At 42.9% G+C, this 243,793-nt stretch overlaps 2 protein-coding genes and 1 long non-coding RNA gene across 10 annotated transcripts in view; 1 reads left to right on the top strand and 2 right to left on the bottom strand.

The window, feature by feature from the left end:
- The first annotated feature begins 17,781 nt into the window (after window positions 1-17,781).
- On the top strand, window positions 17,782-23,454 carry LOC309691530. 4 transcript variants are annotated; one of them, XR_014272044.1, is made up of 4 exons: window positions 17,782-17,913; window positions 18,704-18,807; window positions 20,125-20,248; window positions 22,520-23,454. It is a non-coding gene; the product is annotated as an uncharacterized lncRNA (long non-coding RNA). The 4 variants fall into 4 exon arrangements; XR_014272045.1 differs by lacking the exon at window positions 17,782-17,913 and adding an exon at window positions 18,352-18,489; XR_014272046.1 differs by lacking the exon at window positions 17,782-17,913 and adding an exon at window positions 18,352-18,489 and having other exon boundaries at window positions 18,701-18,807.
- Window positions 23,455-23,575: 121 nt separating this feature from the next.
- LOC309691529 (neuropilin-2-like) lies at window positions 23,576-122,034 on the bottom strand. 5 transcript variants are annotated; one of them, XM_082509243.1, is made up of 18 exons: window positions 120,977-121,988; window positions 108,822-109,002; window positions 95,744-95,925; window positions 87,064-87,291; window positions 84,933-85,088; window positions 84,673-84,842; window positions 81,154-81,309; window positions 71,667-71,811; window positions 66,461-66,636; window positions 65,556-65,723; window positions 64,372-64,516; window positions 49,647-49,721; window positions 45,493-45,657; window positions 40,221-40,489; window positions 40,022-40,118; window positions 38,464-38,496; window positions 26,262-26,324; window positions 23,576-25,567 (listed from the first exon to the last, which is right to left on the bottom strand). In XM_082509243.1, exons 1-18 carry the CDS (start codon window positions 121,050-121,052, stop codon window positions 25,242-25,244), a joined length of 2,811 nt encoding a protein of 936 aa, XP_082365369.1. In that variant the 5' UTR covers window positions 121,053-121,988; the 3' UTR covers window positions 23,576-25,241. The 5 variants fall into 5 exon arrangements, with proteins under 5 accessions (XP_082365369.1, XP_082365372.1, XP_082365371.1 ...); XM_082509246.1 differs by lacking the exon at window positions 26,262-26,324 and having other exon boundaries at window positions 120,977-122,031; XM_082509245.1 differs by lacking the exon at window positions 38,464-38,496 and having other exon boundaries at window positions 120,977-121,993.
- A 60,984-nt stretch (window positions 122,035-183,018) lies between these two features.
- Window positions 183,019-243,793, bottom strand: part of LOC309690959 (partitioning defective 3 homolog B-like) — a 223,181-nt gene continuing 162,406 nt past the window's right edge. Inside the window, 5 exon segments of the mRNA XM_082508445.1 lie at window positions 183,019-185,865; window positions 185,986-186,129; window positions 186,758-186,967; window positions 203,172-203,248; window positions 230,647-230,764. Of these exon segments, the coding sequence (XP_082364571.1) occupies window positions 186,015-186,129; window positions 186,758-186,967; window positions 203,172-203,248; window positions 230,647-230,764 (520 nt within the window). The 3' untranslated portion in view covers window positions 183,019-185,865; window positions 185,986-186,014.

Here is a 243,793-nt window from a genome sequence, read left to right as displayed (position 1 = left end):
GGCACTACAGCATGTAAAAATATAATATAAGCTCTTCTTCAAAAAAAGTAACTGAGTTTGGCAAACAACAACGTTTTTTGCAGCTATTTTTTTTTAATGCAGCCAAGGCATTTTTTAAAATAAACATTTCAAACTATTTACAGAACAATCAGCTGTTCTGCATCAAATCTGATGCCACACAAATTATTTGTGCCACTCCAAAAATAACTTCTGTCCACTATGAGATGAAGGAGAACAACAGCCTGATACCTGCAGGCCTGACAGCAGCAGATGTATCACTGCTGTAACACCTGTAACACTCAGCAGTCGCCTCATTGTTCTGACACACAACAAAACTATTGACTACACTACACGCTAACTACACACTAACTACACAAGATTTGCGCTAAACATCTCAAATCTCTCACATCTCAAAACACCGCCGTCACTCCTAAAACTTCCCCCTTCCTAAACAACTAAAGGCCATGTTGCCATATCATTTTTTGATTGGTCGACATGGTACATTTTTCCACCAATAGGAAAGGGTGGGGGTTTTTTGGTGTTGTTTTTGTTCACAGGCTTTCGAGCGTTTTCCTTATAAAACAGCGTTTTTACCGTTTCTTCCCGCAGTAAATATAAACAACGACAGTATTCAGGAAGGAAACCAAACATTGCAGATATTTTATCATAACTCTGGTTTTACGCGGCCGATCAACACAATTTAAAAACTGGTATAAAGTCCACACTTTTTCCGTCAATTGTTCCGTCTGTCCTGCTCACATCTCCAATGGTTGTACAGGTTGTCATTAACGTGGCTTCACTCCACATCAGCCGCTTTGCTCGCTAAAACACCGGTGTCGGCACATAAGGACGCTGTTATAGCCTGTCAATGACATTGATTAGCTGCGTATATACGAATGTGAATCGCATTATTGGCTGGACTATGGGATAAGGTGGCATCGTTCTAATCCCATACTGGAGCAGCCAGTCACTCACTGACTAACACTACAAAACAGAATTGTTAAAGTTTAAATTTTAATTTCAATTCAGGTTAGATTATTTTTTGTGCACAACACAGATTTTCTGTGTGCAGAGACCGTGCCAGCAGTGCGCAATTGCGCACACGCACAGCTTAGAGGGAACATTGGGGTCGAGTGTGTCCTACGTGATCCATCATATCCCAGAATTCATAGCGAGCCAATTTCACTTTCCAACAATGGCGGCCGCTATTAAGTTTTAATATTACTCCTATTAAATGGCCTGTATTTATATAGCGCTTTACTAGTCCCTAAGGACCCCAAAGCGCTTTACATATCCAGTCATCCACCCATTCACACACACATTCACACACTGGTGATGGCAGCTACATTGTAGCCACAGCCACCCTGGGGCGCACTGACAGAGGCGAGGCTGCCGGACACTGGCGCCACCGGGCCCTCTGACCACCACCAGTAGGCAACGGGTGAAGTGTCTTGCCCAAGGACACAACGACCGAGACTGTCCAAGCCGGGACTCGAACCGGCAGCCTTCCGATTACAAGGCGAACTCCCAACTCTTGAGCCACGATCGCCTTTACTCTTTTTGGGTCACAAAATACACTTGTAAGATATATTCAGACAAGAATGTAGCTGTGTAAACTTCAAATATCTGCTCGGTTTATCAAGACACCGCATATTTGCAGAAGTGCTCCAATGTTTTCGGAGACGTCTGTTACCCACCAGCTCGAAAGCTAGCCGGGGCGATAACAGCGAACTCCCTGCACATCATTTTCAGACCCCCGCGGTCTTTCGTTACTCGGGTTAAACATGATATATAAGTCACTTAGATAACTTAAAAATATTACTGTTTGGCTTTTTTCAGTGTTTTTTCTCTTTATGCTTCTATTACCAGCAGCTGGATAGTGTAGCAATAAGACTGCCAACAATAGATCGAATCCTTGCCGGGGTGCCATGTGTGTTGCTGTGGGAGGCAGGAAGTTGGACCCAAATGCAGGTCTCAAAAACAAAGCAATGAATCAAGGGAGTCAACTTTATTCCTGTATCAAAGAACTCATACAAAAACCTCAGAAACTAGGAACACAGAACTCAAACCAGGAAACGTAGGAAGCTAGAAAAACCAAGGTAGGAAATGTAGAACTAAGACATTATCAGGAGCTCAGCAAAGAGGGCGTACAACGCGAAAATGGACAGAGATTAAATACACACAGGAGTAACGAGGGAATGGGAAACAGGAGGGAAACAGCTGGGACTAATCTGACATAACAAGGCAGGAGGAAGCAAAACTGAAAACACTGAACACAGGATACCATCAAGTCAAAGTAAAACATTAACTATAAGACAGACACGGAGATGCAGACTTAAGAAGACATGGCTATCAGGGAAGACAGATGATTAAACATGGAGACAGAACTAAACCTACACTAGAGACGTGACACACTAAGCATGGGAGGCACAGGAACAAAATTTAAGAACTACAAATCGCAAAACACTGAAGAACTTAGAAAGCTAGAAAATACAAAAGACTAAACCATGAGAAAACCACTAACTCACAGAATATAATCAAAAACATAAACACTGGGTCACCAGTTGTACATCAAACTTGGACGTCGTCTAGATTCAATATGCCAGCCGACCCATGTCTGTATACATGTGCATATACATACAGAGGTTTGATTGAAGGACACGGGAGGAGCCAAAGTCCAGGTGAAAGCAATCAATGACAGGTTAGGGCGGAGCAAGATGATCACAAAGGAGGGAAAAGAACAGAAAGCAATCCTGGAAGGAGACACGAAAAGAAAAAGAAAGCTACCCTTCAACATGACAACCCTGTGAGCACCATGTGTCCGGTTTCATGAACTGAAGTTTCGCGCTGTAAAAACAGTTTTATTCAGATTCCAAACCGTGTGGCGACGGCTTTTCATACGCCCACATTATAATATCACATCTTTCTTTCAGCAAAAAGGGGACGGCGATTTAAAACACCGGGAGTTAGAACATGCACCAGCTAGTTTAAAGTGCCTTTCATCAGAGCCTTTCCTACTTTTCATCGTGGTGACTCATAATATAACCCAGAATATAACTAACATAGCACTTTAAGGATGGATACATGTGGGATGAAAGAAAGGTTTGACAGCAATGGCGTTGATGTGCAATTTTGTCCTGTTTATGTAACGTTAAATTTGATGATTAAGACGCTCCGCTTCTACCCTTCTTTTTTCAAAAAGTATCTTTCCAAGCATCGCTCTCCTCTGTGCTTCTCCGTCCTCGAAGATTTTAAATGTTTAAACAGCGACTGCGGTCAGTCATCAATCACGCTGACACAGATGATTACCGAACACACACGTGCACACGCGCACACAACCTCAGTCATTACTAAACACCTAATGGACACGCAGCTAGGCATTGGCCTTTAAGCACTACGTCTATCATGCACACACACACTATGCTCTCAATCACCGAAGCTCATTAGCCCTCTCTTTCACTTCATCTGTCTTTCTGCTTATTTCCTTCCCTCTTACATTCATTTCTCTTCGCTTCCATCTCTTCCCTGCACTTTTTTCTGCCAAACACACCTCTCCCTCCTTTTTTTTTACTCTTTCCGTTAAATATTCCCCATCGTTTCTCCCCCTCTGTATCTCTGTGTCACATTTCAGTCTCTATTTCCGTCCAAAAGCATCTCCATCTCCCTCCGTCTATCCTCCCACCACCTACGCAGGGCGTCGTCCTCTGTAGTAAATCTTGTTCCCCGTTCTCTGAGGCTGATGCTGCCTGCAGCCCTATGCAGAGTGATAGATGATACAATATTGAGCCACTGTAAAGCTGCGACTGAGATCTAGGGTTCTCATAAGAGAAAGGCTCGCGTAGCCTGTAGGGAGAGAAATACAGGGAGGAGGGAGAGCAGACAGATGTACGTGAGAGCAAAAGAGAAAGAGGAGCAGAAATGAGGAAGAGACGAGCAAGACTGAAATAATATATACAGAGCAAGAGAGAGTAAAAAAGCAAGGGTGACTGGCACAAATACAGCGCACTGGTAACTGTGGTCGTGAATGATTTAGGTGCCCTGGCTAATGAAAGAGGTATAGTCTATTCTACAATGCAAAATCAGTTATTACTTACATATATACAGAAACGCTTAGGGCAGAAAAATTGAAGAGCATGAAACACCTAAAGTGAACATTTCATGTGCTCCTTCTTACAGAGCAGGACTCCTCTATGATAAACACTTTTAATTTTATCAAGCTGACGGTTAAAGACGGGGTTTCACTTTGCAACATGAAGTGTCTCAATAAATATAGTTTCATGACTCTGCTCATAAGAAGTGGTTTAAATTGAGGTTTCCCACCTTTCATGCATGTCTCTCAATGCATCTTATTGAGTACAGCTCTATTTTTCCATTAGTCCTTGGAAGTCCTGTTGTACTCGTCGCTTGTGACGGGAACGGGGTCGCTGGCTGTGACTGAAAGACCAAAGAGCAGTTCAAAGCCAAAGAATCTGCAGGCTCCAAGATAAAGGTGCCACATGAGGAAAGGACAAGGTCAGGAGGATGCTTCTTCTCAGCTTTCACTCTGAAATGATCACTCAGGGTCAGATAGTAAATGCACTGCTCTACTGTAGCTTCCTGAGACATCAGAGGGAGACCTTCGTCTTCTCCTCCAGAATGAAACTCATGTTGAAGGTAGAGATGGCACGATACCACTTTTTTATGTCCGATACCGATACCGATATCATAAATTTGGATATCTGCCGATACCGATATGAATCCGATATAGTGTTTTTTAATCAACACAACTGTTTTTTTAAAAATATCTTGCTGCATTTTGTATAAGTTCATACTCAAGTTTAAAACAACAACTACACTAAAGCTATTCTGTTATACCTGTATGCAAAAAAAATTTTTCATAGTTCAGCAATACTGATCAATCTAATAAACTTAAACCTACACCATCCTCCCTATTCTGGTATTTTAAAGAGTACTTAGCGTAAATATTAAGCAACCTAACTAATAGGGTTCCAACTCCCAGCAACAACAAAAATAAATAAAAAATAGGGAACCACCCCTCACGCTCCACCTCATGATGCTTAATCAACGTAATCAACCTTAATTTGATGCAGTGTGAAAAAAAAATGCACAGAAATCAATTATTTTTCAAGAAATATTAAATAGATTCAACATCTTTCTTCAACAAAATTGCAGACTGCACAGATGGTACCTTCCCAAAGGAAAAAGTACTATAGCTTACTAGGGTATATATATTAGACTTAATAGTCACTATATACAGTAATGGACTTCTATTCATTTTGCATCAAATTAAAACTTTGGGTGTCAGATAATTATTTATTAAAAGCTAGACATTTTAAATGAGAATAAGAAAGAAAAGTATGTCTTTGTGCCCCCTTTTCCCTGTTCATGCCCTATCGGCCCCCCTGGCTAAACTTTGCTAGATCCGCCCCTGCACAGTTACCAGCCGTCAGCTACATAGAAAAAGATCCTCGAGTAGAAAGTAATAATAAATACATTCTAACAACAGCTGATTAAGCTTAAACGTGCTGCTGTTGTTCAGCCGCTGGTTTCCTCTTTCTGGCGCAAAGTGGGCCAAAAGCAAACCAGAGAGACGGACTCGCGACAGAAAAGCCGATCAGCTGATCATTTAAGCAGTTTCATGATTGAAGTAGCAGCCGGAGAGCGAGAGGCAGTCGCTTGTTAAGCTTAACGCAGGAATGCTTTACAAACATTCAGAGATGGACTTACACACTTGCTTTACTTCTCTCGGGGATAACTTTGTCGGAGATGAAATGCCAGGTTGCTAGCGAAGCTCCAAATGCTATCCAGACCACCGACAGGTCCCGCATGCCACAGCCGCTCTATCACGTGATGCATACTGCTCCGACGTGCTAACGTTCTGAGGTGAGTTACGGCGTGTTGCAAGTTTTGTGAGGTGCTTTCGTGATATTTAATGGATCGGATTACATTTTTTATTTTTCTCCGATATCCGATCCAGTAATTTAGGTCAGTATCGGACCGATACCGATACGTAATATCGGATCGGTCCATCTCTAGTTGAAGGGTGGCCATATTGCTATGCTGGTGGAGATCAAGCACACTGCAGATGCTAGGGCAATTAATCAGAACAAGACAGGAGAAGATGCCCAAGCATCCATCTTTGTAGAGGACAAATCAGGCACGAGTACCTGCCTCATCAACATTACCTCCACCGTGCTTGATAGATGGCGTGGTGTTCTTCGGATCACGAGCTGTTTCTCTCCTCCGATCATTCTGCTGCAACTTCATGTTGGTTTCATCTGCACAAACATCTTTTTCAGACTAATGCACACATATTTAGAAGCCTTCAGCCAATCAAAGTGTAACCAGTGGTTTGTGCTTGTTGTATTTGCACTCATAAAGGCATCTTTTGTGTGGCATATTGATTGTTGGAAATCCACAGTGAGAAAACTGCAGAAGTCTTTGTCAGATAATTTAAAGACTTACCTATATGTGTTCATGCAGCACCTTGCGAGAGAGTAAAGGAAGAGTACTCTTCTTATAGAGTATTCTTATACTGTAGTATATTTTCCTAAACTATACTTGGGGAATAATGGAATACATGTACCGGTGTTGCATATTTAAGATACAAAATATAAGTAACTGTATTCCGTTACAGTTACTGCTTAAATAGGTGATAATTAGAATACAGTTACTTTGTTGAAATAAATGGATTACATGGCAGTCTTTTCCTGTTTCATATGTTAGGCTATGCTCTCTCTGTTTTTGGTAATTCCACGCATTGCTGGAAACCCAAACAAAACACGCATTAAGAGGCTCTAATGCAGGGGTGTCGAACTCCAGGCCTCGAGGGCCGGTGTCCTGCAGGTTTTAAATCTCACCCTGGGTCAACACACCTGAATCAAGTGATCAGTTCATTACCAGGCCTCTGGAGAACTTCAAGACATGTTGAGGAGGTAATTTAGACATTTAAATCAGCTGTGTTGGATCAAGGACACATCTAAAACCTGCAGGACACCGGCCCTCGAGGCCTGGAGTTCGACACCTGTACTCTAATGTAAGCATCCTGTTAATGTTGGTGGTGTCAGTTACACAATGGACCCAGAGCCAGCACAACCGAGCCAGCAGTGCACGGGCAGCAATGCATTTCTTACCTGGAAGAAGAAGAAAGGGGCGAAATCTGATCGTGCAATGCAAACACCTGTTTGCAACCAACCAAGCTGCTCTCAGCATCAAAAGACTCCCCCCTAAAGAAACATCTGGAAATAAGTTCTTTTTAAAAAAAAAACTAACGTTAGCCTACTGCGGGTACCTTGTTTTAGTTGTAGTAGCTACCTGGGTTAGGTGTCACTTCAGTATCTTTGATGGAGTATTGCAGTGTGATTCATCACGATTACTGAAGGCTGCATTACGAATAATCATGTACAGTTGAAAGCAGAGAGAAAGAAAACATATTACTGTTACAGAAATAGTTTTCTACACGAAATCACTGCAAAAAGTGCAGCCTGACCTAATGTGCACCCTACTGTTACTCATTTTATATTAAGATTTAATAATCTAGTTGGTATTGCCTTCAGAACTGCACATGATTATTTGCAGCTAGCAGGTTGTTAATGCTATACATCAAGTCTAACAGAACTAACCTCAGCTAACGCCAGCTAATAATGTTAGCTCAGTGGCGAGTAGCCTTCAGTAATAATAATAAATCACACAGTAATACTACATTCACGTAGCTGTAAAAAGCATGACAATATATCAAGTAATCCAAAGTGTTCAGAATACGTTACAAACTACTACAGTTTGGGGCACGTATTCTGTAATCTGTAGTGGAATACATTTTAAAACTAACCTTCCCAACACTCCTTTATACTACAACACAACATTAAGGTCTAATTTTGAGATATAATGAAATTCTTATCAGAAATTATGAACAAAAACAACATAAAGAGTCAGGATCACCAAAACAAACCAAACCTGTGATTCCTCTTTTTAAAAGCCTTTTGTTCTTCAGGTGGGTGAAAGTATTCAACATATAGAGAGAATAAAACATGAAAAGAGAACAACAACAAAGGACAATAAAGGTTTGATCTGAGACAGAACAAATCAAATTAGAAAGAAATTAGTGGAATCGGTGTCTTCCCTTTGATCCGGGAGGATAAGAGAATTTTGGAGGTTTTATTGGATCAAGGAGGAAGTGGCTTTAGCGATAAGATGTGAGGGAAACAAAAAACGTTCATCGTCTTTGAACCATCAGCAAACACCAAGTTAAAGAAACAGACGTACGTGACCTGTGTGCTCTGTGTGTGTGTCCGATTCTTTGCCTCTTCATTACACACACACACACACACACACACACACACACACACACACACACACACACACACACACACACACACACAGTGTTAGCTGCAGTGTCCAGACTACTTAGCAGAGCCACCTGTGTTTCCCTTTCACCAGTAATGACACGCACACACAGATCCCCACAGGGGTTCACGGTCATCCAAAAGCATTTAGATGAGGAACGATGTCCATTTCCTGAAAGAACGCAGCCCATGTCGTTATGCATGCTGGAGTGTAAAGATGCCGTTTTTGCATTAAGCTTCTGTCTCCTGCACACTGACTTATCTTTTGCACATCCTCTGATTTTAGTCTTTTTGTCGAGTTGGAAAGAGTTTGCTGACTTTGGTGAAAAATCAAAGCTTTCATGTAGTTTGTCAGTTTGCATTAGATGCCTAACACAAAAAATGAAACAAAGAGGAAAATCTGAGACTGCTCTGTGTTAGATGTTGGCGAGACTGGAAATGTAGAAGTGGAGCACAACACCAGTGAACAGAATATAAAGTGGAAGATGGAACGTTTCAAAAACACGAGTGTTTGGAAGGTTTATCCTGGTCCGTCTAGTTACATTTAGGTGTTAGCAGCTCTGGTAACATTCAGCAGTTTGCATGAATGTGTGCAGGTTTGCTGGTCTAAGATGCAACATAAAAGCCAACATTTCTTTTAAATCCACAGATCAGACCACCTGAGTGACATGCTGCATGTTCAGCAGCTCGGGTTGTTGCTAAACTTTGTCTGTTGTTTGGTGCTGGGCAGGTAGCACACAGTGGGCTTATCAAAGCTTCCTCACTAAAAACATATGCCTGCAGAGCATGACACAAGGTATTAGGAAGCCGCTGCTTAAATCAGGAACGAGCACTTATTTACAGCTTCACGCCGGGGTTTCTCGGGTCTGAGCGGTTGTTGCTCAAAATCACCAGCTGTCACTCACAACACGCTGAGAGGAGACCAGGGAAGGACACACAAAGGCACACAAGTGAAAGCACACAAATTGCATTATTTGTCACACATGCACTCATGCACCATGCTGTGCAGGGGTTGTTCTGGGTCTGGTAACCTTCTCTTAACTCAGCAGGAAGCAGAAGAACCTCCTCCATTCTTGCTCTCTTTCTTCACTTTAGCAAGTTGATAAATGGCTCAAACTGGTCTTATGTGGAGAACAACCTGTGCAAGGATCAATACTGTAAATGTATTAGGAGCTACCCAGATTACTGCCTCTACTCTGCTGTGTTTGATTTCTTTCTAATGGCATTTCACAATTTTTTATGTACTCGTGCAGGGTGACTTTGACTCAGGAGGTAGAGTGAACTGTGCACCAAGGTTCTGGATACTCCAGTGTCCACATGTTGAAGAGTCCTCGGGGAAGGTACTGAATCCCAAACTGCCCCAAGTGCATCCGTCAGAGTGTGAGTGTGTGCTGATTAGAAAAGTGCTTTAAGGGATAGAAAACAGTGCTGTATGATTGAGTGAATGAGGGCTGTGGCTGAGTGCTAGAAAGGAGCTGTACCATTACCATCTGTGCAACATGCTTGTGCCTTTATGGCCTTCAGTACTTCTCATTTCCAGCCACATCGGGAGCTCTCGGTTGTTTCAAATAAACAACAAATAGGTAGGGTAATTTCCAACAAACAATGTGAAAAAAGGAGGAGGAAGAAATATCTTCCACTTGCATTATGACTGAAGATTTATTTCTCTTATACAAACTAAAGCAGTAACAATGAATCCCATGTAAACATACCGTATTTTCCGCACTATAAGGCGCACTTAAAATCCTTTAATTTTCTCAAAAATCGACAGTGCGTCTTATGTATGAATTCTGGTTGTGCTTACTGACCTCGAACCGATTTTATGTGGTACACGACCCTGTCAAAAATGCTTTAGTCCGACTTTGGTAAGCTACGAAGCTGCACCGCTTGATGGATTGTCAGAGAGTTGTCAGGCCCCTTGACTACGGCAACTGTAGTCAAGGGGCCTGGCGGAGTAATCTGGGTCCTAAACTCCGTCTGATTCAGGTCCCAAAGTCAAACAAACACTGCGGCATCACTGAGAGTTAAAAACTGTCTAAAGTCTTTCATCTTTAATAAAATGATCAGTGTTGCTGCTTTACCAGGTGTAACAATTAAGTTTAACATTCAGGCATCCATGAAAACAGAATTTATTACATTTAACGGAGTTAGAAGTTAGCAGGAAGTTAGCAGGAAATTAGCTCGCTAGTTTCCACCTAAACATGATATAGCATGTTCTGACTGAGAGATTTGTTAAAAATTCAAACGTACAGCTCTGCTATCACTTCCACCATAAATGAAGACAGAAAACTAGACAGAAGTGACGTTTGTAGGGTTACTGAAGTTGGACTAGCTGGTATATGATGATGATATGATCATCATTATATACCAAAGAGTGATCGCCAGCAACACAGCTTGTTAGCATAACATAAACATAGTGAAGCTGGAGGATGAACGCTAACTTTTTTCCACTTAATAAAAGTTAACTTGAGGGTTCCTGATGGTCAGGGACAAATGCAATCGCATGGCAGGATGCTGTAAACAGACCAAACTTCAGTCAGAAGAACAACTGAGATAATCCATCCACAATACGAAGCTAGTCATTAATATACTGCAACAACATGGGAATAGAGCAGCTGTGAGAGAATTCAACAGTAATGAATCAATGGTACGGAAGTGGAGGAAGCAAGAAGAACGAGTTGAGTAAAGTTTGACCTATCTAACTGTTTTGTTTCGCTTAATGCGCCTTATAATCTGGTGCACCTTATGGTCCGAAAAATACAGTAAGCACGAACATTTCAAAATAAGACATTGTGAAGAATGGACTTGTCCCCCAACTCCCTGAATCGCAGAGGTTCTCATCCTCTCAAGCCTGATCTCACACAGTGCAGCATCATCACCTGAGGTGGTTCACCTTAACACAAATGTTAAAATTATGGAAATCTTAAACCTCTATGCATTATTAATCAGGCATGAAATTAATTTTAAACCAAAAGTGGACATCTGAAGTTTTCCGATCTCATGCACCGGCACGGTCTCGCTCCTTGCTCCATCGGATACCGATGTTTGGTCGGGATCTAGAGCCCCATGAGTGCCATTTTCAAGAAAGTAGTCTAATAAAGTTCAGCATGAGTCTCTTAACATCTGACATAGACGCTGTGGGACTGAGTGTCACAGTGCTCTGTGGTAAAAGGGTGAATTTTAACCAAAACCATGTATTTCCCGAAATTTTAGTGATTAAACCTAAACAAGTAGTTTTGTTGTCTAAGGCTAACCGTGCAGTTTTGGTGTAAAAATAATCTCATTACTCAGACTCGTCTGGTTGGCAGTCATGTGAATGTGCCATCAGGCGCTCCATCTGTCTCATAGTGCAGACTTTAGTTGGTTGTTGTGTTCACATCAGAGAAAATGCTCCTCAGCCTGTGTGACAAGGCACCCGAGAGGACCAATCATCAACAATCAGTGCTCATCGCCGGGTCAGCTCTAGGCAAAGAAAATGTTTTCAGTTAAATAAGTACTTTGATAAGGTGAGGGAGGTTTGTTGTCATGGTTACGCTAATTAACACATGGTTAAGGTTTACAAAACAATTATCGTCATGATTGAAAAAAACTTACTTACTAACTTTTATTTTCTGGAAATAAAAAGCAGACAGTTGCCTTCTTTTATAACCTGATCCTCCAACACGCCATCCTGTAAAAATCCCCAGATTTTTCTCCAAGCAAAAGAAAACGTGAGTGAAAAAGATAAAGTAACTACAGCCTCCTGGATTTAAAAAAAGACCTCACGATCAGTCGTCTGTTTAACATTTAAAAGACATCATTAAACTCCGGTGGCTGCCTCTGGCTTTGGAGAAAATGGCAGTATTTGACTCCCTGCGATGAAAAGGCACGGGTAGCACCGTGACCCCAAACACCGGTGTTTGCATCCAGGTTCTGATCTGTGGACGGGTGTGAAAATAAAGGTGCTTTGAGTAAAGACTGAGAAAAGATCAAGCTTTGATTAAAACTTTAATAAAGTCTTTGACTTTTTTTTTTTTAATATTTAACCAAGGTTATGATCTTCTTCTAACCTTAAACAGAAAAAGTTCATCTTGCTTCAGTTTCTAAGACCAGCCGTTAGCAGGAATACAGATAAAATAGACTGCCTATCAACATTTTCCTTATGTGGCTCACTGGATATCTTACTTATATCAAAACAGATGATGTTGTTGCATTTTTATGGATTAACAGTCACATATATTAAGGCACATTTTTAGTCTCTTTTGCATTGGAGCTCCTTTCACTCAACCACAGGTAACATCCTCTGTTTTTGTACCTTGTACAAATGCACACAGGTGCACAAAGGTACCACAAAATAAAATAAAACCACACATCCAAACATGTCGATACACATACATGCGCTCTTAAAGGCATTCATCTGTCACTCTCCATCAAGCAGTGAATAATACACCCATCGTTCAGCAGTCCAATAAGCACACACTGCCCTGAGCTGCTGATAAATGCACAACACAGTGAAACACAAAAACTTTCTCAAACACACAAAGAAAACCACACAAGAACAAATAACCCTGCATCACACACATAGACAAAACCCCACATACTGTACACACACACTGTGAGTCATGATTGATGCTTCGAGGCTCTGTATACATGTGAAGCCATGGGGGCATTATTATGAAATTATTGATAGTGGACTTTCATCCCCTTGAGAGGTAAAAGGAAACACGCACACAAAGGAAGCCTGGTGAAGACAGAACTGGCCTACATCATACATCATTATTTTTCTTTCCTTTGGCATCATTATGTGACATTTTTCATTAAAAAACATCACAGAGCACCGGAAGCCTCTTTTCCCTCTAAAGAATGACACGAAATGCTGCAAAGAGAACAAAGGCAGCTATTAAATCACATTGTTGCTGGCAGGTGGTAACAGTAGTTTCAGGCCTGTATGCAAATTGATCACAATAACTTGCAGAGTCCATCAGGAACACATTTGTAGATCTTCCTGTAATATGTCTGTAATCATTCCAGCTGAACAAATTGTCCCTGACCCGACTTATATTGGTTTTATTTCCTCTTGGACAACATTCAAGCTTCCTTAATCCCTACTATCATTTACTAATAATCATACCATTCAAACTGCGTACCACAGGGATGAGTGTGTAGTAACTGGATACATTAAATGCCTTTTTTAAAAACCCTTTGTTAGAAAGTCCTTTGCAAGCAACAAACATCTAAAGCCTGAAACTGATGGATGTGAGTAAAGAATGGGTTTCCTCCTTTGGCAAGCCTCCACTGCAGCTGTGTTCAGCTGTTTGTTTTCCCCTTTAGCTTTCTCTTTAGGAAGTGAAATTTCTGTGAACAGTTGCAAAATATTTGACAAATGCCCAGGTTTCCCCTCTCACTGTGTCTCTTTGGGTTATTCTCCATCTGTACTGGAAACTGAATGAAGAGCTCTAAATCTGACAGAAAATGAAAGAATGAGTGAAAGCTCACACATAATCTCTGTGTATTTTCTTAATGGTGTTATTGAATTTAAAATCCTGCTCCTCACATACAAGGTCTTAAATAATCAGGCCCCATCTCATCTTAATGACCTTGTAGTACCATATCACCCTATTAGAGCACTTCGCTCTCGCTCTGCAGGCCTACTTGTTGTTCCTAGAGTATTTAAAAGTAGAATGGGAGGCAGAGCCTTCAGTTTTCAGGCCCCTCTTCTGTGGAACCAGCTTCCAGTTTGGATTCAGGAGACAGACACTATCTCTACTTTCAAGATTAGGCTTCAAACTTTCCTTTTTGCTAAAGCATATAGTTAGGGCTGGACCAGGTGACCCTGAATCCTCCCTTAGTTATGCTGCAATAGGTGTAGGCTGCTGGGGACTCCCATGATGCACTGAGTCTTTCTTCTTCAGTCACTGTGTGTTAATAGACCTCTCTGCACTTAACCATTAATTATTATTAACCTCTGTCTCTCTTCCACAGCATGTCTTTATCCCATCTTCCTTCTCTCACCCCAACCGGTCGCAGCAGATGGCCCCGCCCCTCCCTGGTTCTGCTGGAGGTTTCTTCCTGTTAAAAGGGATTGTGATTGTGATTGTGATTGTTTCATGTGATTGTTGGGTTGGTCTCTGTATGTATTATTGTAGGGTCTACCTTACAATATAAAGCACCTTGAGGAAACTGTTGTTGTGATTTGGCGCTGTATAAATAAAATTGAATTGAATTATTATTTAGCGATAAAATTTGGTGTAATTTTGCATCTTTGTGGTGTTAACTGCAGATCAGTTTGTCGAGTGTTTAATTTTGAATAAACAATAAGTTACATTTTAAAATCCAAACACGTCATTCAGTGTAAAACGTTTTTATTGCAGTTAAAGTGAACTTACTGAACCTGAATATTAGGAACCTGATAAAAAAAATGCTGGACTGAGGTTTTTGTATCTAAGCTCCTCATACATTCAGTCTGTTATTGACACTGATGATTGGCTGGACCTTGTTGTAATGAATTATATGTCTGCCTCATGGAGAGTGCTCTTCATGTGACTGGATGTTGTGAAGTGGTCTTCTTTATGATGCTGTGATCACATATCATCGTGTTTCAGACACGTTTGTGTTTGTGCTGCAGAACTCCCCGGTGCAGTAATTGTTTGAATATTTTTGGCCACCCTTAATGTTCCCTGTTATCTCACCAAATTATTGTTTTGTTTCTGCAGCCTAAGGATGGCCTGCCTTTCCTGTTTTTTGGTGTTTTTTGTGTGCTGGGATCTTATTTGACCACACGTTGTGACAGCAACAGCTTCCAAATGCAGATGCCAAACTTGGAATGGTTTCGAGACAGTTTAGCTGCTTTATTGATGAATAAATAGCCCACACCTGTCCATGAAGCAGCTTTTGATCACTGTCCAATTACATTTGGTGCCTTGAAAACAGGTCGCTACATTTCCTGCAAACTCTGTCTCCGGTTTATATGTCGATACTCTAGAATTAAAGCTTTGTAGGATAAGTTATGTCTAAAGGCAGAGAATGGTTTGTGTTTTTTCTGTACATCATTTTAAATCTGAGCATGAAAGCTCAATAACAGATTTAATGGATGACATACTTAAACATCCGTCTCTGCACATTACTTAAGCATAACCTCGAGAGCTTTTTGCCTCACATCAGTGAAATTATATACTGTTTCTATGCAGTTTTCCATACATAGAGCTGTGCAGACTTCCTCCAAGTGTTTATTTTAACAAACATAATCAGAGACAAACAGGTGAGTGTCCAGTGGGGGCACCCTTCCCCATGATACTGAGAGCCAGAGCTAAACCGGAGTCTAATTTTGTGCAACATTGAAGCGAACACGCAGTGCGAGGCTGCTCAGTAGGCAGATCGAGTTTGATCCAACACATATTGACAGGTATGTGTGGGTACGAGCCTTTGCAGTGAGGTAAAGTTGGTTGTGTGGGTTAGGAGAGGAAGTACAAAACACAGGCTGCTGGTGCCAACAACACCCCCTGAAACGCACACACAGAAACACAGACACACACACGTGTGCGCTCACACTTGTGCCACCTACCCAGATGAAAGAGTTGGCTCTGTGGCAGACCACTGCGCGGCCCTCTTGAGGGTTACTGCTGCTATTTCTGGGATAAGGAGTCAGCAGGCAGGCCTGTGTGCATTGTACAGCATGTTATTTCGCAGGCATTGGAGTATGTTCCATATCTGAAGAGAATGTGTGCGAGTGACTCCTGCTGCAATCATACTGAGGCTTGAGCTTCATTATTAAGTAAACACACACACAGACACACACACAGTCCTCCGAGGGGAGAAACCACAGCCTCGGATTGCTGAAGAGTCTTAATGTCAACAACTGCCTCTAAAAGCACAAGTGTTTGTGGCTGAGCAGCAGTTTAAGATAAGCCGAAGGCTACTGAACGGAAAGACTGATATCATCGCAGCAGAATGTGCTTGCTGTAATGGTGACTGATGGCACGTTCACGAATTAATCAAGAGGGGTAAAAAATGAAATATGGAAGCAGCAGGTGAAGAAGACACTTGTGATAAAATGTTTCATAAGAGAAGCGATGCAGGAACGAGGGAGGCATGTTTGAGATGATTTACAGTAAGAGAGAAGACATGTTGGGGAAAAAGCACAGGTGGTAAAGGAAGAAGAAGAATGATGCAATGAATGATGCGATCTGCAGTCACGGAGACAAGAAATTACACAAAGAGCAGAGACTTCATTTTAACAGCGAATCATGGTGTTAGTCATGATTTGGGCTTCTAAGTATTTTAGTTTTAGTTGACTAAATATCACGAGATCATAGTAGACTAAATATAAACTCAGACTGTCGTGTTTTTACCAGTGTGGCGCTCCACACAGTCTGCAAAGTTTTCTTGAGAGCATTTATGAAATGTGTCAATGTGTCTGCTCTTTCTTTCTCCCAAGCACTGACGCTCTGTCATGCTGTCGTGAGAAACGGGGATCTAATTCATCGAATGTGCGCATCTGACTTTTCTGCACAAGGAGGCTACTTCTGATTGGACTTATCGCTCCAGAGTATTTTCATCTCATTTTCATTTGTTAATGAAAGTGTGTGCACATTTCATCATAGTTTTCTGTCCTCGTGCGTTAGTTTTTGTTTAGTTATCATCTTGTTTTGATGAAACAGTTTATTGGTCAACTGGAAGCCCTTCTAAACAAGTTCAGTCTTTTTTTTACTTGTGCTGTCTTTGACCTTTAACATGCTAACTGAGGTCTGTAGAGTCTGAGATGGAGCTCTGGGGTTTTTTCTCAGTTTCTCTGAGCAGTGCACGGTGTGACTTCCGGCTGAATTGGATGGGACGTCCAATCCTGGGATCTTTAAGTCTGACGTCATTAGCTGTTTCCGGGACCAAACTCCGCTTCAGGTCCCAAAGTCAAACAAACACTGTGGCATCACTGAGAGTTAAAAACTGTCTAAATTCTTTCATCTTTAATAAAATGATCAGCGTTGCTGCTTTACTAGGTTTAACTATTAAGTTTAACATCCATGAAAACAGAATTTATGAAGTTTAACAGAGTTAGAAGTTAGCAGGAAGTTAGCTCGCTAGCTTCCACCTAAACATGATATAGCATGTTTTGACTGAGAGATTTCTGAAAAATTCAAACGTACAGCTCTGCTATCACTTCCAACATAGATGAAGACAGAAAACTAAACAGCAGTGACGTTCGTAGGGTTACTGAAGTTGGGCTAGCTGGTATATAATTATGTGCTACGTGGTGGCTAGCTACACAGCTATGTTAGCATAGCATAAACACAGTGAAGCTGGAGGACGAATGCTAACTTTTTTCCACTTGATAAAAGTTAACGTGAGGGTTCCCAATGGTTAGGGACAAATGCAGTTGCATGGCAGGATGCTGTAAACCAGCGGTCACCAACACCCGGGCAGGTCCGTGAGTCATTTTGTGAGTGGATTTATTTTTTTGTATTCATCCGCGACACCTTAAAGGCCGGTCTGTGAAAATATTGTCGGACATATGGCGCAAAAAAGGTTGGGGACCGCTGCTGTAAACGTACCAAACTTCAGTCAGGAGAACACTGAGATAATCCATCCACAATACAAGGTTAGTCATTAATATACTGCTGCATGGGCTGGGCTGTAGTTTCATTGTAAGGGTTTAAAAACTGAGCTTTAAAATGAACAGTGGTAATAAAAACTGAGAGAGGCCGACAGTGATCACTGACTGTTTTTAGGGGCTTGTTCAGATTAAACACAAAACATTAAAACATGTTAAAAACACAACAGCCTTGTAGTTTGGACCAGAAAGCAGAGTTCACACGTCATCACTTAAAGACCGGATTAGCAGCTGTTTTGAATGGTTTCCACTTGGCAATAATCTTTCTTACTGCACAACGATGGACTTTAACGGTTTATAAATGACCTTATAACCCTGATAAGCTTGATGAACAGCAACAGTTGCTTCTCTCAGATGTCTTTCCAAACTGCCAAAACATCTGCTTTCATCCAGGTGCCCACACTTACTGATGATGATTAATTAGTGCATGTGAATAGCATCACCTGGTTGCAGTCCAGGTGTACTTTGTTTTTGACTCGCTGCTTCTGCAATTTGGCTTAGTTTTTGTTATCAAAGAGACATAAAGACAAAAACCATTTTATTTCACACAACCAATTCACTCAGGTGAGTCCCTCAGTTTACTGCAACTTTTTAATTTGGCTACTTTTTCAGGCACACTTGCCAGCACCTGGCAGGAGGCCAAACAAATAAAAAGCCAGAAATCAGAAAGCAATAAACCTTATGCTGTGATTAGATTTACAGCAATCTTATTTGGACATGTGTAGCGAGGAAAAAAAAGAAAAGCTTTTGTCTGATGAAACATAATTTGATTTAGCAGCGTGCAGCCAGTGAGTTTGGGACATTAGCAGAGCAGGGTGCTGGAAGCTGCCAAGACCGTCTCACCAGGCGCCCACCCAGGTGGGGAGGAATTGATTTTATATGGTAAAGAAAATATTTTGCACTTAACTTCCTTTCTGTCCACTACAAAATGCCAAAATCTGATTTAGCAAGAGAGACTAAAGCATGCAAATCAGATTTCTACTGCATTGTTTTAAATATCCTTTTCTGTTCTGTCCACTCCTCTAAAATATCATTGCAGCTTTATTCAGTCGATATGATAATCATATAAAGTGCAATGGAAATGATTATGTCTATAAATGAGAAGTTATTGTAGGCTATTAAGGGAACAGTTATAATACATGTTTTTATCTACACTTCCAACAAAGCTGAAAAGGATAAATGTCCTTCTGCACAGTGCACATCGCTGCTCTGCACACACATAAGAATGCAAGCTCACGGGGTGATGTGTGAGGTCGTAATACGGCCAAAAATTGAACTATTTAATGCACCTTCCTTTTACTGATATGATTTTGTTTATTGGGGTTGTTGCTGCCGTGTTGGGTTAAAGAAAAATGTTTCCAAAGCCGCTGGATTTCTGCTCGTCCATTTGATCCTTGAGTATGGATTTATGCACGTAAGCAACCCGAGCCAACAGCTGGAACAGTTTTATGCAATGCAGAGTCGGTTCACCTAGCAGCTCGGTTTTACTGTCTTCTAGTAAAAACACAGACTTACTGTATGCACAGGGCTGCCAGTTGCTGATGCACGCTATTCAGCACAGAGGAGAAAAAAGTAGAAGTTAGGTACCAGTTGTGGGGCATCTGCCTCCATGATATCTAAATGCAAACTTATCAAAGCCAGAGAAGGACATCCAGACTGAGCTTTACTCGGTAATAGCACCAAACTTTAAAAAAGCATCTATTGTAAAGGTCCAATTAGTCCAAGACAAATTGGCTTTTTCTTTATTTTTTAGAAAACAATTTCAGCACTATCAAACAATATCATATGAACATATTATTACTATTTAAAACATTCTTTGTTCCCCATTTCTTTGTCTGATTTATTGCCTTGCTATCAATCACCAGAACAGCTCCAGTTCCATCCAGAAACTTTTGGTTTTGATCAAGAGAAACAAAACGATGAAACATGGAATATGTCCTGTGTGTGTGATCAGTGATTCGTGCTTCTGAGCAGAGTTAAAATCTGTGTTAGTAGGTTACACTCTCAGCAAATGCCAACCACAAGAGACACGCCTGAAGTGTGAGTACAAAGTGTGTGTGTGTGAATCTACAGGCTTGCAGACGTTCACACTGGTACACTTGAGTTTGCATGAGCCTCTGTTCAAGAGCGTTGGCTCAGTGCTCGTGCAGAAACTTTGACTTGTGTTCATGCGTGTGCTGTTGTGTGTTTTTATGTCAGCAGAAAGCGTGAGAACCAGGTCGGTCTCCCGAGAAGAAGAAAAACAGTGAAACGATGGAGTGATGAATAAATGAGGGCAGGAGCGATGAGAAGAAAGAAGAGAAAGAAATGCTGATGCCGACAGGTCAGTGGTAACGGCTCTCTGAGCTAATTACACGAGGCTAAGAGCAAACTTCAGTCGTACTGCACAGAGTTACAGCCAATTAAAAACAGTATAAAGGGGAGCAGATGGTCAGGGATGTTGGGCAGTGCAGGAGAAATGGTTTTCCTATATTGGACCTTCTCTCACTGTGGTTTCATATAAACTGCTGGTGTGCTGCCTCCGTCTTAAATCTGGTGCTTTATGATGCACACACACACACACACACTCTTGTAATTGCACACAATGCATGCCGTGCCCAACTGTAAGGCAGTTATCCAAAACTGTTGTCACTTTGGGCCCATCAGTACTCTCACTGTTAAGATAAATTATTTGAGTGGGTGACAAATTTCCTGCTGTGATCTTCCAGCTAGTCTCCATCAGGCGTGTGTGCTTTGGTGTGTTTTCATGGGTGCGTGTTAATTAGGAGCAAGCTTTCACGACTCGATTAAATGAAGAGAATCTTTGATCGTTCCTTCTTTGCCCTCTCACGGGTACAAACTCCAAAACAGCCTTAGGACACAAAGTGTGAGGGTGGAGGAGCGAGTGGAGGTGAAGGAGAGAGGGAGCGTAGGAACCAGGAGAGGCAGCGCTGGTTTCTCTGTCTGCTGGCTCGTTCACGTGCTCACAGACGTCTGTGGTTCATAACACCTTCTGACCTCTGCGTCCTCTTCACTTCTCAGCAGCTCAGTTACATTTGGTGAAGCTCAGCCCTGCTTTTGTTCCACTCATCCTGCTGCAGCACATGTCCAACAAGTGGAGGTGTTCATACAGCCAGCATAGCTCTGATCTGTTCATGGAGACCCCTCAGTGATGTAATACCCAATAATAAAATGCATGTGAGCTAGTGAACGTCCTATCAGCTGCAGCTGGGCCTAATAACAATGAACAAATGTTAGCATAATATGCAAAATTAAGCTTTAATAATGTCAAAATAGAGACATTATTAATATTGTTTTTACACCAGGAGTAACTACATTTGGAGAGAAGGATGGAGAGCCAGGCTGTCAGCTGCAATGCTAATAATCTCTGAATGATCTTGTAATATAAAACTAGCTGCCCAGCAAATCATGACAAACTAGTTGAGTTCAGTTTTTGTGTAACTTGGCTTCTTGACAGCTGCCTTTCCGCTCAGATGATTTCTGATGAGGCTTCAGTGAACAGCAGATGGATCAGCTGAAGGTCCAAATGCAGATCTCAGGTCCTTGCTGGTTTTTTCCTGCTTCTTAAGGACGTGACTTTTAGGTTTTTAGGTGCCTGAAAATATGATTTCAAATTTGTTCTTTGCTAAGATTTCTGGGTTTTATGTGTAGACAAAACACCAGTTCATCCCATCTCGTAGGTGTGTTTTTTAAATCCCTGAATGATTCATAGTCCAGAGTTAATTGTCTTAACAAGCAAGTAGACATTCTTTTGAAAATGCTCAGGCAGGAGGACTAGACTAAACATGAGTGGGGGGAAAGCCAGTGCCCACAGAAAAACTTTAACAGCCCTCCAGAGAGCCTGGACCATCAAGACCAGTTTAAATGAGTCTGCATCCTTGGAAAAAGCAAAATACAGAGAATATAGAGACGCTGGCTCAAGACTTTTGCACATGTGATGGAAATTTCTTTTATGTATGTATGTATATATGAATGTATACATATGAATATAAATAAACACAAAACACCAGACTACATGTTGTTTAGCCTTTATTAAATAATAATAATAATAATCATAATAATAATAATAACATTAAAAAAAGAAATTTTTCTGTACAAAGTCTACAAACAACAGTTTGAATAATCTGGCCAGTGCCGTAGGTTTGTGTTGATGTAGTGTACATATGTGTGTCTGTCATTAGTGTGTGTGTGTGTCCATCGAGACAGAAGAGGTAATACTATGTGGACTTCCAGAAGGAATGAGTGAGTAAAGTCACGCAGGAGGAGAGACAACTTCATGAGTGTGTGTGTCTCATTGTTTCTATAGAACTGTTGCAATATATTCTCTAGTCATGTTTACAGTGTGTGTGTGTGTGTGTGTGTGTGTGTGTGTGTGTGAGACAGAGAGAGTAAGATATCAGTTGGAAGAGAGAAAGAGTGAGAGAGAGCAAGCAAGAGAGACATAATGAGAGAGCTCCAAGGCACTTGGAAAACAGTCCAATGAAAACACAGTTAGATGGACAGAAAACTCTCCGTCTCCCTCCATTGTTCCCTTCCTTCATCTCTCTTTCAACACCTTTTACTATTCCCTTCATCTTCTTTGTTTCCTTAATAGGCCTCCTGGCTATATCGATGCGTGCCCTTGAAAGAGGAGAGAGGAAGACAGAGAGAAAGAACGGGGGCTGCAGGCAAAGATGCACCGAGCGCGACACGTTCTCCTCCTACATCCCCCCCGTTTCCTCTGCTCTTTGAGTTTACACCGTAGAAGATAACAACGTGATATTTCACAGGTTCAAAATAAAATCAAAACCTACTTCCTAGGATTAAGGTTTCATCTGTAAAAGAAAGAGGCGGAGTTCAACGTTTAGTCCTCCAGTCTGAAGTCGTGTGTGTCTCTCATCGTCCACCTGTCCTCCTCACGCTCATCTTCTATCTTTTATTTTGTTTGCTCTTTACTTTCGCAGTCTTTGGATACGCTCACATGCACAGAATAACTGGATTGGATATTAATTTGATCAAAGTTGATTTAATGTTCCCAGTTGAAACTTTTTGGATGGATTTTCTTCTATTAAAAAATATTAATTATGCTCAGTAATTTCTTAAATAACACAAGTGAAGTTTGCATTAGAAAAATCTATATTTCCCCAAACTTTTCTCTGTCTGAACACAAGGTTTGCAGATATTTTTAACATCAGTGTTTTTTTGTTAGAGCACTTCGGGGAATATTAAAGCCGACCTCGAGTCGGCAGGACTCCAACCAAACATGGTTTCTTTTTAGAAATGTCAAACAAATTACTGGGCGTTGATTCGGTTAGATATTCATTTGCAGCACTTTCATAAATGATTAAACCTGTGATAGAAGCTGCATCTTTATCCTGCTTTTCACGTGTTGCATCACAAAGTAAAACCTGTGTTTTTTGTCAAATTTGCACGTTTACCTGCTTTTTCTTTTGCAGTCTCACTAAATGTTTTGCCACCAATAACATTTCTTTATTTTGTGACTCAATTGCGTGCATGAAATACAAACAAAATAGAAACACAACAGCAGAAACACACCTGGGATGCTATCAGCTGTCGAAGATACCTTTAAGAAAGGTAAGAAAGGCTCAGTTTAGGCTAAATGATCGATTGCTTGGTATTTTTTTTGAATAACACATTTGGCACTTGCATGTAAACACAACCATTTATTTGTCTTTGCCTCTGTCTTCCTCTCTACCTGTGTGTGTGTGTGTGTGTGCCTCCTCCTGTTTATCAGTCTCTCCAGCAGCACTGGCCCTCCTCGATGGCTGTCCTCCGATACAGCGTATACTGTAGTTAGCTTAAGGCTCGATTGTGTGTCCAAAAAAGTCGACAGTGCGATTTCCGTTCTCCTCCTGTAGTCTTTCTTTCGCCTTTCATCTTTGAGCGGCCTTTGTTTAGAAGGGTAAAGTGGTGGATAAGCGGCGTGACGACTCATCGCTCTTAATCCCCGCAGCCCTACCGTGCACATACAAGGCTCTTTGGCAATCCATAGGTTGCAATAAAACAATCACTGACATTTTCTTCACACAGTGTCTGTCCATCATTTGGGCATCGTACAGTTTGGAAAGCAAAAAAATAGAGATATATACCAAAAACAAACTCTAGAATACTGAATCTAAAGCACGACTCCATAACAGCATGTTAGATTTTGATAAACCTCTGATTTTCTGCCTTACTTTATCTTTCCGCTACTCTTTGTAAAGACTCATAATCTGTAATGGAAAATAGGCCAAAATAGCTAGTAAAGGACTGAAAGAACACGTAAGACTGTGGAGTCCAACACAATGCTAAAATAAAAGGCTAAAAAAATGGCATAAGAGCTCTACAGGGCGTTTACGAACTGAAGCTGGCTTTTCTTTACCTTTTTTTCCCAAAGAGACACAAGTCTAAAACAGAACAAAAACAGTCACCATTACTCTTCTATGCCACTGGTTTCACGAAGCGCAGACCGGGGCAGACAAAGGAGCGAGCGAGCGCCACATGGCAGGCTAATGGACGTTAAAAACTCACAGAACTCATATCCAACACTTTCAGAAACAAACCAAAAAAAAGAAAATGTCCTTTTTCATACTCCTTTCCTTCTTTGCCATTAGAAATCTAGATCATTTGAGTTGTGTGGTTCAATATCTTTTTTAACTTTTTTTGGAGGGGGGGGGGGTTAGGCATTCACTTGATATGTGTTGATTTCAGTCAAAAATGACCCACTGAACCCACCCACTGGTGCCCTGTGGAACATGCTTCTGCTGTTCGCGCTGAAGTTTCACGTCTGCGTCAGTCACGAGGGCGGATCATCAAATTCCTTTCTTCATCAAGAATCCCAACATTTTAGCCCAGACTGTGCTGCCATTTGTAGTCCAAATGTCCAGACTGTCACAGGTGCTGTAGTCCATTCTTCTCGATGTCATCCCAGTGGCTCGTGGGTAATATTCAATGGTAGATCAATCATTAATACTCTTTTTTTTTCATTCCTTCATTCAATCACAGGCTTTTAGAATCGAGCAGGCTGTCTCCTGCAGGCAGAGGAGAAAATGGACTATAGGCGGGGGGAGACGGGGGTCACATGTTCCCCTAGTTTAGGCCTCGTAGCATGTAGGGGAGATAAAGATCACAAGTTCCCACTGGCACATAGACAATCGGGGAAACTCCGGGTTCACCCCGTTAGACATCAGAGCAAGGGGTTAGCGGGGCATTAGGTAGGGGACACGGGGGTCGAGATTACAGATAGTGCTTCGTTTTCAAATTGTCTGAGAACAAGATGACTTGCGGGGGCTCGCGTCTTCCCCCACCATCACTCTCCAGAGTTCCCCTCTGAGTTCTCATGCCTCTGAGCAGCACCTCTGCTGGTTCATCTTAACTTTATGCTTGATCCCGTCGTACAGCTCAAAGTTGTAGTTCTCCAGTGTCGTGGAGGAGCGCGAGGAGAGCCCGCTGTAGGAGCACGTGCAGTAGAGGAGGAATCCCGCGCACACCGCTCCCAGCAGGACGCCTAACGAGCTCATCACGATGATGGTGAGGAGGATCGGGTCGAGCGTGTACAGCCAAGCGTTGTCCTTGTCCTTCTCTGACACCAAGGTGACGGAGGGGGGGTCCATGTTGGAGGAGGGGGTGGAGAAGGAGGATGGCCACCCTGGGAACACATAGTCTGGAGAGAAAATAGGAAATCTTAGCAAGCTGATGTATTCAAGACCACAGTTGTTATTGATTAGCAACTTTGGAAAACGTAATGCAATTAATTACTCTAAAGGTACGATCTGGTGCATGTGGTGAGGGCTGAAGTGTGCACTCCTACTTAGTAAGGCAATCGGGCTAATCCGAATAATGAATGTGTACACACGAACGAGCCAATCCACAATTAAGTGCTGCATTTGGAGTGTTTTATGGAAGCACACACTGCAGACAAGCAGGAAAGCTGTAAACAGACAGCAAACAGACTTGTTTAGCGAGCTAAAAGCTGAGTACTCTCGTCTTGTTTCTGTCAAGGGGCTGAAAGAAACAAGGAGCAGTGGGCACACACACACATGTAATCTGTGATTGTTACAGACAGATGTTTTTCTCGGTGCCCAGAAGGAAGCTGTCTGTCTCACTTTGTCTGCCGTGGAACATGAAAGAGGAGGAGGACGAGGAAGAACGCACACCGTATGCACACGCAGACATGCGCTTTTGCCAGCTCGCTCACACTCGTCTCCTTTCTTTGCACACAGCAGAGATTGTCTGTCACCGTTGCCACGGGCTCTTTTCTGGAGGAGCCATAGGCACGCCTGTCCTTAAAGAGCAATTTCACTTGTAAAACAGCCAGTATAGCCCGAGGCTGCGAGGAGAGAGGAGGATAACCTCACCTTCGTTGATGGGGGGCTTGTGGTTGAAAACAGGATCTTTTTCAAAATCTATTGGCCTGGGATCTGTTAAAGAGACAGAAAGAATAACAGTATTAATCTAAACCGTCTGGAGCTACTCGAGAGTCCCGCCGCGATAACGTCGCTCCGTGTCTACGCTGCATTTATAGATGGGTATCAAACAGCTCAAAGAGTTTAAACTTTCTGAAGAGATCAGGGAAGAAAGCTCCTCCAAACTGTTTTGTTCCGCGCTCAGTCTATCGGCGAAAAACAACATCCAGTCTTACTGAACTCTTCTCCCAGACTACCTGCGTAAAGCCAGCAACTTCCATTATGTGATAAGCATCAGTGCTCTTTTTTTATTTGCTTAGAAATGAAAAGAAAGACGCGAGTGGAGGCTGAATTTTAAAAAATGAAAGCACACAAAACAGTTTCATAGAAAAATATTACCTTTATTACCTTCACATTCACCACAGTTTATTTTCTTTTTATTCCAAGACCGTGAAATTCAACAAGCTAAAATACCACTTTAAATGTTCGAGGCAGGCCAGAGTGCAAGGCTTTGGAGGTTTTGAGGGCTCGATTCTTCTTCAGTTTTATTCAAGGAAATTGACGTTACAGTCCCCAGAAATAAATGGAGCAATATCTGAGCAGCTGATAATCATTTACTGCCAGAGCAGAGGAATCAAAAACACATTATGAAGTGAAACTGTAATAGATATTCAGAAGATAAAAGGTGAAAAACTCATTTAGAACATATGAAAAAAGCTTAATTTCCTCAATTAGATAAAGTTGTTCGTCTGTGAGACAGTTTTGGCATCTTGCGATTACACCTTCAATAAACTGCATTTACAAACTTTGCATATTTTCTTCAAAGCTTACAGATGAATTCCTTTAAATGACACCTGCTGCACTATTCGCTCATGAATGTCGTAGAACTGAGTTTAAATGAAAGACTGTTTTCTAAAAATTGATTTTCAAACCCAATTAGAGAACAAACTAAAGGAATTAACTAAATTTTAATTTCATTTCAAATATTAAAACGACAAACAAATCCTATGCTAATTGAGTGCATTCAATTAAGCAAACAGTGGAGCGTTTCTAAATGTAGTTATTTGACTGACATCAATATTTAATGTCCTCAAAGTGCATGACATTGAAAGACAACCATCAAATCTTGACAGAGGCAGAGAAAGTGCACAAAAGCAATATAACAGCAATGTGGCTTAGGCCGGGGATGAAGAAGTTTACAGCCTCAAGGCTGATTTTACTCAGGCGGAGCGAGTGAACTAAACTCAGCTTCATCTGAGGCCGTGTTTCAAAATCATCAAGCCTCTCTGCTTCCAACAGATTTACAGAAGAAACATTTAATTCATTAAGAAATAAAAAACAAAGCTATACACTAAAGTAAGATAAAATCTCAACGCGTGGTTGTATCTAAATTTACAATCAAGCTGAAAGCATGAAAGGTTGCAAAACTAAAAAGTGATTAAAGAGAGCGTCAGCAGCAGACTTTAATGAATTAATACTCTCGTGTAATTAGATGTAAAAACAGTGCAGTTATTCAGAAGTTAATGAACCTGGTAGCCGTGCTGTAATTATGTTTTAAAGGTTCCTACTGAAATGCAAAAGACGACACGTCTGTAAATCTGCTGCCTGACTACAGACCCTCCACGCTCTAAATTCTCCTTTTTCACTGCAAGCATTGACAAAACATTAAATCACTTAAAGAAAGATAAGAAGAAAAAATCAGGATAAAAACCAGAGGTTTGGACGCTCTTTGGATGACTGCTGAACGCTTTCTAATGATCCTGGCTGAAAGCCCTCGGGCGAGGATCCTGAGAAGAATCATCGCATGGATCTGAAAGGAGATTAAAACTCCCCGTAGCCCCATTTTATCTCCCTTCTCCAATTAGTAAAGAGAAAAATAAAAAAGGATCTTTTTTATTCAGGAAGAGACAGGGATGGCTCTTTGGCACCATTCGCTGTTCCAGAGGGGCCCGAGGACCTGTTAGAGTGCTTGTACGATAATATTTCCACAGGAGGAGGAGGAAAGAGAGAAAAAATAGAGATGGCCTCAGGGCTAGAAATGCTTACCGCAGGGCTTTATGAATGCAATCAGCTCCATTATCTAATTAGAATTATTAAAAGGCTTCAAAGTAGTCTGTGATGGAGAAGGGAGAGGGAGGGAGGGAGGGAGGCTGATTTATAAGGGCCGCGTGAAAAGACGCCAGAAACTTGCAAACGTTCGATAGAGAGTGAGAGAGAGTGCAGGGAAAAAGTGCACGGGTAGCACAACATAAATACACCCGTATATCACTCCTCTATTTGAATCCAGCCCCACATTGATTGGGTTATGGCACAAGGCTGCTAGAATGAGTCATATAATGTGTAAATCATACGCGAGTCGATTGATATGGAAGGGAGAGGGGCTCGGCACACTGAAAATGGATATGCAAGCACAAAATAACTAAAATACTTGTTGACTAAGGCACAAAACAGCATTTTATAAGATGCAGCATGATGAAATAAGCCAATATGGGGAATATCTGCAGTGTGGAAAAAATGCCTGAAACAATGATTTTGATAACGGTGTTTTGAGAGCTTGCTGCAAATCTGGGTTCTTGGCTAATAGAGGTCTGCGGTGGTTAGATGGCGTTTGCTCGTCTGTGTGTGTGTGCAGTGCAGTGAGGCTTCATCACGCTGTCTATTCTGCCAAAAGACTTCTTTCATCTGCTTTTGTGTTTGAAACAACCTGCCCTCCTCCATCTATTCTCTCTTTCCTTCAATCAAAACCACAACCTGCCTCCCTGTTAGCCTCCCTCTTAGAGTAAAAGAAAGATCTATCTTTAGAAAGTATAGAGAGCATTTTTTTCCTTTTACTTCTTTCATCTCCCTCCATCTCTGGGCACATTCTTTGGAGAAAAAGGGGGCTCGCTTAATGGGCCCTTCTCCTCTGAGAGATTTTGCTCCCCTCCATTTCTGCCTCTCATTTTCTCTCCTGTGTTTTTCACTGGGAGGATTTGCAATGAAGGGAAGGAGAAGAACAGGAACAAGTGGGTTTTGATAAAAAGGCTCAGGGATTTGGGCATGAACAAAATGATGTAGGGGGTAGAGATGCTGTGAAGTCCACTCTGATACACCGTCAGCTTCACAATCTAGATAGATTTTTTCTGACATCATGTGAGCATTCTTCATAAAACACGTTAACACTTTAGATTTGCTTTATTATGAGCTCCTATCTTATTCAAACTAGAAGCTTTAAAAGAGCTTTCAAAGCTTTCAAAACACTAAATGACACCGAATAGTTTTTTTCATCCCAGTGTGCAGAATCAATATAATTTTTAGTCAGCAAGTATAAAAACAACTATAGTGTGACTAGTGTGCACCAGCAACACAGAAGGACAGAAAGAACATTAATCAATTTATGAAAAGATTCACAGTAGATGTAAGTAAATTAAGAAGAAAAGTGCTCATGTTCTCTACACTGCAAAAATATGAACCCGCTAATCAGAAATGCATCATGTTACACTTGCTGATTAAATACACAATCAAACTTATGAAAGCAGTCCTGTTAAAATGCCAAGTAAGACCAAGACGAAACATTCAATTCATTTCAATGTTGTTAGTATTCAAACAATAGTCACATCAAGGTCTTTATAGTCAAAAATAAAGACCTACAGAGAAAACCCCAACAATCAGACACCCCTTATAACCAAGCACCTGGCTACAATGGGAAGGAAAAACTCCCTTTTAACAGGAAGTTACCTCCGGCAGAACCAGGCTCGGGGAGGGGCGGGGCCATCTGCCGTGACCGGTTGGGGGGTGAGAGCTTTCTTTAATATGACTTGTAACTTGTATAGTTCAATTTAAAAACAAACTGTTAACGTTTCGGAGGGAATAAATAAATAAATAAATAATGAAATAATGTGGTTGCACGTCCTTTTATAACTGGTTTGCATAGAAAATTAACCAATGACATTCAAAATCATGCCAAACAGTAGTCAGCACACACCTGCCATCGGTTAAAGAGATTCTGACTACAATCAAATAAAGTTCAGCTGGTCTAACACGACTTTTCTGACACTTGCTTAGTTAACACTTTGTTACTGACTAAAAGAGACCGGGTGCCCCTCCAAAGTGGTCAGGGAGGTTGCCAAGAGGCTGACCGTGACGTTAACCACACGTGACAACAATTTCTGCATCCTTCACTTCTTTCATAAGCATGTGGGAAAATGTTCTACGGTCTGAATTCTGTGGCCACAGTCCAGAAAGTGCCCATCACCAAAACACCACCAGACCCACTGTGAAGCACGGTGATGGCAGCATCATGGTTTGGAGCTGTTTTTCTTCAGCTGGCACTGGGGAACTTAAATAAATAGTAGTCAAGGTGCAGGGAACAAGTCTCAAATACCAACCAACGTTGGTGCAAAACCTTCAGGTGTCTGCTAGAAAGTTCTAGATCGATATGAATTTCACCAAGTCATCAAAAATATCATCACCAGAAAAGCTGAACCCAAAAGAAAACCTGTGGGGTGACCTGAGGAGGGCTGTGCACAGGCGACACCCTCACAACCAGTTTGGAGAGGGTCACTAATGTTAATTTACGATGTGCCATGCTGACAGAGTACTACCTCCAAAATGCTGTGTAATGCAACCAGCTTACTTTAAATGTGAGATTTCCCTCCTTTTAAGGATTTTAGTTTGTTTTCCATGTGAACTGTACAGGATAAACTGTCGGTCACATTAAAGATGGAAAATGTTGGAAATGATTTATCTCGGTCTCAATAAAACCTGACATTTTAACAGGTGTGTCGACTTTTTCTATCCACTACACAGACCATCATTGCAGTGAGTGACAGATGCCGATTAGGGGTGTAACAGTTCAGAAGCAGACACTAAATTTGCGATACATCCACGGCCTCGTTCGTTAGACCTCACCGCCGCTGCGCTCTCATCTTGTTATTGATACGATATGGAGATGATGTAAAAGTTAAGTGCATCAACTCAGTGCAAGACTGTAAATACAGACAGACCATACGTGACAGCCATGGCAGACTAACTGCAGGGTCACGTCTGGTACATTAGCCAAGCTTTGCTGTAAAATCCAGTTTAAATGAGCGTCTGTTTACTGGAGCATTTTTGTGTTAGTATAAACAGCATGCGTTTGCAAATATGGGATGAATATTAGCAGCTGACAGACAGATGTTGCGTCCTGTAATGATGTGCTAAATAGACATGACTTTGTATTGCTTATGATAGCTGGTCATGTGGAGCTGATTAAAAGCAGCTGTTGCCTACAGGAGAGGATTAGGGCCACTGAAGATGAAAAAGTGACGACTCAAAAATATTTTCCTCAGTGGCCCTAATCCTCCCGTCCAGTGATGTCCTGTGAAGGTAGGTAATCGTGTCAAAAACCTGTTTGCTGCTTTTTCTCGTTAATTCAAAAGAAACATGAACTGTACCGTGGATCTGGAGAATCGTTACACCCCTAACAGAAAATACATAAAGAAAAAGTTACATTGTTGCTGCTCTAGAATCAGTCGGCAGTCTTTAAGCAGATAAATGATTTTCCAAAAGGCTTCAGTTGTAAAATGCTCTTTATCAAAGCAAGTTTGGTCTCATTTATCGGACTGGATACCAGTGTTGGATGTGTTAGAAACAAAAAAGGCCTTGGCAATTATGTGCAGAAAGTAAAGACTGTTTGTAGATTGTTGTATTTGCAGAGATTTAAGAAAAACAATATTCCACATTCAAATGATGCACGATAGTACTTCTTTTCTTTTTGTTTCATTCACCCAACCTAATGTGTGCAAGACATACACGGGTGTTTAGTTTGAACATTGACAGACACAGGCATCAGATTATCCACGAGATCCAGGCAACAAACTGTAGAGTCAAACTGCATCCATTCAGACTCTTACTGGACACAGAGGCACTACCTCATATCGGAGGTTATAGGTTTAAAGCACGTTTTTTAAAAAGGCATATCCAGAATGTAATGAAAAACACACTCAAAGTAACATGTGAGACTTGAAAATCTCAGAAGTGTCCGTGCATATATTGGTGCGCGTGTTTCAGCTGATGTGATGCGACGTGAGCCGTCTCAGAGCTGCAGGGTGCATGTGCAGCTGTCTATCTGTCACAGCTGGACCGGCAACACTAATTCTTCCTGTTTTTTTGTTATTAATCTGTCTCTGTCACTATCTCAGTCTCGCAAACACACGTGGGCAAATAAAATTGGGCTTCATTCAGTCCCGGAGAAGCAGCCATCACTCTTAATGCTGCACACAAACACAGCGTGTCTTTTCTACCTGTGTGTAAATCCTTCCTCTGTCTGACGGGTATCTGGAGACAGGCAATGTCCAAGCTGCAGATCAGAGCGGGGCAGACAGACAGATCCTGCTCTGACATTTACTGAAGGTGGGGGATATGCTGTTACAACCCTGACATTGTACGCTGCATGTAAATGCAGTGTGTGTCATCCACAGCCTGTTATTCATACTACCTTTACTGTGATTTACTGTGGTCATAATCCAGCTCGCTTTCAGGGTTCAGGTATAGAAGCCAGTCTACGCTCGACATAAAAAAAATTGCCCCACAGTGTCGTTATCAGGCCCTCTTCAGCCATCAGAAATACAACCGAAGCTCTGTCATCTGCTCTTCAGGGGTACAGTTTAATGTCAGGACTTCTTTCTACCAGTTTAGTGTACGCCGATCAGTTAATTAGATCAGCCGTCAGCAACGTGCACTGGAGTGCCTCTGTGCAGATCCTCATCAGTGAAGCGCAGTGATTATGCTGAATACGGCTTCTTTTCACACCCCTTGATCGCTTCATTTAAAAAACATACTATTAAATCAGATGGGCCTTTTCAACACTGGGAATCGTAGCTGTCCTCTTTCTCCAGTGATATGGTGAGCATGGGTTCCAGACTCGGCCCGGTGCTTGGGTTCAGGTTGTTTTGGTTAGGGCTATGGATCAGATTACAGCCTGGGTTTTGGCTCTGGTACCAGTTTTGGCGACCTTGCTGATATGGCAGTTGGTTGTTGCGGTACGTCACCGAATGATGATGACTACTGCTGGTCTTCTTGGTCGCCCAGTGGTACCGGTGGCAGCACAGTATCACCAGCACGGTTATACTGACCAGCACCAAGAGGGCACCGCCTCCCGCCAACACATAGTACCAGAAGGCAGGGACTGGCTGCACCACCACTGTGTCTACTGTGGGCTCCATTCCAGATATGGCACCCCCTGGAGGGCAGGAGGACACATTACTGGTTGGCTCAGTAGATGAGCAAGGCAGGCATGCAGACTGCATTAAAGAGTTCAGATTTAGAGATCTATGTTCACTTCACCCCTGTCAGAGTGTGAGTGAGCATGGCAGGTCTGTCAAACTCTGAGCATCTCCACACACTGAAGCATGCTGCTGCAGTAAAAGTGACACTTTTTCAAACATTATAACTTCAAACTGCAACACTAACATGCTTGGCTAACTTTCCTATTAATAATAATGAGTTTTATTTAAGGCAAACACACTTTGTTCTGGTAATAAACTAAATATATTAGTTTGGCTATCAGCTCACGTATGCTAATAGTCGTTTATGTTAGAAAAGCCTCCTTATCATAATTAACAATATTAAAACTAGAATGACTGTTTAGTTGGACTCTAATTTGTGGTTTCGTTCCTAATTCTACTTGGACAGAATTTTCCACCTGGAGCCTGAAAAGGCTTCTGAATGTGGCCGAAATACCTTCTTAAAAAAGATGGCAGCATTTGATATCTTCTTTATTTGCACATCTTTCACATCTATAATTAAGGTGTGAGAATCCAGACTGTTTGTAAGGGGAAATTTAGCTTATTATATCCATATTTAAAATGTGTTTTGCAGCACTTTAAAAGAATTCATTACGAAAACTAGGAGCGTTCAAAGTCTTCTGAGGACAGAAGCAGAACATTTTTGCTTATTCAGCTTTAATTAGAGCTAATTTATTATAGCGTTTGCCTAAAATCATTGTAAACTTGGAGAGAACAAAGAGCTTGACAGACCTAACAACAGAAGCAGGGGTCATTTACTCTACAGGGCAGTGTGCCGAAACTCTCGTGCTCGCCGCTATTTAAAGGTAAGAAAATAAATCAGGCAAAAACCACTTTAGCTTTAACATTTTGCTGTGTGTTAATATTTAAACAACCAATTAAAGGCTTCATTTCTTATAAAATATTTAACTTACTGTAACTCTTCTCTCTCTTTTTTTGATTTATGCAAACATCACAAGCATTAGCTGCACATTGACACGCAAAGGCCCATGCCATGCGTTCAGATTGGATCAGAGAATGCAAAGCCTTGATTATGCAGTGCTTGGGCGACTTGAACAAAGGGCGGGGAGTGTTAAGTGGGTGTATTTGCTGGGATGCGGCATTTTTATCGGGGCAAGATCAGACCGAAGTTGAGTGCGGAGAGAAAGAGATGGAGAGGGAGAGGGGGAAATTACAGGGGCAGAGAAAGGATAAGAAAGAAGGCATTATTGGAGGAAAGAATGGAGTGAAATAGAGAGGGGTGGTAGAAAGTGAAAGGAGAGAGGGTGCAAGGGTGGGGAAGAGAAGGCAGGGCGCTAATCCTGCCATGATATCTTTAATCCTGCATTAAAGGGTTTGTCTGAAAGTTCAATACTCTGTCAACTCGCAGTGAAAGAAACCCGCTGAGAGAGAGGTTATAGAAGAGAGAGAGAGAGAAAGGAAAGGGGGAGAATAAAGGAAAGACGGTGCATGAGCAAGAAAGACAGGAAGGAAAAAAGAGGAAATAGAACTGAGGCGAGCGAGGACTAGATGGGATGAGAGAGAAGGAGAAAAAAAGAGCTGAAATAAGAGATGGAGGAGAGTTGCAAAGCAGGATACAAAACCTCACGGAACCAGTAAGCTTAATTTAGTCTTTTTTTGAAGTTCAGACGCACTCTTTAAGGGTTTAAAATTGGCTGTGATTGTAAAGCTGCGCTGCACGGAGAGTCTTCCCACCGGTGGATTAACTGACAAATAATTTCCAGGGCTGAAAAAGTTGACCGTTACTTTGCTTTTTGAGGTAGCAAAGGGGAACGGCTGCTAAAGCTAAAACGTGTAGCTTTCAAGGGATGCTTGGTAACTACAGCTTCTGAATCACTTAATTAGCATCAAAGCCGGCCTCTCACTTCACAAACAAAGCAGAAAACCAGAGTAAGCCCCTTTTCTCTGTGTAGACGCACGAGTGTGTGTGCAATAATCAACCGATAGCTTCCAACAGACACTTTCAAATGTTTCTGCGAGCGTCTTCTTAACATCAAACTTTTTCTAAATATATGTATGTATATTTTTACTGTACATTTTAATCCACCGGGAAGATTTTATAGTAAAAAACTTGCCGTCTGTCTGGACTATAATGTGTAGTGAACGCTCTACGAATTAAATATGAGTGCTGCCAAATCAGCGTCTGACCAAATGCGATTTGTCACCATCTCCCCTTCTGTTCCTGAGTTATGGTTGCCATGTAATGACCACAAAAGTGTTTTTGCACAACATTATGATGTCGCAGTGAAGCTGACCTTTGTCCTTTTGGATATAAAGTATCGCCACTTTGTCATTTTATCCCATTAGACCTTTGTGTGACATTTTGTAATAATTAGCGTGTGACCTCTGAAGTCATGGCCAAAAGCTTGGTTTGTAAGGTGATCTTGACCTTTGACCACCAACATATAATCAGTTAACCTTTGAGTTCAAGACACAAATTTGAGGTATCAAATCACCGGACTGGCACAGATGGACAACCTGACAGCGCCTGACAGCGCCTGACACCGCGGCGTCGCCTTCACGGAGCCGACTGAGGCGCTTAGGAAAATGGCTGGTTGCTTATGAGTGCACTGAGTGTTTTTGCATCTGGCGACTGCTTGCAGCAGTACCCACAGGTCACCTGGCAGGGGGCAACCAATCAAACAATCACTGACTTGTAGCGACTGCAGTCACTCTGCGATTGACTGGTAAATGTTTGCTGATATTTGCTGTCTTATTTATGAGTGCAGACATATTGCCAACACATTGCAATCCAGGTCAGCCTCCACTGATGAGCACAAGTTGTCTGCAGTTTGTGTCTTTGCATTAGGGACTCGACTCCACTGGCTGCCATCTGGTTTTATTCTACTTGTATATCTTTTTAAAAGGTTGCCGATGCCGCCCTGCAGCAACTACGCCACTGCGCATGGAGGAATTTCTGTTTTTGAGTTTCTGTCTGGATGCTGTATATGTAAACAACAACAGCTTATGTCGTCACAGGTAATCACTGTGATCATCTGTATTATCACAAACAGCTTTAATGTAATTGCCGACTCAGTCTTATTATCGTTTTTTCACCATCTCCATGCACCAAAGTTTCTTTGAAGATGGCATCTGACTGCTGGTGGTCTCAGAGCTGCAACAGTTTCGAAGGTAACAAGACTGTAAGTTCATATAGTGCAATCATTTTGGTTGTGCCGGGGTTTCCTGTTTTCCTTAAAATCAATTTAGAAATTCAGATTAAGCCTTCGTCACTGCTTCCTTTTAACAGAAGCTTTCTGTGACAGCATGAATATTTCTCACGGTCAACTTTAAAACTGTCAAAAACAACTACGCTTTGTTTGTCTCACATCGAGACACTAAGAAGAATAAACAACACCTGAGGTGTAGCTTTATCTGCTCACCCAGAGAGAAACCCTAAAGGGGCTGAGATCACTTCTTAAAAGGAGAAATTTAATCCTTCTTTCTGGGGGTCAGGATCAAGAAATATGGTGTTGTCGTGCTGGGAGTCACATGACAGTTTAAGATAAAGCGAGGATTAGGTCAAATACTCGGGGTATGAGTCAGGTGATGTGAGTTTTCTGAACTTGTCTCCTGGGTTTCACTGGTGCTTGGATGGCTTTGTGTTTTCATTCAGCTTAATGTGCCGGACAATAAGAAGTGCTTCTGAGAGTTCACACTATGTGTTCATAGTTTTCACACACGCACACGCACGCACACACAAACAGAAATATTTGAGGAAACTAGCAAAATAAAAGCAGAGTCCTCTGGTTTAAGCCTCAGCCTTCCATGAACCAAATCACCAAAAAGCCTTTATATTCTCCAAGTGGTCAAAAGTTTTGTTAGCATGAGGTAGAATCTGAAGTCCAGTTTCTATATGCAAGTCTTCAAAGAGACCAGTATGTGTATTTTGTGGGCGTCTAAACAAAAGCACAAACAGCTCGTGGTTTAGGTCCCAACCCAGACTTCGAAAACAAGAGATCCAGTAGCACAATCGCTCTAAGACTTTTTATCGTTTTTCAGACTAGCCTATTTCTGGATGAATGAGAGAGAAAAAAGGAAAGTTGGGTGTGATGTGCTCTGCATTTCATGTAAGGGGGATCAGGGACCAGAGGAGAGGGGACGGCAGGGAAAGGAGAAGGAAAGACAAAATGAGGCGTAAATGAGTGTGGACCAGGAGCAGCTGGATGTGCAGGGAAAGAGGATGCTAAGCTGTTGAAATTGAATCAGGATAAAGGAAACTATGATGGGAAAGACTGATTATAAAGACAAATATGGATGGACTGATAAAAAGCTCTGCAATTTCACTGACACCAAAGAAACAGACCAGAAGCAGCAATTTAACCCTGAGCCTGTGATTTAACCTTCATCCCTACATCATCTGAGAAATTGTTTATGGTATAAAATGAAACACAACCTGAGTAAGAATTAAAAACTGTAACAAATATGGTTCAGTGCACTGCTCATATTTGAAACACCCTCTGTTACAGCTGCACATTGTTGCTAGTCAAGTGTAACTGTTGCAGTATGTATTCATGTGCGTGTTTGTTTGTGTGAAGGCAAAAAAAATCTATTTTTACTTAAAAAAACTACAAAATCAAGTGTTTCAGCCCAGCATGCAAGGAGTCGTGCCAGAAAAATGCAGTGGATCCATCCTGCAAACCTGTCCCCTCACAAAGCCCACTCCACTCTGGTTTTGTACATGTGCTACTACAAGAAGTACTGCACATGTGCAGTGATGCACAGTAATACCTTTACCCCCTATCTAGTTAACAGTGTGTGCTGTGGAAGCCTGTATGGTAATAAGGCACTAACAGGGTTTGCAGTGCTGCAAGCTGAGCTAAGCAACAAAGCAGGAAGCACAGACATGTTGGCACAGGAAGTACAAATGCACGTGAAGTAGAACTTACTTTTCAGGCCAGGAAGTAAAGCATGCAAAGGCTCTGGAAAAGAAAGGAAAAACAAATGTTAGTGAAGCTAAGTTAGACGAGGAGCAAGAGTAAATGTGAAAGGATATGTGTCGCCCATGGCGTTGGAAGCTTCCTTCACAATATGAAATGCAATAAAATAACAACAGATGTCCTCAGCTTATATTATAGATGATTACATTTATATGGTGCTGATAGTTTTAATGAATGTCAACACAAATGTTTTTTAATAGAGTTGCAAAATTGCACCGCAGTCCTGGTTAAGGCGTTTGTAACTCAATAAAGCTTTGTCGAGTTCAGAGGTAGTTTAAGACTCCAAAGGCCCATATATCCTCCAGGATGACAGTTATTTTTACAAAATGGAAAGAAAATAAAGAGAGCCAGACAAGAGGGAGGGAAGAGGGAAAGTGGCTCTTGTTATGTCTGTCATTTCTCACCTTCTCTTTGCTTTGTCATTCTCCCTCTCTCCCCGATTGCGCTTTTTTTTAAAGTTTTTTTCTACAGCGTTTTCATCCTCTTTCTTTCCTTTGGGATTTTAACGGCAGAAGAAAAAGACAGACGGAAAACAGGGTGAAAAGGGTGAGGGGCAGAGTGACGAGAAGGGAAATTGAGGAATGAAGAGGAAGGGTGGAGGTAAGTTAAGGGGTCGTGGGAAGACGGACTGAATTTTACTGCTGTTTATTATTTGCTGGAGGACGTGGCATCTTTTATGGAAGTGAGAAAGAGTGACAGAACAGAAAAAAGAAGGGAAAACTAGTTACAGCACAGATAAAGAAGCGGTAGTGAGAAAACTAGCGTCTTTGACTCACAGAAACATTTGACTTAAAGGTGTACTAATGCACTACAGCACTAAAGGCAAATATATTCTGACTGGTCCTAAAGTCCATAATACGACTCATTTCTGCCTTTAAATCTTTTTACAATAAAAACAAAGTTGTTTCTGAACCAAGACTCACATACATTTTTGTGAAATCAGGAAATATGAAGGACTTCAAACTTAACCCAGCGTGTGGAGTGCATGGAAATTTGCCCTTTTTTCTCTGCAAAGCAAATTGTTACAAGTGAGCCGACAGCAGTCGCTGATAGCAGCCTCATTGGTTAACTACTGTCTCTCTGCTCCAGAGTAGAGAGTCTCTCCAGTAATCAAGCACAAGCACGCACGTTATTTTCAGTGCTCGACTGCAGAGACTGAATGGAAGATAATGCTGGAGATGGATAAACGAGAGCAAATAAGGAAACAGCAGGATGGGGTGGTACAGGGAAAGACTAGGAGATAGTGGGAGATATAATAAAAGATAGTGAAGGATCCATGCCCAAAGGGCAGTTGTGACCTACTTTCTTTTTTTTGCGCTTCACTTTTTTGATGTGTGTGTGTGTAAATGAGAAATATTATGATTTTTTTTTCTCCCCCATCACTCTCGCTCTCTGGCGAAAACACAGAATAAATGTTCCGGTGTGAAGCAGGGAGAGAGTGATAGCTGACAGACGGAAACACTGACCAGCATATTAATGAAGGTGCCAACAGGTGAATGGGACTTACGTGCACACTGCTCCAGGTCAGCGCTGCTGCTCATGTGGATGTTGTCTATTCTGATATGTCCTCTTGTCGGGTGTTCAAAAAACCCCTCAAACACCACCTACACCAGAGAAAGTGACATACAGGTGATTACAGCTCAGCTTATGTGTTAGCTTCTTAATTCAGGGATTCATAAACACGCTAACACTCAGCGGTTATCTACCTGATATTCTCTGGGGCTTCGAGGAAGGATGGTGCGCCCCTCTTTCCAGTGACTGCCTTGGTCACCTTTTAATGCCCATAACAGGGTCTCTCCCTGGTCGCTGTCCCTCAGCAGGACCCTCAGGCTGCCCTGTGCCTCTCCCTGGAGCTGGTAGTAGAACTGGAGGCAGAGCGGGCCTTGCTCTGGCCCCACTTCGGGGCTCAGCAGCCGGGCTTTCTTGCGCAGGGTGTGGCTTCCGGCATCGAGATGAAGGTAGTTCCCTGAAAAATCTGAAAGAGGCCAAAAAGTTGTGCTGGTTATGATACCGATGTAAACTCGGTGATTCATTTCACACTAATGGGTTGTAATAAAAGATAAATTAGCAGCCTTTAAACTGACACATCATTACTCTTCTTACCACAACATGACACCACATGTATGGCTTTCTGCGTGCTATTTGCATTTTATTCATTAACTGGATCCCAGTTTAATGTATTTTATGATTTGTGACAGTGCTGTGTAGTAATGCAGCAGGATGTGGTTGTTTACAGTTTAAGGCATTACTGCCATCATTCTGTGGTATGGGGCTTAACTGCAAATGAGACTGCCATTTCATCATGGCTGCTAATGGCTATGGATACAAATGAACACACACACACATGCACACAGCTCTAGACTAAACAGCCCTAATCATTCTGAATGCTGACACCTCATTCTGCTGCTCTCCATGTTTTTGCTACACTTAGTCAGCACAGCCATCGTACCGACGCCGTCACGATGCCTGTGCACGTGCGGTGTGTATCTGCGTGTGACTGCTTCCTCTACACACAATCACTCACTCAGGGTTTGTTTTTTTTCAAATTCACCTTCTTTCTCTGCACTCGACCCAAAGACGGGATAGAAAGACGAGGAGAAAGCAAAGAGGCTGAAGGGAAGAGAGAATAAGAAAATAACAAAGAGTGAGAGAAAAAAGGCTGCACTACAGTGTTTTCCTCCCATTCTGAACACAAGCATAATCATTAGCTTGCTGCTGTGTTTGGCTGTTTGTCTACTATGGCTGGAGAGTAAAAGCTTCGGTGGAGCTGCAAATAGCCTTTTTATCGACAGCCCGACACTGTGTGTGACACTTCTCGAGGAGAGACGGAGAAGAAAAAAGGGTAAAACCCCTAAAATAATATCTATCTATCTATATATCTATCTATCTGCCCATCTATCCATCTATCTGTCCATCCATCTATCTATCCATCTATCCATCTGTCCATCCATCTGTCCATCTATCTGTCCATCTGTCCATCCATCCATCCATCATCCATCTATCTGCCCATCTATCCATCTATCTGTCCATCCATCTATCTATCCATCCATCTGTCCATCTATCCATCCATCTATCCATCCATCATCCATCTATCTGTCCATCTATCCATCCATCTATCCGTCCATCTGTCCATCTATCCATCCATCTGTCCATCTATCCATCCATCTATCCATCTATCTGTCCATCTATCCATCCATCTATCCGTCCATCTGTCCATCTATCCATCCATCTGTCCATCTATCCATCCATCTATCCATCCATCTGTCCATCTATCCATCCATCTAGCCGTCCATCTGTCCATCCATCTATCTATCCATCTATCCATCCATCTGTCCATCCATCCATCCATCATCCATCTATCTGTCCATCTATCCATCCATCTATCCGTCCATCTGTCCATCTATCCATCCATCTGTCCATCTATCCATCCATCTATCCATCCATCTGTCCATCTATCCATCCATCTAGCCGTCCATCTGTCCATCCATCTATCTATCCATCTATCTATCCATCTGTCCATCCATCCATCCATCATCCATCTATCTGTCCATCTATCCATCCATCTAGCCGTCCATCTGTCCATCTATCCATCCATCCATCTGTCCATCTATCCATCTGTCCATCTATCCATCCATCCATCCATCCGTCCATCCATCCATCCATCCATCCATCCATCCATCCATCCATCCATCCATCCATCGTTGGCTAAGACAGGAAGAAAAACATTTGACAGCTTTTGCCGTTCATCGTAATGAATAATGGATTTGTAACTCAGTTCCTCACTTGGAGGCAATGCAAAAAAAGAGCTAAATTACCGTTGCTCATTAAGTACAGTTAGAGAAAAGTTGAAGTGTTTTTCTGTCGTTCTGCGTTTGATCTTGGCGAACGTACAAGGGGAGGGAATTAATTAACAACTCTCCATGGGAGGGATAGACAGGGATGTAGAATTGGCTCTGAGGGAGGGAGGGAAGTGTGTGTGTGTGTGTGTGTGTGTGTGTGTGTGTGTGTGCGTGTGTGTGTGTGTGTGTGTGCATGTGTGTGTGTGTTGCAGTCTGTTTACAAGAGTGTTTGTTCACTTTTAGGTATCTTTGTTTATATCTGTGTGTTGAGTCTTTGTGCTCGTGTGTGCATGAGTTCTTGTGGTGGTGTTTCTTCATGTGCCATCCTCACACTTGTACAATAGGCCTGTATGTGTGTGATTAGGTTTCACGGGACACAGACAGCTGATCAATATATTTCCCATCACATTTAAACACCAAGATAATTGGATGCAGCGCTATGAAGAGAACGAAAGCGAGACAGCGCTTGTCAGTTATCTCTTTTTGTCTCCATTCAGCCCTTCCTTATCAATAACTGTTCCATCTCCAACAACAACTCTGTCGATGAAAATCTCCAGGGTGAAGAATTTCAGTCGTGTCATATCTGAGATCAAAAGAATAACTTATGAGCTCTGTTCTGGTTGGATTTTCCTCTCTTAAAAAAACCTAAAAGGGCTCTTAATGACAAGGGCTGGGGATTTGATTTGCATATCGAGACAGCTTCCAGACAGGGTGCCACGCTAATGTTGCTGTAGAACAAGACTTAATGTCATGTTGCTGTCAAACATGGAGACAGGGACGCTGCTAAGTCAATTACATACACTCACAGGCGCACACCCATAAGGGTGCATACATATACGTGCGCACATTCACGAGATCCTAGTGAGCTGTAGAGTTTTGCCTTATGTCACGGCCCTGTCTGTTTATAAAGCTGCTGCTCGTTCAACCATGAACTGGATGGTTTCAGCAGATACAAAGAAAGCGTTGGTGGATGGCAAGGTCATATATATATATGTGTGTGTGTATGTGTGTGTTGGGGGGGGCTTATGCCTTGGGTGTTTAATATACAGACAGTTCCACCTTGAGTTGTGGGTGTAAGTGTGTGTGTGGAGCCCCGGGGAGAGCTGAAGAGCTAAGGCAGCGCTTCTGTCAAAGCCATCATCTGACTTATCTGACCGCTCTGGGCCGTGTGTGTGCACCTTATGGGTGTGTAGGTACAGTAAGTGTGTGTGCGATTGATAAAACAGTCCTCCTGCTCTCTTGTTAAAAATGGACGGAAAATTGCAAGTACCACTGAGGGAAACGGAGGTGAAGCCAGCGAGAATATATGATATATCAGTATGAATCAACCTCAAAAGGAAATGAATGACTTTTAATAAAAGAATAATTCAGCTGTATGTTGAAGACGAAAACACGAGATAATAAGGATTGAGAACAAAAAGACATTTGTAAAGAAAGATTAAAGGAAAAGAAATTAGAAAAAGAAGAAACACGAAGCCCGAAGTCAGATAATTACAGCATTCAAAGACGCTTCAAGCACAAAATAAAAGAGATAAGCGAAGAAGAACTGTCGTGGATTAGATCTGAAAACGAGAAAAAATAGAAAAGACCCGACAAACAGGATGAGAAAGTAACAAACTAGGGTAAGGAAAGTGAAACTGTTAAACCTAACGGTTTTTTTAAAACTCCAATTAAGACGTTGTGCACACTTTTTACAGATAAGAGTGAAATCCTTGCATCATGGTTGCTGTCAGTGGTTCCTCCCAGCACTGGGATGCATCATATTCCACCACAGGACGACCGCTTTGCTCTTAATTAGCTCAAGAAGTCTTTGTGCTGAGGAAGGTCAGACATTTCAGCGTGACGATGCTTTCTTTTATGTCTTTAAAAAAACAGAGATATTGTGAAATGAGAAATGCCCAGATAATAAGTAATGTTTTTCTGCTGGGCCTGTGGAGTTTTCAGAAAGTTTGAGTGTTTAATTAGAGGAGGAGGCCCACCCATAAATCCTTTTAATGGGTTCTAACCCTGTGGAGATTTCAGAAGATGGAAGGTCTGCTTGGTGAATTTCTACAGTGTGTGCTTGAGAAAGCCAGCAGAGCTGTAGCTATTAATTATTATTCTCCACTTGTAAGCAGTTTTATTTTGAAAATCTTAAGATCAGATTTTTTCGCGTGAAGATTGTTAAGTGATTACGGATATATGACATTATCACAATAAGAGTACAGAACACAGAAGGCATCAGTGACAACACACAGGTGGGTTGCAAAGTGGCTTGCAGAGGAGCATGTAGGCCTCAGTCACACAGGCCTGAACGTGTATTCCTCGATCGGTTGGTGAGGGGTTTCTGGGTGAAATTAGTCGTAAAGACGGCGCTCCACCAAAAAACTGATTGCGACTTGTTTGGTTGCCAGGAGACTGCTGTGGTTGCCTGTAGCTTTCATGGAAGACGTGTAAGCTCCATGCTAACCTTGCATGTTTCTAAAGGGAAACTCAGAAGGAGCACTTCTGAGAGAAGGGCATGTGTGTACATGGGGTATATCTTATTTTACTAGGTTTGAATTTGGATTTTGCTAGCGCCTAGCGAGTAGTTGGCGTCTCCTATGCAAACTATGATCGACCACGACAGTCTCGTACCAACCAAAGCAACTTCCTGCCATCACCTTCCAACTGGATGAGGAATCTCGGTTTTTCCCTTATCAACCGGTGGCTCCCGCCGGTCTCCACACCTGTGTGACTGGGGTTTAAAGCAGCTTACATAATGCTCAGTTTAACCCGACCAGATTCAAGATTTATTCAAAATTCTGTCTAAAAATGAGCATTTGTTCTTTGATTTAGACATTTGTGTGTCTGCAGAACCAAATGTCCTCTAAAGATTGTGCCTCTTAGTTTAGAGGAAGGCATTATGGGTTGTTTGTAGCTAAATGGGCTAGCGAGGTTATTCTCACATGATGTGAAATTTGCTTTGTCTCACTGAGGAAATGTCAGAATTTTTTTTTTGTGGCAAAAGACAAAATCTTTGTCAAGCAGCCAAGAAATACAGTGAGAGGACATCGTGGTGAGAAACTTTAAGAGACGGGCTCATGTTAGAATTAAAGCAACACATTCCAAAAATCACACATTTTATCCCCTCCAGTCTCCAAAGTACGTGCGTACTCACTTTCTGATCCCAGTGCCAGGTCCTGCCTTGTTCCATGAGCGCCATGCACAGTGGAGCTGCTGCTGGCTGTGTGCAGGGTCCAGCTCACACCTGACTGGGGATCAGCCGACCACCCGCACAGGCTCTGCTCAAAGCCACACACGGCCGACAGGGGCGGAGTGGTGGCTGTGAATCGAGAAAGAAAAACAGATTACAAATAAAGGTTTTAAAAGTGTCTGTTTGGGCTAAAATACTACTGATTACCACCCGACAGCTTCTTCTGAGTGCTTTTAGTATTGTGTTGGATTTAAACAAATTCTTTTTTTCTCAGTTTTCTTTTGTGAGACTCAGTCCTGTAATGGCAGGGTCTTTATTTTGATAGTGCCGTGAGCGACATTCGCATTGTGTTGAGACCAGAGGTGTGGACTCGAGTCACATGACTTGGACTCGAGTCAGACTCGAGTCATTAATTTTATGACTTTAGACTTGACTTGAAAAAATGTTCTAAGACTTGTGACTTGACTTGGACTTTTACACCAATGACTTGGGACTTGAATTGGACTTGAACCGGTTTACTTGAAAAGACTTGATATTTTACCCCAAATATAAAATTTAACATGCATATTATATAGAGATTGAAAATGTGACGTCATTCAGGGGTAAAACCGCAAAGGATTCTGGGAACTCGTGGCAAGAGGTACTAGCGCACACAGCCTTTCAATTAAAATCAGTCATACAGCGATAAAAAGAAACACAAAAATGTCAAGAAGCTGTTGTATTATTAACTGCAATAGCCGGTCGCATGACAGCCACGGGAAGCCGACGGGTAAAGAGATCGGTTATCGGATTACGTCGTTGAAGAGAAATTATTCGAGCCATGTTTCCGAAGTAACAAAGAGGCGACGGATGGCCTGGATTGCAGCCATTCAAAGACCAAATATAACGTCCCAGAACACTCCAGCTCACAGGTTAGTCTGCTCCAAGCATTTCCACAAAGGCAAGTCTTCTGTTGTAGTTAATGCGTCATTTTCATAACATAATTGGTGATATAGGTTACAAGCAAGTCTGGCGCTGAACAGAAATTGTCGCGCTATGCTCCTTTATTTATTGTGCATAAATAGTGAATTGTCCTGACACAATATTGCGTTTCGCTTCTGTTATTATGGTACACTGACAAAAACATATACTTTTATTCACAGGATAAAACAGGTTTTTTGTATCACTAATTGCCCAGTACGATTACAGCATACAATATTATTGTCACTGCTGCATTTCTGTGATGCTACCAGAAATTATTTCCACTGCTAATTAATTACCGTTGAGCTCAAAGGTCCTATTAATAAACGGTTAACGAATGTGTATTTATGACGACGATTTGTGAGACTGGTAAACTTATGATACGTACGATGGTCTTTCGTTCTACACGGTGCATTTCAAGGTCCTGCACCCATCCGTCGGTAAACTGTACCTGGGCTTGTTGCAGTGACCTGAAGTTACTAAACTTCATGAGTGTATGCACTCACTCCAAGAAGCGTATAATTATAAATATGCATATAAATATGCTACGATGAGATAGCTGACTTCATCTAACTAGCAAATGTTGTCCAGGCTACGTTGGTGATGCAGTTTTTTTTAATATGTATGATATTTTTGTCATGCGATTTTAAAGCCGGTCCTACAACCGCATCCAAGAATGACATGCAGCTTATCTCAGAACTGTCGGTGAAAATTATTCTTGGAGCTAGGTTTAATTGAGCTGCATTTTAAAGAGGTGCAATTTCACAATTTGTGTATATTTTCTAAGTTCACTATTTTGTCATGTGTTGAGAAAAACAGATTTAAAAATTACATGGTCTAATATTTACATTTAGCATAACTGCAACATGCTTTTTTTCGTTTTTTTTTTTAAAGACTCGAAAGGACTTGAAATTCAAAGTTTCAGACTTGTGACTTGACTCGGACTTTTACACCAGTGACTTGAGACTCGACTCTGACTTGCCTGACATTACTTGAGACTTGACTTGAGACTTGAGGATAAAGACTTGAGACTTACTTGAGACTTGCAAAACAATGACTTGGTCCCACCTCTGGTTGAGACGTTTTGCAATAGCGCTCAATGCAATATGACATCTTGAAAATCATACTGAATACAAATATTAGAGTAACGGAGAATAAAAGCCAGACTGAAAGAAAGAGTAATTGCAGCAGAGATAACAGAAAGCAAACACAGACAGAAAATGGACAGAAAGAAAACAGCGGAGCAAAAGGTGAATGATACAAAACTCAAGGGGTGACATGAAAGTAATAAGATGAGCACAAATGAGAAGCAAAAATGATGCTGTAATTAGACTGCAATAAGCTGCTACCTTCAGTTGTGCTGAAACAAAAAAGCAAAGGCGCTTCCTTAAACTACATCACAATACGCTCTGCATAAACTCCAGTGAGGCAGTCGGTGACCTATAGCTGTGAAATCATATTCCCAATATGTGAGTCTGTGTTTGTATGAAGATCCTCTGGCTGTGCGAGCTTATTTTCACTCAAACAGAGCTTCCTGTGGGACTATTGAATCTAACAGACCTCAAAGCCCAGAGGCCCCATGGTGCACACTGACATCATGAGTTTGACCTTAAGAGCTCGAGTGTGTGCACAAGTGTGTGTGTGTGCGGATGAGAGACGAGCAGAAATAAATGCATGCGTGCATGCAAGAAATCTGCATATGTGAGAGCGCAGATAGCATGCACTTGAATGAAGAAAGCTTGAGCGTGTGTGTGTGTTACAGCAAAATGTGAAATAGTCATGAAAAATAACCGGTTTGTTTGCATATGTTGATTTAAAACTTTTTTCCTGACAGTCAGCAGAACTTTGAAACTGACGTATTTCAGCAGGAACTTTAGTTAGCACGTGTGGCGCATATTCTGTCCAAAGTGGGGACACTTCACCCCGGCAACCAAGAAAACAGAGCTGAAAAGAAGTGGCGACCGCTGCATTTTAAGTCACAGCATGGTCTTTTTATAAACCGAGCTGTTTTGTGTGGGTACATCTTCTTAATTTGCCTTTAATGATACATTATGAATGTGTTTTAAAATAGACCCTCTACATCAGGGGTGGGCAACTCCAGGCCTCGAGGGCCGGTGTCCCTGCAGGTTTTAGATGTGTCCTTGAACCAACACAGCTGATTTAAATGGCTAAATTAGCTCCTCAACATGTCCTGAAGTTCTCCAGAGGCCTGGTAACGAACTAATCATGTGATTCAGGTGTGTTGATCCAAGGTGAGATTTAAAACCTGCAGGACACCAGCCCTCGAGGCCTGGAATTGCCCACCCTGCTCTACATCTTGCCCTATGACAGCAGGGATAGACTCCACCCACCCTGCGACCCTGAACCTGTGCCGATATGATGTGAACTCGGTCACATCACCAATGCCTCCAACGTGGATTTTGTTAGGATGCCTGGGTCGTTGAGTTTTGAGTTTATTATATTATTTATCATTTCTAGTCTTTGGTTTCTTGGTTAGAGTTCTGCCTTATGGTTTACTGTTCCCTCTGTTGCAGTGCCTGCCTGTGAGTCTGTGTCTTTAAGTTCAGTCTGTTTTACTTTGAAGGTCCATGTCTTATGTTAATGTATCTGGTTTTGCTTCCCCTGTTTCTTTACGCCTGATTTGCCCCAACTGTGTTTCCCTCCTGTTACCATTCCCTGATTGCCCCCTCTGTGTATTTAAGCCCTGTGTTTCTCTGTGTCGCGATCTACCCTCATCTACCCTTATCTTGCTGTGTAAGCGTATTTTGTGTTCTCAGTTTTGTTACCCATTTGAGTTCAGCATTAAAGCTGTTTAAGTTCACGTTTGTGTCCGGAGTCTGCACTTTGGGTCCTTTTCCTGCCTGCACACAGCCGTTTCATAACAGATTTTTCATACTTTATATGTGAAAAACATCAGTTTTGTGTGCCTGGCACAAACGAGTGGACGTGACACCGGACAGATGAAAACACGCTTTTAAGAAAATAAGAGGTGAGAAATTCACGTCGAGGAGGCGAAAAAGGTGAAAATTTGTGTCTAGAAACACAAACCAATAGATCAGGTTGTGACGGTTTCACAAACTGTGTGTGTGTGTGTGTGTGTGTGTGTGTGTGTGTGTGTGTGTGTGTGTGTGTGTGTGTGTGTGTGTGTGTGTGTTTACCAGATCTCATCACAGAGGTTGTCTGTTCCACTCTAGGTGTGGTGGGGGTCACAGTGTCAGGTACAGTGGTGGTTTCTATCAACACAAAAAAATAAACACAAAAGGTTAGAATAGAATTGAATAGAATAGAATAGAATAGAATAGAATAGAATAGAATAGGCAATAGATAATTTGTTTTATTGTTTTCTCTCCAAGACAGTCAAACGCTTTGGGGTCCTTAGGGAGTAGTAAAGCGCTATACAAATACAGGCCATAATAAGCAGAGACAACGCTGGGCTTGGAATAACTAAATCTGAGCTCGTCTTGTTAAATATTCACAGTTTGCTCTGCGACTGCTTCGCTGCACAGTGGAAAAGAGTAATATTTTAACAGTGCAGCTGTGATGTTTGAGCAAAGCCAGGCTTTAGACACGGCGCTAACTGACGATGCTTTAAATTCTCTTCGCCGTTTTCGGGGGTTGACGTTTGTCGGGATCCAGGCAGAGACAGAGCGAGCTGATGCAGTGAGCTGGCACTCAGCTCAGGACTGTGCCACACCGCTCTGTTTATCCACTGCAAGCTGGCATGCACGCTCACACAATGCTATGATGATAGATGCTGCACTCACACTGACCTTGGAGCACAGCAGCGTGCATCGAGTGTATGATAGATCAAACACACACACACTCACAGACCTGCAGAGCAAAGACGTCAGCATTCGGGTATGACAGTGTAACCCCGAAACCTTCTGGTCTTAATAAGCAGTTTTTCTACTGCTGGTTAAGATTCCTTAAATGGCAATGAATGCTTTCCCATCTCTCTCCCTCACACGCACACACACACACACACACACACTGGTGAAAGTAAGTGTGTGTCTGCGTGTTGACGTAAGGGAACAGAAGATTGGCTTGCGTGGCACAAGCCAGACACCACAAACCTCTCACCAAATTATTCTCAGAAGCTACTTTTTTCTTCTGTTCGTTTCGTGGCTTTTCTTTCTTTCCTCCCTTCATATTTCTTTCCTTCTTTCCATCTTCTGTCTCTCGTTTGTCACAATAAATCGGACCAGAATCGGCTCTGCTTCGCAAAACCACTATTGCCACCACAAAAAGCTCTAAACACACATAAACACACATGCTCCCTCTCTCTCTCGACTCTCCTGCACAGAAGTGAAATCGTACCCAGTCTTGTTTCTGTTTTACCACAACCGCAATTTTCGTCTCCATAACTCTTTCCCTCGCTCTCTCTCTCTGTCGTCTCTCCCTGAGGTATATTTCGATTTCTCTTTGCAGCTCTTTCTTCGTCTCTTCCTGTTGCTCTTTCTCACTCTCCTCCACCTTTCAGCACTTTTCTCTGTGCTGTAACTCTGTCCACTGTTATTTGATGTAGATTCTAATCATTCAGTTGAATCTCAGACTGCTGCAGATTTGCTTCGAGTGTAATTGTTGTAGATATTTCCATGACTCACGCGGTGATCTTTCTCTGTGTGTATGTCTTGTTTAGTGTTAACTGGTAACCTTTGCAAGCCTCTGCTAATAGCTTTGAGTGCACTGCAGTGTTGGGGTTCATCCACTCTAATGTGTGTGTGTGTGCGTTACTTTGAGTTGTTTACACAGTCCACTCACAGTCAAAGTATGCACGATTATTATGTAAGCCCAAACACTCATATTGCTCTTTCAGCACAGACACACGCGCACGCTCAAAATTAGATATTAACATTTAATAAGCAGCTCCCAGCTGCTGACATTAAGCTGTTTTAATTTGGTGCCCTTTACCACTGTAATTAGCCCCCCATGTTGAGGGGAGAGAGGGAGGAATAGGAGATGAGAGGGAGACACCGAAAAGGGAACATAACCCTTTCCACCTCGCACCACCAATTTCCTAATTAGTGACCACACACAGCTCCAGTCAGCCTCCTATTTCGATCTCCATCTCCTCTCCACCTGCCTAATTCAATTTGGCTCTCCTTTCCTCCCCTCTTCTTAACTCCTCCTACTCCTCATCCTCTTTTTCAATCCACCAGGTTCCTCTCTGGATCAGCTGTAAAGATCAGAAATAATTTAAACAACTTAATTTAATAATATTTTTAAAAATGTTGTTGCAGGAACTTGAACTCTTACTTGCTGAATGGAAATAAATGGCAGGACAAATACAAGGTGGCAGAGTTCAGTCACTCGTGGGAAGATTGAAACTGACGTGCATGAGAAAAACCAATCCTGACGTACATATTCTGCAGATGGGTCCACCAGAGCTGACTTACAGAAACCTGCAGAGACCCTCCGACTCGATCTTTTCCACACACAGACGCACACTTTCTAAACTGAAGAACAGAAGGTGTCACAGGCCCAAGGGCTCATTGTAAAGCTGCTGACTGAGCAAGGCAAAGCGGAAACACAGAGACGAAAACTGTTCAATTATGGAAAGAGCTCTGGGTATAAATCTACCTCTGTCAGCCTAAAAAATGACTACTGACACTGTGTGTGTGTGTGTGTGTGTGTGTGTGTGTGTGTGTGTGTGTGTGTGTCTAAGAGACAGAGAAAGCTGTTGCTACTCAATTATTGGTGACATGGTGCACGTGTGTAAGTATGGAGGGGATTTCCTCCACTTAATGACTGAAAGACTGAAAGGCATGCCTTCCTTACAGACGGAACTTGCTAACCTGTGTGTGTGTGTGTTTGTGTGTGTGTGTGTGCATGTTTGTGAGGACAGAAAATTGGCGTGCTACTATACTTGTGGGGCCCATCAGCCACTTATGAGTATGGTGATCGCTTTGGGGAAGAAGCTGTGTGGAGAGCAATGGCGTCTTCGGTGGATCTGTTACAGTTTTTGCTCGTTGCCTGAACACTATAAACCCATGCTTAGACTAAAGTAACACAACTTGAAGCTTTTGTTACCATACCCCAAACACATGTACCCATACCTTAAACAAAAGTGCTGCTTTGCACTCTGGTTGCAATTATGCAACACACTTACTCCTTTATGCAACACACATGGTCCTGCATACTACACTCTATTTCATACATAAGACACTTCGTTCAAAAATGAAATTTCAGGGTGCCATTTGGAAAACACATGTATCCAAAATACAAAACACATCGGGTAATTGCAACCACTCAAATATACACCTGAAGGCACTTACTTGCAAAACTGAACACCAATTAGCCAACCACAAAAAGCCCTCAGTTTAGCCATTTCAAGAACTTTGCAAGCATGGATGGAGGGAGAGCAAGAGGAAGAGGAGGAGGAGGTCAAAGAGGCCATGCACGGACCTATATTTCTGATGATATAAGAGCAACTTTGGTGGACCATGTCATCAACCACGGCCTGACTATGAGGGAAGCTGGGCAGAGAGTCCACCCACATCTAAGCCGCTTCACAGTGGCATCTGTAATAAGAAAATTCCGACTAGAAAACAGGTCTGTCTTCATCTCACTGCCTTCTACTCTACTCAGATGGTTTTTATAGTACTGTTCTACAGTTACCATATCAAGTGTGCAGGGTACTGCAGGGTGCTAATGCTCCTTTTGCAGCCAAAGTGGTAGTTTCTGTGAAACATAGCATGATTACTTATATTGAAGTACAGTGTTGTACAGTGGATGATACAGTGTATACAGTAAAGTACTGTAAGAAAAATAAGCAAACCGATGACAATATGTGGTTGTATTTCTCTAGAATGACTCGAAGACCTTCTGGGGGAGGACGCCAACCCCTGTTCACACAACGGCAGGAACTTGCTGTTGTGGACCTAGTGAGGGCAGACAATGCTATGCGTCTCCACCAGCTATGAAAGCAAATACTTGCAGACAGGCAAGTGTTCAACAACATAAACCATGTGAGCATCACCACCATCAGACGCATCTTGGGAAAACACAGCATCACCATGAAGCAGCTCTACAGAGTCCCATTTGAGAGGAACAGTGACAGGGTCAAAGGACTTCGAGCTGAATATGTACCATATCAGTACCACATGAATACATTCTGAGAGCTACACAGGTACCTGTGTGATGGGGTGAGGGTTCTGTATGTGTAGCACTGTAGTGCAGTAATATGTTCTCTTTTTTCTTTCTTTTTTTTACAGAGAATCTTGGCCATGGATGGAGCTGCACAGCCTCATGAATTCATTTTCATTGATGAAGCTGGATTCGACCTGTGCAAAACAAGACGACGGGGTCGTAATGTAATTGGCCAAAGGGCAATTGTGCACGTTCCAGGGCAGCGCGGGGGAAATATCACATTGTGTGCCGCCATAAGCCTTCGAGGGCTTCTGCATCATCATGCAAAACTAGGTCCATACAATAGCCAACACATACTCACATTTCTAGATGCTCTCCATGATATAGTTGTACAGAACAGACCAGATCAGCCCAGGTTTGTGGTGATATGGGATAATGTCAGTTTCCATCGGGCTGCTCTGGTCCAGGCCTGGTTCTCCAACCACAGTCAACTTGAAGTGGTATGCTTGCCCCCTTACTCACCATTTTTAAACCCTATAGAGGAATTTTTTTAGGCTTGGAGATGGCGTGTATATGACCGCCAACTACATGCCTGCATGCCTCTTCTGCAGGCAATGGAACAGGCCTGCGGCAACATTCAGGTGACAGCAACCCATGGATGGTTTTGACATGGAAGAGGATATTTTCCCCAGTGCCTAGCGGGAGAAGACATTGCTTGCGATGTTGATGAGGTCCTGTGGCCAGACCCCAACAGACGGCGGGATCCATGAGCCCACGTATGCACAATTGTCATGATTTTTTGTTTACAGTATAGTGTTTTTTCTATTACTGTATTATGGGTTTTTTGTTTTTGTTTTGTTTTTTTGCTTTATCTGAATTCATGGTACTGCAATGTACAATATTGAGTAGGCCTATTTGCTTTTTTGGTTGTTTGCAAATGTGTCTCCTGAAAATATGCCTTCTGAATGAACAATGGAAATCAAAGACTGCAGTGCTTTATATAAAGTAGACTAGTGTGTTCCCCCTGCTCTGTAAGTGTTTGCATATGATGCAAGTATGTGTCATTTTGTCAACAGAGTTACATTTTGACAAAGGAATGTTAGGTTTTGATAGCAGAGTTTAGGTTTTGAGAGTAGAGTTTCAATTTGGTGCAGATGTGAATGGTATATTTCCCAGTGTTGTGTCATGTGTACTTGTGTTTAGGGTTTTGGCACAATGAGCAAAGTTTTGCAAAATGTGTTCAGGCAACGGGCAAAAACTGTAATAATAATAATAATGGATTGCATTTATATAGTGCTTTTCGGGGCCCTCAAAGCACTTTACAATACCACTATTCATTCACTCTCACATTCATACACTGGTGGAGGCAGCTACAGTTGTAGCCACAGCTGCCCTGGGGCCGACTGACAGAAGTAGGTGGCAAGTGAAGTGTCTTGCAACGACCGAGACTGTCCGAGCCGGGGCTCGAACCGGCAACCTTCCGGTTAGACGACAAACTGCCAACTCTTTGAGCCACGACCGCCCTATGCTGTTAGTCCGATATGCAAATTGGTGTGGGTCCAGAGCCGGGGGGAAACAGGTTCTGATTAGAGATGGCACGATACCACTTTTTTATGTCCGATACCGATACCGATATCATGAATTTGGATAGCTGCTGATACCGATATGAATCCGATATAGTGTGTTTTTTAATCAATAAAACGTTTTTTTAATATCTTGCTGCATTTTGTATAAGTTCATACTCAAGTTTAAATAAATAACAACACTAAAGCTATTCTGTTAAACCTGTATGTAAAAAATACACTGCGCCCAAAATATTTCATAGTTCAGCAAAACTGGTCAATCTAATAAACTTAAACCTGCACCATCCTCCCTATTCTGGTATTTTAAAGAGTAGTTAGCAGAAATATTAAGCAACCTAACTAATAGGGTTGCAAACTCCCAGCAAAAGAAAATAGGGAACCACCCCCCACCCTCCACCTCATGATGCTTAATCGATGTAATCAAATTTAATTTGATGCAGGGGGGAAAATGCACAGAAATAAATTATTTTTCAAGAATAATTAAATAGATTCAACATCTTTCTTCAACAGAACTGCAGAATTCACAGATGCTACCTTCCCAAAGGAAAAAGTACTATAGCTTAGTAGGGTATATTAGACTTAACAGTTATATATACAGTAATGGCCTTCTATATATTTTACATCAGATTAAAACTTTGGGTGTAAGATTCGGATAATTATTTATTAAACGCTCGACATTTTAAATGAGAATAAGAAAGAAAAGTATGTCTTTGTGCCCCCTTTTCCCTGTTAATGCCCTATCGGCCCCCCTGGCTAAACTTTGCTAGATCCGCCCCTGCACAGTTACCAGCCGTCAGCTGCGTAGAAAAAGATCCTCGAGTAGAAAGTAATATTAAATACATTCTAACAACAGCTGATCAAGCTTAAACGTGCTGCTGTTGTTCAGCTGCTGGTTTCCTCTTTCTGGTGCAAAGTGGGCCAAAAACAAAGAAGAGAGCCGATCAGCTGATCATTGATCAGTTTCATGATTGAAGTAGCAGCAGGAGGGAGAGAGAGAGGCAGTCGCTCCATATATCTGTTGTTAAGCTTAATGTGGGAATGCTTTACAAACATTCAGAGATGAACTTACACACTTGCTTTACTTCTCTCTGGGATAACTTCCTCGGAGATGAAATGCTGGGAGGCTACAAATACACACGGCCGCTCCATCACGTGATGCATACTGCTGCGACGTGCTACGGTTATGAGCCGAGTTACGCCGTGTAGCAAGTTTTGTGAGGTGCTTTTTTGATATTTAATGGATCGGATTACATTTTTTATTTCTCGCCGATATCCGATCCAGTAATTTGGGTCAGTATCGGACCGATACCCATACGTAATATCGGATCGGTCCATCTCTAGTTCTGATGCGCTCCAGAACCAGTTTCTCAAAGCACTTGGTGATGACAGCATTATACTTGGAAGCAGATAAAAGTAGAAAATCTGATCCTAGTGCTGTGCAATGAGTCTAAAGCAGGGGGCTGTTAAATGCTAAAATATGACATCACATCTCAGGTGATGTTGGAAAACATCTGAAGGCCAAATCAGACAACTGTTCTTAAACCCAGAGCTGTGGCTTGTTTGTACTGTATGTGACTTAAGCTCATTATGACTCCATCTGTAAATGAGTGGTTTGGAAAATGAGGTCTTTACAGCAGCGTATGATTTCCAGACTAAATTGTACAGAAAGCTACCAATTATATAATATTTTTAAATTATTTTTTAATGATAAGTGCTACAGTGGACCACAAGGTTTCACATTAGTAGACAGGGAAGGGGAGTTTCTGCAAAAACTGAGCACATGACTGTGGTTAAAGAGCTGCCAACAATCAAACTTCTGGTTAAAAGGCAGAGCCATGAGCTTTGCAGCTGAGAAGCAAAAGCACTCTTCATGTCAGGAAACTACAGACAGTAAATTGCTCATTAGCCCATTGTGCAACAAAGCACCACAAGGTATACGACTGTAATTGTTGCCTTAAGTGTCAAGACAAGTACGACAACAACTGAGATGATAAAAAGAAGCTGCTGGCAGTGAATGTGTAACTACATCAGTGAAACATGGTGAGCTACAGAGAAAATGAATTTAAGTGTGGAAAGAAACATTAAGCTAAGTAGGCCATTAGGATCTATGGAGAAGAGAAGGACAGCTTTCTCGCTCACCAAGCACTAATAAGCTGTTGTCTCCTTCCAAGACTCGGGCGTGGTCGGATTAAGCCTCAGGTGCGGCACATGATAGGCTGGACGTACGGTTTGGGACAAGGGCAACATGTTGTCTTACGTGAGCACAGAGGTTTATGGCTAAAAAGAAATGAAATCATTTTTAAACATAGCGATTGAGAGCGAGGGCAGTATTCGTGTAGCCCTCCAGTTGGGCTTTTGCATAGTTTGATGGATGGAAGGATGAGGAAACAGAGGGGAAAAAGAGAAAGGCATATTTGAGAAACACTGAAAGGCATGCTGAGCCAAACTTAAATATTTATATTGGAAAAAGACGAGCTTTCATTGCACACTGAGCCCTACCTGCATATACACACAGGCATCCGCAACCAACCTGGACCGCATCCTAAGTGTTTCCATGTGTGAGATCTCAGAGAGAAGGGAAGGAACAGATAAACTGAGCTGTCCTGAAGTAAACAAATCCCTGTTGTGTGGTTAAAATAGTTTAGATTGCTCAACACTTAACAGTAGAACATCACTGTGAGCTGCAAACTTGGCCTTTTGTCTCTGCTAAAGCATAACCCCGAACTGAGAGCACAGCTGCAGGGCATTCGGCTTCTCCGCCGTGGTGGACAATTGATTTTTTGTCGCTCAGCCTGGTGCATTGTGTTATCAGACACTCTGGAACATGGTGTGGTGCAAACATTTAGAACAGCTATCCCTGCAGGATCTTAAAACTGATTGCTGTTTATTTTTACATCCCGGTTCTTCTGTAGACATTGTGCACTACCTGAGTCTGTTGTGCACTGATTAGATGGACACAAGTTTGAGTTTTTAAAGATGAGAGAGGAAGAAATCACAAGTATAAAAACAGAGAAGAGAAGGTGGGGACTCTGGAGAGATGGAGTGTGTCTGTGTCTTGTTGCAGGAGCCTTGGCAGGACACAGTGAAACCTGCAGAAGCCACAAACATGAACAAAACCTCTCGCAAACCTTTTTTCCATTTCTGCTTTTCCATAAAAAAAAAAAAGACTTTGGACAACCCGGTTAGAAAAACAAAAATCACAGTGACGTGTGCAGCTCTTTCCCAGTATCTGAATACTATTAAAACATAAAATAACCCAATCTGCATACTAGTTATTGTTACTGGAAGCGGCATTGCATTCATAACCACTTTCATTTCTTCAGTGAAATGAGAAAAGGCAAGAGGAGCAGGGAGAGAGAACAGTGGGTGTAACTGAGGACACATCCTGCAGATCACATGAAAGTGTCTGGACTCAGGCCATGGCCCACATGTGAATGCAATCAGCAAAGCTGGACCTAGCACACACACACACACACACACACACACACACACACACACACACACACACACACACACACACACACACACACACACACACACACACAGACTTGGCTAAATCTGAATGACTTGCTGGAAAACACCTCCAGAATGTCTTTAACAAGGACGATCAGCAGCGTTCCCCTCCAGGGTGCCACTGTAACGACTGACGTGTGTTTTCCTGGTCCAACTTCTCCGCGTGTCAGTGACTGACAAAGGAAAAGTTCTTGGCCATTAGTCGCCTGTGCATATTGCAACACTCGTCATAAAGTCACAGCCAGAGTTAAAGCTTCCTACATGGAAATTTAATGCCGTACGCTTTGCCAACATTCAATCCACATTTGCACCGGGATTTCTCACTCAGGACGACGTGCTCTGTTCTTTGGACAGTCCGTCAAACCCTCCCTGCTCGACGTACTTCCCCACATCCTGCAGAATTTCACACAGCACTCTTTTAGAGTCCATATTTTTAATAAAAAGACATAAACCGTACATAAAAGATACATGAGGCCAATGTAACATTATTCTGTGAAGCCGCGAGCAGAGCCATTTATGCCGTCGTCGTCTTGGTGACATGATAGGCAGGCGGTGGCGATCAGGCCAAGAAACTGCAGGAGAAGTTCACGGTCACAGCAAATCAGCCACACGCTGCTCTTTCCTCCTTTTTTAATCGAATGGGGATCATAATTTGCAAAATGAACACTGTGCAGACACTCATCGAGATCTGAGCCCATTGACTTCTGATGAGTCGCCCCCTGCTGACCATGAGAAAGAGTGCATGTTTGTGGCTCTTCTTGCAGAGCTGCAAGCCATGCTTATCCTTCATTTACAGTCTGCGGTGAAAAGCAGCATTCATCAGCCACAAGTGAGGCTCCTATCGTGCTAATCATTGCCGTTTTGTTGGAACATAATAATAAGGAAGCATAATTTGTGTCGCAATCTGGTTGGCGGTATTTTAAGACTTCCGTGATCCCGAGAGCAGCAGCAGCAGCTGAATAAAAATAACGCTGTTATTAAGCACTCGGAGGCTCCGGACAAAGGCCGCTTTCACTCTGTGTCTGTGTTTGTCATTGTCTCCATTATTTTCCTCAAGCACCCCGCCCATAACAATGTAGTTATCAAATGTGATGAGAAACTAAGCATGTATTTACACAACTAAAACCAAACTCACATCTTTGTGCCAAACAGGTGGTGTGTGTGTGTGTGTGTGTGTGTGTGTGTGTGTGTGTGTGTGTGTGTGTGTGTGTGTGTGTGTACGTGCCTGCCAACAGCTAGGTGTGGAGTGAAAGAGATGAGAGTGTAGCAGATGTTCTGATAGCTCACTCATTTAAAACATGAACAAAACTGGCAGCGTGCGAGCTCAGAGTTCAGATCCAACAGTCGGGGTTACGAGACCTAAATTACACGTTGCCTCCGTAGCTAGCGTGAATGATTAGAACGAGTCCCGCAATAATATTCTGGCTTTTGTTTCTGTTTTTGCACCGAAAGTTTGGCACAATAATGAGATGGTAAACGACATGATTGAAGAGCCTCGGATGTGTAATTTTGGATTTCTTCATTGCAATTGTGCGCTGAGATTGTCTCTCTCATGTGAGGAAATTGTTTTACAGCCCTGTGGCCAGGTCAGCGTGCTTCACTGTAAAAGGAAAACAACGCAGGGGCAGTAATGGAAAAGCAGTTTCCTTTTAAATTCGTTAAAGCTGCTGCTATGACTGACAGTGTGTTACACTGTCTTTGTCTTATAGTAATTGTGAGTACACTGTATGCACTGTTGTGAAGCATCTCAGTGAGGACGAAGGCTGAAAAGTTTCTATTTATATCAAAAACTACCAGGAAGCAAACTCGATTCACTCAATAAAAAACTGTGAGCTGAGCTTGAACAGGCTCAGTATAGACGAAGTTCAGTCCCCAGAAAAAGAGAACAGTGTTAGCTGCATGTTAAACTGGCTGCTTGGATCGATGCGTTCCCGGGAATAAGTGTAAATGTTTGCGACTGTGTTGGAGAGCGTATGACGGCGATACGCTGCTTATTTATTAATGAATTCATTAATGCAAGCCCACTATTTCCTGAGCGGCGAGACAGGCGGGATGCGATTCGACTATTTGTGCTAAAGTGTGAAGAAAAAAGGGGGAATCCTAATTATAGGTGCAGCTGTCTCTTTTTATATTTGCTGAATCTAGAGTTTTGCTGATGTGGAAATGTTCCTGAAAAGGTCACAACAATGCAAAGCTTTGGAGTGTGAGGATGTCAGTGTGCATCTCCGTGTTTCGCTAAACAAAAGAAGATTAAGGATCCTTTTTTAAAACGTGTAACTGTGTGCACGTCAGCTCGGTGAGCAGGACGAACGTGAATGTCTGCGACTCTCTGACTTAGGTGTAAACAGCTGTGTTCACTGGACTGAAACTGATGCACCGTTGAATATTTAATATTTAATCTTCTTTTACAACAACCGGTAGAACAAAAACACACAGGAGCAAGGAGGAAACAGGTCGGAATGACTGGATCGTTTTTGGATCGTTATCCTCACATCAGTTAGGATGGAGGCCGTTTAAGACGCGCACAAAGTGAAATTTAATAATGCTCACTTTCTCTAAGCCACTAAAGACGTACAATTATCTTAGTGTGTGGTTGTGTGTTGTAGTTTGGATGGTTACTGTGCTGCACACGTGAAGTGGAAGTGAACTGTTATCGTGTGTAATGCACGGATTACAACCAGAAGGCAAACATCTGGCGCGCACACATCGAAAGCCAGACCAGCAGACAACCAGGGCAAGCACAACCGCAGTGATGTGCATCTGCACTACAGTCATGGAGATGGTGGTGCAGATATGGAGTGCACGATTATCACACACGTAGTTTATGAACAGCATAACCAGTGCGCTCGTGTCAGACGTTACTTCTGTTTATGCATATTTTACTTTTTCTTATGGCCAGAAAAAGCAGCTCTCCCCGGGTCCTCGTTGTTAGGTTTGTGTTACGCTTGAACCAAAAGGTTTAACTGGAAAAACTGTTAAATATAAGCAGATGGAGTTTAATGGCTTTGACTGCATATTTAATGTAGTATAGGTGAGTCAAACATAAGGCCCGGGAGCCAAAATCGGCCCACCAAGGCCATAAATTTTAGACTTTTAATTGTATTGTCACAGCTTTCCCTGCTGATAAAGAGTCAGTAAAGTCCCCCATGGCCTTTCATACTACACAAAGGTAATTAACTAACAGATAACCAATAAACGCCAGAAAAAATCCTAGTTTTCACCATCTACTATAGAAATGCACTTGTTTTGTTGTTTTTTACACAGAGAAAAAACATTTTCTGTGCATTTAAAAAACTTTGTGCTTTATAATCACAGGACTGTCTGGGTAACGAGCTCCCAGAACTTTTTCTGTAGTTTCACACTTCAGCTGAAACAGTCGTGCTGACTGGTTTCTTTCATTTCCTACAGCAGCGTTTCTTTATCATGTAGAATAACTGAGACTGTTGAACTTGCACTTTGTTGTATTATGTCAGAGATGAACTGTGTCGTTAAACTTTTTACACTTATGTGGCCCACGATGTCCAGTGACATCTCTGTTCTTGTTTCATTGAAGGAGAGACTAAAAGTTTAAAGAGGCTTCATGAAGAGTTTGAAAATATCGAGTGCAAAGACGTAAATCACCACATGCTACAGCACATCGATGGTGTCATGTCAGGACTCAACACCTCCTGAAACGCCGTGATTTTCCTGTATAATCTGCATTATTCTCCGTCCACGGTCACTTGTTAGAAGCTGTATTAAGAACAGAAGAGGCTGCCCTTCTGTCCCCATCATCACCGGCCTCCTGGTTAGGCCTGACACATCTGGGATATAACGTTCCCCTCGGGTTCCCCCCTCTCTCTCTGTTGGAAACCCAAATGGACACACACGTGCTCAGAGACACAGAGTTGGAGCCATCGGTCGCAGCAACAACCCCCTTCGTGTCCACTGGGAACAGGTACGTGTCATTTCCTGTTCTCGTCTTCACCTGTCACAACCTGACTGAAGCAGTAAAATCTGAAAACGCTGGAAGCAGGGAGCACGGGGAAGGAGAGGACTGGTCGTAACAGCAGCAGGTATAGAGGTCTGGTTATGAAAACACAACTCAACTGCTGTTACTGTGTATTACTGTGTAATAACTGGCTATCTAAAGGACACGATCATATTATCATGCATTCAAACATCCCAGCTTTAATAACATTGGATCCATTGTCTCTGCTTCATCTAGTGGAAATTTAAACAGCTCATTATTACTGCTCAAGTTAAGCAGAAGAAAAAAAGTGTCAGGTTTGTACAATGGATTGCTTTAATGCTTAAATTATTGTCGAGCTGAAAAAAAAATGCTTGCCACAGCTAACAAGGTCCATGCAACGCTAGCATATTATAATAAATTGTAGTTACACAGCTCAGTAAAGTGGCACACAGAGTAATGGTCCACATTCATCACTTTACACACACTGCACACTAAGAAGCACTCCTGATAAACAACGGCTTCCGCTAAAATATTAAAAAACACAACAGGAAAAGGAAAACACCAAAGTTCACCTAATCCTTCACGACACACTAGCAACATGCTGCTAACATAATGGGCTGGGAACACAATATAGTCCACAGCTGGCCACTATTAGTAAAAGTCCCATGACCTAGACATGTTAATCCCTGTCCAGACATGTGGAAAACCCTCCCGCAGAGCAAGATGATTAACTTTAACCGATATGTTGGAGAATCCATGACAGAAGCACAAATACTACAGTTATTCATATATATGTACGTTTGTTTGGACACACACACAGGTTTGTTATCTTAGTTGCTCTGAAAATCACAGAGCTCTTCACAAGCAAACAGAGGGAAGAACCAAAGATCACAGTGCAGCTATTATTAAGTTTAAGAGTTTCAGAGCCTAAGAGCTGCTTTGGGAAACATAAAGGGTTCAATAGTCATTTCAGCTACATGTAAAGCTCAGCAAATGATCTCAGGATAGATAAAGAAACACTGCCGGGTAAAGAGTACTCTCCTGGAGGTCAGCGTGTTATTATCCAAGTGCATCATGCAGAGAGGACTTGAAGAGGGAAATGCAGAAGGTTCAGCACAAGGTGCAAACCAGTGTTCAGTATCAAAAGCAAGACAAACCCCATCTGGAAGCACCCTTCATAATGATGGGCCACCAGTCTTTACTGATGATGCATAAGAAGAAAGAACCACTGGGATGAATTCTCAAGTGTAGGGACAAACTTCCTGCTCATATTCCACCAAATACAGCAAAGTTGCCTGGACAGGCAGTACAGATGGATGATAACCCACAAATACAGTGAAAGCAACTGACACATTTTTGCAGGTCCACAGGTTCTGGACAATGAATGTGCCATCAAGTATTTAAAATGTAACATCTGGTTTCATATGACACGCTTGAATCCTTGAATTAAAGCTGAGATTCTGGCATTGTAGTGAAAAAATCCAAGTCCAGCACCAGGAAAACTGTGTCGCTGTAGCGTGCGTACATATCAGAGCACAAAGCCACACACAGGGCAGATAAAAAGACGACAAGGACAAAGACAAAAATCTCTGATTTAAAGAGCACGTGTTTGGTTTTGAAATATGATCGTTTAATTTATCGTATATGTGCAGATGTATTCCACTTTCATTCCTGCATTATCCACGCATGCAACTTTATTTCATCTGTGTGTAGTTTGTCCTATCATCCACGTGTGTGCGCTCCTACCGGGCAGGTCACAGCCGAGAACCTCCATCCTCATGCCGATCCCGGCGGGCGACCATCTCTCTGGAAAGACTCGGATGTGCTGAGTCACTATCTCGTCAAACCTCCGCACCTCGGGAGTATCGTAGTGGCCGTTGCCCTCAAAGATCTGAGGAAGAATGTGAAAGGTGAGCACGAAACAGTTTCACTGCATTTGATGCTAAATTCTTTGACATTGTTTCAAAGGCAGTCAGCAATACATTTTTGCCTGGTGCCCAAATCTGTTTGACCATTTTAAAAAATTCCTAAAACAACAGAAAATCCAGTGGAGGCAGTCAAGTGTTGGTATTTCACTATCCCGCCTGATGAGAAACCAATAAAAAAATGGAAGTCTTGATAAATAAGACACTAACTAGCATTGTTTCCCCGCCCAGAGCGACATGTGTCAAAAAAACAACAGACAGAAGATGTTTCCTTTGATTTCCAAATCGTCTTTGAGGCAGAAGAAGCCTCTGGCAAAAGCACAAGATTTATTACAAGCTTCATACAGACAAGACTACAGCGATCCTTTCAAAAAACGTGGGCCGTGAAAGTTGTACTATTGGTTTCATTAATTGAACTGTATCCTCTGTGTTCCCCATTTCTGAAATTTTAAAAACCGTAAGATGAATTTCCCAGGACGCTCATTTAAAAAGACAGGCAGATGAGAGAAAACAGGATTTTAGCATCAGGAGAAAATCCAGGCACTCAGTAGTACTATTAAAGCGTTTTAAGACATAGACTCAGAAAGCAGAACAAAGTTTAAAGTGCCCGTCTCGCAGTGCGTTAGACGCCAGCAGTGCTGAGTGGTGATGCAGGAAAGACATTTTTAATTAACACCCATGAGAGACAAATAGAGGATGAGAGACGAAGAGAGGGAGAGCGCAGGACTCGGGGAGAGGAAGACACAGAAGCACGAAGAATGACGAGCGAGGTGATTAAATTGAATTATTATCGGAGCCGAGGCTGTAATAAAGCGGCGTTTTCGCGAAAAATGACAAGAATGAAAAAGACAAAGACGAGGAGAAAGAGAGGGAGACGGGGGGAAAGGCTCGGCTGAGAGACGGCTATAAATAACTGCAAATGAGTGAGAAGTGACGGCGGACCAGAGGACAGAGGGGGCCCCCGTTTGTGTCAAAAACAAGGAGAGAGTGTGTGTTCTCCTCTACCTTAGCAAACCCAGTCTTGCTGTCAGTGATGTAGGTCCAGTCTTTGCCATTCGAGCTGTGAGCCAGTTTGTACTTCCTGACAAATGCTCTGTTCTCCGCACTGCCCTCCAGGCCTCGTGCACCTTGGGTAATAATGCCACGCACCATCTTGGGCACACCGAGGTCCACCTGCAGCACACAAAACAAAGTTAAACAAAGTTATTATTGCTCGCTCGCCCTCTGCGCCATGGAACCGATCAATTTCCAGATCCCCTGCCCATTGTGGCAACTGTGACTTTCCCGAGCATATAATCAATCAAACGTTGGTTTTCCATTGGGGAACTTTTAATAAGATTCAGCCTTTGGAAATGGGTTCTTCTTTCTATTCAATAGCAGTTCATGACCAAGGTCAGTTCACAAATGCAATCTAAACGATGGCTGAAAACTCCATCAGTGTTTAGAGACCCTGCTGTTGTCACGTGTGTCATTTTACAGTAATTTTGTGGGTTCGGTGGATGTTGTGATCGCCAGTGCAGGTGTGGAAAAGCCCGGCCTGCAGTATTTGATTGACCAAACCGTAGATTACATTATAAAAGACAGATGTGGATGCTTTTTTATGGCTCCTTTAGTTGCAAAAACAAGTCTCTGGGAAACTGACCCCACCCCCGCTTGATTTATCACTTCAGACGACCTTTTCTGATGTTCTGACGTTTATGGTCTCAGTGTCTGGTTTCAAGTGTTCTCCGTTATAAACTGAAGTGCGTTCCTATACTGTGCTGCCATTAAGAGTAAAATTTATGACAAAGCAGGTTTTGGTCAACGTCGTGGCTTCCTTGTGATTGACAGCTCACCCCTCGCCGCTCACACACAGTTTAAAAAAATCAAAAGACAGAGCAGATGAATGATGCTAGGCTATAGCGACATACCTGCAGCCACTCTTCTCCAACTATGGGTTGCGTTGGGTTGGGAAACCAGCCTGATCGACTGGCCACCAGCCTGGCGGCCCCCATGGAGCCGTGGATGTCCCTCATGGAGGACGCAGTGATTTGCGAGTCAGGAAGCAACCCAGACAACATGCCCTGCAGCTCTGAGCAGGGGGCATCTGATAGATCAGAACACAGAGAGGAAGGAGTGCTTAATGCTACCGCTGAGGATTTTTTATCAAGTTTAAGGCAGGAAAGATGATTTCTATTTATTCTGCCAGCTTATTACAATCAGTGCACAAAACAAACATTGATACCCCTCATTTCTTTTCGTTTTGTTAATAAAAGAAAAGCAGTTTGGGAACGTTTTGGAAAACATTCCCGTCCTCTGACTCAGTGCCTCAAACATCAGTCAGCAGCTAAAAACATTAAAGCAGCAACAACACTGGTGCTAAATGGTTGATTTTATGAATTTAAAGTTTGATGCAGTGATGTGCTCTCCTGTCCTCTGCTGTTACAGCTCACTGTATGTTTACCGCTGGGAATTTCATGCTGCATATGAAACTAGTTATGCAATATTAGAGGCTGCCCGGAAGCTAAAAATCTGAAATCCTCTGGAGTAATATACAGCACTCGGTTCTTTATATGTCGCTCGTAAGAAACAACTGCAGCAACTTATTGAACGATATGCAAACATACATGGAAATAGAGTCTATAGGGCAACAACGGAGTTTGCACAACGCTTGAAAATCAATATTTGGTATGTCGCAAAATCGATCAATGCAGAGCAGTGTCACAAACCACGGAGGCCCCAGAAAAGTGCAATCAAACGTTGAGTTTATTAACAGCCCGGAGAAAACATCAACATATGTCTTCTGACCAAAATACATGTTGTGGACACTTATAAAGCAGTGGGGTACACGCCCCCCCCCCCCCCATGGCGTCAATGACAGATTAAAATAGGTTCCTGACATTAGTCACAGTTAATCGTACATCTTTAATAGCTATAAACAGACATAGAACTTCTCATTTTGATAACACCTTCCATACAAGGTGAAAATCTTAAGCCCTCAGGGTCTCTGAGGCAAATTCTTGACTCTGCTCATCTGTTACCAAGTAGAATAAAATGCAACAGGTTTGCAACAAGAAGCTGGAAACATTTGGGCCTCTGCTCAGGCCTATTCCTAGATTATATGTATTATATGTACTGTAAGCATGCAGTTATCCTTCTATGTTCTAGTTTCCCTCAGCATGGATCACCTGGACAGTCACGGCAGTGAAGCTTAAGACCCTTAATGAACCGAACATCAACTCAAAATAGGCACAGATATGCAATGTGCATAAAATACTTCTAACCGTACTTGTAATAAAAGTTAACATAATGGAAGGATCCTCAAATGGACATCTTCAATAAACAACTGTAATGCAGTATCTGTAAGAAATATTATTAAATGGAATGATGCTGTAAAGAATGTTATTAATGCAGTTATAATGATGCAGATTATATGGCAGCAATAAAAGAATTTCTGTATCTCCACATCCCTCTTTTGACATTCCAAAAGGACACCACACCTCGTGTTGTATCACTCCTCGGCCCACTCTATGGCATCTAAGTTCCTCAGGTAGATTGAATCCACCCGTCCAAACACGGATGCCACCCAGGACTCCACTGGGTTTCCGATACCTGAGTGCTCATGCATCGTTTTAGACAAATTTTCCGGCCCTCCAGAGCTCGGGTTACTGAGCCATCTGGAGCAGTATTGCTGGGGATAAAGGTACAGCACATGTTGACCACCTTCCTCGTTAAAAAGGCTTTCTTCTAATTTCCCTGAGGATCTTCAGGAACGGTTCTCCAGGCTTCCTGAAGGACATTTAAAGCTCTTTTTGGATGTTTCTGTCTTTGTGTCCTCTGTCAGGATGATCCTACACTGCTTCAGTAATGCTGAGGTCCGAGTCCTGGGGAGACCCATCCATGACTGAAGCTCCACTGTGTGTTTTTTCAGCTAGGATATGCCTTCACTGCACTGGCACTCACTGTTGGACCGCTCTCCTGACCTCCTGCGTACATACTGACAACGACTTGAACTGGAAATGTCCAATTTGCATTCAACGCTCCATCAGACCTGTAGCCACAGTCAGTCCAGTCCAGGACACACCACTTCTTCTTCAGTCCGCCACTTTGGTCCAGTTTTCTTAAATTTTTAAGGACACACTGCACACCAGGCTGAGATATGCCAAGTTTCCAGCTAATCGCACTTTGGGAATCACCTTGTTGGTGCAAAAATCCAATTTCATGTCTGTCAAACTTTGTTATTTTTTATTGAGCCAACTAAAGACATTTCTTTAGTTGAATTTTGGGACAGGCTGCTAGTAACAAAGTAACAAAGACAGAAAATACAAAGACACATTTGCACAGGACTGTATCTGGTAAGTAATTTGGACATAACGGGCCATAATCTGATATTTTCATGATTCTTCAAACGATGCTGGACTGTCCAAACTGTTCTCCGTCTGCAGGCTCCTGCTACACCAAAGCATCTGTCTTTTAACAATCCTTCATAAATGAACGTCGCTTTCAGGTCTGGAATATTTTGGCGACACTGTTTGATCTAATCTGGGAGCAAAATGTTGTGTTTGTGACACAAACAACAACTTGTGTGTTACGCGGCGCGGTGCCTTTGAGCTGCTTTCCATCAGCCCATTTCATTATTTTGCCTTCCTGCTGCTGCAAAGTTGATGCATAATTTTAACCTGCCTACCAAAGGGGGATTCTTCATGGGGAATTGAGCCAGAGAACTCTCAAATGGGAGCACTTAATGAAAGCATGTTGGAGATCAAAGGGATACTGTTTATTACACTGACAAATGGTTTTTAGTCCGACAAGCATCAAAATATGGTACTGCCATGAATAATGACGAAACACAAAAGGAACCAAAAAAACCAAAGTGACCAGTTCTGATCTGGGACGAAGACAAGAGCGATGGAGGAAAGGAAGACAAAGGTGAGGAGGAGGAGTTAGAGGACAAAGGGACGATAAAGAGATAGACAAAAGGTCAAACGGGGAGATGGACTGAAAAGGCAGCAAGTGAATAGGAAAGGGTGAGAAAGAGGGAGCGAGGGAGATGCAAGTGGGAAAGAGAGAGAGCCGGCTGACAGTGAAGGTTGACGGTGATTGATGGTGACATTCTTCAGGTCTTCACGGAGATGAATGTTTAATGCCGTGACGTTTGTGCCTCAGAATGGTAAATAATGAATCAACAATAAACAACAACAGCTCCAGCCAGGCTGGATGGCTCCTTCGAGCTCTACAGCAGACATGAAAACCGATTAGCTAGAAGGAAACGCTGTTCCCCTGTCATTTATTTTGTGTTTCTTATTTCCTGCATCAGTGTATTTTAGCAGCTCCTTTAACGTAGGAGTGCAGCATATCACCTCTACAGATAGCATAGCAGAAATAGTTTCAGCTCTCAAATGCACGCACATGCACACAGCAGTCGGACAGTAAAGGTCTCTCAGAAGCCCACTTCCTCTCACGTATGCTCTGATGTTTCGCCCACACACAGGTGAACACAAACTCCCACTGTGCCGTTTCTGATAATGGGGTCTCACAAGTACGGCGCCGAGGCGCTACTTAGCTGATGCATACGCACAGCTGGACGCACACGTGTGTAGTTTCTACAAATACACACGCTACACAAGCCCTGCTGGGAAAAATAGTAAAAGGTGCTAAAAATAAATGATTGATAAGTGCTGCGGTGCTAAAATAAAATGAGATTAAGGGAGAAGCGATGGAGGGAGGAAGAGCAGGGACGGGAAGATTTAAAGAAGGGATGCTGGAAGAAGGAATGGTGGCTGTCAGCAAAGGTAAAAGAAGGACAGAGGAAGAAAAACATACTGACGAGAGAGAGACGGAGGAAAAAGTAGAGCAGAAGACATAAAAGTGTGATTTAAGTTAATGACATGTCAGTGACTGACTGCTTTATGTCTGCCTTTATAGGCTTGTGTAGGGCATTATCACATTCCCCCTGGCAGTGTGTTTGACTGTGTGTTTGCCTGCATGTCTGTGTGCTCAGAAAAGATACTGCATGGCCATTAGCAGGTATGTTTGGGCTTTTTCAGCAGGTTATGGACATTTTCCCTGAAACTGCAGCAGAACAGTTTCTGCTTCTCGCCACGAGCCTCGGAAATATCAAACTCTGACATCCCTCGTTACAAAAACCAGCCTTGAAAGTGTCAAGACTTTGCATATAAACTCAATGTTTTTCTCATGATGGATGACAGGAATCGCAAGGTGGCAGGGATGAGCAAAAGGCAGGGCGATGCCCCAAAAAACGGGGGTTATATATGCTCTCACTCCTGAAAGCAGTGAAAAAGGCAGAGTGATATATAATGCAATTTCAGGTGTTAAAATAGAGTAAAAAAATAAAAACACAGGCAAGATACCTGATATATTCCACATCCCTGTCTATCTATCACACACACACACTCAGTATCATATTGTTTCGGTGTGATTGTGATTTGTGTGGGTGCTGAAATAGCCCTCCTGGATAAGAGCATATCTGTCCCTCTCAATGGCCGCTACGATGGCAGCAGAGAGAGGCCCTAACCTAATAATGATACAGTGGAGCGGGACACACATGCACACAGATATGCTCAAATGGATTGAAACTCTCTGTCTTTTACCATATACGCACAGACGCACACACAAACACAGACAGTCTAATTAAGTTTTATCTATTTATAGTATTGAGCTGATTATGCTGGTTGAAATCGTGTTTGTTTGCCAGGGCTGCAGATGAAAGCTGAGAGCCTGTTACTCTCTGATGTTATCACCCACACATCACACTCTAGTATTATTCTATTAGGGCTGAGTGTGTGTGTGTGTGTGTGTGTGTGTGGGGGAGACAGAGAAGGGGTGTATGTATATGAAAGGGCAAGAGTGCACACGAGGGTGGGTGTGTTGCACACATGTGAAAAGGAGAAAAAGACAAGAAGGCGGCATGAACAGAATTATGAATAGGAGTTAATGGATGGACAAATTACAAACCTGTTTATTATTAGATTATACAAATAAAGAAAAACCTTCCACATATTCCTGCACTTGACAAACTGACTTCTGTGTTTTCGCTGGAATCCCAGGAGGAGGTTGACCCCTGTCCCGAGAAAGTCTGAGAAACTCCGCAGGAAAAAAAAGCACCATCTGTCTTACCCGTGATCTGACAGCCGTAGAGCTCGAACCGCAGTGCAATGCCGTTCTTCCACGTCTGAGGTTTAATCCGCACGAAGCGGGCCAGGACCGGCTGTGGGATTCGATTGAGGACCACCTCCGTGGCGTCAGCGTTGGCATGGAAAACCTGCAGACAGAAAGGAACATTTAGAAGTGCGACGTTTGGAGTCCGTCTGCAGAACTGGAGCTCAGTAAGGATAATGGGAGACAGCCCGATATTGCTGAGTCACACTTCTATGAGCTGCATACAGCGATGTGCAAAAGTCATCTCTCTTTTATTTCCTTCCAATGAGCCAGACTTTGTCTTTTTTTTTAAATGCTCTTGAGCCAAAGTTCTCCGGCTTCCTGAAGGACATTGGCTGCTTTTCACTCATTTTCAGTCTCGTCCTTTTGCCTGATCCAATTTCAGAGAAATGCTTTTTTGCTTGTTTTTTAAGCTGCTTAATCCTGACCTATGAATCATTGACACATGAAAAAGTCGTCTATTTCAGGGAATGAACAAGAAGAGGCAATGTAGCAAAGAACTAGTTTTAAGTCGTATCTTTCGGCACGCTACGAGAGCCATCTCTCGAGCACGGTGGAGGCTCTTTTGTGATTTGCTGCTGCATTTTAGCCACCGGTGTTGGAGATCTTGATAAAACTGATTTTGATCCAACATGCAAAACCATGTAAAGAGTGTCTGAATGCCAACAGCTTCCTTTTTTAGCACAACAATGATCCCAATACTCTGGCAGTGCTGTGAAAACAAACACAGTGGAACATGATCAGTCATGGACTGGTCTCTGCAGAGCTCGGACATCAACATCATTGAAGCAGTGTTGAATCAGAGAAAGGTACAAAAGGCAGAAACAACCAAAGAAGAGCTCTGAATGACCTCCGAGAAGCCTGGAGAACGACTCCTGAAGACTATTTAGAATTGCACAAACTCAGTTGTTGCTGTATTTCCATGTATGTTTGCAAAATATACAGAAAATGAGGGCGGCTTAATATTCGTGCACAGTACTGCATACACATGATAATAATAATAAAGGTTATCTTATCTTATCTTATCTTAAATCCCAGCTATTCTGTACAGCAGGATTAACCTTCAAATGTTTTAAACTGTTAATTTAATTTTACACATTGGCCAAATAAACTGAAATTATTGTCCTTTTATCAGCTCACAGATATTTGAGTTGAGTTTTTTCTCTTCTTTGGTTAATTTCTGTTAAATAAATAATGACACAATCTAATATTGTTGATATTAATCCGATGCTGTATGCACTTGACCTGCTGAGGACCACGTGATCATTTGTGTCCTGATATGTAAACTCTTAGAAGTGAAAGTGTGAGACCATGGAAGACCAACAGAGGGGCCTCTGGATGTCTGGAGTTTTGATCTCCTCCATACCTGCTTCACACCCCGGAGGACGGGGCTGTGGCCCCCCCACACACTCCCTAGCAGATCATTACATGGAGAAACCTTTGGAATACAAGCGCGCTGATCCACACAGGTATGCACACGGGTGTTCACTGCTCGTAGACCCAAATTACACCTTTCTTGGCTGCTACTTCGAAGCACATCTGTCCTGCGTGCTGCACAACAACATTGAATATTTAGTATTTACTGCTGTTTACACTTAGCTAGATTAATGCGATGGTGTTGTGTTTAGTATGTTGCTTTGTTTTTTTTCTGCTTGTTTTCTATTCTTCTCTCAACAGGTGATCCAGGAGATTTTTATTTCTTTTTCTCCCCCCCTTTCTCACTGTCCCTCTCCCCTTCTGTTTTTCCTTTCCTTCCTCTTTCTTTCTCCCTTTCCTATCCCTCACTCATGTCTGTCCCGTCTGTAACATCTGAAAATAAAATATAATAAATAATAAAAACAAAGATCGACCAAATGGACCAATACGGCAATGCCATGATGATCCATTTGGCAAAGTAAATCCATTGGGTATCCTTGTTGGTCTTCAGACAACAATTCTGACGGCTAAAGAACCAAATGGGACAGGCGGAAAAAAAAAAAAAGAAGTGAAAGTGTGAGCACTTTCTTTTCCCCTGACTGTAAGTGGTAGAAAGATGACACATATGATACAACCATCTAGTTTCTTTAAACCGTGGCATGATGAAAAACAATAATCTTTTGCTTTGTAGTTAAGTTTACGCCTCTGTCCACAGCTGTGATTCAAGACAACACTTAATGAAACTTAATGTGAGGTGAAAAGGCAGCAGATTAATGTTTCTCCTCTACGTGATTACATAAAGCCACAAAATTAATAAAGTGACTGTTCACCGAGGAGGGAAGGGGTGCAAAGGTTCACTCACACACTCACACACACTCTGAGGGCATGCAGTGTGCAATAAATCACGGGCGTAAGTATGTGGGAGAGCATCCTCTTCTCACGTCCTCTCGACTCAACCACACACACACACATGCAGGAAAACAGCATGAAGAAAAACACATCGTAACCCCCCGATGCACAAACACACACACGGCATGCGCTAACACACTGCGTGCAGACACCACTGTCCCCCCACATGCATGTAATGTGTCTCTGCTCTCACACGGTGCCCTCTGAGCTCTGAGCACACAAGTTCAGATAAAAGGAAACTGAATGCAAGCTAGAAGGACCCTTTTTGTCTTTGACATCAAGGCTTTATATCTCTGTCTATCTGACAGTCTCTCTCGCCAACAGCCATCTCCGCTGGTCTCCCAGCAGGACAGAACAGCTGGGGTTCTGCTCTCTCATTTCCTTTTCTCCCTTCGTTTCTGTCTTTTTCTCCGATGTCTCTATCTCGTCTCTCGCTGATGATAAACGGCTGTAAATTCAAGGAAGATAATCCATGCTGTTGTTTCATTACAGGAGCAAATAAGCCTCTTTTTCCTTAACACTCTTTCTATTATGTTACATTAATGCTGAAAACATCATAGCGTGTTTATTACACAGAGCGGTGAGCCTTGTTCAACAGAGCCAAAGGCATTGCAATTACTTGCTTGGCTACGCATTTATAGATGTTTGCCTTGTTTTAGGTGTGTGTGTGTGCGTGTGAGCGTCTGTGTGTGTGTGTGTGTGTGTGTGTGTGTGTGTGTGTGTGAGCGTCTGTGTGTGTGTGTGTGTGTGTGTGTGAAAGATAAAAATCACTTTTTTCTTCCTGTCTACAATCCATTGAACAGCAGGACTCGTCAGGGGTGACAAAATATGGATGAAAGGAGTTTGTGACTTGGAACAGAACAGAAGCAGGCCACCAGGCCAGCTGGGAATTGAACCCGTGACCCAGTGGGTGTACAGCACAAAGTCGGCCTCTGTGAACTCACGCCCTTACAAAAGCATTCATACTAGAAACTGTGACCTGTTAAATGATGGAAAAATGCCTACAGGCCCCAAAGACTTAATGGGATTGTGGTAGCAGACTGTAATTACAAGTGTGTGTGTGTGTGTGTGTCAGGGTGTGTGTCAGGGTGTGTGTGTCACTGTGTAAAAGTGTAATTATGAAGTCTCACTCTGAGGAGTTGGGGGCTGGCGGGTGCTTTCTGATTTCCCAGGGTGCCCACTGAAACATTTTCAGTGGGCACATATACAATCACACACACACTTTTACGTGTGTGTGGATACTTCTGCACACGTGTATGTTTGCGTGAAAGTCTAACCTGCAGCTTTTTTTGCAGCTTAACGTTTGCACAAACAGTGTTTGGCTCCGCGGAGCTGTGAGCAAGAACTTTGACACGAACTTGGTTCTGTTACTGTTTCAGTTACCAGCTTCGTTCAGGGTCATCAGGGATGCATCGCGTGCTGCAGCGCGTGCTGCAGCTTGTACCTGCGCGTGCTGCAGCTTGTACCTGCGCGTGCTGCAGCTGAGCTACTGCTGTCACTGTCTTCATCAGGACTGTGAACTTATATCTTTACCACTTGCAGGGTCACGGGACAGCTGGAGGCTATCCTGGCTGATATTGGGAAAAATATGGGATACAGCTGCCCGTCCTTCACAGGGTTAAGACACAAACCATGCACACTGCAGAATCAGTTCAGAATCATGCGGGAGATGATTCAGGAGAAAGCCAGAACACCTGGATTTAACCTGCTCGGACACAGGGAGACCTTAGAGGCCAGCCAGTCTAGCTGTCAGGCGCCTCTCCTGGTAAGAAATAGCCCCATAAATATTTATAACCTGACCGGCTTGTTAAAAATTTAATATGTTTTTCTACACGTAGGCCATATTTTATGCTGCCACGTTTGTTAAAAGTCAAAGTATGTGAACTTTTGATTGTGTGGACGGGTGCCTGCCCGCACATCAGTCTCATAATAAAGTGAATTTAAGAGCAGGGACACTTCAGAATGAAACATCTCAAAGATGACACACACACGTGAGTTTGCGCACACATGCAAACAAAAATATCGCATTCCCGTAACGGCTCCCAGGTCGTGGCTCCGCAGCGAGACTCCACAGAGAGGTGTAAGGGGATACGCAGCGTCCCTGAGGTCTTAAACCAAACTAAATACACTGTTAACAGTCTCAGTCTAAAAGGCTTCAATAACAATCAGCTAATGGACTACACCTGCAGCCCAGCTCAGGTTATTAAGCCTGTGTTTGTGTGTGTGAGAGAGTCTGTCTGCATTTGTAAATGGGCTGATGTTTCCACCAAGGTAAGAAGACAAGGGAAGCTGATACTGGCAAAGAGTAGGGTGAACAGATGCTCCTCCCCCCTTTGTCTGTCTCCAACACACACACACACACACACACACACACACACACACACACACACACACACACACACACACACACACACACACACACACACACACACACACACACACACACCTACAAAAGCAAACAGAAATACTCTTAACAAAATAACATAAAGAGAAACTTCAAATAGTACTTTTATTTCTCAGTGAAGCTCAAAGGTGGCCGACATGAAGTGAATACCATTTTTCCTTCATTTACACACACCTGCTCCGCTGAATAACAATAGAGTTCTGGGTAGCAGATTCTGGTTTGCAGGCAAAAGGCAGCGAATCAGATCTAGCGAGTAACTACAGGAAAGGCGACTGACAAACGAGTGCGCTCACCTCACGGGAAAGTAAAGAACACGCAAGGCCACAGTCAGTCAGCCAGAGAGGGCCGGCACAGACGCGCTGAATTATTCAAATGTCTGTGCCGAGTGTGCGTCGTGTGCATGTGCATGCGTTGAGTTATAAAATAATAAAACACCCCCCATCTCCTCTCGTTCCATCAAAGAAGGCCAAACACAGGCACATGCTGGCGCACACGGAGACTTCGGGGAGGTAACCTGTCTTTGACAGCTGAATCTGAGCGCGTGTGTGTGTCTGTGTGTGTCTGTGTGTGTGTGGCAGAACAATGCACAAATCTCACAGACCAAACGACACACGGCACCTTCGTAATATCCCCTGTTGTCCCTTTTCTCGCTTTTTCTCCGAGCTTTTCTTTCTTCATTTGTCACAAACTCTTTTCTCCTGCTCTGCGCTGACCCGGCCCTCCCTTCTGCTTTTCCCTCACCTCCCTCTACTCTGTCGCTTTATTTTCCTTCTCTCTCCTGACATCTTTCCAGGCTGTGTTGCTGAGACCTCTGAACTATCCAGAGGGATTTGTGGTCAACACCCCTGTCTGCTATTCTCATTATTCCCCCTCTCCTGCTTCATCCATCTATCCCTGTTTCTTTTGCTCCATGATTCCCCTATGAACACTTCTTTCCCCCCGCCTGCCTCTTTCCTTCACTCACTTGTTCCCCTATGAACCTGCATTGCTCCCACCTCTCTTCCTCCTCCTGCTCGGTCTCTCCTCTCTCTATCAGCCTAACCTTTTGCTTTTTTCCATTACTTTTTTCCTGATTTTTTTTTTCAACTTTTCTACACTTTCCTCCCATCACGATCCCTCTCTCTCCTGCTCATTCCACCCACGTCTCCATCCTCCATCCCTCTCTCTCCATCCATCCTCCCTCCCACAGATTAAAGTGGGAATAGGAGGTTTTGGTCTTGGCCGAGGTCCAGTTCTGTAATGGCCACAGACAGGTCTGCCTGCAGCAATTCTGTGGGGCTACGTAATGACACTTGTCCCACGTCAAGCTCAAATCTAGCTATATAGAGAAGTTCTCAAGCTCCTAAAGATAAAAACTGCAACTGAGACGACATAATTAACATGTATTCCATATGCCCCATCTGGTTCACGACAGGCCTTTAATGACATTATCAAATACATTACAGATCACACAAATCATCACGATGCTGTGTGACAGCAGCACCGCCCTTGCAGGCAGGCTCCCAGATGTTTAAAGCCACAGTGTGTGCGCATACCTGTGTGTGTATGTGTGCACAAGAAGTGTCTGATTAGTTAATATGCAAAAAGATAGAGGATGTAAATGCATCTAGTCACATGTCTGCGTGTGCTGTTTGGTGTGTTTGTGCTCCACTATATATGTTTAATTATTTCATGCATGGTGGTTTTGCAAGAACAAACTATCCATGTGGCTTCCATTATTTTTTTGTCCTGCTTTAATGCCTCTTGCCCATAAAACACTAACTCAATAATTCTTCCAAATTAACGCACACAAACCGAAGCATCGCTGCTGCCAAGCACAAAAGGCATTTGTTTAAGCGGCGCAAACGTGCCGGCGTATTTCCTGATGACTTTCTCAGAGACAGGAGGAGGAGGGAGAGCGAATGATGGAGAGCTGTGAGAGCGGAGAGAGTGTAAGGAGAGGCCGAAGGAAGATGTGAAGTGAGTGAACGAGGAGACGTGGAGGGAGCAATTGATGGATGAAGAGCTTCTGAGAGAACTAGTGAAGAGGCAAGTGAATGAAAATGTCAAGAAGGGGAGATGGATGGATAGGTGTACAGTCGGGGCACTTCTGTTTATTTCCTGGATGGCTAAAACAGCTACGACTTCTCAAAATTAATAACTTAGCCGTGTTGATTTAAGGCTTCCGCGAGACAAAAGGAAAACTGTGATCTATCGCATAAACTGATCCAGGATCTGCTTTCAATTATGAAATACAATTTCCTTGAATTATCCTGTTAATGCAGACGCAGCGTTTTACAAACTGCAGAATAAAACACACTGCCAAAAAGGTCTTGGCCACTGCTGTGGAGTGATTTATATCTTTCTAGCTTAAAACACAGACACACACAAACTCACGACAACAACCCCTGAAAGACGATAGAGAAAGTCAGCAGGGCAAGGCCAGTGCTGAGTGGCCGTCTGAGGCGTGTCAACCGAGAAAGGACAAGATGTTGACATCATCGTTTCATCATCAGATAAATGACCATCATCCACTCGGCCGTTTTGTTCTGATCTAACATAATGCTGCCACAACACATTCACAATATTTGTACGTATCTGCATAATATCCTTATTATGGCACTGAGACAGTGGTGTGTAGATGTGGATTAAAAGGGGTGCTGGACAACACTGAGCCGAAGCCTCAGATTACGGCACAGACTGGCACACCAGGGAGCCAAACAGCTAGAAAGACCCTGCCTGTGTGTGTGTGTGTGTGTGTGTGTGTGTGTGTGTGTGTGCTGCTGATTTATGGCAATCCCCTCCTCGTCACACACACACACACACACACACACACACACACACACACACACACACACACACACACACACACGTGCAACTCAATGTCTCCCTTGGTATTCAGCTCCAAACAGCTTTCCAGGGTTGTGGCTGAAACAAGCAGGATTATGCGCGGTGACACCAGCAACTAGCCTCGACACATTAATCTGTTTTGCATATTGGATGTTTTTATTGTCTCGTTGCCCGATGTCACTGTGAAACTGGGCTGTAGCTGCTGCGTGTCTGCATGGACAGTATCATGGCTCATTATTCGGTGGATTTACTTTAGCGCCACTAAAAATGAAGATCTGCAGTTGAGTTATACCTTTGTAGTTGAGAATGATGCATGCATAAAACATGCAAAAGCATTAGAAATGCGCTCCAATCCAAACTTGAAATAATGAAGCATTATATTAAAAATTAGAATAGCTAAAAAGTGCACAGTTGTGTGGCGTCCCTGTGTCTCCCAGCTCTTTGCACTAGCATGCTTGCTTCTGCAGTCCCAGGGAGACATTCACTGCTGAAAATGACACTATTTTCCAGCTTTGGTAGGAGAAAGAGTGAACTGCATTTTTGGTAAGCCATGTTGCAGGTCCTCAAAAAACCCATGCATATGTTCACCAATGATTGCAGAACACTATTAACCCTCTCGCTCCCACAGCTTCAGCCTCACCCTTCCCAGGAATATCACAAACCTGTCATCTCTTGATTTATCCAAGTTCCTAGATAAACTGCTGTGTGCTGTGAGCATTTAGGCCAGTGCCTGTAACTTATGATGGAGATATTAATCTAAAATATGATCGGTTACACTTACACATGCCTGGGAAAAATCAAATATATATATAAAGAAGTTTTCTAAAAGCTATAAACTTTTATTTTTGCCTAGATTTTTGTGGACAGTTAATGAGACCATCGACTTTGACATCATGTTTGAGCTCCTATTATTGTAGTCCAAATTTCCACAGGAAATGTAAAAGATTATTCCTTCCATTTACTGTAAAACAGATGCCGTTTATTACCACATAACACAAATGACCAAAGATATTAGCTTTTTTCCTTAAAAATAAAAGTTAACTAAGCTTAATATGTTGTAAATATAACTGAAGAAATTCCCTCATTTCCTCAATCATCCATCATCCCCATCTTTTATTGTGTGCTGTTTTATCCCACCATCACTTCTGTGGGAGTTAACATTTGCTGTAAGTCTTGTGGGATCTCCACTAAGGAATTCCACATGGTTAGACTGGAGCTCCTGTTTCCCTCTCATAGCAAAGCGCATGCATATGTGACTGCGTGCATGCATTAGCATTCATGAAGAAATAAAGGTTTACAGCACAAAGTCAGACGTGGCGTTAGACCGCAGGACAAACATGTGTGACCACGGGCAGGGGGAGAACGCCTCTGATGGAAAAACCAGCCAAAACCACTGGAATGTTCTTTTACTTTAATTGCAGTCTCAACCATTAAGACTCTTAATGCCGTCTGCTTTATTTCTACCTGGCTGGCCAGACTGCAGCGTGCACACTGATGACACATCATGCCTTAACACCTCAGAGAAAAACAGCTTGGAACCCGGCCCCAATCAGGTCAACGTTAGGCAGAGCTCAGACCAGAAACTAAAAGAAACCAGATGGGATGGGAAAGCAGAATGTGCAGTGTAAATGCAGTTGCATACAATGATGTCAGATATCACCGAGAGCCTGGAGACTCGTGCTGGTTCTGGCTCAGTCATAAAGCCTTAAATGAGGCCAACTGAATGGCAGTGGAAAGGCTGTAATTGCAGACACCAGTTAAATTTTGGGCTTGAGGTCAACTCTTGCTGCATATAATCCATCTCATATTTCCGTCCACCTCTCCCATCAAGATGCCAGCGGAGCCCGACGCCGGTTAGCAGCTCCCGCCTCGTGTGTTTGAACCTACCTTATGGTTTTTGCCGTGTCTGTAGATCATCCAGTCTTCTCCGTTCGTGCTGACCTCTAGCTTGAAGGAGGTAACAAAGTAATTCTTCTGCGTTTCCTTTGAAATGGCGCCCTGTGTGGCAATGCCGGTAAGCACCTTCAGAGTATGGAGGTCCACCTGTTTGGGGAGAGAAAGGTTTTAAACTTTTACTTAATAAGAAAATGATGACAAAGTAAAAGAAAACACAGAAATCCTCAGACTCAAATGTACTGAAGATGTAAGATTTCATTCTAAAGCTATCGTTGATCAAAGAAATGTCTGAAGACCTTTTAAGTGCAACAGCAGTTGAAGACACACAAAAATAATCCCACAAATATACACCTGGAGTTATCTGCATCCATCTCCCCCGTTCGGCACTCTCTCCTCCCCTCCTCATCTACTCCTCTCGGTTTCTTTCCACTCTGCGGCTCTCTCCTGGCAGATCGATAGTAATGACCCGGGGCTCATTTTAATTTCCTCCCATACAATAGCTATAATCACCTCCCCGTCCTGATTGTGGATGCTACGCTACGTGGCTGGCATGCTGCTCGCTGCGTTGCATTATACATGGGGAGCACTGTGTAGGATGCGAAGCTTCAAACTCCGGGATTTCAAGGTCCCTGAAGTAGACTCGAATTTATTTGCTCCATAGTGCCCAAAACAAGTAAACACAGCAGAGCGATGAAGGTATTTAAATAACAACGGAAAATAACAAGACGTTGTTATAAATTCTCTCAATATGGAAGGAGTCTAACGAAACAATAAGTGATGGTGTTTGGGAAGACACTGAACACTGCTAATGAACGGCTGCATATTTATAACAAACACTGCTGGTCTGAAAATACCTGAAGTAAAATGTATTAATATAAATCACTGAAGCTTTAGTGGAGTTACCTGCCAGGATCAGAGCACACCTGTGATTCTTTAACCCGAGTATTTCATATTTTTAAAGACACACACACAGAGGAGCAGATGAGAAAAGTTCGAGTGTAGGTTACAACATTTGCTCTCCTCGACTGGAGCTGCAGAAACCTGCAGATTAATCAGAACTTGTTGTGTGTGTTTGCTGTGCAAGTGTGTGCCGTATGTCCCACTGAGGTATCGTACAAAACACCAGGGGAGGTAAAATGCTGCGTTTGTTATCTGTCAGAGAGACAGGTGTTCCAGATTACTTCCACCAAACACACACACAGGCGTGCACCGGCAGGGCCAGACAGAGATCCACCAAGACAACTAATCGATAACACGAAATCGAGGAGAGGAACAGATGAGAGGAGAAGGCGGGGTGAGTATGGGAGGAAGAGGGAGAAAAGAGAATGAAATCCAGGGGGGTTGAGGGCTAAGTGAGACTTCCCAAAGAAGGAAGGAAGGTCCCTCATCAATCACAGAGCTGTTAGAATAACAAAGCCACCAGCACTCGCATCATCAATCTGCACCACACCTCAGTGAGCCAGGCCAGAATAGAATAGAATAGAATAGAATAGAATAGAATAGAATAGAGGAGCTATCCTAAATTTATTAAAGCACGCCTGATCTGAAAACTCAGCCCTGCACTCACAAGCACTAAGCTGTAAGACTCCACAGGGTGCAAGATACAAGAAGGAGAGGCACGTTGGCATTTATGACAGCTGCTCATCAAGGCAGACACACACACACACACACGCATGCATGCATGCATGCAGAGGCATTGCTCTGTGCTAGGTGTTAATGCAGAGGAACAGCTGAGAGCCTCTGTGGAACACGATGCCCCGACCACAGAGACACAAACCCAACGCAAACCGGGAGAGATCACATCGTCTGTCTGAGCGTCCGAGGAAAAACAGGAAAAACATGGAAATGAAATAATGTGTTTTATACAAATTGTTTTCTGTCAGCTACTTTTGAGAGTGGCCCTGAGGGTGTGAGGTTTCAGCTGTGAGAGGCGTTGTGCACTTCCTCTTGGCCACAATCTCTTCCTGTGTTTTTATGAGGTCTGAAGTGCTGCTTCTAATCCACGTCTGTGACTACTGTGTTTGTGACACTGGTCCAGCTAACATAAAGGAGACGTTTGTCTGTCATAGACAATATGTGCTTAATAATGTTTAATCTCTGCAGCCCGCCACTAAAGATACATAAATTTTTTCCTCTAAAAACATTTAATGCATAAATATCTGAGTTACTGACACTGCTAACAAACAAATGGATGCTAGGCTCTCATAGCAAGCCACGCTCGTATTGCACTCTGACTGTGTAGTAAATTTAGGAAACCTGGGAATAAACTGAGCCTTGCAGCTGGCAGCCTGGCAAGTCAGAAAACTGTAGGAGAAGTTAAGGTCAGCAGTTTGCAATCTGGCGTGCAGCATCTTGCAAAAAAGGTTCCAAGATAAAGATAAAATAAATAAGGAAAGTGTGAATGTCATACGTCTGAAACAGGAAGTTGTATCACTTAAAGGACTAAAATTAACACAGAAGGTATGCAGCGGTTAGTCAATCCATGCTTGAGCTGATCCTAACTAGTTAACAAATGCAACCTGTAAAGAACGTTCAATAGGCAATGCTTTAGGGGTCGTAGGTCAAACAGGTTTAACTGATAATCAATCTCGAAAGTCACTCGTCTGCTGAAACAGCCATATCAGGGTCGAGGCTCACTGTTCGGCCTGCTCTTTGATCGATAGAAGTCCTGAAAGCTTCCTTATGGGGGGATAAGGAAGCTTTCAGGACTTCTATGAGGATATGTATGTGGAAACATGTGTAAATGAGTCCAGTAAATGGCTTTAAAAACAGAGTCGCTTTAAACATACTGGTGAGTTATAAATGCTTTCTCCTTTTAAAGAACTGGAAGAAACCCCAGTAAAGATCCCATGTTTACTACTTAGTTACATTAAAGGTTAAAGCCTCTTCTACAAAACACACCTGTAGCAAAACCAATCCCCCCTAAAGGTATTTGTCCCTTTGCAAAGCGCAACGCTAAAGCTGCGTGCTGGCTTTGTGAGGCTATCCCTACGTGACAACCAAAAAGGTAATCTGTTGTTTACAAAAGGTGTCTGGCTGAAAAGCAGCCCTCTGACCCGCCTGAGTCTTCCCCGTCTTAGGGGGTGAGTCGGCCTCGCCTTCCCTTCCCATCTCACCCAGACAGCCTCATAACTCAAGCTCAGGGATGGCACAAAGTTGGCACAGAGCTGGAACACAGGAAACAATGCCTTACCCGGGCATCGAGCTGCTAAACCTTGATAGCGCCACACCTCCCACTCGCTCTCTCTCTCTCACTTGCTCTCCCACATACGCTGACAAATATATCTGCGGTAGAGTTATTATGTGTGATATGTCAACACGAGGAAAAATATGGTGTTAAGATGGGAGCGCAGTCTGTTTTTAGTTTAGGCAGAGTAAACTTCTGCATTTAAGGATTAGGGTCTGGAAATAAAACAATGAAACGTCCGTGAAATAATCTTTCCAGAGGTCGAGGTGTTCGAGGAGCGGCTTTTTGAACCGTGTGAGGTTTCTGGATGGACACACTCATACCTGTATGTACTCCTTGTTGCTGTCGTCCGAGGGCGTCCACGCGTTATCGTTGTAATTGAGTCGGGCCTGTCGCGGCAGCCAGCGTTCGTCGGCGAAGGTCGACGACGCCGCGATCTGGTCGTCGGTGATCTTTCCTGACTCCATGCCGAACGCGTTACTGCAGTGGAAGGCTGTAAGAGGAGGGGGGAGCAGATCTTGACAAATATCCGTGTTTCGTTTGCGTTATTTTGAGAGAAAACACGCTACAAACTCCGGCTTACTCTCGCTGACTTCCTTGTGCGTCATGTTATAGCGAGCCGAGAAGCCATCTTTAGCCACGGCCATGTCCGTGTGGAAGGACAGAGAGAGGATCCCAGTGGATGACTGGATCTCGGGAGGCACCCTGGTCCCACAGTATCGACCGATCAGAGGGCCCACTGTCAATCAAACAGCAGTTAGTCATCATTTATTTGTTTGTGTGTTACTGAACCTCGCACTCGTCCAGCGGTCGAGATTATAATCTTATGTTTTTCATCTTTTAACCTCACGCTTGTTTATTTGTATCCTTCATGACTTGCACTGATTTTCCTGCATCTGCTCATCACTCCACCCCCTCATGTCCTCACCTCCCTCCTTTCATCCATCTGGACACGGTTTGAGAAAGTGCACTAATATATACAAATACACACATACTGTACATCTGTGTGTGTGTGTGTGTGTGTGTGTGTGTGTGTGTGTGTGTGTGTGTGTGCAGATCTAAGTGATTCCTCTACTGTCTTCTTCTCTAATACCACTACTTGTATATGTCAACATAAACAGATGAGTGTGATTTAAAGCCCAAGGGTCTGTGTGTGTGTGTGTGTGTGAGTGTTACACAAATAGTTGACTCATCCTGCTACTCCTTCTTCTTTTACACACACACATATACACATGAGAAGGTTTGTGGAGGAGGAGAGAAAATAGCCGGCGATCGATCAGTGCTATTGATTTTCTCCCCTTCCCTTTTGGAATGGGTGGATATTTGAAATAGAGAGAAAAGGAAAGCAGGAAAAGAAGACGAGAAGACGAGAGGAGGCAAACACTGAATATTTTTAAAGATTATACATATTTGCCGTTCCATTTTTGGCTTCCCATTTCGGATGGATGGGTTTAGATTTTAGGAGATAAAAACTAACTCAACAGAAATGACTCGTGCATATGTGTACACAGAGGAAAATCTGAAAACAACCGTTTGGTGTCTCTGCCGCTAATCAAGTGAGCGCTGTTTTATTATCAGGCTCTCGTTCCCTTTACATTTTGAATAAATCGATTTTTAGGTCAGCTGGCTGTCTCGCAGCGTCTCCTCCCTCTTCCCACTCCTTTCACCTTTTGCTGTTAAAAAAAACAGACTCTTTCCGCTTGCCTTTTCACTCTTCCTGTCGAGGATTTTTTTATTCCTGACACTAAAAGTCCTTCACCTCTGACTCTCACCCAGTAAATTTCCTTCCCTTTCCAACCCTCTTCATCTCACTGTATTTCCCGTTGCCTCCCTCCATCACTCAAAGCAGAAGTCTTCTCTTCTCTCTGACCCCTGAAGAAAGGGATTTTTTTAGTATCCCTTCAAGCTGCTTCCTCCGTAATGTGCATCGTGTCTCTGTTTTTCCATTGTGCCTAAGGCGAAATTCATGTTTACAGAAAGGAAAGCGCTGTGTTATTCCAGTCAGTCTTTGCTTGATGTTTTTAATGGTTTTATAATACTTGTTTAATATCCTCTGTGTCTATACTCTGACAGTTTTTAAAGCAAAGTTTTAAAAGTTAAAATAAAATTGGCAAAGTTTTCCAAATATTTAAATGCTTCTTTCTGGACGTCTTTCCAGCCCAGCTTTGTTCTCCCACTCCTCCTGTCGAAGGTAGACCAGAGGTCATTCCTTTGCTCCAGCGTTCCCAGCAGTCGATGACTTCTCTTTCTCCTTCTGTTTCTTTCTACCTCTTCCATTGCTTGAAACTCAGTCCAAGGGTTGCGCGCCTCAGAGTTGGAGTCCTTCTAAACTTCCAGTTCTTGTAGCAGTTAGACCAGAAATATCCCACCCTCCACTGTTCCTCCTCTCACTCCCTTTCTTTTCTCCCTTTGCTCAACAGTTGCTATTTTTTTCCCTTGAAAAGTTGCATTGTTTCTCCACAGTGGGTGCCAGCATCCTGCCTGTAAGCTTAGCTTTCATCTACCAACGCATAGCTTCTAAAATAGCTGCTACTCCACCTCGGTCAATAATGATGTAGGCAGGGCAGAGCACATATATTACTCACTTTGCTCTCTGCACTGACTCATGACAAGGCTGAGAAATAGTTTGACATCTCCATCAGCATCATCGCAGCAGCCGTGACAATAACGCAGTGATCACACGATCCGACAGATCCGAAGCATAAATGTCGTACCTCCCGGGAGCCCGTCCCAAACTTCCAGCCAGTCGTACTTGCAGTCTCCATCTCCACCTGGCAGGGGATCGTTCTCCAGGTCAAAGGTGAGGAAGGTGAGGGTGACATCCATTCTGGGCGGGACAATGATGATGAAGGCGCACTCGAGGTTGTGGGGGTATTTGTCGGGAAATCCCGGGGACTCGACGAGGCCCGAGGGACTGGTAAAGTTACGGGAACAGTCTGAACCTGGGATGAAGACAGAGAAACAAAACGTTGTGTACATTAATCAAAACTTCATGTTAATAGCGGTTAAATGTTGATTTAAATCATTAACTGGAAAAATCTTGGAACAAGATTTGTTTAGAGAAGAATGTCAACGCTCATTACACTTCAAACTAATGACATTACTCCGGGCAGGCACCCAGAGGTGCAGTTTTTAGAGGCGAGCACTTTAAACTCAAATCAGTTTCTCTGTTTCATAACTCCCAGCTCTGCTATCTCAGTTTTATTTAGATACTAAAACATCCACTTCACATAATATATGTCTATGATTGGGGCTACAGAGTGTCAATGAGTGTGCTTAAGTAGCTCGAGTTCACATAAAGGCCGATCTCATGGACAGACACAGGCTGATGGTTTCACAGAGGACAAAGCTGTAAGATAACAGACGGCTAATTTCTTTGTTTGTTTTTCCAGCTCAAAAAAACAAACACAAAAAGTCAACTCATATTAAATATTGCCTTTCTAAGGTGGTAAATCCCCAACTTTTCCACGTTGTGCAAGACCACAAAAAAAGCACTAATATTCTGCACCGAATGCCAAGTTTCAGTATGCAGAAAGAAAAGGATCGGCCCACGTTTTAAGTGCACTTAAGCCAGACTTTCTATTGCTGACAATTCCTGGGAAAAAGCACAGAGAGTTTCAAACCCGCTGCAATCTTTAAGAAAAATTAGCAACACTGGAGATGTTACGAGACAAACAGAATAAGAGGAGTGAGAGAGACAGACGGTCTGCTGACGGTGTCATGGACGGGTGGTCCAGCAGTTAAGAGGAGCTTTAGACATCATAATACATGCACACAGTCACGCACACATAAACATGCTGTGACAGGGCGGTGTTACCCTCTCTATTAATGCACGCACACAGTGTGCTTGCACCAACTGGACCATTATTCCAGGCCACCCAGCCATAAGACCAAACACTGTCTAAGCCTCTTAGGGTAACTCATGTCTCTCATGAGTTAATGAAGAGAAGTTAGCAGACACTAAAACACTGTGAGCTCTGTGGCACTGTAAAAATGAACCTAAACTACGTGTGTTTGCAACAACCTGTACAATAGACACGTTTCAGCTGAATTCTTTAGTGCTAACAGCTTGTGTTTTATGCTTTTCACAGCAACCCAACGGGTTTTTGGAGCTTTAAGTCTGTTTCATTCTGACTTACATGCATAACTAAACAGATGGCGTGCACTCAAAAAAAATTCACCCTAAATAAACATGAAGCAACATTTTTGAGTAAAATCCAAAATATATAAATATATAAAATCAAAGGTTTATGTGATTAAATGCTTAATCTTTAAGGAAAATGTGTTTGGTATAAACTGAATGTATATTTTATCTGATCAAATGACATTAAAGGTGACATTTTACTTTGTACTTGTGTTACAAAATTACATGGAAGCTGCAAAAATGTTTCTAAATGTATCAAAGTACTGTGGATAAACAGACCCGCTGTAATGGATCACTGCAGCTAATAGTGAGCGTAAGTCAGCGTGTAAAGGAAATTTGAATGACTAAAGACGAGTAGACATTTTAACCAAATGTTTCTGCTGATCATAGTCGACACTCGGCCCTGATGACACGCACACGAACACTTCAGACACCACAGATGCTTAGTTGTTCTTACAGCATCGTCCACATGGTCACAACGATCGCTCATCGTAGCTTTCTATATTTGCGAATGAACAAAATACAACACATGTCTCTGTCTCCTCCCTGCTTTTTTTCAGTCTGTGGAATTTCACTCAGCAAATGCATAAATCTGCCGGGACATGTGACTGATTTATGCCAGCTCCGATAAACCAAAGCATCGTCTGTGGACTTTTCTCACATTCTGCTTTGTTTACCGAATGTCTCCTTTATTTCTGGCATCATTAATTTTCCACAACGTCATCTATCTTTAGTTTGATAAAGATGGCCTGCATGCATATATCCCAGTTCTTCCTCTTCCTCCCTGGTCTATTTTTCTTGTTATTGTGACCTTTTCCCTCGTGCGGTGACCTCAGATGCGAGCAAACACACGCTCACCCAGAGACAAACACTGTCGCTCGTTGCGTCTGGCCCCCCTGCAGAGTCCATCACTGAATAGCGCGAGCCCGTGTGACTATTAGTGCGAGTGCCCGCGCATGTGTAGAGTAAACGCCTGACCAGTTTTCTGCCCGCAGTGATTTTTTCCCCTTTCATTACTTCACGTTAGTGGACTCTGCAAAAACACTTGTGCCCTCCTTTCTCCCATCTTCCTCCAGTCTGTCCCGTCTCGCTCTCTACCTCCACCTTCTCCGATTTCCTTTTGTGTTCACCTTCCTTCCCATCTGTTTGAAGCGGGTAGGTGTGAAAGAAACACGTGTTTAACTTGTAAGGGTTGGGGAACTGCGATTAGCGTGCCGTGTGTGTGTCTGCATGAGGGTGTGTGTGTGTTGCTGGGTAGATTTGTTGATGGTGCTTAAGGCTCGCAAGGCACTGAGAGATAGGACCAACTTTCTCAGTGTGTGTTTTAAAATTATAAGCTTGCGAGTGCATGTAAACACTTTTATCTAAAATGTGAACATAAAATATAATTCCCATAAAAATCTGCACGTTTGTTTATGTGAAGCTCTACTTTTATTCAAGCTCCTTTCCAAGCCTTCACCAGGCTCTCGGGCTCTCCTTTCATCAATCTCTAACAAACACACACACGTCCACATGCAGAGCAGATTTACTGTAACATACACACACTGAAAGGCGACCACACACAGTTTAACAGCTCCAGCGCACCCGCAGCCTTGCTTTCCATATGTGTTTGGATTCCACTGCAGCGTTGTTTAAGTTGGAGGCTGGTGGCGCTGAAACTCTGACATTACATTTGAGCCTCTGTCACTGCATCACTGAGGATTTCTCTTTATAAACTCACTCTGACATGAAAACTAACTGCCATCCCTGTAGTCCTCCCACTCCAGTTTACTAAAAGTTCAAAACACTGTGATTCTTCAGTGATGTGTAACGGAGTGAAACATTGGAAATTTGATATTTGCATCTGTTTTGGAGCTGAAACTCTGCAGATAAGTGAAAGATTCCTAATTAACTGTAAATTTATTGAATATTTTAAAGACAATTCTGCTCTTTGTTGCACTCCTTTAAGCTCGGGGCACCTTTTGCTTGTTGCTAGGTCAGATCTGGATCCACTTTCTTCAATAAAATTCAGCGACGGCAGGAGGGAGCAACGTGATTGGTTTAACAGTCTAATGAACTGACTCGATGGGTAGCTGGACAGAGGCAGAGAGGAAGTGCCTGAAGCCATTAGGCAGAAAGGAAACAACAGCGGTAATCGGAAGGATCGTCACGACAGCTTCCACATTACACGCCTAGTGCATGTATAGAGAGAGGTGGCTGAGTGTGCGCATGTGTGGGAAGGTGTGCGTGGGTGTGCTTGTATTCAGAGGTGTGGACTCGAGTCACATGACTTGGACTCGAGTCAGACTCGAGTCATTAATTTTATGACTTTAGACTTGACTTGAAAAAATGTTCTAAGACTTGTGACTTGACTTGGACTTTTACACCAATGACTTGGGACTTGAATTGGACTTGAACCGGTTTACTTGAAAAGACTTGATATTTTACCCCAAATACAAAATTTAACATGCATATTATATAGAGATTGAAAATGTGACGTCATTCACGGGTAGAACCGCAAAGGATTCTGGGAACTCGTGGCAAGCGGTACTAGCGCACGCAGGCTTTCAATTAAAATCAGTTATACAGCGATAAAAAGAAACACAAAAATGTCAAGAAGCTGTTGTATGATTAACTGCAATAGCCGGTCGCATGACAGCCACGGGAAGCCGACGGGTAAAGAGATCGGTTGTTATCGGATTACGTCGTTAAAGAGAAATTGTTCGAGCCATGTTTCCAAAGTAACAAAGACGCGACTGGATTGCAGCCATTCAAAGACCAAATATAACGTCCCAGAACACTCCAGCTCACAGGTTAGTCTGCTCCAAGCATTTACACGAAGGTCAGTCTGCTGTTGTAGTTAATGCGTCATTTTCATAACATAATTGGTGATATAGGTTACAAGCAAGTCTGGCGCTGAACAGAAATTGTCGCTCCTTTGTTTGTTGTGCATAAATAGTGAATTGTCCTGACACAATATTGCGTTTCGCTTCTGTTATTATGGTACATTGACAAAAACATATACTTTTATTCACAGGATAAAACAGGTTTTTTGTATCACTAATTGCCCAGTACGATTACAGCATACAGTATTATTGTCACTGCTACATTTCTGTGATGGGTACCAGAAATTATTTCCACTACTAATTAATTACCGTTGAGCTCAAAGGTCCTATTAATAAACGGTTAAGGAATGTGTATTTATGATGACGATTTGTGAGACTGGTAAACTTATGATACGTACGATGGTCTTTCGTTCTACACGGTGCGTTTCAAGGTCCTGCACCCATCCGTCGGTAAACTGTACCTGGGCTTGTTGCAGTGACCTGAAGTTACTAAACTTCATGAGTGTATGCACTCACTCCAAGAACCGTATGATTATAAATATGCATATAAATATGCTACGATGAGATAGCTGACTTCATCTAACTAGCAAATGTTGTCCAGGCTACGTTGGTGATACAGTTTTTTTAATGTGTATATTTTTGTCATGCGATTTTAAAGCCGGTCCTACAAGCGCATCCAAGAATAACATGCAGCTTATCTCAGAACTGTCGGTGAAAATTATTCTTGGAGCTAGGTTTAATTGAGCTGCATTTTAAAGAGGTGCAATTTCACAATTTGTGTATATTTTCTAAGTTCACTATTTTGTCATGTGTTGAGAAAAACACAGATTTTAAAATTACATGGTCTAATATTTACATTTAGCATAACTGCAACATTATTTTTTCATTTTTTTTTTTAAAGACTCGAAAGGACTTGAAATTCAAAGTTTCAGACTTGTGACTTGACTCGGACTTTTACACCAGTGACTTGAGACTCGACTCTGACTTGCCTGACATTACTTGAGACTTGACTTGAGACTTGAGGATAAAGACTTGAGACTTACTTGAGACTTGCAAAACAATGACTTGGTCCCACCTCTGCTTGTATTACTCACAGAAATTGTTTTGCTCAGTTTCATTCACTTCACATTTAGGTCAGAAACTGTTGCCCACGAGGTCGTGTTTTTAACTCAGTGTGAGCGTTCGGTTTTGGGTTAGTGTTAAAGGTTTAAGGTTAGGCTCGGCTGAAGTTCAGGCCAGGGTGCGTCTACACTATTAATTAGTGAAATGTCCACTAATGCAAAGATAAGCAGTGTGTGTGTGTGTGTGTGTGTGTGTGTGTGTCTGTGTGTGTGTGTGTGTATTAACATCTCCATGCAGACACGCAAGCTGCCCTGCATTTGTGAGTAACCCTTCAGCCTGCATCACTGAATTCGTGTGTGTGTGGTGAGTTCTGGGTCACAATAACAGCTGGGGGCACACTGCCTAGACAGTGAAATTTGATTGGTCGGCTGTGTTTCCATTGGCTGGAATTTTACTACAATCTCCATAGCAACAGGGCTGTAAACAATAACAACAGTAGCACATCATTTTGTTTTGACATTTCCGTTGTTTATATTTTATGTCTGTTTATGTGCTTCGACTTTAATGGCGGCTACTGGCGTGCACGCGTGAGCCTTCCATGTTCGTGTACATGTATGTGTGAATGCATTACATGTGCCTGTGTTCTCCATGCAAACCTACTCCTCACTTCATAACACACCCCAGTAACAGGAAGGGTTTGCAGCCAAGGCGTCCTCTAAATGTTCAGCCAAGCGAGTTAAGGCATTGAAATGCTAACAATCCAACAACACAGGGCACTGAAACTGAGCGAATCACTGAACTTTCTTATAACAAAGACTTCAGTGTGAGCTTCAGATTCACAAAGAATTTTTTTTTTGAATTGGAAAGATTCAGTTTAATTTAATTTTAAACTTTATGCTCCTGAGAAATCAAGCCTTCCTCTTCCAAGAAACAGCAGGGCTCTCACCCCAGTAAACAGTGTCTCGGTGCAACGATGTTTACTGCTACTGGAGGAAAAACAGGACAGAAGAAATCAAATAAAATGAGAGAAAGGTCAACGAAGTGAACGGATGAATTACATCAAAGCAAAAAATAGTCATAAATTCAAATTTTGGAACAATTTAAAAGAAGAAGAGCTGTGGTGAATATTTTTTTTTAAAAAGAGGACAATGCATAAACTTAAAGCTCTTCTCAAGAAGTTTCTGTCTTGTTTTGTTCCACATATTTTTGTGCCAAGCAGTGAGACTATATTTACCCGTAAGTGGAGGCCGTGAAAATGCAGGAAAAGAGGAGAAGAGAAGCTTTTTCATCTTTCTTTTTCATTGAACAGAACTGAATGTGCAGGTGCCAAAAACAGATATAAATTTAGATGGTTCTCCATGAGGGTATACAGATTGTCTAGCATACACTCACACACAAAATCGAGTCATCCACACAACCAGACGCTCAGTTGCACCTTCCAGGATAACAAGATCTTGTTAGCCGTATGACAACAGCTTGAATTTTCCAAATGGCTCCATCATTACTGCCAGAAAAGGCTGGACACACACACACACACACACACACACACACACACACACACACACACACACACACACACACACACACACACACACACACACACACAAACTAAGAAAAGTCCTGCAGAGCATTCATAGGAGTTGGATTTAAGTGGTTACATATTAAAATTTGATAAGTAGAATGAGTTAAAAGTATTTCTCATATCTCAAATAAAACGTTTGACCATTTAAACACAATAAATGTGTGATTGTAGTTTTGGCTAAATACCCAAACAAGGTATTTGTAATGTTTTAATGTCAGCCTAACTGCACACATCATCAGCATTTCCAAACCACAAATGGCAGAAACTGAGAAATGCGATGAACAAAAAATGCTTTTCTTGCTCATTAAGCTGCACGTTACATACATTTTACTGAATGAACTACAGTAATGTGTTGGAATTATGGAGTTAAGATTAAAAAGAGACACAAACGAATGTTTACACGCAAAGAAAAAGAGAAATGACTTGATGATAAATTCAAAACAAAGTAACTGATTCACAAATCTGCCTTTCTCTTTTTTTTGTCGCTCTCTATTTCTCCCTCGGGTGCTTGAGTGTGAACGCTGACACTCATGTTCATCAGGTGGACTCTGTCTTGTGTAACAGTCACACACACACACACACATGCACGCACGCACGGAGGGAAAGACAAGAAATCCCAAAACGCTGGTGCCAGCAAGTGAGAAACACCAACAAGCACACGTGTTGTGTTAGTAACCTCAGCCCTCTGTGTGTGTGCATGTGTGTGTTTGTGTGTCTCAGGGGAGCAGGGCTCAGGACTCAATTAAGCAGGCATGTGTGGAATGCTTTCAGGGGGAACGGGACAAGATGGCCATGGGGCCGATGCTACGCGCCTCTCTGTCTCGCATGCCCTTGATCTCAATTGGTCTCGCTTTGGCTGACCCGTAGCAGCGTGAAGGGGAGCCGTGTCGGATACACACACTTCTACACACACACAAAGTGCCATGAAGGGAAGAGATGTCTTGCCTGGACAGACTAAAGAGCTCTCGAGGGTCCTCGGCTGCGTCTCTTGTGGTTTTCGCTCTGTCTCCATTGACACCAGGGAGATAAACAAGTCTTGGTCGCCTAATGAAGCATGTTCAATCCTCTGCTAGCTTGTAATACAGTTACTAATAGCCTATTCATGGGTGCAGTTCTTATAAAATCCTGTTCACTCACTGTTAAGGCTGCCCGCGTGTGCGGGTCATTTACAGTGATAATGTCCTTTTTGGACAGACTTTATGGGTGCCGATGAAGAGGGCTTTGTCAGCCGTACAACAGTGTCGTACTGGGGTTGTCCTGGCAGTTTAAATTCTAATTTAATAAATGTCATTACAGGTTATTAAGCTTGAGTCTGCAATCCGTGTCACCTGGGCTGGAGCCTATCGCAGCCAACACAGGGGGAGAGGCTGGAGGATGACAAAGGCAGGCATCCACACAAGTCAGAAAAAAGTATGTTGAGTGACTGTGGCTCAGGTGATAGAGCGGGTCACCCACCAATCAGAAGGTCAGTGGCCCCCTGTCTCCTCCACTCTGCTGGTTAAAATACTGAACCCCACGTTGCCCCGATGCATTGTGGGATGGGGTGTACTTGCAGGGACTCCATCAGTACCAGTCCGTGTCATCATGTCTTTGGGCTGCTGGACGAAACTGGAGCAGCCTGGCTTAGGTAGAGCATGCAAACTCCACACAGAAGCACAAATGTGCTAACCACATCCGCCCATGATTCAACCACTGAATACAAACTGTTCAGTATCAAAGGATCTTTATTCTCTTTATATATATATATATTAAAAAAAAGAGCAGCGTAAGTGAAAACTTACCAGTTTTGAAGATTTCATAGCGGAGCGAGAACCCCGCCCCCTGGTGGGCGTAGTCTGACACAAACTTGATGTGGAGCGCAGGCCCTGAGGATATGATCGGCGGGGGGGCGATGTTGCTGCAGTGCTTCCCCAGTAGGTCAGCTGACTCTGAGTTCCCGTCATGGATCTCTACATAGTCATACCTGCGACACACAAACACACCTCACTAAACACCTGGGCAGAATTTCCAGTGGCGATTCAGAGCTCGGTCGCAGGCAGAAACACACATTCACCAATCACGTTCAGCCTAAAATACACGAGTATATTCGAGAACATCTGAAAGCATTACATTAGTAGACTGATGAGGTGTTTAGAGGAGGAAAGGAAATGATGGTTCAATTACAGGAAGAGAAAACTGTTAAATTCCCCACAAGCTGCTTTTACTCTGATCTTATTAGTTTCTTCTCCTTTCTTTTTTATTTGGCAGGCATCACATTGGATTTGACTGTAAAAAGGAAGCAAAGAGCAGATTGTTTGCATCTATAAGGGGCTAGAGGGACTTCTGAAAGCACAGTTACTATCAGCGGCGGCATGGGTGTCATCGCGATTCAAATAAATACAGCAGAAGAAGCTGGCAGTTCACATATGGTGCGAGATGAAAAGCACCACCTGCGTGAAGCAAAATAGAAAAAGAAACCTTTTTAAGATTCTGTAACCGACTGATCACAGACTCCAACAGCTGAGCTTCGTGGTTTGCAGAATATAAGTACAAACAAAAGGAACGTGTGAGTAATATGGCGAGCACTCTTTTATTCTGCATGATGTCACACACAATGCAGTTTAGAAATCCCCACAAACAGATTCCCACTTTCACACAATATATTTACAAGTTTGATGGCTTTCAAAGCACAAAACAACGCAGCACTTAAACAGCGATCGATCTGTTTCCCATAAATCACAAGATTTCTGGTTAAAGGGTCAAAGTCACAAACGTACACAAAAGCCAAACTTTTTGAACCGCGAACGGACACGAGGCCCTTTGATGGTACAAATTGACTAATGTGGACCGAATGACTCTGGTTTACGTCTCGCAGAAATGTGAGTGGATCGTGTTTGTTGCTCGGCTTGTTTTCAAAGACAAATCCACATTTTCAAAAGGATTTAGGTCATGTCTGTGCTGTTCCCTCCGGCTGTGTTAAATCCTTATGTTTAAATAAGACAGGAAGCACTGCGATACACAATTAACTACAAATAATCAAGATGATCAACAACTAAATGAAAGTTTCCTTGTTTTTTCATATCTGGTACTTTTTAATAGCGCTGTCTCCAAATTTCACGGTTATTTTCAATATTACACATTTATTTGCTACAGATCAGCAGACGGGTGCGAGCAAATGTTTTTTCCTCTGTAAAACGCTAGTACTGACTGCACATCTATTTTTATTCTTTTTTCTTTCATGTTTTCTGAGCACAAATGTTACGGCCCATCTCCGGAGCGGCAGCAGGAGCGTTGCCTCTGTGTCTGAATACCAGAGACACACCTGCCTGGCTCTAAAATAGCTTCCTCAATAGAATTTCCTCCAGCAGCTAATTTTCTTACAGCAAAACAAAACTCTGGCTGACCTCCCCCTGTAGATGTTTGTCCATCACATCGCCTACTTCTGACCACATGAGTCACATGAATTGCTTCAACACTGAGCTTTCAACATTTTTCTAAAGTAATCAAATGGACACGCTTCCATTTACCCTGGAGTCTAAAAGGTTTATACATTTAAATACTTTACAGTGGAAACAGAAAACCTCCCAGTGAGCCAGTGGATTAATGGATCATTTACCACTGCATATTAAACATGCAGTACAGACATATTAAAGTTAAAAACATATATAAGGCCAGTTGGTCTTTTCAGTATTTGTCAGCATGCATTAGTAATGCGCATTAAAGTTACACTCATGTTGTTACTTTGTTACAAACGTTCCTCAGCGCTCTGCAGGATGCGCACACATCTGCACTAGCGCTATGATCAGCTGATTTCAGTTCCCGTGCAGGGAGGAGTGAAAACTACAGCGTGGTCTACAACTTTTAAGGGGTCATGACGTGAGAATTATTTTTATTTTTATTGTATGAAAGGACAAGAGTGTGATGGTAAAGTGCAAACTGCATCCAAAGAACCCAGACTGGTGTTAAAGCAGAGTGTATGCAGACCCCAGCATAGCAGCCAGAGCCTGTAATTAAACAGGTAACGACGGCAGTGCTGAGCCGCCACACTCAGCGCTGAAGCCTCCATTACAGCCTGTAAATGCTTCTGCAATAGAAATGCAACGACCCTAAAAGAAAACACTAGAAGAAAATTCATGTCCTCAGAAGGATAGGGATTCGTGTTGGTGTGTCGGACTGTAGCCTAAGGTTTATATTGTTAACTTCATATGCTATAGTGCATTACAGGCCATGGTATGGAGTAATGTCACGTAATGTAACAGAGTACTTTTTCCAGGAATAAAAATCCATAAGCTTTATTAAGAAAAACTCCGATGCTGGCCATGAATGCTGCTGTTTGTGGACAAAGAGGCCAAAACACATTCACAGATAGATGTTTTTTGTCATTTAGAAGGATAGTGATAACTCTACAAAAACTATTCAGCCCAGACTCTAAACCTCATAATGAGGTGCCAGGATTTAAGAGAGACACGACCTCTGTGGTCAAAAAATGTGTGACAACGTGACAAAAACTCCAGTTCGCCAAATGGGCACTTGGGGCCGGCTCCATGCACTCCCATGTTAAAATACTCCACTTTAGAGGAGAAAGGCCTACAGACTGATACAAAAACATGACTGTGTCTGAGGTTAAGTGTACTCACAGCATGTCCAAACAGTCTCTGCAATCCCATCCATCCATTTTCTTCCACTCATCTCTTAAACTGCAATTCCAGTGATTTAATACTATGTTACTTAGCCCTAATTAACAACTACAATGTTAATTAGGGCTAGCACTCATACAATGTATAAATGTGATAAATGAACCTGATAAATAAGCACTTCCCTCATCCGAATATGATTACTTCTGGTTCCAAATTTAAAACAAATACTAAAATAAATGCTAAAAGCTTCCAAACAGGGGTTTGCTAGCCTACAGGTGAAGTCAAGGTGGCGGTGTCCATCTTTTAAGTACAGTTTATGCCTTTAACTCTAGTCAGCGCCTTCTAGTTTGTGCTCCTTCTCATTACTTGACACATCCTGCCATAGTAATAGGTGGTACATTTTTTTACAGAGTAACATTTTCAGCATGTTATACTCTCAGCGAGCATTTTCCAACATGTTCATTCGCCATAACGTTTGCCTTGTACAATAAACCCCACGAACAATAGCGATGAAGAGCAGTGTGTGAGCGTGCAGTCTGACAGGTGAGCCACCTCCCAACATAAAGAGGGTCACACACCTCCCACTCTCCCATCATGCTTTGTGAGGAACTAACACAGTTATGACGCGAGCTGTCAGCGCACTGCGAGCATGTGTGCGCACATCTGTGTGTGTGGATGCGCGCGCACGTGTACGTGTCAGAGTTCCTGTCATATTTCCCCAAGAGAACGCCTCATTGTGGTGACAGTTTCCTCCTCCCCTCTCTAGCACTGACAACTTTATCTAACAGTTACTCACACCAGCACAAGATCTCCTTTTCTCTCTTTGTTCTGGCCTGCGCTGTTTCTAGTGATTTCTATTCTTTTCTTTCTACTGTCATTCTTTCCTCTCTTCCTCTGCGTGGCTTGTTTTAATGTTGTCAGGCACATAACCAGTGGCTAAGAGCCAGTGTGTGGGTAAGAGAGAAGAAGCAGAGATGGTGAAGAAGGATTAGGAGAGCTTTTACATGTTTTAATGTTTAACTCCGCTTCATTAATTGTACTTATAGGGGAAAAACATGAGATTACGAGCGAGATACATAGGCAGGTGGCAAAAAAACAAAACAAAAAAAACAAGATGATAATTTTTCCGAGGCCCAGCTGTCCTCGAGCCGGCATTATCCACTTTTGGAAAGCATTTTGGAAAAAGCTCAGTTTTCAGGTGTAGAAGCAGGGTCAAAACGAAGAGGAGAAGATTTGAGATTTAGCCGGTGCAGCGTGGATGTAGTCTGGGAGGGAACATGACACTGCATTCACTCTGCCAGCTCCACACCTAAGACAGACAGAGACAGGTGTGCTTCGTGCCAGCCGTCCTCCCTCCAGCTCTGTACTTACACGACTACTACACGCTCCCATGAGACCTGCTTCCATGCACATGTAAACACATGTACACACACAGAGCCTGTGGCCATGCACACTGATCTATAGAAGGGTTCCCAATCTGTCTGTGTGTAGGAGGTTCACAGCTTCTAACAAACTGTTTAATCTTACCCCATCACCCCAATACATTTCACTGCAGGCCAATCAGTGATGTACTGAGACTTGCCACGGGGAATAACACGAACCCCAAATGTGCTTCTCCCACACTTCTCCCTAAAATGTATTTGTTAACGAGCTGTTTGCATAACATGGGAGGGAACACTGGAAACCAGGACAAGTGAGGATTGTGAGCACAAATTGAGCTGTGAAAGAAGGCCTTAAACCACCTCTAACATTTGACATTCTGAGAGATTTGTGTGCCTGCGCTTGTTTGTGTTTTGGGGATGTTTCAGAAACGAGAGAAGCCAAGGCTTTTCCAAAGCCTGCCTGCCGGGAAGCAAGCGAAAGATTTGGATACAGATGAACTTCCACCCCTGATTCTTTTAATTGCCTTCCACACATTCCCTCTTTTTGGGTTGGGAGTTGTCTTCTTACACCTGCACGTTTCTTTCAAACATCAGGGGCGCCCTTACAGGCAGACGGAGCGTCTGTGCAGCACACACGGCCGGTGACAACAAAGAGAGCTGAAGCCGGGCCAGGTGGGCGTTTAAGTGTGACAGGATTTTCGCGGAGAGGGAACAGAGAGGACAAACGCCTGTTAAAGCGTTGGTGCAAATTCAATCTATTAAATGTTTTTTGGGGGGATGATATGTTAGCTTGATAGGCTTCTGAGAAAGTTTTTAAGGGAAATGACATTAACTTCATATTCAAGCAATTCACACGTGCATGCATGCAGACACACTTTGCAGCTTTAGTCATGTGAACATTGCAACGGACTTTAAGCTAAGCTAAACATATCGGTGATATTTTAAAGTGGTTCAAAAGGAAGTGAATAAAACTATCGACTCACTGTCAAGACAAGAAATAATTATAGGTTTGGTGGTTTTAGCAAGCCCCTGGGAATCACAAGTGCTTCTTGCAACAGCGCATGTCCACAGCCTGGTACGCTTAGAGTGTTTTGCTCTCTATAGCCACTTTACCCCTTCATAATAGCTCTCCATGGGCTGTACTTTTATCATAAACTTTATTGTGTAAAGTTAAGAGCATGGCTGCTTTGGCTGGCTGCTGGATGCTGACACAGTAGCTGTCTGCTGTGCTTTACCCTCGCTGACCTGCACCTTCCAGCCACGTTTGTGGTTTATTATCTTTTTAAAGCATTTTCAACACAAATCTTAAATAATGCAGTTTGTTGTGTGTTTCATTGTACTAACGGACTTTCAATAAAACCTGTGCCATGCTTTCATTTCCATGATACTCAGCAGGAATTAGCAGCTGTGTAACGCACTCATACAGTGTATGGATGTTCCTTTTTAACCAAGCATGCTAATAAGTTAATGCTCCACCATTTCCAATAAATATGTTTACTCCGGAATAAAAAGATGAGATTGAAGGACAGTGAACGGGCCCAGGATCAGATCCCAGCGTGCCGAGGAAGGTCCGGTTCGTTGGAACCAGCTGCCCGCTGACCTGAGATCAGTTACATCTGTGCCAACATTCAAAAACAAACTCAAACCCTGTTTGTTCACACAGGTCTGCACTCAGTAGCTGTGTGTGTGTGCGCTTGTGGTTTTCACCACTGTAAGGTATTGTAACACCTACACACCCGAAGTCAAGGCTTCAAAATGTGAATGCAAAAACCAAAAGGTGGTGCTGCAGCTGCTCCGCCCATCTTTTTTATACAGTCTGAGGCTAAATGTCGAAACGAAGTATTTGTAAAGCGTTCACAGAACGAAGGAAAAGATCATGTAGCGCTCCCACTTATTTCTTATTTGAAATATTCACAGCTGATTGTTGTGGCTCCCTGCTGTGTGCATACCTGTGTGCATACCTGTGTGTATACCTGTGTGTATACCTCTGTGCATACCTGTGTGTATACCTCTGTGTATACCTGTGTGTATACCTCTGTGTATACCTCTGTGTATACCTCTGTGCATACCTGTGTGCATACCTGTGTGTATACCTGTGTGTATACCTCTGTGCATACCTGTGTGTATACCTGTGTGCATACCTCTGTGTATACCTCTGTGTATACCTCTGTGCATACCTGTGTGTATACCTGTGTGTATACCTCTGTGCATACCTGTGTGTATACCTCTGTGCATACCTGTGTGCATACCTGTGTGTATACCTCTGTGCATACCTGTGTGTATACCTCTGTGCATACCTCTGTGTATACCTCTGTGCATACCTGTGTGTATACCTCTGTGCATACCTGTGTGCATACCTGTGTGTATACCTCTGTGCATACCTGTGTGTATACCTCTGTGTATACCTGTGTGTATACCTCTGTGCATACCTGTGTGTATACCTCTGTGTACACCTCTGTGTATACCTGTGTGTATACCTCTGTGCATACCTGTGTGTATACCTCTGTGCATACCTCTGTGTATACCTGTGTGTATACCTCTGTGCATACCTGTGTGTATACCTCTGTGCATACCTGTGTGTATACCTCTGTGCATACCTGTGTGTATACCTCTGTGTATACCTCTGTGCATACCTCTGTGTATACCTCTGTGCATACCTCTGTGTATACCTCTGTGTATACCTCTGTGCATACCTGTGTGTATACCTCTGTGCATACCTGTGTGTATACCTCTGTGTATACCTCTGTGTATACCTGTGTGTATACCTCTGTGCATACCTGTGTGTATACCTCTGTGCATACCTGTGTGTATACCTCTGTGCATACCTGTGTGTATACCTCTGTGTATACCTCTGTGCATACCTCTGTGTATACCTCTGTGTATACCTCTGTGCATACCTCTGTGTATACCTCTGTGTATACCTCTGTGCATACCTGTGTGTATACCTCTGTGTATACCTCTGTGCATACCTGTGTGTATACCTCTGTGTATACCTGTGTGTATACCTGTGTGTATACCTGTGGAAACGTAAAGCAGCAGTGAGTTTGTCACCAAAGCCGTTACCAGAGAGTAAGGAGGATGACTGACTTCACTGATATCATGTAATAGTACTGTTACTGCAGACAGCTGGACAGTGTGAGTTTGTGTGTATATATATAAGTGCGGATGTGTATGTGTCCACCAGTAGTCTCCACGACAACCAATCGATTCCTCATTATGGCTTTAACACACATTGATCAGGCTCAGTCCTTCACTACTGCACGCACACACACACACACACACACACACAAGATTAGCAGGGACACCTTCAGGGCACCGGGGAGTGTCTGTAAATCAGAGCACTGATATTATCATTATTACCTACCCTACCTTGAGGCGTGTGTATGTGTGTGTGCGTGCTTGTGTGTGCATGTGTTCATGTGCGTTTCCTAAAATCACTACCTCGGAGCTCAACAAATCTTCTAATTTCTCTTTCTGTAACATCAGGTCACTCAAGCAGTGGAGGATAACTTAATCCCACCTTCCACTGGGGTTGAAGTGTCTGCTTATTAGTTCTGCACTGGTTATGTACTCGAGGCATTTTCTCTAGTTTGGAGAAGAATAACCTGAGAAAGCAACACTTTGACACTTTAAATCGTTGTTGTTTCTGGTTTCTTACTTTTATAGAATCTGAGGTTTGAGAATCGAGAAAAGATCACATGGAAACATTTGAAGAGACAAAACTAAACGGAGGAAGTCTCATTAGTTTGTGACTGTGAGGCTTCACGCTGCACACACTCTGTGTGGACTGAGCTCGTGACAAAACATTTATGTAGGTCTCGTCAACTGGCTGCGTTGCTCACCATCCAGATGTGCTGCCCTGCATCGAGTCAGCACGTGAACGTCATTTTAGCACAAATAGGGTCCTATACAGGAGCTGTAAGTAACTGCAGATGTTGTTTATTGCTTCAGCATATAGAAGCTGTTGTTATTTGGTTGAGTGGCAGATGAGGGATGAACAAACTACTATGCAGCAACAACAACGAGACCCCTCTCTCTACAAATAAATTGGCAGCATGGCCGTGATCCAACCTGCAGGGGAGGAAGGCATCCGCCTGAAGGTAGTTTTCCCGTCTCAAAAGCAGGTAAATAAACTCAAACTATGTGTCGTGGCACAGATTCAGGCTCGGAGAAGAACCGTCAGCTCGTCTGTGTTGGGATACTTGTCTGGACGTTGACTCTCCTGCTTGTAGTGACTGTGATGTTAATTCAAACTTGCAGGCAGCTGCTAAATGCCCACAGCTGGTAATTGAACAGCCACTGTCACTCCATATGTTCTTCCTCCCTCTGTCATATAGGCTTTTCATCTCTCTTCCCACCTTTCTCTTTCTGCCATCCTGCCCTCAGGCTAGTGTCACATCACATCACTCTCCCTTTACTTCGTCTCTTGGTCGCGTCGCTGGGACTTTTGCTCACCAGACAGGTGTGTGTGTGACAAAATAACAGTATCACAATACTACTGATTTAGCAATGTTTGTATTTGATACACCTCAGTTTGAAGAGAAGAGAAGAGAAGAGAAGAGAAGAGAAGAGAAGAGAAGAGAAGAGAAGAGAAGAGAAGAGAAGAGAAGAGAAGAGAAAAGCTAGCGTGAAGTGAAATGATTGATTGAGGCAGAGTACAAAGACAAGGTCTAAATCATTAGTGAAAGCATTAATGTCGGCTGGTGCTTCTCTGTCATATAAATCACTTTTTAACTCACTGCTTTACTTCGTGCTTATTGTTTAAGCCATGCAGCCGTGAAAACGGTGATGTGACTGTCTGCCTTTTACACGCTATAAGGGTTTATTCTAGAGCCAGAATCCACTCCCAGCATCTGCTTCTGCTCCTTATGCAGGTTTATGGAAGCCTCATGCTGCATGTCATTTCAATATTAGCAGATAGCATCTTAACAGGGTGTGGTCCCGCTGAATAAGAGGAGGCTGACTTAGAAAAGGAATTGAAGTGATGTATAGGCACGAATCATGAATAAGAGAGAGCAGATGCATTTAAAGCATTTAAAGGAAGTGTATGTTTTCTGATATGCGATGCTCAATAATGATTTGGTTTAGGAGGGACAAAAAGAGGAGAAATTAGCTGGAAACAGAGAGAGGAGACTGGAGAAGATGAACCCAAAAGGAGAGAAGAGGATAGGTAAATGGAGGTGGATAAAAGATGATAGATGGGGTCTACTGGACGGCAGTGTGAGGGTGGGAGGGGCAAGGAAGGGTGAGATAAATAGTGCGAAGGGAACGGGAAAAGGGCCAGACGGGAAGAGGAGAGGAGGGAGCTGTCAGGATGATTTGAGTTTGCCCCCAATGGACCCTGACGCTGCACTTTTCAGTATGTGTGTGTGTGTCTGTGTGTGTGTTCATTCCAAAATAGAGATCTTGCTTTCAGCGACAGAGCAGTGCAGTGAGCTTACAGGAAGCTCTGAAGCAGTGAACCAGCTGTTGTCTCATACGGTAAACTTCAGGAAGCATCTCTTTGAAACTCTACCTGACAATCCCAGAAGTTTCACATCAATCCAGAGAAGCGCTTTACCTGGATTTCACAAATACTGTGAACACTCACACAGAATATATTTAGGTTACAATCAGGTTGAAGAACTAGAGCCAAAAACCTGGGAGAGAGCTGGACTTCTGTACCATCGTTTGCCTGGTGCTCAACACTTTTTCATAAATCTGTTAGGCTTTAAAAAACTTCCCTCTAAATTTTCTAACATTCAGCTGAAGGAAAAACCTAGTGTGGTGATTTCTGATGGTCACGCTCATCTTCATGCCATATTCTGAGGCTGGGTTTGAACTCCCTCCTAGATATTTTCCATTCATTACAAAACTATTTTTGTGTCCGACCAAGCACAACGCTCAGAATGTCTTCCAGGAGAGACACATATCCAAGCAGCATTGTTTCCCATCGCCCTCTGGGACAGCTGGCATTTCAGTTTTGAGCAATTATAAACCTATTTGATTTCCTGAGTGCTTCATACTGCACTGTTGGGTGTGCTGAATAACAGCGACACCAAGCATGCGTGCCTCTAAGGTGAAATAAAGCAGAACATTTTCATCTCAGGGCAGCGAGTGCTGTTGTTCTATGAGAGGTCGATGGCAACGCAGATGAAGACCGCAGTCGTTTGAAATGCCTCTGAGGCCATCCGTCATCAGTGCTGGTGACGGAGCAAATCGTGGGTTTGTCACCTGGGAGACTACGGTTCGGTAAAAAGCTGTGATTTTGGTTAAACATACCACAAACGTTTAAAAGTGTCTTATATGTTCCCTCGAGTATCCTTTTATCTTTTTCAAATATTCCTAATTGCTTTTTTATGCGAAGGTAAGAGAGAAACAGTATCTCCTGTATGCTTAGACTTGACAATAAAGTCTCGAATTGTTATAAATGAGTAAATGTAACAAACTGGAAATGACTTTCTTAAATAATTGAATATGAAATATCTTTCATCATCTATACAAGCTACATAAAGAGACACAAATAGCTACAGTTTCAGTCAGATTATCGAGTTCAGACTGACTTAAAAATACACACAGGTATAACAAATACAGCAGACTTACATGGACATACATGTTACCACGGTGATGGTCACGTGATGCAAAAAGGGAAGCCATGTTGATTCACGGAGTTCCCGATGTTCCTGTCGTTCCTTTTCATCTCCCCGAGTCCCCTCAGCTGTTTCCCTGCACTTAAATTACTGCTGTACATGAATCTTAATGAAAACATCTCTCTTTGTTCTGGCTTCCACTCCATCGATTTTCTCTGCAGAGCCACCGGAGTGCTTGACAAAATGTGATGCATTATAGATTACAGATTCCCATCTTAAATTGCAATCAGGCCCATAATAGATGAGATTGCTTCATCGTAGTGACATAATAAAAGAAGTCCTGCCTGGCCGGGCATGCAGATTCATAACCGTGCTGTTGTCGCAGCTCAGTGTTGGTGGAGAGACAGATGCTACTGTACGGCGAGGGGGTTGTTTTAATGATAAAAAGTATGGGAGGAAGCATATGCTTGTTCATAATGTACTCTTTGTCTGTTAACACAGATGACTCCTTTGTCCCAATAATGTGAATGTGTGTGTTTTCGTCCCCACAAACTAAAGATTAATGGCAGTTTTCACTTGCTCAGAGCTGAAAATCTGCACGTCCAAGAAAAGAAACACATTTATAACGTCCTTATGACCAAACAGTGTTAAATGACAGAGACATCAGGGGGCTGTGCTGGTGTTTGTGTGTACACTCCCCCCACAAACACAGACGCACACCGGCAGCCTCTTCTCCTCGGCCTCTTTGCCCTCTGAACCTAACAGCTAAATTTCAGCCTACCGTTACACAAACACACACACACACACACACACACACACACACACACACACACACACACACACACACACACACACACACACACACACACACACATGCACGTACTCAGTGCCTGCAGACTTAAATAGCCCTGAGTTGTAGGGCACTTGTAAGCTTGAGATGTTACCACCAACAGTGTCTCCCTCTTAATGGCATAATCTGCACGGTGACTTTGCAAAAAAGGTGCTTGTCATCACTGGGAACAACCTGGAGTTATTTAAAGGCAGTGTACAAACACACATGTACACAATCAGAATGCATGCACCACAATAAATAAATCAGCTGCTGGTGTTTCTTGCAGATTTCCTCCTCCTGGGAAACGGCCGGGGTTTAAATGGATGCGAGAAACTCAGAGAGGAAGGGGAAAGGAAGTGCAGATGTAGCAAAGAAGGGAGGATAGATATGTCAGAGAGACAAAACTGAGAGAGAAAGAGCATCTAATGTATCAAAGTGAATGCAGAGTAAAAGTGGAAAAAAAATGCTGGGGGCAGGGAGACAAGAGAGAGAAGTATGCTTTTCATTTCCACAGCACAGCGCGAAAGAAGCAAAACTGAGCAAAGCACAGCGGGCTTTTCAACCTTTCAGCCTCTCAACAAACAGGCAGCCGGTTGAAATATTGATGCTTCAATTCCAACAAAGGAATGTCTGAATGATTTTGGTACATCTGAGTGGGGAAATTCACCTATCTATAATTGATACGGCTGAAATGTTAATAACTGGATGGGAATGCACGGGAACGGAGGCGTAGGCTGAAAAGCGTGCACGTGCGTGCGCGCTCACAGTGGCGGTAACGCCCCAAAGGGTCTCCTCTGCTGTTTGCAGGATGCATTCACTCATGATGTGACAGTAAGCAGTTTCTTTTAAGTCAAAGCATTGGACAGTTAATACATTCATAACTTGAAGTGAGAACTTTCTATATGACTTTGGCAAATCATTCCCTCTGTACTCAGCTGTTTGCAGCCAAAGTGGAGGTAACAGTAGACTCAAACCCTGGTGGAAGCCTGTTACTCAGCCTGCCTTTATCACTGCTTGCTGTATTTTTATTTCAGACTGTCAAAATGTCCTCGTTCTGTGAGCCTCGGTGTGCAACCGAAGCCAAACAGCCAAAAAACAATGATGGACACCAAATCCTCTAATCTGTGTTAATTCTTCCAAAGTGTGAAAACCATGCTGGAACAGTAAATGTGTTGTAATTAGACCCTGATAATTAGAGACAGGGGACCCAGGGAGGTCCCAGAGTGATTATTATGGGATAGCTAAAGCCAGAGAAACAGGAGGAGAGTGGGCTGAAGTTCACCGAAAACACTCTGCAACTCTCACACAGAGAAAGGCTGGCTCACACAAAAAGCCGTCTGCAAAACTTCTCGTCTTTCCTTAGCTGCGACTTAGCGAGCAGCTTTAAATCTCTTAATCTGCTAGTTTTTACTCCTTTTTTTGGCAAGATATATCAAGTCCTTTGTGCATTTTTCGCTTACCTGCAGTCCAGTTTCTCTATTTCAAAGTGCGGGTTAAAGTTCAGGACGATGCGCTGCGAAGACTCAGGGGCCGTGATGACCCAGCGGCAGTTCTGGTGAGGTGGATACTCCAGAGGGTAGCCGGGGGTGGTGATGTAGCCCGCATCGCTTGCATCTAAATTGCCGCCGCATGGTTCAGATGCTGGATGGAAACAGAGAGAGATAAGGAGAAATCATGTTTTACACAAGTCTGGAAACTCAAGTGGATAATATGATTACTTATAGGCTTTGGTCACCAAAATCATCCTGCGTGTTTGAAACGTTAACACAGGTCAATACACGAGTTCACAGTTAGATTTAGTTCACCGATTAACTTCTCGGATGAGAGGTGAAACGTCTTCAAGTAACTTAAAGAAGTCCAGACGCTTTTCTTTGCAAGCTCCTTTAACTACGATGACCTGGATGACTGAGAACCTTCACAGACACATTTCACCGATTAACGTTTTCAGGGAAATTCAGGAGCAAGAGGGCAGAGGCTACGTGACCCAGAAGACTAAAGGTGAAAAAATAAAATACAACTGAAAGACAAATAATAAAACAATGACGAGAGATAAACTTCCATATTAATTTTTATCTGTAATAACCTTCAAAGCAGCAGGCGGGGCTACAGTTCTGTCTGCTTATCGATACTGACCAGGAGTACGAGTGAACTTCCAGTTATTTCAGAGCATATTTGTTCATTGTGCATGAATTCTCACAATAAATGAAGCAAAACAGATAAAATGCAGATAAGAGCAGTGTGTGCAGAGACAGGATATGAGTGTGTCTCTGTGTGTGCGGTGTTAAAGGTCAACACAGCATCGTGAAGCACAAAGACTTCATTCTGGCCTGGAAGGACTGCCATGCACGCACACAGACACACAAACACACACGCAGACACACACTTCCAGATGCAGCAGTTACTGTCACAGAGCGGACCCACTTGTCAGCACTCATACGTCTGTGTCACATCATAAACAATACTCCTCGTTCACTGCCGCAGATGTACCCTGACATAGATGGGTAACTCATACATATCTGTGACACCCAGCGGCACAACACACACAACTCCACTGTATGAAATCTTTGGCACTTATTGTGCACAATGCTGGCTCTCCTGTTTGATGGACTGCACAGGCTAAATATGCCGAGCTTCTTCATTGTTTAAGATCTGCAAAACACAAGTTAAACCATCGTGGCGAGTATGTGCTGAATGCGAGCTTTGTTGAGTCCGATATAATGGCGCAGTCTGAGCCAGCGACAGACAGAGAACAGTCAACCGCCACGTTTTTTAGTCTGCTCCAAAATAACATCCACCCAAGTGATCCAGGTTAGGGTTAAAGTATATAACACGAGTAACTTGTTCTTCTGCACTGGCAGAAAATTAATAGTAAGTGCTTTTTGTTTAAAAAAAAGAGACTATTATTTCAAATATCCAGGGAAGAATTTCAGCAACCAAAAATGTGATCAATCAGAGCATCTCCAACAAAGCAGATGGATTTTCTGCAAATATTTTGGAGGAAGAAAAGATGGCTACAATAGGCCAGGTTATTCTAGTGAAAACAGCATCTGTGAGCGCCGGCTGCTTGATGGGAAATATTTGGCCGGTGAGCAGCCCCTAAAAATAATTTCCTGTTTTCAAAAGAAGGAAAAACAAACTCACAATCAAGCTCTTGATAGTCAGCAGCTTATTGCTCTCTCAGCCGTGACTAAATATGCATCAAGAAACTCGCCTCAAAAGAAAAAAAGCAGAGGAAGAGCAGCAGGAGGAGGTTAGGTGAGCTGTCTTTGCTACGATCTCACCCGCTGGGCCGTGACGTTTTATTTATCGCCACTGTGCTGAGAGGGATGACATAGCCAAGTCAAACTGCTCGGCAGAATGCAGCATGTTTTAAAGCCATAGCTATTAATAGTGTGGCTACTGTAAACTTACTCTGAGTGGAGTCAACATATGCAAACATTAATACACGCACGCATAAACACTTTATCGGGCACCATCTTCGAAACTAATTAAAAGAAAAGGTCAAACAAAAACGCACGTCGAAAATATCACTTTGTTGCCACGCTCACATGGCTGACTGCGTATCAGACAGTCAGTAAGAGAGGATTAAAGAGCCGGTAAGACTTCAGCGCTCAGCGCACACCGTGAGTGACACTTTGGCATCTGTATCTGGTGTCTACCTCACTCTGTCTGCAAACAATTAGTGATAACCGCTCCGTATCTCAACATTTCTGCCTGCCTCTCTTTGGTCTCTGGCGCTGAGAACCAACGAGTCCTGTTTATGTCCTCCTGACATACAGTGGTACAGGAGTAGGGTTACGTGGGCGATGTAACCCAGCCAGATGGATTTCATCTCAGCACCACCTGGATTAGTGTTTAACCACTCTGGAATCTCACAACGACATCAGCCAAACACCACTTTTAGCACACGCTGCTTTGCTAAACGTAGCTAATGAAAACTCTTGGAGAGGTGATGCAAGGGGTGTAAAATCAATGACTGCGGATTCAAATCTGACTGATAAATGAACTCCTGCTTGGATGTTATCTGAAGGATAAGGAAATCGACTCTGGCACATCCAGAGGTTGTTTTTTTAAATTTTCGTTTTTAATAGCTGACCAAATTGTTCTTTCCACAGACGTTGACTCAGCTACACATGAATCATTTGTGGTTAAAGTTGGCTGGATGCTTTAAACAAATACCTGTGCAACTATACACTTCAGCATTTACCTCAGGAGCTGCGCTCCGTCATTGTAATAGTATCCTTTAGGACCACTTTGATTAAAATAAGGTTATTCCTATTTGAAATCCATAGTTTTCTGTTTTCCACATGTGGGATCTTAAGGTGGGCGGGGGGGGCTAAACTCTTGGTACAGAGCAGGCATCTAAAAGACATAAGACACTGACAAAAATGGCATGAAAAGGAGAAACTGGAGTAGAGGTGGGTTGCAAAGTGGCTTGCAGAGGTAGCAGCAGTTGTAGCATAACATTCTCTATATGAGGTTTTCCAATAGGATGTGCATAAAGGCATCAGCTGATTTTGAGCTGTCAGCTGATACAGGCTAGCTCTGGTATCAGGTGTTAGCCGCTAAAGCTAAATGCTAAATATACATATATATATATTCTGGCTGAGTCTCGCTACCTCTCCTCTCCCTGTTTCACCTCTGGCATACGGCCGATAAAGACAGCACCTCCAAGTGTCTGATGAATAAGGCCGGTGTGATATTTAGGCAGGTGCCGTGTGTGCATGAAGTATAGTGTCTGCTTTACTTTAAGGGTCTATTAATCTCCGGACGTGCACACATACACAAAGTCGTTCAACAAACACTGCATCCAAACAGAGCAGAGAGTGACACAAATTGAGGCGATGAGGGCACGGATGACATCAGATCCTTTAGAATGAAGTGCCATTCATGATGAATTTCATATTGCACACGAAACATGTAAATATACAGCCGGTGAAACGTCAGGCCCCTGCAGCAACAGGCCAGCGTGCAAAGGGAGGGACACGGCTCCGGGTTTATGTCTGTAAAACAGGGAGGTGCATAAATACAGCTTCCAAAAGCAAACCTGCTATAATCCTAATTTGTATTCCCCACCCAGACGTGCACGCTGTGAAAAAAGTGCAATGTGTGTCAGAACAGAGAAGATGCTGAGTGGGGGAAATGCCTGACTTCACGTCAAGAATTACCAAATAGGTTAAAGACAGAATCATCCTTTAATCGTCACAGAGCAGCCTGCTGCGAGCAGCTGCAAAGGTGACGGTCCATCCTGGTGAAGTGGGGCTGGGCAAACAGGATGAGTGCAGCAGCTGCCGGCGACAGGAGACGGGAGACAGCAATGCTTGCTTTACTCGTTTTTCTTTTATTACACTAACACAGAGAGTAGAGTTTATAACAGCAGAGGTTCTCTTCATAGGTTTAAGCTTATTTTCCACTAGATTTGATTCAACTGTAATGGTTGGTTTCCATTACAGTTGAGGGGCACTTATTGAAAGTCCAGTGATGTCATTTCTATGCGACACAACACAAGATTGGAGGACATCGAGGCGATGGTGCGCCTGCTGCTCGGCCTGCAGCTTTCTGTCGGACTCCAGGTTTGGGTGTGGCCATGTGCGTCGTTGCCGTTTGATTCCTGTGAAGGAGTGCTACCACCTAATGGAAAACTAGGGAAAAGCTAGCTAGTGGAAAAGAGGCTACAGTGACTGTAGTACCGTGGAAACCTGAATCAGCGTTAAGTCCTGTCTGACTTGGTTTTTTATCATTTGGTCTAATCCTACAGCGTAGCATCAAACTAGGCTCTGGCCGATACTACAGCGCCGAGCGGGTACTTTCACAAGGCGCCATATCAAAACATCGGCGTATTCTTTGGCGCAGTGTGTCCTTGCCTTATCCAAACACTTTCCTCCTCTTGACCCTCGTTTTCACACAGTAAAGCTTTTCTCTCAACCGCATCAGCATGTGTGATCTTCAGGGAGAGGCTGTATTTGCACCACACATTCACAACAAATGCAACCACTGAACATCCCCATTCTGAATACAGACCACACACACACACACACACACACACACGATAAGCAGCAGTAAATGGTGCTAAGCAGTCGAGCACAGATATAAGACAGGTCATTGCATTATTTATGGCTCTCTGCCGTTTAGTATTGCATCCTTGATAACACCTATTCAGCAACTTTTCCCCACATTCCCACCTCAGCACACACATACACTCAGATGTACCCACAGAGGAATCTATGACAGTTCCCACAGACCCAAACTCGTGCACACTCTTCTCCATGAAGCTGGTTCGCACAGTTGAACCAGATCCTTGTTTGTTGGCCCCAAATGCAAATTTTCTGACCTTGTTTTTAAGCTCTTACTGATTCGTTTTCCCTCTGAGGGAGTCTGATTTGACTCTAAACAGACACTTTTCAGCTCGCAGCAATCGATTTGCTTGTCTGCGAGAACTTTGCCAATCTGTCAGAGTCCACATTTCTTCATGCCGGTCCGACCCCGTCATGAAAGCATTAGTGGTTTAGTGAGTGTTTGTTATGAAAGCAAGAAAATGTGTCAGCTAACCAGAAAGCTTGTTCAGAAACTATCAACCTGTTATCCACCAACAGCAGCGTGAGACTTGCGACCTCGTTACGGTGACCTTTAAAGAGTCGGGTCCTTAAATTTATCAGTATGTTCTGGCCATCTGCATCTGCAGTTTTCCAATCTTTCTCTGCATTTCATTCACTATTTACAAACATTGTGAAACGCCTACAAAAGCTGCAGACACTGAATCCTTAAACGTTAGAGATACAAACACAATTAAAAACCTTTGGTGTGACTCTGGGAATATGACAGACACTGAAAATAACAAAGTGAAATGTGTTGTTTGGATCATACCCAGGTGCTTTTAGTCCCCCAAACCTGGGAAACCTCAGGAATGGACGGAGAAAGAGAAAAGAGAACAAAGGAGAAAAAGCCAGAGCTGGATGAAAGTGAGAAAGGGAGAGTAATGCAAGAACATCTGTCTCTCATCAGCTGAAAGGAGAAAGTCAGCAGCTCAGAAAAAGCTCACCGGACCAAAAAAATTATAACCTACACACACATACTGTACTCACACAGACACACAAACAGGTGGGGCTGTTTTCTCCAGGTGCCCTGCATTAAGACTCAGTGGAAAACCACAGAGTGAGCGTGTGTTTATATCTGTGTAAAGCAGAGGGAGGGATGAGTGGAAGACTACAAAGGATCTGAAAGAAAGGAAAGCGCGATCGGAGAATGAGGAGAAGGGAGAATGTGACTCATAAAAAAAGCTGAGCGTGTGATACAGAAAAAGCACCGACATCAGATCAAGTTTCTCTGCTCAGGAGCAAAGGCACACCCTGATCTACGGGGCTTTAGACAGTAGACACAGAATCTAACAATAGACAAAATAAGACACAGAGAAAGACTTCAGATCAATACCAGAGCAGCAGCGGCTAATTGGAAAAACTCTCAGAGGCAGAGGAGCGTGAGGGAAGGAGACCGTTAAAGGTGCAGTCAGTAGAATTCCTCGAGTCGTTGTTTTTATTGGTGCTGCTTTGGTCTGACCCGACTGTCCTTAAGTTCTCTAAGCAAACAAACATCAGTGTGAGCGTGCCAGCTATCACTGAAGAAGCTAAAGATCTGAGTTTGGAGCTGGGAGTGTCAGCTGATGCTGATGGATGGCTGTGGGAGACGTTCTAAGTGCAGGTGAGGCGGTACAAGGTGAAAAATAAACCCTGGCTCTCTAATGGCTGCAAATGCAAATCCATCCATGTGTTTACCGACCTGACGATGACTGTGCAAAAAGAAAAATGGTTGTTGTTAGTAACTAAAACAAAATAATGAACAAGAATTAAACTCAAATGTGGAGAAAATATAATTCGTTTGCCTGATGAGGTGATGATGGCTGTGATTAGCGAGACTCTGGAGTCACTGCTTTCAAAAAGTTGTGTTTTTATTGTAATACGTGCACTCGTTTCCCTAAATCTCACCTCTGACATATACTTTTAATACAATAACAACTAAAAAAGACCAAAACTAACACTGAAAGCAATAAAAACGAGTGCTGTCAGCGTTAATCTCCTTAAAATGCCATAACCGCATTAACACGCCAAATCTCCGTTAGCGAGTTAACACGGATCGCCCCACGCGTGGGGCTGCACGGCATCAACACGTTAGCGTGGTTAGCTCATCAACGCGTTAGCGCCGTGCAGCCCCACGTACGGGGAGATCCGCGTTAACTCGCTAACGGAGATTTGGCGTTAACGAGAGTAACGCTGACGGCATTAATAAAAACTACACTGAATTAAAAAACAAAAGGTCAAACTAAAGACTGATTAGAAAATACAAAACTGGTCTTTGGCCTGCACCACATTTCATTTTTGTGTGCTGGACTGAAGTCTGCAATGATTTGAGCTGTCGCTGCATTACATCGCATGCACGTCACATAACTGGTCATTCTTTACATTTTTATCAGAAATTTAGTGTTTCCAAGCCAGTGATCTGACGTATTGCACATTTAACACAGACTTTTCATATATTTCGACATTTTTTAGTCAATATCTTCTTTAATCTCTTTAGCTACATCTAAGCCCTGCTGTGTGGCTGAATAAAATTGCTAACTTTGATATTATGATTGTAGTGAAGGCTGCTATCAATCATCCTGTATCTTGTATATAAAAAAATTGATTATGTAAGGAATGTTTTTGCTGATCGGTGGGCCGTAAATGTGACGTATTCCTTTAAGTCACTGAAAAGAGCTCCTTTTAAGCAGCGTATGAATGAGCGTCTCTAGCGAGTCGTGTGAATGGATCTCCAAAGTACGAGAAAACACAGACTGACAGAGTTCCAGGGACCAGACAGAAAGTGAGCGGCTGAAACAGTAAAGAGATTTTCCACCGTGGCAAAGTGGGGCTAAAAGAAGGTGAGGGAGGTTTCTTAATCGGGGTGAGGGAAAACACTGACAGAGGGAGGTGTGGAGAAAGACACAGAGCGCACTATTAAAGAAGAGCTGGAGTGCCATGAAAAGTAGAAAACAACAGGATGATTCGGTGTGACGAGGAGAGAAAAAGGAAAACAACCTGTGGCTTCGTTCCACAGCGCTCCGGAGGGACTGCTGCAGACACAGAAGGCCTGGCTTACTCTCTCACAAACACACACACACACACACACACAGGTTTTTCTTTGTGTGCGAGGATTTTAAAAGAAGTGGGAACAGGCAAATATCCTCATTTGAAAGATTTCCATGATCTCCCTTTCCCTCTGAGGACAAATGTTCTTCACAAGGCTGCAAACACAAGAACACCCACTCGCTCCCAGCATCCTCTCTAATTACTCCAGTCATTACCAGTGGCCAATGAAGACACTAGAATACTAACAGTTTACTAATGGCATGATAACTGTAATTAGAACATCCTGCTGGACCCACTAATTGTCCTTTCCCTTTTACAGATGAGAGGAGAGAAAGAGAAGGGGCGACTGTGCCAAAGGTTAATTGGGTTAATGTTTATTCGCTCATTGCAGCTAGGTTGTTGATGTCGATGGAAAAACCACTCTGTTTTTAGGCTATCATTATTCTAATGACTGAGAGACTAATGTCATCGTGCTTGATGCATGTGATTTTTGTTTCTCTTCTAGCTGCACGGCTCAGTGGCATGTAATGCATTTGTTTTTGTTTGTTTGTTTCTTTTAAAAAACTGGAAAAAAAGCCGCCGTGGTGATCTGAGTCCCTGATGAATACGTGTAACGCTTAATCCTGAGGCCTGGTGGAAAACACCTGCTGCCTGCAAGATGATTAAAATGAAATCAGCTCTAAGGTGTCACCTGCACCAGCTCGGCAAACTCAGCTATCTGATAAAATGTTTTAATAAACCTGACCATCACAGGCCAACGCAACGCTTAGTCCGATCTGTTCCCTGACATCTGTAAAGCAACATTTCATATTCAGTGTCAAACATCCCTTTATTATAATGTCATTTTATACTTATCAAGATCACATGAAGAAAATTAAATCCTTCACCTTCAGTGTATCATAATAGGAGTACATATTTATTAATAAAATGTGCAGTACGTTGCCCAGAAACTCTCTTGTGCGTTTCAGAGAAGAATAAATCTGGGTTAGTTTACTGCAGGTGGCTCCACTCAACTACTGCTTCACACTCTGCTGCCTTCCTCTTATTTCACTAATGCCCCGTAATACTTTCTCCCTTTCATTTTCTCTCTTGCACACGTCCAAACTCTCCTGATTTCTTGCTCAATGCATCTCTTTCATTTTTTTTATTGCTCCATTTTTTGCGTGTACTTTATGGGGAGAAAAGTTTCCAATTCATGTTGGGGAAAGCTCGCACGTTACACATAATCTTCTGTTTTCCTTCCCTCAGAATCAGTGGATCAGTCGACAAATATGACAGAAAAGAATAACTCAAAACAAACAGATTATGGAGAATGCACACAAATTCACCAGGAAGCTGATTTAAGGATCGTTAATTGCTCTTAATGATAAGCAGGCTGTTTGAGTTTTTACACAGCTCTATAAAGGCCTGTGCAATTATAGAAAATACTGTTGAATTCATATTTGCGTACTCTAATATCTGCAGTGTTTCAGGTTAAAACCTGGATTTGTAATTACGTGGAATGACTGTTTGTGGCAGCGAGTCAGTTCATTAGGTTCTGAGCTATAACCCCATTATGTGAATGACATGGATGATTTGTTTTATTGGTGGCCAACTGACGCTTACAAAGCATTATGACCCAAATTGATGTAACATTTAATTACTACGAGCTGACCCCACCGGGAAACACAGACCCACTCACACTCACAGCACACGGTGCACGTACAGGAGAAGCTGTTTCATGTTCAGCGACCAAACTAAAACATCTTCACGTGGATGGTGAAGCACCTGCTAGACGGTAAGCCTTTAAGTCTGCCAGACGTTCTTATTTATCCCCCTGCATGTAAATGGAGCTGTTAACTTCACCTCCGGAAATTCTTCCCACTGCTCAGACTTTTAAAATCACACCAGGCCGGTTGGAGCCATCAAAAACAATCACATAAACCAAACCTTAATGCGTACCTGTGGGCAATTCACCACCACCGCTAGCACACTTCTTACACTTAGTATCATGGTGATCCTGTTTCATCATCCACCATATTTCAGCAGAGACACTATGGAGGCAGACAGCTGGTCTTGAGTGGCCAATTATGTCCGTTTATCTCCCTTCCAGGCACAGCTGTGATCAAACGGAATGAAGAAACAGGATCAAACAGCGAGGCTAAAAATCATTCTTCCGTTTCGTTCACTGCTTTTTGCTGCTTCCCTCTGCCTGTTTCTGTCTCTGCTGTCTCTGTTACTTCCTCCCTCTGTACTTCCATCCCTCCCGCGTCTCTCTATATATACACTTCTTAGTCTCACTATGCTTTCCTTGCTCATCTCTCCAGAGAGAACAAAGTAGAGGCATCTATAAAAGTTAACTGCTGAGAAAGCTCCATTCTGCATATCCTACTGCTCAAAATGTGTGTGTTTGTTCCAGAGATGCTCAGTGTACCTGCAGGGAAACCTCGAGGGGAGCTCGAGGGGGTCCCCAGGAAAATCAGGCTTCACCTGCTGTCAGCAAACATAAAGTAAGAGGTCAAAAAAGAACAGAATATCAACATGTTCTCATATTTAACCCCACTGTCAGCGTCATTTAGCTGGAAAAAGAACAAACTCCAGTCAGTGGCATTGAAGTTAAACACCTCATTCATCTTCCTTGAATGCCACAGAGTTTCCATCTGAATGTTTCCTGTGCTGGACTGCAGCACATACTTCCTGCTTTGGTGTTGAATATAAATGTGACTAATTTTAAGACAAACAACTGCTGATCAAATGACCCGCTGTTCTTTCTTCTGGACAGGAAAGCCTCAGAACCGTTGCATGCTTTGCACAAAGTCAGCAGTTTTTAATTATTTATAGTATTAATAATCTGAACATTCACATCACCTCACACAGGCCTTAAATTACTAGTTCAGATTTAACCTAATGTAAAAATGCCCACAGATAGCAGGATGCTCCACCGTACAGTTTCTCACATCAGAAGTGAATTGTATGTAAAGAATGTCCTCCCTGTGCCTTCTGTACTTCTGTGGTTCTCCAAAACAACATTTGGCAATCAGGGCCACTCAATCCAAGTCATGAGATCTGCAAAAGCCCTCCGGAATAAGGCAGTAAAACCTCGAATGCCACCAACCTCCCTGCAACCACCCCCTTTCGGTTCTCTCTCTCTCTCTCTCTCTCTCTAGATTTACACATATGCATTCACCACAAAGCAGAAAGTGAAACTCGAGGAGAGACTAGAAGTATATCTCCAAGTATTCAGGTCTTTGCACAGGCAGCAATGAGAAACCAGTGCTAACAATCAGTGTGTGCAGCGAAAACAAAAGTCATCAGTCTCCTGGTAAAGGCCGCAGTAGCTAAGCTCTTAAATTTACGTAAACTGAGTCAGACCACTCGGAGTCCTGAGTGTCCATCAGCTGAGTCGAACTCCCCATACACCCCTGCCTGTGACGATGTAACAGAAACTTTGGGTAACGAGTGTTTTATGTGGTGACAAGTAGGTTCGTTGTAACCAAAGAGACTTAAAACGTCGTCTGTGCATCAAGTTCACATATGGAAAAAGATTTTTGTGGCTATCCTCCTCGTGCGTAAAGGTTGTCTGGAGACGAAAACGCACACAGCGATAGATTCTGCCTCTCCACATTTAACAGAGAGTAAAAAGCAAATGCGTGTTCCCTTCTCACATCATATTCCCGCTTATGCACTCGAAGGTGAACTCGTGGTCGGGTTACACAGCCGCAAATCCCGTCGCTCACACGGGCTCGGGAGCGAACGCGAGCCTCCGTGGAGCGCCGGGCCGGACCTGACCTCCGGTACACGGAGGCAGCAGTCCCGTCACACCGGCCGCCACCTCTCCGCGCTCCCGGAATGACAGGAAGTCACCGTAAAGAAATGCGTTCAGCTTTTTTCCTTTTAGTAAAAACAGTTTCGAGGAATTTTAGAAGAGCGCAAGAGATGGAAACGTGCTGGAAGAAGAACTGCTGACAACAAAATTACTCCCGACAGGAATTTACAGAAGATTTCGATCTGTCATCTTTTTATTACTGAACGTCGTTACTGATGTTTTTAAGACGATAAAATCAACGCTGATTAAACCAGCATCCCTTCGAAATCAGCCCTGGATTAAATTTTTTTTTTTTAAACACGGCTGGTGACGAAGGTACTTCATCTGTAAAGTCATCGTGACAAAATAATTTCTGTTGCCCGTTCGTACTTCCTAACGTTTGTCCCTGCACCGGACCGAGAGAGCTGGCTCACAGGCCGTCCAGCAGCGCGGGTCTGTCTCCTAAATGTGATGAAAGTAATCAACGTCCCTCAGCAGTGCGCCGTTTCAGCGCATTACTTGGAACGGAGCGGAGATTTGGCTCGAGCCCGTAGTCACCAATTGCGCAATGATGCTTTCCCTGAATTTACTTTCACTGCACTGAAAGAAAACAACTTTTATTCGTTTTGTGATGTGTAACTGCTCTTATTTTCTCTTTTTACACCTTGTGTGACGCTTGGATTTAGGCGGACAGCGACAGCATCAAACTTACCTCCTTCCCCGGCTTTTACCGCTGAAGGTAACAGAAGAGCCAAAATACATCCACAGAGCCAAACGAATAAATCCATCTTTCTCCCTCAGAATAAAACACGTCTTCTCCTCCTGTGTGGTTTTATTTGCTTTATCTGACACACGGCTCCAAGTCGCACTTCCCTGACCGTTTCCACAGTTATCTGTTTTTCTAACGTGCAACACGGTTGTGTCCAAAATCCAAAAGCCGGACAGCGTTCACCCGACTCTCTAAGAATAACACGCCGGAGAAAATAAACAGTTCATGCAGTGTGAGTGCGTGCCGCCACTTCTCCTCAACCAGAGCAACTTGTCTAGAAACGCAATTTGAACTCTAAACACGGTTTACAATCCATTGCTGTGCGCACAGTCGGCAGCGCAGGGAAACAGATCAGCAGAGTAAATAAAGAAAATTGTGCGTTTTAAATTAACTAGAAACCAAAAAGATCATCAGAGAGCGCTAACTGCGACGGAAACGGGGAAAAGTAACTCGCGTCTTTCCTCCTTGGATTAAAAATATTTCCAATTGTTTTATGCAAATATCTTCAGGCGCATTTTCTTGGTAAGGAAATTAAATGTGTTCCGATCTAGTTTCCCGGTAATGGTCCGTTCATGCGCAAAAGACAACGCAGGGTCTCCGAGCAGCTCGATCTGCGTGCGTAAAGCTGGTAGGCAGAAAGAAACGTGGTGCCTCTCCGCTGTCCTCCCACAACTGTGCGTGTCTGCGCTCAGACGCTCTGCCCTGTTCCCTCTCTCTCTCTCCCGGTAGCACGCGCTCCTTTCCCTCCACTCTCCGCCGGGTTTGTGGCAGCGAGCAGGACCGCTCACTCAGTCCCCTGCCTTGGTGCGCGTGCACGCAGTGCGCGTGCGCGTGTATCGGATTACAGTAGGCACCTCGGCCCGCCTCCATATAGCCCCTCACTGATTAAAGAGCAATTTCATCTCCTCTCTCTCTGACCATCTCTTACCTCCAACATATCTTTCCCACTCTCACCATTTCTTTCATTTTACCAAATTTCTTTCTGCCTTCTCCCCAAAATGTTCCACTTCATTCTCTTTCTGTGGCTTCATACTTTCGCCTTTCTGCTCACATGTCTTCCTCCAGTCCTCCTGGTATTAAAGGGAATCGAGTTTGAAAGAAGAGAGGCAGAAAACTGGGAGAGAAGATGCCCACAGCACAGCTTTATGAGCTTTGTAGTATAGCACCAGGAGATTTAAGGTACCTGGTGCTGGTTTACAGCATTACAGGGGAAACATTGATCCATGTATGGTTTGCATGTATAGACCAATCAGAACGAAGGGGAATCTTCCGGTAAACTTTGACTCGGGATTACTATGAGAGAGGTTTACTTGTCATGCAGAGCGGCCGTTGTGGTTTAAAGGCTGAATTCCGGGATGCAAAAATTCATACACACCTTTATGCAAACACATAAGCCCTTGTCTACAAGCCAGGGCAAAAAGCTGTTTACCAAGGGCACATGGGTCAGTGCTGAACAGAATCTAAACGAGGGGCGGAGGACAGACAGGAAAGCTATACAGACGCATGCAAACAAACGCTTTCACCACACAAGCATGGACATGTGCTGACACACACTTGCAGTGGTAATGAAGTTGAATGGAAAGGTGACTGGATTTCTGTCTACTTACTGAACACGCACTAAGACTTAAAACCACTTCACTCTCTTTCCACGTGCACGCTCTCTCTCCCTCCCTCGCTCATTTGCTCACTCCCTGCAGTATAATAGATGTCAGTGGGAGGTGTTGGTTTTAGCAACACCAAAGCCTGTGGTCTAAAAAACCAATCCAATCTTAGCTCTTTGCATTGCCTTCCCAGGACACACCCTACACAAATTCGCACACGGATCCACGCAGCTGAGCTCACCACTGACCACTCAGTGAAAAAACTCATGTGGGAAGTAAACCCCATCAAAACTCCTTTATTACAGAGACGATAATCACACGGCTGCCGATGCGTTTTACATCATGTGCCAAATATTTATATTTCTTCTGACACAAGAGTTTCTGAGAACAAGCAGCCTGAAAGGGGGATGTGGGGATTTTGTTTTCCCAAATCAAAGTCGCGTAGGGAAGCAGGTAAATGTTCAGTCTATATTTATGTTTCCTGTCCTCCAATCAGCAAAATAAAGGTAAATCAGTGATCTCAGCTCAGAGCAGCGACACACCACACGCATACAGTCACTCAGATGTTTTCTAACATCTCCGGAGGCCTAAAGGTATTGAGTTCTTTTTCCATGACAGATTTCAGTGTGTGTGTGAGAGAGGGTGAGGGAAAGAGTGAGTAACTGTCACCCTTCTCATTGCTCGGGTCCCTCTAGTGTACGACCTCTGTAACCTGCCACTCTCACCCGTCTTGCCTTTTTCGTGCTGTGTCTTTCCACTGAAACCGAAACCGGTCCGGTCCCCTGGAATCTGTCAGGTGATGAAAGCGCACTGCAGTCACGTGGTAATGTCGCTGTATCGTCTGTCCCAGCGCTCAGAGTCACGGTTTGCAAACATGATTTACTCTGAGCAGTCAGGCAGCAGCTAAGATGTTCAGCAGCAGTTTTTAACTCTAAGTCTTGATTCCTAAACATTTTTCAGCTTTTGCATATGACTGAAAAATGTCTTTTTTTTAGTGGATTTTAGTTTAGTTCTTTTTTAAAGGACGGGAGCAGAGGATGCTAAAGGAAAATCTTTGGAAGTCTGAGAATCCTTCAGTTGGCGGGAAAAATATCTTCAGCTTATCCACAGCACCGCGCCACACGAGCTCAAACCTTCTGGACTTCCCCTCCGCTCGTTCTTCTTTATGACTGACACAGTGTTGTGAAACTAGGCTCTGCTGATCCATGACACCTTTGCCGCCTGCCAAACAGTCGACTGGGTTTCCAAGAAGTTACCAATGACATCATCGAGACTCAGTTTTGGGGAAACTGACAGACTTGTTGCTGGTTTGTTCACAGCACCAACCGTGCCAGTGTTTCCACCTCAGAGAACCACCTGCCTGTGATGAAGGTACATTTGATTGCACAACACAACTTGGAGTCACGATAAAGTGACATTTGGGGGGTACAAATATATCTAAGACACTTACCATTGTTTATTATTTAGTTTACAAAGAGTCATTACCATGCACTGATGCTTTGGCATTTCTCTCATTGATGCATTTGCCATAAATATTTGTTTCCTTACAGCTGCCAGCTGTGGAGCAGGTGTTAAAGTGTCTGGACTGTATGAACTCCTGAGCTCCTAAATCCAGATGTTCAGCCATTAGTTTGTGTGTTTAATGAATGAATTAAATAGACTGTAAAATGTTTTGAAGAAAAGATTTTAAAAATGTTTTATCTTAACTTATTTAACTTTAAAACAGTTAAATAAATTAAGATAAAAATGAAATAAGAAAAAGTTCAAAGATGCTAGAATAGGTCAGACCGTTTGCACCAAAGACTCGATGGAAAGAAATATCATCTTGGATCGGATATCTTGGATTTTTGGAGGGAATAGCAATCATGTTCAGAACATTGTTTGAGTGATCGGTAAACTAGAAATGTCATCAGAAAAATATAGTCCAGATTCTTTGATCGTGTGCTGTTACAAATAACGCAGCAAGACATAATATTTGTCAGTAAACTGCAAATATTACAGCGGCTCCAAACGCCACCAACACCTCAAACGCAGATGAGAAGTTTACTTCAGTGTGTAAAGCCACAACAAAGGCCTGCGCCTTGAAGAGAGCAGCACTGAAAGTTAACACATTTTCACCAGCTCACAGTTTTCCCCACATCGGCTTTGATTTCCAGACCTGAAGTTTACTGTTCAGCCTGATCCTTCATGGAGACGGAAAATCAGTGTGACAGACAGTCTGTGTCTTTACAGGATTTCAGCGTTTGATTGTAAATGTGGGGAAAGAAACCAAGTGTGTGCTCAGTGTGTTCAGCAAAGAGATCGCGTGGACTGAACGTTTGTCTTTGAAAACATCTTTTAAAGACATGAAATGATTAAAGTGCAGCAGAACAGTGAGCACACGTTTCCCTCCTTCTGATTTATAATAAATAAATTGTGTAACTTTTATCACAACAGAGGAAACACTGTAACGCAACACTGAGCTATGACGTTAGCATGTTTGCATTTCTCTCTCTACGTTTCCTGAGTCAGTTAGTCCTGCAGGTAACAACACAGATGTCTTAAGTATAAGAAGTCACTGATGCTACATTTCAACAGTGTGGCCATGATGAATCATTTACTGCTATTTAGTAACTGTTACACGTTCCACAGTCCTGATCTTTTTACCCGACCTGCTGGGTAAAACATCACCGCATCCTTATAAACAGTGTTTCTGCAGAGCTGTGAAGCCAGCCGAGGGTAAGGCGATCCCTGCTCTGCGTCGAGGGAAGAACTTGTCGGCGGTCTTGTCGACAAGCAATGTCCACACCTCGCCAACACGCTGCACCTCTGCTATTCTCTCTTTCTAGTTCACTTATTCTGACGAATGATTTCATGAATTCATGTCTTTCACTCCATTGCTTTCTCAATTTGTGTTTTCGTCAGCACCATCGCTCTGCAGCGTCACGTCTCTTATTTTGCCACCTCTTTATTTTTAGGCTTTTCTTTTCCATTCCCGTCTGCTCTGTACTTTTTTCCTTTCGCACATTAATCGTGTCCTTCTCTTTCTTGTTCGTTGTACTTTATAAATATTATTCTTTCAATATTTATTTCTAATTTTCACTCCTGGTTTTTCATCAAAACAGCACATCTCCCCAATCTGTTTTCCCAGGACCTGGAGTGGAAGGCATATTTTCCTGGGAGGTGAATGATGTAGATCAGCTCCTTGGCTTTTTCCTCTTTCTAATATCAGCAATATCCATGTTTTTTCAAAGCCCTCCTCCAAAGAAATTAGATCCCAGGAATCAAGTTCAGCTCTGCCAGGTCTGCTGGGAACAAATGAAAATCACACAAACTGTTCACACACTCAGCTAGTCCTGCCTGCAAGGGCCCAGGGCAGCGCTCTCCCCAGATTTTTTGATCCCCTCTGATTAACGCTCTGAAACTGCTTTTCTAAAAGCCACCAAAGAGGGATCAGCAGCACTGTGTCCATCAACCTCTCCTCATTTGTGCCTGTGAGCGTGCCAGGGAGTAAATGTTTGGGCAAGTGTCTGTATGTCAACGACTTTAAAGATTTCTGAGTGCATATTTGGAAGCTGTCAGAGTGCTAGATATTTTTTATCTCTGAGTAAGTGTGTGTAGTGTCAACCTGTTGACGTCTGAAGGCTCCGGGGACTCTGCAGGGCTGCACTTCGTCCAGGTTTTCACCGCAGTCCAAAATGAAATTTCCTGTCTAAGATCTCTCCCACATCGTGAATCAGGTTACCTCTCATCTCTTCTTTTATTTTCTCTCCTAAAATCAACAGTCATAAATATGGTCCAAGCACAAAGCCAGAAAAACTGAATAACAGGAAAAAGGGACTCTGTAACAACAATGTGGCACACACGAAATGATGATACCTCACCCACATCTGTCAGCGAGTCTCATAAACACACAGAGTCAAATCAGTTTTATTTATACAAATCATCACCTCAAGGCACTTTATATTGTACAATAATACACACAGAGAAAACCCCAACAATGATACGACCCCCTATGAGCAAGCACTGTGGCGACAGTGGGAAGGAAAAACTCCCTTTTAACAGGAAGAAACCTCCAGCAGAACCAGGCTCAGGGAGGGGCGGGGCCATCTGCTGTGATTGGGGGTCGCACACAGCAACTGAATCCAGGTGTAATAAACCCTGACACAATCGTGGCACGCTGCTCTCCCCTACATAAGCTGCCCTTATAAGCTGAAAGTTATCTTTTGTTGAAAGTATGACGCTATCAGCGTTACTAGCTCAGTATGTATTTGGTATCAGATTAATATCAAAATTTGCAGTAACACACGCCACTAATACCCATTTAGCCCCATGCTGAAAATTCTCAGTAATGGAAACACACACACTCCCCGCGGCCTCATCAATAAGCCATATTACTGAGCAGATCTTATGGGAGGCCACCGTAAATTAGTGTGTCAACAGTTAACACGCGCTACACTGACATACTCGTTTAGAGCTGTGTCGGCATGCGTGTGTGTTTCTGTGTGGGTGCGCAGCTAAGCAGCGATAATCACAGTACAGCCTGTGGAGACTGCAGGGAGTCCACTCAGCTATTAGCAAGGACACAAAGACGATAGAGAGACACTAATATACGCACAACCCCACACACAGACATTCATTGATCACAGTCGGCCGTCAGAGCTGCGGGGAGTTTGTGAATGATGCCTGCACTCTTTCTAAAAATTGTATTGTCCGGCTTTCTTTACAAGCGTCTCATGTCTTCCATCTTTCTCCCTTTTATCTTCTTTCTCTCCATCGTGCAACTTTTGCCCTCTCGTTCTTCTTTATTTCCACTCTTTTACAATTTCTTTGCTTTCCTTGTAGAACTTTTTCTGTCTGCAGGCCTCTTTCATCCTATACCATTTTCTTCCACTCTGCCTGACTTTCTCATTTACTCCTCTCTCTTGCTATATATCTATATTTATTTACCCACTGCCCTCCCTCCATTTCTTTTCTCTCTTTCTCTCTGTGTGGTTTGGAGATAAGTGTCCTCTCTGGATGTTTGACTCAGCTGGTAGCACGGCAGCAGCAGCAGTTAGTAGCTTAGCGTTCCACAGTGGGGAAAAAGCAGGTGCTGCTAAGATGTCAAACTGACTCTGTAAGTACTCGTCGGCATGTGGAGTGGGTATCAAACTGATATTCATATTGTTTAAGAAGAATAAATTGTACGGTTAAGCAAGAAATCCTAGCTCACAGCTTTAGAGTTTTTATTTTAATAACTTGTTTTACGCTCGTCGACTCTACAGGTGAGTCTCTAAATGACTTTTATCTGCTGAGTTGTTGAAAATGAAAACACATTTTTATTTTTTCTTGGTTGTCATGCAGATTTCAACCCTTTAAAGGGTGAAGCATCAAAGAACTGAGAGAAAATAAAATGTTAAAAAAAAAGGTTTTTATTGAACATTCTGACAAATGTGAAAAAATAAATCCAATATAAATTGGCACATATGAGTTTAGTTTGTGTCATTTTTGCTACAGAAGGCATTTTTGTTACTTTTTTTCTTTTTTCAGGGCAAAAAAATCACACTGATGACTCACAGAAACTCATATCAGATATGATACGTTTGGCATTAAAGGGTTAACTATGTCATGTCTGTTTCCTCTTGATTGCTTTGATGAATTATGTCTAAGTAATCACAGAACCGTCGCAAACAACCAAAATTTTTTCATAAACATGCTGCAGCCTTAAATATTCGAATTTTATCCGATGGTAGAGAAAAATACCGCACTTCCAAATAAAGGCACTAATTCGGGACATCAGTCTGAACACAGCCTCCTTCCTGTGAAGCTGAAGTTTTACAGTCACGTGGTTTCCGTGTGAGAGCTGAGGCGCTGTGTTTAGCAGCATCAGTCACTGTCTGACGAGACAGCTTACAGTGAGGGGGGAAGAAAAAAGCCCTTTACGCTCTTTACACCCCTTTTCATCACCCTCCATTGTTCCCCTCACTCTATTATTATTCTAACTTTAGATCACTTCATTGGTCGCCCCATTCTTCTCTGTTTAAGCCACTGCCGACACAGTTTCTGTAATTAGAACTAACTCTACTTTTACTTATGGGGAAGAGATGCACGCATGCACCGTTTGCACGATCCACCACCTTCCATCTGCAGACAGAGCACTCATATGTATGGTGGTATTGTTAAAGGGAAACAAAGGGCGGACCTGTTTATGGGCAAGCTGCTCAACTGTAACCCTGGAATTAAAGAGAAGAACGGGTCACTGCTCACAAGTATGTAGAACGAACACACACATGACAGGATGCTGAGATCCCAGCATCCTTCTCTGTCTAATGACATCATCAGTAACAACAGCCTTAGGGGATTTGTTAGTGAGTCTGTCTGTGTTTGACGAGTGGAGCCTTCTGGCTGTGTGAAGCACAATAGCAGTGGTTTTCTTGGTGGGGTGACTCTTGTCTGTCTTAGATGACACACACTGATAGGATTATGGTTAATAGCTTAATCATGAACTCACAAAAGCACACATGCACGCACACAAATGTGGAGAGAGAGCAGCCTGATAATGATAAATGATGGGTCAGGAAACCTAACGCTGATTAAGTGGCCTCTAACCCCTCAGAGGCTCATTACACAAACTGTATCAGTGTGTGTTTGTTTGTGCGTTACAGTATTTGTGGCACCTCTCTGTGCTTCCTGTCCTCTCTACCCTCTGTGTGCTAATCCTGACTGTTAACACCCTGAACTCATCAAGCTGTTGTCCACACTCACAAACAGATAAAAGGTTCACAGCACAATAGGGCCTCTTTTTTCTTACCTGGGGACTTGTTCTTAGAAAGAGCATGTTTGAACAACATGCACTAAGTCTGCTGTAACCAGCTCATATACAGTACATGTGACATTTCCATCTCCTATAGGTGATTTAAAAAACATATATATATACTTTTTTGACCTTCATGCAGCCACTCCTGTAGGATTGGGGGAATATGATGGGGAAGGCTGGAACAACCGAGGGATAGAGAAATGTCACGACTATCATATCTGATACAGAAATATAAGAAGCTAAAAGCAGACGGAGCAGGGCGAGGAGAGATGGAGAAGGATATTGGACAAAAGCAGTGTTAAGACTGAAAATAACAGTGTTAAAAAATGCGAGGGACTCTCTTTAGTCATACGTCTGTGAGCTTAATGGTTCATAAAGTGCCAAAAACACGGCACAGAACCCAAAACACTGTGGTAAACATAACGCTCAGGTTTGAACAGTCGCGCCGATTAAACCCTTCATCAAGTCAGCAGTGATGTCGGTCGAATTACGCCGTTTTCTTCGAGGAATGTGCACAAAACGTTGCATTGCAGGAAAAATCTGAGCCAGATTAGAATTTTGCGCCACCAGATTTCCACGGTGCCAAATTCAGTGGTCACGGCGCATTTGCATGAATTTAAGTAATCAGGTTATAGAGGGGAAACAAGATTATTCAGTGTGGTTTTTTCAGGGGGGTGCACGCCAATTCCAGAAACAGGATTCTCATTTACATAATTTTCAAGGAATCACTTTAACAAGCGTTCATGTAAAGGCAGAAGTCAGGCTTTTTAATCCAGTGAAGTACTCCTGGGTTACAGTTCTTATCCAGTCATTGTTTAAACAACTAAAACCTCAACTCCCCTTATCAAAACTATATATTTGGCATGAAAATAATTCATTCCTGCCAAAAAAAGCGCATCTGTAGCGCTACACCTTAACAGGAGGAGAAAATACAGAGAGGGTGCTGAGAAAAGGTCACAGGGTGCTTTAAGAATCCCACAATACCTGCAGTACAATGGAGAACAAAGCATTTACTCAGATTAACACTTCTTAACATCGACAGCAATGGAATGACCTGGTGTCAGCTTGAGCAATGCAGTCTTACCTTCACCTGTCTCTGCTTTAGAGGACAGACAGCAGGGCAGCAAAACAGCAACAGACACTTGTGAGTCCAAATGAAATGCATACACACCATGGTGCTGTCACGGCTGCTTGCTCTGCTCCAGCATATCAAAAAACAGACAAACACAAGCATGCTAACAAGGTCAAAACTTTTTATTTCATAATAGGGTGCCTTTAATGCACTACAGTATAATAACACGATGATTCACTCTGGCAGGCAGCAAGTTAGCAGCTATTTCTTTGGAACAAACATGAAAAAAAGTGGGAGGATGACATATGCTCGCAATCACAGATTTAAAATAACTCCACCTCCAGAAACACTAAATTAAAATGTAAAAAATAAAATAACTTAAATATCAAGACTGTGATGATGTCAATTAGAGAGGGAGTTACCAGCGAACAAATGCAGTTTTGTAGCTGGGTATCTATTTATAGGACAGAGGGAGGGAGAGCAGCGAGGACTAGAAGGGGGAGGAGGTGATATAATAATTGGAGTTACTTCCAGGGAAAATCCTATTTTCGCAATCTGGCAGAGATAGACAGTGAATGGAAGGAGGATTGGGGGAAAAGGAGGAATACAAAGTTGGTTCCTGGAGAAAATCCCATTTTTTCTGTCTGCTTTAGAGGAGAGGATAGACAGATGGCTGGCTAGCTGACTAGCTGGACGCATGGGTGGATGGATGAATTTGTGGTGGTGGGACAGCTGATGAGACCTGATAAAAACAAAACAAAACAAAAAAACGGACGGATGGATGGAATGTGATGCTTCTTGTAAAATCCTATTTCTTGCAGCTGGTAGATTTAATACCTGGAATTGTCAGATTACAATAATAATCTGCTGTGCAGAAAAAAACCAGTTTGTGTGGATCTGGATGTGTGTGTGTGTGTGTGTGTGTGTGTGTGTGTGTGTGTGTGTGTGTGTGTGTGTGTGTGTACTGAGCAAGAATAGATGAGAAGGGGAAATGAAGGGTTGCTATACTGGCCCACAAATGTCATTTGGGGCCACTTCACTGACATGGTTGACTGCATCCTCTGTTACCCCCGTGCAACAAACACACACACACACACACACACACACACACACACACACACACACACACACACACACACACACACACATACAGATATTAGTGGACACTAATTGATTGAGGAGCTTTGGCTGATGGACAGCATCTGAGATCAGTGCAGGAGATGGGTGGTGGTGGTGGTGGGGGGGTCAACAGCTGTTTCATTTCCCAGACCTACTAAAGTGTGTTAACAGACACCAAACACGCACAATGACACACTGAATGGCTTGATGACACAGATTGAAGACAGATACGCACGCGCACTCCTATAATGCTATCATACAAGCTTGACTGAGCACGTGTGCTGTTTCTGAGTGGACACAAAAGGCAACACACACACACACGCACACACGCACACACACACACACACTCGACCATGGGAGCGTAACATGTGCTGTGTCAGGTCACCTTTAGATTGATAACAGAGATCTGGAGTGATCGTGTGTGATCATTAAACCGTCACGCTGAATTCTGGGTCAGAAGCTCAGAGGTCATTAAACTGCTGACCAGCAGCAGGCCAGACAATAAAAGTCGCACGTGAACGACAACTCGATTGTCTCAAAATCACACGACTTCAAAGATTTATGAGCTGTCTAAACTCGTTGGAAATAACAGTCACACATTAAGTGGAATCTGAAAAATGTGCATAAATTGGCCACAAAGTTGCTTTTATTCATAAAGAAGATGTCCTGATGCATTTGTGTAAGAAATGAGCTGCAGTGTAATTTACCACACGCACATTTCTCATGTCACAGAAATCTGTTACTAATTAAAATTCTTCTCTCCAGTTTTCTCATTATTTTTCTGTTTCTCTCTTTTTTTGTTGTTTCAACAGTTTCCACTCTGTACATTCGTGCTCTGTGCAGTGTCGTCACCTCGATTTTCTCCCTCATGCTAAAGAAACGCTGCCCAACTGTCTAATTCACCTATCACGAAAAGCCCAGTCAGCATTAAAAGACTACTAGAAGGAAACTGTGTGTGTGCATGAACTCTTTGTGTGAGACTGCAAAAACTTTGTGCACTAAACCATCTTGAATTTATGTCGGATGTCGTATTGTGACTCCTGTTTCTGTGGGACGTGGCCACGTGCTGCTCCTGTTTTAAAGGCAGGGGAGTTAATCCGACAGAAAAACTGCCAAACCAGTTTTTCCCTGACCATCGTGTTCTCACTCTTTTTCAGATATGCTTATCTGCAAACGCTCTCTCCCTGTCCTCCTAAATTCTCTCTACCGCTTTCAAGCAATGCATCCTTTCCAAGATAAGAGTACATTTAGCAGATTTATTGATAGAGGAAGAGTGTAGACGGAAAGGAGAAGATAGAGGGATGAAGAAGACCACTGTAACTCAGTCTTTTATGTTTTCTTCTTTTCCATTTGCTTCTCTCTTCCTCGTCTTTATGGCTCTGGATGGTGTTAGCATAAGGCACAGGATGAAATACAAAGGATTTAATGAAGCATCTCTCTCACACACACAGACACACACAGACAGCTTCTCCTTTTACAGCCCTATCTTTTTAGGGTTCGTCTCTCACTGCAGAGTTTTACGGTGGCGTAATAAAACAGAGGAAAGACAAATGGTCAGTGAAGAATTGCTTCTGCGAGGGACGTTTACCGTTCACTTGGTCACTCAGCTGGTCAGTTAGCAAGTCGGTTAGCACAGAGTCAGACAGCCAGGGCCCAAACCAGGTGGCCAGGCGGCCACATTTGTATTTTAACTTACCTTTTTGCTTAGCAGCAAAATAAAATAAGAAATATAATGAAATTCAAATGTTCTGTTAAATGCAGTGAAGAGTTCCCACAAAATCACAGTTTTAAGAGCTTTTTTGAAGAGTTTGGCTGCTCAACAAGGGTTAAATCACTGTGAAACTCAAGTCCTCATAATCACAGTTAACCTCTAAGTGTGACCCCCTGCTGCTGCTCCTGTCCGTCAAGACTGGGACTAATGGGCTAAAACACAAACAAAACAAACAAGCATCCAGTCTCAGTGAGAAAGCGCTAAAACACAAGGTCTGTCTATCTGCATCAGCAATCTCTGTGTCCCCATCACCCTTACAGTCCTCCAGATACACACATGCCAAGTCGAAGCTGTGGAACTCAGATTCAAAAGTTAAATTACAGCTGAAAAATGGAGGATCCTGTGGAACCCATCCAGGCATGCTGGGAGATGTAGGCCATCAACTGTGCCTTGAATGTTTTTATCAGAAGTCCAAAATAAAGAAGTTCTGTGTAAAAATATCCATCTGCTCGTGTTTCTGCAATCCCACTTTTTAGTGACAGTGCTGTACTCTAAAACAGGCCAAACATAAGGCCCGGGGGCCAACATCAGCCGGGCAAATACTCCAATCAGGCCTACAGGACGGCTTTTGGAAGGAGGGCTTAGATTTTGGGCTTTTAACTGTATTTAAGTTTTACAGCTTTTCCTACTGATGAAGTGATAAAGACCTCTCCCATGGATGTTCATACTATGCTAAACTAAATAAATAATAAATAAGCGACTCACTGAGAGAGAAGTTCCTGTTTTTCACCGTCTACCACAGATATTTGTTTTTTAAGCTGATCTTTAAAACCAGTTAAAAACATTTAAAACACTTTCTTTCTGTAATTTTACAGAATTATTTATTACAATTTAACCTTAAAGAGTTGTGCTGATAGATTTCTTTCATTTACTGTAGCAGCATTTCTTCATCATATAGAAAAACTGAGACATGCTGCTGAAACTACACTTCTTTTTCTTACATTAACATATTTGGGGGACTCAATGTGTAGTTAAACTTCTTCCCACAGACAGGTTTCAGTGGTCTGGCCCACTTAAGATCAAAGTGGCTGTCTGCGGCCCACCATGAAAAATGAGTTTGACATTCCTGCCGTAAAGTAAGAAATAAACTGAATATATCCCAGCTGGAAAGTTGGATCATGGAAAATGAATAACGAATTAAAAAGAAAAATGATAAAGAAGACAGAAAATCATAAAAACAGCCACTGGAGTAAATGTGGGAGTAGATCACAGTTGTTGTGTTTAACACTGATTAATTTTACCAAAACACCTGGTTTTAATTAAATATTTTAATTTGGATTTGAATCTTCTGCCACCTCCTGCTGGACGTGCACTGTGTGATGGCATACTTACCTGCGTGTGCGCTCTGGTTACAGTGGTTTCCAACGTAGCCGGAGGTAGGGAACGGTCGTTTTGCTCTCTGTCAATAAAAGATTATTGAAGCCGTTAACTGTCATTTGAATATGACCAAACAACTGTACCTTGTTGTATTTCATATATGAGTCGACCAGTGTAACTCCCACACAGGTTGAAGTTTGCTAACAAGTTTTATCTCAATGTTATTAGGCGAACGCTAGCATGCTAAGTTAGTCACTAGAAGTGAGTAAAAGAAATCTCTGCCGCTCTTTCATCAGAAGACAGACACACAAACACACTCAGCTTGTGTTTTTCTGTGTTTCAGGTATGGAGATGTTTGTGTTTTAGAGATGTTTTGAAAATGTGGCTTTCAATATTTGTTTTTTATGCATTAAGTTGAGTTGCTATGTTTAGCAGAGGTTGTTAAATATAATCACAGAAGTCTGTTAGTATGACTTTAGTCAGTTTAGTTAGTTTAAAGGTGGAACTTGTGTTTTAGAATACTGAAATCTGCGATTATGTTACTAATTAGGAAATTGATTGTCTCATTAATTATTTCCTTTTAAGTCATATTTTAGTGTTATATTATTTTTATGCTTCTTGTTAACTTTAAAGAGCTCGCACTTTGAGGGCTTAGGGAGGGGCGGGGCCATCTGCTGTGACTGGTTGGGGTGAGTGGATGAAGACGGGATAAACATGTGTTAGGGAAGACAGCCAGAGATTATTAATAACAAATAATTAAATGCAGAGAGGTCTATTAACACATAGTGAGTGAGAAAGGTGACCGAAGAAGAAATACTGGGCCTGTGTTACTGAGTCTTTAGAAGAATGCCAAACTAGTTTCAATTCAATTCAGTTTTATTTACATAGCATGAAATCACAACAACAGTGGCTTCAAGGCACTTTGCATTGTAAGGTAAAGACCCTACAATAATACAGAGAAAACCCCAACAATCAGACAACTCCATATGAGTAAGTGCTTTGGCGACAGTGAGAAGGAAAAACTCCCTTTTAACAGGAGGAAACCTCTAGCAGAACCAGGCTCAGGGAGGTGACTGAAGCAGAAAAACTCAATCCATCATGGGAGTCCCCCAGCAGCCTACACCTATTGCAGCATAACTAAGGGAGGATTCAGGGTCACCTGGTCCAGCCCTAACTATATGCTTTAGCAAAAAGGAAAGTTTGAAGCCTAATCTTGAAAGTAGAGATAGTGTCTGTCTCCTGAATCCAAACTGGAAGCTGGTTCCACAGAAGAGGGGCCTGAAAACTGAAGGCTCTGCCTCCCATTCTACTTTTAAATACTCTAGGAACAACAAGTAGGCCTGCAGAGCGAGAGCAAAGTGCTCTAACAGGGTGATATGGTACTACAAGGTCATTAAGATGAGATGGGGCCTGATTATTTAAGACCTTGTATGTGAGGAGCAGGATTTTGAATTCTGGATTTAACAGGAAGCCAAAACAGGAGAAATCTGCTCTCTTTCTAGTCCCTGTCAGGACTCTTGCTGCAGCATTTTGGATTAGCTGAAGGTTTTTCAGGGAGTTTTTTGGACATCCTGATAATAATGAATTACAGTCGTCCAGCCTGGAAGTAATAAAAGCATGAACTAGTTTTTCAGCGTCACTCTGAGACAGGATATTTCTAACTTTAGAGATGTTGCACAAATGGAAGAAAGCAGTCTTACATATTTGTTTAATATGTGTGTTGAAGCACATGTCCTGGTCAAAAATGACTCCAAGGTTCCTCACAGTGTTACTGGAGGCCAAGGTAATGCCATCCAGAGTAAGAATCTGCTTAGATACCATATTTCTAAGCTTTTCAGGGCCGAGTACAATAACCTCAGTTTGATCTGAATTAAGAAGCAGAAAGTTAGCGGCCATCCAGGTCTTTATGTCTTTAAGACATTCCTGCAGTTTAACTCATTGGTGTGTGTTATCTGGCTTCATGGACAGATAGAGCTGGGTGTCATCTGCATAGCAGTGTAAATGTATGCTATGTCTTCTAATGATACTGCCTAAGGGAAGCACGTATAATGTAAACAGAATTGGTCCTAGCACTGAACCCTGTGGAACTCCATAATTAACCTCAGTGTGTGAAGAGGACTCGCCATTTACATGCACAAACTGGAGTCTATTAGATAGATATGATACAAACCACTGCAGCACAGTACCTGTAATACCTGCAGCATGTTCTAATCGCTCTAATCGTCATCGTTGTATTTTTACTCAGTTGTATATAGTATTTGTATTTGTATTCTATTTTTATCTTATTGTATATTTATTTTATTTTATTCTACTGTATATAGTATTTTATTTTATTCTATTCTGTACAGTTGTGTACTGTATTTATTCTTATTGTATTCTAATTTTTGCCTCATAACTTTTGCACTGTCCACTTCCTGCTGTGACAAAACAAATTTCCCACGTGTGGGACTAATAAAGGTTATCTTATCTTATCTTATCTTATCTTAATAGGATATTATGGTCGACAGTATCGAACGCTGCACTGAGGTCTAAGGGACAAGCACAGAGATGAGTCCACTGTCAGAGGCCATGAAAGTACTTCTGATTTGAGGCTTTCTTTTTTAGAGGAGCTGTAGTATCCAGAGTCATTTGCAATAAAATTATTAACAAGATAATCGACCTCTGTTGGAGCAGCGTTCAGGTAGCTAAGATGATAACAGTGGATGAAAAATATTCTTAAACTTACAGCACTGTCAAAAAGTGCTTCGAGGTTTCTGGTAGTTAGAATGACTTGGGGATGCTGATTCATTTAAACTAACATAATCATCCTGCTGCAACCAGGTTTCTGTAAGGCAGAGTAAATCGATTTGTTGATCAATTATTAAGTCATGTACTAACAGAGACTTGGAAGAGAGAGACCTGATATTTAATAATCCACATTTCACTGTTTTACTCTTTGGTTCAGATGTGGATACTGTATTGTTCTTTCTTTGTGATTTTTTGTGTTTGAATCATTTTTTGTTGGTTTTTGGTTCGTTTTTTTGTTTGTGGAGCAGACACATCCATGAATGCATCCGTACTGAAATCCAACTAGCAGTGTTTAAAAAGAGGCATTGTGATTGATACACGAATATATGATTGAAATAACATCAAATTAGACTGTAAGTTTTTTAAATTAGGACGACCCGGTGGGGAGGGGATTGTGGGTTTGTAACAATGTACTCCATAGCAAGTTTCACATAATCTCCACTCTTCTTCTTCCAAGAAACGTAGAGATTGGTGCCCCCTTTCAACCATGCAACTGTTTTCATTTATCTGATGACAGTTTAACGTGTCAGTCTTGAGTAAGTGCAGCCAAGCTGACAGATAGGCACGCACAAGATTACAAAGTATTGGCTTAGGATGTTTTTATGGACGCTGTGCCTGCCAAGCGTGACAGCTAATTCCAGAATTTACTAAATTTGTGGAGGTATTGTTTCTCTGTGGATGACATAAGCAGGCAGCTTAACAGGACCACAAGAATGTTCGTCCGTGATACACAACAACATGTGCTGCCTAGTTTGTGAGTTAGATGGTAAATAACGTGCACTGTTGCTCCTTTTTCAAAGCGTTAATGTCTGAATGACATAAAGAGTTTCACTTTGGCGGATCCAAATGTAGTTATTTTAGCCACCTGTGGTGAGGAGTAGATTTGCCAACGCACACTCGACTCAACACTTGGAGTAACAAGCCCACAAAATCTGATTTATTGAGCAATAAACTCTGGATGACTTTTCCAAGAGAAAACGAAATAAAAGATTAAACAAAAATATGACATAAAGTGTCGTTAAAAAAATAAAAACTGTTGCCATGTAATACCAAACAAACATTTAAAGATTTAAAGGCTCCCAATCAGAATACAGGAGCAGCACAATGGACACCAGATCATCATCATGACCAACTTTGACCTACACTGGACTACACAAGCTGCTACTACATAAACAAAAGGTAATAATTAGTTTATCACATTCAGTGTTTTACAGAAAAAAAGATAAATACGTAACTATATCTCTCCTGTGGGATTTCTTGACTAAAAATTGTAAGTGTGGCTCCAACAAACGGGTTAATAAAGCGTTTCATCTCTCAAAAAGATCTATGTTACATAAGCTAACCAATCAGTGTCAGTGTTGACCATCAAGCCTATAAAACATGTGTACTGTGTGTGACGTCAGTAAGAGCAGACCACCCTGATGAGGTCACACGAGGCTATAAGTACTCGTGTGAGTCAAAACCTTTCTAATCCTTCCAACATGTTTTACCCCTCAGTCGGCTGATGTCATCATCCCAGTGGGCGTGCCGGCGGTGTGGACATCCAACTTTGTGAAGGTGATCATTCGAGATTGAGGTGACATAGGATTTTAAAGTTGATATGTTTTCTACTCAAAATCTCAGATCTCAGTGACCTTGACCTCAAAGTCAAGGTCAGAGGTCAAGTTCTTGGAAAATCTTGTTAATGTGATACTTCAAGAAGTCACCGAGGATGTTCAAACTTTTACCACGAGTGCATCAAGCAGAAGGCCGATGGGTAGTACTGGTGACTGACAGTATTTTTTTACTTTCAGGTCTCTGTGATGTCATTGAGAGTGGACGCTTTTATATGATGATCTCAGCCACTGTGAGCTCAGAAACCCCACCCACCGGCACTTCAAGCTTTCTATTTGTGAGGGCAGCAAATCAGAATTGCTTGTTTTAGATCAAAGATGAAGTGACAGGTTGAGTCAAGGCTATACAAGTACATAAGAAATATTCTGTAAGCCCACACCTGGATGGGGGAAAAGGCACGGTCAGGATCCTGTTTCTTGACTTTTCCAGTGCCTTTAATACCATCCGGCCCTGTATGCTTCAAGAAAAACTGAACAGGATGGAGGTGGACCCCTGCCTGGTGGCTTGGATCTCCGACTACCTCACCGACAGACCACAGTACGTCAGGCTGAAGGACATCACGTCTGACACAGTGGTCAGCAGCACAGGAGCACCACAGGGAACTGTGCTGTCCCCTCTTCTCTTCACCCTGTACACCTCTGACTTCTGCTACAACTCTGAATTATGCCACATTCAGAAGTTTGCAGACGACACAGCCATCATGGGGTGTATCTGGGATGATCAGGAAGAGGAGTACAGAAGTCTGGTGAGGAACTTTGTCGCATGGAGTCACACAAACCACCTGCAACTCAACACCTCAAAGACTAAGGAACTGGTTGTGGACTTCGGGAGGTCTAGAGCAGGTCCACTGCCGGTTCAGATAGAGGGGGAGGAGGTGGAGGTGGTCAACAAGTACAAGTACCTCGGGCTGTGGGTGGACAATAAACTGGACTGGTCATGCAACACAGAGCACCTGTATAAAAAAGCCCAAAGCCGACTGTACTTCCTCAGGAGGCTGAGGTCTTTTAACATCTGCAGGAAGCTCCTGAGGATGTTTTACCAGTCGGTGGTTGCTGGAGTACTTTTCTATGCTGTGGTGTGCTGGGGGAGCAGCACAGCAAAGAGGGACTCATCCAGGCTGGAGAAACTGATCAGGAGGGCTAGCTCTGTGGTCGGCATGAAGCTGGACACTCTGGTGACAGTGGCAGAGAAAAGGACATTAAAGAAACTGATGGACATTATGAACAATGCTGGGCATCCTCTGCACACGGCCATTAACAACCAGAAGAGTCTGTTCAGTGACAGGTTGCTTCTCCCAAAGACAAGAACTAACAGACTTAAAAACTCCTTTGTCCCACACGCCATCAGACTGTTTAACTCCTCTCTGGAGGGGAGAGGGAGGGGAGACAGGGGGACAAAGGAGGGGGGAACAACTAAGCTGCAGTGCCTCTACACCTCACTGTGCAATACCTTTTGTGCAATACTTTTGTAAATAGTCAATGGTGCAATAGACTCAATACTTGAAATGTGCAATTCACTTGTATTTTTATTTTTATTCCTATTTATTCTATTTATCCCCTTCGTATATTTTATTTATATTGTCTCTGTATTTATATATATATGTGTGTGTGTATAACTCTGTAACTTCTGTCGGTGCTGTGCTTTTTTGGAAATCGAATTTCCCAGAGGAACCCACCCGAGGGATTAATAAAGTTCTATCTTATCTTATCTTATCTGAATTAAAGCAGGAAGTAAGTATTTAAGATTAGGTTAAAATCCTCTGTAGAAAACCCCAGAGCAAATTAAGTAACCTTTAAAACATTATTTTCTTCAGTAAAATTTACTAACAGCTCACTTAATAGAGGTAAACTTAAAAGTATTTAACACAATAGATCTGAACAAAAGTGAATTTAATTTAAATGAAATGAGCAAAATGGGAGGGGGAGGGAAATAAGTCTTCCACAGGTGATGAAAAGGCAGCGTGCGAGCGTGTCATTTAATGTATTGTTAGGCTAATTTCTCGACAGCCTCCTGCAGAGACACATTGTTTCATTTCAATATCAAACGCCTGTGAGGAAAAGCTTTTTAAAAGGCGCACTAATTGTTGTAATGGTCTGTTCTTCTGCACCTCTCCCGCAACCTCTCTCTCCTCCTTTCACACTGTATTATAATGACCCGCTCCCGTCTTCCTCTCTCTCTCGGTCCACGCACACACCAGCACACATTTTTGAGTGACAGTTTAATGAGAAGTGCTTTTCCATTAAACAGACAAAAGGAGAGAACGCATCAATTAACACCCACTTACAAACAACACACACACATGCACATACACATTTCTAGATGCGTGAGATTTTGAGCTTCTTTCTCTATCACACACACACACACACACACACACACACACACACACACACACACACACACACACAGATTACAGATGAATTAATGAAACAACTCATAAGTAAACCAGTGCATTGATCCCAGTCACATTTTATGAACGCTGTTACATATAAACTAATATATATTTATTTTAAAACCAAATTTCAGTTGAAAACGATCTATGTGTAGATCTTTATCCAGTGTACACCTGGCATGTGAGTGCTGCATTAAACAGCAGGCAGACAGAAGACTGGTGGATTCTTCCAAGGACCAGTGATGAGATGGAACTGAAGGTAGCACATGGGGTAAGGCGGCTATGGAGGTGGAAAACAGATTGGAAGTTGCTGCAAAGCAAATATGACAAAAGAGCAGTGCCAGCAGGAAGCTGTGGCGAGGAGGACCCACACAAGAAAGACGGAAATAATACATGTCAGTCTAGCTACCATGTGTTGGCTTAATTATTGTGATTGGGAAGATCCAATCAGAAAGCAAACATCTGTGTCTGTAAATGCAAATTTTCTTCTTTCGTTTTAAAACTTTTTACACTTAAACTTGGGACTACGTTTACTAAATGATCTCAATCCTCACAGGTGTGGTTAGTTTTCATTTTTGCTGGGTTTTTTTTTTTTAATATAGTGCAAAACATATTTTTTGTGTGTGTTTTGAGAAAAGAACTCCCAGACATACATATGCAGCACGGTCGGTCACAAAAAATCAACGGGTTCCCGTCCAGTGTTGGTCAAGTTACTTGAAAAAAGTAATTAGTAACTAATTACTGATTACTCCCCCCAAAAAGTAATCCTGTTACTTTACTGATTACTTATTTTCAAAAGTAATTAATTACTTAGTTATGTCAGGGTCCTGGGTCTCCTGACCAGCGTTTTAGTTCTTTGTGATTTTTGTATTATTGTACTTGGTGTGAGTTTCTAGTTTCGATCCCTTGCCCTTCATGTTTCTCTATGTCCCCTCTGTTCTGTGTAAGTCTGTGTCTGCATGTTTGAGTTCCCCTCTGTGCCTCTCGGTTCTTAGACCTCTGCCTTATGGTTTATGTCTCTGTGTTTTCTAGTTGCTGTCTCCACTGTGTCAAGTTCGCGTCTCTGTGTGATCCTTCCTGTTTTACTTTGTAGGTCCGTGTCTTATGTGAATGTGTCCTGCTTTGCTTGTCTCATCAGTTCTAATTTCCCCCAGCTGTGCTCTCCTTCTGTGTCTCATTCTCCTCGTTACTTCCCAGTGTATTTAGTCCCTGTGTTTCTCTGAGTCAGTGTTGCGTCGTACCCTCAACAAGCTGTGTGTGTTTTGCCTCCGTGTTACCAGTGTTTTGTTTCCAGCTCTAGCTCCAGTTCAGTATTTCTGCTTCAGTGTTTTAGTCCACCAGCGTTTTTGTTGTCCTTTGGTGAGTGTAGTTTAGTAAGAGGTTTTCCAGCATTAAAGCTGCGCTTTAAGTTGAACTTCTGTGTCTGAGTCCTGCATTTTGGATCCACCACTCCTGCTTGCCTGCCTGCCACACAGCCAACCATGACAAGTTACTTTTTAAAAACACGATTTACAACCTGAAGAGGTGATAAAGTGATAGATCTTTCAGCCCAATTCTACTTTTTCTGCATAATCCATCATACAAAATGTAATCAAATGGAAAAGTCTCTTTTTAAAACTTGTTTTATTAGTTTTAATCTTTTAACTTTATGCATCAAGCAAAAATTTAATTATCTGCAACATTCTCTGACTGGAAGAAATTAGTTTAACATTTAAACCTATTTTCTGCACATTCCAGCACATAAAATAAAATATTTTTTGTGTTTACACTCAGTCTTTCAAATAGATGCAAGTAAAACACAGCAGAAAATAAATAAAGTCAAAGACTCAGTGGTCCTGTTGCTCTATTTTCACCTGTAAAGCAGGAGTGAGGTAGGCGGAGGTTTACCCTGGTGCAGGTGTGCCGCGGTCAGTGGAAGAATCCGTGAGTTTCTCTGTGAGTTTCCCATTACGTCGTAGCTACTCGGTGCTTGCTCGGATGTTCAAGGTTCTTTATTTGTCACATGCATAGTTATACAAGTATAACACACAGTGAAATGTAGCCTGACACGCTCCTCGACATGTGCAAAAAAATTGGGGGGGGGGGGGGTGTAGAGGAAAAAACATTTGTTTTTTTTATATATATATATATATATATATATATATATATATATATATATATATATATATATATATATATATATATATATATATATATATATATATATATATATATATATATATATATATATAGCATATATATAGCAGCTGGATAGCAGCTGGATAGCATAGTGGTTAGACTACACGCCTTTGGAACAGAGGATCGCAAGTTCGATTCCTGCCTGGGGCGTCTGTATCCAGTAAGGGTCCTAAGGCTAGACCCCCTATGCTAAGCGAGCCTACCGCAGACATGAGCGAGACAAATAAATATGAAGGCATGCCGGCTCGGACGTCGCCCGGATCAACAAGGTCCGCGTCAGGTGTTGAGGAACCAGGGCACCCTGACGAAAAGTGGGCTACTGGAACAAGAAGGCATCGGTGGGCAAGAGACGAAAACAGGGCGTTGTTGGAATGCTACTACGCAAGTAACCCCGGCGGAAGGGGCTACATGAATAGGATGAGGGACCTATGGATTCTTCGATACCCAACATCCACAATGACGGCGAAACAACTAGTAGCTCAGTGTTCCAACATTCGAAAGAAGGGACTGCTCTCACAGCTAGAGATTGACGAGGTACAACACAAATGCTACGGCAAGGAGGAGTCAGGACGCCAGGTCAGGGGGGCGATATCATCACCCCCACCCGAGATTGGGTACATAGCCCCAAGTGCGATAGGAGAAGGATCGTTGAGTGCGAGAGGAACTGACCTGAAAAATAGGATCATGGCCAAGCTTGAAACCTCGATCCCCCGTAGCCGGTTACCAAGATTACGTGAAGTACCCTCAGAAGGTCTGCTAGATGATGTTAATGCAGCACTACGGGCAATACCTACAACCACGATTACCGACACTAACAAGCTGATCTACAATACGGCAGCAGTGATCAGTGAGATGCTTGGCTACACGTTGAACAGCGACAAGGGGCAGTACCCTCCATGGAGAAGGAGGCTAGAGGGCAAGATCAAAGTAGCACGGAGGGAGGTTAGCCAACTAACGGAGTTGCAGAAAGGTGCGACAAATAAGGTGCCTAAGAAATACAGCAAGCTGTCCATACCTGAGGCCTTGGAAACTGCCAAGCAAAGACTCACAGCCTTGGCCAGCCGCTTGAGGAGGTACACCAGAGAGATAGAAGGCAGGAGAATAAACCAGCTGTTCTCCACAGAACCAGCAAAGGTGTACTCTCAGTGGCAAGGGAACAGCACCACCAAGGCTGGAGACGGAGCAATACTGGAAGAGCATATGGGAGAAGGATGCAACCCATAACGGCAATGCTCAGTGGCTAGAGGATCTGAGGGCAGACCACAGCAACCTCCCTGAACAGGGTCCAGTAACCATCACAGTGGCAGATATCCAAGAAAGAGTCTCCAGTATGAAGAGTTGGACAGCACCAGGGCCCGACATGGTTCATGCCTACTGGCTGAAGAAGCTGACTGCACTCCACGAGCGTCTGGCAGCACAAATGAACCAGCTGCTAGTTAACGAGAGACACCCGGAATGGCTAACTGAAGGCCGGACGGTCCTGATCCCCAAGAAGGGACCGGTCCCCTCCAACTACCGACCAATAACCTGCCTCAGTACTACATGGAAGCTCCTGTCAGGCATCATATCGGCTAAGATGAACAGGCACATGGGTCAATACATGAGCGGGACACAGAAAGGAATTGGCAAGAATACCAGAGGCGCAAAACACCAGCTACTGGTAGACAGAACAATCAGCCGAGACTGCAAGACCAGACTGACCAACCTGTGCACTGCCTGGATTGATTACAAGAAGGCCTATGACTCAATGCCCCACAGCTGGATACTGGAATGCCTAGAATTGTACAAGATCAATGGGACCCTAAGAGCCTTCATCGGGAACTCAATGGGGATGTGGCGTACAACACTAGAGGCCAACTCCAAGCCCATAGCACAAGTCACCATCAAGTGCGGGATCTACCAAGGAGATGCTCTGTCCCCACTGCTGTTCTGCATAGGCCTGAACCCCCTCAGTGAGATCATTAACAAGACTGGCTACGGATACCGACTACGGAACGGAGCAGTTGTCAGCCACCTCCTGTACATGGATGACATCAAGCTGTATGCCAAGAGTGAACGAGACATCGATTCACTGATCCACACTACCAGGCTATACAGCAATGACATTGGAATGTCGTTCGGACTGGAGAAGTGTAGTCGGATGGTATCAAAGAGAGGGAAGGTAGTCAGAACTGAGGGGATTGAACTACCAGAAGGCAACATTGCAGACATAGAGGACAGTTACAAGTACCTGGGGATCCCGCAGGCGAATGGGAACCATGAAGAGGCCGCTAGAAAAGCTGCAACCACCAAGTACCTGCAGAGGGTCAGGCAAGTCCTGAGGAGTCAGCTGAATGGTAAGAACAAGATCCGGGCCATCAACACCTATGCCCTGCCCGTGATCAGGTACCCTGCTGGGGTAATAGGCTGGCCAAAGGAGGAGATAGAAGCCACTGACATAAAGACAAGAAAGCTCCTTACCATGCATGGAGGGTTTCACCCCAAGTCCAGCACCCTGAGGCTGTACGCTAAGCGGAAGGAAGGGGGCCGGGGACTGGTGAGTGTCAGCACCACAGTCCAGGATGAGACAACGAACATCCAAGAATACATTGGGAAGATGGCCCCAACTGACCGAGTGCTCAGTGAATACCTCAGGCAGCAGAAACCCAAGAAAGAGGAGGGAGACGAGGAACCATCATGGAAGGACAGGGCCCTGCACGGTATGTACCACCGGCAGATAGAGGGGGTGGCTGATATCCAGAAATCCTACCAGTGGCTGGACAAAGCTGGACTGAAAGACAGCACAGAGGCACTAATCATGGCAGCACAAGAACAAGCTCTGAGCACAAGATCCATAGAGGCTGGGGTCTATCACACCAGGCAAGACCCCAGGTGCAGGCTGTGTAAAGATGCCCCAGAGACAATCCAGCACATAACAGCAGGGTGCAAGATGCTAGCAGGCAAGGCATACATGGAACGCCATAACCAAGTGGCCGGCATAGTGTACAGGAACATCTGTGCCGAGTATAACCTGGAAGTCCCGAGGTCAAAATGGGAGATGCCCCCAAGGGTGGTGAAGAATGACCGAGCTAAGATCCTGTGGGACTTCCAGATACAGACGGACAAAATGGTGGTGGCTAACCAACCGGACATAGTGGTGGTAGACAAACAGAAGAAGACGGCCGTAGTGATCGATGTAGCGGTTCCGAATGACAGCAATATCAGGAAGAAGGAACACGAGAAGCTGGAGAAATACCAAGGGCTCAGAGAAGAGCTCGAGAGGATGTGGAGGGTGAAGGTAACGGTGGTCCCCGTGGTAATCGGAGCACTAGGTGCGGTGACTCCCAAGCTAGGTGAGTGGCTCCAGCAGATCCCGGGAACAACATCGGAGATCTCTGTCCAGAAGAGCGCAGTCCTGGGAACAGCTAAGATACTGCGCAGGACCCTCAAGCTCCCAGGCCTCTGGTAGAGGACCCGAGCTTGAAGGATAAACCGCCCGCAGGGGCGTGCTGGGTGTTTTTATATAAAACAACAAACACCCAGCACGCCCCTGCGGGCGGTTTATCACGGTTTTAGTAACGCAGTAACGCAGCGTTCCTACGGGAAAGTAACAGTAATCTAATTACCGTTTTTGCAATAGTAATCCCTTACTTTACTCGTTAATTTCCCAGAGGAACCCACCCGAGGGATTAATAAAGTTTTATCTTATCTTATCTTATCTGCCCATCTCTGTTCCCGCCTCTTACACAGTCGTCAGTGCGCTCTCAATGCAGCCGAAAGCCCCATGACATCATTCGTATGCGACAGAAACAACACGAGGACAACCAGTTGACGGTATATCTGCTGTTCAGCATGGATTTTGTCAGACTTGGAGACCACGGTGTTGTTCTTTGTGCACGCATATGGCCCGTTTCAAAAATTAGGATCAGATCACTTGGAACCCCGGCCGAGTAGGTACTAATAAAGTACCTGGTACCAGGTACTACCACCTAATGGAAAACCGAGCTGAGGAAAAGGGTTGTTTGTAAATACAGGCAGCACTTTTTTCCACACTGATGCAACCTGTTAGTAAATCTGGCCCTTAGTCAGCAAAATGTTTTCAAAGGTTATATTTAAGGTCTCGGTCACACCGATCTAGAGACCAGTGGCTGCTGGAGGTTTTTGGCTGTCAGGTGAAATTGCTTGCGAGGAACGGCATGCACCTTTTTGCAGCTGCTTTGGTCACTAGCAGATTGTTGTGATCGCCATGGTTTGATAGTGTTTACAGGCAAGATGCCAACCTGCCTGTAAACACTCAACAATGTTGAAGAAGTGCTCGTCAAAGAGCAAAAGGACAATGTTGACCTGTAAAGTAAAAGCTGTGACATATGCCGAAGCTTTTGATGAAGCCGATTTGATGCGTTTCATCCGTCTCTGTTCCCAGTTTATGTTCAACTTTTCAGTTTCACTACAGCTTGGCAAGAAGTTTGCAAGTGTTTGCAGAAAAATTGGCAAACAACAGGCAAACAAAGCAACTGCAAGATTTTCAGTGCAGCACCGTTTTTTGTGCCCGGTTTCATATTACACAAATAAACCTCCAGAAATCATTCAGCCTCTACCTGCAGAATCCAAACTTTTCCTCCAGGCAGAGCTTGTAGCTGGTTTCTGAGGGATTTCTAGCTTTTGTTGCTGGAGCCTTTTCTGTCTTCAGCTATTTATTTGTACTTTTGTATTTATATGTTCTATTTCTATTGTATATATTAAACGGCATCTGTGGGTGGACAGCAAGGAAAGAATTTCATTGCACAAAGAAATGCCTTTTCTCTTGTGACACATGACAATAAACACTTTGATCTTGATCTTAAATGCCAGGAAAGCATAAATAACACATAACAAAACATAAAACTTTTCTAATGACATGTCCTGAATGACTATTTCACTGCCTCTGCGTTTCAAATCAAAACAATGTCTTTACTTGATCCTTATACAGAAAAGCATGCGTGTGCACTTGCTTTACATATAAACTGTAAGGATATTAAAAGCTGAAATTCAGCCTTGTAAATCAAAAAGTAGCAGAGAAAAGTCAGAGAAAGCAACTGAGATAAAGTCTATATTTGGTAGAAAAAAATCTGTGCATTTCTCCCTATATATTTGGTTTTCTTCATTTCCCTTATTCACTTTTCATTTCCTGAAAATATTCTGCTTCCTCTGAGCATATGCAGAGGGATTATAACAAATACTTCTCCACATATATTCTGTGGTGTTTGTGTTTATTTCTGGAACACAGCTCAGTATATTGCCAGGCAACTACAGCAGTGCGGAGAGTTTCAATTTTATACTCTGTGTGCTGTAGGTGAGTAATCTGATGGTGTGTGTATGCTTTTTGTATGAATTTATGGGTGTGAATATTACTCAGACTAAGAAATACTTGAGGTCTAGTTATGAATGTAAAATATGTGAAGGTCAGCCACACCTCATCAGAATAACGACAATAAAAATAGATTTTGAAAGGTGGGGTTAGAAATGACCGCACTTTATGCAGGTGATTTCTTGCTGTCATAAAGCAAATGGCTGTTGAATGTGCAATCACCATAGCAACCAAAAAGCTGGAGGAGAAGCTTGTTGGAGAGATTTTTTTAAATTTAAGACCCACATGGAGACGTGTGGATGAAGCAGAAAACACACCTTTGTTAGCTGGAAGTGAAGTCCAGGAATCAAATAACCAAGTAAAATAAATCCAGAGAGATGCAGGAAAACACACCAGAGGGGCAAACGGGCAAAAAACACACACAACAAAGGCCAAAGGGGCTGATGTTGTATATACAGGGAAGGATAATCAGGGTAGTGGACACAGCAGGGTAAGGCAGGTGAAGACAGTCAATGACAAAATTAAACACAAGACAGCAGAGATACATAGTTACCAAAGTAAAGCAGGAAATGAGGAACAGTGACTGAACTGAGGAAATATGAAACATGAACTTAACAGAGAGGGGAGGGCGGATGAGGTAAAGGGGAACAAATAACAAGTCCAGTAATACATACTAATGCCCGTGGCTGGACTGGGACAAATCGGTCCTGCCATGTTTGGTTTTTATTATCGATATTGGAACAGTTTTCCTTTTTAATCAGGTTAGTACAGTTGTTGCATTAGTGCTTAGCTTTAGCTTTTAGACGTGGCTCATGGTCAAAGTCGCTTGAAGTTACTTGAATCTGTCCCTTTCTAATTACGTCCCTACGTCCCCTTTTAATTTCACCTCCGTCTTTCTCCTCCTCGCTGTCTCCTTGAGACTGCGCTCTCTCCTCCTGCTCTTCTATACGGAGTCACAGCCTCCTGCGACTGTGAGGAGTTGTTGCTGGTACAGCTGTTGACGGTGCATCAGCAGCAGCACCGACAGCTAACGTGTTGTTATTTGACACATTTTTTCTGCATTTATTTTTACTTTCTTTTTCTGTCTTGGCTTTTCGGCTCCAGACTTTTGCCACTAAATTCTGTGTCAGTATTGAAAATGAACCAATGGGCTGCTGTCAGTGCTTGTAGGGCCGGCGCACAGCGGCCTTTCAATAGACCCATCAGCCAAAAAGTGCTTCAGCCCACCGGGAAAATGCCAGATTACCAGTCCAGCCCTGCGAATGAGAAATACACACGAGAAAACAAACCCACGCTAAACTCATCTTACCAAAGGTTCGAAATTACAGGAACTCAAATATGACAGGAACAAAACAACTGCACTCAACCTACAATCACTTCCTTCACATCTCTACTTGGATTTTTTTGGTTTTTTGTTGGTTAGATGTAAAAATACATTCACAAGATTAATGCAGTCTCACAGCAGCCAATGAAAAGGTGAGCTAGTTCCAAATCTTTGTACAGCTCGGAATAATACTTAATATTTTATGCTGCGGTTCACTAATGTGTTCCTCTGTCTGCAACAATGTTCCCACTAAGCCTTATTGTGATTGATCCCTGAACTGAGCTGAATGGCGCTGTGTGCCAAAGACAAACATGCAAGCATGCTCTGACGTCATACGGACACAAAAGCAGGAAAAATAAAACACCAGAAAGATAAACTGAGCATTTAGATCTGGCTGAAGCCTGAGTTTTACTGTCAGTGTATCTACAGTAATACAGAAAACAAGAAAAAGCAAATAGTTCCACTTTAGGAGCCCGTGGGTTGAATATTAGTATAGTTTCATTTACTCTACTTTTTCTAGAGAGGTCATTGAATTAGGAACATTCAGACTGAGAAGAAGATGAGCACTGGAGATTTCATGGATAAGCATCAGCTCAACAGGACTCAGTAAATAGTGACAGCCACTAAAAGAGCTTTGGAAAAGCTCCAGGTTGAGTCGTTTTCATGCGATAATGCACAGCAAGTGTACATGCGCTGAGAATAAAGATTGCAAAATCAGAAGGAAGCAATGAGAAGGGAAAGCAGGAGTAGTCAGTCAGGCAGACAGAAGATGAAAAAAGATGACGTTTCAGCGTTCATTGCTCTCTCCCTCAGAGAAACTGTGTTCACGTATATTCATGTGCATACACACAGAGACTGAGGAAGCAGGAAAGGGATGATTGGACTTCACCAGGAGTTCATATCCCATTAAATGAATATAAACAAACAAATGAGTACCGGAGGTCTTTGCTCATGGACTGTATTCAGTCTAGTCTTTCTCCTCCAGGAACACATCCCCTCACTCTCACAGCTCCCACACAAAGAAAAAATATACATATTAGTCGCTGATAAAATGAGGCATCAGCAGCCTGACCCAGTCAAATCAAGCAGGTTGCTCTCAGAGGTTTGTGTTACTGTTCCTCCTTTGTAGTTCAACAAGGAACACAACTTTCTAATAAAACTGTAGGTCAAATAATAAACTTCCAATGTGTGACTGATTACTCTGTACTGGAGTGGTCACAGAGAAAAGTCAGAGATATGAAAACAGCCTGTTCTCATTCCCAGGGCGTGAAATACTGCAGTTTCATCAAAGTCGCAGTTGTTGCAAAAACACACAATAAGCACCCTTAGGCATGACTTCCATGATACACCGTCTTAGGCAACGCGTGATACACGTCTTACACTCCCAGCTCCTATAAAAAAACAACAATTTGAGCATTAAAACACACCAGGTACACACAGTGTTGCAAAAACAGTATTTTTAATCCAAACCATAAATTTCCTGTAACACTTTACAATAGCCCACAGATAAAGATGTAATTCTCTCGTAATTAAGTGTAATTACAACGTAATTATGACTACTTAAAGGTAGGTGCACTATAGCAGGGTAACAAGTCAGGTTTTTACAGGATACAAAGAAATAATTACACTGTGCAAATAATGCATAAGTAATTTTAAATACAGCATAACTCTGTGTTTTTCACATCAACGAAGAAATAGTTACATTGTAAGAAAATTTAAGTAGTATATAAGTAATATATTCTAGGATTTTACAAGAAAGGAGACAAATTATACTGTAAGCAATTTGAAGTACTACATAATTTCTTTGTAATTTTACAGAAAAATAAACAGTTTTTCTCCATCTCACATCGTAAATACTTTTTGGGTGCATGCACTGTATTATAGAGTGGATTAATCTGACCTTTTTGCATCTTTATTTTTTATTTTTTTTGTAATATTTATCATGTTGATGTGCATTATCAGCTTTCTATGACTCAACGGTTTTTTTAATTTTACCAAGACAAATGTGATTTAAAAAAACAACAAGAAAAAAAAGAATACCATAAATATTTACTCACCTATGATGTAATCGAGTCTTTCCTGTAAAGCACCCACAAGTTAGGCAACACTAAGCCACGCCCCATAAAACCTGTGGCTCAAAGAGTGCAGTGTGCTTACAGTTTGTTTACAGTTGCAGGTTACAGTTGTTTGGTTTTCTTAAACAAACTAAACTTAAACTTACTTACACTGTACCTTTAAGTATTTGTAGGTAAATATAACTACAAAATAAAGCACATTGAAATTGCATTCAGTAACAGGGGAATTGTGTCCTCGGTCATTTCTAACCCAGTCGTAGTGCCGAACCAGCTCACGAAGTAAAAGTTAAAACAGTGAGCAACATTCAAACACACTGGGGAGCGAAAACCAAAGGAACAAAAGATCCAACACAAACCACATTCTCCTGGCAGACAGCACTGTAACGTTCGCCATCCTCACTCGTCCAGCCTCCTGACGCTGACACTGTAGCTCTCTGAAAGAGGACCGTTGTCTCTTGCCATCCATTATTGCTGCACTGGCTCCAGAAGGACACCAAAGGACACCACTCTGTGAAGCCAGCAGCACTGCAAGAATGGCAGTATTTGACACCCTGGGCTGTGAGTGCATTGGAGAACCATGACCACCGGGGCGATCGTGGCTCAAGAGTTGGGAGTTCGCCTTGTAATCGGAAGGTTGCTGGTTCGAGCCCCGGCTTGGACAGTCTCGGTCGTTGTGTCCTTGGGCAACACACTTCACCCGTTGCCTACTGGTGGTGGTCAGAGGGCCCGGTGGCGCCAGTGTCCGGCAGCCTCGCCTCTGTCAGTGCGCCCCAGGGTGGCTGTGGCTACAATGTAGCTGCCATCACCAGTGTGTGAATGTGTGGATGACTGGATATGTAAAGCGCTTTGGGGTCCTTAGGGACTAGTAAAGCGCTATATAAATACAGGCCATTTACCATTTACCTTTGTCAAAGTAGTTTAACTATTAAACTTCACCACACTGATGATAGTAACCACTTTGTTGCCGCGCCAACGTTAAGCCTGCAGAAAACTTGCCAAAACACGATATCAGCATCATTTTCACTTTCATACCCAGCAGAGTGAAACTGAATTTTAGCTGCAGAGAGTCAACTTCTCCCTTCTTTGGGTTCAATTCCTCACCTTTTCATTCATTTCTGGTTCGGTTTGAATCTTTAACCTTTCTCTCCCCGGTCTGCGTGTCTGCTTCAAAAGCAGCTAATTCAGCTAATGAAATCAGCCTAATGAACACGCACGCATCCACAGGAGACGGAGAGAACATTTCCATGACAACACATCGCAGTGAAAAACCAAAGCGGACGTAGGAGCTGTGCTCAGCTCAATCTGCTCGAACATACACACAGATATTCACGGCTGACTCAGTATCATTTTTATCATTTTTATTTTGGTGTGAAGTTTGAGACCCCGTCTCTCAGAAACAAACCAGAACAACAGGATAAAGGCTAAACCTCTCTTCCTCTCCGTTTGCCTTTTATCTAAGCCTTCGTCCTCTTTTCAGGTGGCAAACGACAATATTGGGCAACACAAACAACATCTGGTGAGGAGTGGAAGAGACGCAGTCTCGATACGCTGCTCCCCCTCTGCAGTGCTTTCATTCAGCCAAATTCACAGTTTAATTAGTCTCATTTACATGGATTTTGTTTTCTCTTCCCCAAAAACTACAAAGCAGTTCTAGTGGTGATTTAATGATGGCGGCTCATAAATGTTACATCTTAGCCACAGACTGTATATTAAAAATGGATGTAGTCACAATAACATCAACGTCATCTTTATTTTTATTTATTAATTTCAAACGAGAACTCATAAATGAGGGATGAATCAGAGAAACTAAGGACATGATGTGGTAACAACGTATCAGTCACCTGAAAGCTGCACCCTGAATCACAGCTTACTCGTGTGTTTTACTCCTAACTTGATCAGAATTTAGAAGATGAACATCACGGGGAGGAAAGGTGAGCTAAGTGACTTTGTAAGTGGCGTGCCAGTGAGCAGCGGCTTTCTCAGAGAGACGCCAGAGGTCGAAGGAGAACGGCCAGACTGCTTTTGAGCTGATGTGAAGCAACAGTAAGTCAACTTTTAACAGATGGCCTACAACAGCAGAAGACCGCACTCCTCAGCTGAGAACAGGAAACTGAGGCTACAATTCACACGTTGTCTGGTCTGATGAGTGCACAGCGATGTTGGGCTGGTAGGGTCACAATTTGGCGTTAAAAACAAGAAGGCATGGATCCATCCTGCCTCGTATCAACAGCTCAGGCTGCTGCCGGGGCTGTAACAACCTGGGGGATATTTTCTTGGCGCGTTTTAGCCCCCTTATTATCAAATGAGCATTGTTTAATCAGTTCAGCCTACCTGAACGCCGTTGCTGACCATCTCCATCCCTTTATGACCACACTGTACCATCTTCTGATGGCTGCTTCCAGCAGGATAACAAAATTCAAATTCTCCCTGGTTTCTCAATCCAACACGGCACCTTTGTGATGTGGTGGACGGGGAGATTCTCATCATGGATGTGCAGAAGACAAATCTGCAGCAGCTGTGTGATGCTGTCATGTCAACATGGACCAGAACTAACAAAGAGTCATTAATATAAGTGATGAAGTGGCCGGTGAGACCCGGTTCGACTCCCAGATCCACTCTCAGTTACAGAGCCCACTTGTAGCTTATATCTAATTTTATGCTGTCATTCAGTTGTTGAAGAGTTTCACATTTACTTATGAATGCATTTCTCTCTCTATAATCCTTTTAGATATATGAACAGCTTTGTGTGCACACAGATATATATATTTATAAAAGTATGCACATATGCATGTCTGAGGAACTGAAGCTACTGTGAGGGCTCTTTCATCGAGCCACTTCACACAACAGCCGGTCCATGTTGGCGGATGGAGTGTGTATCAGAGGGGGAAAGAATAAGTCTGTGTGTGTGTGTGTGTGTGTGTGTGTGTGTGTGTGTGTGTGTGTGTGTGTGTCAGGAAGGTGAATGACTCTCAAAGAAGACATTCAGGCTCGCAGGCAGCTCTTTCAGTTTCGTGTGTTTTGAGAGGAAGCAAGATAAGAGGCGCCACTAAAAGCTTCCTTACTCTCACACACTGCGTTGCTTGTTTATTGAACAGGGTCATTTTGTGTGTGTTTGTAGTGTCAGCCTTGTGTGTGTTCATGAAACAGCGTGCAGGGAGACAGACGGAGCACGGAGAGTGATGGAGAGGACAACTACAGAAGTCTCTCGGGTGTCAGTGTGACAGAAGGGAGGAAGAAGAAGAGAAGAGGAAGGCAGGAAGAGCAGCGGATGAAAAGAGAGATGGGTAAAGGTCAAGTGTTTGAGAGGAGGAGGAAATGTGTCAGATAAACAATCCTTCATCTCTTTTTTATTTCACAACTTCTCTAAGAAACAGATTCGACTCTGTGATGACTGGTAGGACGGCCCCTGCTCGTCCAGCCCTCTGACCCTAACCTTTCTGTTTGACTTGGAAAGAGAGACAAAGACAGATGTATGCACACAAAGAGTTTCAGCCACGTTCCAGCTATTTCCTGCATGCTTATCTACATTTTTACCGTACAATTTAGCAACGTTTTATCTTTATGTCTACAATTTGACTTTAATCTACAGATTTATGTGTTACAGAAGTTCACAGAAAAACACCTCAACAACCAGCTAGTTACAAAATAGCCTGCGACCGAGATGAAACAGTAACCCGCTGTTGAGTCTGACTTGAAAGTGAATTGAAATTGATGGTTGGAGTTGCAGGGCAGTGAGAAATGTGGCAGAAAATAAAAGGATACAGAGGTAGAGTAAAGCCGGCGTAAATGAGCAGCAGTATTTAGAGAAGCAATTATAAGCAAAAATAACCCAGAGATAAGAAATTTGAAACATTAAACTTGTCCATGCACCAACTTTAATACCAGGCCCTGTTTGTTCTGGCTGAAAAAGAAGCTTTTTTCTTCATGTTTCGGCTTCTTTCAAAATGTGTATACAGACGTTGGCAGATAACCAAACAGATAGAGAGTGGGGTCAATAAAAGAACACTTTCACTCAACTACTATTTTCCTTCCAACATACACACAGACTTAAGAGCTCAGTTAAATTGCTATTTTCTCCAGCACTAGACCAATTGACAGACTGTAAACAGCGTGAGTGCTGCTTCACTCGCGTTTGTCAGTACCGCTGAACTGTCCACATGACTTTTATTGACTTCCGTTTTATTGCTTTGGAAGAAAACCTCGCATTTCTGGGTCCATTTTGTCGTCTGTACTGCTGCTGTATCCTCACACAGACTAAAGGACGCCTTGGGCACATATTAGTGTTCTGTAGTAGATCTGTGCTGCAGTGACGAAACACATCACGTTCGATCGGCGAGCCGCTGAAATCTGTGGTGAATTGAAAAGCATGTAACGATGCCCCGAGGTGTCTGTAAGACTGCAGGTAGATCTGAGCTGGATTTGTTCGTTATATATACAAAAAGATGTCCAGGTGTAAGGAAGCCATCGGATTAGTCTCTGAGTTCTAGTTTTTATTGCTGTTGAGTGCAATACAATGTTTGTTTGGACGTAACGCACAAACAACGCAACAACGGTGTATACCTGCTGCTGGAGGAAAAGGGCTGCACGTGTCAGAAGCTGCTAGAACTGTTAAAACATGCATCAAACGAATTTCCATTTCCACTAAAGCAGGGGGTTTGTTAAAGGTTTGATTGGCGAGGGCCAATTTAGGAACACTGTGTACCAACTGATAGCTCCACAGAACAAACACACACATGAAAGTGTTTGTTTGTCTCCGTTCACTTAATTGTAGTTTCTGCTGGTAATTGTCATTTTTCTACCAGTTCACAGTTGCAACCATTAACAGGAGCTGTATTTGTTAAAATATGACAAATTTAGTAGGTATGAATATTAGACGTGAAGAAGTGAAACTGAAGGCAGATGCTTCCCTTTGCTTGTTCTGTTGTTTGACGTGTCGCTTGATACGAACTGTGCTCGTTTGTCAGGATCTTGGAGGACGTTGGCTATAAATGTGTACTACACTGACTCTAAGCAGCAGTTGTGCAAAGTCGAAATTAAAGCAGCAGAGGGCAAATATTCTGAGCATCAGCCCTTTAACCCTTTAAAGCCGATCAGAGCAGCACGCTCCGTTTTGCTAACTATTTTTAAATCCCTGTAGAACCGGAACCACGTAAGCTAGCGCAATAATTTTTTTGCATATGAAACCGGAGGAGTTGTACTTACATCTGATGCCATCAGCTTGTCCTCGGTCACGGTTTCCTTCCACATAAAGCTTTGCAAAAATTGCATAAAAAGCGCTTGCAGGAACAAAAACACAATATTCCAGAAACACGCAAGATGTCATCGCGAACTATCCGGTTTCGGGCAGGAAATGCCCAAAACCGGAAGTGACGTCGTTTTCGCGGAAAATGTAGTTTTTTACTTGTAGGCCTTAAAAGCCTATACTGGTGTTTTTATAAGTCATGTTTGACTTTTCTGAATAGTTTCTGTGATGCTTAGGACTCGAATTGCACTGCTGGAAATATTTTTATTTTGATGCACATGCTGCTTTTTTGCAAATTTGCTTAATAGGATTGTTTTTTGTTTTTCCTGCAGTATATAAAAATTGGTGTATTTCAAAAATAAAACTATGAAGACACTCAAAATAAATTTCCTGTTGTTGTAAACAATTTTTTGCAACTTTTTTGTATTTACAGTTTTGAGGGATAAACCTCTTAAATTTCTCCAAGTAGAAATATATGTTAAAAAAAGAAAGATTTTCAATTTTTTTGTAATTTATTGCACTTTTTTGCAATTAATGTAATTACTATGGACTTAATGCATACATATTATTAAAATATGGGCTATAACAGTTGTATTGATGTATAGCAACTTGAAATGCTCCCAAAAATGGCACTACAACATGTAAAAAAATAATATAAGCTCTGGCGGACTTGGTTCTATAGTAGGTCTTAAAGGGTTAATGCAGATCAGGCATTTTAAAACTCCACTCCAGGTTTTAGATGAATCCCAGGAAGTTGATTGTTTTCATCACTCATCACAGTGACATCTTCAGGATGACTGAGCATGTGTGTGAGTTTTCAAAGCATTGGGAAAAGTAAACTAACTGATACTTGTGTGTGAAATCAGTGTGCAAAATTTAAGGAGTGAATTTGGATAAATCATAAATAAATACTCATATTTTCTACAGGGGTCGCAGAGGTTGGACGTCTCAGAATGAATTCATTGTCATGTAATCTTCATTAACAACACAAACTAGGCTCTTCTTCTTTTTGTGTCTTGGTTTTGTGCATGTTTTTGTGTTTTTCTTACTCAGTGCACTGAGGCCAAAATAGCAAAATCATTTAAATTCTAAATCATTTGGATTTAGCAAAAGTAAATGAATGCTTTCTATAAACTGGGTCTCTGTATGGAGTAGAAACAGCTGAGAGAGATTAACCAGAGGAGCTGAAGAAGAATGGTTCATTACTGTGTGTGTGTGTGTGTGTGTGTGTGTGTGTGTGTGTGTGTGTGTGTGTGTGTGTGTGTGTGTGTGTGTGTGTGTGTGTGTGTGTGTGTGTGTGTTCATGATTATTATTCATGTGGAGTTGCTATGATACAACCAAGCCAGCTGGGGAGCAAGCGCTGCGCTCAACCTTTGTTGCCCTTCCTCATTTATTCAACACAGAGAAAAACGCGTGCATGCAGGACCCTAAACACACACAAATCACACAAATCAGTAACCTAACTGAGCAATGCAAACACAAACATGCAACCCCTGGTACCCTCACTCGTGTTAACATTCAGTTTATAGGTCCAGGCTTCCTCTCCGCCTACATGCATAAAGCCGCCCTAAGAACAAAAGAATGCAGGAAGATGTGTCTGTGTAAATGTATACTCTGTCGTTCATTTGCATTTCCTTTCTTTATAGTCAAAAAGTCTCCTCGTGGTTTAATTCTGGCTCTTTTATGTCTTTTATGTGCTTTTATGTGCAGTCAGATGTCTCCTCTTGTTGCATGTTGTCAGTCACACTTTACGGTATTTGCATACAGCCACGTGTGGCCTTGTGATTTTATGTCTTTAAAACTGTGGCCAAGACAAATCAGTATGCAAACTTTCTGCTGTTATAGCTAACATTTACCCGTTTTTAAGTCTAGTTTATTTATCAAATAGATGTGGAACTGTTGGATTATTTATAGGAAAGGGGAATCTTCAGGCCTGCACCGACTGTCAGTACCATTCAAAATGACCTACATACACGTTTTTGTGATTTGTGCAGATTTATATAGTCTGGATAAGTAAAGTGAAACCGCTCGGTTAAAGTCTGGGGAGCATTTTCTTTGTAGGAGGTAAAAAAATGGGACGTGAATGAGAATAGTTTGTTCTGTTGTAAAAAGTCTGGTGTTGGAGTCGCTCAGACGACTGTCACCGTGTGGATGAGCACATTAATGTGTGAGGGAAAAGTAAACGTAGGTTGTTTAAAGAGGTTGAAGTGAGGACAGACTCAATCAAAACTTTAAGATACAGTTTTGCAAATAACAGGCAAACGTATCCATCAGTGCTTGAATCTGTGGACAACAGTGATGATTATTGGAGAGTTGGGATTTGGTGCTATTGAATAGTGCAGTATGCATGTTTTAGATTTTAGATCTGATCTTCCCTTACAGGTCATGTCCTCATGCCCCTCTGGACCCACTTCCAGTGCTCCTGTTTTTACCACTAGTACATGCAGATCCTTAGTTTCCCAGTCGACATCAAATCTCCCCAACAAGCTTTCCTTGTCACACAGATGGAGATGATCAGAGGTGAGACTCTTGCTACAAACTATTAATCGTCCACAGCATCACATCCCAGCGCCGTCAGGAGCGTGCCGAGTTCTCCTGTAACATGCTCAGAGGACATTTAATGGAAACCATACAGCCTGTGATACTTGCTATTGTGTGTCAGCGCACAGAGCAGCGAGTAAAGCACCAGCATTTTGGCTACGCTAACAGTATCATCACTCATCACCTGCCCTGTAATTGACCTCAACCTGCAACTTTGTCCTTTGTTCCCTTCAACAAGTGGAGGTGATCCATCATACTTGAGAGACACCTCAAGAGTCTACGTGGTGAGACTGAGACTCCTGAGAGTGGCGCACAAGAAGGTCGCCTTAAAAAGGAGATTGGCCAAATTTTAAGAATATATATATCCTCCTGAGACCCAGCCTGCTCATTTATGAACTCTGTAATGGACATTTGTTTTTTGACTTACTTGAGCTTCCCTACTAAGCCCTGATGTACTAAATAGAGGAGATCCACACGGGTGAAAGCAGATGGGAATATAAAAGTTTGCATTAACTTGAGTTTTAAGGACACTGTAAACTAGAACAAACACACTTTCAGTCATGGACACACTAAGCTGTGTGAGAACAAACTGAGAGGGAGCCGGATCCTCCACAGGTGATGCGACTGTCTGGCACCGTGCTCGGTAAAGAGCAACAGTCCATGACCTGTCTGGACAAACATGCACACGCAAAGAAAACCCTGCAGTGACATGATAGCACGGTCAACTAGGACCTCATCATCACCTGGCTCTGAAATGCACCGCTGACCATCCTGGAACAACACACACACACACACACACACAGACACACACACTTGGACCAGGCGTTAAGGGTTACTGAATAAGATTTGAACCACAGTTCTGGAGCTCACAGGAGTGTAGGTGTGTGCATATATTTGCAAGTGAGGCTGGGAGTGTGTGCCTTCAGTGTCTGTGTGTGAGTGTGTGTGTGCAGGGTCAGCCAAACCTGCCCCTGCTACCAATACCCTGGTCGTGTCGCACACGCCTGACTGACCAGCTACAGGAAAGAGGAAATGAGGGAACATTTGCGCCTGCATTTAAGAGACTGCACGGCTGTGCGCTTGAAGCCGTATTTTCTCATACGGGTCAATGAGACGGTCTGTATACAGCGATCAAGCGTTCACTCGTCTCTCTGCTTCACTGCAAGACCGAGAAGGTTCAGCGTGTGTCGCAGCGAGCGACTCTAGCAGGAGCAATAAACCGAGCAGAAGTAGAAAGCGTGGATGAAAGGGGCAAAAGGAGGACGGTGCTGGGAAGCAGAACATCTCTTTGCTTGATTTATTTCTCTCTGGAAATGTCTTCAGTGAGTGTTGTTTAAGAGGCTGCGTGGTCGTGGCTTATGTTTGTGGTTTATGAGCACAAGAAGTTACAAAATAACTAGAAAAATGTTTTTGTGAGGGACACAAAGTGGGGATTGTGCAACATTTTCCTGCTCTGAATAGCACTGTGAAATGATGAGAAAGTGTGAGTGCCAGAGACAAATCTTCAACCTGCTATAAGGAGGTATAAGTGGGTGCTTTTTTGGCTATTACAAGTGTTTTTTAGCTTCGCACTTTGGGGGAAAATAGCCTTTAAAATTTGTGCTGGTGCACCGACTCGTTCCAAAAACTTACTGCAGTTAACCGTTTTTGTCTAAAGAGACGTTCTGAATGATTTCGTCCTCTAAGAAAGTCGAGGGAGAAAGAAGACAAATTGGGAGTGACTGAAAAGGTGAAAATGAGAGGAAGGAAAAGCAGAGGAAGAAAAAGGAAAGAAATAAAGCGAGTGAAGGGTTCTTTGATGAATTGGTTTGGAATGAGAGCAGAGTGCCGCAGAGACCAGTGAAAACAAACTGGACTGAAGCATTTATTTACACTCTGCGTCTCAATTAAGTCAAATAGGGCACTTTAACGAGTCTGACATTTCAACAGTGTAATGAGACACGGAGAGCTGAGGGTCCTTCTGCAGGATCTTCTCCAACCACGGCTAAGTGTGTGTGTGTGTCGGAGTACAGAAAAGTTGTACATGTGACTCCCTGTGCAGATCAGGAGGCACTACTTTCTCACCGGTGCTCCGTCCTTCCACTCCTCTGGCTCGTCCCCGCTCCTCTGCGGCACCGTTTGTCTAAACAGAACAATCTGGAAATCTTCAGCAGCCCGGCTCGGGAATGTTAACGGGCTGCGCCGTAACATTACACCTACAGGAGTGTGTGGGTGTCGGCAAGTTTAAGAGAGCGAAGAAGGGAAAGAGGATGAAAAAGAGAGAGTGGGGGAGAGATAAGAAGGTGGGGTGTGGATCCCCGTGAAAGAAACAGAGTGGAAAATAAAGGTTCGGTTTCTCCTGTGTGTGTGCAGGAATGCAGTATTTCGGAGCACGGGGAAACTCCCTCAGTCTCAGTGTTATGTTTTAAGCAGCAAATAAACTCTCATGGCAGAGCGGATGAAATCCTATCCACACCAGGTGAAAACCATTTCTCACGCTTTGGTATTTCGATGTGAGCAAACACATATTCTTCTGTGTGTATCAGTCCACGCGTGACTTTGGGCCTGTATGTAAATATGAGCACGCGTGGCGTTTTAACACAGAGAAGAGCCGCTGAAAAAAGGCTACGAGAAGCTTCTGTAAGAGGACACAGAGGCTACATGTGTGGCTGGCCTTCATACTGGACACAAATGTTAGTGCGAGAGAGTTTTGAGCTGGCTCAGTCGTCCACTCGTGACACTTTTGCATAAATAACTGTGGTTAGAAGCTTCTTTTACATGGCTTCTACTTTAAAGTGATAGTTTTTGGTTTTTCCTGCTTAGAAATAGCAAAATTTCTCTACTCCATCCACAAAAATCCATTATTTTGCTTGTTTAACAGATATATTAATTTGAAATAAAAAGAAAGAAAAACGTATCACCTCCCAACTCTCAACGCGTGATTCAGCAATTACAGCAAATTGATTGGAGGGGCTTTTATCAATCAAAATGCCTTTCCCCTTTCAGAGCGTCAGTATTTTCCATCACATAATCACTGTTTGCTGTGTTTATTCCAACAACTGTGAATGTTTCCATTTTTCAGCCGCAAACCAACAATGTTTGCACAAGTCAGCCAAAAGTGGAAAATAAGCATTTCACGAGCTGTTATCAATAAAACATTTCAAGTGTTTAAAGAGTGACTGCGGAGGGACACGTGTAAGGAAGGAAAGGACAGTTTTAACTGGAGGAGTCGGTGTTAGCATACCTGTCAGGGCTGTTTACGTTCCCCTGCCCTCTCCTGCTCTCTGGACTCCGTCTGTGCAGTTTGGTAAATGCCCGTCAAGTGTTTGTTATGACAGCGTCTGAGAATCCTCGCTAACGTGCATGTACAGCAGCATATTTGCACACACTCCTGCAGCTCTGCATCTGTTCTCAAGTAAATGCACGACTCTTCAATCGGACCAGAAGCTTCTGCACGGAGAAGGTCAAAGGTCACCAGCAGCAACATCAGTCCACACATGATTATAGATATGAAATATAAAACTGTGTGGAAATCAAATAGAGCCAATATGTTTTTAAAGACATTCTAAAAATGTAATTATACCTTAAACCATCTGGACTGACAGCATCATTTTCAATTAGATGAGCAAGTGTTCTCCAGCAACCTCCTGACTGGAAGCAGCCTCTTCTGTTGTGAGCCTGTCATCGATCAAACTACAGGCGAAACCTGGCCCATTAAACAATTTCAGTTTATTTGCATAATTAAGAACTGAGAAAAAGAAATAAAAAGACCGAGAAAGAGTAAAGAGGGAATAATAGGTACACCTTGTTACTGGTGTTTTCCTCCGGAGATGATTTAATCCTTCGTGGCAGAGATGCTGGAAGCATTCCCCTCAGATTCTGGTCCATGCTGACATCACAGCATCACACAGCTGCTGCATATTGTGCCAGTTGTGCATTCGTGATGGGAATCCCCCATTCACATGGATTCACGTGGAAGCTGTTCGTGTGCAGTGAACTCATTGCCATGTTCAAGAATCTGGTTTGAGATGATTTGAGCTTTAAGAACGGACAAAGTGTCCCATGAAAACCATCAACCACACCACGACAGCAACAGTCGGGACCACTTATGCAAAGCAGGTCGAAATTACGCTTTCTTGTAATTTACACCAAATTCTGACTCTAACATCTGAACGTTGCAGGTGACTCATCAGAGCAGGAAACAGATTTCCAGAGTCGACTGTAGCCTCAGTTTCCTGTTCTTTGCAGGGAGCAGTAACACCTGGTGTGGTCTTCTGCTGCTGTTGGCCATCTGCTTCAAAGGTCCACAGGCTGTGAGTTCAAAGATGCTCTTCTGCATACCTTGGTTGCTACAAGTGGTTATTAAAGTTACCGTATCTTCTTGCCACTCTCCTCTGACCTGGTTGTGCGGGGAAGTCCCAGCAGATCTGGAGTTTCTAAATCCTCAGTGCAATGAGCTGCTACCACGTGACTGGCTGCTTAGATGTGTGCATTAACAAGCAGTTAGGCTACGTCTACACTAATCCGGACAAATTCTAAAACGGCGTTTCGTCTAAAAACGCTCCACGTCCACACTATTGTTTTCAGTCATTTCAGAACAGTCGCTCATCCACACTGAAATGACCGATACGCTTACATTCCTGTGTTGCGCGTGCGTGAAACGTAAGACGACTTGGCCCGCGTTATTTCTGTTTGCTATTTATTTACTTCGCGGCTCTTTGAAACATCGACGCAAAATGTTGAGGAAAAGTTTTTTAAATGGACTGACAATGAGGTGGAGTTGTTGCTGCAAGTAACGCAAAAGTACAAAGTTGCAAAAGCGAGTGAGAATTAAAGAATTGGAAGAAAAGTTCTCTGGAGCACGTGCAGACTGATATTAATCTTTGATAGGGCAGTCAAAACTGAGAGCAAACAAAACTATAATGCCCTCTGCTAGCTTAGGTTAATTGGTCATGACTGCATCACATGGTATATGGCCTGTATTTGTATAGCGCTTTACGCATCCAGTCATCCACCCATTCACACACTGGTGATGGCAGCTACATTGTAGCCACAGCCACCCTGGGGCGCACTGACACTGGCGCCACCGGGCCCTCTGACCACCACCAGTAGGCAACGGGTGAAGTGTGTTGCCCAAGGACACAACGACCGAGACTGTCCAAGCCGGTGCTCGAACTGGCAACCTTCCGATTACAAGGCGACCTCCCAACTCTTGAGCCACGATCGCCCCTTAAAATGTGTCATCGTTTCAAAAAAGCCTGTGGTTACGCTGTCCAAAAACGCCGTCTCAGTGAAGACGGAAGAACAGAGAGAAAAAGATGTGTTTTCAAACGAAAACGTACTAGTGTGGACGTGGCCTTAAACATAACAAAGTGACCCGCTAGTGCATGTCTAATCATGAGTAAAAAAGAAAAATGAAATGAGGAAAGATAAACAAAGGTAAACAAATACAGAACACATTGTTATTTTCATTATGTATTTATTTCTTTTTGGCAGTTTCTGTCTTCCGTATCTGTCACAGGATTGAATTTCTGTATTTTCCTGAAAAGTGTAATTAGTCTCCCGATGGCGTCTCTCTCTCTTTTTAATTTGGTCACTCAGACCTTTGTCACGTTACAATAATCACTGAAGTGAACGATGAACAAATCACAATTGCTGCAGAGCTTAAAATGAAATGACAAAAGAATAATGTCACACTTTGCTTGTTAGCTTTTTGGCATTTCCGACTCGGCTCACAAAGCAGAGCTGCGACAGTCGTCGCATTCTTGAAAACTAATGAAGTCCCTGTTGACTATAGAGATTGTTTCTCAGTGTCATCACTGCTCTTAAATACTTGTTGGAAATCTAGTGCTCTTAATTCTCTCGTGACCGTAGTGTGTAAAATGTTTCTCCATGGAAACTGTAAGAGTATATCTGCGTGTGCGACTGTGTTCAAGCGCCGATGCACATTACTGAAGCTTTCTGGAGCCCGCTCGGTTTTAAATGCTTTGGGCTCTACGGATTAATCCCATATCAGTTTCTCTGAGGGGGGGAAAGAAACTGTGGCCACTGCCAGCGGTCTTTCATCATAGCATGCTCCAAAACGTGGTTTGGCACAAATCGAGAGGCTTTGTTGTCGGTTTTACCCAAACTCACCAAACCCCCCCATCACAAAGGCCTCTCATACCAAAGAACGCACTCAGAGCTCGTAGTTTATCCGCACGGAGAGTCAACAAAAACACGTCCTGACCTCAAACAGCACACTGATCTCCTCTCTGGAACTCGAGTGCTCGTCCTCGCTGGTTGTTTACTTTCTTCTTAATTGTTCTTAAACAGAGCGATGTCATTTTGCATCCAAGCTGACATGCACGTAATTACAGCCAATAATCTGTCAGCAAATCTTTCTCACAGGACACCAAAACCAGATTCTGGTTATCCTCTGGATTTGACAGGATTTCACAGCACATTAACTGAACCGTCTTACTCTACAACAACATTAACCGACAAATTTAGCATCAAATAATATGAAGTATAGAATGAACATTTGCTAGATTTAATTTTTTATCCTTTAAATTTAATGTAATCACACTGGGAAAAAGTGAAAACCTTACTTTTTAAAACATTTTTCTTTACAACCAGCATTAAAAACACTATTGATGTCATGGTCCTGGGCCGTGTCGTCTCTCCTTATGTTTTATTCCATGTCTCCCCTGCCCGTTATGTCTGTGTTTTCCCCGTGCTCTCTCTCCTCCTGTCTGAACCTCTGTACTTCCTGTTTGACTCTGCCCGTCTCCCATCAGTGTTATGTTCACCCCGCCCTGTCTCGTTATGGTTATCTGTGTCAGCTGTGTTCCCCGTGTGTTCCCACTTTCCTCGTTAACCCTCTGTGTATTTCTGTCTGCGTCTCCCTCTGTTCGGCGTCGCGTTCTCCCTCATGTTGTGTGTGGTTCTCCCTGTGTTTCTTGGCGAGCTTTGTATTTAGTTTTCCCAGTTTAGTTTCGTATTTCCTACGTTCTGCCTCTCCAGCATTAAAGCTGTAATTTTTGAGTTCATCCCCGTGTCTGTGAGTTTTGCATTTTGGGTCCTCCTCCTGCCTGCCACACAGCGATCCATGACAATTAGAGCTTCAGCTGGGTTTGTTTTTGGCATCAGTACATATGAGGATCACACACAGTTACACAAACCCCAGCAGTGTTTGGAGAGGACACTGGATATCATCTGGGCTGCTGTATGCACTTCATCATGGTCCTGGATTTATATAAAGTGTCTGCTCAGCACTGGACCCTCGTAGTCTGAACTCACTAAACCATCATATCAGTGCATTCATTTTTAACTGACAGGTGAAATTTTCATTTTAATGGACACAAAATCAACCAAAACTCCAGAATAACATAAAGGTGATAAATGTCACCAAGAGCACCACTGATAACATGGTATACTGTTCCCTATCCTTAGAAAGCACATGCACAGCCTTGTCTTTGCAGTGAACATCTGAATGATTCAGAGAAGCTTTAGGAAAATAAATTGAGCTCTTTGGCCTCGACTGACCCGCCACGTTTGAGAAAAAGAGAAAAGCTGAGTATGAATAAAAGAACTACTCTTCAAGCGTATCTTAACCTGAGTCATTAAGCCACTTATATCAATGACTGAGTAGCTGCAAGAAAAAAGCACAAACACAGAGAAGTGCAGCTAGTTTATGGCAGTCGAAGCATCACGAGCTAAACATTCAACGTGAAAAGAAATGTTAAGAAACTCCACAAAATTCCTTCTCTCTCCAAACTCAGTGACAGCCTGGATCTCCTTCTTGTAACATTTTGCTGTTCGCTGTCTTCGTTTTGCTGAACGAGAACAACAACCAGCAAAAGTCCAAATAAAGCAGCAGACTGACGACTTTCAGTCCTGCGTGGGACTGAGTGACACAGCTGAGCACCTTGACCTGACAAACCCTTTCAGAAAAGTGATGCTGAAAGGGAAACGTGGAAGCTACGAGTGCCAGCCCAGTGAGAACAGGTTCATTTTGTACCAAATTATCGTCATTATCATGAACTCCTATGAAAGAATCATTTAAGGCTTCTGATGAAACAACTACAGCCCCTCAAAGACCAACAAACGCACACAAAGACTAGCAACAAACCAAATCAACAGCAGCTAATCCGCTTCCTGTTGCACTCCTTATCCTTTTATAACTCCTTTATCCATATTTAACTCTCCTTCTCATCCCTTCCTCAGTCTTCAAACTTTTGTTTTGGACGACTGAGACGCTGATACACACCGTAGACACACCATAGATCATCCAAGTGTCTCCAAATCACCTTCAGCTGCTGCGCATTTGCTAAGATTTACTGTTCAGAAAGGAAGCAGGACTGCATGTGTGAGAGAGCCAACAGAAAGCTACAGAGAGACAGATGGAGAGAGAAAAAGCTGGTGACATTTGGAGGGTCCTGACCTGACAAACCCCTCTCCCTCAGTCTCAGCATCTCTTCCACCCTGTCCTTCCTGCTCCGTCGCAGCCTTCCAGAGGATAAAACGGGCTTCAGGAGAGAATCTGTCCACCACTTCTCCATGCCAGCACATGGCTCTCATTGTCACTGTGAGAAGATCAACTTATGGCACCACCAACCAACTGGTATCAAACGAGTAACCGGGGCTGGACCGGCCATCTGGTGTATTAGAGGCCTCAGATGGACAGCATGCAGGTTTTACAAACTCTGAACCGAACTCTGAGTTCTCAAGATGGCAAACTTGGTTGCGCAGGTGGCGATGAGATTTGGTTTAATCAGTTAACAATACATTTTAAATGCATACGCTAACTTTTAATCAGCTCGACTGTCAAACGTAAACAGCCGAGCCTCTCGTCTTTTTCTGGTGGAACTCAAAATAATTTTGCATTCATACGCACAAATTTAAGGAAGTACTCTGTGCTTTTGCAACCCTGCATTTCCAAATTCATTAACATTATTTCATTATCATGCAATTTTTTTCAAACTTCATCCTTCCCCTTTGCTTCACGGGCAGAATTACTGAGGTCACCCTCTGCAATCTGTCACACACTCACAAAATATTTGGACCTTTTTCCCTCCTGCGGCATCATAAACCAACGTCAACTAATTATTAGTTAGTCAGGCTTTTTGATTACGATTGATTATTAACAATCTAAGACACTGAACTTCTCAGCAGCCATGACCAGTGCTGGGAAGGTTCCTGTTAAAATGTATTTCACTGCAGATTACAGAATACATGCCCCAAAATGTAGCCCAGTAGGTAGCGTGATCGGAAGGTCGGGGGTTCGAATCCACTGAACGGCTACCCTGAGGTACTGAGCAAGGTACCGTCCCTACACACTGCTCCCAGGTGCGCCTGCTTAGTGGCTGCACACTGCTTCACTGAGTGAATGGGTCAAATGCAGAGAGAGTAATTTCCCCACCGGGATCAATAAAGTATATATTAGTATTAGAGAAGGGATAGCCTACCATATAAAACAGGAAAAGATCACCATGTAATCTTTTCAACGTAGTAACTGTATTCTAATTATCACCTGTTGAGCGGTAACTGTAACAGAATACATTTACTCATATATTTTGCATTTTAAATACGTAACGCCGGTACACAAGGCTGGACTGGGACAAAAAATCGGCCCGGGCATTTTGACTAGAGACCGGCCCACCAGGATAAAGATTGAAAATGTGACGTCATTCAGGGGTAAAACCGCAAAGGATTCTGGGAACTTGTGGCAAGAGGTACTAGCGCACGCAGGCTTTCAATTGAACTCAGTCACACAGCGATAATAAGAAACCCAAAAAATGGCAAGAAGCTGTTGTATTATTAACTGCAACAGCCGGTCGCATGACAGCCACGGGAAGCCGATCGTTGTTTTTTTTAATCGGATTAAGTCGTTGAAGAGAAAATTTTTAAGCCATGTTTCCGAAGTAAGAGCCGACGGATGGTCTGGATATACCAAATATAACGTCCCAGAACACTCCAGCTCACAGGTTAGTCTGCTCCAAGCATTCCCACAAAGGTCAGAGTTTTGTAGTAGTTAATGCGTCATTTTTCTTAACATAATTGGTGACATAGTTACAAGCAAGTCTGGCGCTGAACAGAAATTGTCGCGCTATGCTCCTTTATTTATTGTGCATAAATAGTGAATTGTCCTGACACAATATTGCGTTTCGCTTCTGTTATTATGGTACATTGACAAAAACATATACTTTTATTCACAGGATAAAACAGTTGTTTTGTATCACTAATTGCCCAGTACGATTACAGCATACAGTATTATTGTCACTGCTACATTTCTGTAATGAACCATAAATCATTTCCACTACTAATTAATTACCGTTGAGCTCAAAGGTTATATTAATGAACTGTTAACGAACGTGTATTTATGACGACGATTTGTGAGACTGGTAAACGTACCTTTGTTCGTACGATGGTCTTTCGTTCTACACGGTGCGTTTCAAGGTCCTGCACCCATCCGTCGGTAAACTGTACCTGGGCTTGTTGCAGTGACCTGAAGTTACTAAACTTCATGAGTGTGTGCACTCACTCCAAGAACCGTGTAATTATAAATATGAGCGTGGTGAAAGTTGGGCAGCACGCTAACGTCTTTTGTCCACTCTGCGTGCTCGTAAGGGTCTGACCCTTTCACACCTTTGATTTTTTCCTCGTATCTTTTCTTTGTCTTTTCATCGAGTCTGTCTTTGTACGGACCGGCATTGTTCTCCTTCTGTTTTGTACATTCCTTTTTTGTGCGGCAAAGAAAAAACAAGAATTTATTGGAATCGAAGAATGAATGTTTTGCGGTGCTGCAAATGCTTGCATTTGATGCGGTACTTGGATTGTTTTGCCACTAGTTCCCGGCATGCAATGCGCGAAAATCACGTGATTGCTAAACAAGGGGGCGGGTGCATTCAGCCTCCTCGGCTGTAATTGGTCCAGCCCAGAGTCGATCATGACCAATTGGCCAATCCAACACCTTTCATTATATATACCCTTCCTAAAAATAAAAAAAAAACATCGGCCCATAAAAACAAAAAATCGCCAGCGGCCCACCGGGCAAATGCCCGGTATGCCCGATGGCCAGTCCAGCTATGCCGGTACATGCACCATGCTGGAAATGTGGACATATAATGCGTTTATATATACTGGGACCAGATAATGGGGGTGGGGAGACCTCACCCAAAATTAGATGCCACTTAAAGAAGCAATAATAGAGTAGCTCATAATTTCAGAATTGACATCAAATTAAATCCCCACTGTGATTTATTATTGCCTGTTGCATGAATTCTTCATGAAACTAATAAAAGCAGGAGAGATAACAGATCAGTGGCCCATCTATATGCAATATCCTTTTCTCGCCATTTCCCCCCATCTTTCATTCCCTCGCCGTCCTCGTGTGCCCCGGTTTTTAAAAACAAAAACCCTTTTTTCTCCTTCACCCTCTGGCCTCCTGAAGCTTTGTTTAGCTGTGATACGTTCAGGCGAGTTCATTCCTCCTGTCCCGTTTTTCCCCGCCTGCCGTCCTCACAATAAAAACACGCCATGGCCCCTAGTTTGAAATGAACTTTGTGGTTTGACAAACTGAGTGTCAGAGAGAAAGCAGCGAGAGAACAAAATCACCAGCTCAGGATTAGCACCTAACAGGCATATTTTTTCTTCATGTATGTTTATAGCCTCTCTCTATTTTCGGATCCCTGTCCCGCTTCAGTCCCTCGAGCGATTTGAACACAAATCCTCAACAACTAGACTCTATTAGCTCGGACAGGGTTTGAAGAAAGGAGGAGATGTATTTTGGGAAGATTATAATTGCTCATGTCATGCTGGTCTCATCCCTGTGACTGACTCAAAGATTTGTGAGTGGCTGTGTGTGTGTGTATAGGCTGAAAACTCCCCATGGCTGTGTGAAAAATGTGTGTGGGTGTGTGAGTGTGTGAGGCAGATCGGTGACCCTGACAGAAAAGCTTTCAACTTGGTAGAAAAAAAGTCTTCTTTCTGTTCATTGATGCACTTTCAGCATCGTGTCATCCAACACGTTAAACTCCTCCTAGCTTCATCTCCAGCGCTCAACAAATGCTGCACCTTTATAGGATCTGAAAAGCCAAACTCCTGGTGGCATTTTGTGGGTGGATGGTCTGTGCACAGCCTCTGTGAAATTCACAAACTAAACTCGGGCCAATCGAGCCATCGGGCCTTGTTTGGTGCCACGAAATTACATCTAACAGGGTCATCAATAACGCCTCTTTTCAAATATACAGTTATGACTGATGAACCAGCCTTTGTTTGAGGAACGAGCCCAACAGAGTCCAACAGCCCAAAAGTGTTTATTTCACCAGAGTTTATACAACACACACATCACATTTAGCTCTGGACCCCTGGAAAAATACCACGCTCCTTTGCAGAAATTTACGTAGGTGGAACTTTGGTTGCTTTTGCTGAAAGACAAATGAAGGCGTGCAACAAAATAAAACAAAGATACGACTTTCAGTACTGTGAAAAAGTCTAAATTGTTTATATTTTGCGAGGAAAGTGGGAAATAAGTGCAGTGGTTTATTGAAACGTGTGCAAACATAAAGGGGGAAAAGGCAATAACCAGTTTGTACAGTTCTAACAAAGTTGAAAGTCAATATTTGGTACGGCCACCTTTGCGTTCTTTGGATGTTTCTGCCTTTCGTTGTGTTCTCTGTAGGATGATCTCACGCTGCTTCAGCGCTGAGGTCCGTGGGAGGCCCGTCCGCCACTGATGGTGTTCCACTCTGTGTTTTTCTATCCAGATGTGCTTTCACTGCACTGGCCGCGTGTTTGGCATCATTGTCATGCTGCAAAAACGAAGCTGTGGCCAATCAGATGCTTTCATGATGGTATTACATGGTGGATCAAATTCTGACCCCACCGGCTGAAATGCAGCCAGTGTGTAACAGACGGCTGCAGATACTCATCGTCTCCTGACATCCTCAGTGCGCAGCGACAATGATTCGAACCAAAAGTGTTGAAATTTGATGACACATCAGACGTGTTTACTGACTTTCCCTCCAGTTCTTGTGTTATTTTCATACCTCAGCCTTTTCTTCCTGTTTCCCTTCATTCACACTGGCTCCTTCACAGCAGCCCTGCCACTGAGACCATTCCTGATGAGCGAACAGCAGATGGATCAGCTGAAGATCCAGATATATCTGTCAAGTCCAGCGTCAGGTCTTTGATGCATTCGTCCTGCTTCTTAGGGACGCGACTTTCATTCAGTTTTTAAGGCCGTCCACTTCTTTTGTCTTCCACTTGTTCAGTTCCCTCAAACATTTTAAGAACACGGTGCACAGCATGACGAGATATGCTGAGTTTTCAACTAATAGCTCTTTGGGAATCACCTTTTTGGGGCAAAAGTACTACTGGATGCAGAGCATGTTAAAAAATGACAGGAAAGTCCGGATCCTTTGAAGCAAAATATAAAGAAATCACAGATGACTCTGAAATTTTTCTGCAGTGTCATATATGGTGAAAACCCCCAAGGAGGAAGGTCTGTGGTATCAGCATAAAAATATACAAAATCTGTAAGTAACAGATGTCTGCGTAGGTTCTCAGTCATCCAGGTCACGGCACGATCCTCTTAAGGGACATCCTCCAGCAGGGTTTATATACCTGAAGAAGCTCTCTCCTGAGAGGTGAAACGTCTCCGTGAAACTTAAAGAAGTCCAGTCGCTTTCTTTCCAAGCTCTTTAGGCAGCGTGAGCAACAGAATTTGTTATCAGGTTATAGTCTGGGAAGGCGCTGTTTGCATGCAGGTACAGAGTGCATGTAGATCAGAACCACTGGATCGTTTCTGAAACGGCTTTTATCAGAATTTGAAAAATGTATCTGCATTCAAAAACAATGACCAGTGTAGGAAACAGGAAGTCCAGTCTTGACTATATCTGCTGTCTGCGATCCGGACCTCAGGACTGGAAGTCAGACTAACATTGTTTGGGAGCACATGAAAACAGTCACTTTGACATCACTCTGAGCACTAACAAGACTTTAACACAGGTCACAGTAACCTGTTACATCCCTGATCTACTCTGTGACTTTGTTACACTACTTGTTACAGTCTGCAGCCCGAGGTGTGCTGCAACAAACGTAGGCTACACATCCTCACACTGGCACAAATAACACACACGACACTTTCCTTTTAGTTTTTAAGTGTGAACACTAATCCGACAGCAAAGCTGAAAACCTGCCCGGAGAGCACTTCACAGCACAATGCTGCAGAAGCAGGTAAGGCTAGAAATAGAAGTGGAGTCTCTGCTTTTGTTTCCACAGAAAAATCAAGGCTTCAGCTGCCGGGCGGCAGATGATGGCGTCGACTCAGCTTTGGGTGAAGGACTCTTTGCTGCTAGCTCTGTGTCTGTGCAGATGCTTGGACAGAGAGGATGCACTTGTTTCTACTACAAGTCCTGGGTTTGACTCCACCAAGGCCACTGTGAGGCAGCGTGATCTCCCCCTGTGTCTGAAGACATGCAGTTAGTGGGGTTAGGTTAGTGGTGGGTCGAAACTGCCCACAGGTGTGCCTGTGAGTGGGAATGGTTGTCTGTGACACATGTGTCCACGGTGGACCCTCGCCCTCTGGCAGCTGGGATATATTCCAGCTTCCGCATAATCCTGAATTGGATAAGCAGAGGAAAATGAATAAATGGAAGTTCATATCTCTGCTCCTTAAAATTTTTAGCAGTGCTTTCAGCTGCAGTGCACCTAACACTGGTTATTATCATAACATATTCTTGGTATTTAATGCATTTATTAGAGAGGTGACATCATACACTTGGCATGTGCTTCCTCTGGATTGGAGGAGAGAGGCTGAGCTATCGTGGTGAACAGAGCGTTAGCAGCCCATCTACGGTCATGAGCTCTGGTTAGAAAGAGTACGCTCACGAATACAAGAGGCTGAACTGAGTTTCCTTCGTAGGAGGAGTTTGGAGAGATCCTGGAGCGGATTCACTGCTCCTTCATGTCGAAGGAAGGTCAGCCAGCCGAGGTGGTTCAGGCCTCTGGTTAGTATGCCTCCTGGGCACATTCCTTTGGAGGTTTTCCAGGAATACTCAACTGGGAGGAGACCCCAGAGGAGACCCTAAACTCACTGAGCAGATTATATAAGTCACCTGACCTGTGTTGCTGGGAAGAAGGAAGTCTTTGTTTGAATGAAACGAGGGTTTTATTTGACACGTCAGGTGTTGAATCAGAAATCAAAGGAATTTTGAATTTATTATTATCATTTTCCACTGTTTTCATTTTGTGTTTTTGTGTGTGACTTTTCGGTTTGTGCCACAGTAATTCTTGCCTGCGTGTTAAGGGCTCGGGTCAAAGTCTGTTGTTTTAATGTGTTGGCAATAAATAAAAATGAGTTGACTGGTCACTTGTGTAATTAGGGAGGTTGGTCAGCTCAGAGCTGTTGTGCTTTTCTTTCTCGCTTTTTCTGCTATAATTATTTTACAAAATGAAATATTATTCAGGTATAAACCAAATTGTCAGATAAAACAATGGCAGCGCTGTCGCGGCCGCTGAGTGACAGCTTCACAATTACAGATTTTCTTTCTCTAATTGAAATTTCACATTAGCTTGTGCGCTGAAACTGCCGTGACCACGGAGTCAGACTCCACTGCAAGCTCTGCGGTAAAACAGCAGCTTTAATGGAAAATTAAGCCATTTTTCCGTTTAACAACTGGATCATAATAACAGCTCCACTTTACACCTCTTTAAATAATGACAGCGAGCGTTAGAAGATGCACGAGTGATTAAAATAAGCGACGTTTAAAGCGTGATGCAGTGTGAAGATAAAAAGAGCGAAAACAAAGTGAGGCGAATCTCATTTCACCTCCATGCAGACAGACTGAGGCCTTCATACGGATACAACTCAAATGCTATTCAATGATATTACAGCAACAAATCTCCCAGCTCCTTATTAATCATCTAGGTTTTTGTTGTTGATGTAAACGAAGTCTGTGAGTGTTGCTGGACTGACACACGGGAGCCTTTCTGCTTAAAATATCAACATAATCGCTGGTGTTTAGTTTGAAGTGGTGGAAAAATCAGAAACCACAGAGTTAGTATGATTCACCACACAGCAAAAACAACACACTTAAACACAGAGAGGCCTGCTTCAGTGACTGTGTTCAGCTGGGATGAAATGTAGCGGAGCCCCTATGGAGCTCGTATGAAGCTCTAAATTATCTGTAGAAAGCTGAACTTGCTATAAAGTTGGGCTTTTTCATATGTGGCGACTAATGCTTAACTTATGCTGCTGTGTCGGTTTGCAGAGGTGCCTCCCTGCAGAGAGGAGTTTTCAGCCACTGCAAACGTGCATCACCTGTGCAGCAGTGTAACACTGACTGACACGAGAGCCGGAGGGAGGGAGGGAGGGAGGGAGGGGATGAAATGAGAGTTCATTGTGAATGGAAGAAGCACGGAAAAACATCAAAGATAAAATATACAACATGAAGTGTGGCTGCAGAGGACGCTGCTCGTTGTTTTTCACTCTAGGAAAACACGGTGCCAGAGGTTCGGCCGTCTAAAGGTGATGACACCTGCTAGAGGCCGCTTCACCTTAAAAATGTTTCAAATGTGCCCACAGGTCGAACCTGAATGACTACAGGGACTGTTGTCTGTGGGAGGTCAGGGGTAATTTTTTAAAAGCCAGGCTGGGAGGAATAAGACAGAAACCATCAAACAGTGCAAACAGCAGCATGATTTTCAGTTATATCATTATAAGCTGACAATATTTGTGTGTGTGATTGCAGAGAGGGAACAGAGAGCGAGCTTTGCAGTATAACTTTATAGATTTTTCCTGCGTTACTTTCTCTCCAGAATATTTACTGCTGCAAAAGTTATGCAAAGAATTACTGCAGTAAATGAAACCGTTATAGAGTAAAGCTGATGACGGGTTAAACACTGAGCACTGCACATACGTCACTTTTTCATTGGTTCATAAGGTCGGTCTGACCAGCAGCATCAGAACGTGGAACAAAGACACGCCTGTCACCATGTCTCAGCGGCTCGAAGGACCCGCAAGAAAGACAGAGTGTGTGGGCTGGCAACATGCCTCAAGGTTACCACTGTGAGTGTGTGTGTGTGAGAGGGGTGGAGACGGAGTGGGCGACGGGAAGAGGGGAAACAGCTGCTGTGGAGTTTACCACAAGTCATCAGTGTGCACAGGGGACAAAGGAAATGTAATTTTTTACACACTTAATAGGAGACACTGTGCTCTTAATGCAGAGGCCATGACCCTGCGGGATGTGAATCTTAGAGCTCACACACAGAAAACAGGATTTACTGTAACCAGTGCTTCACCTCTGCTCTCTCACTGGTTCTCACCATTAAGTGCTGTCTGCATTTCAAAGGATTCATCTGATATAAACAGATTTCCTACACATTACCACACGATCCTCTTTGCTGCTCTAGCTTCTGTCTGTTTAAGGCCCCTTCATCAAAGCACGGTGTCTTCTGATTGGTCACAGTCACTGTGCTTCTGAGGGGCAGTAAATGCAATAATATCTTCTCTCTCCTTTTCTCTGAATTCTGTGTACGAGTGGGCTTCCTTTAAAGCTAATTGCCAGTTATTATTGTAAGTTCTCTAAAAGGAACTTCAGTTTATCCAAAATGCTGCAGCAAGAGTCCTGACAGGGACTAGAAAGAGAGCAGATTTCTCCTGTATTGGCTTCCTGTTAAATCCAGAATTCAAAATCCTGCTCCACATAGTTCGGGCTGGACCAGGTGACCCTGACTTCTTGTGATACACTGAGCCCTTCACTCTCCATATGTTTACACACCACTGCAGCGTGTCGTCACACTTTATCTTCTCTCTCCTTTACTCTGAATTCTGTGTACGAGTGGGCTTCCTTTAAAGCTAAGCTCTCTCAATCGTTTCTCTCTCGCCTCACCTCCGACAGGTCGCAGCAGATGGCCCCGCCCCCTCCCTGAGCCTGCTTCTCAGAGGTCTTTCCTGTTGAAAGGGAGTTTTTCCTTCTCACTCTCACCAAGTGCCTGCCAATGGGGTGTCACCTGGAGTCATCTGATTTGTTGTTATATAATATGTTGATCTTTTAAATTTTTTTTCAAGCCTCAAAAAGTTTGTTGTAAACGGTGAGCTGGTGTGAAGGCGGCATCTTTAAAAAGAGGTTCACATCAACACATTTAGGTTCTCTGACAGGAGCTGACCGTACCACAGAAAAGGCTGCCAGTGGATAATGCACAGGAATGTCATATACTTAAATATTTAGACACGCTGTGCTGTAAGCGTTTGTTTCTCCAAGCCCATTTTCACTTTAAAAACAGAGACGGCACTAATCCGTCTTTAAAGCCTGGATTTTTCCAGCTGCGCTCGGTTGTTTCGGTCAGAGCTCATAATCTCTCCCAACAACCCGACCCAGCGCACAGTAGTTCTTATATTTTTCTGCAGTGACCACAAAGTGCTGAATGGGATTATGAAATCTGATGACATGGTGGAAAACTGACACTTGGCCATGTGTATCACTTCTGCATATCAGTGCTGATTTCTACAGAGTCAAAGTGCACAAACAGTTTGGGTCCAAGTTGAACTCAAGTTCAAACTCACCAGCGATCCAAAGAACACGAGCGGGGTGCTAAATGTGCATGAACTCCTGATAGGATCTGTGCATGTCGTATATGATTATTGGGAAAACAGGGCTGCTAGCTGGCAGTAATTAATGAGGGTTTTCGGGGGTTGGCAGCTCCAAGGAAGCCCTTCAAATACAGTGTGTACACGAAGAACAATCACAAGTCAAGAGAACAAAAAGCAGCTGCCAGGGCACCAATAATAGCTATGACTGAACAATACCTTGCCAAGCAGACACACACACTCACACGTCCACAAACTGGCAACCACTCATAATAGGAAATCCTAATTACAATGGTTTACAGTGCTGATTAAAACTACTAATAATAACTGCTAATAATTACAGCATGCCAGACCTGCACTGGGAAGGAGGAATTACACACCCAGTCAGTCAGTGACTGTTTGGCAGTCAGTCAGCGAGTCGACCAGGCTGGCTGACGGCCTCTCAAACACAGCGACAGCCACAAAAACCATCAGCACATGACAGCGACGCTTCCACCGGGTCAGCCGGAGGACTCGGGACGCCAGGCTACGTCTGACTGCCCGGTGTGGGCGACCTCGAGCCTCAGATTCCCGTTCTTGATCAGCTGTTGTAGTCCGTCCATCTCAGGGTTGAAATTGCTACCTGTTGATTGACGTGCCCCACCCACCCGCTCCCTCCGGTGTCAGTCTCATGATTTTTGAAAATAACTTGTAACTTTTGAAGATTACTGCATTAGAAAGGAATCCTTATTGTCCCAGTATCGCTCCCAGAGGAAACTCATCAGTTACCTTTGTGTTCCCAAAAATACATCTTCATAACTCGCCGACATGTTGGATGTTTCTTCTGCGTGTAAAGGGAAGCTCTACGTAAATATGTCATTGTGAAGGGCGTCCACTCGCCACGCAGCTGCAGGATTAGATACCTTCCACTTTGCAGGATGCATCTGCATGGGCAGCAACGCTGTAAGCATTAGGGACTTCACTTTTGTCCCTTTGTTAGAAGGAAAGGAGCAGGAAACTAACAGTAACAGAACGCTTATTAGAAAAATGAATAACCGATTACTTGGATTGTAAAACACATTTATTACAATGAAAAAGTAATCTGAGTACTCTAACACAGCGGTCCCCAACATTTTTTGGGGACAATATTTAAGGTCTCGCGGAAAAATAATAAAAATGCACATGTTAAACAAATGTGTAGGACTGCTTTCTTCCATTTGTGCAACATCTCTAAAATTAGAAATAAGAGAGCAGATTTCTCCTGTTTTGGCTTCCTGTTAAATCCAGAATTCAAAATCCTGCTCCTCACATACAAGGTCTTAAATAATCAGGCCCTGTCTTATCCTAATGACCTTGTAGTACCATATCACCCTATTAGAGCACTTCGCTCTCGCTCTGCAGGCCTACTTGTTGTTCCTAGAGTATTTAAAAGTAGAATGGGAGGCAGAGCCTTCAGTTTTCAGGCCCCTCTTCTGTGGAACCAGCTTCCAGTTTGGATTCAGGAGACAGACACTATCTCTACTTTCAAGATTAGGCTTCAAACTTTCCTTTTTGCTGAAGCATATAGTTAGGGCTGGACCAGGTGACCCTGAATCCTCCCTTAGTTATGCTGCAATAGACGTAGGCTGCCGGGGGATTCCCATGATGCACTGGGTGTTTCTTCTTCACTCACTATGTATTAACAGACCTCTCTGCACTGAATCATATCTGTTATTAACCTCTGTCTCTCTTCCACATCATGTCTTTATCCTGTCTTCCTTCTCTTACCCCAACCAATCACAGCAGATGGCCACGCCCCTCCCTGAGCCTGTTTCTTCCTGTTAAAAGGGAGCTTTTCCTTCCCACTGTTGCCAAAGTGCTTGCTCATATGATTGTTGGGTTTTTCTCTGTATGTATTATTGTACAATATAAAGCACCTTGAGGTGACTGTTGTTGTGTTTTGGCGCTATATAAATAAAATTGAATTGAATTGAATAAAACCAGTACCGGTACCAAAAAAGGAAGATTTATTCCTAACACACGGGAAAAGACCCAGGGAAACAGCGTTAACGATAAAAACCATAAAAAAAATAATGATAAAAATGATGAAAACCATAAATTTCACACCCGGTCTGGTACCAAACGACTCACGGACCAGTACCGGGTGTGGCCCGGGGGTTGTAAAGTCTCACACATCGCTGTTCACTGCAGACCAGGTTACTGCGGTCAGTCTGTTGGTCCTGGTTCAGTACTGCACTTTCCTGAATGTGGGTTTGATTCATGTCCAGTTTTTCCAGCTAAATTAATAAAAACATCATTATTAGTGCTTAAAGAGAGGCGGCGGTACTTCACTGAAGCAGGAGTACTGATACTTCTGTTGACATATTCAGCTGTTGTACTCACCCATCTGGTAAAAGCTGAAGTACTCCTTCAACTTCTTTACTCAAGTAAAAGTGTAAAAGTACACGCTGTGAAATGTACTTAAAGTATAAAGTAGCTCTTTGAACATTTCTAACAGCTATTTTTGTGCAAAACTAACTCATATCTTTCACATCAGTCACACGTAACTAGCTCTGATAATCGACACACCAGGAGATGGCACGTATGCCAGACTCAGCCCACTCTGAACTTTAGTGGGCTGGATCAATGAAACTCACTCTTTCTGTGAGTGTAAAGAAGTTTAACTACACATTTAATTTTAATGTATGAAAAAAGAAACGCCATTTCAGCAGTCTCAGTTTTTCAGGATCTGTCAGCACGACTTGGCCAAAAAGCCCAGACTGTCATTAAGTATAAAACAAAGTTTTTGTTAACTATCACTTAGTGTGAAACGTTGCTGTGGAAGTCTTTAACATCAAAAGCTGCAACATTTATAAAAACACCGTTACATTTCCAACATTTATCTTTTCCTTCACGCTCTCCAAACTAGTCCAGTGGGCCAGGTTGGCGTCTTTGACGGGGCGATTCTGGCCCCCGGACCTTATGTTTGACACCCCTGCCCTGAAGGGAGAAGCAGAATGAAGAAACGAAAGAAGCAGCGAACAGATATTTCTGTTGAAAAGAGAGTAAAAGTAAAAAAACTGTCAGAAAAATAAATATGAGGTGAAGCTCACAGACCTGAGAGGGTCAATACTTCCTGCCTCTGGCTAACAGGCGAGTGTGTTTGGAGCTGCGCTGGATTAGGAAGCACTGCTGAGTCAGACTCTGCTTTCACCCATACATCATACACTTCTGATGTACTGAGTACACCAGCTCCTCCTGCATTTTACATATTTAAGCTGAATCAGACGATCAGTTCTGTTAGAAACTGAAACTTTGGTCTTGTACTAATTTCCAGCTGCTCAGCTTGTGTCCAATGACCTGCTCAGCCAGATCATCGTCACCAGGACGCCGTTGATTTTGTTGCTTGGAGGTGGGAAACAACAAAGAACAAATTACTGTACCTGAGCAGAATTTTCAGGTGCTTTCTACTCCTCACGTCCTCAGAACAGGCTTGTTACATTTTATTTGACATCTTCAAACATCAGACTGATGCGAGTCAAAATAGAGGGAACGATCCCACGGAAGAGACCGTCCTGTGGGTGTATCCGTCACTGCGGTGTAACGCTGACTCACTTTTGCTTAACTTCAGCGACACGTTTGATCCGGGCGCTGACGAGAGTCCAGAGGTGCACTGCAATTAATCTGGTAAACTAATCCGAGTTCTAACATGCATGAAAACAAAACACCAGCACAGACACAGAGTATTGGACACACACACACACACACACACTCTGCAGATCCATACTGAACCTTGGCAGTGACTCAAGAGAATTTAATTACTTCCCTTCGCTCTCTCCCCATTGGCCAACAGGTCTGGGATATTCTAATTACGCCCTGCCTGATAAAACGCTTCCTTGGCCTCTGTGTCTCATTACTGCCAACTTCTCTGAGCCACAGTCCAGCACCTATAGTGTCTGACAAATAAAAAACCCCTTACGCTACCCACGGCCACTAAATACTTATTAAGCCGAGGGAAGTGACCTAGCAGCGCGCCGGCAACACGCCAGAAAAACTAGGAAAACTTTGCACAGTAATCAGCGCTCCTTATCTCCCTTTTCTAATTGATAATTAGTCTTACATTAATTTGTGGCCATCTATCTCTTATCACAAAAGTACAATTTATCAGCTGCTTAAACGATGGACTAAATTGGGTTGGCAATGTTAATGATTCACCTTGCAGGGTACGGGGAACACGAGGGAAATAATTTCTCCTGACTCATATTTAATTAACCTCAGCAGATGTGCTCGGCATGCATTGAGTCTTAAAGAGAAGTAAAGTATGACGTCGTTGACCAGATGTGTTTAAAAATTAACACTTTAATGCAAAAAGTTATATACAAAATATAAAAAAGTTGGAAAACAATGACAGAATTGTTACATTATAAAATGAAATTTGACTTTTTCGTATATTCGAGCGTTGTGATAAAGCATGTTATACTTCTAGGTAACAGAGGTTATTAGTTGGTTCCTTCTACATCTCTTTAAAAGGAGAAGCAGGAGTAGCAGAAACCCTTCGTACAGAAGATTCTAGCGAGTACCTTCAACTTGTGCAACTTGCTAAAGACCAAAGAGCCCTGCAGGATGCTCGACGCGTCAGCCACGCTGCGCAGAGTTTAAAACTGCTCGTGCAGTTTAAGCGACACGAGGAGGAAAAAAGCGATCGAAGCTCTGCAGCGTACCCGTGGCAACGAAAGCCAAACATCCCGTGGCTCTGGTCCGATTCAACATCATCAACTAGCATTAAAAAGAGAAACGTAAAAATAAATGCTTGTGAAGAGTTACATACGTGAAAACTGTGTATTGAAACAGATACGCCTTCATGCAACGCGTCACGTTTTTCAAATACTGTTTAAAAGCTTCTCCAGGCGCTGACCCAGCATCCAGGTACACACAGCGGGGAGACTCCTGACATGTTTGGCATGAAAATCCTTCACATGTTCTCAGAAGGATCATTTTCTCAGGTGCTGCTCACTCTGTAACATCATCATCATCAGCGAGGAGAAAGCGATCTGAGGGGACGCGAGTTGTTTCAGTGTTTCTGCTCTAAACCCGGCAGGTGATTTGTTCACCAGTCTCTGAAAATGTGCTTTATTACTTGATTTGCAAGTCTGGTTTTCACACTGGTGAAATGTGACAACACAAAAGGAGAAATAATTATGAAAACTTCACAAAGTCACTACATTCACTCCTACAGCACAACTAATGCTGCACAAATTGCACTGCATTTACCTCTCGGACCATTTCTTCAACCGTTTCCTTTTCATATTTATTCTGAAATATTACACATCCCTGACATTTCTCTCTTTATTTCCCTCTTTTTCTTTTCTACCTGTTCTCACATCTTTCTCTACCTTTCCTTAACCTCCCTTTATCCAACTCTTGATACACAAAAACCTTTCTGATAAAATCTACATGTTACATTCTTTTGCATTAATCTCAACATTCAGGTTGGCGGACCTCCAGCCTCGGCCACACTGAGAGAACCGCAGTCCGCCCGATACCGAGATGTCATTTTAGACATTTAATCTCCATTGAAAGTAATACTGCTGAGCTTTGTGGTGTGAAACACAGATGTTATGCAAGGCTTTAACTCTTAGTCACACTTAACTTTTGCTAAGTGGCAAAATGGATCTGCATTATGGTGCGGCACTGACAGCACTCTGAAGCTCACTTCATGTTCGAGCAGTGATGCCTACACCGTCGGGTCACTGAACCGTCCTTCAAATCCAAAGCAGAGCGCACGGTGCAGAGTAACAGTGAAAGCGACCTCTATCCCCGCTCTGCAAAAAGCTGCCCAAAAAAGAAAATCCTCTCTGTCCGGTTTACTCGGCGGGGTGGAAAAGCAGCTCAAACAGCTCCAACACATCAGAGACGCTTTAAAAGAAGGCAGAATGAAAACAGCTCCACCTGTGGAACACCTGGTTACCTTGATTACCCCGACTGTGTTATTGTCATCCTGCCTTTTCCGGAGCTTCTTGCAGGATGTCGGAAAATCAAATCACTCCACACAGGTGGACGTGTCTGTAAAACGTAAGCTCATCATACATTCACGTGGAGGTCTTTTTAAATAAAGCGACCATCCATAGATAATTTCCAGTTCTGCTAAAATAAGATATTTCGTACTTCTTAAGCTGCTTCGAAACGCAGCAACAGGGTCAAACAAACGTGGAGCGAACCACGGAGCAGACGTGGGCTCCGCCTCGTCCTGCACCGAACAGCGAGGACAGATCATTCGTATAGTGCTGCTCAGTGTGATTCACACGTATCAATAACTCTTTTTGATAACACAGGATATGATCAGATTACTCATGAGGATGAAATCTGCTGGTATTAGTGGCATGATCCCTGATTGGTCACTTCAGACATCGGCCGGCCTCTAAACGAGTGTTTTTGTTTATCTGGAGGAATAAAGCGTTCCAGAGTGCTGATTGGAGCGCTGTAATGTGCAGCCATTACTAAGAGAGGAAAGGAGGAATGTTTTGGAAGAGCAGAGGCGCTGCAGTCCCATCTTTGCCCACATGAACGGTCGGATCTCGAGAATAAATACGGTTTCATTACACAAACATAATAAAGAGTTATTCATATCTGCATGAACCTGCATCTACAGTCAGTGTTAGTGCGTTACTTTAGCTTGCATTCGTGGATATTGTCCTTTATCCTGCTGCAGCAGCGGCTGTGAATGTGAGCTTAATTTAAATGGATCCAATTACCTCTGCAGCCCTGACAGATTCTTACAAGAGACAACTTAATCAGAGTACAGTGAAAAGTAAAAACATGCTCATTTTAAACTCTCCGAAGATTCAAAGCAATTTAAATGACTTCAAACAACAAGACATTACGCATCCTCTACTCTGTAATTAACCTCCTTTACCTTACCGTACACTCCTACCAGCACACACACGGTTTGATACTGACGGGGATTCGGATCATCGCATTATGAGGTTTTAACTCTGCTTCAGTGGAGAGCTGAACGCAGGAAAACTGCGTCTATGAAGACGTGACTTTGTGCTTATTGTCATGTCAGGACTCGATGTGTCTGCACAGCTGCAGTCACGCCGTCTTCTGCTTTGGGTTTGTTTGCTGTTGCTGTCCTCCTCCCTCCTGAGTAAAGCCACGCTGGTCTGTACCGAGCTCCCACCGGTGCCTGTATCCAATCAAACATATTCTTAAAGTTACAGAGGGCTGTGCCGGATTGCTCGAGTACAGCGGCAGAATTTTATTCATTATTTATGCAGGAAGAAGCATTTTAGAGCTCAGCATTTACCTGAAATGGTCTCCATCCACAAATCGGCCCTACCTGTAACCCCCACCCCCAGTTCCACGTGTCATCGTGTCGTACCGCAGTCCCCGAAGAGGCGGGGTGGGAGATGGGGGCACATCCTGCCGCAGGGGCCCTCTCTGCTGAGAGCTAGAGAACAACCTTGGATCAAAGAACAGCAAAATACTCCGACATGGAAAAGAAGGAAGAGTCAGACGAGAGGGAAGACATACTTAAAAAGAGAGACGAAGATGAAGATGAGAGGCAGTAAGCTGAACGATGATCAAATCTGCAATATGATCGGTGCTGAACCCCAAAACTGCAGTTCCCGCGATCGGCCACTTGAGGCTGTGCACGGACGTCAGTCACACTAATAAAGGTTTGGGCCTCTCTGGCTAATTTCCCTGACAGGTGTGCAGGTGATGTTTTGTTTAAACGTATTAAGGCTTAAGTTTAAGGGCGTAGCTGCTTTGAGTGACCGGTGGATGCCGATGGAGGCAGCTGTAGCTAGCAGCCGTCTACTGAAGGCTGTTGGTGTCTTTAATGTGGTTATCTGTCAAATAATTTGGCTTTCTTTGTGGCTATTTGGACTAACAGGCAGCCTGAGAAGTCTGAGCTCTAGTTTTAGTTTAGCAGGCAACAGCTCATAATCTAGAGCTCCGCCCCCTCGTCCAGGTACGCTGCACTGGAATCACAAAACCAGCACAACAGCATCATAGCGGTACGTACAGTACACATGCAGATCTTGGTATGAGGGTACTTTCCTGCGTATAATTACCTAGGGTGGGGGTAGTAGCCAGGGTCGATGCCTCGAGGGTCTCCTTGCCGTGGGTATGGCTGACCAGGTGGGTAGTTGGGGTAAGATGGGGCAGACTGGGAGGTGGGATAGGATGGTGCCTGGGGGTATCCCTGCTGGGCGTGTGGAGGCCCGGGGTAGGGACCTGACCATGGCTGCATGGGGTAGTCAGCTGCATCTAACGGACCTCGTCTGGAAAAGAGAATTTTATGCATTTAAGAGAAAGAAATTTGAGAGCACAATCAGACTGAAGCAAAGAAACCGCCGGATGTTGCCATTGGTAACGTTGCATCCTTAACCAGTCAGTCATCAGGCAGACACAGCCAGTGGCTGGACGGTTCAAAAACTTGTTCTGGGGAAAACTCCACGACTGAGCTTGTTTATAGTACGAAGCGTCCTTTTTTCCAACTGCTGAGAAGTCGCTCAATGAACCGGACCCGGCCAAACACAGGAGGAGTTGGCTCAGAGTTCACTGCTGTGTGACTCCGATGGCCGTGGCAGAAGAAGAGCCCTGACCATTTGTTGCTGTTTTCGTGTAAAATCAACACAAATACACGAACAAAGAGAACAGACAGTGTTATGAAAGATAATCAGAGGAATAAACACGAGACCCGAGCACAGACGCAGCGTTAACCTCCCGCTCTGCCCCAGCGCCTTCACAATAAAACAAATAATCAACCAACCGCTGGCACAGCGCCGTCAGAGTGATGCTCCCTTCACGTACCTTAGCAAAGAGCCTACCATCAGCTACCGCACTGAATCTGAAATATTCAGGAAAACCTGCTGAAAACAATTTGTTGCAGGCGACAGAGAAGAGAGAGGGCGAAGCACGCGCTCAGCTCGCGGCTCATCCCGGCCAAACATCACATAGCAACAGAATATAAGTGACACGTGACAGTTTTAAGTAGGCTAGGGCTCAGTTAACGCAAGCGAAGACACACGCACAGCTGTGGTAACCCAGCCGCGTCCCGTGAACAGATATCGATGTCCTGTGCCGGGGAAAGCGAGTACACAAACACATGTTGTCCACATAGCAAACATTACGAGGTATTAGATTTTATCTCTCCGTCTTTCTGTCTCTTTCATTTGTCTGCACGCATCTCTCCATCTACTGCAGGACATCCATGATGTATTCATGTTTATCATATAAATATATATCTCACTGAGTCAGATGGTGGTCTCTATGCTGATGCTGTGTGTGTGTGTGTGTCAGGATGGGTGGTCAGCAGTGGGAAGTGTCTAACTAACTGCATGCCCTTCATGTTTGGGATGTCATCTTCTGCCCCTCCCGACTCCATGGTTAGCATGTTTATGTGTGTTTCAGCACACACACACACACACACACACACACACACACACACACACACACACACACACACACACACACACACACCTGTCTTCTTCGCCGTACGTTGCTCCGGGTCAGCGTCTCAGCCGGACGGCTCAGATTTCTCTGCTTTTAATGGCCGCAGCCGTTTTGTCTGCTCTTCTTTCTTTCACGTCCGTCTTCTAGCCGTCTGTCCATGTGTCTGTCTGACTCCATATGTCTGTCTGACTCCATGTGTCTCTCTCTCCCTCTTTATGACTACAGTTCACCAGGCTGCAGGGCTTGCCGTTCACCCCTGAGCCTGTATACCTGTGCCCCGTATCAGTCAGCCCATCTGTCAGTTAGCGTTTGGCCGCCGGACATGATAATGTCACAGAGGCAGAGATAAGAGCGGTGGAGAGGTAATGGGGGGGGTGAAGAGGGCAGGAAAGAGAGAGATAAGGAGGGGGGCAAAGTTAAGAGGAAGGTACGGGAGATGAATAACAGAGATAAGACGAGAGATGAGGATCAAAACAGGAGCTGGAAAACAAGACATCATCTCTAAGATTAAGATGATGAGGAGTGATCAACACGCTTACATGATCACTTTACTGTAGTCTGGGTATTTTCTTATTTAGGGCTGGGTGGGGGAAGATTTTAGGCTGTCAAATTAGAGAACTTAGTGTCACTTTTTATCAGAAGCTATCAGCTTCTATTTGCAACAAACCTGCACACAGAGAGAAAATCAGATAAAGCAGAAAGGAGCAGAGGTGATAAGACAAAGATGGAGTAAATAAGCACAGGTGGAGGGTGCGGGGTTTACGCAAATAGTGCCGATGCACGGCAAAAAAAAAAAAGTAGGAGTATCATGGAGTAATCAAGGTACCGCTGTCTGAACACAGACAGAAAAATCAGCTTCACATTTCAGTCTGGAGAGAAAATTCAAACGTTTCCTGATAGACGAGAAGAATTTTTTTATGTTACAATTAAAATGACAAAAAGTGCAGGTCGTCTGGATCAGAGGTCCCAGACAATATTTCACGGACCGGCCTTTAAGATGTCGTGGATAAATACAACAAAATAAAATGATAGGACCGAGACACAAACGGTGGGATTTTATAAATATAATAATAAACATGAATTCACTGTGTAATTGTGTAACTTTAATAGCAGCGTCCTGAAATGCACCAACAACACTGAGAGTAACATCCTCCTCTCGGGTCGCTATGGTAACGCAGAAATATTTCTTTCAGAATAAGACGAACAACTACAACACGGGAAAGACCCGGGGAAACCGAGTTAAGGATAAAAACCCTGAAAACCACAAATTTCACATCCGAGCCAAACGACCCATGGACCGGTACCAGGCCGTGGCCCGGGGGTTGGGGGACCGCCGGTCTGGATGACACGCGAGTGATAAAGGGTCACGGTGCGCCCGACTGTTCTGTCCACCGACACTTTGATTCCAACTCTGTGGCTTCTCAGTGGTCCCAGTTATGAATGCGCACTGGTTCGAATGGCTCTGTGCAGCTGAACTGACTGCTCACATTTCTATCTCACGCCTCGACTCCAAACCTTTGTTCCTCCAGCAGTCGAAGACGGAGCTACTGGAAACCACGAGCGGGGATTTCTGAGGTTTACTTGTATTGGTTTTGTAAATGAAATTTAAAAACATTGAACACACACACACTCTTTGTGCTTTAATAAAGGAAAAAAGCATCGTTTGAATAAAAGATTCATTCGCTACCAGTTAATGAATACTTGAAAAATAATATTGTGATCCCCAGTGTGTTATGAGAGTTTCCATATTGGGAACGGGGCAGAAATCCAGTGGTAATCTGTAGAGAATCCACTGTAAATCCGGTGGCAAGTTTGGAATTCTCCCTCCAGGAACCCAGTCAGCACCGCGCGGCAGCTGGGGATTAGGGAGCGATGTGGATGGAACCCGTTACTGGCATGCATACACACACCCAGTATGAGAACTAAAACACTTATGTAGACATGCACACAGTGAGAACATTTATCATCAACACACGAAAGAGGACAAGGCGCGCTGTTTAAATACAGCCCGTAACTCCTAATCACCCCCCTCCCGAACCCCACGCACTCTGGAGGAGGCAAATTGGCACACAGCTGGAGAAGAGTTAAGACCAAACGAGGGGCTGGTGGTCTGTGTGTGTGTGTGTGTGTGTGTGTGTGTGTGTGTGTGTGTGTGTGAGAGAAAGACAGATGAGAGAAACAGATGTAATGAATGAGAACAGCTTCCTGGCTCATGCAACAACTAGTTTAACATAATTGAGAGAGTCATCAAACCAAAACGAGGAATTGAAAACATTCCAGGCAGAACAGCGAAGCCGCTGAACGCTCAGTTTGAAGGGAAATTCAACTATGTAACACCTGTTTAGAGATGACTTCCTTAATGCTGTTATGTGGATAGCGCGCTCACAGTTACACGGGTCACATATTCAAAAGGATAATTGGAAGGATTTCTCTCCGTGTCTGACAGTAATTGGGAGTAATGTGATCCTTACTAATTCCCTGGCATTTAAGAGATTTCTGATGGATTTCAGGGGAAACAAGGACTTGTTATATGTCATCTGCACCTGCCCCGCTCTCTCATAAACACACGCTTTCACTGACTCTTTCTAAAAGGGCTGCTCACAGCTGTTCGGCTGCTGCACACACATGCACAGAGTCATCTATCACGCAGGCCTGCCTCTCAGCAACTTTTAAAAACAGAGACAAGATGCAGCTTTGTGTCACAGCGCATTAAAAAACTCCTGAGAGCCAATGACAGCCACCGCGTAGATAGATGGCCTCAATATAACCGAACACCGGAGCACAAACGGCAGCGGCTCGACGCGAGGAGTCGCAGACGGAAGCTGAGGTAAAAAATAAATAAAGGCGGGCGGGGAGGCGAAGAGTAATATTTAAAGTAAGCGAAGGAGAAGTGGAGGAAATGAACTAGCGAAGCTTTAATTCAGTTATATCTTTATGATTCTTTACAGAGCCAAAGCCTCACTTCGTGTCGATATCCACTTGAATGTGATTTGAGATTTTAAGCCGGGAAAGCGCTTCATATTTTCAAATTGCATTTAACAGTGTCAGATTCTTTGTCAATGAGAGTCGTGCTATTTTGACAGTGTGGTAATAAAACAGATTAATAGCTCAAATTGTTCTGCGACTGCTGTCGTAATGTCATTTCGTGAGTCGCGGCGCAAAACAGAGCTGCCGTGGTTTAATGTTGCCGGAGTTAAACTAACTTTAACTTTGTTTCATCTTCCTAATGCGATACTTCATTACGAAGCTTTAATCACAGACGCCGCCGTCCAAACAATGAGGCAATAAAAGCTTAAGTGGAAAATAATGAAGGGCGGAGAAATATCTTATTATCTAAGGAAGGCAAGAGAAAGACAGTAAAGCCTGTTTATCGGAGGACCGATGGAGGAAGATACATGATTTCGAGTTGTTTTATTTTTGCCAATTAACATTTAATATTTAAAACTGTTTTAATATGTTTAGATATTGTGAATTAAACGTGTATATTACCCACCAGTGGGAAGGGAACGTGGCCCAAACATGTTATACAGCTGCTTCTTCTTTGTAAGGCCAAAAGCTGCATTTCCTCAGCTACATATTTACATTATAAGGCTAATGTAGCTGCAGAGCGACCGTGCTGGCTGTGGAGCCTTTTCACCGTAACAAATAATATGGCACATCCACCTTACACATGAAAGCTCCCCAGTTTGAGACTGGGAGGAGTCAGTGAGGCTGGTGTTTACATATTTATCCTTATATAAACTTTTATAAATAAATCAAAGTTAGTTACACCTGTCGTAATGACGGCTGAAGCTCTGACTGCCTGATAATCCTGAAACCTTTAAGGTTTCTGTTTCCTTTACATATAGGCAGTGCCCCTCCCCTCACTCTGATCCACAGGGAGTAAAGGTCACCGCACACTTAGCTCAACAAGTGCTTTTACACATTTGTGGCATAAATACGTAAGCACACGAGTGCTTCAAAAGCCGATTATTTCACCTGTGGTGGGGCCCTGAGATGTAATCATGAGTTTCTGTCATGCATTGTTAGTTATTCCAGGAACAGAGGCACCGAGATGCTGATACGGTCCCGGGTGTACTGTGTGCAGTGGTGGGGCTGCAGAGAAATCTGTGAAAAACTTTAAACTATATTTAGGCAAAAGAAGGAAGCGTCCAGAGCGACTGGCAGACATCTTTGTTTGACTAAGACCACACGAAGCTGCTGTGTGAGCAAACCGCACTGCTGCAGGTAAGTCGCTGAGAGCCTGACAGAGACTTGTGCCGGTAACACCGTAATATGTTTCCCTGCTGTTGGTTCAGCTGTGCCGGTGAACGTCTCTGAGCTGGTCTGAGGGTGACTCCTATACCTCTCTTGACCTCTGACCTCTTGAAGTCACATGACACTCCATCAGTTCCCACCAAACACTTAGAAGATGGGGTCAAAGGCTAAGCAAGGGTACTGTGAACCAGGATTAGGGGGCATACCGTGTTCATAGACATAACACTGGAACGTGTGACACCATTTGCTAAAGCTAACAGCCAGCTGGTTCACGTCTGGGTGACACAGAGCAAAAAGCTTTCAGGCGATTTCACTGATAAGTATTAAAAGCTGCCACATGTGAGCTTGATCACATCATTCTAATCACTAACCCACAAAATCTTTAGTAAGTTTTAATCTACCGATTGTAGAGTTTCTACAGTTTTGTGTTGTTTTGATTTCATTTTGCTTTCAGTTTTTATTTTTTTGAAAATGTTCGATTTAGTTTAGTTTTATTAAACTAGTTAGTTTTAATAAAACTCATATTAGTTTTATTTCTTTTACAAAATGTTGAAAACTTTTTAAAAGCAGTGACTCAGTCTCGTCCTCATCAGTAACATTGTAACCAAACTAGCAGATGCTAAAACGACTAGTTTCCTCTGTAGTTTTATTTTATTTGAATTCAAATGATTTTAGTTAAACTTCATGATTGTCAAAAGTTGAGCTTTTATTTTTATTTAAGTTAACTAAAATAAATAAATGAATGTAGTTAACCAAAAAGCCTCAGTTTCTGGTTTAGTTTAAGTTAACTACAATAATCTTGGTCAGTGACAGTTTTATAAACGGTGGGTTACCCAGAAGTGACAAAACACTTCATACAGCCACAAATGACTTTGAAGTGTTTCCAGCTGCTTTGTTCTAAAACAGAAAGTCTTAAAAATCATCACATACATGTTTTATAACACATGTTTGAGATAAAACCAGCAGGTCAAAAAGTCATCTTATTTCATATCTGCTTCCTAGATGTGATGTAGCGTAAATACAAACCAACTCTATGACAGCTTTAAGCAGAGCAGCTGTCCTCTCAGCTGTTAGAATTAAAGGTAAGCTGAGTTAAAAGTCTGCATGAAGCTGCACATCCACCTGGTTGATGTTATTTTCTCACTACACTAAATTAAGCACTGCGCTGACGGTGAGCACGAGAGTTTAGCTGTGCAAAATCTCATCCAGCTTAAAGTTGGTTGACATGATGAGCCCCACCCTGTGGCTACAGATCAGCATTAATATGGAGATATCGACACAGACGATATGAAGGCAGCAGCAGTGTTAGACTGTTTACGCCCATCAGAGGAGACTCTTCTGCAGTAAGACGAAGCTCGACTTGGTGCCGTGTTTTCATCATTTATGCCGAGTCTTATTACAAAAACAACCGCCAGCATTTGTATTCAAATGTTGCATCGTTTCAGTGCATAAAGAGGAAAATGATGCGAACACCCGAGGTAATCGCACTCCACTTTGAACGAGTCGCCGTGTTTAGTGACCCAAGTTGTCGGAGGGCAGCTGAATGCAAATACTGAACACATTTAAGTCAAGAGGTTGAAAAAAAGAGCTGAAAACGTGCAAAATAAATAAATAAAAAGAAGACGTTTTTTCACCGGGGACCGTTTTATCAACTAAGATGAAAAGGATTTATTTTGTTTCAGGACCTGCCTACTAATTCCACATAACCTGTGAGGACCTTGCATTCGAGTGAAATTTGTATTAAGAGTACCAGCTGACAGTTTACAGGCAGAGAGGAGACCGCCGAGGAATCACATGTTCATCTGTATGCAGAGGAAGAAGCAAAGAGCAAAGGACAGAGGAAAGGTAGATGAATGCAGAGAGGATAAGAAACCACGTAAACACAAGACAAAGAGACGCACACAGAGGGCCACAACAGACAGGAGAGGGAGGGAGGAAACAGGAGGCAAGGGGGAGGGAGAGACATTAACTGTTAAATAATGAGGTATGAAGGACAGGCAGGTTTTCCAAGTTTTAGTCGAGCAGCAGACAAAAGAAATTAAAAAAGAACAAGAAAAGACCTCACATCTAAAAACTGTTGAAAACAAGTTGCTGGCTTCAAGTACGAGAGGCTGAGGCTTTCAGATGGATGAAGCTGAGACAAAAAACATGAAAGGACAGAAGAACGGGGCAGAAAATGAGAAGGGGGGAGAAGAAATGTAAGAGAGGAGAGCAGAGGGGGAGGGAGTGATTAGGAATAAGAGAAAAAAGAAAGAATTAAGGCGGAGAAACAAGTGCTGCCCTCCAGAGAGCCAGCATGCTGAAGGTCAGCATCTGCAGAGAATAATGGGACCCACACACACACACACACACACACACACACACACACACACACACACACACACACACACACACACACACACACACACACACACACACACACACACACTTCTTCATGTTTCAATGAAACTAAGCACCTTTCAGGGGCTACGATCTGTCTTTGCCAATAAATTTCTGTCAAGTGTGATTAATCCTCCAGTAAATCATGCATGAATTACATGCCAGTGTAGGAAACTAACATGATTACATTCCCCCGTGCATGTGTGTATGCACACAGATTTAGGAAATATGCCTCGTGTGACTGCGAATGTGAGATAGCGCATAAAGAAATGTACTCATTAGCTGAACTGATAAAAGGGGGGGCATAAAAAAGGCAGATGAAATGAGAAGAAATGGCCAGAGCAGGTTAAAAAGAGGGCTAGCAGGGAGCAAGTGAAAGAGTGCCGTAACACACTGAAGCACTTAAAGTAAAAAAGGATGAGGAAAAAAGAGACGGAGGGAGAGGGGGGATCAAATTAGAGCACAAAAAGTTTTTAAAAAGATGTCTTTGCAAAGAAAGAGAAACAGTAGCGAAAGAAACAGAAATGAGACGAGAAAAGGACAGAGGAGAAAGCCATTAGATGAAAATGAGAGGAACTGAGGGATGAGGGCCTTCCAGATGGTAGGAGACTGTTGCCTCGGAAACACAGAGAGGGCAGAACAATGGGGATTTGGAGTGGTGTTTCGCATCCCATCATAATACGGCCGTGCCATTTGGAAACGGAGCGACAAAACTGCAGCCAAGAACGAAAGAGGCTGACAATTTACAGCAGGCGGCTCCTCCGACGAGGAATCTGATCAACAAGTCAAATGTGCGACGAGCTGATGGAGCCGGCTGATGATGTCATTCACACCTGACGCTCGCAGACAGACCTCGTGTCATCGGCCGCTTTCTTTCGGACTCGGAGCTTCTGCAGACTCGGAAACGCTCGTGATGTGTGGACTCGGATGAAACTCATCGGTGGTTTATCCTGTTTCCTGCTCGGCTGTTTTGTTGTGAAGCAGGTGCCACAGAAACACCATCTTACTGTAGATGTAAAAAGCTCCAGATGATTTTCTAAGAAGTTTGAGCAGAAAACACACATGTATGTGTTTCATACTTTGTCACAGTTTCATCAGATTCTTTATTAGCATATTTTAAAAAACAACGACACTTCTGCACCTAGTTTTAAAACGAGTGATAATTTGTTGATGTTTACATTAATAATTTCAGAAAACGTATGATAATAGATCTGTTTACCACACATCAGTACATCTGTACCTACAGAAACGATGTACATGTTCACAAGCTGTAATATTAGAAGAAATGACAGCCCGAGCGTGGAGAGCCCGAGCTGGAAGTCGTAAGTCACGTTAAACGGTGCGATCCGAGCCTGCGGACGCTCTTTGATATTCACCTGTGTAGCGGCCATAAAGACAGACTGATTACACTCGCAGTGAAACGGCCGTGCCCGTCTACGCTAGCCAAAATCACTCAAAGTAAAGACATTCAGTTATAGCAGGATCGTATATATAACCACTTACAGCCAGTATAGTGGCTCACTTGCTGAAACATAATGAAATGCATTACTGATAACACCGTTTCCCATTCAGAAAAACAAAACTGTCTTCATCTCCCATCTTGAGTTTCCCTCAGCAAAGTAATCGTTTCAAGCTGAAGAATTTTGCCCGTTGCAGGACCACGGGGAGCATGAAGAGCAGTTTTAAAGTCGTAAGGCGACGATCCCAGAACAGACACGAGTACGGTCATGTGAGATTCAGATGCACAGAACTTCACGTGAGCTCAAACCGCACGCAGACTCAAAATGCTGCACGCTGCAGTTAAAATAACAGAGAAGAAGAAAACACTTTTAATGATCGTTTAACTTTCTAACATCACTTTGAAACTGGAGAATTCCTCCAGCAGCGCAGGACCGACAGATGGTCAGCAGACTGTTGCCAGATGTTAACATTTCACAGCTGCAACAGTAAAAATTTATGAAGTGCGGTCCATCTTCTTGTTAACACAGAAGTAAATAATAATGTATATGAAAGCCTTTATGTGCTGATGATATTCATGTACAGATGAATGATTAACCACTGCAGAAACACTCTGACTCCACAGAACAGACGCTACCTCGCTCAGATAAGACGCGGACTCTGAAGAAAAGCTTCACTCGACGAGCGCAGCATCACTTAACCTCAGCTCGACCCCAGGACACCCCAAAATCTGTTAAACATCACCAGCTGGGACCCGAGCGGGATATTTCCTCCGTCACCCCAGAAGTGTACACAAATGAAAGCACATCATACTCATGTCGTACCCACCTGCTGGTTCTGCAACACATTATGGGTTATAACCCAACATTTTACAGTCAAAACCAGAGCATTTACCAACCAGCGACCACGTCAGGAAAGCTACAAGTTAGGAACAAGAAGGGGTCACGAGAGAAAAAAACTCCAGGAGGGGGAAGGAGGGGAGGCACACTATGAGAGGCAGGGTCTTTCTTTGAATTCCCAGCATTGCTAACAAACAAGCGGCGTCTCGATGAGTCCAGAGAAACACAGAAAAACAACTGGACAATGGAGTGGATTATGCAGCAGTTGTAAAGTGGTCTGGGAAACTCTTGGGCCTCGTTGGGAGGTCTCCTCAAGAGAGGTGGGGAAACAGAAAGAGAGAAAGAGAAGTGAGAGACACTCCCCGTTCATTTCCTTGTTGGGGAGAGGGAAATGATATTCAACAATGTCCTTTTCACCCCATCGTCAGAAAACACAAAAATGAGAAGTGGAAGGGAGGAACGAGGAAGAAACGAGGAACAACGGCTGAAAGACGTGGGAAGATACAGTACAACATCTGCTTTGTAATTACCAATTATCTAATTATCATTATAATGAGGAAGTGACGGTCTCTGTAGTAACCTGAACAACAATTCTGATTGGTTCTTTTAATCTAATGAGAGCAATAACGAGGACAGATCGGGGAGAGCGTTTGGCGTCTGGGTCAAGGCTGGTTTCTGCACAGCTGAACTATAAACACGAATCTTTAGAAAGAGCGAGGAGAAACATGCAGATTTATCTGAATACTACAGGCTGAAAACACCGTCGAGTAAGGTCTGTTCCCTTATATCTAATTATTTTTAATAGGCAACTTGACTTTTGTGTAAAGTATATTAACCATTGTTCGTTTTCTGCTTCATTTTTCTTTGTTTCCAGTATAGAGAGCAATCAGAGCAATGCAGATACAGATGAGTCAGCTGTGGCCCACTCATGGAAGGGATGCAACCTGCTAATGCTCACCATACACTAACTCTGATAGCCATCTACTGACCTTGGAAAGACTGAAACACACAGGAGGTGCTGACACACACACACACATATTCATATATACACAAGTGCATATACGTGATTTTTTAAAACACCATATTATTTTATCCTGGTGGAGTCAGAGGAGGGAAAACGTCGGCTGGAGTCTGCAGCAGGGCCAAAGCTATGACGACTATGTGCATTATTGTGCATCACTGCATTTGAAATGGTTGCATTAAAGTCTGTGTGTTGTGACTCGCAGTCTGTTGCTGGCTTCAAAGTGACTTCAGTGCATTCAAAATAAAATAAAACAGAATTCTGCTGTTTGTGACTGAATAGAGTTCATTTGGCAATCAGGGTCAATCGGTTTGTGCTAACACACCAATCACAAATCTTTTTCTCTCTACATATACTTAGATTCATACATAGTCCAGTCAGTCATTCAGAAATTCCTCCATAAACTTAAACGTAGTTGCTGGAAGACGGCGCTTTCACTGAAAATCAAATCACAGCAACAGTCGCCTCAAGGTGCTTTATATTGTAAGTAGGGATGGGTACCGGTGTCCGGTGCCATGATGGCAATCCATTATTATTATGTTTTGGCAGTTTTTCTGTCTATAAATTAGACAGTGACCAGTCAATGGACGGCAACCTGGTGCCACAACTCCATTCAATCAGTCTCCAACAGTAAAGAAACTGAACCACAAACTTGTCCTAATCGCACAGAGACTGACGTTCTGGTTTTACTCTCACGCCGTTACATGTGAGCGGCACAGAGATGGTGCTTTGGTTCACTAACATAAGTGTGCAGAGAAAAAGTAAGATGGGAAGAAATGTTGAAAAAGAAGAAGAAGAAGGGAAAGGGGTGAGGGGAAATTTCAGGCACATGGCAGTAGGAGAAAAGTTTTAAGTGAAAGGACACACTATTCGGTCCTTCCCTTTTCCAAATCTCTCAACTGTTCAAGGAAAAATGTGATAATTAAGGGTGATATTTTGTGAATATCAAGCACAGACCATTAAGTGTCAGATGCATGCTGGTTTAAATGGGCTGCAAGTTTCTGAAGGATTAAAACGAACTGGATGAAGATCCTGGAATAAATACGACACACATTAACATTTGCCATTAGACTGGTTCAGCATAATAACAGCTAAAACACTGCATCACAAAGTCGCTGAGCATGTATGAATTTTGAAAGCCTAACCTGACGTGGCCTCTGTGATCTCTTGATTCACTTTTTGGGGTTATTCTAACCTACGAGGTTCAGTTGTATCTATTTGATTTGATTTTAAACAAGATTTAAAAGCAAGGCAGCGTCAGTGTTTTTGTGTCTCTTCCTTCCTGATGCTCGGGTTGGTGTCTAATCATGTACAGCTAACAATGCACTGACCAATCACAGCCCCCTTTGCGCCACCTTTATGCGAACTTCTCATAGTAGTAAACATACATGAGGTTAGGCCACGCTCCTTAAAAGGAATGGCTCTCTAGGTAGCGACAGGACCGCTCCAGCGCAGGTTTCAGTTTCTCTCATTAGTTACAGCACATGTTGTCAGATAAACGAATGCTTGGCTTGAGGAATCTGAGCAGCCCGAGAATGGATCACGTTTGAAGTAAAAGCACGTTTAATTAGTGCTGTAGTCTGTTTATCTTTTGGTAAATATCATCACAGTGAACAATTTTATGGAGTACCAACATATACAAAATACCCCGAGCAGCCTCCCCTCCTATTTCAAGCAGTGACATTTGCTGACAGCTTGTTTGGTAAAGTGTTTGCGCTTTAGGCAGGGAAACATCATCCACTGCTGGGTCATGTTTTAATTTTAGAGCCATCAAAATCCTGTCTAACAGCGCACGCACCCACACATTGACATAATGTACTCATTGCTCCGGCTGACTGATGTTCAGTCACACATACAGTACCTTTATAAGCAGCCGCTCTGCTCTCTGGACTCTACCCACACATGCACACAGGTATACAGGAATGCAGACATTAGATACACACAGCCTGTCAGCTATTTCTGGGACAGTTGCAAAATAATATGTTTTCGTAAGGTCAGCAGCAAGGATGCAGTTTCCAAACATGATCTCGGCCTCTCTAGACGCTGAAATATCTTTAAAGTTAAGTGACAGCAGAGGAAGAAGTGCAGACGGAGAGGCAGAGAATCACACCTCTATCTGACTTAAACCTCTGAAAGGGGAAACGTTTTCAGGTTGACTTCAAATATGAGAGGTTTAATATACAATATTGGAAATCTTTCATGAGAGACCTGGAAGAGCAAGGGGTGATTCACACGAATGTAAAAGGCCAACTGATTAGCCATAATCAGTGACCGATCAACAAGCCTGTGATAATATGGCTCTCTTTAGCTTGTGTGTAGCTAACTGCATGTAGCAACATGACACATAAATCAGTAGAAATCAGTGTAAAATCTAATGCTTGTCTATGGTTTCTTTATATTTTCTAATCCCACAGTAGAAGCTGGTACTCTGCTGGGGTCTGCCAGAGCAACTGCACGCTTGATTTATATAGCGCCACCTACCTGCAGCAAAGCTAATCGCTACCTGAGCACGGAAAGGACAACACTGCTGTGCATGTGCAACTCTGCACTCAGCAGGAGACACGAGGGACAGTTTATTTATCTGTCACTGCAGCATGAAGACAAACTAATGTATACCGAGCACAGCTGAACTCATACACACAGTGATGTAGTCCATGGATATAAGAGGGACGGGTAAAAACGAATAAAGGCTCAGGCACACTAGGGTAAAAGAAGACCCACTCCGTGCAGCTTGGAAAAACGGGTGGCTTTTTGGAGTCGGTGACTGATTGCGAGTGGTTGCAGCAGCCGCTTTTGATTACAAGGCAACTGCTCGGGTCACAGATTAGAGAAGGATTCAGATTCAAATCATACAACCAGGTTAACATCGATGAGCGTGTCTCGTCTACGACGCGCCTCTGTGACTCGGTTCAACTGGTTTTACTCCCATATGAAAGCGAGGGATCTGAGCACCTGTGCTGCCGTCCTGCAACAACTACGTCACAATTTCTGGAGGAATTTCTGAATCTCAGCTCTACGAGGTCCTGGCTGGATGCAACACGTGCAATATTGTGCAGCTTCGTTGCAGTAATTCACTGTCTTATCACACACAGACTGCATCTAACTGCCACTTTGAGCCCCAGCCAACTTCACTGCACACAGTCACAATAACGTTGGCTGCGCTGCGATGTCCAAACCCTGCTGTGACTCTTAATCCCTGCTTTTCAATGTGTGACGGAACTGACCAGAAACAGCAGGTTAATTAACAGCTGGGGCTTCTGTTTTTTTACTTTATCTGCTCAAAACACTAGAAACTGATCATTTATGTTTCTTTAAAAAAATGTAGATGTATGTAGCAATTCTTTACTTAACAGGTTGGACCAATTTCCAGATGTATTTTTATCACATGAGTCACTGTAAGGTTTCTCAAAAGCCCCAGGTCCTCGCTGTAGTTCGTCTGATGCAGTAATCCGTCAAACGGTCTTGGGATCGTTACCACGCTGAAAGCTGGAACACTGTTGGAGCCATTCCCATGAAAAGTATCTCGCAGCCTCTTACAAACATGATGCGTACGTGTAAAATTGGCGCAGTATTTACGGATTACGGCGCATGTGTGCGAGTGCAAACGGAGATGGGGTGTACTGTATGTGAGTGAGTGTGTGTCCAGTTTCCCAAGGCTTTTTCAGATACCACAGCCAGACCTCAAAACTATCATCACTGTTCTCGCCTCCATCTGCCAAAGTCATCACCCACACACACCCACACACACACACACACACACACACACACACACACACACACAGAAGAGGTGTGAAATAGCCATCCTGCAGTATTTTAACAGGGGTGGGAGCCCGACTATAAACGCTCTAAACTTCTGTCATTCCACTTAGCTTACCTCGTCTCTCTCGCTCTTTCTCTGACTAACATCCCCCCACGAACATTTGTTGGTCTGCTGAGGTGTCGTAGTCAGAGGCTAGAAGGAGCTACTAACAACTAGTCTGTGTTTTTACTGCCAAAGTTTACACTTTCATTTTCACTTTAAAAAAAAGTTTTATATTTAGAGATGAGGTTATGATACACTGATACCCAGCCTGCTAAAACACATTACTGCAGCGCTGTTCCTCTCGGGAAAGCAATGAGAAAAAATGACACTGAATAAAGTACGTGTGGATGAGTAAGACATCAGACATGAGCGGGAGGGGAGGGAGAAGGTCCCGGGAGGGGAGAGTCTGGGGAAAAATAAAATGTTAAGATAGCGAAGGAGCGAAGAAAGAGGGGAGAATTAAAGCTGAGGCCTTCCTGAAAGAGAAAGCGGCAAATAAAAAATAAGATGCTGAAAACCGGTAGTGACTGATGATAGCCGGAGAATGTAGTTTAGCTGTGATTGTGTTTCACATTGAGGTTAACGTGTTTAAATAGCCAGCGAACAGCTGCGCCTTCGTACATGCTCCCAGCAAATTATACTTTTGCACAACTGCGGCCTTCCAGGGGCAGCAGGATATCTGAGTGAATCAGAAAACACATAATGAGAAATAAATGGAAATAATCTTTCAAGAATTGATGAATATACTCGGGGAGCTGCTATTGTTCTTGCTGTTGGCTAATGTTAGCAATATTTCATGCTGTCCAGGGAGCAAAACAACAAAATGCAGAGTAATATAATAAAGCACAGTTGAGTGTTTATGTTTCCCTGTTTTAAACGTGAGCAAAGTTTTCTGCGGCCAGAAGGAAAACTGAAGTCTAACACTTCAGGTCGCTAATAACACACAAAACTATTTTCTTAAATCTTCTTAAAATTTTATGTGAAATTTCATAGAAAGCTGTAGAAGTGGCCCAACAGCTAGCTCACTAAACCCCCGACACATCGCAGGCTCTCGAAAAGCCTCCGAGCACATGCTGAAGTAACAGCAGTTTGAAGGGGGAGCAGATCGGTTTCCAAGCCTGTACACAGCTTGTTTTCCCAGGGGAAGGGGGAAGGTGAGGTCCTGGCTGAGGCACAGCCCCCAGAGACGAATGGCTTAATTACAGGAAGAGAAAAGAAGGACAGCAGAACACGCAGCAGTGATGTTCATACAAATGAAGGAGAAGATGCTGTACCTCGGTAAGGAGGCATACTGGCGTTCCACCTCTTCATAGCGTGGTGTCAGACGGTGATCTGCCCCTCTGCCCGGCACCTGGCGAACAAAAGCAAACGGGTGGCAAAGCCTTCAGTGACCAAGTCTGGATATCGTTCATGTAAAACTGGCAGGAGTCTTTCCTTACATACAACTAAACTGCGAGTCTAAGCATGTGCAAAGCGCACTTTCTTTGCATGTGTGTGTGTTTGTGACACAGGGGTAATTTAGAATCGACAAAGGCCAGTTATTAGGGATTTAGAGTTTCGGTCTTCTGAGGTTTTCGGGGGGTGGGAGGGAGGTCTCCATCCTAGATTAGGTTACTTCAAAACAGGATGGAGTTGTCTAGCTCATGCACACGCACACACAGTCAAAATCACACACAGTCGCGTCTCATCTCCATACTGGGGAAAAAAAGGAAAAAGCTTAAGTCAAGCTGCTGACAATTCAATCTCCTGTTTCCTCATCTCACTGGCTCTCTCTGTAACTCGCACATCTCATTTTTCCTTCCGCCACTTATTCCCATTCCTCTATTTTTGCCTGTTAACCACACACACACACACACACGCTCCTTCAGAGATTATCCCAGTCTATTCTGTGGGTATATTCCAGCTGCCGGGGCGCTCCTAAAACGAGCCGACTAAACCCCAAAAGTCCACACACACACACACACACACACACACGCACGCACGCACGCACGCACGCACACACGCCGGTTATTCATATCTTGTGGGGACATCTTATTGACATAATGCTTTCCCAAGCCCCAAACCATGAAAATGAATGCCTAACCCTGACCCTAAACCAAACCATGACCCAATTGTAACACTGACACTTGAGTCTCAAAAATATATTCAAACTTGTGGGGGACCAGGATTTTGGTCCCCATATGGGCTGTTTGTTCCCACAAGTATAGTAAACTTTCAAGTTTTGGCTCCCACAAAGATATTAATACACACACACACACACACACACACACACACACACACACACACACACACACACACACACACGTTGGTTATTCATATCTTGTGGGGACATTTAGCTGACATAATATTTCCCTAGCCCCTTACCCTAACCATCAGAAATAAATGCCTAACCCTGACCCTTACCCTGAACCTAACCATAACCCAATTGTAACCCTGACACTAAAACCACATTTTGAGTCTCAAAAACGCCTTCAAACTTGTGGGTCCCCATTAGGGCTGTTGGTCCCCACAAGTATAGTAAACTTCCAATTTTTGGTCCCCACAAAGATATGAATACACACTCACACACAACCATATGCACTTGGTCTCCGTCAGCAGCCTGGATGCTGTTGTGTGAGGTAAGAAAGCGTTTAGCATTAATAAAAAGAAGGAGCTCCTCCTGTGTGTGTAATGTTGAACATGTCGTCTAAATCACCTTCACCCCTGTAAAATTCAGCTTTTGTGAATAATTCACATTTCCATTGGATAAAATTGCGTAACCCGTAACCATTACTGCGCCGCTGACGAGACATTACTGTACATCATGTGCACATTTTGAAGCCATAATATTTTGTTACAGTAGGGTGTACAGCCCGTTCCCACACAGTGAAAGAACGAATAAGAGGCTTTATACCAAAAACAGCATAACAGAATGAGGGTGAATTAAATGTGTACGTCCCAAGTGATGGAGACAAAAGGTTTTATAGAAAACTAGGTTCTTCTTTTCTCCTCGTGGAGCCCAGAATTAGATATTACAGACCGCAGCCTTTTCTTCTTTTTCTCTGCCTCTCTTCTTTCTGCATTCCAGGGAATGATGCCAGAAGGCATATAAAACAGATTTGCTGGCCCGGCTTTCTTTTTGAACACCTGTCTTTATAGCTTCAATATCTCAGGTAGAGAGACAGCGGGATATTAAGAGGGAATAGAGAGGTGGAGCAAAAGAATGAAAAGGCATTAGGAGGAGAAGAAAGGTGGAAAGAGAGATAGAGCGAATGAGAAGTAAATGAGTTAGAGAGTAGGCAAGTGTGATATAGAGAGGGGGAGTGATATTATGAAGCCATTGAGCGGTGGCGAAAGGGGAGGGGGCCGAGATGAGAGGTGAATTATAAAACAAGGGAGCGAATGGGGTGAAGATGAGGGCGACAGACTGGAGAGGTGAAAGGGACATTAAAGACACGATTTAAACAAGACGTTAAAGAGGAAACTAGAGACAGGTGAGGGTGAAACACTGCATCAGCTCCTGGAGGCTGAGGTGAGAGATGAGTAAGGGAGAGGAAAAAGGGCACGGTCATGGAGTGGAAGCAAACTTCTACAAAGGTGGTATTATTACTGTTATTATTATTATTTATAAATCAAATGAAAACACCAGAGTGTCCATCTCCCAGTGCCAGAGTATAACTGGCCACAGTGTTGAATTAGAAAATAACTCTAATATCCATTAAAGACAACAGGCTGAGCTCCATTCACCAAGCTGTCTGCTGGGCTTCAGTCACTCACGCAGCAGAGTCAAAGCTTCCTAACTTCATCTATTTCAGGTGAGCTGGATGCTGAGACTGCGTTTGCTGTCTGCACCATCTTCTTTTCTCCTTTAATGCAGTTACTGGATGAATGATATGGTGTGCTGTGAGGTTCATTCTACAAATGGCCCATGTGAGAACTCTGTGCTCCACTTTTGGAGAATCAACTTCCTTTACTTTACTTATCTGTAATTAGCAACCCAGCCACAAACACATGGTGCACTCCCAGTGCCGGTCCCAAGCTGGAGTTGTGTCACCCAGAGTGAAATCTTTGCCAAATCAAACATGTGGATCATAAAGAACGACACTTCAATACCAGATAGGTCAGGACCCGGGTTAACAACGACCACTTCTGGTGCTGTGAGCCAAACGAGTGCCGGAGGAAACGCTGCTACTGTGGACTGAAGTTAACAGAAGAGAAAAAAGGAAGATGTGGTGGGAGTGAGTGAGAAGGAAAAGCAGGAGGTTGGAGATGAGAGTGGATGATGAAGATGGAGCTGCCAGGCTGGAGGAAAACATCACAGAGGAGGACAAGGAGCGGGTTGGCGTGACAGGAAGACAGACTGAGGTGGAGGCAGATCTGCTGTGGCGACCTCTAAAGGGAGGTCGCCACAGCAGATCGGCTGAAAGAGGAAGACTAATCTCTAATTAGCATGCATGTGTGAACCAATACAGTCTATGGATGCAGCCGTAGCAACCAGGTACCGCGGTCACCTGTGCCATGCATGAAAGACGCTGCCTCGATTGCAAAGAGGCGCGACTACTCTTCACCAAAACTGTGAAAAATGCAATAAATAAAAAAGCAAACTTGGCCGTTTACTGTTCTCCTTTTTAAGCTGTTGTTGAATTTGTGACCTTTTATTACAAATTAAAAGCTTCGCCTTGAAACTGTAACCAACACATTTCAGCCGTGTCTTTGATACAAACTACGGGTAACCGTGGCAACTGTGTAGCAACTACAGTAATCATAAGGAGGGTCGCCCGCTGGTCTCCGGGCCTGTGTGGCTGAGGGAGGAGGTGGAAAGCTACCAAAATATGCTTATAACAGCAAATCTGACAGAGAAAGAAGAGCCCGGAGTTAGTTTGTGAACTGACTCACTGGAAAAGACTAAAGCTGTCAGTATTAGTGTGTCTGTAACTGTAAGACACAGAAAGCTAGACGTTAGTAGACAACTGTGACAAGACTGCAGGGCAAACACTACGACAGCTGAGGTAGTGTAACACACTGTACACACCTCTATTCCCCCCCCCCCCCACACACACACACACAACGTTTTCCACACACATAAACAAAACATGCACAATCTTTCTCTTCCAGCACAGCTTCTGTGTAATGTAATCTCTCACATGCACGCAGCCAAACACACACCCTTCCTTCCTCTGAAGGAGCGCGCACACATTTAAACACACTCCCTCTCACTCGTGGAGGGCTGTGGCAGGAGTGGAGCGCACTGGTTGGGGTAATGGTCTAGCGAAAAACCATTTCACGGCATAGCGAGCAGAGGAGAGGCAGAGAGGAGTGCGCGGAAATCAAGCAGAAGAGACTGATACAGAAGGGAGAGGGAGAAGACACACACACACACACACACACACACTGAGAGAGAGACAAGGGCTCATCTCTCTCTTTTTAACAGACCCTTCAATCTACCCATAAAACACACCACCCAATCACTTTCAGCACTGACACACCCTCACAGACTTGTTCCTTCTATCTCCCTTTTCCACACACACACACACACACACACACACACACACACACACACACACACACACACACACACACACACACACACACACACACACACACCATCTCTTTACTCGAGCTGTCTCGAGGATTTCAGAGGGATTTAGATCGACGTGGAGTATTTGGTAGATGCATCTGCTTAAACGAGTCCACTTAGTCCAAATGTGAAGTGTCTCTTTCTTCCCCCTCGTGTTATCTTCTTCTAAACTCCTTCATCACCGGCCCCACATCAGACTTTTTACAACCCCCCCCCCCATCCGTGCTCACCATTCCCTCCCTGTCCACACCTCATCTTTCATTAACTGTTCCCCTTAAGTGAAATAAAGTGGACCTGTGAGTACAGATAGATCCCATCCAAACTCTTAAGCTCTTTCCTCCTACTGCAGCCTACATCTGGCTCCTACTCTTTTTATAATACAGCCATCATTTCTCAACTTATCAACTCTTTTCTTCTAACTTGAAACCTGCTTTTGCTAGAACGTGTCTGTATCTGGAGCCACATGTCTTTCTTTAACTTCCACTGTCATTTTCTCCTTCTGTAAATCAATAGACAAAGATTTTACTCCCTTTTTGTCTTCTGTCCACTCCCCACTCTGACTCCCACCCCTGCAGAAATCGATGAATAAGGGAGGCTGGTTCTAATCCGTATCAGTCATATCGTTCTGCTCAGCCAGCACTTTCGGCTGACTCAATTAAAACACAGCTCTCTGTGCCTCCTCTCTCTGTCACAGCCGCTAAGCCTAGTGCGTGCACACATCTGTATGTTGGAGTGTCTGTGAGAGAGCTATCCCCCTGATGTGCATCATGCCATGTTAATGACGTCTCTGGTGAATTCACGCATTAAAAATGTGTCTGAACTTAAACTCCTGTTTTCACTGTTTACACATCAGCTTTTTAATGAGGAAACATAACACGAGCCAGAGATTCCCACAACACTCCCATCACGACACAAAATGTTCAACGATTACCTTCTTTCTGTCTTCCTTTGTTCATACTTAAGACCAGGATCTGCTATTATTCTGTGAGTTAGCCAAACTAGAAAAACCCTTCTTGGCTGGTATTTAGTACATGTGCTAACCTGTGCCTGGACTAACAGCTAGTGAGACTGCCTCACTGCCTGTCCATATGGCATTTCTGGGTTTGGAGAAAATCTTTGGAAAATACCGGATACTGCATAAGCTCATCTGACAAGCCTACAGCGTCCCTGAAGTCTACGTCCAATGGGTCCAACTGTTCTACCGCAATGTCAGCAGCCTCATACAGACCCAGCAGGGGCCTCTTGCACCATCCATATTGGGATCCATCATGGATCAGCCCTTTTACCACTGCACTCCATGCACCGCTTGTACCCAGGAACAGGCGACCGCCAGCTGCCCCATCAAGAGTTCAAATATCTTAGATGGAGTTCCAGAAATATGAGCAGCACCATCAAGTCAAGTCAGCTCAATGTCCACTCGCCCAAAGTCAAAGATTTACAAAATCTCCACAGAGCTGAGTGCTGGCCAGCAGCAGGGAAGCTGGCTCTCCACTCGATGGAAATACACCGCGCTGCACCATTTGCAGATAAGATGCACGAATGAACGCCACCCAGAAGAAGGCGCTAATCGTTGGAAGCCATGCAGACGGATGTGCAGCGGACCCTGTGTTTACCTGGGATCAGCTGTAGCCAGATTCAGCTGTCAATGAGAAAACTTGGGCATCCCTTTAAGCAGGATCAACTGGAAATGAATGCGATTAAAAACATGTTACCTTTCCCTCAAAAAATATGGTATCCATACAAAGCCAACAACACTCGGCTCACTTTTTGAAATCTTTTAGGATCCCTCCAGCTTTCGCTCAGGTGTGATGGTGTTATTTCCAGCACGACATGACTAAATATATCCATTAGTTTGCACAGAGGAGGACACAATCACACATCATGTCCTCTGTAATTTATGCTTCTGATTTTTAAATAGCACCCTACACAAAGACATCTTTTTAAAAAATAATCTTTGCATCAGTCTGTAGTTTTTTTCTTTTCCATTTTCTTTTGAAACTCAAATTAAATCGAGTTCGTTCCGTGCCATTCCCGGCTCCGTGTAATGACCTGTGATTGCCACCCACCATCACTCGGGTGGTAAAATGGGCCGTTCGCCTTTCCTCCCTCCACCCTCTATCCATCCACGCATGCTTCCCTCTGTTCATTCAGAGCTGTTCTCCATCACACCATTCCCGTTTTTTATTTATTCAGTAAATCTCCATTTGTTCATTTAATACTGTATACCGTCCTCCCTCCGTCCATTTACCCGTCCATTCATTCTAGAGAAAGCAGTAATTGCGGCTGCTGGCAAAAAGCCATCCGTTTTCTCAGGCTAATTACTACAGCCTCTTAACAAAGTAGCACTAAAGGAAAGAGTCGACAAGCACACTCACGAGACCGCGCCTGTTCACATTCACAGGCAAGTGAATGCGAGCAGGCGTGCACACGCACAAATAAGTATTCAAATTAGGTCCTGGCGTAGTTCATCATTCTTCTAATATGTTGACCTCACAGGAGACACTGCACAGAGCCAGAGTCAGCTGCATTAAAGCAAATCGTATTCAAACGGCACGAAATGTTCTCTGAAGACTGGCTGAGCTTATAGCTCTTAACCTGGATGACTTTGGATATTAAAGAGACATTTGTGGAAATGTCCTGATTTGGTTACACTTCTAAGAAATAAACAGCAGACTGCATGTTAAGCCATCGATTAGGGACTCGTGACCAGTGTTGGTCAAGTTACTTGAAAAAAGTAATCAGTAACTAATTACTGATTACTTCCCCAAAAAAGTAATCCCGTTACTTTACTGATTACTTATTTTCAAAAGTAATTAATTACTTAGTTACTTTTTAAAAACACGATTTACAACCTGAGTAGGTGATAAAGTGATAGCTCTTTCAGCCCAATTCTACTTTTTCTGCATCATCATCATACAAAATGTAATCAAATGGAAAAGTCTCTTTTTAAAACTTGTTTTATTAGTTTTAATCTTTTAACTTTATGCATCAAGCAAAGATTTAATTATCTGCAACATTCTCTGACTGGAAGAAATTAGTTTAACATGTAAACCTATTTTCTGCACATTCCAGCACATAAAATAAAATATTTTTTGTGTTTACACTCAGTCTTTCAAATAGATGCAAGTAAAACACAGCAGAAAATAAATAAAGTCAAAGACTCAGCGGTCCTGTTGCTCTATTTTCACCTGTAAAGCAGGAGTGGGGTAGGCGGAGGTTTACCCTGGTGCAGGTGTGCCGCGGTCAGTGGAAGAATCCGCGAGTTTCTCTGTGAGTTTCCCATTACGTGGTAGCTACTCGGTGCTTGTTGGAAGTTTAGGGTTTTTTCGCTGTAAAAAGAAGTTTTCTTCCCACGCACAGCGGACACTAATGTTTTTGTCACTTTTTATGGAATCAAACTCAAAGTAAGGTCAGTACTTCCACGCTTTAAACGCTGCACGCTCATACTCTCTCTGCACTCGATATATGATCCATTGTTGATCTGGACACAGCTGTTGCCACGAACGTCGCACTCGCTTACGTCACTGTCATGAGACACTTTTTTCTTTCTGTCTGACTCTAATGGGGACCAAACTTTATATCATGAACATCACGCTGTGTTCAATTAGTCTTAAAACCAGCGACTGAGTGTTTAAGAAGCAGAATGCAAATTCTGCTGAGTCACTGCTATTGATCACCAGCCGCAGGAAGCCTCCTGCAGACGCACACTGGTCACTTTGTGTTATTGGGCTGTAAAATCTCGCCGGACTTTGCAGGGTGTGAGCGACAGCCGAAAGCGAGAGGGTGACAGACAACAAATCTGAAAGTCTCAGACTCAACTGCAACCAAGGCGGAGGAAGATAGCGAGAGAATAAAATAATCAGGGCAAATGCGCTTATTTGTTTACAACACCAAAGACGCGCCAAGCATCTTTATTCTCAGACCTCTTCCTACTGAAATGTCAGCAATGCACTAGAATAAAGCGCTAAGAATTAAGACTGGAGCACAGTTAAATGTCACAGCGCTGTTGAGCCTCTGGTACAATTAAGACACAGAAGGTCAATTTTCCCCAAAGCTCACAGCTTAGAGCGCCTTCGCCAATACAGCTATTAATACTACTTAATGCAAATCATCCCGTTTATGTGGTGTAGGTGCATAAACGGGATGGAGGAGACGGCATTTGATTTGCGCGCGTGTTTGTATGCATATCAGTACTTAGACCCATCAATCACATTAAAACCTCTTCTCGTTAAATGGCATTTAAAAGTTATCAAGCTGGTGGCATCCCAGCAAACTTTCAGCAGGCACAAAGCAACACGCACACGAACGCACAGGCAGACAGGGCACAAATACAACTCCTGCCAACACTGACGGGAACCTACAAAGAAGTGGTCTTTCATAGACATGAATTATTGGATTTTAGTTCTGGTACAGTTTATGATGGCGGGACGTAATCAACCGTCTCCCCAAACAGATCAAAACCTTACCCAGCTTATAATTTGCCCATCCTTCAAATTCATCTTCATGTGCACTTCTGGACCAAGCTGCTACTTTCTGGTTACCTCATGCAGGACTCTGCCCTGGACGTTCTCCAGTGTGTGAAAGGTGTGATGAGAGGAGATTGTGTTGGTGTAACTCATTCACTCGCTTTTTAATTGGACAGCTGTTTTTCCTGAACAGGAAATGAGTCCACGTTATGTATTTTTGTAAAGAATAGAGTAAGAATGCACACAGACAAAAACACACACCTGCACAAACTTAATGACAAGAAGAAAAAAAGAAACTGAAATAGGAGCTTTTTCAGTTCAACATGCAGCTATTTCTGTGGGTTTGTGTGTATTTAGGAGAAGAAGCCGAGGAAAGTGAGGATGGATACAGAAGAGAGCGAGAGAAGGGAAGCAGTGTGTGTGTGTGTGTGTGTGTGTGTGTGTGTGTGTGTGTGTGTGTGTGTGTGTGTGTGTGTGTGTGTGTGTGTGTGTGTGTGTGTGTGTGATGGAGAGAAATGAGGATAAATAAATGATAGTAAGAGGGAAGGTAAGGCGATAGCAGAGAGGATAGGATTAGTCTCTGCTGCAGAGCCTTTGGAGAAATTCACATAAAACACTCACATACACAGAATATTCATGCATGTGTGTGTGTGTGTGTGTACCATACGCGTGCACACCCATGCAATGAAATAGATACATACTATATATACTTTAATAAAAAAATAATAGCTAGAAGTGCCACACACATTTATCCTGTCCTTAGTGTTCTTAACAGTTAAGCTCGTCCTTGAAAGTGCAAGGTGGGGAGTCGATAAGAGAGCAGAAAGAGAGGAAGCGAGAGTGGAGGGCGATGCCATATACACAGGGACAGAGACAAGGATGAGGAGATGAGGAGCCTACAAAGTTAAGGGAGATAATTTGGTTTCCTTTAAGCCCCCCTCCTTGCCACCCAGATAGAATATCCCTCTACCTCTACTCCCCACTCTCCTTCTGCGTCTCCTCCTCTCTGCTCAAACTTCCCGACTTAAAAAAAGTTCCCCTTTGAGGATTAGCGGGAACAAAGGAAGGTGAATTCCAAGGAAGACTAAGAGAGTGGAAGCACGGGGGAGTGAAAAAAGGTAGGGGTTAAAGGGGAAACAATTTACCTGACGGAGAAGTGCGAATGATGGGAGCGAGGAGAAGCCGGAGACAGTAAAGATGAGAGCGGAGGAAATTTTTACCTGCGCTGCTGTTTTTTTACAATGTCAGTGCCTTAGGTAGGAAAATCTCTGCTGGCTGTGTGTTTGTGGATTTTCATATTATTTATTTATTTCTCCATGATATCAGGAGCAAGACTTAGCATAAGAGCATAAGCACATAAGAGCAGCACAGGCATATTTCTGCTGTGTGCGAGAGAGAACCTGAATACAGGGCTGGAAATACGCCTCTGTGTGTGTGTGTGTGTGTGTGTGTGTGTGTGTGTGTGTGTGTGTGTGTGTGTGTGTGCGTGCGTGTGTGTGTGTGTGCGTGTGCGATTATGATTGTGTGACAGTGGGAGCAGGTGGCCACAGTGGCAGGTTAGATGGAGTTGTAATAGGATGAAAGTGGCACTTTTTCTTTCTGCCTCTCGCACACGCTCAGTTCGTCTTTCAGATGATTGGTTCCAGTCGCACGGTGATGGCCATGAAGTCTGTCAGCTCCTTCTGATTTTTCTAATGTTTTTCTTTTTCATTCTAATTCCATGAAAATTCTGACCTCTTCACACTTAAATTAAAATGTGATGAGATTTTGAGATCTTTTGAAATTAATCACTTTAATCTTTTTAGTTAAAGTGATGAAATCTTTGAAATCCTTAAGCATGAAAGTGTTTCACTGATATGTGTTCATTGTAATCAGGTACTCACAGTTTGCCGTTTTCATACGTGGTCTGTTTATGTGCACATCTGATCTGTATGAGTGAGCACACGCAGACGGGTGAATATGGACAAAGAAGTGTGGAGAATGGGGGCAATATTTGCTTTTGTGCTGGACGACATGCTTGAGATGGAGGCAGGAATCCACTTTTATTTGAGACTGTGGAGCTGAATCCATGAACAGATATGTACGAACAAACAGGCAGAGGAAGCGGTGACTTGTTCTTTCTGAGAGTCTTAGGCATGCAAATTCACATAACTCTTAAGTATTTAAACCTTAAGACCTTTCTGACCTATGACCCCAGAGAACCGTTCTCTTTTCTAAAAGCCAATTTCCTGCAGAAACTGTGTAAGACACAATTTTAAGTCTACTAGAGCTCTGCCCACTTCTCATGGCCTCAGGATTGGGCTCATGAGATGAGAGGATGATCCTTTATTTTCCAGGCACTTCACTGGATATTGTCCACTTGAAATTCTTAAAATTCAGACAAAGACATGAAAAACATCACAGAACACTTTTCAATTTGTCTGAAAGCTCCGACCCTGCTGAAAGGTCACATATTACTCTCAGTACAAGAAAAGTCATCCATCAAACAGCAGAAACAGAGACGGCTGTGCAGACTGACCACGATGTAGCTCGAGTCCAGGTGTAGCTGATGGGGGATGGGCAGAGACAGGACTAGATAAAGTAGGACATGTGGGAAAGATCGAGAAATGTAAGGAGAGAGCGAGACGGGGATTAGAAACCCCCTTAAAGCAGCGACTTAATTTCCTGGCTAATGTGGCTATGATTATCTCCTGGGTGGGAATGGGACTTTTGATGTCTTGGGACCGGACTAATCCTTGGCGGCTAACCTCCACCTCTCATTTCCTCTGGATTAGCTTACTCTGCTACTTAATAAAAAAGTTGAAGGTAGGTCAATATTAACCTGTGTGGGAGGGAAAAGGATTGTGTTTCTCTAACTTTGGAGAAGGGAAAAATGACATTAGTTATTTGTTTGCAATCACCTACAATGTGTTTATGTTTCCTAAGAGCTCCTGTGACTTTGTGAATAACACGTTCTCTCTGAAGAACATGTGTGGAAGCAGCAGGACGTTACAGTGAAACCTTGAAGGGAGAATAGCAGACCAAGTCAATGATAAATTAGTTGTAAATTAATAAATGAAAACGAGGAGGTCACTCAGATTACGACGAGCATGAAGACACACTGGAATGTTACTGAGTTTACAGTCAGTACTTATGGGGACTGAGCCGTGTTAGGTTTAACCAGGAATAGTCCAAAAACACCAGAACTTTCTTAACCGTGATTCCCGTGGTACACTATGTAAAACGTGTGGTGCAAACACTGTTGTGCACTAAATAACGACTGCTGTGTTTGACATGCTAGCTGCAGAACTTTGAGATGTGTACTCTCCGGCTGGCAACTGGTTGCCGGAGGTTGCTGGGAATTTTGTTGGTGCAAAAACCTCCTTATGATCGTTTCGGTCACATGCAGATTGAAGTGGACAGTCACAGTTTACATAGAATATGCAGACCCCGGCCATTCACTACTCCGGTGTGTTACTTCACAGTGGATGGCGAGTAGTTTGCAGACAAGTTGCAGACAAATCTTCCACACAAACTACAACCGAGCGCTCCAACCTGCTAGCCGCCAAAGCAAACACAAGTTTTTGGTACAGCACCATATACTGTTTGCATCCAAATTCAGTCCAGCAACCTCCAGCAACCACTTGCCAACTTGTTGCTGACTATATAGGTTTCCTCGGTGACCTGTGGTTAGTAGGACCACCTGTGCATGGGGCTTTAGCAATCGCAACTTGCTGGGGACAACCCGTTTTTCCCCCTTAATGGCTGGTGGTTGCCAGATAGTTGCAGACTGGTCTCTAGGCCTGTGTGACTGTTAGCTAGCTAACGTCTCCATCTGTACTGATGATGGGCCTTGTGACTGCGACACTACTGATGCTGGGCTATTCCCTTCAGCTCTGCAGCCAAGATGACAAATTTTATCAGTCGGCTTTCTGACTGTTTGACACCGTCTGTTATTGTTGTGGTGTTGTTGTAAAATCAGCTGCACTCTGCAACTAAACACAGTCTTTCAGCCAAGCTACAGCACTAGGGTCATAATCATTCCCTAACCTCTACCATGTACTTTTACTCTATAAACATAACCACAGCATGGCCACAGAGATGGCCATTAAAATAAAAATAAACTTCAATCTGATGAAGGTCCTCACAGCACAGATTTGTTTCATACAAAGACAGTAAAACAGGCCTCCTGTTGCTGGTCTCGACTTGGCATAAGACTAAACAGACACACACACACACACACACACGCACACATGATTGTGCTTGTCATGGTAACCAGTTGGCTGTAACTCGCAGTCGGACTGATAAATTGGTGAAACTGAAGGTGACTCAGTGCGTCCAACAATTTAGGGCCTCATGATTGAGGGTTATTTGCAAATTCGCACAAGGACTGCGAGGACTTTTACGTAACCAAAAAGCTGCAAATTAACAAAGATTTTTTGTCTTCAGAAAATCTGTTGCCAAATTTTGTCCAACCATCTACTGCAGATCCTTTTTTTCTCATATCAGGCTTTACTCAAGAGAGAAAGCCTCAAGTGTTGCCAGGTTATCATCCGATCTGACCAATGACATGTCACTTGACCCTTCTCTTGGCCAATGCCCTGTCTCCAACAACCGGCTGGGCCCCAGCTGGCCAATTAGCTCGACTCTTAGTGTGGAGCTCGGCCAATGAAAAGCCCCAGGAGACTTGTGTTCATCTGAACTCACAGATGGGAGGACAGAGAGGAAGAGGGAGTACGGATGAGTGTGTGAGTGTGTGTGAGCGAGAGGGTGTCGGGGTCTTGGCCTGAATTCACAAACACTATTGAGACATCTTCACTGAAGAGGCTGGCTAGCTTTGAGTTAACAGTTGGAAACAAAGCTCTCCATAAAAGGGACCAATGGGAGAATTTAAAAGTTGATAAAAGAGAGCAAAAGAAAACCCAACGGCTAACCTGCTACGCGCCATATTTATCTTTAATACCTGTGAGTTCTCAGGAAAAGCTAACATGGTTAAAATGTTGCCAATTAAAAAACATAAGCTTAAGCTTTTAAGCTTACAGTAAAGCTTATTGATATTATGGATGAGTTACACAGCACAGAGGCTCCAACTCGTACCTCTCTTTTTGTCGACCTCTGCTACACTTTAAATAGAGAAAAAGGATCTTTAAGCAGTCCATGTTTAACTATAAATTACACCTGATTTAATGAAGAGCTCTTTAAAGTGAAATGAACTGTGAAAAGTATTCAGTGAGAAGGCATAAATGTTACTGAGGTGAAAAAAATATGAGCGAGCTGGATGGAGGTGGCGTGATGTGCAGAGGAGAGGGGGATTTCCTCTGCCTCAGTGCTTCCACTGATTTGGAGGGAAAATTGTAACAGTCTGCCTATTTTTAATCACAAAAAGAAGAAGTGAAACTGTAAAATGTAAAATAACACGTATCGTAGCGTTAAAGTAGCCGACAGGCAGGAAAAGGCTTGTTTATGTCCCTATCCCTGCTGCCCGGCACTCTTTCAGCTTCTCAGTGTGACTTCAAGTTGACAACCCATCTCTCACTCGCTGCCTCAGCCTCTGCTGTCAGCACTTGAGTCTTTTACCTGCTCTCCTTGTGAAACTCTGACTTTTACTACTGTATGCCCGCTCTCTTCCTCTCCACACATCTCTTGGTATTTGTTATCTATCAAATGACTCACCATATTTCAGCATCAGATATTTCTCTCAGAAGCTCTAAGAAGCTCAAGAGCTGCACGCTGCTTCAGGAATCACACATCAAACACACACACACTTTAACTCTGCTTGCTCACAGTTTGACAAAAAGTGCGTACACGGCACGCACACAGGTGCACGTGTGACACGCAGAGGTGTGCATGTCCTCGATAACACAGCTGAGCCAACAACGAAGAAAAAAACGCGCGCGCGCGCGAACAAACACACACTCACACACAATTTGGCTATCTGTCCTGTCCATAGTGCAGTGGCCAGTGGTGATAACACTCTCCACTGGACCAAAACCCATCGCTCTTTACACACACGCACCTCGTCCAGGCTCTGTGAGCTGGGCTGCACATTTGCCTGCTGGCATCTTTCTTGAAATCCTCAATGAAAGTTGTGAGAGCAAAGCAGAAAGTTGATAACGCGCCATCAACACACAAGAGCCGCACACGAAATACCTGCACACACGTGCACGAGCATAGAAGAATGTCACCGCCGTACAAACCATGCAAACTGCTCTGTTCCAGCAAAGACGACTTTGCCGCTGCGTTTGCACGCGAGGATCTTATTCTTCATTAAAAATGGGAAATTCCCAAATGTGGGCACGTGTTTGAGCCCACATCTGATTAAAGCACGAGAGCCTACGATGGTGAAGGCGGCGACAAAGGCTACAGCGGGACGTCCCCGTGTGAAAACATTACACTCATTATTTACCTGCTGCTGGTTGTAACAGTTTATTATTCTGTAGATTCTCTTTGTTTTTTCCAACTGTATCAGGATTTCAGGAAAAACATGGAGAAACGTGTCGACATGCTGAGCAGTGAGGCTGCTGTGAATCACTGAAGGTAAATGTTGACTGTGAACTGATTTTGAATACTGTCAGTTGATTGTACGCTGAAGGAAATTTAATGGCTGTGCTTCTATTACAGGAGATGGTTTTGCAAAAATGGGGACAAACATTTTCCAAGACCATAATTTAACTCTGTGGGAGCGCTGCGCCTGCTGCAGATGACCATATAAATATACAGTTACACAGTACTGTACTATTCCATGATTGTTGTCATTGTTTTGCACTTTTTGCTACTATTTATATGCAATTTATTCCTACAATTGTATCTTTTGAACACCTGCAGAGCTGCAATGTGCTGCATAACAATGGAAATACAGATGTGTTCTATTGGATTCTACTGTATCCCTAAATCAGTTTTTTAGTGATTACACGTAAGAAAATGAGACAATGCATAATTGGCTCTGTTTAATATTGTGTGTTAAAAAGAACTAATTTTATTTCATTTTACTAGCAAAAACCTGTCTTACAGGTGGTTTTTATCAGCCCTGTGATAATATATGCAAAAATCCAAAGAACTGGTATTTATAATAAATCTGTTTTAAAAACATAGATGTTCATAATTCCTGGATGCGCTCATACTAAGTTATGTTGTGATTGGCCCACCCGTTCAGGAGGAAATCATTACATCATTATAGTTAGAGGTTGAAAGAACAGCGCCACAAACACAGACTTGCAGTGTTTTGTTCCTCTGAGGCTGAGAACGCCACAGCTTATGGTCGTACCACCCTGACCACGCCCGATCTCGTCTGAGCTCAGATGCTAAGCAGGGTGCAGCCGGTTAGGAGTTGGATGGGAGAGTGCCTGGGAATACCAGGAGGCAGAGCGGGTCATTCAGTCTAAGTATCCCGAGTGTGAATGTGTACGACTGTTTAACAGGAAGCACTTAGGTGTAGAAAAAAAGTGCTTGTGTGAATTAGAGATGCATGTTCGAGTAGAGCAGAAAAGCTCTACATAAGAACCATTTACCATTCAACACAACCAGTTCTGGACTTCTTTCCAGTCTGGCAGGTACACACTGTGACACCACTCATGCACATCTACTGATAACTTAAATTTGCTGCTTTATCTTTGCTGCACGTCTCTGAACGACGCATGAATATTCTCTCCTCATAAACATTTCCAAAGTGCACTCACAGCACACAGTAACTTTATATTGTCACAGTCAGCAGATGCAGACTGTGAGAGCAGAGGACTGTGGTGGATAAAAGATACAAAACAGAGGGCGACAGCTGACTGTCAAAATAAAACAGGAAGTGCAGAGACGCAGAGCTAAGACACACAGCCAGGGAGAACACACATGACAGATGGACTAACACACGGGGAAACATGTAACCACGCGGCGACGAGGGCAATCTAATAATAATAATACAGAATAACCTCAGGACTAACTAAATGAACTTAAACCTAAACCATAATACAAAATGACATCAAAATACAAGAAAGCTCAGACGACCCAGGACCCTGATGATTCCACTGAGACCACAACACGGTGCTTCCTCCCTCAGCTCATCTTACCAAACGACACAAACCAGTGTGGTCATCATGAGAAATGATGGCTTCTGCTGTTTAAACTCAGAACTGCACGACAAACACCACAAATGACGCTTGTAACATTTGTTGTGAGTTATTTCCATGTTTCCACGGCTACTGGCAGCAGCGCTGTAAACTTTGATCGTGGTGCTGGATGCTATACGGAGGATTAATACGTGACGTTAAAGCTTCTGTGGCGTTTCGATGCTGAAGACTCAGGAACAAACAAATTAGAGGAAGTCATGCGGGGGCTCGAAACCAAAGAGTCCCCAATCCTATTTGGTCTTCACCCAAACTTTCTGAGGCCAGACTGTAGGGAAATCATGCGTGTTCAAAAACAGATAATAAGTCATGACATGTTGACTCATTCTGCCCTGCTGGCAGCCCGAACACACAAACCACACAAGTCAGAGAGAGTCTGTGTTCAAGAGAAAATGTGTGCGTTCACACGAGCTTCCACACTTCTCAGTTAATGTGAGAGCGCCGGTCCATCCTCGCGATCCCTGCGCCTGTGTCTGCTCTGGCATATGTGTCTGATGTATGTCTGCATTCTTGTATTGTGTGTCTGTGTGTGTCTAATGGATGTTCAGCAGTCATCAGACCAGTCAGGCACCAGTCCCAGACAGCGAGGTCAGTCATTCACTAATCATATTAACATTCCTCTATAATGACCCAATGCATAGCTCTCCCCTTTCAGACATGTCTTCTCTCCCTCCATCAAACTGCCTGTTTTCTCTTGATTTTATCAACCTCGTCTTTTGTTCCCCTTCTTTGTCTCAATGACCGTGCAGACTCCAGCACCGTCCAAAGCACCCAAGTCAGATTTCAGAAGAACCGACATCGATTTGGTTCGATCTGCACTCACTCTGGGTCACAATTACAACACCAGCTGATCAATGGAAACGTAACTGATAACAATTCTGAAAATACCGTACTCTTCCAGCAACTTTTCCATCAAATATTCTCTAGTTCTGTTTTTTGTTTTCACACATGACTCAATGTCAAACAAATATCTCCTGGTTGAGCTCAAGTCGAGTGTTTTGGAGATAAAGTTAGAGAAGTTAGGTGGAGAGGGTTTGGATGTGTGTGAGTGGATACAGTGAGTGGACAAAGGATGATGAAGATGGGGGACCTGAGGAAGACCTCAGAGGAGGTTTTATGGTAGCAGGCTAAGGACTGGCTATGGCGCCCCCTAAAGGGCTCGGCTGAAAGGAGAAGAAGAAGAGATCTGCCGCGTGTTAAAGTCAACGTTAGTGTCCAGTAATGGGGAGCATTATAGTTCTGTATTAGTGTTTTATTTAACCCTAGTTCAGGATTATTTACAGTAAATGCAGATTTCCAGGCGTGCGAGGAGCAGCTGAAGCTTTAGCACTTGACCCTCCAAAAACCAACATGGCGGTGGAAAAATGCTAACACTGAGTACATCACACTGACTTCTTCAATCATTTATATACAGTCTGTGGTGTGTGTGTGTGTGTGTGTGTGTGTGTGTGTGTGTGTGTGTGTGTGTGTGTGTGTGTGTGGGATCTCTATCGACACCAGGTTTGCTTCGACTGTTTTCCAGCCAAATCAAATGGAGGCTGTGTGACTTGGCTCAGAGCAGTCTGAGTGGTTTTGCATTTGGCTTAATGTCCTGCAGCGTCTTTCATTACAATACTGCAGTAAGCTGTGTGAGCCACGCAGTTACTTCAGAGGAAGAACTAACTCTGACTTTTTAACTTTGAATCGTGGTTTATGATTAACGCCCTGTTTTTCTCTCTGTGCTGCAACGTGACAGTGCAAACAGATTTATGCTAGTTTTCACCTTTACCTGGTTCTTATTCTTCAAACATTAAACAGGTTTCAGGTTTCATCCACTCAACAGCGCACACACACACACACACACACACACACACACACACACACACACACACACACACACACACACACACACACACTCTCTTGGTCAGTCACTGTGAATGATTTAGCTGTTAATGGCTCCAGATCTCTGACAATAAGTCAGTCGTTAATTGCTTCAGCCTGTCATAACCACCAAACCTTGCCTAAGATGACCTCATGACTCAGTGTGTGAGCAGCAGCTTAGCTCAACGACAAAGTGGTCCACAGGGACTGAGGAGAGACCGAAACAGCGCAAGAGAGAAAGGCGAACAATGACTGCCTGAACATGAGAGCATCTCTATTATTCACTGAGACAGTGTGTGTGTGTGTGTGTGTGTGTGTGTGTGTGTCTGGGTCCACTGAGCTGACACTGATCTCATCTTGTCTGACATGTAACCTCTTGACCTGCTACTGGACATGGACATCATTCATCAACACAGATGCACAGCAGTGAGAGAGCAACCGAGACAAAACTACAAATGTAAAGATTAGCAAAGCGCTTCCCACAAATCAGAATCTGGACATCTGCTCATGTTGACGCCACAGACTTCTCAGGATAGTGACTGAGGCAGCACACGAGTAACTCTGTGAGCCTTGAACCAAGTTACATGCACATGCAAACGTGTTGCAAACAACTTGTCTGTGTTCAGTCCGCCATTTTTGTAGTTCCTGCTCACATTTTTTGGGATGTAACGTGTCTCTGCTCTCACATTAGCCAGTAACTCTTTGCACTCTGACCGACTGACCTTCATTTTCTTTCTCATCAGGCAGTGAACACGGCACACTATACATACTGAGGCTTATCACCAAAATGAAAGTAGTTTTCTTAAAGGACAAGTCGCCAAGCATTATAAATGATGTAAAGGTTCGATACTCAGCAGGAAGTCCTAGGTTAGGAACAATCACAGTAAGGCTCTCTCTTTGACCTTCTGTTTTACACGTCAAATCTTGCTCAGTAATGCAGAACGTCTGCTCTGCAGACACTTTGTCTCTCTCGTCTTATTGTTTCTGTCATTTTTCTTCCTTCTTTCCATCCAACAGTTGTTCTGGGCCATCGGTGAAATCCCAGTTTCCTTTCTGTTCCATTACATTCAGCACATTTGTGCCGTTCCAACGGTCTGCTTGTCCTTATAAGGCCTGAGTGAGAATCAGCACTGGGCTCAGTCTCGTGATCATATAGGAAACATCTCTGACTGCATCTGTGTGTACACTGTGACTGTGGATGGAGGTGTGCGATCACGTGCTATTGGCTGGGATGTTGTGCGTCTCACACAACCTTTGCAGAGCAGCTCGTGCGAGCAGCCTGACACAGTGTATCCCCTTTATTAGCATTCATTTCTTTATGCAGCCAGTCAGCCAGTTCTGTATTCAGCGAAGCCAACAAAGGACTGCAGGTCTTACCACGCTGTTTCTGGAATAATGCTGATGTGTCAGATTATTAATTTACATTGCTTTACTCCAGAGATGCCAAACACTAAACTTTATCCAATTTGTGCAATGGGTGAAATTTATAAGCGGTTCAATTCTTGCTTGAATCTGTCAGTGAAGTAAATAAAAGACCTTTTTTGCAAAAATGCACAGCACGGGGAAAGTACTCAGTGACAAAGAGACTGTCTCATATAACTGAGCTGCAATTTAATATAACTTTATTATATTAAGGCTGCGGAGAGAGAACATTAGAGAATATGAACTGTGCAATGGGTTTTATGGGTTTTTCCAAGAGAAAACCACCTGTGGTTTTAATATAAGCAGAGTGTCTATGTGCAGCATGCAATAGCACGACTGCTCCTGAAACTGCCTGCATGTGTTACTTATGTCTTTTTCCATGTTTGAATATAGATTTTTGGCATCGATGCATGCATGTTATTTTCCGTGCATGTCTTTTAATGTGGATTTATTCGTGCAGATGTAGAAACGACACCCCCTTAAACTCCTTTCCTTCAGTTATCACAGTGTCTGCTAGCAGCAGTGCAGCGTTCAGGTATCAGGACTTAGCCGTGGCTCAGTCAGGATGCAGAACAGCACAACTGTGTTTCCATATTCCACCGCGTCCAATTGCTTGGAGATGAGTCTAAATAGATGGACCTATTGATCAACTCAACCCACCGACAAGAGCATTTTATTTCTCAATGTCATATTTAATAGAAAAAAAAGCGATGCACCTCTTATTAAAGTGGAAAAAAGGGAAATATTGAGGTTTAGAGAGAAAACATGCTCAAAGGCCATGAACCGAACTGAATGTGATAGAAAATTATATTAGGAGGAAGAAGATGCAGGAGGGATGAGGAGCTCCGAGCATCTCTCTTAACCCTGCCGACTCTCTGCTACAAGGTTTAGTGCTGTTCGTTCTCACTAACAGAGGTTTGGGGTTTAATCCCGTTCTCCTATATATGTATCTCCTATACAACACTCAAGGAAACACGAACATTTCCTGTTTATAATTTCTAAAATGAAGCGTTTCAAGGTCCCAAAGGGAAGGTGTGTGTGTTAGTACAGAGTCATGCCCTGACACGACTGTGAAAGGACAAACACAAAATTCTGAAGGGTGACGACACGATGGACTCGATGTTGGATTCTGGTGGTTGTGATTTATTCATCAGGCCAAAATCTGAAGTTTCATTTGGAGATAAAATTTGATAAAACGCTTTGAGTGTTCGAGTAGAACATTAATACCTAAGAATCAGTCCATTTATCATAATTAGTTTTTCTTTTATTTTTGATGTTTTGTTTTTAATTCAGCTCAGTTTACAAAGTGGATTTTATTTAATTGATTGAAAATTTTTTATTTGTTTTTTAGTTAGTTTTAGTCATTTGAATTGTTATTGTGTGGGAGACATGTCAGAGGTGAGGATTAAGAAAACTGGTACAGATGTTACAATAAAAACATGGCAGAGGTTTAACACCACTCCCTCTCTATGCTTCTATATAACTTTTATTTTAGTCAACTAGAATATTTTCTCATCTAGGTTAGTTTCCTATAATAACCTGGGTGACTTGAACATGTAACAGGCCGACTGGTGACTGACTGCAGGTCTTCCTGATGGACCTGGATCACAGAAAGTGGGATTTATAAACGTTTACGTGTGAAAGCAGAGATCTGTTATTAACACTTTAAACTTGGGAGGAAGTATTTCACTAACATGCTCTGTTCACGCTGCCTCCACAGCAGGGAAACTGTGTTTATGTTAGTCAGGCGTCTGAAACTCGTGACTAACGTGACACATTTTCCCACATCGTGCCATTAAAGTGTCTTAACACGGTGAAAAAGGTTGTTAATGTGTGTCTACGTCCCAGCGTTTGTGACCTGTTTAAAGCTTCTGTCTGCTAAGGACAGGCTCAGGATAACTTGGAGGTTAAATGTGGGGAAAACCCCAAACTGCCCAAATCTTCCTGATTTCTTTGAAATGGACGGTGGGTTTAATTCCCACCTGATGCTACAAACAAGAGTCGAGGTGTCAGACAAATAAGTAAAAGTGAGAAAGCGGCAGACAGAGTGAACGTAGGATGGGCCAAAAAACAAGATGTGTTTTTATGTGGGAAAGGTTCTGGGAATTACTGCGCTGGGATTTTCCCAAATTCTACTGTGAATCACACAATGGTGCGCCTTTTTCTGACGAGGTTGGAGAAAATCCTGGAGGCAGTTCAGAGGACTGGAACCTTGAACCAAAAAAGACAAACAATCGCACAAAACACGCTCGCCCACACCCACAAACACACACAGACACACACAGACGCCCCTGTCTATGTACAGGACCGGACATGGTTCTAAGAGTAGAGGGAACTCGGGCTGCATCAACAGGATATGATAAAAAGTCCTATTATACACGTGCACGGGCAACATTCATAGATGAGCAATTTTTCATGAGCTTTTTTCACTTTTGATCTTTGCTGCCAATAACAATAAAACTGAATCTGCTCCATGTGTCTCGCTGAAGCTGTTAAAGGTAACAGTGACCTCTCCTTTAAATATTACCTGCAAATAATTCTATTCAAAGGAAAGTAAAGAAATAAACCTACAAAGAAGCTAAACGTCTAACCGATAACAGGACTTGCTGTTCGGTTTGATCAAAGGCAGAAAATCGATCTGCTGTTCTGGCAAAAAAACTTTAACAACAACAGACCTCAAAATACCCCAAATCCAGAGTGGACGGCTCCCTCCGCCCCAGCACGGTTAATAAGATGAAGCTGAAGTTCAGCTCGCACACAAGAATGCAGCTACAGCTGCAACTCAAGCCTGTCAAGTCGGCGCAACGAACACGAAATTAAAAAGGCAAATGCAAGTGAACCGCATTGCCTAGCAACTGTGACGAAGAGGATAGAGTCATCATCAGAGAAGTGGATGAGCTCAGCGGTTACAGAATTTGACAGGCATTTTCAGGGAGTGCAGGAAATAGAGGACTTTGTCAAATTTAGCACAAACTTCTGCAAATGTCAAGCTTCAGGAAGCACATTTGCACCGGCACAGCGGGGACGATCGGCAGGAAACGGACAATTTTAGACGTTACACGAACGAGAAGGAAGAAACAGAAAGGACGACAAAGATACAAATTTGTGCAGATAAACGAATCAGTGTGTTTGTTTGAGGGGGAAAGGTCAGCAGCGGGGGATTTTTCTTCATTTTACCTCATAGTCATGAATAACATTTATAAGAATATGGAAATAAATTAATAGTGTTTAGAACCACAGAATGGACAAAGCACGAGATTATGGTGATAAACGAGCATCAAACCAGCAGAGGCTGTGCCCTTTTCTAATATAAATATAAAAAATATCAGAATACAGGAAGGACTGCAGACTGTAATCCACCCCTTTATCAGGCCTGTCCACACCCACTCTTTCTCACATCGCTGCTGTTTCAGCGCAGCTGCACTGGCTACATGTTACATTTACAGGTGGTTTAAAAATGTTACAGCACGTTTCCAAAGCGTGGATTAAATCCAGGTTACATCACAGGTCACAGAGGCCATCCTGCCCACATCTCCGGTCTCCCGTTTGCCTCTAAATGAAGGATCGGACCTTTATATGAATTATATTTACGTCAAAAGTGATTGGCCACTTTTAAAGCAGTGATGCTTTACAATGAGCTGCTTTATTGGGAGCGCAGAGGAGTCACAGCTTGTCTTATAATCCAACAGTTTGTTATCATTAAAGCAGTGACAGCTGTCAGTATTTCCACTGTTACACAGCAAACACACTCAGAGTACACCCCGAAGGACACGGGTGAAACTAAAACTTCATGTTTGATGTTATGGTGTGATTGTGCCATCATAGGGCGTTGTATTGGAAAAATAAAAAGTCTGTTGTACAGCTCTCCTCACGCCCTTTCATATGACATATTACTCCTTATGGATTTTTCCAAGGTCAACTTTGACCCTGGACGCTAACAATAAAGGTGCTAACCTAGCTAACAAAGGTACTCGTGTCCCCCCAAGCCAAATGTGTTGTTGTGAAGATTGAAGATGATCCATAAAAACCTTGTGGGTAACATGAAGTCGTTACTGATTTTGGTCTGACCTTGACACAAAAATGAAATCTGCAGAATTTACGTGCGCGTGTTAAAGAATTGCTGCACCTGTGAATTGAAACTATTCGCTGATGGACTCCATCAACAGGCATCTCCGAAAATGTTAGAGCACTTTTGCAAATATGTGATGTCTTGATGAATCGAGCAGACATTTGAAGTTTACACAGCAACATTCTCGCATGAAAATATCTTAAAAGTTTATTTTGTGACCCAGACAGAGTAATATTTCAAACTCCGCCACTCTGTGTTCCTCCGCCACTGCCTCCTTTGAGTTTTGGATGAAATGGATTCTGGGATATTGCATTTCGTCATTTCGAGCTGATTGGAGACCAGAACAGCCAATCAGATATTTTTGCATCCAAGTCTGTGATTGGCTGGTTTTGTGGCACAAATATAACGGTGTACACAAAGAGTTGAGCGCGCACGGGCAGAAATGTTGAGAGCGCGAGCAACACATTGCGAGCGAGCGCAAATGCAAAAACTGAGCGAGAGGGGCTGCTGTTGTGTGTGTGTGCGTGTGTGTGTGCGTGGATAACAGCAAACACTGAAATACATTTTTTGCATGCAGCAATGAATTTTGTTCACTCAAATTCAGCTTTTCTTCGCTCAAAATAAATTTCTCTTCAAAATGCAACACTTGCACCTGCAATTTTTTTTTACGTGCGCTCAGAATAGTGGCACAAAAATAACGCCATACGGCGATGAGGTTACACCGGTAGGAAAACAAACCAGCTCAGTGAGTAGGCAGATTTAAATTTGAAACCTGAGGTCGTTTTGTTCTGCCTCACATAACAAAACAACATTAGTAATTAAACGACTGACTGTAAATGAGCACGCATATGTAAACCCAAAGTACGGCAAAACTATCTGATGGTTGCTCATTATAATTTAATCTAATAATAAAGTCGGTGTCACACCACCCACCATAACAATTGGCTTGTGTACAGTACTCTGTGTGAATAACTGTGTGTAAATGTGTGTGTGTGGGACAACACAACAGCGCCCTGTTGATTTAGTTCCCCGTCTCCTTAGGGAGAAAGTCTGTTGTTGTCTTCCAAAACACACACACACACACACACACACACACACAATGCGCTCACTTGTGGTGTGGCTTTTGTTGCTTGATAATTGTTTTTAGCAAAACATAATTTTGCTAGCGGAGACAGCTAACCCATAACCATGAATCAGTGAAATGGTAATGGAGCCATAGGGGGAAAAAGGAGAAGAGGAAACACGTCGAGCCCACTGTGGCAAAAATGCAAGATGGGCACTCTCTCTCTCTCTCTGCCTTTATCAGTGTTTTTGGTCTCGGCCGCTCCACACTTTACTTTTCATTTTGTTTACTTCTCAAAGCCACTCAGCCAATCCTATAAAAACACACATCAGACGAAGAAAAACAAACCAAGAGAAGTGGAGCTGAATTAGCCACCAGCTCGCCTCCATAAGCATTATTCTCTCCCCAATCATGCGACAGAGAGCCAGTCAGGTAAAAAATCGCTTATGCTTTAATTAATAAATGCATCATCCGTAATAAGAGAGGCTCGTTAGGTGCCGTGGCAACCGCTACTGGTCTTCCTTCCAACTTTCACACTTCAAACTTCATTTGCACCTCTGAAGCATGCTAATTGCTCTCACGCTCTGCGATATAAACGGCGACAAAGTTTTCTTATTTGGAGGCAGGGAAGAGTGTAATGCGAGGCTATCGATCGGAGGGGAAAGACGATTGCCCCCGGCGGGTCACAAACCAAATTACTTTTAGATGTGAATTAAAGCGGGAGCCGAGCATAAGTCTGGATAAGCAAGCTGTTTAGATGCAGTGACACAGGCGATCAAATTCCTAATCAATCATGGTAATTTCATTACTTTAAAAAGTCACAGATTTCTAAAAAATAACTTTAAAACAAACTTTTATTATCAGCTTGTTTTTGTTCCAAATGATCCACCCGGGCATTTCCTAAAGCGTCTGTCCAACTAAAGCTGCAAACGGACTGGAAAACAGGCACAGCGAGAAGAAGGCACACTCCGGGGAGAGAGGCCACGGATGATGAGCGGGTTCAAACCTCTCCGGCTGTGAGGCAGCGGCGCTAACCACTGCAGCGCCGCGCCGCCCATAGGGGACGGTGCCAAACGCAATACCGCCCGGATCTTTACATTTTCCCACGCACACACCCACACGCAGATGTGGTTAATGTGTCACCTCGTAGTCGTGACATCGCCCAGCCCGACTGCATGTATTAATTATCCTTTTTATGTTTTAAGCTGGCTGTAATGAATGTTGACAGCGTCTGTGTACACAGAAGTAAAGCTTCTGACTCGGCCTCAATGAGCAGACTCGAGGAGTTCACGGTCCGGCAGTTAAACTGTGATTGCTGCAATAAACCTATCCGTTTGTTATAGCAGGTTAATTTCAGCTCCTCGGTCCAGCGACGGGCCTCTGGCTTGTTTCCCACTCTGTGCGTCGTGTTTCTGGATGTTAGTAACAGCAGTCGGGGACGCGATCCACTGAGCTCACTCTGGGATCTCAGGTTTACTCATCCAGACATTAGTTGTGAGTATTAGTTAAAATAATCTACTCATTTAGGCCTCTTTCATTTGAAACATGCAGCTGATTTTGCAGGATCAAAATTATTATTATTTTTGTTAAACTGTTAAAACTTGCAGCACCTGTATAATCAGACAGTTACTGCACAAGGAGCTAAAGGAGCAGGAAAGAAAGCAGAACCGTATCGTCTAAACCAGCAGCTTTGTTCAGTCCACAACATATTTGCATGCGCTTCATTTGCAACGGTGGCGAGCGCAGTCATTGCAGAGTGACACCTGGTGCTAACGTGGGAGGTTGAGTTCTTGTTAGCACATTAATAATTTAACATTATTACGGCATCGCAGACGTGCTCCTCGGCGTCTTCCAGCGTGACTCAGCCAATCTGAGCGCAGACGTGATCGTGCCTGGATGTGAATTTGTGATTTGAAAAACACTACCTGCCGAACGACAAGCGCATAAAACCTCTACTTATCTCCTCCGTGTGTGTCATCCTCGTGAAAAGTGGATCATATCAGTCCCATCGGCTCAATGCCCACGGGAGCCGTTCACGTCAAAGAGCACCTTGCGACTGACAGCTAAAGGGCCTTCATCACTTGACAGGCGCAATAAAAGCAGTGATCATTCTGATAGAGAATAAGAAACCTCACACACACAGCACTGTGATCTCTGTGTGTGTGTGTGTGTGTGTGTGTGTGTGTGTGTGTGTGTGTGAGCGTCACTGTGCTGCTTACCCTGTGTGGGTCGTTTTCATGGCCTCTGCGTCGTGGGTCCAACTCTTCATATGGCGGCACCATTCCTTCTCTTCTAGCTTGCTGGTATTCTCGTCTCAGCTGCTGGATCCGGTCCATACTGCCACACACACACAGACACACACAGACACACACAGAAAATAAAAGCAAAAGGAAACAAGGCTTTAGATGATTATTGCAAACAGATATGCCAACATAACAAACAGAGTAAGAGACTCTTATTGGAAAATAATGAGCATAACTGTGGGATGTATGGATGCTAACCCTGTACTGCCAACTGTATCACACTCAGTACGTGAGTTTGAGTGTGTTTTGGAGATTTCTTCATCAGTGTGTTTTCTGTAAACCCAGAATAAATCTTACAAAAATGCCACATTTAGGCAAAATGATACAAATTGATAATTAACTTAATTTGTCAGAAAGTTCAATAAACAGATTCGAGTTTTCTCATAAGTCAGAAATGTTAGTCTGAGATTTGGATACAGATGTTTTTATTGTGAATGCTCAGCCCGCCTTTAGCATGTCGCGCTTTTAATACTGTATTGAAACCTGAATTATGAGACTCCTCTGAGGCTGTTTGCACGCCTACAGAGTGGATCCCAATATGAAAAAACATGCATATATTTAACAAAATTTTTTTCTCAGTTATAATTAGAGCACCATCTGGAAGCTCCAGAATTTTCTTCAACTCGCAAAAAACAGATTTTTTATTTTTATTTTTATTTTTTACAATTTGTCACATTTGCCGATCCAACTCAGAAACTGAATGAAAAGTTTTCCTTCTTCATTTTTGTGACCAAGAATTTAATGTCAAAAAGTACTTTTATTTTGAATTACTCTGAAATGCAACGATTTCCTATTCACAAACACTACACCAGCCTCCTTCTGTCAGTTTTAGTAGAATTTCAGGAAACTTTACATCATCGGTTTTATTCTTTTTTCCATGTAAGATATTCATGTTCGAATATTAGCTCAGTATGAAAACAAAGACCTGAGACTGGATTGATGGACATTAAAAAAAAAAGGTAAATATCTTGATTAAGTATTTGATGTATGAAGCAAAAACTCATCAGCAACCATTATATCTATACTGTACAATTTCCAGGTAAATCAGAGGTGGCCGAGCAGAATACAGTCTATGTGATGATTTGAGATGGAGTGACTCAATACATATAACACTAAATGACATCAATTCAATTTTATTTTATTCAAACAGCACCACATCACAACAACAGTCGCCTCAAGGTGCTTTATATCGTAAGGTAGACCCTACAATAACACATTTCTTACATTTCTTAAATGTAAGAATTCTTTCTTAAATCTCGCATCTGACAAATTCTCTCCATATGGAAAAGACTAAAACTAAGACTGAAAATAATAAAAACTAAACAGAAACAAGAAAATCTGCTCTGGAAACAAAACTGAAACAAAACTGAATTAAAAACAAAAAGTCAAAATAAAATAAAAACTAATTATAAGATACAAAACTATAAGAACTGTTTCGTGTTCATTCTGATGCTTCCAGGCTTGTATAAGCACAAACTGCTGAATTATACAGTTATTACACTTTCTCAGAAGTTCCATTAATGTAACACAATAGCCTGTTCAATTCAGGTCAATGTTACTTATATAGCACCAAATCACAACAACAGTTGGTTTATACTGTAAGGTAGATCATACAATAATACTGTGGTGGGGCGTGGTTTGCGGTGCCGTGTGGACGCACCTGCACGGCATCCGCAATCACGCCTACCGTGTTAAAACACGGGGACTCAGGAGTTGTTGTGGTGGTGTGACAAAGGTGAATAAAGATGGCTCAAAATGCAGATCTGTGGTCCCGTTGTGCCTTAATTTCACCACAAATACATACAGAGAGAAACCCAACAATCATATGACCCCCTATGAGCAAGCACTGTGGCGACAGTGGGAAGGAAAAACTCCCTTTTAACAGGAAGAAACCTCCGGCAGAACCAGGCTCAGGGAGGGGCGGGGCTATTTGCAGCGACCGGGTGGGGTGAGAGAAGGAAGACAGGATAAAGACATCATCATCATCAGATGGCCGTCCTGATGATCAATGAGGAAAAACACACCATCCCAAATGAACACTTGTCTTCTAGTCCGGCTACAAGTACAATATTAATTTAATTTAATCTCAGCTGAGAAAATGAGATTTGACACTGTTACACTGGAGAGAAATACAGCACTGACAAGCATTCACACGTTAACCTGTAGCAGAAAAGGGAAAATCAGTGGGGACGCTACATGTGCTGCAACAACAAGGACACTGTGGATTTAGGCTGAGGGGCAGTTTTAAGTGGTTACATTGGATTTTTCTTAAATTCGTCAAATAAAAAGTCACAGTTGAGGTTGGCCGGGGATATGTGGTTGCTTATCACCCTGAGATGGTCCTTTACCCCCTTGATGGTAAATGGACTGGTTCTTATACAGCGCTTTTCTACTCTGAGCACTCAGCGCTTTACACAACGAATTCATTCACCCAATCACACAGACTGTTAAGTGCTCCCTATCTAACATTCATACACATTCACACTCCGATGGATGCATCGGAGGGAACATGGGGTTAGTATCTTGCCCATGCAGACTGGAGGAGACTGGGATCGAACCACCAACCACTGGCTGGTTCCGGTTAGTAGCCAGTGGTTACCACCTGAGATACAGACACCCCACATTTTTTGATCTCACATTTCACTATCCACGAAGCACAGGGGCTAGCCAGCAAGCAATGATGTGTGTGCAACACACTGATTAAGGCGGTGCGATCTTAGACGTCTGCACTGATGAATGACATATTTTACTTTGTTGAGATTTGGAAAAGTTAACGGTTTTGGTTAAAATAACGTTCACACGGTTAAGCCTATTTGTGTAAACTGTTACGATGAGTTAATACAGTCTTGGCCAGGCATCTGTAACAAGCTAGGAGTAGGACCTCGGTGTGGCCACGTCCTCTGAGTTACTTTTCTTCCTGCGACCAAACAATTTTCTTCCCTGACTGAAAGTGAGTCCACTAGAACGGGTCAGCGTCACAGAGGAATTAGACAGAGCCAGCTGGGTACATGCAAGCATATCTTCAGTTTCTGTGAGCACACTTCCAAGGACCAATATTTTGATCTTTGTCACTTTCTACATCTGTATCTGTTTTTCCATCTTTTTTTATTTTTCTCTTGCAAAAACAAAAACATCAATCATTTTATGAATATGCTTTCTCTCTGTCAGCACAGGAAATATGCAGCATATCAACACTGAACTCTGGGCTCAGGCATACACACAGACTCACTCACCCGTGCGTAATGGAAATACAGAAAGTCATATCATACACATATGTACCCATATGCACCATCAGGACTACAATTTGCAATTTCATGAACTGAAATGGTACGCGGAGAAAAAACCCGCACTGATGCAAAATCAGGTGATTTCTAAAAAGTCCGAAAAATAGCAGCACACTCACTTTCACCTCAAGGCTTCCTTTGAACAAAACCTGGGAGATCATGCATGGATTCTGGTCCCATCTACATTTCAGTATGTGTGCTTCTGTAAAGCTTCAAACTGCTTATTCTAGCTTACTGGGATTTTCTTATTTTAGGTTTTGAACCAGGTGAGAAATCTCAAATATTCTCATAATTGCACAAACTAAATATTAAGCACCCCTGAAAGCATACATGCATGTTTATTTCAAAAGAATGCTTTTGTAGACTTCTTTCGGACTAATCATTGCTTTGCTGTCTGCCCTTTCAGATCAGCCCGTCAATGAGCCATTGTCTTCTGACGCAGCTAAGAAAAATAGATTAAAAAGTAAGAATTATGACCTTATATGTCCAGACACAGAGGCAGGAATAAATTCCACAGTGATGATGCCGGAGTGGGAAAAACAGAATTACAACACAGCAAATACCAGAAGCACTGTACTAGAAGTGTAACATTTCTTCTTAGTCAAAAAACAGTTAGTGTGATTTCATAACCATGTGACATACAAAGTGCTTGTGATGAATGATGTTAACAGAATGGAATTTATACAGTAAACTGCTTCTGTGTTTCACTGGGTATATTTCTTACCATTGGAACCAGTAAAGTCACCAGTTGCAGTGAACCGAGTTCTGTTCTATCAAAGAGAAATGTCCAGCTTTATTTACTCTGGAAAACCTAATGAAGGAGTCAAATATGAGCCAGAGAAGCTCAGTCCTGACCGATGACAGCCACACATCGATGAGTTAGTGAGGATATGCTGCTCTGCCAGTAGTATTACATTTAGGCTCTGTTAGCTGCTGATAGCCCCTGTTAGCATCTGTTAGCTGCTGTTAGCATCTGTTAGCCGCTGTTAGCATCTGTTAGCCACTGTTAACTAGCGATGGGATTTTTAGAGAACCGGCTCTTTCGGCTCCGAACCGGCTCTTCAGGTTGTTTTGTTGCTTTAATTTATTTATTATTAACAACAATATAAAATTATGGCAAAAGGAATTACTAATGTAAAAAAGTGGTTTTATTTATATATATTTATATATAAATATATGCGGTGGCCCCTAGAGACAAAACATGTACAAACTCCAAAACACATTTCTAGCGTTAATTGACCTTCCCAAACAGAGCTACCTAGATCACTTAAATTACACAATTGAAAGCATGTGTGTATTGTTTGTGTATTTATACACAAGCACTCATATATATATTCAAATAATTTAAAAAAAAAAAGTTCATTTTCCTGTTACTACCACACAACAAATCCAGTTGTTGGTACTTGCTGGCTTGTGTAGCCACGAGGTAACAAAAGCTCAACACTGCCCCCTAGCATCCTGGAGCACTTCTGTTGTGTTCTGTACGTGTTTTGGACTTTGTACGTGCTTCTGAGTTTTTACATGTTTTGGGGTTTTTACATGTTTTGTGTCTAGGGGCCACCGTAAACATACTTTTATTTATTCACTCCACATAAAATGTAATAAATAAATCATATAATACAAAAAACAACTATTTACATTTCAACTTTTAACTATTTAAATTTTCAGCTTTTTCCTTTATAAACAAATTTAAAGTGAAACAACACAAAACGCTGCAAACCAGAACACAATTAAATATAAATTAAACTATGAAAACAAAAAGAACATGCACATTCTAATGCAAAGACAGTTATGCAGGTTACACTTTCCAAAATAATTTGATAATGTAAAAAATACATTCTAAACGAATGCGTGCACATGACCAGAATGACTCAAGTAAAAAAATATAGCATGGAAAGAAAAAAATTTCAATGCACTTTTAGTGAGAAATGATTATGAGAAACGAGCTCCATGACCACAAGTTTCCATCAGTTTCTGTGGGTTTCATGGCCATGGCTGCATTCAGATTAACAAATGACATCTGTTCCTTTTTGATGTGTCTCAACCAGCAGCACTCACGCACACAGATGGAGACGTTCATGAAACGTCTTTGAAATGCAGGTGCAGGTATATTTTTATTCACATATCAGGTTTGTTGCAGTTGGTCGCTGACAGTCTGGCTGGCAGGCAAAGAAGAAAAGAGGTGGCCTAAGTGATCTAATTCCTGGGAAAGAACGTAATAATAACCATTGTTCAGGAGGTAATTTCAGCCGACACTGAGAGGGCCTCTAACGGCAAATGAAAAACAAGGTCACTGCTGCAATCTTAATTCAAAGCTATATTTTTTACAAGATAAAATATTTAGGTGGTTTAAATGGTGCAGCTCTTCATAAATCTGTGATATCATACTGTGCAAAAGTGTTGAGCCACCTCATTTCATCGTATTTTCAGTTCAGTTCATTTTTATTTCAAACATTTCAAACATGTGCCTTCACAATCATTACAAAATATCATTCCATTATTTGTTTGAAAAGGAGTAGGCTGAAGTATTTACTTATTTGTCCCTACCCCCTCAAGTTTTACCTCTCATTCATTTAATTTTTTTTTGTCTTAAATTAAACAAACAACATATGAAACATATGAAACATATGAAGTAAAACAAAACATAACATACATAAATCAAAAACAAGAAATTAGCAAGCCCCACCACAGTATAGTTTCTTTCATATGAAAAATACAGAATGTGTATATTTGCAGATACACAAGTTATGGAAAAACAACAAAACAAAACAAAACAAAACAAAAAAACAAAAAAGAACCGCAACACCATTACCAGCAACATTACCGTCCTGGGTTAACCCCGTTTTCTTCATTCTTATACTTATTTAAAATTAGGTTTTTATATTTTACTTTAAACTGTTTTATGTTTTGACTGTCTTTTATTTCTTCTGTTAGACTGTTCCATAATTTAACTCCTGCAATTGAGATAGACATAGTTCTTAAAGTTGTTCTAGCACTTTGTATTTTTAAATTCCATTTCCCTCTTAAGTTATACCCACCTTCTCTTTCTATGAACAATTTACAGATTTCTTTGGGGAGCAATTTATTTCTGACTTTATACATTATTTGCGCTGTTTTAAGCTTCACCAAGTCTTGGAATTTAATAGCTTGCATTTTGACAAAGAGTGCATTTGTATGGTCCCTGTACCCTACATTATTTATTAATCTAATGGCCCTTTTCTGTATTATAGTTATTGTTTGTGTGTTACTTTTGTATGTGTTTCCCCAGACCTCTACACAGTAGCTCATATATGGCAGTAGTAAAGCACAGTATAAAATGTGCAGTGCTTTCTGATCCAACATATGCTTTGCTTTCCCCAGGACGGCAATGCCCCGTGCCAATTTCCCCCGAACATAAGTAATGTGTGGCTTCCAACAGAGCTTGTGGTCAATGATCACCCCAAGAAATTTTATTTCATTTACTCTTTCTAAATATACATTGTCAACACATATTTCTACTTCGATGTTTTTCTTTTGGTTTCCAAACAACATAAATTTGGTTTTATCGAGATTCAATGATAATTTATTTATATCAAACCACTTCTTTAATATCGTTAATTCCTGTGTGATCATTTCCAAAACCTGTGGCAACTCCACACCTGAACACAGTATATTTGTGTCATCTGCAAATATTACAAACTTTAAAATCTCCGATACTCTGCAGATATCATTTAAGTACATAATAAACATTTTTGGACCCAGTACTGAACCTTGAGGTACTCCACAAGCTATATCCATCAAATTAGATTTATATTCATTTATTTGTACATATTGTTGCCTATTCCCTACATAGCTTTTTAACCATTCCAAAACCACTCCCCTAAACCCGTACTTTTCCAGTTTTTTTAATAGAATTTCATGATTAACAGTATCAAACGCCTTCTTTAGATCTAAGAAAACTCCGAGCGCATACCTCTTATTATCCATACATTCCGTTATCTTTTCCATTAAATCTATCAGTGCCAAAGCTGTTGATCTGTTGCTTCTGAACCCATACTGACTATCTGTCATTAATTCATATTTTTCCACAAAACTGTCAAATCTTTTTATGAAGAGTTTTTCCAGTATCTTAGAGAACTGGGAGAGTATTGACACTGGTCTATAGTTTGTAAAATGATGTCTTTCACCGGTTTTGTAAATGGGAATAACTTTAGCAACTTTCATTTTTTGTGGAAAAACTCCTTTTTGAAACGACAAGTTGAATATATATTTTAATGGTTTTACGATACCATCAATAACTGTCTTTACCGTTACCATATCAATATCATTCCAGTCTGTACTGGTTTTGTTCTTAAGTCCTCTAACTATGTCATAAATCTCTTTCTCTTCCACTGCTCTTAAAAACATTGAGCTACTATTCCTTTCAATATTTTCACCAGTGTCCCTTTCTATTCCATCAACCTTTATTTCTTCTGCCAGTTTTGGCCCTATGTTTACGAAGAATTCATTAAAGCCATTTACTATCTCCTCCATGTTATTAATACTTCTTGTCCCTTCTATAAAGTACCCAGGGTAATCATTATTCCTTGATTCATTTTTGATTATTCTGTTTAATACATTCCATATATCTCTTGTGTTATCTTTATTGTGTTCTAACCTTTTAATGTAATACTCTCTTTTACAGGATCTCATTATATTAGTTAATTTATTTTTGTAAGTTTTATACTTCATTTCAGTTTCTATTGTTCTCTTTTTTATGAATTCTCGATACAGGGTATTCTTTTTTTTGCTGGCATTTTGTAGTCCTTTTGTCATCCATGGTCTTCCTGCATAATTGTGTTTCCTATTGATTTCAATTACTGGGCAGTTTTTATCAAGTAATGTGTTAAATGTTCTTAAAAATCCTTCGTAAGCTTTATTAACTTCTGTTTGTTCATACACAATATTCCAATCTTGCTTTAAAAGTTCATTTCTAAGACAATTTAAGGTCTTCTCTGTTCTTATTCTTTTGTAAATAATCTTGTGTCCATCGTTGTTCACTTTATAATGGCATTTATAAGATGCAAAGACTGGTAAATGGTCACTTATATCATTGATTAACAGCCCACTTTTTATCTTTCCTTCTATTATATTTGTAAATATATTATCTAATAGAGTTGCACAATGAGATGTTATTCTGGTCGGTCTTGTTATCAGTGGAAATAAACCGATGCTGTACATGGAATCAATAAATTCTTCTGAATTCTTTCTGAAATTTTCCTAATTTACTCATGTAAACATACATGAAAATAAGATATAAAAGGCAAAAAACAGAATGTGCTGCCAATATTTGGTATGACCACCTTTATTCTTTACATAGCCTGAACTCTCTCCACTCGTGCTCCTTCTGTTTCCGCCTTTTGTTCTGTTCTCTGTAGGATGACCCACGCTGCTTCACTGATGCTGAGGTGTGTTTCTATCCAGGTGTGCTTTCACAGCACGGGCAGGTGTGTTTGGGATCATGGCAGATGCTTTCCAGCGAGTATTACATGGTGGATTAAAATTTGGTAGTACTTTTCTGTGCTGGTAATTCATCAGTTTTAACAAGATCGTCAACACAACTGACAAAAACGTAGCTCGAGCCATGACAGAGCCTCCACCGCTGCACCTCTCTCTCTTTTGTCACTCAGTAAGGCCTTGACAGTCTCCTTCCACTGAGATCATTTTTTGATAATCATTTATAGGATTACCTCAAGGTCCAGATGCATCTCTCAGCTCCATCTCACGTCTTTTTGTGTTTTTACTAATTCTTAAGGATGTGCCTTTCAGCTGCAGACAGCTTTTAGGCCTGTCACCTCTTCATTTGTCCAACATTTGTCCAGTTTCTTCAGTTCTTTTTTTAAACACACTGCACACCATGCTGAGAGATGTCGAGTTTACTGTTAACAGCTCTCTGACATCTTTCATAGAGTCAGCTAAAGAAATGAGAACAAATTCTATGTTTTCGGCTGCCTAAAGGTTTAATTTAAAACTGGTAATTTGCTGAGTTGTCTGTTCATCCCTCAGTTAGGAGCCTTGTTATGGTTGAACAACTTGCAGGTCAGTGTTAAGTGGCTTAAACTGAACATGGTCAGGTACAAGGACTGGACTGAAAATGAGAGAAAAATAAGCCACATCTAAAAGAAAAGCTTACAAAGTTTGGCTTCAAAAACTGAAGGGTGGCTCAAGACTTTTGCACCGTACTGTATGTCTCATGTACAAGTCTGAGCAGATCCAGCTGACAGTCTCTGCTAAAGATCTGATGTGACGAACAAATTAGATTTAAGCAAACCCTAAAAAAACCGAGCCAATTAAAGATCTGCGGTAACGCCGTAAGTGGTCGGAGTAACTCTCTGGATATTTGTGTAATGATGAAATCTTCAGTGTCCACCTCTAACAGAAAACAAATCCCCAGCGCACTAAATGCAGTCATTAGTCAGTCATTTATCAGCTTACCGGAGACACTGGAGAGACTATGCTAAAAAGCTGCACTGATGTACAGCAGAGGAGGATGCATTAGAGTGACACACAATCTAGTCTGTGTGTGTGCGTGCGTGTAGGAGTGTTTCTACTTGATACTCTATCCTAAATGTGAAAGAACGCTGTGTCAGCAGGTACCATAACATCCACTGTTAAATGAGTACATTTGGAAGTGAAAGAAGAGAAGCGAACAGAGATGCCAACTGCACCTGATGACCAAGCAAAACACGTTTTACAGTCTAGACTCATCACTGAGATGAAAACATCATCATCTTCTCTCAAATAAATGTTTACAGTTCTCTTTTATGAGTTGAAGCATGTATTTTATCACATAAACATATCCTACAATGTTAAAAGTGTATTTTATGTTGACAGGATTCAGCTTCCTGAAGGTCGTATATGATTCCAGCTCATGGAAGGCAGTAAAAAAACCTCACGGAGCCCGGCAGATCGTCACTTATCCTCCACTCTTTGATCAATCTGTCCAAACATACGTGAGTGCACGTGCTCCTGTGAAGAAGAGGAGGAACTGGAGGAAATATAGAGAGGCGGAGGTATACGTACCCTGAATGTATACGTAGCTAACCAGCTAACATCACTCAGATGACACGCACACCAAATATATCCATGTCCCTCACCTTATGCTCTTTTTATTGACGGAGGGCCTGAGGGAAAATTATGTGCAATGAATGAGCAAAGCATTTGTTTCTGTCTGCAGACACACACACACACACACACACACACACACACACACAGGAACTTCATGTGATTTATGACCCTGCATAAAAGGAAGAGGACAGGCTGAAGAATAAATAATAAGTGTGACAAACACACATGTATGCAAACAGCTCGCGACCACAGAGGACCTGAAGGAGCTATTGATCAGCTGTGGAGAAACGAGTGAGCCATAAAGAGCGCAGACTGGAATGACTTCACTGTTTAACTACGGTGCGGTCATTAACCATGAATACGCCTGCGTCATGTGAGAGCGGCTCATACTGCAGCACAGCTCTGCTATGTGCTCGTTCACCACACCGTAGACGAGACTGTGCCCAAAACACATTTTCAACTAAAATATATTGTTTTCATTAATCTATATTTAAGTAAAGCAGGGCACGGGCCACACACACACACACACACACACACACACACACACACACACACACACACACACACACACACACACAGCACAGGGAGATCAATCTCCTGCTCTTGCTCTGTCAGACCAATAATAATTTTATAAATGTTTAAAATCAGAATCGGAAACTCGGCGTAGCTGTTAATAATGCTGCTATTAATAATTCAGAATTCTGTTCCATTAATAACATGGCGAGATGCTCCCTGAAATATATCAGCGTCCACAGTAAAGAAATATGTCCTTGTCCTTAAACTCTATAAATATTTACGCGACTCGTTATAAAAGAAGCCGTTTCTTTTTCTGTAATCTCTAATGTTCTGCGTCCCAGCTTACTGTAAAGCAGTTTTGTGGTCAGGCGTGTACTCGGGTCATGTGTACACGCTGGGTTACGCCTGCTCACCTGCTCATCAGTGCAAATATCTACTCAGCCAATCACATGAAAGCAGTTCAATGCTTTTAGGTAGACGTGGTTGAGGGTTCACAGACAATCGTCTGAGGTTATCAGGATATGCAGAAGAGCATCTCTGAATGCACAACAAGTCGAGCCTCGTAGGAGATGGGCTGCATCCTCAGACGACCACAAGGGGTGTGGTCTCCTGTTTCCTGTATGAGCTGCACAGGCTGCCTTTGGAATGTGGTTGGACGGGAGATGTGCATCATGGATGTGCACGAATCTGCAGAAACTGTGTGATGCTATCACGTCAACATCAGCGATGATCTGCGAGGAATGTTCCCAGCACCTTACTGAATCTGTGCCACGATTAATCAAGGTAAAAGTCACAAAAGTGGTTGAGTGCAGCAGCCGGGGCAGTAAGGTGGTCCACTCAGGACAAATCCAGTGGATATAAGTTGAAATCCTCTAAAGATAATCGAATGTTTAATGCTCAAAATGCATGTCGCTATACTTTACAGCAGTGGTGGGCAACTCCAGGTCTCAAGGACACGAAAAAAGTCTGAGTGTGTTCATATCTTTGTGGGGATCAAAAATTGGAAATTACTATACTTGTGGGGAGGAAAATGCTGGTCCCAAAAAGTTTGAAGGCATTTTTCACACTCGAAATGTGGTTTTAGTGATAGGGTTACAGTTGGGTCATGGTTAGGGTAAGAGGGTAGGGAAAGCATCATGTCAATTAGAGCAGCGGTCCCCAACCTTTTTTGTGCCACGGACCGGTTTATGCCCGACAATATTTTCACGGCCTTTAAGGTGTCGCGGATAAATACAACGAAATAAAACTAGTACCGGTACTGAAAAAAAGGAGATTTATTCATAACACACGTGAAAAGACCCAGGAAAACAGAGTCAACGATAAAAACGATAAGAAAATGACGCTGAAAACCGATAAAAACCCTGAAAACCAAACATTTCACACCTGAGCCTCAACTCTCGCGGCCCGGTACCAAACGACTCACGGACCGGTACCGGTCCGAGGCCCGGGGGTTGGGGACCGCTGAATTAGAGGTCCCCACGAGATATGAATACCCGACACGTGTGTGTGTGTGTGTGTGTGTGTGTGTGTGTGTGTGTGTGTGTGTGTGTGTGTGTGTGTCAGATTCTGTCAGCGCTGCATTCTTGGATGAAAAAGGATGAAAATAAACATCCACAGATCTGCTGACCCCAAGATTTTTTCTGTTGCATTTTCTTTCATTAGCACAAACACAAAGCCATGAAAAAAAATCAATAAAGCTTAAAGACATAAACTGCAGCTGATCCAGAAGCTCGTGGCACGGTGCAAACTTTGTAAAAATCTCTTATTTTTAGTTTGCATCCCTCTGCTGATTCAGATCACTGCAGAAACAAAGAAACGTGTCTCAGTTACAGATGAGCGCCTCGTGCTTTTGATGATCATCGACGTCCCATTCAGCCGCGTTAGGCAGCCATAAGGCTCAAACCCCGAAAACAAGCTTCTCACTAAAGTTTCACCAAACGAGATAAATTCATCTTGTTACACAGCAATTATTCTGTATCTTAAATACCCGCACCCACAAACAAACAGCCTAAAAATAAGCCGCATTATCTCTCAGCAAAGACCTGACAGACTGCAGGCGATAAGACCGAAGCAGCACAACAGAGAAAATATCGCTTTTTATTGACTGACGATGACGAGATAGAGGTGCAGACTTTTTCTTTCAACGCCTGTGTGTTCTCCCCGGTGTCAAGTTGTAG

This window comes from Aulonocara stuartgranti (assembly GCF_965226115.1).
Source record: "Aulonocara stuartgranti genome assembly, chromosome: 16".
In the NCBI taxonomy this organism is placed as follows: domain Eukaryota; kingdom Metazoa; phylum Chordata; class Actinopteri; order Cichliformes; family Cichlidae; genus Aulonocara; species Aulonocara stuartgranti.
This window is presented reverse-complemented; position numbering and strand designations above follow the sequence as displayed.

Bases quoted from the DNA above. Each gene is read 5' to 3' on its own strand.
- LOC309691529 (XM_082509243.1), bottom strand. From the start codon at position 121,052: ATGGATTTATTCGTTTGGCTCTGTGGATGTATTTTGGCTCTTCTGTTA. The intron at 65,724-66,460 runs GTATGTCGCTAT...TGTGTGCTGCAG, and splicing joins TTGGAGAAGAGTGGCTGCAG to GTGGACCTCGGTGTGCCCAA. The intron at 45,658-49,646 runs GTAAACACACAC...CTCGATTCACAG, and splicing joins AACCTCTGTGATGAGATCTG to CCACCACTCCGCCCCTGTCG.